The sequence below is a fragment of the Melozone crissalis genome, unplaced genomic scaffold (genome assembly GCF_028551555.1).
Source record: "Melozone crissalis strain CALT ecotype California unplaced genomic scaffold, PUWL_Pcris_2 ptg000198l_1, whole genome shotgun sequence".
Taxonomy (NCBI): Eukaryota; Metazoa; Chordata; class Aves; order Passeriformes; family Passerellidae; genus Melozone; species Melozone crissalis.
Genome location: NW_026535962.1, coordinates 926,481 through 1,171,637, shown reverse-complemented (window position 1 = coordinate 1,171,637; position 245,157 = coordinate 926,481). Strand labels below are relative to the sequence as shown.

Genomic DNA, 245,157 nt, shown 5'->3' with positions numbered 1-245,157 from the left:
AGCAATGCCGGCAGGAGTGACATTAGTACAACCTGTGCCGTCGCTCCATTGAGAAAACAGCTCTGACGCAGAACAGAGCAATCCTACCCGGCCAAAATAATAATAAAGGCACTTTGGGATCCGAACTTAGGGACGCCGGGGGAAGGGGACGCCCTGCAAATAATCCAAATACGTAGCTGCAGCTCCAGCCCCATCCTGATCAAAGGGTACGTACGTGAGGGAGACGAACCGGACCGAGGAGCCGTGCCCGTGCACCATCTGCGCAGTCCTCAGCCCTCCGCTCGCTCTGGAGCGCCGCAGAAGAGAAGGTTCCAGAAATTTCCTTCCCGTTAACCCTTTCGGTGTCTGCCCACTCTCCCTCCCCGTGGGATTAAGCGCGCCGGGTCTCCAGCATCGTCAATGGGCGAAGCCTCCTACGCCAAGCGAGTCCCGGTACGAGGTGCAAATGGCAGTGGATGGTGGCAGGAGCCCGCTCCGTGGTGTTGGTGCCACTTCTCTTCCTGGAGCCCTCTCTGCCTCTCTTGCTGCCTGTCTCCCCTCTTGCTGCAGCAGGGCTGTTGCTGGTAGACCTATCGACGGAGCTTGCTCTCTCACTCTCTCGCTGAGCTCTGTGACGCAGCTCTAAATTCTCCAGCCTGCTCCTTGTGTTATAAGAGCGGAACTGCAGCTTTCCAGGGAGCCCGTGCCAGCGGTGCCAGGGCCAGGCAGACCGGAGGGAGCGTCGCTCCTGGACTCTGCACCTTTTTTTGGCAATTATTCTGTTCCTCACCTCTGTTCCTGCGCTTCCTCCCCGGCTCTCAGCCTCGCATCTCCTTCTCTGCTTCTGAGTCATACTTGCATACAGGTTAACTCTTTTAGGATTGGTAGTCAGCAGTACAAATCTCGAGCGATAGCAGCTGAAACCACAGCCAACTTTTTTGGTGTTTTCTGCTTTAAAAAAACCAAAGCAAATCTTGCTGGCTCTAAAAAACAAAAACACGTGCACGCACACACACGTTGCAGTGGAGAGTTGGTGCTTTCTGATTAACTGTTTCGGTGTCAGGAACCACTGCTTGACTTCCTGAAATGAAATATTTTAGGCCCATGTCCTGCAAATCCTGAGCAGGCAGATCCCCTGAAGCACAAGGCAGCTTAGGAGGAGCTGCTGCTGTGATCAGATGCAGGACTTGTGGGCATGAGGCTACTGCTGGCCCCACAAGCCCCTGCTCTGCTGGCCACAAGGCACTGATCTGAGCGTGGTTTAGCTGCTGGGCAGATGCATGGCGTGAGATAAGGTGCTGAAAGTGCTGGAAAGCCACAGGATCTTCTTAATCTGAGCAGCATTAATAAGTGTTATCACACACACAGATTCAAAATGCTCGGCGTAGGCAGGGGAACTAATAACTGCGCTCCTGGAGTCACCAGAATCCAATAATCCCCGACAAAGACAGTCCACAGGCAGCTCTGCATTTCAGCACAGCAGGCATCATCCCCAGGCAAGGAGCCTTTTGCAGCTGCTCGCTCTCTCCTCGCCTCTGCCCCCCAGATCCCTGCAGTGACTCCGGAGCCTCCGGCCAGCCCCGGCACCCGGCAGGGGAGGCAGAGCTCTGCCAGCACCGGGAAGTGTGGAGGAGGATCCGTGGTAGGTGCAGCTCCTGGGAATCGGGGAAGCTGATGGAGAGGCAGCGCTGAGAGGGAGTTGATGTGCACACACGGAGCAGCGAGGAGCAGTCCGTCAGGAAACACGGAATGCAGAGAGATCCCTGCTCCGCTCCTCCGTCTGCCATTTTAATTCTGACTTCAGAGCCGGCTGCGAGCGTTGGGTTTTTCACTACAACCAAAGCTGAAGTAACCACGGGGTTTTTTTCTCCTCGCAGCGTCTGAAGAGCCTGAGCTATTTTGGGATTTGTCTGTACTACACTGAAAATGACACCTGTTACGCACAGGCACAAATGAGAAAAATTACAAGCGCCCGGTTCCTCTGATAGGATCCTACAAAAAAATGGGGTGGGATCCCATGGGTCAGGGCTGGGTGAGCAGCAGGGGCTCTGCCGTGGGGTGAAGGGGATGACCCCGCTGAACTGAACAGACACCAGTGTGAGAAATGTAAAAAGTCTGTAGTAGCTGATGCAAGGGGAAATCAAGCCTCCATGTGACCAGAAGAAGTAGTGCATGATCAACTAAATGCCACAATACATGGTTTCTTATGCAATCGAGCCCATGGGACTCCAGGCCTTACACATCCACTTTGTGGCCAAAGCTGCAGGGATTAACTCCTTCCTTAATGACTGGGAGCGAGCACAGGCTCCTGAAATGAGTCATCCCCCCAAGCAGGCCGGGCTTTGCTGCGGCTGGAGCTGCCTCTGCTGCTTCCAGTCACCCCCGTTCTCTCCGGAGCCCCAGCACGCCGGGCCAGGGCGGATTTTCCGCCTTCCCGCTTCTCCCTGGTGGTTTGCACCAGGCTGTGCAGGCGGGCAGAGCCCACCTCGAGATCCAGGGAGCTCCAGACGTGACACAGCGAGATGAAACACCGGGTGAAAGCTGGGAGCCTCAGAAGCAGGGCAGTTCACTGGTGCTGTCGGCTCACACCGCTTTTGTCAGGCCTGTGGTGTGTCAGGAAGGTGAAACCGACTTTGATTTATCCCAAATGACTCCTTTCTGGCTGCTTTCAGGGGAAATGCAGCGTTTGTTTCATGGTTTGCTTTCCTTTGAAAATCACCAGCCCTGGTATGTTGCTGTCTTTGCCTGGCTCCAGGTACTTGCTGGTGGCACTCAGTCTCCCAAGAAGAGCTCAGAGCTGTGAGAAACCAACTGTGAGAAATCTTGGGCAGTGGAAAACTTCAGCCCTCAGAACTGAGTGATGAGGCCTAAAAACATAAAGTCATTTTCTGGCACTCTTGGGCAGGATTTGGCATTTTCTGGTTCGAGCATCTTCGACATTCCACTATAAAAATCTAGGCTGCTTTTCTGGTTTAACTGGAGCCCATTTCCATGTGCGGAAACTGGTTTGGGTTGGGTTTTTTTTTTAGCTTTTTTTCTTTTCCTTCCAGACTTTAAAAGTAGGAGGCAGAGCTTTGGTTTTGTAAGAACTGCCTATGAGGATGCAAAGTCCTGGGCTAGAAAGGAGGCTTGGAAAATGGGAATAATCCATGGCTGAGGTGTGAGACAGGGGAGATCAGTGTCACAGTCGGAATGGCAGGGTAGGGATCTTCCAAAACTGGGAATGACCCCATGGCTGCTCACAGCTGGGCCCTGAGTGCTTACAGTGCTGATTAATAAATAAGGAGTTTTTATAGTGCTGAACATTCTAACAAGATTTCAGGACTTGCAGCTGGGATACTTTGGGCTGGATATTTGGGGAAAATACCATTTTTTAAGGAGAGAGGGAGGGGTTTGACCCTCCAGGCTGTCCTTGACAGTTCCCTCAGCACCACAAAAGGATCAGGAGCAATTCCTCAGCTTCCAGAGGAAGTTTTGCCTTGCCCTGCTTCTGTGCCAGGCTGTACCTGAAGGTTCACCCTCCCTTCTCCAGCGTCTCCCGTGCAATTTTCTGCCGTCACGCTGCGATGACCTTAATAGCAACAACAAAAGGAGTCTGACACTCCCCAAATCTCACCCTGCGCACATCATCATTGCTGCTGGGGGTGATAAAACGACCTGAGGGAGGCCCTTGGTGTTTTGAGTGCTGAAGGAAACCCTCGTGGTCCTGCCCGCACTTCCAGCTTCCTGCCGGGGAAGCCTTGGCTCGGGTTTCGGTTTAAATGCCTTTAAATGCCATCGGCCACACCTTCCCCCAGCGCAGGAAGCACGATTGTTAAAATCAGGGCATGTTCCTGTTTCACTGAAAGGCTGAGATAAATAACCCAAAGGCCTCGTTTATGCCAAGCGAATTCCTGCCCGGGCTGGAGCAAGTCTGGGCAGCTGTAAATCTGTAACCCCTCGACCTCAGCCATGAAGGGGAGGCTTGGCCCAAATCTGTAACCCCTCGACCTCCGGCATGAAGGGGAGGCTTGGCCCAAATCTGTCACCCCTCGACCTCAGCCATGGAAAGGGAGGCTTGGCACAAATCTGTCACCCCTCGACCTCAGGCATGGAAAGGGAGGCTTGGCACAGCCCCGCGGGAGGGGCTGGGCACCAACGGAACGAGCAAAGAATCGGGCAAAGGTGGACAGGGCAGTGGAAAAGTTTCTTCACTTTACCAAGCCAGAGGCTTAAAAGCTGCTTTGAAATGCAGAATAGTCAGTTTTTCAAGTGCTGGTGTGGGGCAGCTCTTGTTGGATTTGTCAGTGATACTTCATCCTTACAAACACAGCCTCAGTGAGGGACAGTCACAACAAATATTCAGGTTTCAGTTTTTTTCCAAAAGGTTTATTGTTTTCCAGACAAGCTTCTTTAGTGAATTCCAGAGAATTGGCCGGCGAGTCCTTTCCTTACCAGCCCAGCAGAATGACAGAATGGTTTGGGTTAGAAGGGACCTTACAGCCCATCCAGTGCCACCCCCAGGGACACCTTCCACCATCCCAGGGTGCTCCAAGCCCGATCCAGCCTGGCCTTGGACACCTCCAGGGATCCAGGGGTGCTCTGGGCACCCTGTTCCATTTGGAACACTCTGCTGCTCTCCCTGGGGTCCCAGGCAGCAGAGGAAGAGTAGCAGGCACATAAAGAGCAGCAAACCCCTTCCCAAAGAGTTTCAAAGCCAATTGTGTGTGTCTGTTTGGGTGTGCACAGCTGACAGCCCCACAGAGAGCAGGGTGGGGGTTCACAGTGCCCCTTGGGAGGTGGTTCAAGGGAATTGTGTGGAACAGCTGGTGCTGGGATCTGCCAGAGGTGTGGGATCGCTGTCGGGGATGTGCTGGCACGGCTGTGCTGGCACTGGGGAGCCGCATTTGCATGGAGCGTTTGCATTCTCGGTGAGAACCCAGCCCACGGCACGGAGCGGGCACTGAAATGGGAGCCCGCAGGTGAAAACCTGGCCCTCCCTCTGAAAACCTGGAATTTTTCCGGTGAAATCTAAGAAACCCAGCTGGAAGAGCCAGGATCCTTTTCAAAGAGGTGGCACCGCATGAACATCCCGGCCGCTTCAAAGCATCGCTTCGTGGCCCGTGCTGGAGTCGGGGCCGGGGTATTTGGGATGCTCAGCCCACACCAGAATGCCCGGTGGGCACAGGGACCCCCGGCCCCCTCCCCGCGCTGGCAGCGGCTGTGGGGGCAGCGAAAGCAAGGAGCCAACAGCGCGGAGACAAAAGGAATTATTTCAGCTATTAGCTGCTAAGAATAGAGGCGGCGGGGGTGCTGAGGTGCCTGACAGCGCAGCCCGAGGAGCGCGGATTGCAGGGGGAGCACGGAAATAGCCGCGCTCCGGCTCCGCACCCGCAGCTCCCCGGTGTGAGTCACCCCGGCCCGGGGGGCACAGCTGGGCCGGGCAGGGCCGAACCGGGCAGGGCCGAACCGGGCAGGATCCGAACCCATCAGGGTCCGAACCGAGCAGGTCCGGACCGGGCGGGTCCGAACTGGGCAGGATCCAAACTGAGCAGGGTCCGAACCGGGCAGGTCCGAACCGGGCAGGGTCCAAACCCATCAGGGTCCGAACCGGGCAGGTCTGAACCGGGCGGGTCCAAACCGGGCAGGGTCCAAACCGGGCAGGGCCGAACCGGGCAGAGTCCAAACCCAGCAGGGTCCAAACTAAGCAGGGTCCGAACCAAGTAGGGTCTAAACTGAGCAGGGTCCAAACCGGCAAGGATCCAGACTCAACAGGGTCCAAACCCAGCAGGGTCCAAACCCAGCAGGATCTGAACAGAGCAGGGTCCAAACCAAACAGGGTCCAAACTGAGCAGGGTCTAAACCTGAGCAGAATCCGAACTGAGCAGGGTCCAAACTGAGCAGGATCCGAACCCAGCAGGGTCCAAACCCCACAGAACCAGCCCCGGGCTGGGTTTGCAGGGCAGCTCTCAGCACCAGAGCCTGGTTTTCCCTGCGGAGCATCTTCCCAATGGGCAGGAAAAGCCCAAGGAGCCCCGAGCTCTGCTGAAGGTTCCGATGCCCGGGCAGCGGGTCCTGCTCTGGCACGGGCAGGAGGATTTGGGAAAGGCAAACATTCCCTGCCGGAGCAGCCTCTTGATGTCGGTCCAACTGTGTTCCAGGGTGTTTTCCTAAGTGCTAATCTCGAAGTTCCCTTTGCAAATACCTCATAAAAGGTTAAAGATACGCACGGCAGGTATTTAAATGCGGGGTCAGTAAATGGTGAGGTGTTCAGACATGGCTTTAACATCTTGTCCTGCTGCTGTTTAACCAAAATCCTTTTGGTATCACTGTGTGTTTTTATCCAATATAGCTTGGAAGAGGCAATTTTCCTTCTGTGCTGTTTGTGCTGCGCAGGGTACAACACATTCCTGATCTATGACGAGGTTTCCAAACTCCATAGTAAAATGAATAATAATGATAGTAAATGTTGTATAACTTTTTTTTTTTAATACAGCAAGCTTTGTATTGCTTCAATGCTGGATTTTCCAGTTATTGTACGTGGGGGGTGGGGGAGAAAGATTAAAAAAAACCAAAACAAGGAATAACAATGAATTAAAAAAAAAAAAAAACCGAAGCAAATTCAAGGTTTGTAAGGAAACAAAAATCAGTCCTGGGTGCCACTGCAGGAAGAGTCGAGCTGGACAGAATTAAACATCTCAGCTGGAGCGTGGACAGGGCAGCAGACAGCCTGCTAAAAATAGATTAATCCCAATTACAGCCACACTTGTGCTTTGCCCAGGTTCCCCGTGGGCACGGGGCTGTGACTCCAAGGGGCTCCGTGCCCGGGTGGGCGCAGCGGGGCCGGGGGCACTCGGTGCCCGTCCTGGCCCAGCCCGGGGGCTCGGGGGGTGACAGTGACGGTGGCAGTGTCAGCAGTGTCCCTGCTGCTGGCCTTGGCTGCAGCTCCAGCTGCCCAGCCCGGCTTAGCTCCCCTCCCCGCTGCAGATCTGCTCTGCTGTGACCCAGCTCTGCCGGGCACGGCTGCGGCTCCCGCGGCCTCTCTGCCCAAAGATCGGGCCCTGGGCACCTCCTGCCATGCCAGGCTCTGGTTAACCCTGCAGAGGGGCCGTGCCAGCAGTCCTGGCTGGTTTGGTTTCCTCTGGGACAATGCTCAGAGCTGGCTGCTCCTCTGGCTGTTCTCTGACTGCTTCTCCGACTGCTTCTCTGCTACTTCTCTGCTTCTCTACTTCTCCGACTGTTCTCTGACTTTTTCTCTGCTTCTCTGACTGTTCTCTGGCTGCTTCTCGGCAGCAGCATTGCAAAATGTTTAGTGGCAAATAAACAGATTTAAGCCTCTGTGTTCCAAACTCTGGTAAGTTTGTTTGTCCCATTCACTCTGGGAAACTCTGGCAAACAACTCTTTTCCCACCAAAGGGTTGGAGATTAATTACCAATTTAAATATTTAGTTAGAAAGTGAATGCCTTCAGCTGTAACAAGTTCGTTTTGTTTAATCAGAAACTGGGAGTGAATGCTCTGGGGTTTCTTTTAGTTTCTGTGGCAGAAATCAAATTTAATATCTTGGATTTACCCGAGGAACAACTGCAGGTACAGGGGGAACAGCATGGGCTTTATTTAAATGTCCAACTGAGCCTGGTGGGGTATTTTATGTAAAAATCAAAGTCATGGTGAATGCCGGGACCCAGCCCTGAGAGAGGCAGGATCGTGTCCAGGCTGGCAGGCAGCTCTCAGTGGGGATAAGGTTTGGATGTGCTGGGGACTAGCAGTATTTATGCACAGAACTGATCAGAAAATATTTCAGTTTGCACTTTTAGGGCTTAATCACCCTTTGCACTGAAATGCAGATCCAGGATTTGGCTTTTTTTGGTTTTTATTTAAATGAGAAAGAGTCAGTGCAGGGCAGTCGGTACCTGTGGGCTGCTGGGCAGAAATTCCCCTGCACAGCCCTGTTTGTTCCCCAGGAGAATCCCACGGAGCCCAGGGCAGAGCTCCTGGCTGTCCCACAGTGCTGGCTGTCCCTCCTGCTGTCACCTCCCAGCTCCTGGAGCTGCACCCTGGGCACGCAAAAACCTCCCATTGAAAGCTCTGCCGACCTCGCCGTGTAACAAAGCAACATTTTCCCACTGGGAAATGAACAAACAGGGAAAAACCAAAACTGTTTGGGCATTGCTGAGCAGTTTGTTTGGCACTGCTGGGCCAGCAGCAGCATCCCTGTCCCTGTGCCCACTGGGATCAGCTCTGCCAGCCCCAGCCCTGGCACCTTCTGTCACTTCTGGGTGGTATTTGAGCACCCCAAATTGGGCACCCCAAATTGGGCACCCCAAATGTTAAGGCTGCAACCTGGCCCAGTGCAAGACCTGCCTGCCCATGGAACAAGATGAGATTTTAAGTCCCTTCCAATCCAAACCATTCCATCATAATTTATTCTTATTTTCTCAGGGTTTTTTCTTGGGAAGGATGAGTATTAAATGCTGGCTTAGAGGCTTAAACCCACTCCTTGCCATTCCTCAGGTGCTGGCCCTTCCTGCAGGATGAACCAGAATCCTCTTTTTTTTCCCCCTTTAAATGAGTAAAATAGGCTGGGAAGGAGCTGCTTTATGTGGGATTTTTTAAGAGGAAAAGAATTGGCAGGTGCATGAGCAAAGCTGAAAGTATTTTCATCTGTTTTGCTTTGTAATGTTTAATGTTTTGTTTTCTGCTTTACGAGTTATACAAAGGAATCACTCAAAACAAAGTTCTCCCATTCTGGTAAGGGGAAAAAAAAAATCTGTGTTGGGACTAATGAGATTAATGAGAATTAGCTAGGCAAGAAAAAAATCCAAAATATTTTCAAAAATGACAATGTCTATTTTTTCTTAGGAAAAATAGAAAAGTTCATTCTCTAATTGAGCTTTGTTTGTGAAATAATTCCAGGCTGGGAAGAGCAATCAACTCATGCATAAAAATACTGCTTTAGGATCAATTTTCATTTTATTACTGGTAGCTTGGATTTTAGGAGTTACTGGTGGTTTTCAAATGATTTTTGCTATAGAAGTACAAAACACCTGTCCTAAATTTGTGAGCCCTTTTTTTTATGAAAGGCTACGGAGAGAACTGATCAAGAAAACACATTTTTAAAAAAATAAATCTTGGCAGTTTGAGGCCAAAACAGCTGTGAAAGAATCCTCGTCTTGCCCCCTCTTTTTCCCAAGTATTTTAAAAGATAATAGCTTAGAACTCCTTATTTTTAGAAGCCTCCAGAAGGCTCAGCTGAGACCCAGAGGCCACAGTGGCTCAGCGCTGTACAAGCAAATTATTTAGGCCAGTTTATCCCCGGCCAAAATAATTTCCAATCCCGGTTTCCAGGCTGAGACAAGGGCAGGGAGAAAGCTGCCAGCACCAATCCCAGCAGGAGCAGCACAACACCCCGGCCAGCCAGGCTGATGAATATGATAATCCCGAATATGATAATTGGCGGTAATAAAAAGCACTTCAGATTTTTTTTTTTTTTTTTTTAATTTGGGAGCAGAATAAATGCTGTGCGTGGCAGCGGGGCTGGGGCTCCCCCATCAATCACAGCACATTCCCCAGTCCCTGCCGAGCCTCCCAAAGCAGCCACACACACGGGACAACTTTGTTTTCAGTGATTCCTTTGTAGAACTCAAGTAGAAAACAAAACATTAAACATTACAAAGCAAAATGGGTGAAAATACTTTCAGCTTTGCTCATGTACCTGCCATTAATCTCATTGGTCCCAACACAGATTTTTTTTCCCCCTTACCAGAATGGGAGAACTTTGTTCTGAGTGATACCTTTGTCAATTTGTCAATTAGAAAACAAAGTTAGAAATTCGTCAATTAGAAAACAAACCATTAAACATTACAAAGCAAAACGGATGAAAATACTTTCAGCTTTGCTCATGCACCTGCCAATTCTTTTCCTCTTTAAAACCCCACATAAAGCAGCTCCTTCCCAGCCTATTTTACTCATTTGAAGGGGAAAAAAAAGAGGATTCTGGTTCATCCTGCAGGAAGGGCCAGCACCTGAGGAAGGGCAAGGAGTGGGTTTAAGCCTCTAAGCCAGCATCGAATACTGATCCTTCCCAAAAAACCCTGAGAAAATAAGAATAAATTATGATGGAATGGTTTGGGTTGGAAGGGACTTTAAATCTCATCTTGTTCCATGGGCAGGGATGCTTTCCACTGCAGCATTAAAATGTGGGCTACTCAAATCTGAGGTGCCCAATTTGGGGTGCTCAAATACCACCCAGAAATGACAGAAGGTGCCAGGGCTGGGGCTGCTCCTCCTGCCCGCTGTCACAGGAGGCTGCTCTGCCCGAGCCATGCCATGCCCGGGGCTGCTGCCCTCTGCCCTTCCTGTCTGGGAGCTCTGGGCGAGTTTCCAGCTCTGGTTTGGGGGTTTGGGGGTTCTGGTGGGTGCCAGCCCCGCTCACACCCCTCGGGTGTCCCCAGATGCCCCGGGGTGCTCTGCTCCGTGTGCCACTGGCCCCAGGTAACCCATAGCCCAGATGCCCACCTGTCACCATGGCAACCAGAGTTATCTCGCACAGGTGCCCGGCACCCCCTGGTAGTAACACCCTGCTCTGGCCTGGGGATCCTCCACCAGCACAGCCCAGCACAGCCCAGTACAGCCCAGTACTCCCCAGTACATCCCAGTACATCCCAGCACAGCCCAGCACAGCCCAGTACTCCCGAGTACATCCCAGCACAGCCCAGTACTCCCCAGCACAGCCCAGCACAGCCCAGTACTCCTCAGTATCCCCCAGTACATCCCAGTCCATCGCATAACACCCCATAACATCCCAGTACATCCCAGCACATTCCATAACATCCCAGTATATCCCAGTACACTCCAGCACACCCTGGTCCATCCCAGCACACCCCAGCCCATCCAATAACAGCCCAGTACATCCCAGTACACACCAATACATCCCAGTCCCTCCCAATCCATCCCAGTACACCCCATCACACTCCATCACACCCCAGCACACCCCAGTCCCTCCCAGTGTCCCCCAGCACGCTCCAGTCCCTCCCAGTACATCCCAGCACATCCCAGTCCATCTCAGTCCCTCCCAGCACACCCCAATCCCTCCCAATCCCTCCCAGTCCCTCCCAGTCCATCCCAGCACACCCCAATTCCTCCCAGCACACCCCATCACACCCCAGCACACCCCAGTCCATCCCAGTACACCCCAGTCCATCCCAGCCCTCCCCTGTGTGCCGGGGCAGCTCCAGGCAGGCCGGGTTGTGCAGCCCCAGCAGGGCAGGGCAGGGCAAACCCCTGTTTGCCCCATGCCAGTTCTGTGCCAGGCCGTGCCAGGCTGGGCAGGGCAGGGCAAACCCCTGTTTGCCCCGTGCCAGTTCTGTGCCAGGCCGTGCCAGGCCGTGCCAGGCTGGGCAGGGCTGGGCCAGGCTCACCCAGCCCCTGGGGGGGGCCAGGCAAACACAGCAGGGGCAGCTCCAGGCCGTGCCCAAACACATCCCTGCCCATCGCACAGCCCAGCTCTGAGCAATGCACACTAAATCACATTTAGTGTCTCCATTATTCCCTCTCCCGGTGCTCTGAGGAAGTGGAGGCTGGCTGGGAATGCTGTGGCAGGGAGAGCCAGGTAAGGAAAATACTGGGAACACGAGGGAAATGCTCCATTGCAGCTTAAAGGCAAATATTTCCCAGAATACCGAGGTTATTCCTGCAGCACAAAGAACAAAAATTGACTTCTGTAAATCCCTGGAAGTGCCCAAGGCCAGGAGGGATGGGGCTCGGAGCAGCCTGGGATCGTGGAAGGTGTCCCTGCCATGGCAGGGGAGGAATGAGGTGAGTTTTAAGGTCCCTTTGATGGCCCCCAACCCAAACCCTTCTCTAAATCCTTTTCACAAACACAAGACAGGGAAATCCATCCCACTGGGATGGGAGGGGATGCTCAGAATGGTCCAGGGATGGTTCCAAGCTGGAGCTGCAGCCATTCCATGAGTGGAGAGGATGGTACCACCAGAGCCAGCACAGCCCAGGGGGAGGGAAAGGCAGAGGTTGTGGGATGGAGACCACACAGGTTCATTTGGGAAGCACCCAGTGCCTCCTAATAACCTGAAATAAACCACCCAGGCCCCATCTCCATGGAAACTCCTTCCTTCAAAGCACTCCTAATGGAATTCACCTCCTGCTCCTGAATTCTCTGCTGGCTTGGAGCAGACCAGCCAAGGCTGGAGGGCTGGAGCTCAGGTGAGGAACCAGCCCTGCCTTTGGCAGCAGGGACAGGCAGAGCTTCTGTCCCTCCCAGGGGACACCTGTGGCACCTTCACTGTGAGAATACAGAAAACCCAACAGCCTTTGGTGCTCCTTGTCCTCCCTGGGCAGGGCAGGGCTCAGAGGAGCCACCCGGGCTGAGGGCACCTTACCAACCCTGAGAGAGCCCTGCTGGGGCACAGAACTGTCCCAAAACCAGATACTCAGGAACTGGGGCTCGAGCAGAGCACAGGACATGCCTTTAGTGACCAAATATTCATGAACTGGAGCTCGAGCAGAGCACAGGACATGCCTTTAGTGGCTGCTAACAGGGGTGAGGAGCGTTCTGTCAGCCAGGCCCTGTGAGAACGAGCGGAGGAAACCTCAGCCGCGAAATATTAAAGTTCCAAAATTAAACCCTTGTTTACGTAACGACTGGGTCACTGCTGCTGTGGAACACGGCAGTTTGAACCAAAAAAGGCCCTTTCCAGTGCTCTGCTGCTCTCTGCCAGGCCTCCCCCAGCCCGTGCCCACAGTTTTCTGCTGCTCATTGCCCTGTGCAGGGAGTGGGACCTGGGCCCTGGCACTCAGCTCCTCACCCTGCTGCTCACTGACACCTCACAGGGCTGGGAATCCTCCTGGGTGCCCTTCCCCAAGCTGCCTTTCCCTGTCCCCTTCCATGGAACGCAATCCACCTGGGTTTGGCAGCTTTAACCCACTCTGAAAATTGCATTTGGGGCTGTCCCTGCATAGCAGGAGCTGATGGTCCCGTGGGTCCCTTCCAGCTCAGGATATTCCATGGTTCAATGGGTTCTTCTCTTTGAAATAAGGAATAAATCTGTCTGCAGCCTCTACAGAAAACACTGAAAAGTCCACGCTGCTTCAGCCTGGCTAATTGCAAATAGAACAACACAGCAGACTAAAAATAAGATAATTTAAATGCAAAATATAAATAAAGAACTTTATGGAGCTTCTCCCCTGCAGTGTCTTTAAAAAGCCTTCTAAAAAGCCTTTTACCACATGGCTAAACACACCTTTATTTATTATTTTTAAAGAAAAGGGAATAAAAGAACTTAATCCAAACTAAATATTTAAGCAAACAGCAATTAACTAACAATGATGAATGGTAAACAGTCCCAGTCCCACGCTAGAGCGGGACTTTAAAGCCCGTTTATCTAAGCTAAAGCTGCTCAAGGGGAAAAGCAAGTTTATTGGGTAAACTTTGTCTCAGCCACCTCGCTATTAAAGCAGTCCACAAACAGAAACTGCATCGTGTATTCTGGGGGGAAAAAGGAGCAAGAACATAACCCAAGCCCATGGCATGGAAGTTACAATGCTGTGTGGAGCAATTACCCCTAAACAGAATAATAGGGAAAATACAAAGTAGCTCCTTCCACCCCCATGACCTTGGGTTAAAGTAGGAATAATGAGAGACCCCTTAAATTCCACCTGATATTCCCTTTTGGCCTGGGGCTGTCAGTCCCACTTTTCTACTGGGAAGGAGGGAGCTGGGCAGAGTTGGCTAAGATTTTATCCACTTGGATCCTTTTATTTAAATGTAACAACATTATTATTATTATTATTATTATTATTATTATTATTAATTATTATTATTTCTAGTTGAATGTAACATGATTAAGATATAATTATCATCATTATTAGCATTATGATAATTAGCATTATCACCATTATCATTATTGTTACTATTATTTCTAGTATTCCTATTTATTATTATTCCAATTGACATTATCATAATAATCATCAGCATTATCATGATGTTATTATTATTATTCCTATTATTATTATTCCTATTGACATTATCATAATTATCAGCATTATCATGATATTATTATTATTATTATTCCTATTGTTATTATTCCCATTATTCCTATTTATTATTATTATTCTTCCTATTGACATTATCATAATAATCATCATCATTATCGGCATTACCATGATTTTCAATTATCCTCATCCCTCTCCCACGCCAGTCCCTCCCCTCGGGCCCGGGGCTGTGGAGGGGGGTCCCGGAGCTGCGAGGAACGGGGGGACAAGCGGGAGGCAGGACGGGAGTGGAGGCGTGGGGTGAGCAGGGGATGAGCAGGGGATGAACAGGGGATGAACAGGAAATGTGCGGGGGGGGGTGCAGGAGATGAGCAGGGGATGAGCAGGGGGATGCAGGGGATGTGCAGGGGATGGAGGACGTGCGAAGGGGATGTGCAGAAGGATGCAGGCAGGGGATGCGCACGGGAGGCGCGGGGATGCAGCGGGATGTGCGCAGGATGTGCGCAGGGACGCAGCTCGATGTGCGCGGGGATGTGCGCAGGATGTGCGCGGGAATGTGCGCAGGATGTGCGCGGGGATGCAGCGCGGTGAGCGCGGGGATGCAGCGCGCTGTGAGCGCGGGTGCGGCGGGGATGCGGCGGGAGGCGCGCGGGGCTGCGGCGGGGCGAGCGCGGAGATCCAGCGCGACGTGCGCGGGATGTGCGCGGGGATGCAGCGCGACGTGCGCGGGATGTGCGCGGGGATGCAGCGCGACGTGCGCGGGATGAGCCCGCAGATCCAGCGCGACGTGCGCGCCGTGTGCGCGGGCATAGAGCGCGACGTGCGCGCCATGTGCGCGGGCTGCGCGCGGGCCGTGCCCGGCCCCGATCCCCCCGCCGCCCGGCCCCGGTACTCGCCTGGCGCCGCGGCCCCGGCCCGGGATCGCTCCCCGGGGGCCGCGGGCAGCGGGGCCCGAGCGGGGCCGGCCGAGCCCCCCGGGCCCGCCTGGGTCCCGCGCAGCGGCGGCGGCCGCGGGGCCGAGGTCACGCTCCGATCCCCCGAAACGCCGCGAAAAGGCCCGGGGGGAGCGGGGCAGGAGTGAGGGGTCCCCCCCGACCCCTCCGAGCCGCCTTCCCCCCGCATTCTCCTCTTCTTCCCCACCGGAGCTGGGATGTCCCATCCCAGAGGATGACGGCGCAGTCTTTGAGAATCCGGCACAAACAGACGCGGATCTATTTCGGGATTAAAAAAAAAAAAAAACCAAACAGCAGCATGAGGAGAAATAAATGTCTGGCGGTCGGGTTGGAAGTGCTGCGTGTTCCTTGCAGGGCTGCAGCCCCTGCGTGCGCCGCTGCAGCTCCGGGACCACCTTCCAGGACCTCCACAGCCATTAGTGGGTATTATCCTCGCTCCCTCTTAGGAAGTGGTGGGATAATCATTCCCCATTTAGCGGCTGGGAAACTTGGCACAGCGCACATTAAGTGATTTGCTGACAGGCACACGAGAAAATTGCGCTAGTCAAGCGTTCTCCCAATTATGCCGTCCTTGGAACTGCATAATTTCCCTGCGTGATTCCAAACACGGCTCAGACTCCCTGGGCAGGGCTTCGTCTCTGCAGCTCAAATCAGCGACAGGACCGGTCCGTGTTCCCGCCGGGGGCTCCGGTGCCACCGCAGAGGTGCCAGGACGTGCAGGTATAACCGGGGGGCTCTGGGGAGGCGGGGGGACGCTCCAAGGCCGGGGGTGCCGCACCAAGCCCCGCTCGGAGCCTCCTCGAGCGCTGCCCCAGCTCCGCGCCCCGCGCACGGTTCCGCACCCAGTAGAAATTCCCCAGCAGTGCCAGCGCTGCGGCCTCCGGGCACCGGCACAACCTCCCCGAGCCAGCCGGGGCTGGGGCGCTGCCACCGGGACAGCATCGCGGCCAGCGGGGGGGTCCTGGGGAGCGGGGACCGGGGGGAGCCGGGGAACCGGGGGGACGGGGAGCGAGCGGGGATGGAGAGTCGGGGAGCGGGGATGGGGCCCCTCGCCCTCCGGGCTCCCCTGCCCTCATTGCGATGGGCCCTGCCCGCCCCGCCGCCTAATCTGCGCTAAGTGGGACTGCCGATGAACGCCGCGATAAATTTAGAAAGAAATCTTTGTGTGGGTCAGAGGAAAAACACGGCGGCGGAGGAAGCCGAACTGCGGCGGCGCTCTGCCCTGCTGTGCTGCGCTGGACTCTGCCCTGCTGTGCTGTGTCCTGCTCCCTCTCCTCTCCTCTCCTCTCCTCTCCTCTCCTCTCCTCTCCTCTCCTCTCCTCTCCTCTCCTCTCCTCTCCTCTCCTCTCCTCTCCTCTCCTCGATTTAAATAAAAGATTTTTCAGTGATTTAGTGGAAAGGAGCGGAGGAGGCAGCGCTGCCCTGGCTCTGACCGCCACCTGACATTTCAGCCGGAGCCTCTTAAAGAGCAAGTTTGCCTTGCCCAGGATTTGTTTATAAGCACGAGCAGGGACAGCAGTTTTTAATTCCTCTCCCTGCCTGCTCCTTCCCAATCGCTTTTGTTAATCTCTTAAATTGTTTTAAAACAACAACAACAACAACAAAATAATGGCATTAGCGGTGCGGAATCCCCGTGAAATCACCAACACAGCCCCACATCCCTCTCTCAAATCTGAGCCTTCCAAACTGTTTTATCATTTGCTGGGAAATTATATTGTACCAGCACGAGGAGAGGAAAAGAGTTTTCTGAATGTATTTCCTTTAATAAGCTATTAAGACCTTGTACTGCTAATTAAACTATTAATTAGACGTCTTATCGTTGCTAAACACGTTAGCATGTTGCCAAAGCAGCAATAAGCCTCTGGGGCAGGCAGGAGATAAGGAAAGAAGGAAGATGCAAACATGAAGATTAAAAAAATATTAAGAAAAAAAAATCAAAAGAACCAGAAATAGCAAATAAATAGCCAAGAGTCAGAAGGGTGAGGTATTCTGCATTTATAGGGACAAAAAGTAAGTAACTTGAGAACCGATTTCCCATGTAGGAGCTCTTGGGGCATCTGTGTCTTACGCAGGACAAAAATGGACAGGACTTTTCAGACCTTTGTTTTTCTGCAGTCAGAGCAGTGGAACCAGAAACGGAACCCATCTTCCCCAACATCAGAAGCTGCCATTAGAAAATCAACAGAAAAACTATTCAAAAAAAATGTAGGGTTTTCCTTGTCCAGGAGAAAAACAAAGAATTTTCAATAGGAAGGCCTTAACTCAAGGAATTTCTGCATCTGGCTCCACTGACCCACAAACAGCACCCCTGGCTCACCAATCTTGATTTTTTTTTTAAATTAAAAAGGGAAATTTCCAGCCTCCCAGCACTCGGGATGCTCTTTGCACGCTGTGAAGGTGTTTCCCCCTGCCCCTGTGGCTCCTTCAGGAATGAGGAGGGGTCAGGGACGGCTCTGCCACCCCAAGGTCCTGCTCCCACTCTGGGGGCTCAGTCCTGGCCCCCCCTGGGTTTTGAACACATGAAAATGTTTTCAGACCCCAATTCCTCAGCGTTTGCCTCCGACAGTCGATCTCCAGGGATGGATAATCTCATTTACGTCTGTTACTACAAATCAAAACAGCAGCAAATTAAATGGATCTGAAGGCCGAGATTAAAGGCTGCAAACACATGGGAAGTGGCTGTGATGCAAAGAGCTGTAAATACAATTTGTTCTTTTAAAAGGGAGGGATGGAAAAGCCCTTCACAGATGCCGTTCCTTTACCTGGAAAGCAAAGACAGGATCATGGAGGAATTAAGGCTGGAAAAGACCTCTAAGATCAAGTCCAACCTCCAAGATCAGGTCCAACCACTAATCCAGCACTGCCAGGCTCACCACCATGGTTGGAAAAGGAGGGAAAAAGTCAAAATGAGCTTGATCATTACGCTTTTCCAGATATGGGAAATGCTTTTGTGGCCTGCTGAGGTTCCGGCTGGCTCAAAGCTGGGGCTCAGAGGGACTGAGCCCAGCACTGCTGGTTCCCTGGCTGGGATTTCAGGAATTCGGATGCTTCTCCAGCTTCTTTTCCTGAGGTGGGACACAGGATGTCACCAGAGCCCTCCTGTGCCCCTGAATCCCATGGGTCAGACCAAAAATCCTGCGGGGATGGAGCAGCAAAACTGGGAGAGCTCCCACATTAAAAAAGGAACGCAGGATCTGACACTGAGCAAGCAGGTGGGAAAGAAATTGATGCGAAGTCCACATTATAAATGCCGCTGTGGATGTTCCCCTTTTGTGGAATTTGAGCCCCAAGTCCCACTGTTGCCCTGATTTTTTAATATTCTCTAAGCCTTCTGATGTTTACATTCTTGTAACAAACTTTCTCACACACTTTCTGTAAATAACTCCTTGTTTTGCATTCTTTTATGGACGAGGAGAAATTTGATGGTTTGCCCAGTGTCGTTGGAGAGGTGGCGCTGTCACCCTGCAATCCCCTGTCACTTTTGGAAACCTATAAATGTTGGAGTCAGAAATTAAACCTAAATCTATAAATGTTGGAGATCTATAAATGTTAGAGTCAGAAATTAAATCTAAATCTATAAACTAAGTCTATAAATGTCGGAGTCAGAAATGAAAAGTTCTTTTTTTTGCCTTGAGAACAGCAGTGTGTGCATGTTGTGTGTTTTGTGCCCTGTGACATCCTGCTGTTCACATTATTTTCTGTAATTCCGCGGTTTCTCTGACCCCGGGGCTGGATTGCAGCACCGCGGGCTCTGTGCTGGGGCAGGAGCTGGATTTTGGGAGCAGCAAAACTGGGGGAGCTCCCACAATAAATAAGAAATGTGGGATCTGCCAGGACAGCATTCCCCGAGCTCCAGCTGCCCTCTAGAGTGATTTATGGAAACAAACAAACTCCGCAACTCTGGTGAAAGATGTAAAATGTGGGAATCGTTCCCCTAAAATGACATGCGTGTCTCTGGGAACTCCAGATCCCCTTTTATCCCCCTCTCAAATCCACATGTGTGCAATTTCGCAATACATATTCATTCTACTGATTTCGTGCGACATTTGCCGCTAATTCTTTATCAGAAATAATTCCTGGGTCGTTTTGACCCTGCTTTCTCTCCGTTTCAGAGTTCAAGGGGCTCCCCCTTATTTTTGTCTTTCGGCTGAAGCAGTTTCTTAGAGCACAGGCTTTATGTGAGAATAGAGTGAAAAGCAAGCTACAGACTTAACTCAAGGACGCACATTTCACCTCAATCTAAACGGATTTATTTCTTACTCTGCAAAATTCCCACTCTGCCTCTGGAGCCCGCTCGGAGCGCTCTGGCGGGGCACAGCCAGCAGAGAGCAGCATTGGAGCACAAATGAGCAAAAATGAGCACAAATGTGCCCAAATGTGCCTCCCGTGCGCCCCCAGCCCGGCGGAATGCTCGGGACTCCCACCCCGCTCCGCTCCACAAAATGGGAAATCAGTGACAGCAAAAAAGGCTGGAAAAGGCTGGAAAGGCAGGGCATTTCTATTTCTATTTCTATTTCTATTTCTATTTCTATTTCTATTTCTATTTCTATTTCTATTTCTTATTTCTACTTGTATTTCTATTTCAATTATTTCTATTTCTACTTCTATTTTTTTTTTTTTTTGTATTTGTATTTATAGTTAGCACCTTGTATCCCTCCCAATTCTTCCCCAGAGGATGTTTTCATGTCAATTATTTTCCTCTGGAAGGTCCCTTTCAATATGAGGCTCCCCAAGTTAAAGATTGAGCTAAAGATTGTGTGGGAGCAGAGTGTGAGCTCATGACCCAGGTAGGAGCCCTTGCACCAGCCCTGAACCACATTTATGGGAAATCAGGCTGCTCTCGGGAGCTGAAATGGACCCAGACCCCCCAAAATGGCCCAAAAAAGCAGCGGTGAGTGAGGCTGCAGGGGATGGTGAAGGGAGGGGGCAAGGAAGGGATGCAAGGGGGCTGATAAGGAAGGAATAATAAGAAAAACCTTTTTGGCCGGGCCAGGGCTGTTTACACACAGGCAAAAAACTTCCTGAGCTGGAAGTGCAGCCTTTCCCAGCCTTTCCCAGCCTTTCCCAGCCTTTCCCAGCCTTTCCCTGCCTTTTTCCCCAGCCTTTCCCAGCCTTTCCCAGCCTTTCCCTGCCTTTTTCCCCAGCCTTTTCCGCTGGCTCAGCACCGGCCCCGCTCCCGGCATTTCCCCCAATCTGCCTTCGGAGGAACCTTTTGTTTTGCCAGAGCCCTTGACTGTAACTTTATTGTCCCTGCCTGGCTGCAGGACGTTCCCTGAGCTGTGAAAAGCGCACCTGACGTTTGATTACATCTGCAGCTCCCTGCGCAAATTAGATAAACAATTACCAGGAGAAAACCACAGGCCCCAGCATATCAGCCTTTCCTTGGGAATGTAATTTGGTTTTCCTGCATCCAGCCGGGCTGCCTGAGGTCAGGCTGCCCCAAAACACGAGCAGAGCCTGGGGGTGTCCCCTGAGGGTTCCTGTTGTGCCCATGGCAGGGGAGCAGCTTGGGGAGGGTCAGGAATCCCAGAGGGAAGCAGGAATCGGGAGAGATCCCATTCCCAAAGCTCCTGCCCTCAGTGCAGCTCCAGCATCTCCACAAGACAAGCCACCAAGGGCTTCCCTGTGTTCTCCTGCAAAATTTTGGGGCAGGAAATGTTGCTGGTTATTGCAGAGTGAGGGAGCCCCACAGAATCCCAGCATCACTGAGCTTGGAAAATCCCTCCAGGATCATCAATCCCCAGCCCAGAGCACTGAGTGCCACCTCCAGGTGCCACCTCCAGGGATGGGGACCCCAAACCCCCCTGGTGCCACCTCCAGTGACACCTCCAGGGATGGGGACCCCAAACCCCCCTGGTGCCACCTCCAGGTGCCACCTCCAGGGATGGGGACCCCAAACCCCCCTGGTGCCACCTCCAGTGACACCTCCAGGGATGGGGACCCCAAACCCCCCTGGTGCCACCTCCAGTGACACCTCCAGGGATGGAAGACTCCAAACCCCTCTGTGCAGCCCCTGCCAAGACCCTTTCCACGTCATAATCCCTGCTGCTGCCCAGCCTGCCCCCACCCTGGTGCAGCTTCCCTGCCGCCAGGTCAAACCCCAGCCCTGCACATCACTCTGGAGCCTCTTTTATTTTCTCAGGAATTAACTGGGCGTCTTAAACATCAAAAAAACCCAAATCAAACAAAGGAGGTGTAGCAGCCTGCTGCACGTCACTCATCCTGCAGACGTTTTTTGGGAGAGGAATGTGCTCAGAGCAAGCCAGAGCCTTTAGTCATGGGCTTTCTGCTGGGAAAGAACCTCCGTGAGAGGCGTTGTCCTCCCACCCTGCTGGCAGCAGCCAGAGCCGCACATCCCGCGGGGATCAGCACTGCTGCTGCTCCAAGGACACAACGGAGAAACCGGCCTTTAGTACTTAATTATTTTTCTTTTTCAACCGGGATTATTTACAACGAGATCTGGGAGAAGCAATTCACACCAAAGCAAACAGCCTGGAATATTTTAATTGTGTTTAAGCGACTCTTGCGCCCACAAAAAAAAAAAAAAAAACAAACTAGCCCCAGGTGGTGGTGGATGCTGCTGTCATTGCTTTGAGCACTGTACCAGAAAAAAAAAACCAAAAAACCCAAACATCCCTTCCCTCAGGTGTTCAGCACTGAGAGAAGGTTGGGATGAATTCACTCATGAGGGGGTAGATCAGCTCCAAGGGCCATTTTTGGCTGATTTGGGGTGTGGAGGTCGCTGCTGGTGCTGGTGTTGAACACCACCCTTCCTGGGCTGGCACAATCAGGGCTTTGGCTCCCTAAAAATGTGCTTGGGATGGGGAACAAACCTGCCCAGGGTCCCACTGAGGTGCCAGGAGCTCAGTGTGGGTCCAGCAGTGCTTCCTTTGGGAGTGGGATCAGCACAGAGAGGCGCCAGACCTGCTCCTGCTCCTGGTTTGGTATTTCCCACAGTGAGACCCTGCTCTGTGTCCATATCCCAGCCCTGTGTCCCTGTCCCTGCTCTGTGTCCCTGTCCCTGCTCTGTGTCCATATCCCAGCCCTGTGTCCCTGTCCCTGCTCTGTGTCCCTGTCCCTGCTCTGTGTCCATATCCCAGCTCTGTGTCCCTGTCCCTGCTCTGTGTCCCTGTCCCTGCTCTGTGTCCATATCCCAGCCCTGTGTCCCTGTCCCTGCTCTGTGTCCCTGTCCCTGCTCTGTGTCCATATCCCAGCCCTGTGTCCCTGTCCCTGCCCTGTGTCCCTGTCCCTGCTCTGTGTCCCTGTCCCTGCTCTGTGTCCATATCCCAGCCCTGTGTCCCTGTCCCTGCTCTGTGTCCCTGTCCCTGCTCTGTGTCCATATCCCAGCCCTGTGTCCCTGTCCCTGCCCTGTGTCCCTGTCCCTGCTCTGTGTCCCTGTCCCTGCTCTGTGTCCATATCCCAGCCCTGTGTCCCTGTCCCTGCCCTGTGTCCCTGTCCCTGCTCTGTGTCCCTGTCCCTGCTCTGTGTCCATATCCCAGCCCTGTGTCCCTGTCCCTGCTCTGTGTCCCTGTCCCTGCTCTGTGTCCATATCCCAGCCCTGTGTCCCTGTCCCTGCTCTGTGTCCATATCCCAGCCCTGTGTCCCTGTCCCTGCTCTGTGTCCCTGTCCCTGCTCTGTGTCCATATCCCAGCCCTGTGTCCCTGTCCCTGCCCTGTGTCCCTGTCCCTGCTCTGTGTCCATATCCCAGCCCTGTGTCCATATCCCAGCTCTGTGTCCGTGTCCCAGCTCTGGTGCAGACAGAGGAGCTCTGCCCTTTGCAGAGCTGGGTTTTGCCTCCCTCTCATCCCCCTGGGAGCCCTTTGGAACCTCTCCTACCCCAATTCCTGCCCCAGGCACCCACAGAGCCCTGCCCAGTGTTCTCCATCTCACCCAAGGGATGAATTGCTGGCTCTGCCTGTCACAGCCCCCAGCCTCTGACAGGAGGAGGCTGGGGAAGGTTTTTCCCCTCTAAAAAACCTTTGGGACACAGTCCTGGTATGGTTAAAAGAGAAAGAAGTTGACATTTCAGCCTTCAGTTCCATGTGGGAAGTTTTACACACAGCTTCAGCAAATTCTGCTGGGGTAGGAAATAGAGGAGCTCTAAAGACAGGAAGGGGTTAAATGCCTGGTGGTCTCAGAAGAGGAAGAAATCCTGCACTTAAACATAAAGATGAGATTATAAACAACTCTGTTAACCAAAACTATCTGAAACCTGAGAGGCTTTTGTCGCTGCAATCCCAATTTAACTACTTCGGTCGGCCCTAACATATTGCTACCAGAAACCTGGGCTGCCCGGAGCCAAACTCTGCCTCTGCCTGAGAGCTGGGGAGGCCAAAGGCCGCTGCCATTTGTCCTGGTGTTCTTCTGACAACAAAAGCAGAGAACAGCTGCACAAAACTGTCCTGTGCGGTCAGCGGGAGGAGGAGGAGGAGGAGAAGGAGCCGCTCTCTGGCAGCTCTGTCTCTCCGCGTGCTTTGGGCTGATTTTGGAGTCCTTCACGGGGACGACGATGAGGATGCAGAAGGTTTGCGGTGCGCAGAGCTCTCCTGCGAGCCCCGGGCTGCGGGCGCGGTCACATCTCGGTGTCGGCGGGGCGGCGCTGCCGGCCCGAGTGCCCGTTCTGCGAGGCCGCGGGGCCCGTGCCCTTCCCCGGGCTGCCCCCGTTCACGTTGGGCGGGTTCGGCTTCTCCTGCAGCTCCGCCGGCTCCTGCGAGGGCGACATCAGCAAGGTGTTCCCCTGGCTGCCGTTCTCCGTGTCGTAGGGGTCTTCGGCCTGGGGACACAAGGGACACGGTGAGCAGGGACAGGGAGGCTGGGCTGGGGCTGGGGCTGGGGCTGCCCACGGTGCCCAGGCAGGAGGGACAGACAGACACAGGGCAGGACAGGAGGGACAGACAGATACAGGGCAGGGCACTGCTGGCAAGAAGGGGAGAAGAGGGCCTGAGCCAACGTGGAGCAAGAAAACCACCCAGGAACTGCAGTTTTGGAACTGCAGTTTTGGAACTGCAGTTTTTGGAACTGCGGTTTTTGGAACTGCGGTTTTCCCTGCAGCACCTGCAAGAGAAGCTTTTTGTCAGTTTTTGCTGTTTTCTCCTAACCTGGTTTTGGAGCCACCCTTGCCTTGGGACAGAACCTCTGCTGGCCACTTTGACCAAAGGAAAAAATCACCATCAAATGGAAATTATGGAAATATTCTCTTTTCCTTCCCTTCCCTTCCTTTGAAGGGCAGAGCTGGCTGCCAGGTGTGTGCAGCTCTGCAGGGCTGGGTGCTGCTGTTGCTGCGAGGAGCAGGTGCCCCTGGAGGAGCCAGGGCCTCCAAGGATTCCCCAGATGTTGTTCAGCCCTGGAATTGGCAATTCCCAGCTGGAATCCCCCCAGCAGCACCCAGCACTCTCCTGGCTGGACTCCACTCAGTCTCTTTTCCATGGGTGGGTTGGACACGCCTCACCTGGAGCTGGGCACTGCCAGGGGCTCCCATGGCACACAGTGGCACTGCTGCCAGCCCCAGGGATGCCAGGCAGTGTCCCTGCCCCTGACACAGCATTTCCTAGCTCTGGGTAAATCCTTCCTGGGCAGGAAATGCCCCGATGGCCTCCCAGGACATGCTGGGCAGGGATGGGGAAATCGTGGCCTGGGTTCACTTTACACAGGGTCACATCCCCAAAAATCACTGGAGGGAGGAGTCCTCAGGGCCAGGCTGCCTGGGAAGGGGAGAATGGAAATAGGAAATTTCTGCCTCTTTCTTTCTTGATATGTTTTATTACCGTGGCAGGTGGGGAGAAGTTTCCTTTATTACAGCAGGGGTACAGACACGGGACTGACACAGGAATGGGAATTAATGGGGTGTCTCTGTTAATGACAGACTCGTGAGGGTCTAGGGGCTCTGAGGGGATCTTGCTGGATGAGCTCTGGCTGCTGAGCACAAAGAAGTGTTAGACCTGTTAGATATGAGGAAAGGGGCAGCGCTGCTGCTGCAGGAGCTGATTTTGGAGAGGACAGAGGTTCCCCCTGCCCTGTGCAATGCCCCTGCCCTGCCCAGGCTGGGGGCACCCAGGGGGTGAGTGCAGAGCCCCGGGGGTGGGGATCCCCCTGTGCCGCCCCCGGGCTCCTCTCTAGCCGCGGCTGTGCCACCTGTAAGCACTGACCAGCCTCTGTCCCGCGGGGCTCCAGCTGCGCCGCCGCATCAGGAGACACCCGGCCAGCCCCAGCAGCGCCAGCAGCAGCCCCGAGGTCACCAGCGCGATCAGCGTCCTCCGCGATGAGTCCCGCCGGCCCCCGGGGCCCTCCTTCTGCAGGGATGCTATTCCCAACTGGAAAAAACACAACAGCACAGAGAGCCGCGAGTGGGGCAAACAGGAAACGCTCGCATCTGCTGCACAGGCTTCAAACAATGCTGCTGCCACCTCCTTGGGGAGCTCTGCTGGCCCGGCCCTGCCCCAGCCCTGGCTGCCCTCACAGGCTCCTTCCCATCCTGGAGTCCCCTGGGGCACAGAGAATTCTGTCCTCTGGAGCACCCCTGGGGTTTGGAGCACCTGGCTGAGATCTCTGTGAGCACTGCAGCTCTGCTGCCCCAGCCCTGCCCCAGCCCTGCCCCAGCCCTCAAAGGCTCCTTCCCAGCCTGGGTCTCCTGTGGCACAGGGAATTTTGGCCTCTGGAGCACATCTGGGGCTTGCAGCACCTGGCTGAGATCTCTCTGAGTGCTGCTGCTCTGCTGCCCCAACCCTGGCTGCCCTCACAAGCTCCTTCCCAGACTGGGAATTCCTGTGGCACTGGGAACTTTGGAATTTTGGCCTCTGAAGCACACCTGGGGTTTGGAGCACACCTGGGGTTTGGAGCACCTGTCTGAGCTCTCTCAGCTCTGCTGTTCGTACCCTGGGACACACCTGGGGCTCAGCCCCAGCCAGTGCCAGCCTCAGGGGAGGGCTAGAGGAAGAATTCATTAATGCCAGCCTGGACTTTGGAGAATCTGAGTGCCAACTGCATCCTGAGAGTTACTGCTGGGTCTAACTCTGCTGGGGAAACATTTCAGCATTTACAGAGCCATGGCATGGCTTGTGCTGCTTCTCTTGTGCTGCATCCCTGGTGGTTGGCTCCAACCACAGGATCCCAGGCTGGTTTGGACCTTAAAAATCACCCAGTGCCACCCCTGCCATGGCAGGGACACCTTCCACTGCCCCAGGGCTCCAACCCTGTCCTGCCTGGCCTTGGGCACTTCAGGGATCCCTGCACTCCTCAGGCACCCCCAGACTGGAGGCAGGTCCCAGTCTCAGCACGTCCCCAGCCTCAGCTGAGCAGCCACAGCTCTCAGCCACCTGGCCAGGCACATTCTGCAGCCAAATTTGCTTAAGGGATTTACCTTTTCCCAGTGGGACTTCTGGAGCGTGTTCAGGAGTTTGTCAGGATCTGCAAGGTTCAAAACAGGAGAGCACATCCCACATGTTACACACATTAAATATGTTCATCACACCTTACACACATTAAATATGTTCATCACACATTACACACATTAAATGTTCATCACACACGTTACACACATTGAATGTTCATGACCTTACACACACACACACACATTCCAGCCATGAATCACACCCTCTGCAGCTCAGGGCACCCCAAGGAGCCTGGCTGAGCACAGGGGATGCTCCTGAGGCAGTTCCACAGCCCCAGGGGTGCAGCAGGACCCCAGCAGAAGGAGCAGAATTGCAGAGAGGTTTCTCCTCCCAGGATCTGCCTCACAGCCCTGCCCCACCAGGAGCCCCTGTCCCACTGCCCACACCGTGATCTGAGCCAAGGAATGCCCTCACTGACCTTTCTCTCCTTTGAGGATGAGGAGCAAGCAGTCCCTGTCCAGGCTGGATGGGGTGAGTTTGATCTCGCAGGGGGACTCCACGCTGTGGGTTTTGTTTTCACACACTGCTTGCCATAAATCCGACCCCTTCCTCTCCACAAAGTGTTCCTGCCAAAATTTCAGAGAGGCCAGCCATTAGTCCAAGCAAACTGAGCAATTCTTTGCCTCGGCCGTGCTGGTGGAGGTGTTGTGCTTTCCCATTTGGATTTTGGTGCCCTGCAAAGCTGAGCTGGGTGTCAGACCCTCCCCTCCCACCCCAGCACTGCCCAACACCTTGGAGGTGGAGGTGCTCATTTCTCACGTCTTAACTTAATGAGAATAAATTAAATGCAGGTATTATTAACAGCTCCAGAAAATGGCATTTAAACAAAGCTAAATTTAGGCTCTGAATCGCATGGCAAGTCTCCCCAGTTTTTGGGCTGGAACAACTGAAGAGCTCTATTGTTTCAGAGTCCCAGGCAGGGGCTGGGAAAGGAGGGAAATAACAAAGAAGCATTGAGCCTTCCTGTTTAGGAAATGTCTTCAATGTTTTTGCTAGGTTGCTGATCAAAGGCTAGGTAAAAAACCACATTTCTCACATTTTAGAGCTGCGCTGACTCTGGCGGGGGGGAGAGGAAGAGGAGTGAGGAGCTGCAGCCTTTGTGGGCTGGTTTCTGCATCAGACAGGATGAGATTTCTCCTTGGGGATATTTTCAGGCTCACAGACAGAGCCCAGCTTTGCCAAACCCTGCTCAGCCCCCCTGTGCCCACCCCAGAGCCAGAGCCAGCTCCACTGAGCCCTTACACACATTAAGTATGTTCATGCTGGGCTGGATCCCACCCTGGGGCTGTGGAAGGGAGAATCCCCCTGTCCTGTCCTGTCCTGTCCTGCTCTGTGCCCTCCTCCTCTGCCCAGAGTCATCCCCAGGTCCCTCCATCCTCTGAAACTGCAAAAATCCAGAAACTCCTCCACGGGAGAACAACAAACAAATCATTTTCAGCTGTTTCTATAGAGCTTGGCTCGGGGGAAAGGAAGGCCAAGATGGAACAAGAGACCCAAGTGTGTATTTTCCTTTCTGTGCTGTGGAAAGAACTCATCGGAGTGTCAGAGTTTCCCTTTGCAATTAGCAGCTCCCGGTGCCAGCTGATTGCTCATTTGCCTCGGGAAAGGCCAGGGGGAGAGAGGGACACAGGTCCTGCCAGGACTGCTCTCCTCTGGCTCCAGGTCCTGCCAGCGAGACAGAAACTGTAAGGAATTTAGAGATTTAGAGGAGCTGACATTTTAGTTAGAGATAAGCGTTATTGGAGTGAATTAAAATAAATGGGTAGGCCTTGATGAAGCTAAGAGTTAGTGGGTAACTAATAATTGATTGCTTGTCAGCACAATGTTTGGTTAGCTGGGTTTATAATGAAGAATATAGAAAGTGATAAACAGCTTTTGGGAGCATAAGACAATTGTTTTTAGGAACATAAGACAATTGCTTTTAGGAACATAAGACAATTGTTGCACTCCTCTGTTCTGAAACCAATTGAAGATGAGGAATGGGAGTTCTACCAATGGGTTCATTTGTTATATAAAGGCCAGAACGAGCAAGATTTCATTTACTTCCTCATTTTGGGACCCCTCCCCATGCAAGGGACCACTGACCCATTTCAAGGAACAAACTGCTCATGCTTAATAGCTTTTGAACTAATTACCATAGGAAGTGGGGAATGGGATGTACCAAAGTTATGAATATGCATTTGTGTTTTGGGTATTCAATACTTGTAGAGATAAAAGGACTCTGTAATCATCTGTAAATTGCAGTGTGTATTTGGGAGCTATCCCACAATAAACATCCACTTTCTAGCTCTAAACTGTCAGAGAGTTTTTGTCCATCACCGTTGGATATCGGTACTAGATCAATATCCATATTTTTTAATAAATCACCAGGAGCTGCCTGGTCCCACCTGAGGCTGGGGAGGGCTCTGCTGAGGGGACAGCCCTGCTGTCCATGGAGGGGCTGGACAGCCTGCAGCAAAGCTGACTTAATAAAATAAATAACAATTGATGATTTTCCAGTGTATCCATAGCAAGGAAGAAGACAAGGCCGTCAGCATGGGAACAGATCAGAAAAGACACATGAAAATCTTTGTAAGCTAGACCACATGCATAAGTAGATGCGTACACGTGCCTCATTAAATTTCTGTAAAACTTTTGCCAATCATATTGACGTTAATTTCTTTGCACCAGTGAATGTCCAGCAGGAGAGGTGTTTTCCCCCCACCCCAGTGGGTGATTTAAACCTCCCTCCTCCAGCTTAAACATCCCTGTTCTGTCACAAATTCCCCATTTTTGGTGCTCAGGGCCAAGGACGGTCACAGAGAGCCCAGGATCCCCTCGGGAGCTGTTGGTGACACCGAGCAGCTCCTTGCAATGCCCTGTTTTCTTTCCTAGGGCACTTGGCAAGACAAAAAAAGGCACTTTTGTTTCCAGCAGGGAAGAGGAAGGAGAAGAACAAAGGCAGCTTCCTGTCGGACACGGTGGGAGACGCTTTAGAAGCGGAGCTGAGCCCAGAGCTCAAAGGGAAAAGGAGAATTTGTGCAGCCGGGAGGGCGCGTTTCCCCTGGAACCCTTTGGGGCTGAGACCATCCCCTCCTGCACCAGCCCAGGGGTGACTGCTGGAGCCCCCCACCCCAAAGAGCCCCCAGGGGGATGTGGGTGACCCCAGGGCTGCAGGGACACTCACGCAGGTGCTGGACTCGTTGAGCTGCAGGCAGATGGCCCCGGTGGTGTCACCCGCATCCCTGGCACTGTCGCAGCTGATGGCAGGCTGGAGGGAGAGCACAGGGGTGTTAGAGCCATGTTGGGGCGTCAGGGCCCTGCTGGGGTGTCAGGGCCCTGCTGGGGCGTCAATGCCATGCTGGGGTGTCAGGGCCCTGCTGGGGTGTCAGGGCCCTGCTGGGGCGTCAATGCCATGCTGGGGTGTCAGGGCCATACTGGGGTGTCTGTCAATGCCATGCTGGGGTGTCAGGGCCATACTGGGGTGTCAGGGCCCTGCTGGGGTGTCTGTCAGGGCCCTGCTGGGGTGTCACAGCCATGCAGGGTGTCAGGGCCATGCTGGGGTGTCTGTCAGGGCCCTGCTGGGGTGTCAGGACCCTGCTGGGGTGTCAGGGCCCTGCTGGGGTGTCAGGGCCATACTGGGGTGTCAGGGCCATGCTGGGGTGTCAGGGCCCTGCTGGGGTGTCAATGCCATGCTGGGGTGTCAGGGCCATGCTGGGGTGTCTGTCAATGCCATGCTGGGGTGTCAGGGCCATACTGGGGTGTCAGGGCCATGCTGGGGTGTCTGTCAGGGCCCTGCTGGGGTGTCAGGGCCCTGCTGGGGCGTCAATGCCATGCTGGGGTGTCTGTCAATGCCATGCTGGGGTGTCAGGGCCATACTGGGGTGTCAGGGCCATACTGGGGTGTCAGGGCCATGCTGGGGTGTCTGTCAGGGCCCTGCTGGGGTGTCAGGGCCCTGCTGGGGCGTCAATGCCATGCTGGGGTGTCTGTCAATGCCATGCTGGGGTGTCAGGGCCATACTGGGGTGTCAGGGCCATGCTGGGGTGTCTGTCAGGGCCCTGCTGGGGTGTCAGGGCCATGCTGGGGTGTCTGTCAGGGCCATGCTGGGGTGTCAGAGTGGGAACAGATCAGAAAAGGCCATGCTGGGGTGTCTGTCAGGGCCATGCTGGGGTGTCAGGGCCATGCTGGGGTGTCAGGGCCCTGCTGGGGTGTCAGGGCCATGCTGGGGCGTCAATGCCATGCTGGGGTGCCAGTGTCATGCCCCAGCCCAGCCTCCCCATGCACCCCCCTCCTCACCTGGGGGCTGGTGCTGGCCGTGGGCAGGGCCGTGGTGGCACCAGGGACATCGGGGTGCTCCGAGGTGCCCGCAGGGCTGGGGGTGCCCGAGGTCTCTGCCCTGTCCCCGGGCTGGGTCGGGGGGCTCTGGCTCCTGGGGACCCCCGGGCTGCCCTGGGGGCCCGGGGAGGAGCCTGGCAGGGATGTGGGCGCCAGGCTGGGCTGGGGGCTGCTGTTCAGCTGGCCAAGGATCTCTGAGGATGCCGTGGTGGCCCCGGAGCTGGCGGTGGCTGCAGATTGGAGGGAATGCAGAGAGAAGGGCTCAGGAGGAACCCTGTGAGCTCAGTGTGTGACAGATATTGATCTGTCAGAGGCAGCACCAGGAGTCTTTGGCTGTCCATGGAATGCTCATTAGCCCTGGTTCTGCTAATTCTGCCTAATTACACACACCCACAGCTGGGGGACAGTGCCTCATTTCTGGGTGACATCGGCCACCCCCAGCATCACCCCCAGCTCCTCCCTGGCCCCGAGGCTGCCAGATCCCAAACAACACCAGGGAAAGGCTCCCTGCATCCTCCCATCCCTCCTGAGCCCTCCAGAGCCTGAGCTGGGCCTCCCATCCTGGAACCCCAGACTGGAGGGACCTCAAAGCCCACCCAGTGTCCCCCCAGCCATTCCAGGGACACCTTCCCCTGTCCCAGGTGCTCCCAGCCCCGTCCAGCCGGGCCTTGGGCACTGCCAGGGATCCAGGGGCAGCCACAACTGCTCTGGGAATTCCATCCCAGCCCCTGCCCGCCCTCCCAGGGAACAATTCCTGCCCAAAATCTGATTTAAAGCTCCCTCCTCCAGCTTCAAGCCATTCCCCCTCATCCTCTCCTCCCAAAGGCACTCCCGCAGGTGGCTCCCCCAACATGTGTGGAGAGATAAACATCCCTGAGCTCTTTGTTCTGACCACGATGGGGCTGAGCTGCCTGGGCTGGGTGACCCCAAGTGGGACTTCTTGGTTTAATTTTTTGAATTAAACCTCGTGACCACACTCGGCCTCTTTGGTTGAGAGCCCAAACCGTGCCTTAACCAGCCCCCAGTAAATCTGATTCTGACCACAGAGGCTCCCAGGGATGACAGAGGGAGCCCAGGCAGAGGTTACCAGAGGCTGGCTTGGTGCTGCTGCTGTCCCCCGTGGCCGCGCTGGCGGCGGTGGCAGTGCTGTCCCCGGTGGCAGTGCTGTCCTCGGTGGCAGCGCTGTCCCCCGCTGTCCCTTGGCTGCTGTCCCCTCCTGGGGGGCTGGGGGTGGCCGTGGTGCTCCCGGCAGCGCAGCCTGCGGGGAGAGGAGCTCTCAGGAGCAGAAAAGGTGCAGCTGCCCTCCCAAATTCGCTTCTTCTTGCCCCAAGAATAACCCTTGGGGCACGTCTTGGAGAGTGTGGAAAATGCACGTATTTTATGGTTGGCTTTTGGCAAATATTAAAATGAATGTTGTATGTGTTGTGTTAGAAAGTTGTGTTAATTCTGTGTTAGTTCTGTGTTAATTAACACAGAATTAGTTAATTAAATTAGTGTTAATGCTGTGTTAGTTCTCTTAAGTACTGTGTTAAATATAGTTTTATGTTATAAAAAATGTTAAAATAGAAACTATGCTGTGTAGGATACTTTTTATAAAAGAAAGGACTCGCAGTGAGATAGCAGCCACAGGACACCTGAATCTTTCACAGAAAGAGAATTTATTGCCCCATTATCAGAATAAACGAATTTCTTCCCGCCTCGAAGTTAGGATTTGGAGGAAGAAGCTGACACTGCCCAGACAGAACCCTGTGTTTGAATGGAATTTATGCATCATGTATGAGGTGTATGAATATGCAACTGGCTGTTGATTTTAAGGGTTAATCCTTTGTTAACTGTGTCCTTTTTCGGGCTTATGCTGCCCAAAAAAAGATACCCGGACTGTCCGTAACTCTTTGTCTTTATTGTCGCATATTGTCCTAATTCAAATTGTCCAAATTATTATTCCTCTAATTGTATTACTATTTTTATAACCATATTATTACTATCAAACTTTTAAAATTTTAAAAACAAGCGATTGGCGTGTTTCACAGAGAGGCTCAGGGGTGAAACTTTTCATTCATGGGCAGCAGGGTCTGGTGCAGCCCTGAGGGGCTCCAGGGCTCCCAGAGGAGGAGGAGGAGGAGAGGCTCTATGCTCACCCCAGCCCAGCCCCAGCTCGCTGCTGGATGCACAAAGCTTTGCACAAAGCTCTGGATTTCAGAGCAGTTTGGGTTTGCAATCCTGGGAGGGGAGAATCAAGCCTTGGAAGGGATCACTGGGTGCCTCAGGATAGATAAGTTGGATTTACAGTTGCAGGCACAATCTCAAAGTAAATAGAAACATTCCCACTGGCTTGGGATCAGCCCTGACTCATGAGCGAAAACATCTTTGGAGGTAAAGCAGAATGTTTGGAGGGTGGCTTGCTGTTCTAACCTAAAGTTTATATATTGCTTCCTGCTGCCTTACAGAGATGACACTTCCAGCTTTTCCTTCTGCAATGAGCTGTGTGAGTCAATGAAAATGCATTTCTCCCCATTCCTCAGCTTTTCTCTCTAGGATCTATTCCCACTTTAGCAAACAGCTCCAGTCTCTACCCCAGGGCTCCTGGTGTTTAAGATTCTTATTCAGGCACTAAAGAGAAAATCATACAGAATGTGTTGCTTCATTTGCAGCTGTGCCCAGGGGAGCCCCAGCTCCAAGAAAAGTTACTTCATCCTCCCAAACCACCCTGAGAGATGGAGCAGCTCTGGCAGGTCCTGGGCAGGATCTGCTGCCAGGGAGCAGCTCTGGGAGCTGGGAGATGGGCACTGGGCTTGGCAGGGGCTGCTCTTGGCTGGGTCAGCTCCACAGAGCCTGGAGGGCTTGGGAAGAGCAAAGCCTGAGGGCTCCGGGGTTGGTTTTGGGAAGGGCAAAGCCTGAGGGCTCCGGGGTTGGTTTTGGGAAGGGCAAAGCCTGAGGGCTCCGGGGTTGGTTTTGGGAAGGGCAAAGCCTGAGGGCTCTGGGGTTGGTTTTGGGAAGGGCAAAGCCTGAGGGCTCCGGGGTTGGTTTTGGCTGTGGGTGGCAGGGGCAGAGCTGCTGGTCCTGCTGGGGGAGGCTGGGCAAATGTGGAGCCCAGAGTGATCCTGTGGGGCTGCCCACACTGCTGCTGCCCACCCTGATCTATCCCATCCTGATCTATCCCATTCTATCCATCCTGTCCATCCCATTCTATTCATCCTATCCTATCCATCCCATCCGTCTCATCCATCCTGATCCATCCCATCCACCCCATCCTGATCCATCCCATCCACCCCATCCTGATCCATCCCATCCATCCCATCTTATCCATTCCATCCTGATCTATCCCATTCTATCCATCCTGTCCATCCCATTCTATTCATCCTATCCTATCCTATCCATCCCATCCATCTCATCCATTGTGATCTATCCCATCCATCCTCATCCATCCTGATCCATCCTATCCATCCCATCCTGATCCATCCCATCCTGATCCACTCTATCCATCCTATCTTATCCATTTTATCCATTCTATGAATCCCATCCCATCCCATCCCATCCCATCCCATCCCATCCCTCCCACCCCTCCTGGGCTGCAGCTGCTCTGGGGGCCCTGCTGAGGCTCAGTGCAGGTGTCTGGAGCTGCACTTTGGGTTCTGGCACAGCTTTAGCTCATGGGGGAGAAGTTCCTCCTTCTCCAAGGCAGCTCAGTTCCAGCTGCTGAAGTCACTGAGTTTTCCTGCTGACTTTTAGCAAATGAAAAGCAGGAGGCAGGACTGGTGCCCAGAGCAAGGAGCAGCCCAGAGGCAGGGCCAGGCTTTGGGCAGGGCCAGGCTTTGGGCAGAGCCAGGCTGTGGGCTCAGCTCTGTTAGGCACAGCAGGAATTCTCACATCCCCAGAACAATGCAGCCCTGCCGTGACCTCCCCGAGTGCCAGAGCCACCCAAGCACCTCTGAACTCCTCCAGATGTTTGCAGAGCACCCCAGGTACTCCTCATCAAAGCTCTTTCAGCACTGAATATTGGACTGGAGGCCTGGCTGCTGCTCAGTGCAATTTGGGAGAGGAGCTGTCACTTTGGATTTCTTTTTCTTGCCTTTCTTGGAGCATGTGCAGGACATTTTGCACAAAACGTGGATCGGGGGTTTTTATGAAATCTTTGGGCTCATGAGATAAATAATGATGCAGATGTGGGCTGGATAATCCACGTGGTGCTCAACTGAAGAGGGTTATTTATTGCAGCATGCATTTTTAATGGCTTTATTAAACTTTGTCAGTTTGTTAGGATTGAGGGTTTAGAGTTTAAGCCAAGCTGTTTATTAACCTGGGAGAAATCTTCACCTGGCAATGCAAGCATGTGCAGGAGCAAAACCATGCAGAGATGGGAGAGAAAATTGCACTTCCCAGCACCCATTGTGTTCACCCACCTAGGGTTTAAAAGGTAAATGATTTTTTAAAGATATTTTAATAACGAGGCTTAGGAAGAATCTTGGATTGAATAAAGAAAAGGCAACAATATAAATGTTAAACTTGCTCCAAGACTCATCCCTGAGCACTCAGCCAGGGCCACAGAAAAGCTCTGCAGTGGCAAAGGTTCAGGAAAGAGGAGGGAAGTTTCCATCACTGCATCCCAATCCTGACCTACAGGAACAGGACTGAGGGAGCTGAATCCCACTGGGAACCTCTGGGCAGGACCTGAGATCTGATCCTGCCTCAGATCCCCTGGTTCACCTCTGGCAAGGCCTCTGCTCAGCCTTGGGCTCCTTGGGCACCTGGGCAGCTCCTCAGCTCTGCCTTTAACAGAGATTATTGCAATAAACAGAGTTTGTTCCCCAGCTCTGCCTTTAACAGAGATTATTGCAATAAACAGAGTTCATTCCCCAGCTCTGGGCTGGGATGCAGAAGAGGAGTTCTGGAGCTCTGGGATGCAGGAGAGGAGGGTATGGAGCTGTGGGATGCAGGAGAGGAGCTGTGGGATGCAGGAGAGGACGGTAAATGGACTGTGGGATGCAGCAGAGGAGTTCTGGAGCTGTGGGATGCAGGAGAGGAGGGTGAATGGAGCTGTGGGATGCAGGAGAGGAGGGTGAATGGAGCTGTGGGATGCAAGAAGGGATCTCTGGGTTGGGATGCAGAGCCCTGGGGCCGCAGCCAGCCCCGGCTCCCCCCCAGCAGCCCCTCCAAGCCCTCCAGCCGGCATTACTCATGCCTCTGCAGCTCCCAGCCATGTGGCAGGAATTCAAGCGGGTGGAGCCCTCTTCCCTCTGGAAATATCTGATAAAAACGCCTCCCCTCCCCCTTTTCCTTGGCCCAGACAGGATGTGGGTGTGGGGCCGGGGTTGGGGGCCTGGGAGCCCCCCGAGCTGCCCCAGCACAGCCCAGCTGCTGCTCCCAGCCTGGCCTTGGGGCCGGGGCCTCTGGGGCAGCCCAGCACCTTCCCGGGGCTGGGATTTCTCCTGGCTGGAGCAGCAGCCTCCAAAGGATGTTAAACTCGAGCAGCTGGAAGCTTTAAAGTCTCTTTTTCCTTTCCCGATGTTCAGGACTTTCGTAAGTGTTGCAGAAGGAGTGGAGGAAGGAAAGGACGTGTGAAAATGGCAAGAAAAGAGATTTTTCTAAAAGTCAGGGTTGGCAGAGAGGAATGAAAAACATATAAAGAAGAAAGATGAAAGGTTAAGTGAAAGAGTAAAGTGTTTTTATTAGGTACAAATACAACGCAGCCTCCCAGTTCCACGCTCACTCTGAGACGAGCACAGGACCGCTCTCCATGTGCTTCATCCATCCCCAGCTTTCCAGCACAGGCTGCTCACAGCATCCTCCCGGGGGCTTGGGAGGGGCTGGGAACTGCAGAGCACTCTGCAGAGCAGGGGTGGCTGCAAACCCTTCCTTGGAACTGGGGAGGAACCCCAAGGAACCAGGCAGAGGGGGCAGTTCCAGGGATTTGGGCTTTCCCAGGGGATTTTCCCCATGGAGTTGGACCAGGCTGGATTCTGGATCCTGGCGCTGCATCCCAGAGCCCAAACTGCATCCTCCCCACAGCACAACCCCACACCACACCTGCAGGCTCCTGCCCTGTCCCAGTGTGGGATTTTCCCTGTAAAACCCGTGCCTTTAGCTGGAGGAGCCCTGGCAGCTGCTCCCACCCTCAGCAGCGCTGCCAGGAGCAGCCCCAGCCCAAAGCAGAGCTGGGATTTCCAGGGCAGCTGCTCAAATGGAGCCTTGGATGGATCCTCTGGGACTCCCCACGGGGCTGAGGAACCAGCAGAGCCCCAGGGAGGATTTTTCCCAGCAGTTACAGCAAGGAGAAGCCAAACCCCTCCACCTTGCAGGCAGGAATATCCTGCAGGAATGAAGGGCAGGCACATTTTGCACAAAGCATTAAAGCCTCTGCTGCCCACAAGCTTTATCCTTCCAAAATCTGAGCTTTTTATCCCTTTTCCATCACTTTTGTTTTGTGCTCAAGGTTTGGAGCTGGAGGTTTGAAGCTCAAGCTTTGCCTCACACCTTTGTCTCACACCCTCGCTCGTCTCAGCCCAACCACACAGCCCCGAATGTCATTTTTCTCACATAAAACTGGGTTTTTTATTCAATTCCTTTCAAATTAACACAGACTGGAGGGTCAGCCAGCGGCTCAGGTGAGCAATTTACCTGGGCAGCCAGGGGAGCATGAAAGGAGCTCTGTGAAACAGGAGAACAAAACCCAGTGAATTCCTGCAATAGATCTCCTCGCTCCCATTCGTGTGAGCAAGAAAAAATCACATTTGAGGAGACACCCGCAGGCTCCTGGCTGCTGTCCCAGCACACCAGGCAACACACAGAGCCCTGCTTCACTTTTTTAGTCCTTTTTTATTACCTCATGGCTGTTGGGTTTGGGACAAAAATGATAATATTTCCCTAAAACACAACCCTTTAAAAAGCAGCACCTAGAGAAAATCTCGGCGCTGCTATTCATCGCTTCTCACGATGAATATTTGAAGAGCTGCAATAGGAGATTTTAATATTTATGGAGGCTCATTTGATTTTCAGCAAATGTTTAGTTCCAACCACAAAAACAAAAGCGTGGCTCATTTACACCAGAGCAGGCTGAGAGACAGCTTGAACTGTGGCTGCACTCTGCCTGTGTGCAGGGACACCTCCTCGTGTTACCCAGGAGTTTGTGGGGGGCTTTACCCCCATTCCTGTCCCTTTCTGAGGTTTTGGGGTGGAAATTAACCCCAAACTCGTGCAGAAGCATCTTCCCCCAAGCTGCTGCTCCCAGGAATTTGTTGGGTAGTTTTATCCCCATCCCAAACTCCTGCAGAAGCATCTTCCCCCCGTCTGCTGCTCCCAGGAGTTTGTTGGGCAGTTCTATCCCCATTCCTGTCCCTTTCTGAGGTTTTTGGGTGGAAATTAACCCCAAACTCCTGGAGAAGCATCTTCAGGAGCTGCCCCACGCCCTGTCCCTGCTGCCACCCGGCCTTGGGGACATCAGTACTCACCAGCCAGCTCCAGCAGGCAGAAGATGCAGAGGAGCTGCCCCCACTCCATGGCTGTGGGATTCCCAAAGCCTTTCCCTGCTCCGGGGCAGCTCCTGGGCTGCTCAGTCCCGCAGCAGCTCTGAGCTCATGCGGCTTGGTTGGAGTTCAAGCCTTTGAGATCACTCGAAGCTGCTGGGGTGGGTTTCTCTTCAGGGGTTGTGCTTGTGCTCCGGGACGGCGAGGTGGAGTTTCTGGGCTTTGATTTCCCAGTTTTTATGCAGTTCGTGGCAACCTCGCTATCACTTAGGTAATTTTCTCCTCCCCGCTTTCCTGCCAGCAGCTTCAAAACAAACAAAAGATCAGCCCTCTCCCCAGCAAAGGATCCCAAAGGCTGCCTGGGATTAACTCTTTCCTGAGGGCTGCTGCTTTCCTGTCCAAGGAGGGCAGGGACACAGCCTGGTGCAGCTGGAGGCAGGGACTGCAGCCCAAGCTGCAGCTGAGCTCCCTCAGAGCAGAGCAAGCACAGCCCGAGGAGAGCAGGGATGTGGGGAAACCCAGGTCCGGCCCAGAGAGCCCCAAGCGTGGTCCTGGCACCGTGGGACACAGGGGAATGCTGGAAATGGGCTTCAGAATCAGAGATTTTCCCAGCAAATTAAGCAGGGAACTGAAGGATGCGAAATCATCGCTGAGCTGAGCAGAAGTGACTCCATTAGCTCCACTAAATCAACTCCAGTCAAACAGGGAGCACGAAGCAGATGGGTTAGAGAAGGTCTGGGGCAGGGAAAAAACCAAAAGGAAGAAGTTTTGGCATGGAAGCAGGAGCAGGATGGGAAAGCAGGAACTCTGGAAAAACTCTTTGGATTGAACCTGGAGCAGGAGCAGGATGGGAGAGCAGGAACCTCCCTGAGCTCATTGGGGATGTTCCAGGCCAGGCTGGTTGGGATTTGGATGGGATTTGCCCCTATCTGGGATAGAGGAAGGTGGAATGAGAGGATCCCTAACATCCCTTCAAACCCAAACCAGTCTGAAAGTCAAATTATGGCCTTTGGGTATATAAAAAAAGTAAGACATGAACACTTGGGAAACTCAGCTCCAGTTCAGAATTAATTCCATCTTTTCTTTTGTAGCTGGATGATGAGGTGACTAAAGGAGTCGTTGGGAACAGGAAATTGAAAAATGAGGTGGACAGGAAAGAAAGCTGTGGAAAGAAGGATGAGGAAGCTCTTACTCAATGTTTTATCTTTTCCTGGATGCTCCTAACACTTCTACAGACACAGAATCACAGAAATGCTCTGGGTTTTAAGGAACCCAAAAACTCATTGCAAACCCCTGCCATGAGCAGGAATGGCCATTGTTTGGCTACAGCCAGAAAAGGATTGAAAAACACAAAAAAAAAAAGAGAACAGGATGACGTTACCTACAAAGAAATCCTCAAATGGTATTTCCACATTTATTGTAGGACAAAATTCCAGTAGCTTTTGCTTTTAGTATAGTACAGGAGCTGGATGTGATGATGTTTAAATGTCCTTTCCAACTCAAAGCCTTCCCTGGTTCTGTGGCAGGAAAATGTTTCTTGGAAGGAAACATCTGTGGCTCAGCAAAGGGCTCCAACATCTATATAAAGATTTCTGTTATGTTCAGTAATCCATTACTGACTGACAGAGACACACAGCTCTATGAAAGGCCAAAATATCCAGGTAAAATGTGGTCTAAAAGCTGAGTGTGGGCACAGTCCTGCTGACTCCAGCAGCTCCCACCAAGAATTTTCCCTTTTTTCCCTTTTTTCCCCTTTTTCCTCCCTCAAACACACACACACACACATTGGGAAGCGCCTGACTCAGTGTGTAACCAGGTTTTACATTGCATGTCAGCCCAGAAAATGAATTCAGAGATGAAATGTGAAAGGCAGAGTGAGACAAGAGTCTTATTTAAATAACAGATATGTTTTTGTCTGTGGAAGTGAGAATTTGGGTTGAATAACATGGCTGAAAATCAGAGTGATGGGTCCACAGAGGAGTTTGGGTTGGAAGGGACATTAAAGCCCATCCCACTGTACCCTGCTGGGGACAGGGACATTTTCACAGCCCAGGCTGCTCCTGGGTAAAAGAACCAACAGGATCATCCAGGTCTGGCTGCTGGGTTTGTTTCACCTTTCAAAACCAGCCAGAAATAGAGAGTTGCACTAAAAATAGGCCATGGCTGGGTCTGGCAGACACCGTGCAGGGGAAGCTCCTGGGTTTGGTTTCCAGTGGAAGCTGGATTGGGCTGGAATGATTCCCTGTGTCAGAAATGTGGGATTTCATTCCTGTTTATGCACAGACCATCCCACAGAGCTCCTTTTGGGAGAGTGGCTCAGCTGAGCACAGGGAAATCAAACACTTCCTGCAAGCAAGAGCCACAAACCCACAAAATAAGTGATTATTAAGATTATTCTTTAACCAAATGCCCTCAGAGGATTGCTGTGGGCAGATCTAGGGTTGCTTCCATCCATCCTGGCCATCCCTGGGGCACAGGAATTGCTGTGCTGGGCACAGGGTGGTGGCACTGGGACCCTCAGGTGACAAAAATCTGACCCAGCCTAACACAGAGAAGCCAGGCTTTGTTGTTAGATGTTCCTGTGCCCACAGCTCAGAGCATATCCTAAATATCCCAAATATCCAGCTGTTCCTTTGGTTATTCTGTTGATTCCATGAGTGGGAGACACCTTTTCTCGTGGATCCAGCTGACTCAAGCATGTTGAGGGCAAACCCTGCAGAATTATTTCCTTTCTCTCGGAGCCCCAGCACATTTTTATAGCCAGAAATTGCAAGCCCACAATAAGGAACATGCCCTTGAATTATCTCCCAGCACACTCAGCATCAGCTGTATCAGGTTAGCAACGCCCGAGCCAATTCCAGCCCAGCATTTGGGGGATCAAATGTCCGAATTTTGTGCAGCACAGCGATGAAGGATCGCTCACAGGGGCTGGGATCCTGTCCAAGCGTTTAGGGGTGGTTGAATTTAATTGTGAATGATGCAATAGACATATGGCTGGAAAGCTATATGCCAGGAAACATGTTTTCTATAAGTATTTCAGCAGGCAGATGGCACACAATGGTTTTGGTGCAGTCATTTCCTCACCTCTTGAAAGCTGCTATTTCGGACAGATGAAATAATCCCGTTGCCACCATCCCCCTCAAGGCAGCAGCACTGCTGGCCCAGAGGATGTGCAGTGTTTGGGGGCTATTCCTGTGCACAAACACATCAGATAAATCAGCCTTGCACCCACCTCCCAGTGCCACTCATAGGTTCTAAAGCATTTTAAAGCATTTTAAAAACTTTCCCACTTCAACTGGAGTGAGCAATAACTCTCCACAGCACTTCAGAGGCACTTGGAGCCAACCACACCATGGGGAAACAAAAAAAGACACAAATTCTGCATCCCAACCCTCAGCATACTCCAGAGCAACTCCTGGAAATGACTCCCCTTTCCCGTATCCAAAAACTGCTGCTGGAGGAGGAGGAGATGCTGCAGGAGGAGATGCAGCTCCTGGGAATGGTGGGCAGCCAGAGCAGAGCATGGAGCTGCAAATAAAAGGGGATTTAATGAAGTTTGGGTTGTTTCTTGTAGGAAAATGCTGTTGGGATCACGTCTGGTCCTTTGGTTCTGTGCAGGAGAGCACAAACTCTGCCCTGAGCAGGCAGTTCCTGAGGGATGGAGGGATGGAATGATGGGATTCAGCTCCTGAGGGATGGACTGGTGGGATTCAGCTCCTGAGGGATGGACTGATGGGATTCACCTAAAAAAGGGCAAAGAGCCCCAAAGCTGCCCCGACAGCATCACCCCTATTGTGATTTCCTTGAAAACTTGTCATCCACTGGTTTTATGGTGCTGGGATTTGCTTGGTGGTGTAATGTCATTTCTACACCAGGCTGTCCTGAGGAGCCCTGGCTGTGCCTCCCTGCCCATGAGGGTGCTGGGGACACTGGGAGCTGCTAAAAGGTCTCCCTGAATCCTTGGTTTTTCTCCTCCAGGCATTCCCAGCATTTCAGCCACAGCCATTCCCCCACAGCACCAAACCCACAATCTGAGGGGGTTTTTGGGTGAGTTTCAGGGCTGTTGATGGATTTTCTTGCCCCCCTCAGCTGCGCTTTTGCCGTGCTGATGAGGAGACAGCATCTCCAGGGACCTCCTTCTTCCCGTCCCAAATCCAGGAGGGATTCCAGCCCAGCACAACAAAGGGCTTTATTTAGCCCTGGGGCTGGGGCAGCCTGCCTGGTTTCCTGCCTCTGCTGCTCCAACTGTTTCCAGGTCACTGCAGCGAGCATCTCCCTCCTCATCCTGTGCCAGAATTCCTCTTTTCCCACCCAAACCCCGCTCCTGTGGCTGGGAAAGGCATCCCCTCCCTGCAGGCTGCAGCGTTTGCCCCTTCTCACCTTGTTCTTTAGGCAGTTCCTCCTGACCTGCTCCCCCTCTGGTGCTGCTGCAGGAGAATGTTCCTCTGCGGCAGAATTTCATGGAAAATCACTCAAATCCTTGATTTTCATCACAGCCTGCCCCTTGCAGGGATTAAAGAGCTGAGAATGGCCCGTGTGAAAATTGCCAAACACTTGTTTTAAAATTTTTTAAAAGTTTAATAATAATAACATGGTAATAAAAATGGTAATAAAAATAAAAATAATTTATAAGAATATAAGATATAAGATATAAGATATAAGATATAAGATATAAGATATAAGATATAAGATATAAGATATAATTATTATTATTGTTGTTATTGTTATTGTTGTTGTTGTTGTTGTTGTAATAAGAATTTGGACAATCAGAGTTAGGACAATAAAGGACAACAAAAAAGTAAAGAATTATTAATGGCTTGTTAACAAAGGATTAACCTTTAAAAGCAACAGCCTGTTGCATTTAATACATGCAATACATGATGCATACATTATTTTTAAACCAGAGATTTTTTGGTTATTTTTAACTTTGCCCCCTTATCTTGTAAATCCATTTTAGTCCCTCCAAGTCTGGGCCTTCCCAATAAGGAGGTAAGAGCTCTTAGTTTGAGATTTTGGTGTCTTGCTGCTGTCATCTCTGTGTGAAGAATTTCTTGATTATCTTCTCCTTTCCTTGAGCTACTTAGAAAAGCATCTTACACTGCTCAGTTTCTATTTTAATATTAGGTTAGCACTTAAAACTATATTTAACACACTAAAAGGATTAATCCAGTATAACTTTCTTTCACAACACATATAATATTCATTTTAATATTTGCAAAGCCAATCATACAATCCACATTTGTCCCAGCCCACGCAGGAGGCACCAAATGAGCATCCCCCAGTTCCATTTGAAGCAGCAGCCTCAGAGAAAAAGTTTCAGGCACAAAACTCCTCAGCAATCTCTCCAGCAGATGGTTTGCCTGGCTGCAGCCGTGTGTGCACTTGGTATTTGCTCTATTATTTGAAGATATTGATTTTAGCAGGATGATCATAGTGGGCAATTTGTTTTAATAGACCACTTTTATTAACAGTGTGTTAGACTTGCAGCGGCCATGCATCTTTCTTTTTTCTTTTTTTTTTTTTTTAAGATTTCCAAGAGCTTTTTGGAATAAAATGTATGATCTGAAGAGCAGAATGCTGAGATTCTGAAGGTTTTTTTTTCAGCTGTTTCCCTTGGAGAAATGATTCTGCTGTGTGTAAGTGGCTGAGTAGTATCTGTGCAAGAGGGTGATGAATAGCAGAGCACAGTTAAATGCAGTTGGAAGGGCTATGAAGAGGCAAGACTTTGCTCAAGTTAAAAAATAGAAGAAAAGATTATATATATAAATATATATATATATATATATAAAAACCATATATATATGCTATATGCATGGGTTTTAATTCTTAACCAAATATTTCAATTGTTATCCCATCCCTGGAAGTGTCCAAAGCCAGGCTTGGAGCAACCTGAGGGAATGGGAGAGGCCCTGCCCATGGCAGGAATGCAACTGGGGGATTTTAAATGTTCCTCCCAACCCAAACCATCCTGGAATTTGATTTTAATCCCTTGGGAAGAGTAAATGAATGAATTTCCCATCTCTGCAGGGTGCAGCTGAACCCCTGTGTGCCATCAGATGCACCAGGTGTGATTTTAGGCAGTTGAGGTACCAAGCCACCCTCAAAATCTATTTTTTAAAATTTTCTGGAAATTTCCCCATTAGTTTGAATGTTCCAAAATGAGTTGAACATCCCAGGAGCAAGAAGGAGCTGCAGGAAGGTGGGAGGGCAGAGAGGAGAGGACAGAGCTGGACATTCCTGTCCCCATCCATCAGGTGGTGTCAGGTTCTCATTAACCCAATTTCATTGATTGCTTTCCATTGCTGCCCCCTCCAAAATGTTTAACTGTAATAAACAGCAGCACCACGAAACGCTGATAAAAATCATTAAAGCATAAGTCTGGTAATTCAGGGCGAAGATTGGCTCCTCTTTCCAGGCCTGCAGCTGCTAATTGCAATTTATTTCTCCATTTTTGGATGTCATAGGAACATGCAGGAGCTGGATTCATGGTTCCAGGGAGATCCCCCCTCTCCAGCTGTAATTCATGCAAAGGAAGCACAGCCTTAAAAAAACCCCAACTTTGGTGATGTTTTGGTGGTGTTTGGCTATTGGTTTTGATACTAGGAAATATAGAGGAAGGTTAATTCAAAGTGTATTGATGACAAATGATTTGGATAACGTAAGTATATATGGTTTAGTTTAAACATTTAATTTAAGTATTTTAATATCTATTTAAGATTTTAATATTTAATATTAATTAAATCTAATAATTTAGATTAGTTATTATTTAATATTTTAAATATTTACTAGTATTAATTATTAAACTAATTATTGATTATTATTTTAATTATTAATTATATAATAATTTATTATTAATTATATAATAATTAATTGTTATTGTAATTATATAATATAGTTATTATATATTGTTTTAATATTTAATATTATTAAATATTTTAATTTAAATATTAGTTCCTAGTAAATGATAAAATTGGTGCTGTTTGTGAGAGAGAAACCAAAACCGTGATTGGGAAATAAAGGAATGGCTTTATTAATTTATAATGAAGGAAAGTGGCAGGTGCTGCTGGAGCTGCAGAGGGAGGTGAACCCAGCAGAGGCAGCAGAAAAGGGAAAGGGGCTGCACAGGGCTCCTGATCCACCCTGGCAATTGCTGATAACAAAGTGCTGCTGGTTTTACCTGGGAAATGAGGCCTCGGAGGGAAGAGGCTTTCCCAGTTTCAAAGGAGGATTTGCTCAGATGCAGGGATGGGAGCATCCTCGGTCATTACTGACTCCCGCTGCTCTGCCCCTCTGCTCTGCCTCCCCAACCTCCTTTTGTCTGGGACTGAAGTGCTCTCCTTGTTCTTGGAGGGATAAACAGAAAAGGAACAGGGACCTCAGAGCCGCTGCTTTGCTTGTCTCCTGAAGAGAAGGATGCAACAGCAAAACTATTTCAGCTGCAGTGCCAGATGACCTGAAAAAATGACAGGGCCCTGCCAGCAGCTCCGAGCTCACAGCTGAATTCAGACACCGCTTATTTATTGATGTGTTTGTACAATAGGAGTGGCTGGCGAGGCTGCAGACTCCCAGGTACTCTGATGGCTCATAATAAGTGCAGACAACACAGACCCATGGTGAATAATAGAACAAAAAGCTCCCAGGATCGCTGCCATCAAAGTGCATATGGAAGAGGATGGTATCCAGTGAAACCTCCGGGGAAAGGGAGAGAGGGGCAGCTCAGGGGGAGTGGGACTCACAGGACAGGCACATTCAATGGGAACATCCCACAGAATTAGCATTTAAAATCTCTGTGCTGCTTCACCCTGCAAATCTCGGGGTGTCTCACACGGTGCTGCTGAGGGGAAGCACTGAGAGGGGCTTTGGATGGAATATTGGGAATGACTCTGGAATACTGGGAATAAATCTGGAATATTGTGAATGAATCTTGAATATTGGGAATAAATCTGGACTATTGGGAATGAACCTGGAATATTGGGAATAAATCCTTGCCTGTGAGGGTGGGCAGACCCCCATCCCTGGCAGTGCCCAAGGCCAGGCTGGGCAGAGCTTGGAGCAGTGGAAGGAGTCCCTGCCATGGCTCGGGTGGGGTGGGATGAGTTTTAATGTCCTTTCCCACCCAGGCCATTCTATAACTCTGTGATTGCAGCAAAAGGCATCCAAACCGTGGGCACCACCCCAAACTTTTCTTCTCAGTCCTGTGGTGCAAAAAATATATTTATGAGAGAATTAAAAAATGCATTAGGAACAACCAAGGTGCAGAACTTCTTGCAGGAACAGAGTTAATGCCTCTGGGTGCTCCCAGAGCAGCTGGAAGGGTTTCAGGCCCAGGGAGGAATTTTTCCTTGTGTCCCCTCCATGCTCAGGGTGGCACCTTGGTGGCCACAGCAGAGTCACCAGTGCTGCTCAGCGTGGCTTTGGCTGAGGGAGGACTGAGGGAATTCACACGGGGAGTTTGGGATGAGGAATGCTCTGAAATTGTATTTTTTCCACCTAAAAGGACTTTCCCTTCAATCCTGTGGGACACAGCTCCCCCCAGCCCCATCTGTTATCTCAGGGCTGGTGATGGGAGGTGACACTACATCATTTACAGAGAGCTCCGGGGTGGCAAAGGCCACACGATCGATGTGGGCAGGCTCAGGCTCCATCACTTAGCAGCAGCGCTTCAGAGAGAGCCTTGGAAATGCAAAGCCCGTCCTGGGACCTCTCCTGGCTGCTTTCAGATTAATTGTTACAGGTTTGCAGGTTTGTTTTTGTGGAGGGAAGGAGGTTTGTTTGCTTTTCCTCCCCCTGGAGTCTAACCATCATCTTTTCTCATTAGGAGGGTGGCAGGAGGTCAACGGAGGCTCCTGCCTGGGCCAGGCTCCTCCAGGATTTGGAAGGGAAATTTCCAGAGCTGCAGTGCCCAGGGCACTTTGGAGTGTTTGAGAGGAACCCACGCAGCCCTTCCCCAGAGCAGCCCCTTGTTAAACACAGCAGCTTTACAATTACCCAGGAATGAGGGATAATGGTGGCTGTGCTGTGCTCCAGGATCACCCTGCTGCTCCCTGCTTGTGGGGTTTTATTGCCGAGCACAGGGACAAAGCACAGCAAAGCTCCCCAGGCAGGGTTTGCCAGCCTGTCCCGCCCAGAGCACAGGTCGAGAGCTGCCTCCCCTCCCTCTGCCTCCTCCTCCTCCTCGCCATCCTTCTTTCTGCTTTTCGATTCCCTTAATTATTTTGGAATCTGGAGAACAATCCGCCGTCGAATCGCGCAGAACAAATGGAACGTCAGCTTTCCAAGCCCTCCCGGTCGAGCAGATGGCACCACAGCCCCCTGAACCTCCTCCCAGCTTCCAGAGCATCCCAGGGCTGACAGATTATCCATTAACAGAGGGCAGATTAATCCTGAGCTGCACAGCCAGTGGAAGGAAAGAGAGGCTTTTGTTTCCAAAATGGGAGAGGAAGATGCTGCTGTGGAGAGAGGAGCTCCAGCCTGAGGAGCTCCTGGAGCAGGAGAGGAGCCCAAACCCTTGGTGTGCTCCAGCTATCAGGGGCTAGGAGAGCAAAAATAACTTTGTGCTGGGACAGGCAGGGCTGATATTCCAGTTCCTGGTTATTTTCTCCCCATTCCAGCCTTCCCATGGACCTTCACCCCATTCTATTTCTTGCTGGCCATTTTGGCCATCTCTCTCTGTCCCACCAGCAGCCAGTGCTGCTTCAGCGGCCACCCCAGAGCCAAGTGAAGGATTTTTGGTGTTCCATGAACAGGCAGGGCCCCCCCAGTGCAGCATCAATGCCATCCCCTCCCCTCCCTGCCACTGATTTGCTTGGCAGGTGTGAAATATTAATTGCCTCGCATGGGAGCTTGGCTCACTGTCTGTCGCGTTTGACTGAAATATCATTCTCTGCTACAAATATAATTACTGGGGGTCTGGATTTTAAAAATAGCCTCTCGCCTGTCTGTTAATTAGGAGCCACGCTTTGCTACACAACGAGATATTTTGGTTAATTATGAAAGAGAAAAGGACAAATTTGTCACGTCTTTTGTTTTTGTTCCGCCGCGTCTCCCGGTGACGGCGAGGGGCGCCGTGATGGAGCGGCTCAGCTGACAGCACCAGATGTCCCCAAAAACGGGGAGGGGGCCAGGGCTGGAGGGTCTCACAGCTCAGGGGGTGCTGCTGCCTCCCCTCAGCGCGGAGCAGTTTAAACAAAGGCAGGAAAATTCAATCAGGAGGCAGAGCTGGGCTCGGATCCTCCCCGCGACGCTCACGGAGCCTCCTTCAAACCTGATTTATTCTCATTAAATGTTCAAAGTGCTGGGCTGAGGCAGCCAGGGCTGCAGCTCCAGCGCCCAGCAGAGCCTGTGCTGCCCATCCTTGGGCTGCCAGAGGTGGCACAGGTGACATAAATGACACAGGTGGCACAGGTGGCACAGGTGACACAGGTGACATAGGTGACATAGGTGACACAGGTGGCACAGGTGGCACAGGTGGCACAGGTGGCACGGGTCCATCCTTCCCCCCATCCTTCTCAAATTAAGGAATTCCATCTTCTCCAGATTGCCCACACCACTCTTCACACCCATCCCTGGTTTCTTTCTTAAAAAGAGAAGTAAAAATTCCCTTTGCAGTGCAGAAGGAGGTGATGAGTTTGGGAATGGCAGTGAAGGTGCTGAGCCCTCCCCTCGGCCTCTCTGCTAATTAATGATGTGTTAATGACCCCCCAGGAGATTCAGGATCAATAGAGTGCTGTGTTCCTGCCAGGCAGAGCACAGGGAGAGGGAAGGGCCCAGAGGGGCTTTGTGCCCATGGGATCCCAAGGAATCCCCAATTCTTGGCTGGTGCCAGACACAAGGCACCATTCTGGTCAGGAAAACCCATTTTAACTCATTTGAGTTGTGGAAATAACCAGACCATGCCATGATTTTAGGGATGTGCACAGGGAGGATGAGGAGGAGCCAACCAACAGGGGGAATTTATGGAAAACCACCTATCCATGGTGCCATGGATTCCCTCCTCTTCTCCCAAGTTTTTGTCCTGGATGTATAAAAGATCAGCATCTCTGCTTTGCCCTAAAATGCACTGAAAGACTGTTTTCTAATTATTTATGTAATTATCCAGCATTTCAAAGAATCCATGATAACAGCTGAAATTGATGTAGTAAACAAGCATAATAATTATTCCAACAATATTGAACGGCTGTTGTGTCAAATAATCATTCCATATAGATGAAGAAAGCGCTCAGAAATAGCACCATAATTCATGATGCTCCCAGATTAATGTCACAGGAGTTCCACAACCTGCTCCTGGAGACAGGCAGAACTTTCTGCATGGAAAATTAAATATGTATACACAGAGCATATATGAAGGTATCATACATCAAACCAGGTAAGAAACAATACAAAGAGGGGCGGGGGGGGAAAGCAATTTTTTAGCCTGGAATGGTTTTGTAAGGATTTCACTGCTTCAGAGACGTCTGCAGGTATCAAAGTAATGAGGAATAGAAAATATTGTCATTAAAACAATAGCCTGGAAGGCATTTTTGGGCTCAAATTTCATTCCAAGTCTTCCCTCAGTAGTAGGCACTGGAAATAATAATAATAATAATAATAATAATAATAATAATAATAATGATAGTTCCAAAGGAACACAGGAAAACCCCACTAAATGAATGGCAGCAAATATTCACTTCCCTTCTCCTCCTGTTGATCCTTCAGGAACACTGAGGAAAGTGGCACAAATTTTATAACCTTGTGATGAAGATTAAAAAATAAAGCCCAGTAAAAAACTGCCTGTGAATTATTGAAAGTGTAGCTCATTATAATGGGAGAAATGAACCTTTATTTTCAGTAAGTGACACAGGAGAAGAAAAATGTTGTGATAATGATGCTCAGGCAGAACAATTATTTTTTTGTGATAGAAAAGCATAAAGTTTATCACTTTGATTACTGTCCTGCTGGAGTTTTTGTGTGCCCAGCTCAGAGATCAATAAATCAGAAGGGTTTTTGGAGCTGCTCCCTGCTCAGAGCAGAGGTGCTGGGGTGGGTACCTGGTGCTCACCCTGCATCCTCTGCCCAAACCCGAATTTCTCACATCCCCAGCTCCTCATTTCTGCTCAAACCCTGAATTTCTCAGCCCCAGCTCCTCATTCCTACCCAAACCCCGAATTTCTCACATCCCCAGCTCCTCATTTCTGCCCAAATCCCGAATTTCTCACAGCCCCAGCTCCTCATTTCTGCCCAAATCCCGAATTTCTCACATCCCCAGCTCCTCATTTCTGCCCAAATCCCGAATTTCTCACAGCCCCAGCTCCTCATTTCTGCCCAAACCCTGAATTTCTCACACCCCCAGCTCCTCATTTCTGCCCAAATCCCGAATTTCTCACAGCCCCAGCTCCTCATTTCACAACAGTCTGACACAAACACCGTGGGCCTGGAGCAAAGCTCAGGATTTACAGGTCCCACCCTTGGCGGTGTCCAAGCCGAGGGTGTGATGCTCTCGCTGATGATCAGAACCAGCTGCTGCAGCAGAGAGGGGAATTTGGGGGCTCTTTTTGTAGGAAAAAGGACAATAAAAGCCTGCAGGGGCTGGAGCTGTGCTGAGCACACATTTCAGGGGTATCTGTGGCACCCTCTGCTCCTGCTCTTCTCCCTGGCACTCCCCTGGTTCGGTTTTGGTGACACTTCCCCCACAGCCCGTGTCAGAGTGACATGACATAACTTTCATCAAGGGGAAATTTAAGGCTTAAGTGCCTTTAAAATGCTGGCATCAGTCACCAGGCTGTGCTCTCTCTCTCTGAATATTACACCCATTATGTGTAATTCTTCCTCCTCTTGGAGAAATATTAGCATGTACTTTTCTGCTCGTCAGTCATTTCTTTTGACCTTTGCAGCATCGGCTGCCGTGGAGAGGGTCGCGTTTGTTCTGATGTGCCCTCCTGAGCCTCTGGGAGCAGCGCAGGTGGGAGCAGGATGCTCCTGCTTGAATCGGGAATGTTCCCTGCAGGGAGTTCCCACCACTCACCCCAGAGGAGCACGCTCGGAGCAGCCCATGCAGTTTCTAAAATGCATTTTATCCCATTTATTTATTGGGTTTCCTTCTGCCACAGCAGCAGCTGGTCCTTGCAGGGTCGTGGCTGTGTTTTGAGGGGATCCCATCCCATCTGGAGCAGGGTCACATCTCCAAATCCAGCTCTTGCTGGCCCTCGGAGCCCAGCTCCTGCTCTGCAGCTCCAAGGGCTGACCCACCGCCCCCAAAGATTTTTGGGGTGAGAATCATCCCTTTGAGTTCATGAGTTCTCACTTAATTTTATCTTTCGTTTCCAAATGAGGCAAAAAAACCCCTTAAAACTCAGAAGCAGAAGGACACAGAGCCCTCATCCCAGCCCCAGGGTGACATTCTGAGGCCAAGCTTTCAGATTTTAGAGCCAGTCCATTTACAACCCCGTCTCTGCGCACAGATCAGGACTTTTATTTTGATTTGTTTGTTTTGTTTGCTGTTTGCTCGGTTACAGATCGGGATCCGAGCTGCCAGCTGGGCTGGGAGGCCAGGATGGTCTATCACAGACCATCGCTCCAAATCCCATCCTGGGGTTCATCCCTGGCACCTCCCGAGCTGCAGAGACAGGGCTGGTGTCAGGGTGTGTGCCCGGGGTCAGGAGCACATTCGGGCCACGAACAGGGGACAGCTGAGCCGAACCGCATCAGAAAGTGCTGGAACAAAGCAAACTGATATAAATCCGACAGAAATCCGGCGTCAGGCCCCACCCAGTGCAAATCCCTGCGATCCCTCCAGAGCCTCCCAAGCGCTGCCCTCCTAGCCCGGCTCGGAGAGCTCGGGAGCTGCTCCAGGAGCGGAAAAATAAACCCTGGGAAGCCACCAGATGGCAGCCGGAGCGGCGGGACCGAGCATCCCGAGCATCTCCGGCATCCCGAGCACCTCCACATCCCCTGCATCCTTCTGCATCCCCTGCATGTCCTGCATCCCCTACACCTCCTGCATCCCGAGGACCTTCTACATCCCGAGCATCTCCTGCATCCCCTACATGTCGTGCATCCCCTACACTTCCTGCACCCCTAGCACCTCCACATTCTGAGCACCTCCTGCACCTCCTGCATCCCCTGCATCCCGAGCATCTCCCGCATCCTCCTGCATCCCAAACAGCTCCACATCCCGAGCATCTCCTGCATCGCCTGCACTCCCACATCCCTAGCACGGACCAGGCACTGCCCCCGGGGCACGGAGCCGTGCCCTGAGCACCCAGGACCGGCATCAGGATCGTCCCGCTGCCATCACCCGCGTGCATAAATGATCCCTGTAATTACAGCACGCACAAATCGCGCTGTATTAATCACTGCAGGGCGCTAATTGCTGTGGCCGACACCCCAGCCCGGGGGGAGCCCCTGGCAGCCCCCACAGCCGCTGATGGAATCCCTGCCCTGCTCTGTGGGGTGTGCAGGGGTGTCCCCAAACCCCCTCGGTGACCCCACTACAGCCCGGTCTCCCCCGTAAACCCTGCTGGCCCCCTGTTTGCTCTCACTGGGCTCTTTTGTGCTCTGCTCCCGTGGCTCTGGGCTGTAATTGTGGCAACAGATGCTGGGGGAGAGAAGTTCCAGTCCTGGAGCTCTGGCCCTGCTCATTACAGCCTCGGTGAGCGGCCACTTGCGCCCCAAAGCTGCTGCTTAATGAGCCTCGCTCAGCAGCCGGCACCAATTAATGCTCAAGCACCTCGGCTCGGGCTTGGAGGATGCAAAGCCAGGGAGTCAAAGCTGAAATAAGTGAAGGGCAAACCCTCCTGAAGGCCTCCTCCTCAGGGCAGCCCCAGCAATCCTTGCCTGTGCCATGGGGTGCAGTGTGTGCTGTCCCTGCCATGCAGCGCAGTGCTGTCCCTGCTATGGGGCACACTGTGTGCTGTCCCTGCCATGGGGTGCAGCGTGTGCTCTCCATGCACCCACACCCCATTTTCAGAGGTGTTTCAGAGGGTTCACCCCTGAAATGCAGGGCGAGGAGGAGCTGAGAGCCCTCCCCTGCGCAACCTGTGCAGATGTGCTCAGAGCCCAGAGCCCAGAGCAGCTGTGGCTGCCAAAGCGAGCGGAAAATGCGAGGGAATGTTCTACAAACAGCACAGGGCACACGGGGCTGGGCACACGCCTGGGCACACACCCAGGGGCCCCTCCGGGCCTCACAGGGCTGGGGCAGCATTTATCTGTGCTGGAAGGAGAGGATTTGCAGCGCCTCAGCTCTCCAATGCCCTCTGCCAAAGGCTGCTTTCATCCCCAGAGCAGAGAAAGGCAATTGAGGGGGACGTGAGCTGAGCTTTGAGCTGCAGGGGAGCCCATGGAGCACTAGAAAGTCTCCTTCCCTTCTAGGTCAGTGCTTTGCAGACAGGTCAGGGATCCACCTGCACGTTTAACCCCTCTTTGAAGTGAGAGCCCCTCGTTTCCAGGGCTCAGCAGAGGTGGGCAAGCTCAGTGCACTTCAGAGCAGGGCAGGAGCCCCTCAGCTGCGCTTTGCAGTGGATTTTTCTGCTCAAGAGTCATCCTGCAGCTCACTGAAGGTGCCACAGCTGCACAGGGGTGACCGTGGCAGTGCCACCATGGTCAGATCCCTGCTGGGGGATCCAAGCTGAGGTGAAGCCACACCTGGGAGCAGTGCAGGTGGGGCTGGCAGCTGTCAGACACCCCCAGAGCTGCTCCAGGGATCTTCTGGCATCCTTCACCCACCAGGCCTGAGTGCATTTCCTGCTGTGGGTTGTAAGAATTCACTCTTACACTCTAATTTAATGAGGTGCCTTGAATGTGGATTTAATCACGGCGTTAAGGTAACGGTCACCGCGTTCCAACTGCAGAGTGCAAACATCTCTCCTGAGCAGGCAGCTCTGCTGCATCCCCATTAATCCAAAAATCATCTCCATATTAATCACTGCACAGATTATTGCTCTGCCCATATCCATTGCCAAGCTGCTAATCCTCCAGCTCCTGCTCTGGGGGCATTGGCTCCCCACCAGCAGCTCCTCCATGGATGGAGGGAGGGAATTCTGCCTTGTTCCAGAGGTGGAGGGAGGGAATTCTTCCTTGTCCCAGAGGTGGAGGGAGGGAATTCTGCCTTGTTCCAGAGGTGCAGCCTCCCCACTGCACAGCCCCCCTCAAAAGGAGCCAATTCATGCGTGTGTGTGTGTAAACGAGGTGTTTGTTTGAGCCCTGCAATCAGCACAGATCGCTGCATTTCCTGCACCCTCACCCTGCCAACACCCTGAGCTCCAGCAGTTCCTGCCCCTGTGACAGGGACACAGGGAGTTACAGCATCTCCAGAGGGTGATTGGCCTTGCAGAAACACTGATCTCCTTTATTCCCAGCAGGTGAGGTGAATTCCATCCTTCAGCATGGCCAGGATTGCTGGCCAGGACCATCATTGCTGGCTCCCAATCCTTCTGGAAACATCCAGCCACCACAACATCCAACACAGAAATGCTCTGAGCTCCTTCCCAGGGCTCTGAGCCCCCTCCCAGGGGTGGATTGCAGCATCCCTGCTCCCTGATCAGCTGGGTTGGATTGCAGCATCCCTGCTCCCTGATCTGCTGGGTAACATTGCAGCATCCCTGCTCCCTGATCTGCTGGGCTGGATTGCAGCACCCCTGCTCCCTGATCTGCTGGGCTGGATTGCAGCATCCCTGCTCCCTGATCAGCTGGGTTGGACTGCAGCATCCCTGCTCCCTGATCTGCTGGGCTGGATTGCAGCATCCCTGCTCCCTGATCTGCTGGGCTGGATTGCAGCATCCCTGCTCCCTGATCTGCTGGGCTGGATTGCAGCATCCCTGCTCCCTGATCTGCTGGCTCGGTGCATTTGCTGTGCGTGCCTTGCCTTGAGCCAATCCCTCCCAGGAAGGGCGCTGGAGCTGACCCGGCCTTGTCAAAGGCTGAGACGCTGTTTGAGCACCTATAAAATATTCATGAGGTCCCTGACCCGGGTTAGAAACCCCTGTACAGCCCGAGGCCATCCTTTGTGGGGAGCTCAGAGACAGCGCAGGTTCCCGCTGCAAAAATCAAATGAACGTCAAAAGAATCCTTAAAAACGCGTGCGGGAGCGCCTCTCCCCCGAGACCATGCCTTTGTGCGGGCTGAACGAGGCAAAAAAAAAGGGACTTTTAAGCATTCCCATCTTCTCCTCAAAGCTCAGCCTAATTGAGTGCGAACAAAAGGGAAAAGGCGCTCTCCTCTGCAGGCAGGCGGCGGCTGGAGCGGAATGACAATGGCAGCGTGTGACACTGCCAGCCCCGGCCCCGGCGGCCCTGCCACCCACCAGAGCCAGCACTCGGGCTCCGTGCGGTCCCCTGGCATGTCCTGGTGGCTCCTGGGCAACCACTGCCACCGGAACGTGAGGGGTCTGTGCGCCCAGTGCCAGCTCTGGATGTTCTGCCCATGTCCTGGTGGCTCCCGGGAAACCACTGCCCCTTAAAACGAGGTGACCAAGGGTCCACAGCCTGCTCTGGAAGTCCTGGTGGCTCCTGGAGAACCACTGACACCTCAGAACGAGGGGTCTGTGTGTCCAGAGACAGCTCTGGATGTCCTGCCCATGTCTTGGTGGCTCCTGGGCAATCACTGCCACCTTAACATGAGGTGTCCATTTGTCTAGAACCAGTTCTGGATGTCCTGGTGGCTCCTGAACAATCACTGCCACCTCAACACGAGGTGCCCATGTGTCCAAGCCAGCTCTGTATGTCCTGGTGGCTCCTGGTGGCTCCATGTGCCCAGAGCCAGCTCTGGCAGCCCTGCCCAGCACCCCAGGTTCCCCATCCACCTCCCACCCCTTTGACATGAGGGGTCCGTGTGTCCCCCACATGGTTTCATCCCTGGTGTTTCTGCAGTGCCAAGGCTCTCAAATGGAATTAAATCCCCCAACACCCTGGCAGAGGTGCCCAGAGCTGCCCTGCATCCCTGGCAGTGCCCAGTGGAGCACCTGGGACAGGGAAAGGTGTCCCCACCATGGCAGGGGTGGCACTGGGTGAATTTTAAGATCATTTCCAACCCAGCTCATTCCCCACCATCATTCCTGGTGCTCAGCCCACAGACAAACCCGTTCCCAGGAGCAATAAAGGCGAGCAGGCATCATAAAACTCCAGTAATCAAATGTGAAAAGAACAGCCCAATTCATTAATAGCCAGACAAGCTGATAGAGACATCCTTAATTATCAAATATTGCCATGGAGTTCATTTTTACCTGAGTTGTTTAAGCCTGACCATCCTCCTTCCCTTTTCCTACACATGTTGCCCTGGGGTAGCATTGAACATTTGTAATTAGATTCCTTCACTGGAGTTAATTATAAGGTGACAATAAAGCCTGAGTGGTTCCCATTTTCCTAAGTATAATTTGGGAGGAAAAACACCCCCTTTGTTTTGGCATCAATATTTGTAATTTTAAGTTGAACATGAACCTCAGGCTGTACTGTTGATCCAAATGGATACAGACATGTTCATGTTGGATTATGCTGTACATCTATTTTATATTGTGTTTTTATACTTTCACATTATTTTATATCCACTTGCCTGCACAGACCTGTCAATATTCTGGAGCACAGACAAGATTTCTCTTCAGGATGATCTCTAAATTAATTAATGAGTTTTCATCGTGCTGATGTCAGTCTGGGACAACATCAATATTTTGCAGGTTCCAGGTTGACCTGGCACCCAGGGTAATGTTTAATGGTTTATTATCATTACTTTTAAATTTTAATTAAATTATCATTTTTATAACCCCAGCAGGTGAGGGATCCCAAATGTCCCTTGGAAAGAGCCTGGAGTTGAGAGGGGGGGATTTAATGTGGATTTTAGTGATCTGCTCCATTTTAAGCACTGAAGTGTCCAATAACACAGAATTAAATTTCCATTACAAATGAGTTGGCCACTTAAACTTAACCAGCCCCTGCATAAATAAAGAGCAGGGGATTTTTGTGGCTGTTATTGCCAGCCTGAGATCACTGTCTGATCCCATACAATTCTATGTCACCCTCCAGCTAAGCACTCACAGAAGGGAAAAGATGCTGAAATTTAAACAGGTCAAAATTAATGCCACGGCTGGATTTGATAATTGGAAGTGTCACCTCCATTAGCTCGCCCTGATAACCAGGCTGGAAAAGGCAGCACCAGGATGTCCAAAATCTGCTGCACAACCTGCAGAGTGACAGTGATCAAACAACAGGAGGGGAAATAAGAGCTGGCCAAGGGGGTGCAGGGGGTGCCAGGGATAAAATGGGGGCTGAGGGGAAACTCCAGGGTTTTCTGCTGCTGTTTCAGTGCTGAGACCCCCAAAATTCCCATGTGGAATCCCAAACCTGCTGTCCTGACTCTTTCCATGCTGTGTCTGTGGCTCCTCACTCTGCCCTGGGTGTGGGTGTGACAGAGGGATCCAAGCCATCTGCATTTTATATAACCTTTATTAAGCATCACTTGACCTTGTCAGTGCCAATAAAGGCCTGTGAAGAGCACGCCAGATAAAATGTAATTTTTAATTGAGTATCCTTATTACATCTATTAACAAGGTGCAGATGAATACAAATGACCCCACGGTCGATGCTGTCGATTCCTGTTGGAATTTCTTTCTCCTCTGCTGAGCTGAAGGAGTCAATAACCTCCCAAAGGGTCACAGGGAGTGGAGATTTTCCTGGCAGCTGCTGTCCTGCCTCCAGGGTCTGTCTGTGGCAGTAGCCACAAATAAACCAGTACAGGATCAGCGTCTCTGAAGGAAAACCACAAAATCCAGCTCCCCCAGCCCTTAGGAAAGCTCTGGGAAACTCAGTTCCTATTAATTCTTTAAATTTAGACTTACCCGAGGCACAGGTGAAAAACAAGTCTCCTCTTTTATTCCCTCATTCACAAATCATGTGAAAACTCCTCTCCGCGTTGGGTGGTCACAGCACTGGAACGGTTCCAGGGCCTCCAGCAGCAGGCCAGAGCCCATGGGATCCATCTGGGGAGGGTAAACCTGCTGCTTTCAGGGGGCAGACAGCAGGATGGGGCCAAACTGCTCCCCCTGAGGCCCGTGTCAAGCTTTGGTCTCAGTTTGAGGGAAATAAGCTGGAATGACCTGCCTGCGGAGCAGAGTGCTGCTCTGACAGGATGGATTTGCATCCCCTTGAAACGGGAGCAGCTTCCCATCTCCCCGTCAGCCCTGCACTAAAAACCAGAGGATTCAGACTCAAATGTCCATAAAAACCCCATCCTGGGGCAGCACTGAACTCCCTGCTGTGACCCACAGCGTGCCAGGCCTTCCCCTTCTGGCTCAGATTTATCCTTTTTAGTACCTAATTTGTAAAGGAAAAAACCCAAAACCACCCCTTGAGATCCTCCAGAACAAGCAGTGAGACCTCTTGTTCCACATCCACATGTTTCTTCTTTAATGCTTCCTTAAGGGTCTCCATTTTTCTGTCACTTATCATCATCCAGAGTAATTTGGGGCTGTTAGAGAAAGTTCATTGCTGTAATTGCGACCATATTGGTCATTAAAGTTGACAGACAGCTGCTGGAGAAGTCACTCGCTGGTTCTGCTGCTCAGCAGATGCCTCTCAGCGTTTGCTGAGATCTTGGCTTGAATTTATGAAATGGAAGCAAAAGTGTTTCACCTCAAGAACTGAGTGTTTCAGCGAAGGGAAAACACAAAGAACTCACCCAGGTCTTTTATTTACAAACAGGGTTTGCTGCTCCTGCTCTAGGAGGGGAAATAAATGGAATTTCATGCTGCTCCTGCCTGGAGCTGGATGGGCTTTAAGGCCCCTCAAACCCAAACCAGTCTAGAATTCCCACTGGAATAAATGGGACTGGATGGACTTTAAGGCCCCTCAAACCCAAACCAGTCTGGGATTCCCACTGGAATAAATGGCCCTGGATGGGCTTTAAGGTTCCTTCCAACCCAAACCAGTCTGGGATTCCCACTCACCCATTTCTTGCTGCTGGGATTCAGTAAATAAATATTCCTCACACAATTAATGCCACATACTTGAAAATAAGGAGCTACTCAAGAGGGTTTTTTTAACCAGTAAACTTTATTTATATATAACAACAGTACAAAGTGAGTCCTTGGCTTGCAAAATAGGAGTGTTTCATATTTACAATAGGTACACAATAATATATTAGAATAATAACAAAACCCCCTTTTATTTCCTTGGAACATTTTTAAATACTTAAACTTTCTTACATTTTTTTTTCCACAACACTTGTAAAAACAACAAAAAACAGACAATCATCTTAAAAAAAAATATAATACAGAACTCCAGTGTGTCAAGTATAACGGGGAGGGGAGGAGCCAGAGAAGGACACGGTGGAATGGGCACAGATACAAATTCAATTCCTTGTTCCTGCCAACACACAAATCCCCTAAAACTGCTGGGGGCTGCTCCGTAAGGAGAAGGGGAAGAAGAAATATCAGAATCTGTTCCATGGCTGATATACCTCTACATTCTGTGACGTTTTTGGGGGCACTCCAGAAGTTTTAGTACCTGTACATTCCCTTGCCCTTGCTGCTTCTCCACGGTGCCATCAACACCAGAACTCAGCAGCAAGAGAAGGACATTTCTGCTGCACCTTCTGAAGCCATGAATATCGTGGCCAAATCAGCTTTCTTCCCTCCCCAGGGCTCCTCGTGCCCCTTTGTGTGCCCAGTCCTCGGGAGGAGAAGCTGTTGCATAAACTTCCAAGCTTATTCGAAAGAGAGGTATTAAAAATCCCAAAGGAAAGGCCATCCAGGAGATCTGGTGTTTGGTTTGGCAGCCCTGGGAGGCCCAGGGGGTTTGGGATATTTGGGATATTGTCCGTGCAAGTGGATGGACCCTGCGGGCCCTTGGGGCGCGTTCCTCAACGCTGCAGAAAGGGAATTTCTTCAGGATTTTATTCCACGGTTGCAAAGGAAGGAGAGGGATGGGAGACACAGGGACAAAGGGGGATCTGAAAGAACAAGCACAGAGACACTGCCATGCTCAGAGCACGGCCACAACACCGCTGGTGCCACCTCAGACGCCCTGCAGGGACAGAGTGGCTTTTCCAGCATGGAGCAGGGGGGCTCTGCCATCCCACCCTTCCCCACCCTTCCACCTCCCCTTCTCCGACCCCAGCACTCCAAAGAGCACCCTGGGGCGCAGGGCACACACCACAGAGCCCCAGTTTTCTTCCAGGAGCCAGGAAGGCACCAGGCACACCCACAGCTGGGGCTCTGGCTGCTGTTCCATTGCCTGCCCAGAACAGGACCAGCACCCACATCTGGGGCTTTTCAGGGTGAAGGGGCTTTCACAAAGCCTTCCAGACAGCCAAAACCTCCCATCCTCTTCCCCTGCAATACTAACCTGACCACAGTGCACCGAAACTGCACATTTGGGGTTGCTCAGCTCAGCAGATCCCCACCAGCCCCTTTGCAGCGCACACATCTCTTACTCTGATTGTTTCCCCACTGAATGTCTCATCAGTAAAACCATCCTGCCCGTGCAGGTGGCCTCAGAGCTGGCCCCAGAGCTTTGCCCTCAGCCTCTGACCCGCTGGTCTCTGGTTTTGGGTCCAGGCTGGGTGTTTGCACCAAGGACAGGGCTGTGCTCTGAGCTTCTCCTCACACACAACTCTGCACAATGTCACAGATCCTGCACTATTGCCTTGCAATTCCTGGTACAAATGTGGATCTGGAATAGGATGGCTGAAGCTCTGTGGCATTTCAATGCATCTTTGATGTCAGTTATTTCCCCTCCTCGGAACATTTTCTCTTCTCTCCAGGGCACAGTCACTCGTGAGCTCTCCCTGATGGCCCAGCTTATTCAAGTCAGTCTCTTTTAGTTTCATTTAGTTTGGGGAGCTGAGTCCCTGTGACAGGTGAGCTCTGACAGCACAGGAAGCTGGATGGAGAGCAGCCAGTGACAGGAGAACGTGGCTGGGCTGCTGCCAGGGAAGGGGCTGGAGGCTCTGGAGCAGCACAGGGGCCGTGCTGGGAGCTGCTCTGCCCTGTGCCAGCCTGGCCTTCCCCAACCCTGCTGGCTCCTGGGGACCTCTGGGAATGAGACCTTATTTGCAGGCTGTGCCCACTGCAGGAGGGGATGCTCTGATCCTTTTTCCACACAGATTTAAACACCAAGATCCCCACAAGGAGCTCGGAGCCAGCAGCGTGCAGAATGCAACCCCAGAGCCCCAAACCCTCTCGCCTTTGCCCTCCACGTGCCCACCCAAACTGGTTCCTGCGTTGGGACATTTTTTGTGGAGTCCAGTGGAAGGTGGGAGGGAACACTGACGTGGGGATGGGCCACCAGGATTTTAAGACAGAGTGTGGAAGGCACTGCTGTGATGAAGGTTGGCACTGCACTCATTGTCCCCAGCGTGTCACAGCCCCAGCCCTGGGGAGGCACCGCTGTCCCCACGTCCGTCCTTCAGGGAAAAACCTGAAATTCCACACCTGGGATGCTGCTGGGATGCAGCCAGGCCGTGGCAGCAGTTTTGTTCCTCAGTGCTGGGTCCTCACTGCTGCACACAGGGTATCCATGGTGAATTTCACATGGTGGGTCCCCATTGCTGCAGACAGGATATCCAGGATTTCCAGGGTTCTGGATTTCACAGGGTGGGTCCTCACTGCTGCACACAGGGTATCCAGAGTTTCCAGGGATATCCACGCTGGATTTCACATGGTGGGTGCTCACTGCTGCAGGCAGCATAACCAGGGTATCCAGGGATATCCATGTTGGACTTCACATGGTGGATCCTCACTGCTGCACACAGGGTATCCAGGATTTCCAGGGTTCTGGATTTCACAGGGTGGGTGCTCACTGCTGCAGGCAGCATAACCAGGGTTTCCAGGGATATCCATGCTGGATTTCCCAGGGTTTCCAGCCGTGCTGATCCCTCTTGCCTCCCTTCAAACCCATCCTTTATGGCAAAGCGTGGACCCCTCGCTGCCCGCACCCTCTGAGCTTTGTTGGCTGTGGCTCCTGGCGGGGCTCAGGCAGGGCCAGCCGTGCCTGCGAGCTCCCCTCTGCTGTGTGGGGTTTGATAAAGGCTTTCAAGGTGGAGAAGCGTTTGATTAGCACCTCGCTCCCCCTCGGAGTGGGTGCTTTGATAGCTCGTGAGCAGAAGATGAAAGGGAATTATTCAAGCGGTGACACCAGGCAGAGAGATCCCGGCAAGTGACGTCTCCCACTTTGATGTTGGAATACCTGAAACGCAGCGAGCTGGAGACTCCAAACTCCAGGCAGCCTTGCAGGAGGAGGGGGGCAATGAGAGGGACGTGAAATCGTTTCATCTAAGGCAAGTGCCCCCTCCTGACCAACCCTCGAGTCCAGTTTGCTGCCGGTGCGAAGAAAATGCCATTTCTGAGATCTGAAGCTTCCTCCTCCCGAAGGAGGAAAGGAAATGTTGGATGCAAACAGGGCAAGAGATTCCCAGCGCTCTGCCCCAGGGGGATATGTTGCTTCAATCCATATAATTGCCTGTAAAGATCCATAATTAATGTCAACCACCATGAGAAGATTCTTGGCAATGTATTTGTAGGCCACCCCTCCAGCCAGGACTGAGCTGTTCCCTCTGCCGTCCTCCCAAAGCTTTTCCAGGTGATGGAAGAGGAGTTTTTGCTGTTTCCTTTGGGATTCAGTCAGAAGTGTAAGAGCTTACTGGTTTGCAAAGTGCTCCTGCTGCTTCCCCTTTTTCCTTCTCTCTGCTCAAATCGTCCCACAGCACAGAAGATGAACTCAGTTGTCCCCTTGTCTCCTTAATGTCCTCCCAGGGAATCCAGGGGGTGTGTGGGGACCTCCATTTCTGCTGAGAAAATACAGGGCAGGGGGAATGACAAAGCCTTGGCTTGGGGGGTGCTCCTGGCCAGAGGGGAGGGAGCAGGAGGAGGGGAGCAGGAGGATGAAAAGCTACACAAACACCTCTCAAAGAGATGCAGAGAGGAGCAGGGACACTGTCAGCAGGCCCAGGTGATGCACAGCCAGGCCTTTGCTTTGGGCTGTACTCCTATTTTGTGAGTCCTGCAGAGGTAACTCCCCAGACCGGTATTTGGAAGCGTTTGGAAGTCCTTCAGGAGCTTTTTGGAGTGCTCTCTTTGGGTTTCAGAGTACCGTGAGAACCTGGAGAACCCAAGCCAACAACCACAGCTAGGACAGACCCGGCAATCCCTCAGCTAAGCTGTGTGATGGATCACTGGGAACAGCAGGAACAGAACCAGCAAAAAACCTACAGGACTCCAAAGCCTGCCCCTCTGCCATGCCCTGGGTACCTGCAGCCAAGAGCAGGCCAGGCTGGGGACTGCCCCAATGACATTCCTGGGCTCTGCAGTGCCTGACTTTTAGTAGGACTTTTGCACATTTTTTGCCTCAGAAATGAGATTCACCGTGCAGGAGCAGGATCCCTGGGAAGGGAACTCTCGGATAACAGGCAGCACAAACACTGCTCTGCCCTTCAGTCTCTGTTTCTGCCACTCTCCCCCTGTCTCAGTAAATCCAGCGCTCAGGCCGCTGTAAATGTCAAGAACTTATTGCACGAGGCTGATTATTATCATCAGTATTTTCTGCTTTTCAGAGAGACTCACAGAAGTGGATTACCAAAAGAAAGTGGACTTGGCATGGCTTTTACTGAATGGTAATTAAACCAAGTTTCCTGAGTATTTCTCTACGTGCTTCTCCCCTCCCCTGGTGCTGGACTGCAGGACGCAGAGGGCCAGCTGGGCTCCTCCAGGCAGGAATGCTGCAGGAGGGGGATGGAGGTGGAAATGGATTTTCCTTCAACACACACTGGCTGCAAAGGATGATCCAGTCAGTGTGACACTGCCTGGGCAGACACCAGGGATTATTTTGCTGCCATTGCCAAGCTCCTGCAGCCAACTCTTGTATTTCCATCAGGCCTCCTCTCCCTGCCCTCCCCACTGCAGCCTGCACACGCATCAATATTTACTACAGAGAGAAATATTTACAGCACTCCTTCCCCTCCTGGCACTCCACAAAGGGACACACATAAGCTTTGGTGTCTTTGAAAGAAATAACACTCACAAACATTTGCCTGTCCCTGGCCACAGGAGCGTGTGCCGTGGGGGCCAGCAAGGAACTGAGGAGAACAACGAGACGCCGACACAGAGACACGACAGCAGAGCTGGCTGGCCTGGGGTGCTGGTTAAGGTTTGCTCTTGCCTGGAGCAGAGATTTCTCTCCCTTTACCAGTGGAAATGTAAGTCCTGGCCCTGGGTGAGGCGGCAAACGCTGGAGGAGACACCCAAAGGGAGACGTGCTGCCCAAGGACTGCACGTCCAGCAGAAAATCAACAAAATCTGCTCTCCCAGCATCCAGGCTCTTCAAGTATTGTCACCGTAAACATCAGGGTTTGGGGGGTGTTGCTGTGAGAAATCGGAGCTGGATGCTGGAGACCCCCAAAACCGACCTGGAGGTGTCAGCCCAGCTCTGCCTTGGCTCACGTGGCACCTGCAGGAACCAGCAGTGGACACTGAATGGATCAGTGTTGGTCACTGTTGGATAACCATGGCCAAGCTGGACACTGCTGGACACTGCTGGATCAGCCAGTGAGGTGGGATGCAGGTGGAAAAGGGAAAAGCAATGAAACTCAGATCTTCCCTCATTCAACAGTAAATGGGATTTAAAAAAAAATAGATGCATTGACACGATATAAATACATGGATAAAGCTGGATTTCAACACAGGTCAGATGATGTGGTGGTTTTGCAATTCAGGTAAAGTTCCTTCTAGTGCCTCTAAGTTACTCAGCCACTGGACTATTTTCGGGCAAAACTGCTATTTCGCTTGTGTAAGAAGGTGTGGTGCAAACTTGTGCTCCTATGTGTTGCAAGAATCCCAAACGAAGACATTTTGGTTTTCCAGACGTTCCAATTGTGTGACAGTCCGTTTGCAGAATGCCTGAGCCGTGTCCTTGGAAGGCTCTCAGGGACAGGATTCAGAGCTGATCCTCCTTGCCAGGATTATCTCTCTATGGCCTCTGTGGTTTTTGCTCTATTTTTTTTTCTTTTTCTTCCCTTGTTTTTGTTTTTTTTTTAAAAAAACCTTTAAATAAAGTTTTATTTTCCAATATACATTAAACAATTTTCATGCAAAGCAGCAGTCGTGGAGACATCCAGACTTTCCAGGTTCCTTCTTTGCGCGTACACTCGAAAAAATGATCCACCTTGCTTGGACTGTGATGGAGATGCTTCATCTTCCCTTCCTGCCCTTCCAAACCGGATCCTGTATGATTTTTGAACACAGCCAGTCCTTGAGCCAGGCCCTGCTCTCTCCAGAAGAGCCTTGGGGGGTGTGTCCAGTGCCTTCCTTGCTTGTTCTCCCTCCGAATTCCCGAGAGTCCGTGCGATGCTCTGCCCTTTGCTGCCCGTGACCTTTCCTCAGCTCTCGAAGGACATGGCCCCAATGAGTTGCTCTACTTTGTAAGCCAAGCGCTGCCTCCGAGCCTGCTCGTCCTGCTCCAGAGCTCCGATGAGCTGGGGGGGAGAACGGAAAAAGGGGAAAAAAATGAATCAGAGAGAGAAATCAGCGTGAGAGAGGGGGTGGGAGAGGTGGGTGGGCAGTGAGTGTGAGCAACTCCATGTGAGGAGCTGTGAAATCCCAATAAACAGCAAAGCATCTTGGCTGTCCTTGGTTTGTTGGACCCCTCCATACCCACCCAACAAAAAACATTCTGGTGCCTTGGACTCCACATTTCTGGTGCCTTGGAGTCCACGTTTCTTGTCTCGTTTAGCAGGAAAGTGATGAGATTTTTCAAGCCTAATGAGAAAATAGCCGTGGCGTTGTATCACAAATGGCTACATGCAGTTCAATGACAAAACCCTTCCGTTTCACGGACATAATTACAAAATCGGTTCTTCTTGCAGAGAAATGAAGGGGTGGAACAGATGGCGAGAACTTGGTTTCAAGTGATGCATTCATTAAAGGAGCTCAGGCTGCCAGGAAGCCTTTGCAAACAGGAGCCTGTGCCACTACAACGGGGATTTGGACCGTGCTGCTCCCAAAGGACACCGAGGTTTCTGGGGAGCTTTGATGGGTCATGAATATTTTCCACTTCACTGGGCGCATGCCAGAGCAGAGGTATCCAGGTGCTCCCGCAATATTTCAGCTCTCAATCCTCCTGGGGAGGATGCTACAAGTGTGGCCAAGCCCAAACCCCTCTGTGCGTAAAGAGAACAGCGGGGCAGGAGCGGCGCCAGCTACGGCCGGGCTGAATCCAGGGAAGGGAGGGCAAGGAGCTCTGGGAGGCAGCAGAGGGATCCCTACCCAGCCCAGCACTGCTTCTGCTCTCCCACACACCTGCCATGGGGCCCTGTTGCCCTGGGGACACCATGGCCCAGGGGACACTGCTGCCTAGAGCACATCATTGCCCCAGGGGACACCACTGTGGCCCAGGGAACGCTGCTGCCCAGGGGATGCCATCACTCCAGGGGACATCACCACGGCCCAGGGGACACTGCTGCCCACACCCACCTCCTCGCTGTACTTGCTGACATAGGAGTAGATCTCGTTGAGGGCGCTCAGCATGTTGAACTCCACGGCGTGCAGGCGCGACTGCTCGGCGAGGTAGGCGTTCATGTCCTGGTCACTGATGGCCGGGAGCTTGGCAATGTCGGCGTAATACCTGCAGGAGTGAGGGGGAAAATGAGAAACAGGAATGCCCCAAATGGCTCCGTTCCCCCTGGGATTTAAGCTAAGCTCTGCAGGGATAAGAACATATTTTTGTTTTGTGTTTGCATCCAGCAAAACGGGATTTTGGGCTGTAATGAGCTGAAAACAGGAGCAGCGGTGCTTGGTGGCGCTGAGAACCACTGCTGGTCCTTGTGTGTCACAGACATCTTTTATGAAAATCCTTTCCTTAGGATCTTTCCTCCTGAGAAGCTGAGAGGCCTCAGGAACAAAATGTAAACAATGATTATTTGCTGCTGTGGAATGCAACAGGTGCATCTCTGATTGGCCTCGTGTGGTTGTTTCTAATTAATGGCCAATCACAGTGAGTTGATTCAGACAGAGTCCGAGCCACAAGCCTTTGTTATTATTCTTTCTTTTCCATTCTTAGCTAGCCTTCTGATGAAACCTTTCTTCTATTCTTTTAGTATCGCTTTAATGTAATATATATCATAAAATAATAAATCAAGCCTTCTGAAACATGGAGTTAGATCCTCGTCTCTTCCCTCATCCTCGGACCCCTGTGCACACGGTCACACTTGTGCTTCCCTTCCACTGGGGATGCTCTGCCCTGAGATCCATGGGGTTTCAGAGCACCCTGCACCCACAGGATGTTCTGCCCTGAGATCCATGGGGTTTCAGAGCACCCCCAGTGCCATGTGCTGCCCTCACCTCTCCACCCAGCTCTTGTAGCTGGGGATGTCCTTGGCGTACAGCAGCTTGTTGGAGGGGGAGTCCTTGCCCAGGCGGTGCTCGGAGGTGGAGCAGGAATCCATGAAGGTCTGAGCCACCACGGACAGGCAGGCGTCCGTGATGCTGCCCTTGTGGATGTCGAACACGAACTGAGGGTTTTTGATCACGTTCACCCAGAAGCGCAGGGGAAGGCTGGGAGGCAAAGGGAGAATTGGAATGAAATGAAAGACAAAAGGAAAGGGCTCGTGCTGTGGATGGTGCTCCCAGGCAGAACACGAGTGGTGCGGAGAATAAGAGAAGAATTTAAACAGGAGCTGGGCCCAGGCTATCAAGCACCAGTTGCTGCTGGTGGATCCTGCCATGCCCATGTGCTGTTCCAGGCACAGATCCCACATGGAGCAATGGAGGAGATGAGGGGCAGGGCAGGGCTGGGCACTTTGGGGGTACTGGGGTGGCATCTGCAGGGGGAGCCCATCAGGAGGAGCTCCCCAGAGCAGGGTCAGTGTGGGGTGAGCCCTGGCACTGATCAGCTCTGCCCAGCCGCTCTCCAGGACCCGTGAGCTGGCAGCAGGAACCACAGGATTTGTCCCCAAATCCCGGGGCCTTTGCAATCAAAGGGGAATTATTATTCCTTTTTTTCTCTGGCTGTATAGCAGGATCAAAAAAGCAGCTGCTGCTTTCTATTACCTTTCAAGTCGCAGCTCTCTCTGTCTCTCCAGCTCGCTGAAGGCTGCAGCCTTAACTCTTGCAGTGCTGCAGGAGAGCAGCTCAGCCCCAGCCCCAGCCACCCCAGCTCCCTCTTCCAAACTTCCATTTGCTTGGACCTGCTCCAGGGGCAGCCTTCTCCCACATTGCCACAAAAATTCCCTTTCTGGAAATGCTGCAGCTCAGCTGAGATGGGGAGAAGGAAGGTCCAGGCCTGGTGGGGCCTGTTGGCTCTGGCAGACCAAACTCTGGTGGTCATTGCTTTCTTTTTTTCTCGTAATTTCTTGTGGTTCTACAGTTTTTATCCCAATAACTCCTTCTAAGGCTTTAAGTTAATCGTTTTGAGCTTCCCACTGCCTTAGCAGGGAAGCAGTTTTTGCAGCCATGATGATTACAGGCCTTTTAAACCACGAGGGACTCGGGGGAAAACGCAAGGTCTTCAGGGAACAACCATTTGTTGTGCTTTTTTATTCTTTTCTTGCAGAGGTAAATTTCCAACCCACAGAGGTTTTAATCCTAAAATAGCAGCAGAGGCAGAGATGTGGTTGCAGAGGCTGGACCTGGCTGCAGCCCATGCCTGGGGCATGCAGAGCTGGCTCCTTCTCCCTGTGCAACCTCCTGCTGATGCCCAAATGCTCCAGGTGCTTCCCAAAGTGATGGGAAAGGTGCAGCCACTGGCTGAGCTCCCTCTCCCAGCCAGTGCTGGCGTTTGTGGCACAGCAGGGCTGTGCAGGCAGCACAGGGCAGGCACTGGAACCTTGGTTTCCACTCTTTCCAAAGTCAGATGTGCAGATCTACACTGAGGGCAGTGTCCAGCTCCCACCTTGGGCAGAGAGATAGCCAGGCTGTCTCTCTTCCTTCTAAATCAGGATATTTCAGGATTTTAGCATCCTGTGAACACTGGCAGCCCACCAAGGCTCTCACCCCATGAGCAGCACAGCTTTGTGTCCTGCTTTGGGGCTTGGCCATTCCCAGCCCATCCCAAAACCATCCCCCACACCATTTTTTGCCCAGAATCCCCCAGGTTTGCCCCCTTTCCCCCGTTACCAGTTGCTCTTCCAGGTGTGCCGGACGTCGGTGTCGTGGATGCCGTGCTTGTCCGCCTGCTCGTCCAGGAAGTCAAACATGTACTTGATGGCCAGGGGCAGGGCACTGCCCCGGTGCACCGTGCTGAACAGCGTCTCAAACAGGTCATCCACGAACTTCTGCAGCGTGCCCTGGTGGCAGGAGGGCAGATCAGACAGATTCCAGCTTTTTTTTTGTAATGTAATTTTATTCAGGGGTTTGTTCGCTTCCCCGCAGGGTGGGGGGAATTGAGGTTTTCTCTTGGAAAGGTTTTGTTTCACAGAATTTCCGGCTTGTGGGCTTCAGTCAACAAAAAGGAGATTCCCAGAGCCAGAAGATACAGAGGGGATAAATGAACATAGACAAACATCACCCCCGGTGTGGTCACAGACACCTGGTCTTGGAAATGATTGATAAGAGAACCAAAGCACGAGGACCAAATTAGCACTGAGAGGATCAATAACCAATAGGAGATCAAGTGCTGAGAATTGTGTAATTTAGAAGCAGTGAATGTGAATTTCCTTGGAGGTTTTATGTACAAATATGTGAAAAATGGGGTAAAACCCATGTGTGATGGAATGATTTTCACTGCACAACCCAGGCACGTGTGGATGAAATAATTTCTATTGCACATCCTGGCTAGAATAAAGTAATCCCCAATTCTCTAATATTGAAAAGATGCTGTTGGAGAGTTTCTGTATTTCCTGCAGTTTTGGTGACAGAAGCAGCAATCCAGGGGGTGAGGGGAGGGACAGGCACTCCCCAGGCCAAGCAGTGGCGGCAGGAAGGGACACCAGATGTTACCAGCCCCAAAAAGTGCCACCACAGATCCCATGGGAATAACCAAGGTCAGGGTCTTTCAAAAAGCTTCAGCCTGCAGCTACTCACTCCTTTACTCTTTATTTCTAACCTGAAATAATTTTTTTTTGCTTTCCAGAGCACAGCTGTGTTATCCACACCAATGAGCACAAGGGGAGAGGCAGGAAAATCATATCTGGTTGAGGGAGTGGGTAAATATTTCCAGGCACTGCTTCATTCACCAATTTGTGAATTGGTGAGCACTTTTAACACTATGCAAAAAAAAAAAAAATTGAGAATTGCAGCAATTGGCTTGAATGTGGAAATTTGTGGAATGAGGAAATTTGGGCTGTGCTTCTGTTGCTGCTCCAGGAGTTTCCCAATCCCAGGAGAACCCAGCCAGGTGGGAGCTGAGCAGCACCATGCAATCCCCGGGTGGATCCAGCCCAGTTACCTTTGTGGCCAGCAGCCTGGTCAGGTAGATCTCAGACACCATCTTGCTGCCCCTGTCCCCTTCCTTCTGGTCGCCGTGGTCGTGGTTCTTGACCAGGTGCCAGACCTTGACGCCGCTCTCCAGGTCGGGCGTGATCATGGGCGCGCGCGAGCGGAGGCTGTCGGGGCTGCCCGTGTAGCGGAACGTGGAGTCTGAGCCGGGGAGAGAGGCTGGTCACACCTTCTGCACCTCCTCAGTGCCCTCAACAGGGATGGTAACACCCAAATTGTTGGCACTGGGGTTTTTTTTTTTTGGTGGGGAAATGAAATGGAAAACCACCGCGGTTTTGTTTTGCACGCGTTCTCGTTCTGCGCCGTCAGAATTTGGTGTTTGGCAAAAATCTGTGGTGGTCTCCGTTCAACAAAAAACCTCAGAATTGAGGCTTTTTTTCCCTCCCATATATGGCCTTTCCTGCCCCATTCACATCCTTTCCTGATGTGAACTCCTCATACAGATCCACACAAAAATCCTCCCTGAGTCACAGCTCACACACACGACCCCGGTCACCGACTCCTGCAGAAGCAGAGCTCCAATTTCAGGATTTTGTAAATAATGAGAAGCTGCCCAGCACAGCCAGCACAAAGGGCAGGAGAAGCTGCTGAGCTTGTCCTTGAGGCTTTCAGGACAGCAGTGAGGACTCAAGCTGAGCATCAACAGCAGAGCCTGAGGCCAGTCCTGCCCCCTGTGCCACCCCTGGGCTGTCCCTGAAAAGGGAAAAGGGAGCTCAAAGGGCACCAGGGAACTTTCCCTGAATTGCTCAGAAACCATGGGGGCATGTGGCACATTTATTGATATATTTCCCTTCCCAAAGAATGTCCCTCCCTGCATCCCCAGCATCTCCAGGATGAGACACGAGGCTGAGGAGCCAAATGTGCCCTGCTGGATTTTTCCTCCTCAAAGAACATTTCTTTGTTCTCTGGGAATCTTGTGCATTTTCTCAAGTTTAGCCTTCAATTCACTGCTCCCCCTCCTCATCAGGAGTGCAGGGATCGATCGTAAATCAGCTGAGGGAAATACTCAAGTCATTACCAAAGTAGCTGGATTTTCATCCCTGATTAAGGCTTAGATAAATGAGTGCTCCAACTGATATAATTAAGGAGACAGACAGGGGGACAGCTCAGGAAGCATGCAGTAATTCTATTTTTAAACATATCTCTGTACTGATATATGACAGGGGAAGTAAATAAGTATCTAATTTAAATTCTGCCGGCACAATTAGAAATATTAATCTTAACATGAGCAATGATGGCTCGTATTGGTGCTTTGCAAAAGCTTTTCCAGCTGACAGAGATCAATGAGCACTGAGGGCTCAGGCTGTGAGACCCAGCCTTGGTTCTCCCATCACCTGCACTGTGGGATGTGTGGGTCTGGCAGGGAGAAATGCCTTTTCTCCAGGTTTTTACCTCAAGACTCCCCTGGTTTTGACTCCTCAGAACACTCACTCAAGCTAAAAACCAACATTATTTTGGGAGCTATAAACAAGAGGAGGAGATGGGTTTGTCAGGAGACTTTTGCTGGTAAAACACTCTGCGAAATGAACGATAATGAAAGATCAGCACTCGGGAGATTTTGCCACTGCTGCCTTTTATGGAAGTCTATTATTACAATTATTGTGGATTTAGTGTTCCAAGCGTGCACCTGGCACCTTGCAGGCTCATTTTCTCAGGCTGCAGCATCTTCAGGGACCCTCTGGAATGTGCTGAGCCCTTCTATTATGCAAATCAGGAATTCCCAGGTGTGCACATCCCTGCACTCTGCGCTAAGATTGCCCTTCCCCATTTGTGACCCATTAGCTCCGAGCTCAGGATCCTGCACTTGGGGACGAGCAGGGGGAGGATCAGATAAATCAGGTTTATCTGTGGTGCTGCTCAGGGGCTCAAAGATCCTCTCCTGCATCACCCATCCCCTCTGAGCCCCTGGACCTTCCCCAAACCCCACATTCCCCAAGGCTGCTCCTGTGCTTGGCATTTCCTTTTCCCCCCTCTCACCTTTCCTGCTCCTTTTGCTGTTCTCACAGCTGGAAAAGCCTTTGCAATCCAAACCCGCAGCCACGGATGTTTTTCTGTTTGGATTTACACTTGTTTTGGGTGGTTTTTTGCTGTTTTTTCCCCACCTACACCCCAGTGTGTGTCCCTCCCATCCCGTTTCTCACCGTATCTGCTGATGGAGGTGCGGGAGATGCTGGCAGAGGCAGGGATGTTGTAGGACGAGGTTTGCTTGGGCACCAGAGCCACCACGGAGCGGTCTGACACCTGGGGAGGCAAACAGGACCAGTCAGGGGGGTTCCCTGCCCACCCTGTGATCCCAGGCTGCTGATCCGGCAAATCCTGGCAAAGGCAAACCAGGACACGCTCCCTGAGCCCTGAGCTGGGCCAGGATACAGCAGGAGGCTGGAGGAAATGAGGGATAAATCAAAAGATGTGGTGAAGATGCTTTTGGTCGTTCTGATTTAAGGTTATGCCTTACCCAATAAAAATGAGAATCTCAAGAATTGTTGTGATCCAATTAAAGTAACAATGCAGAGGGAATAAAAGGGCTGTAATAACGTTATGGGCCATAAAACATTCCTATTAAACCATTTTTTATTTTAGCAATTTTTACGAACTTTAAAAGTTTGATTTACAGCGGAGCAAGTCATAAAGCCATCTTTCAGGGTATTTAATTGTTATCCCTTTACTGCTCCAGAGAAGGAATTAAACACTGGGAAGTCAAACTATAAATGAACATTAGCACTAACAAGGTTTTGTTACAGCAGATTTTAGTAGCCATGTTTAATTTTATCCTCCCTATAAATCTGGTAGTCACTGGAAGTTTTCTAACTTATTCCCCTTAATTAAGGAGCTGCAGGTTTCCAGGGAATGGGCCTGAGGAGCTTTTAATTTTGAACTTGTGACCTGTGGTGCAGCACAGTGAGGGAGCACAGAGTCACCACGCCTTGCCAGGGCCCAGCAGACACTTTTAGAGGCTCAGCACAAAAGAAATGCCTCCTTCTGCTGCAGGAATTGCTTTTTGGGGCTAAACTCTGCATTATCTGCCAGGAGTTTTGTGATGGATTCAGCACTGACCCCATGAATGGAGGTTTTTGCTCCCCCAGCAGCTCCAGGGCTCTGTACCCTCTCTGCAGCACCAAGGGGAGCTGCACACAACGACCTGTGCTGCCTCCAAGGCTTTGGGCCCCATCCAGATGAAAGGTTTCATGGAAATCCGAGTTCTTATTATTGCTGGTGATAGTGGAAATAATAGTTACTTGTGTTTCACGGCACAAAAGTGAGATTTTCCTAAGCAAAACACTCCAAACACCTCCATAATTTCCTTCGCTGCTCCCGCCTCACTTCATCCAATTTATTACGCCAGTGGAAGGAGTGATCAGTGCTGATATTATTTTCTCAGGCCGTTATTAGCTGCCACTTCAGCTCCATCTCACCAGGGAGAAACCCGAGGTGCTCCCGGGCCGGATCCATTTCCACCAGGGCTGTGCTTAACTGGGAGAGAGGCACTAAAAATTCCACACACACACGCACAGAAAGGGCCCTCTCAGTCAGTAAATCTGGGGTGGAATGGCTGCTGTCAGCTCAGCCCCAGCAGCTGCAGAGCAGCCTCAGGTGCAGCACGCGTTCGTTCGCTCCCACAGCACCCCTGGGATGCGCTCCGGGCTGCCTGGCTGCTCCACAACTTTATAAATATTCTGATTATTCTGCAAGCTGGAAACACGGGGCACAAAGCACCTTAAAGACAGGGAAAAGGAAGGCTGGGAGGGGGAGGAGGGAGCACAGGGCATGGAGCTGTGTCTGCAAGGGGCAGTGAGGGCGCGACAACGATTCCAGCTCCGCATCCGCACCACCTTCACCTCCTAAGACTCATTTTCCACCCAAACCTCCCCTTTCTCCTCCTAATTTTTCATTTAAAGCAGCTTCCTGGTCTCCTGGCCTCTCCAGACTGGCAGGGGCTGACAGGTATTCATGCTCTGCTGCCTCTGAGTTAACCCTGCGTGAGCCACTGTAAATCATCCCATATGAAATTCAGGGTTTCATTTTTCCCGAGTGAAACCACACGGGGCAGGACTCTCCCACGGAGTTTAATAGCCATGAAACCAAAAGGATACGACACAAATGTAATACAATTCCCTGCCATGTGTAACAGCTCTGGAGAATTTAACAAAGAATTACACTTATTTAAGCTACACATCTATTTTTATAAATGAGGAAATAAGCGGGAGGTGCACAGTTCTCTCTATAATTTCATAAAGTGGTTCAAAACTATTAGAAAGGTGAACAGTTCTCTTTAATTCCAATTTGGGTTTTGAATGTGAAGGCTTCCCATGAAAAATGCATTTGATCAGCTATTGTATTTTTGTGATTCTAATATAGAAAACAAAAGCAGCAAAATCCAGCATCCAGGTGTGGAGGGGAAACCCTTGGGATTAAATAAATAACCATCCTTGGGGCACAGTGAGGAGGAGGCGGAGGGTGCTTTGGAGCCCTGGAGCTGCAGGGAATGGATTTTGGGAATCAGGAGCAGGAATTGAGCACCAGGAGGGTCCTGCAGGTGCAGCACCTGTCCCAGGGACACACCTGGAACCTGGGCTGAGCATCCCCCAGCACCACCTGCAAACCCAGGGATCTCCCTGCCTTCAGAGCAGGATAAGGACAAAACAGGTCTGAATAAAAAATGGGCAGGGCTTTGCAAAGCAGCTTTCACTCCTTTCCTAGAAATCCAGAAATCATCTTCACTGCTCCTCTGGAAATCCACGTTTATTTTAATGGCTTGAACCACACCTGGCTCGTGTGTCACACTCCTGTTAAACGGTGAGAGCACGTGGAACCCCAGTGATTTTACACCCTCCTAAAGCTGGGTATCACCCAGGTACCTGATTTACTGTGCAGTCCTGAAACATCTGTATTTTTGATACCTAATAAAAACTTCTACTCCAACAGAAAAAAACCTCCAAACTGGTAAGAATAAAATAAAATTTAAAAAACCCCAAATATATATATATATATATATATATATATATATATATATATATATATATATATATATAAATATATATATATGTTGGTTTTTGGCAAAAGGCTCGCCTTGACAGGATTTCTGCTGCTGCAGTGAAAAGAATTTGGCTTCTCTTTAATGCCTGAGACAGCTCAGCTGGGCTGAGCAGAGCTGGGGCTCGTGTCCCTACCTGGCTGGATGTCTGGCTGCCAACTCCTCCTTTCTTCCAGAGCAAACCTGACACTCAAATGGCAGCGAGAGCTGCAGCATCCCGAGTGCTGCAAGGATTTTGTTTATTTTAAGAAGAAGCTTTTGGCTCAGATTTTCCCACAGGCTCTGGAACAAAAGTGCTCCCTCCCCCAGCATCCAGCACACATCAGACAAGCACAGCTTTCACTTGTGACTTCCTCACGATGACTTTTAAAGATCAAGGCATAATAAAGTCTTGCTGCTTCCCCGCATCTTGGTTAATCCCTTGCAACTGTCAGGTAAAACAGATTTTTAGGAACAATGGAATTAATCTGCGCAACTCCTCTGACATTTCACGGTAATCTGTGTTTAAATCCTGGGGGCTGCTTGGAAAAGTTGACCCTGGAGGTGCTTTTTAACATGCACGGTGCATATTGATGGCACTCTGCTGCCTGGCTCCCTGATTGCAGGGCTCCTGTCAATACTGGCTCCCATTCAAGTCCCCCAGCGTGAGTCAGGCTGATGGACTGGAGATGCTGGATAAACAGGGAGAGATGCCAGATTAAACACTAAACACTTCTGGGGAGGTGGTGATGGACAGGAGTAGGTTACAGTCCCAATTAATGCACTTATCCTGTGCTGCAGGCAGGCTGGGAGGGAAAGCCTTTGATTCCCTGCAGCCAAACCTTCCTCAGCCCCCTCCTTGCCTCTCTTCCCATCTTCTGCTTTGATTGCCTCTAACCAAACCTTCCCCAGCTCCCTCTTTTCCCATCTTTCCCACTGTGAGGAGCCCTTTCCAACAGACTCTGCCCTATCCAGAAGATAAAGATGACAAGAATTTCTTAGCCCTTCTCACCCTCCCTTTCTGAGCATTTCACTGCCTGGCTCCTCTTCCCTATGACTTTGTGTCCCTCCTGCTGCACTCCAGGCTGTCCCAGACCCCAGACAAAGCCCTGAGCCCCCCGTGCTGCCCTCCCCAGCCCCCTCATCCCCAGCTCAGCCCCTGCACTGCTCCCTCTGCCTCCCTCCCACGGCTGGCAGGTTCAATTCAGCCAATTTTCAACTCTGCTGCTTCCCTTGAGCTCCGTGTCAAGGCTGCTTCCCCCCCTAATGCTGAAGCACATGGAACCCTTCTGGTTTGTCACACAGACGTGCCCTCCCTGTCTGCCTGGGCACACAGACACTGGGATCAGGCTCCTGCTGCTCTTCTCCCTGCTGGGGCTGTCAGGGGGGCTGCTCCCTCACCTGGTAGTGCACCAGGGTGTTCAGGCGCTTCCAGTCGCCCTCGATCTTGGTGGTGATGTCCTCGTCCTGCAGCACCACGCGGGCAATGCGGCCCTGCCGCCACTCTGGGGAGGGGGAGAGCCACGGTCAGGGGGTGCCAGCCCCACAGGGATCAACCCCTGCCCCAGGGATCACCCCCAGGGATCACCCCAGGGATCACCCCAGGGATCACCTCCAGCCCCAGGGATCACCCCCAGGGATCACCCCAGGGATCACCCCAGGGATCACCTCCAGCCCCAGGGATCACCCCCAGCCCCTCTGATCACCCCAGGGATCACCCCCAGCCCCTCTGATCACCCCCAGGGATCACCTCCAGCTCCTCTGATCACCCCCAGGGATCACCCCAGGGATCACCTCCAGCCCCAGGGATCACCCCCAGGGATCACCCCAGGGATCACCTCCAGGATCACCCCAGGGATCACCTCCAGCCCCAGGGATCACCCCCAGCCCCTCTGATCACCCCAGGGATCACCTCCAGGATCACCCCCAGCCCCTCTGATCACCCCCAGCCCCTCTGGGCAGGGCAGCTCCTACCCAAGTCCATGTCCACAGCTCTGGGTCTCTGGGAGTAGGGCACGTTTTTGTACACAGCATCCAGGATCTTCTCCTTGACCTGGGTGATGGTGTCGCAGTTCAGCACCTTGACAGGGATCTCTGGGCTGTTCTCGTTGTCTGGGTTCACACAGTTCAGGATCTGCAGGAGGAGAACCACACCATGCTCTGGAGGAGAGATATCACAGCAGCCTCTTCCCATAAAACACCCCACAGCCCCCTAAATGCATCCCTGCTATTGCATCTGTGATATTTACACAATTATTGTTGAGAGAGGAGCTCTGGATGTCCATTTTCACTGGCTGCAGGAGAGCACTGCCCAGAGCACAGGGAGATAAAATTCCTGATAAAATTCCCTCACACTTGAAAGGAATAGTGGATTTGTCTTTACAAACAAGCTGTGGGTCTGCTGGTGGATCAAACCAGCAGAGCTAAAAGAAACAATGGGAAGGATTTCACTGACTGATAAATGGGAAAAGATATTTGGTTTTACAAATAAAATTTAGGTTTGCTCATAAATGAAATTAGACATTGAAAGATCACAGAAACAAAGGGGAAGAAAAACGCCTAAATTCCATAAAAATTAAAAATTAAAAGGGAGGGTTGTACATTAGAGGGGAATCTTCGGTATCAGGTGTTCTGAGAAGTCTGAACCTCTCAAGTACCTCAGAAATGGGGAAAGAGAGAAGGGAAATGGGGCCAGAAATTGGGATAAAGAGGAGGCTGCATCCTACAAAAATGTGAGAGATCCCAGGGGAATGCCCCATGGCCTCTCCCTTTATTAGAATAAAGCCAAAAGGGACTCCTCTGTCTCCTTTTTGGACATAAACCTCTGATGTTTGTGGATGAATTTTCCTAACACACCTGTGAACTGGGGCCACACCTGGCTGGGACATGGGTCCTCATTGCCCAGCATTACCCACAGCCCGGGCAGGGCCCTGATCCTGCCCCAGGGCCAGCCCAGCTCGGGTTTGTCACTCACCAGGGTCTTGTACTCGATCTGCTGCCGGATGAGCTTGTCCTCGCTCAGGGAGTAGCGCGCCTCCCCCGTGATGGCATCGATGGGGCCCTTCTCCATCTGCTGCTTGATGGCACAGTAGAGCATGAACAGGGGCTCCCCAGCACATTCCTGCACCACAGGAGGACACAGGGCTCACCGGGGGAAGCTGCCTCTGCTCCTGTGCCCCAGCCCCATTTGGATTCCCCCCACACAGGCTCAGCCCCACTGGCCCAGCCCTGAGCACACGTGCAGCCCAGCAGCTCCTGGAGAGCTCAGCCCGAGCTCCACTGCTCCATGGCTGTGTTGTCTTTGGCAGGGGAAATCCCTCCTGAACCTACATGGCTGTAAAAAAATGGAATTTGAGATCTCCATCTCACTGTTCACTCCCCTGGAGCAAATCCAGTGGTGCTTCCAAAGCCACAAATGAAGTTAAAACCATGGAAGCTGAGGCATGAAGATGTGAGAATTCCCCTCAAGTACACCAAGGAGGTGTAAAAACCTCCTTTAGTGGGAATTACTCCTGGAGACCCGAGGCTTGGGGAAGGCTGTGAGCATGGAGCAAATTTCCACTTTCCCTCCTTGCCATTCCATCTCTTGTAGCCTGATGGAAGAGTTTCACCCTGCTGGGGTGTTTGGAGGGTGAGACAGCAGAGCAGGGTCCCTGCTCCACCTCTCCTTACCTTGAGGAACCTGTGGAGCAGGAAGGCAAACCAGTTGGTCAGCATCTTCTCGGCCACAGACTCGGTCCTGGGGAGGCAGGAGGGCAAATATCACACATGGAACCCAAAAACTGCACCCAGGGCAGTGACAGCGCTGTCCCTGTTCCTGTCCTCTCCCTGTCCCCATCCCCGTCCCCGTCCCTGTCCCTATCCCTGTCCCTGTCCCCATCCCTGTCCCTGTGTCTTTCCCTGTCCCTGTCCCCATCCCCGTCCCTGTCCCTGTCCCTGTCCCCATCCCCGTCCCTGCAGCCCATCCCAGCCTGCCGGGGCTGGTGACAGCCAGCCTGGTGACACTCAGCCCCCCGCACGTGGCGCAAATTACAGCCTAGCTCAGTAAATCACTGGGATTTGCAGCAGCTCCCGGCAATCAGGGACAGCCGAGTGACAATGGCAGGGAAATTGCAGCTTTCTCCCCCGTCCCACCCAGTGTCCTCTCCCCGCATTGTGCCCGAGATTATCTCTAATTTAAATACAATGGCTTCTAATGGCAGCTTTCAACGCTGCCTCTGCAGGGCCCCGAGGGTTTGCTTAAAGCTCCACAGCCCCTTTTCCTGGAATGGGATAATGGGATAATGGGATAATGGGATGGGATGGGATAATGGGATGGGATGGGATGGGATGGGATGGGAAGGGATGGGATGGGATCCATGGGATGGGATGGCTCTGGTGGTCGTGAGGCATCTCAAATTTGAGCCCCAGCCCTGTACAGGGGAGAGTTGCTGTGACCACAGCCCTGGCTACTTGTGACCATGTCCCTGGCCAGCTGTGACCACGGCTTGGCCTGGCTCATCCTTCCCCTCATGGACACCAGGATCTGGTCCAAGTTCCAGCAAGCAAAGAGGGATGAATGCAATTCCCTTCCCTCTGGGGACTGATCCTTCTGCCCTCACCATGAACCAGGTCATCTCCTCCCTGACCTGGAGAGGGTCACATCGCACTCCAGCCCCTTTTTCCCTGTTCTTCCCCTTAAATGAGGGGTTGCCTCTTGCGCTGACTCCCCACAGCATTTTCCAAGTGCTTGGAATTACAAGCACACACCAAAGAAGCACAGGGCTTGATTCCAAAGCCAGGCAGATCAAAAAATAAACAGGAGCCAGAGATTTCAACAAACAAAAACTGACACCAGTCGGCCAATAGACCTGGAGTAACATCATCCATCATCTCCTAGGATGGCAACATCTGTCAGGAATTCGTGAAAATGTCTGCAGATCCCCGAAGAATTTAAGGCTGAATTGATTAACTGCCTAAAAATTCATCCTACAAATTGACACTCACATCGTTCTCCTGTTTGAAATATTTCAGGCACCCAATTAAAGAGAAGAAGCACCAGCACCCTTTTGAACAGCCCTAGAAAATGGAGAGGCAGTGACACAAGCCACAGACGAGGTGAAAAACTCAGAAAATAACACATTCAGGGCTTCGGGGGGAATATTAATTTAATAAACTACTTTGTTAATAGAATATTAAATGAAGAACTAGCGAGTCTCCCAATTAGCCCTGCCCTGTGAAGCTGCTGTGTCCTGTCCCTGTGGGCTGCTCATGACACCAGCTCTGAAAAAGCACTGAAATGTGGAGGGACAGAGAAGGTGGGGAATATTGACGGGGAGAATGGGATGGGATCCATGGGATGGGATCCATGGGATGGGATGGGATGGGATGGGATTTATAGGATGGGATGGGATTTATAGGATGGGATGGGATGGGAGGGGATGGAGATGGAGATGGAGATGGAGATGGAGATGGAGATGGGGATGGAGATGGAGATGGGATATTTGCAGTGCCTCAGTCCTGAGGACAGCCAGCAATGGAGTCAGTGTTGGGTTCATGCCCTGTGCTGGTGGAAAGGGGCAGCTCTCTCCCTCCTTGGTGCTGGGAATTCCTGCATGGAGCATCCCTGCCCTCCTCTGCCTTGCAAATGGGAAACTGCCTCACAGCCCAGGGCCTGGCCTTTCTCCTATACACAGAGGGCTCTGCTGAGCCCCAAATCTGCTGAGACCCCAAATCTGCTGGGCTCCCAAATCTGCTGCCAGGTTTTGAGCTGCCCCCACCAGCACCGCTCTGTGCCACTACCAGGCTCTGGATGCTGTTAAAAATCTGCTGCAAAAATAAAAAATAAACTCCTGGAGATTGCCAGGGCAGAAGAGAATCCCTAGACTTGGAGACAACCCTCCTCATGCTGACCACAGAAGGATCCAGAGATGATTTTCCGAAGGAGCCTGACAAGAGCTCCCAGCCTTGGCTGCTCCGGCAAGAAAACAAACCTAAACAAAACGAGCTGGGAGAACCTAAAAAATAAATATGTGTTTTATTAATTCTCCCTGCTCTATGTAGGTCTCCAAACTGCTGTTGCCAGCAAGCAGAGCAGCTGTTTGATTTAACGTCAACTTTCTTGCTGTCTCCCGCGAGGGGCAGTCGTGGAAGAAAGAGAGAGGGGAAAGCCAGGAAGAAAAGAGGGAAAGAACTGAGTGTCAGTTATCAACTGCTGCCACCAGAGAGCTCAAAACATTCTGAAAAATAGTGTTTCACTTCATGGCTGATCACTCCTTATTAAGTCAGAGCAAGGAGCTCCAGGCTGGGCTGGGCACAGGGTTGGGACAGGTCTGCAGGCCAAGGTTTAACAGGACCTGGAGCATCAGGACAAAGAATGAAGCTTTTAAACTAAAGGGGAGTAGATTCAGACTGGATATAAAGCAGGAATTTTTATAAGAGTGGTGAAACACTGGCCCGGATTGGTGGAATCCTGGTGGAAGATGCCCAATCCTGTGATTCCTGTGCAATGGGTAAATCCTGGTGCAGGACAGACAGCCCAAAGGACAGACAGCCCAAAGGACAGACAGCCCCCGGCCCCGACTCCTTGCTGGCTGTGCAGGGAGGAGGGGGCACAGCTCTTATCACCATCCCTGTGTTTTTTGGAGCGCCAGGAAAAGTCATTATTGATGGCTGAGGCAGAAGACGCCTTCCCAGTGACTCGTCAAACCACGGGGGAAATTAAGGCGGCTTCCTTTGCCAAGATGAGTTATTGCCTCCGCAAACACAGCCAGATTTAAAGCAATTTCCTGTCAAGTATATTCATTGTGGCTGCAGGGACCCCTGAAATTTTCCTGGAGCTGTGAAATCCTCCCCTCTCTCCAGTGTGATGTCAGCAGAGCCCCAGCACAGCCCGGGGGCAGCACTGGCCAAGGCCAGGCTCTGCAGGACCCCCAAGGACAGGGAGAACAGGGGCAGCCTTTTCCTTGTGCCCACTGTTATGCCCCACATTAATGCACATTTTCCCCCCATTTTCTTGCTGGCTCATCCCAGCTCTGCCATGGGTGAGTTGCTCAATCCGTGCTGAGCTCCTGGCCCAGCTGTGGCACATAAATCTGGCACAAAAATGCCAAGAAGAACCAGAGGATCTGGTCTGAGACCCTGTCCAGCCACCTGTGAACTCCCAGAGCAGGGCCAAGCCCCCGTCCTGGACACAGGTGAGGGAATGGATGGAGAGCAGCAGCTCCCTTCCAACACCCTGTGGATCCCTCAGATCACAGAATCCTGGAATTATTCCGGTTGGAAAAAACTCCTGAGATCATCAAACCCAACCTGTGTCCAATCCCCACCTTGTCAACAAGACCAGCCCCTCCAGAGCCCTCAGATCACAGAATCCTGGAATTATCTATGTCAGAAAAGACCCCTGAGATCATCAAACCCAACCTATGTCCAATTCCCACATTGTCAACAAGACCAGCCCCTCCAGAGCCTTCCGATCACAGAATCCTGGAATTATTTAGGTCAGAAAAGACCCCTGAGATCATCAAACCCAACCTGCGTCCAATCCCCACCTGCAGCCCCTCCAGACACTGCAGCACCTCCCTGGGCAGCCCCTCCCAGCCCTTTCCATGACTGAACTCCCCATGAAATCCCCACCAGACACCTGCAGGACCCCTCCCCTGCCCGTGCCCCGCCTCACCTGCGCAGGAGCAGCTTGGGGTGGTTCTTGTTCTCCAGGTTCTTCTCGATGAGGTCGGAGAGCAGCTGCTTGAGCACGTCGGTGGCGTACTCCAGCTTGCCCTGCAGCCCCGTCATGATCAGCGAGGCCACGTTGCCGCGGTCGCGCATGGAGAAGCTGCGCTGCAGCTCCAGCGTGCGGATGAAGGTCAGCAGGAACACCTTGTTGTTGATCAGCTGGGCAAAGAGCTTCAGGGCCTTCTCCACGCTCTGCTGCCCGTTCCCCTGCACCTGCAGGAGGAGATGGTGGCCATCAGATGCAATGTGAGGGGACAAGGGACAGCGGGGCAGCGCTGCCAGCATTGGGAGAACCACAAAATCAGGGGATGGTTTGGGTGGGAAGGGACATTGGGACCCTGTCCAGCCACCTGTGGGAAGGGACATTAAAAATCTGCTCATCCCACCCACCCTGTCCCAGGCTGCTCCAACCTGGCCTTGGACAATTCCAGGGATCCAGGGGCAGCCACAGCTTCTCTGTGCCAGGACTTTCTCACTCTCACAGGGAATAATTTCTTCCCAAGATCCCATCTAACCCTGCCCTCTGGCAGTCTGAATCCATGCTCCCTTGTCCTGTCCCTGCAGTTCCTGATGAACAGCCCCAACTCCAGCTCTCCTGTCACCCCTTCAGAACCTGGAAGGTGCTGGGAGGTCTCCACACAACTTTCTCTTCTCCAGACTGAACATTTCCAACTCTCCCAACCTGTTCCAGCCTCCTGAGGAACTTCCTGGCCTACTCTGGAGATGCTCCTGCAGTTCCACTCCCTTCTCACACTGAGGGCATCAGGATGGTTTAACCCTGGCTGTACCCTCAGGATCTCAGCATCCCTGGATGTGGTTTCTGGTGCATTTTGAGCAAATCTCCCCCTCCACAGCTGCCCTGAGCCCTGGCTGGGAGCTGCACTCTGTGCCCACCATAAAGCAGCAGCCTGGAACCTAATGCCCCCAAAAATGACACCCAGTTCTGCTTGTTCTGCACAAAAAGTGACACCCTTCTAAGTAAATTAAATACTAATTTAGACTATTGCTTTATTATGGGCCAAGTGTAAAAAATTAATTGAGGCTTTCAGCCAGTTGCGGATTGAAGTAATTCATTACAAGTGAAAATGATGAACTGCACGAAGCAACTCTTCACCAAACATCTTGGAGAGTTATCTATTGGTTTTACTAACGTTACATAATTAAGCAACTGTGTAATTGGCAACACATTTATCACTTCTGCAATTCTGTTTTTCACGAGTAAAAAAACAAAAAGCAAATTCATATTTGTTTGCTGGAGTGCCAGCTTCTCTGGCAACTCCAACAGCAAACATAATGCATGGAGCTGGAGAACTCGGAGCAGGAACGGGCTGGGAGAGGCTGCTCCTGTTTTAGCAACACCACAGCAACTGCTGGGTGCTGGTGGCTGAGGAAAGAAACCCAAATTAATGCTTTAGTGGTGGGGAAAGCCTGCCTGGTTAAAGGAATCCAGCCCTAAAGAAACCAGGACTCCTCCCTCCTAACCCATCCCTGGTCTGTGTGGGGGAAACGGAATTTCAGGATTTACTGGGGCAATCCCAGTGCCTGAAAAGCTGAGCTGAGCCTCTGCACATGCCACAGGGAGGATGGCGGCTCCATCCCAGGGTGGGCATCACAGCCCCATCCCAGGTGTGAGGTGATGTTTATGACCCCCTATCCCTATTCTGGCCCCCTCCCAGGTGAGCAGGGCCAATCTGCCAGGTGCACTGATGGACGCCTGTGCCCTCCTCATTCTTCCGTATTCCCAGTGAAAGTTTTTTGTGTATTTTTACACATCCTGGTGGGAAATCCAGGGAGATGCAAGCGCTTGCTCGGAGGCTGGGATGCCTGGGCATTCTCCTTGCCCTCCTGTGGACACGCGAGGGAACAGCAGCAGGATGCTCCGGGCAGGATGCTCGGGGCTCTCACCCATCCCCTGCCTCGCCAGGTGACTTTGGAGCCCTTCAAACACACCACAAATGCTCTGCCCTGCTCTGCTGCTGCCCTAGAGCGATATACAACCCCATAAAATAAAAATAAACCAACACCAGGGAGGAGAAGCTGAAAGGAATCCGGCGATGTGGGAGGAGATAAAACTCCAGGCTGGGAGTTAAAATGAACCCTGCTGACCCCAGGGCATCCAATAACTGGTGCACAGGATGGGTTGTATCTTTTGTCAGGGGAATTTTTTAGATTATAATAATTTTTTTTATACTCCTAATCATGTTCCCTGTCTAGTTAAGTGTATGCAGAAGCCCATAGGGGAGTAAGAGAGAAAAAGGGAGTTGTAGCATCCCATGAAGCTGGATCACACCTCTGTGTGTGGTGTCACGGACATCTTTTTATGAGAAATCTTTCCTTAGGATTTTTTTCCTCCTGAGAAGCTGGGAGGCCTCAGGGACAAAATGCAAACAATGATTATCTGCTGCTGTGGAATGCAACAGGTGCATCTGCGATTGGTCTCATGTGGTTGTTTGGAATTAATGGCCAATCACAGCCTAGCTGGCTTGGACACAGTGTCCGAGCCACAAACCTTTGTTATCATTCCTTCCTTTCTATTCTTTGCTTAGCTAGTCTTCTGAGAACTTTTTCTTCTATTCTTTTAGTATAGTTTTAATGTAATATATATCATAAAATAATAAATCACGCCTTCTGAAACATGGAGTCAAATCCTCATCTCTTCCCTCATCCAAAGACCCCTGTGACCACCGTCACAGTGTGGAGCCCTGAGGGTGCTGCAGGGCTCCCTGAGGGCTCAGGTGGAGCCAGGGGAGCTGGGGCAGGGCAGGGTGGGTGTTGGTTACCTCCAGCTCCCTCAGCACCGGGTGGTCCTCGATGCCCGGGAACAGCACGCGCATGGCGTAGGTGCGGTAATCCAGGTAGGGGATGCCCGAGCGGTCCAGGTCGCTGGTCAGCTCGTTGATGTCCGTCTGCAGCTCTGCAAAGGCTGTGCAGGGAGAGAGAACAGGGCAGGGCTCAGCTCCAGGGGGCTCTGGGCAGGGCTGGATGGGTGCTCTCCCCATGGGCAAGGCAGCTCAGGGAAGGTTCAGGTCAGAAAAGACCCCTGAGATAATCAAATGCAACCTATGTCTGAACCCCACACTGCCAACAAGACCAGCCCCAACAAGCTCAGACACCCCTGGAGGCTCCATCTCAGCAGCCCAGGGTGGCAGAGCAGGCTGTGCTCGGAGCAGAGACTGAGAACAAAGCTGTGGTTCATTTGTATGCAGTTCACACCTGTGCACACACACCTAAAACCCCTTTAAAGGCTGCGCAGGGAAGCAAGGATCTGTTTTCATAACTTGCTGCCTCCCCTGTTTTCCTTTCTTCTTGTTTTCCTCCTCTATCAACAGTTGGCAAGATAATCAAATCTGATGCAGATCAGATCTGAGCTGCAGCAGGGGTCAGGAAGGGATTTATTTTCCCTCTCCTAACACGGTGTTGTACAGCTGGATGTGTCTCCTCCTGTTCCCTCTCCAAAGTGTGACACGCTGGCTCAGGAAGCCTCTGTACCCCAGCTGGGCTGTGCCAAGCTGAATCTGTGCCTTCTCCTGAATACATCTCAATTTTTGCCCTGTGCTTTCAAGGCTACCCTTGAAATCAGCTGAACAAATCCAATACAATTCTCTCTCTCCACTATGAAATGTGCAGTCATTAATTTTATTTTGATTAAGCCCCTTCCCAGGTGGGAGGAACAGGAAACAACAGCAGCACCTCCCAAAAATCCCCCTTCCCCTGTGGGGTGAGGAGGCTCAGCTGCCTCCTTGCAAGGCACAGGACTCGCCCATGTGGAAACTCTCAAGCAGCAGCTCTGGGTACTCCAAATAACACCCAAAATTCAGGCAAGGTGCCTAAGCAGCATCAAGCTCTAATCCCACTCTCTGCACATCAGAGCCATGTCTGATGCTCACACTGCGGGCTGCCACCCTCCCATGGTGGGGCAGGAATGGAAACCTCAAAAAATCCCACAAAAACCACAAAAAAACCCACAAAAAAACCCCACCAAAAACCCACAAAAAACCACAAAAATACCCACAAAAAAACCCCACCAAAAACCCACAAAAAACCACAAAAAAAACCCACAAAAAATCCCCACCAAAAACCCACAAAAAACCCACAAAAAAGCACAAAAAAAATCACAAAAACCCATAAAAAACCCACAAAAAACCACAAAAAACCCACAAAAAACCCCACAAAACCCCACAAAATCCCACAAAAAACCAACAAAAAAGCCCCACAAAAAACCCCACAAAAAATCCAAGGAGCACCCACAAACCCCAAGGAGCTCCCCCCTGCATGCCTTGGGGTACTGGGAGAACAGGGACCCCCCCATGGATGTGCAGCCCCCAGGGCCCCCCAGCCCCAGCAGCACTGACCCTCCTTGCACTCCAGGGCCACCCGGGACTCCAGGTTGTCCATCTGCATCTGCAGCCTCTTGAGGGTGAGGTCGTTCTCGCGGGACTTGCGCTTGTAGGCGATGAGGACGATGATGACGATGATGAGGAGCAGGGAGCCGCCGGCCGCGATGCTGACGATGGCGGGCAGGGTCAGCAGGCTGTCAGACACGATGCTCACCGAGCCTGGGGAGAAGGTGACGCCCCCAACACGCACCTGCAGGGCACAGAGCACACTGAGAGCAGCTCGGGCCGTGCCCCTGTGCCAAAGCCTGTCCTGCCCACCCCAGGGCCCTGCAGGTCCCTGGGGAAGCACCGAGCCACCTCTGCACAGAACAGAAAACCCCAATTGCCTTCAAACACAGAGGGGGCTGCTTGTGAGAGCACAGGGAGGCTTCAAGTGATGATAAATGTGCCAGCCCTTCACTATCTGGGCTTTGTTCTTATTATCTGATGGCTCCATTTGACTTTCATTTTATAAGCTTTCAACTCCTTTTCGTAAGCCGCGGACGTTAACAAGCCCCTGATCATTCCACTGACAAGAAACCAGAGTGACTGCAAGGGCAGAGCAGGGAAGGGAGCAGAAAGCCCCACGTGAGAGCAAACAGGCTGGAGTTGACACCAGGACAGGCTTTTCTTGGACGTGCCCTGGCCGCAGATGTGAGCAGCTCTCAGCCAGGTTAGGCTGCTGGGAGTCACACTGTGATAATCTGAATATGTTTTGGATGCTGAACTTCAAGGGAAATAAATCACAATTGCAATCTCATTTGGGCTCTGCTCAGGCAGCTCGGCAGCTGGGGCTTGGTCTGCAGGAGCAGCAGAGGAAGCAGCAATGCCCAAACCCTGAGCAGAGGGAGGCACTGAGGGTTATCCTGGATGAGGGGGTTGATCCAACCACTCCAGGGTTCAGATGTTCCTGGCTCCTGATTCGGGAAAAGACAAAACCTTTCCATGCATTTGGCACCTCAGGCCTGTCTCTGTGGCTGATTAACCCCTCCAGGAGGGAGAACACTGGGAATGCTCTCAACTTCATCCACAGCAAGGATGGCACCCGGTGCCAAAGGCACTGCCAGGAAGATTTGTTCCTTCTAGAAGGCTCTGAGGGGCATTTTTCCTTCTAGAAGGGAGTGACTCTGAGGGAAGGACAAAGTCTCTGCATGCTAATCCACACCAATATTTTAAATTTCCAATCAGACACCCATAAAATGGAAAATCCTGCTGGGGATTGTGGATTGAAGTGAGTCAGGGAGCTGGAGAAGGAGGAGAAAGGTGGGGAGGAGAGGGAAGGGGATGCTGGAGGAGGATGAAGGGTGATGAGGAGAGGGAAGGGGATGCTGGAGGAGGATGAAGGGTGATGAGGAGGGGGAAGGGGATGCTGGAGGAGGATGAAGGGTGATGAGGAGAGGGAAGGGGATGCTGGAGGAGGATGAAGGGTGATGAGGAGAGGGAAGGGGATGCTGGAGGAGGATGAAGGGTGATGAGGAGAGGGAAGGGGATGCTGGAGGAGGATGAAGGGTGATGAGGAGGGGGAAGGGGATGCTGCCAGGACATGCAGCCCCTCACCATCACTCTGTGCTGCCCGCTGAGGGTGGGGGGCTCGCACAGCAGCTGCGTCTCGGACACGGTGACGGCGCAGGGCGTCTCCCCGATCAGCACCGTGTAGTTGAGCTTGGCTCCTCCCGGGGCGGGTGGGCACAGGTTCCTGCCCTGGGGACACGGGGACACAACACCGACAGAGATGCAGCACGTCCCTCCAGCTCCCAGCTCGTGCAAACAGCGGGGCTCTGTTTAGGGCACCCCAAACTCCGCGGCCCTGGGGTTTTGGGGCTCCCCAAGGCTGAGGCAGGCTCTCCTTACCTTCAGGATGATGGGAGAGCCCGGCTTCTGCTCCAGCACCCCGGTGGAGCTCAGCATTTCGAAGGTGGGGTCGGGGTAGTAGATGAACTTGGTGTCGTTGTAGAGCAGCAGGGACTGGACGTTGTTGAAGATGAAGCCGAACTCGTCCGGGCGCTCCACGGCGTCCAGCCCCGGGCGGTACTCGGCCGTCAATGGGGGAGCCAGGCAGGCCAGGGCCGTGGAGTTCAGCACCTTGCACACCTGGGGAAAGGGAAACAGCAGGGAAAACACAGCCCTGAGCTGGGGCCATGGAGTTCAGCACCCTGCACACCTGAGGAAGGAGAATTTCAGCAGGGAACACTCTGCCCTGAGCACCACCTTGCACACCCGGGGAAAGGGGAATTTCAGCAAGGAACGCCCTGCCCTGAGCTGGACCAGGCAGGCCACACCTGTGGCACTCAGCACCTTGCACACCTGGGGAAGAGGGTGGTTTCAGCAGGGAACACTGCCCTGAGCTGGACCCTGATGCTCTGGAGGATGGGAAGCCCAGTGGGTTCATGCTTAGCCGGGAGCGTTTGATCCAGGCCTGATGCTCCGTGGTCTCAGAGGTCTTTTCCAGCCTCGCTGATTCCATGAAGCATTACCGCCATGATTTGGGGTAATTTGCTTCTCCTCCAGCCAGCACGAAGGTGCTGGGGTGGAGATGGAGGGTGAGCCCGAAATGAGCCGTGTTTCAGTGTAGCTAAAGGCTCAGACAGCAGCTCTCGCTCATTTTTCTTTATTTTTTTCCCATTTCTTTCCACTTTCCTCCTCTGCAGCTCTGAAGCAGACCCATAGGGAATACCAGCTCCCTGCTGCAAATGGGTGATTAGAGGCCATTCCCAAATGCCAGCGAGGGAAGGGAACAGAGCATGTGACACTGGTGGGCAGGAGGGAACGCGAAGGTCATCTCCTGCTGGGCTGAGGACACCCACAGCTCCTGCAGCCCTCAGAGCAGGGAAATCACTGATTTATGGGGCTCTTGCCTTGGAAAGCAGCAAGAGCCCAACCATTTGGCCTCTCTCCATAACTGAAAGATTTAATTTCACTCAATTTTGTGTCTTCAGAATTATTTTTGTAGCACTGTAACTGCAAGTGCTAGCAACAAAATTAGATGTCTTTTTAAAAAGAGCTCGGATGAAAAAAGGTCTTGAGGGGGAGAAAAGGAATAGGAAAAGACCTCTCAGTGATTTGCCCTTTCCAAAAGAATACAGACTCAGTCACAAAGATCACTGCATAGAAACAATATATTTCAGCTTTACTTGGCCAGAACAATTTCTGAAATCCTGGAGGTTCAATTCTTACACACAAGAACCTTTCTTAGTCCCCATTTAGCTGGGGGTTCATCTCAGCTTCTCATTCATGGACTGTAAGAATACAGACAGGGGAAGGAGATAATTTCACATTTTTCTGTGTCAAATTCCCTCTTCCCAGTGCCCCCAGCTTGGGGGGCAGACTCAGCCACAAAGATCACTGCATAGAAACAATATATTTCAGCTTTACTTGGCCGGAATAATTTCTGAAATCCTGGAGGTTCAATTCTTACACACAAGAACCTCGCTCAGTCGCCATTTAGCTGGGGGTTCACATCAGGTTCTCACTCATCACTGACACAGACAGAGGAAGGAGATAATCTCACATTTTGTGTGTCAAACTCCCTCTTCCCAGTGCCCTCAGCTTGGGGGAGTGTAGGAAATCCCTCCAGAGCAGCTTTTGCTGTGTCAGACCTGCCCAGGGAGGCAGCCCGGGCAGCAGTGCCCCATGCAGGGTGATGCTCCCAGCTGGCAGCAGTGCCCATGCAGGGTGCAGGAGGCAGCAGTGCCCCGTGCAGGGTGCAGGATGATGCTCCCCGCCCAGCTCCAGCCCCTACTCACGTTGATGAACTCCTTGCCGTTGTGCTTGGCGCGGATCCGCGGCTCCTGGATCACGTCCAGGTTGGAGCCGGTGACAGTCAGGGGCGTGTGGCCGCTGTGGGAAGGCAGGAGAGGCTGATCAGGGCTGGGCTGGGCCCCAGGGACAGCATGCCAGCAGGGTTAGGAGGATGGGTACAGCCCAGGGCTTTCAGCAGTGTCCCCGTGGTGTGACAGCAGCAGCCGCCCTGGCCCCCACACTCCCTTTGATCAACATCAGCTCTTTCCTTTCCAGGTGGCCTTGTGGTGTTCCAGGACCACAAGAGGAGCCTCTAAGGAGCAGTTGTGCCCTTGTGCAGCAGAGGGGGTGATCTGGGCTTTGGTTGAGCCCCCAACCCCTGGTGCAGGGTCTGCTGTGGCTGCCTGGCTGGACACAGCCTCCCTGTAACCCCAGACCCAATCTGTGCTAAATGCAAACCCAGGAATGCCCAGCCCTGACCTGTTCAGGATGCTGGGAGGGATGTGCATTCCCAAACACTCCTTTTTTGGTGCTGAGGAGCTCCAGGGCAGGGGAGAGCCAAGGAGGTGCTGCTTTACCTGGTGATGCTCCACTCGGGCTCGATGTGCTGCACCTTGGGGTCGTCGATGTACTCAAACAGCAAAGTCCTCTCCAGCTGAGCCCTGTCCACGCTGACAGAGACCTGAACAGCCCCCAGGCCGTGGGCTGAGGGTGCTGACACACAAACAATCTCGTTCATGGATCGCCTGCACAGGAGGGAAACGGGCAGGGTTAATGGGGTGGTGGATGTGGAAAGTCCTGTGGCTCATTCCTTTCTTAAAAAAATATCCCACTTACATAGTTCCTATTTTAACCACAAAAATTACCTTTTTAACTACAAAACCACATTTATCACACTATTAAAATGTTAATACAGCACTACTAATCAATACAACAAAATACATAGAGTAAATATCTGCATAGAGCCATATAACATGCACTTTTCACAGTGGTGTAGGGGCAGGAAACAGCCTTGGTCCTGTCCAAGGGCAGCCCAGAAAGGGCTGAGCCTACAGCCAGCACCAGACTGGTACCTGGGGAGCTGCAGAGGTGGGCAGGAGGGTTTGGCACGGAAGGGAAGGTGGGAGCCGTGCCCTGAGCTGTGCCCATGGTGGGAGCAGCACAGCCCCCCTGAAATCCCTCTTTGTGCCAAGCTGCAGCTCCCACATCCCCCCGAAGCCGCTGCCGTCTGCTGGGCGTGTGAAAGCAGATGGCTGCCTTTTCAATGGGATGCATGAGCTCAGTGAAAAGCCAAATTCCTCCCCTCCCCAGCCCAGAGCACACACACGAGGCTCTGTGAGCGGCACAATGAGCAGCCCCTGCCTGGGCAGGGCTGTGGCACTGGCAGAGCTGCCTCGGCTTTGTCTCCCCCAAAGCGGGGTGACCCCGGCCCGGCGCTGCCTGGCTGGACACAACAGACCATCTGCTGCCACCAGGGCCCAGAGAAGGGGCAGGCAGTGACACAGGGAGGCACTGCCACAGCACAAAGGCGCCGGTGGGTGGAGGGATGGGGAAGGGGAATGGGATCTGAGCATCCAGAACAGATCTGTTCCCGGCTCCGTGGTCACTGATGCTACAAAAAGTGCTGGAGGCACATCTCTGTCACATCCTGCACGGCCACCTCTGGCTGTCCTTGCTGCTCAAACCGACCCTGGCTCGCTGGAAAGTCACTGTTCTTTCTGTGGCTCCTTTAGTTTGGTTCCCCCTGGGCAGAGGGCAGGCAGGTCTGCAGCACCTCAGTGCCAGTCTGCTGCTTAAATCAGAACCCGAATGGGCGACCTTCACCACCCTCACCATCCTCAGGGGCTGTGGAGGTGCCTGGGAGGCTGAGGCTCAGGTGCAGCCGCGTCCCTGCTCTGTTCCCAGCAAAGCTGTGAGCCAGGGGGACAAGGTCCCTTCTCGGGGTCCTTACACACCCCTTGCCCTCTCTAATGGGCACTCAGGAGGGCATGGAGCAGCAGGCACCACAAAGTTCCCAGCTCACACCTCAGCCCCTCCACCCTCCACATCCGAGGGGACAGAAAGAATCCCCTGAAACGCCTCAAATAGCCCCCTGAAACACCCCCAACCACCCCTGAAACACCTCAAACCACCCCTGAAACACCTCAAACATCCCTCTGAAACAACCCCCTGAAACCCCTCAAACCAACTGCACTGACCATTGCTGCTGATGCAATAACACATCCACCCCTTCCTGCCCTGCTGCTGCTCCTTTTCCCATCTCCATTTGGTTTTATCACATCCACCTTGTTTAATTTAGCCACAAAGGCTTCCTCGTGTGAGGAGTGGGATTCTCCAGGCTCTGAGCTGTCTCTCAGAGTGATTCTGTGCAGCCTGGCGGGTTCCTGCCCTGCTGCTGCCCTCTGCCCTGCCTGCTGCTGCCCACCCCGTGCCTGCCCAGCTCTGGCACGGGCTGGCAGTGATGCAGGGCTGCTGGCAAAGCAGCTCCCAGCTCCCTGTGATCGGCTAATTAGCTTTCTGTGCTATTATTGTGTCGTCATGGTGAATCTGCCCACTCCTCGGATCAGAGAGGGGAGAATGGGGGAAGCTGTAATTAGAGGGAATCTCATTAGGAGCTGCTTCATCTCATCAGGCTCCCCCATGCCCTGGAGTACAATTGGAGTTCATTGCCTCAGAGCAGTCCCAGGCATGGCCCCAGTGAGGATGGGGCACTCAGCCACTGCTCCCTGGCTGAAATTTCTGTCCTGCTGCCATCAGAACTCCCAGGGAACCCAAAACCCCTCCAGGTTTTGCAGGTCAGGAGCTGCAGGTTGCCTGAACAGGATCAGGGGTTTGTTTAAGGGATGATATTCCAGGATGATATTCCAGGGCTGGCCCCACACCTCTGCTGTTGCCTGTCTCCACCTGAGGCAGCAATTTGGCATCTTTGTTTGGGATGTGGGAGGAAATATTGATGGGTTGGTTACACTGCTCAACACCTGGAGGGCTGAGCTGCGCTGGAAGGTTCTGGAATGCCCTGAGCACCATCCTGGGATGGATCCAGAGCAAGCCCTGCTGATAACCCAATGTGCTCCCACTCCTGATAACCCAATGTGCTCCCACTCCTGAGCACCCACAGCTCCCATATCCGAGAACTTCTCAGGCTTTTGGATGAGAAATTCACCTCCAGGGATCTCTGCTTTCCCAGAAACTTCCTCAGCTCCTCCTGGGTGAGGATCTGGGAGGCAGAATCCCTTTGGGTGCCAGGCTGTGCCCACCCCAGCAGGGTGGGCAGGGCTGTGTACTGATACACACAGATGTAAACCACACATCTCTTTTTTAACTAAGCCCCAGGAAAACCCATTAAACCCTGCAAATGTCAACTCTGTGTTTACACTGCTGGGGAAAAAGCAAATTTGCCATGGAAATCCCAGCAGAGACTGATGGCAGTGCAAGTTCCTCAGCAGGAGGTGCGAGCAGACCCTCGCCTTGCTCTGCCCTGAGGATCCCTGACCATTTTTAGGAGTTGGAGGCACCTGCAGCAGTGGCTACAATAAAATCAATGCAGGTCTGTGGAAAGAGAAAGGAGCTATTTCATATAAATGTTCCATTTTCTTCAGAGCAGCCAGGCTGGGGGCAGGTACTGGCGACCAATATAAGCACATTTCCATCCCAGTGGTGTTTCACTATGATTTTCTGAGCAGCTACCACTGGAACAGCATTAAAATGAAATAATGAACAGCACTGACACTGACGAATCCCTCCCTGGCCATGCAAGCCTCCATCACAATAAAAGAGAGGACGGTTTCATGCAATGAAGGCTGGAGCCTCAGGGGCTTCCCAGATGGATTTTTGCACGTTCAGCTCCAGCAGATCCGTGCTGGGACGGGAGCTGCGGGAGCCTGTGGTGTCTCTTACTGCAGGAACTCGCAGGTCTGGTTCCCCAGGAGCACGGAGACGCGGCTGCCGGCGCCCAGGTGCTGGCCAGAGATGGTCACCATGGTCCCTCCCGACTCCGGGCCGCGGCCGGGGCTCAGGAAACTCACAGCTGGGGTCTGCAGGGAGGAAAGGAGAGCTCAGGGCCCCTGCTGCAGCCAGGGAGCTGCTCTGGGGGCCGGGACAGGCCACGACATCCCTGAAGTGCCCAAGGCCAGGCTGGACGGGGCTTGGAGCAGCCTGGGATAGTGGAAGGTGTCCTGCCCATGACAGGGTCTTTGAGGATCCCCTCCCAACCCAAACCAATCTGTGATTCCATAATCACTGCTCTGGGGGTGCAAAGCTGCATCCAAACACTGTGGGAGCCCTGGTTTATCCACAGGGTGAGCTCTCCATCCTGCAGGCTGTGCTTGTTGAGAGAGCCACCAAAAACTGAGCAACACCAGGGGGAAAGCCCCAGGAAAAAACTGAGCAATTCCAGGACTGTAATCTGGAGCTGGAGCCCCTCTGCGTGCCAGGCTCAGCTCCAGGGACACACGTGCTGACCCCAGCAGGACACTCACCACAAACATGTAGTAATGAACTGACTTGGCCGTCAACTCGGGCACCAAAAACTGAGCAAACCCAGGGGAAAAGCCCCAGAAAACCCCAGCAATTCCTGTGGAGCTGGAGCCCCTCTGTGTGCCAGCCCCAGCCCGTGCTGTCCCCAGCAGGACACTCACCACGAACACGTACTGCTGCGCTGACTTGGCCGTGAACTCGGGCTTGCACTCTCCGATGCACAGGAGCACTGGGCCGGAGCTGATCCCTGGAAGCGCCTGCCCCATTTCACAGACGATCCTGGAAGCACAAATGCCTCAGTGGAGCTTTGGCAGGAGGTGCCAGCAGTGCCCTGCTCAGCTCCACGCTGCCATTATTTCTCCTTTCTCCCCCCCATCTCCTCTTTAACTTTGATATCTGCCTCTTTGGAAGGAGTTAATTACTGAGTCTATTTTTACCCCGTGTAGTAATTTAAAGGAAAAAAAATCAAAATTAGACATAATTATTACAAGCTGTAAACTCCAGAGCAAAGCAGAGCACTAATGGCAATATATTAGCCAGTAGCAAAGTGAGTGCGAAGTCCTCAGAGTAACAGATGAGTTCATTAAGGGAACAGCTCACACTGCAGACTCCCAGTTAATCACAACTGCAGGAGAAACCTGCTGGGGGATGATAGAGACAGCCCTGGAGAGCAGCTTCTGCTGGGAACAGGGCTGGCTGCCACAAACACACTGGTGCTGGTCACAGAGCTTGTCCCCATGCTCCTGGTGTGGTCCAGCTCAGCCCCATGGGCACATCCTGAGGCTGGGAAAGCTGCAGGGCCAGGGAGAGCTGCTGGGTTTCACCACAGCTGAGGGATGAACAACCCCAAAAGCCCAGGGCAAAGCTGCAGGGCCAGGGAAAGCTGCTGGGGTTCACCACAACTGATGATGAACAACCCCAAAAGCTCAGGGCAAAGCTGCAGGGCCAGGGAAAGCTGCTGGGGTTCACCACAACTGATGGATGAACCCCAAAAGCTCAGGGCAAAGCTGCAGGGCCAGGGGGAGCTGCCGGGGCTGCCCATGGCTGCTCACTGAGGATGAATAACCCCCAAGTCCCAGGGCACAGGGGATGAGTGACACCAGCTGGGGACGGGATCAAGTGGATGCCAGGCATGCCAGCAGGTCTGGGGGAGGTTTTCAGAGGGGCATCAGCTGGCAGGGCGCTCCAGATGGACCTGCATGCTGCTTGCTCCCACAGCAATGCTGGCAGGGTAAATTCGAGAGCATCCCTGCAGGCTCTGGGAGGCTGAGGGTGGGAGGAACCTGCCTGGAAATCAGAGAGGGGGGATTGGAGATGGGAAATTGGCCTCGGGGAGGAAAAGCTGAAGGCAGGAGTTGCAGTTCCACCTGTGGGGGGATCTGACCCTGGGAGTGGGACCAGAGGAGAGCCAGAGCAGCCTCTGCCTGCTGAGGCTGAAGGAGAAGGGAGCTCTCCCTCCTCTGCCCATTACACACAAAGACATAAAAGGCCCCAATTTGGGGAGTTGCCTTCAGCAGCATTAAATTCATTGCAAACATAAAATAAAATAAAATAAAATAAAACAAAATAAAATAAAATAAACCACAAAGACTGAAGGAAGAAAAGAAGCTGCCGTGCACAGGTGATGCCAGGAGGCCTGATGAAATACACACATGCTGCTAAAGAGCTGGAACGTGCACGTCCTCGTTGCTGCACATCAAAAGGGGCTGCCTGGAGAGACTGCTGCCTTTGGAGAGCAGGGATTGAAGCCTCTCAGCTCCCAGCCTTCCTCTGCCACGCGCTCCTCGCTCTGCCTTTCAAGCAGACATCGCCCCTGCACCTCTCTGCCTGTTATTCCTTCACCTCTCGCCATTCCTCCTCCTCCTCCTGGAGAGGAGCCCACTCTGAGCTTGGGGCCAAGCAAACAAAGCCTGGGGGTGACTCCTGGCGCCCCAAGGGCAGCAGAGGACAGGGGAGGCTCTCTCTGCCCAAGGAAACACCAAACTCTCAGCTCTGCCAGCCCAGCCCGGGCAGGGATGGGTGCGGGACAGGGCACAAGTGACCGGGCACACCTGGTGCCCAGCCCTGCTCAGAGCCAAAGCCCCAGCAGGTACCTTGTTACAAAATGATGCATTCGGCAGAGCTGTAGGGTGCTGATTGCCGGGCTAAGTGGCCCTTTCACCAACATTAACCTAATTGCTGGCTGATAGATGGCGGGGCTGGAGCATATGGCAGAGTCATTACAGTCCTGGAATTCAGTCTGCCCACAGAAGCCTTAAGAGGGTCCTTTTATCTGTATTCATCTTTAAAAGGCAGCTCTCATGCTAACGCTTGCTGTTATCTGCCCAGGGTAAATGTTTTAATGATGTTAACAAACTTTGAAAGCTCAAGAGCCGTAATTAGAGTCATGATTATAAAATCAGGGTTTCATACCATCAAAGGGGGATAATTTCATAATCTTCCATCCTTTATTTGAAAAATAAAATATAACAACGTACTGCTCAGCAGAACAGCCCCAACTGCTCGCAGTGATGGGGTATTGGTGCCATTCCTGCAGCAGCCCCAGGCATCCTTCACCCTGTGATCCCAAATTCCATCTGCACTGCCCCTCGCTGCTCCAGAGGGGTCAGCAATGCCCCTGCTGCCTCACAGATGGGCAAAGAAACACCAGGAATGGACAAAACCCAACCAACACCACCATGTGCTGCTGGTGACAGGTCCTGGGCCTGCTGGGGTCTGACTGGGAGCCACCAAATGCATTTCCCAGGAGAGGAAAACGGATTTCCCCGCAGAGGAAAATGGATTTCCCCACAGAGGATGAAGCTGGGGCAGATCTGTGCTGCTGGGAGCGCCCATGGGACCTTGGCCAGCTCCACACTCACAGCCCTACTGCACAGGCCACCATGCTGGTCCCAGCAGGAGATGACACAACCCAAGGGGACACATCACCTGTTTCTGCTGTCCCACCCAGCACAGATGTGTCCCCAAACACCCCCTGAGCCCCCCCAGCCCAGCCCCGAGGCGCAGCAGAGGAGCGGCTGCCACGCTGCCGTGGGGTTCATTTGCCCGGCCCCTGTTCCAGGCCTGTTTTCCAATTTGGGGCTGACATTTTTCTCAGTGAAACAAATGGATTGACTGCAGGGGAGCCCGCTCGGAGCGCGGGGCTGTCAGCGCCTCGCCCGCCTAACAAATGGCTGCTGCAGCCCGGGCGCCGGCGGAATCCCAAGCGGGATGGATGGGGAGGCAGCAGCAGCAGCAAGGTGCTCATCAGCAAAGGTGCTTAGCCAAGCAGGAACTGGTGTGCAAGGAAACAGAACGTTTAATGCAACTCAAAGCGCTGCTTAACCCCTGCAGAGAGAGTGCAGAGTGCGGGGATGTGCGGGAATGGGCAGGAATCCCTTCCCATGCCCACCTCCACAGCCCTTCCCGGTGAGGTTTTGGCCTCCTGAGCGTTGGCTGGAGGTCAGGGGGTGTGGGAATCTACAAAATTATAGGGTTTTGAGAAAGCTGCAAGATGCAGGCCTCAGAGACAGCAGAGCTGTGAGCAGAGCTAGGCAGCAGCCACGAGATTGGTCAGCAGTAAAAGTATTTAAACTGCAGAAAAGCAAAAGCAAATAGAACAAGGGTCTGTGTATTAACGCTTGTCTGAATAGCTCTCTAAGCTACAGAAAGTTTATCTAGCAACATATTGAGAAGGTTAAAGCTTAATAATGGAGCTCTGTTGTGTTTGAAGGCTCACAAGCAGGTATTGTATTGGAAATAAGCAAGCATTGTTTTAACCAAAGGTATGTGTGCTTATAGTGGTTGGATAGAACTACTGTCAATATAGAATATATACTACACAGACATAAATACTGTCAGTGTGCTTTTGCTTTGTGTGATTGGTCAAGAAGCTTACAAAGTGAGTTATAACATTAAGTTCTGTGTCTGCTGCCTGGGATGTGAGCTGCTGGCATCTTCCCATTGTCATAACCATGGAATGAGACTCATGCTGGAAAATTAACCAGCTCGAGGCGTGTTCCTCAGCAGCCCCATCCCATTCATGTCTTTAAATAACCCCCAGCCAAGCTAAAAGGAGGAGCCCTGGGGGGTGCCCAGCCCCGGGGACAGGGCAGGGGACAGGGTAGGGGACAGGTGAGGGGACAGGGCAGGGGACAGGGCAGGGGACAGGTGAGGGGACACTCACTGCTCGGCCACCACGTAGTGCTCGGGCAGGGGCGTGCACTGCACCCCGGCCACCTGCACGCCCTGAGCGATCTCAGAGAAGTCCAGGCCCAGGTTCACCCCACGGATGGTCACCCTGGTCCCTCCTTCCGGGGGCCCCGACACCGTCAGGATCTGCAGGGAGACAGCACAGGGTGAGGGGACGTGGGGTGGTGATGGAGGCTCCCCAGGACGAGGTGAGAATCTTGACTCCATGTTACAGAAGGCTGATATATTATATTATATTATATTATATTATATTATATTATATTATATATCATACCATATGATATCATACTATATCATATCAATAATATCATATCATCATATCATATCATATCATATATCATATCGATATATTAAAACTATACTAAAAGGAATAGAGGGAAAGGCTTTCATCAGAAGGCTGGAAAGGAATGAATAATGAAATCTTGTGACTTGACCAGAGAGTCTGCCACAGCTGGACTGGGATTGGTCATTAAGGAAAAACAATTCACATGGAACCAATCAAAGATGCACCTGTTGGTGAGCAACCTCCAGAGCACATTCCAAGCAATCAGATCATTATTGTTTACATTGCTTTTCTGAGGCTTCTCAGCTACTCAGGAGAAAAGTCCTAGTGAAAGGATTTTCATAAAATATCACAGTGACAGTGACATCCCCACCAGGCCCCTTGTTCAGCTCCATCCCTGGTTTGGAATCTCTCCTGCTGCCAGACAAGCCAGGGCCACCCCTCATGGCTCTTCTGGGTGTCCTGGAGGAGCCCAAGGATGCTGAAATCCATCCATGCCCTGCTCCAAGAGAGGACTCTGAGGTCCCTGAGCTGGCCAGGAAGAGTGGGCAGTGCCATTCCCAGACATCCTTGTAGGACACACCTGGCTCCTGTCTCCATCCAGAACAGGTAAGTCACCTTCCAGAAGCAGCCTGGTGCTTGGAGAACTTTGCCTTCTGCCTTGGCTGTTCTCTGAATGTTAATGTCACATTTTATTAGTGACTTGGCACCTCAAATGACTTAAAAATGCTAAAGGGTGAGGTGTGTGCTTTCAAGCTGCCTGTTTATGGCCTGCCTCAGCCATAATCATCCCTGCTTCCCTGGACTTGCATTAAGGACAATCTCCTCTTCAATTAGGAGTATAAATTTCAATAATGCATGGTCACAAAATTTGGACCCAGGACTCTCAGACTGTTATCCTGAATCTGCCACTGCTCTGTTGTTGCTCTTGGGTGAGTTTCTCATCTTCCCTGTGCTGCAGTTATTAATAAATAAACACAATCCATAATAATGCAATTTAATTAATTTAATGGATAAATCTTGTTTATGCTTCTTTGTTCCACCCTTGTCTTTGGCAAAAAAGCTTGAGCTCTTCAGAGCCTTTTTCCTGCTGTTTCCAGATGGAAGGGTGGGTTTTTCCACCTCCTCGGGGGTGAGGAATATGGCCAAACACCAGTGCCACCACCCCAGTGACCTGCCCCACAGCAGCCCTTATGGAACACCCCTGTCCCCATCACTTCTGTGCTTCTCAGTTCCCCAAAGCATCTCCAGAAAGACAGCCAAGATCTTCAAGAATTAATCCCACCATCCCCACTAAACCAATGGTTTCCCAGTTCTGTGCTTCCCAGTTCCCCAAACCACCTCCAACATGACACCCAAGATCTCCAAGAATTAATCCCACCATCCCCACTAAACCAATGGCCACATGGTGGTTTTTGAGCACTGCCAGGGTGACCGCAGCACTTCCCTGGGCATTCTGCCCCGTTTTTTGCCACACATTTTTGCTGAGGTTATTCTGGCTCCATGCACTCACCAAGCCACCCCCTCCTTCCTCCACATCCTTTAATTCCCACCTCCCTCTCCCCTCCACTGCCTGCTGGAGGATTTTAATTTATTCACCACGCAGTGCCTGTTGTGCTGCTGTTCCCTGTAACTCACACCATGGCCTGTCTTGTACCATTTAGCTCTGGGAAGTGCTCATAAACCCACTACAAAACCAAGCTGGGTTGTGTTACACCGAGTCCTGGAGGCCTGGTGGTGTTTACATCACTGCTGGGGAATCACCTGAACTTGGCTGACAGTTACAACTGTCCTCTGCAGCTCTGGATGATGTTAAAATGCATTTGCTGGGGCACTTACTCCGCTGTCTCGTTGTCTCATCACCGCTCAAACAAAAAGAAGTCACTGCTTGCCATTTCCTGAGCTGAGCAGGAGCAGCAGGGCTGGGAGGCCTCCCTGAACAAAGCCCAGCTGATGCTGTATTTTAAAAATGTCCTGACCTGGAAAATCCCCAATATGGAGCTCCACTCGACCTAGATTTTAGTGGCCACTAATTGAACAGTTTTGAAGTAACTGTGCCATAAAGCAGCCCCAGGGTTAGAACAGATGCATTCAATTAATTACAGCTGGAGAGATTCAGTCAAAATCGCAGAAAGAAGATAAGTCTTAAAGGTCCCGGTGCACCCAGAGCAGGGCACCCTCCGAGCAGCATCCTCGTTGGGGTGAGCATGAGGCACCTCAGCACAGCCAGCCCTGGCCTGCCTTAATCCCAGCTGGGAGCTGCAGGGCTGCCAGCCCAGATTTCTGATCTGAGACAGACAGGATTAGCAAGAAATATTCCCCAATTTCAAGAAAATCGCTTCACCAGACTGGCTTTTCACTTGGAGCTCTGTGGAGGATGAAAAGGAGCTGCAAAGGACAGCTGAGAAAGAGCAAGGCCATTCCAGGAATTGGACGTTTGCTGTTTAGGAATCTGCATCTCTGCTGGAAGTTTTTTTCAGCTTGTTTGTTAAACTGAAGCAGCTTGAAAGTCACTGAGATCTGAGCGGGGTGTGGGAGGGAGAATTATCCTGAGCAGGTCACCTCTCCCTGCTGCAGAGACAAACCCCAACCCTGTAATAAGGCTGGACAGGACCAGGTGTGCGGCCCTGTGTTAGTGATAAAATGGGCTGGGTGCAGGGATGAGGGGGTGCCAGGAGCTCACACCCTGCCCTCGGTCAGGGAAGGGCTGCAGGTGCTCCAGAGCACTTCTCTTATTGCTGCTTTTTACCTGAAACCAAGGTGGGCACCCCAAAGATGGAACCTAAGAGATTCCCCAGGGCTGGAGCCCAAGGGACCCCCAAGGCTGGAACACAAGGGATCCCCAAGGTTGGAACACAAGGGATCCCCAAGGTTGGAACACAAGGGATCCCCAAGGTTGGGATCCAAGGGACCCCCAAATTTGGGATCCAAGTAATCCCCCAGGCTGGGATCTAAGGAATCCCCAAGGCTGGAGTCCAAGGGACCCCCAAGGTTGGGATCCAAGAAATCCCCAAGGCTGGAACCCAAGGGATCCCCAAGGATGGAACCCAAGGGACCCCCACGTTTGGGATCCAAGGATCCCAGGGTCCCAGGAGCCCCAGCCCAGTGCCAAAACCTTTCCCCTCGCAGCCTGCAGAGGACACAGCTCCAGCAATGAGGGATAAATGTTCTCAGTGTCATGTCTTGCCGCTCGAATCTTTCAGCGTTTCTGACATGAAGCAACATTTTGCCTGCAGAAGAAGTCAGAGAGGAGCCGGGGAGAGCTGGGGCTGCTGGGGCTTTCCCTGAGGAGCTGCAGGGAAGGAAGGCACAGAAGAAGTCAGTGAGGATCCAGGGAGAGTGGAGCTGGAGCTGCAGGGAAGGCACAGCCCTGCACAGCGAGCCCTCGGCATCTGCTGGGGTGCACAGAGACCCCAATCAACGGCCCAGCCCCTGCCCCCTCCCCAACCCCAGCCACCTCCATCCTCTCTGTGCTTTTCTGCTGCTGCTCCGAGCCCTGGATCCCGGCTGATGAGCCCAGCGGGGAGGCAGCACATGAGCATTGTCATCCCGGCATGATCCCTCCTTGTCTCTGCCTCAGCTGATGGCACATTCAGAGCCTAATTGTTATCTCAGCAGAGCAACTCCATTATTCAGCCTGACACTGCCCCCCCTTCAGCTGTTTGTTGCGCTGATGTTATATTAATGAGGCCTGCAAATAAATGAATAGGAGATCAGAGTGCCGCTTGTTCGCCAGAAATCTGATTTTTATTTATTTATTGCTAAGGCCACGGGCCGGGTGGAAGCTTTAAGCGGCTGAGGGGACTTTGCTGGGGAGGGCTGGACCTCTCACTCAGTGACAGGACTGCAAATTCCCCACTGCTCATTTACTTTTAGAACTATTAAGACACAATCTCCTCATTTATGCATCCCCCGAAGGCAGTGGCGCCTGGGAGCCAGGCCCTTGACCTCAGCCTTGTCACAAAGAGTGAACCTGGCCAGATGAAGCAAAAGGAGTGGAAAACCAGCCCACATTAAAGGCTTTTTTACTCTGGGTAACCCAGGCTGCAATGTGAGCTCCAGCATGAGAGCAAAGCCTGCTCCCCAGTCCTGTCACTGCTGGTGCCCAGGGGATGGGGGATTGGCACCAGTGCCAGCCTGGACCTGTCAGGGCCAGGGCAGGGTGTCCTCCCAGCTGTGCAGCTCTGCAGCACTGGGCATGGCAAAATGTACCCAAAATCCTGAGAAAATTCAGATATTGGGAAAGGACCCAGCAGCAACAAACACTGGGAAGGTCTCATGGTCTCCTCCACAGTCTCAGACACAGACCTGGGGATGGAGTCAAGAAATCTGCAACAGCAGAGCTCTGCTCTTTTCTGCTTGGACAGAGCCCAAAAGTATTGCTTTCAAGTTGGACAGTGATGAAACACTTGGTGGCAGTGCCCTGCCTGCAGCCAGCTGCCAGAGCCAGCCTGGCACTGCTCACACGCGAGTCACTCGCTGCTTTCCCCTTCTCTGCCCAGCTCAAGGAGGGGCAGATAAAGAATTCCAACATTTCTTTGAATTGACAACTTTCTGCATGGCTTATGGGGAAGCAAATCTCAGCAGAGGCTGTTTTGCTTCCTGTAGCACAACCTTGTGCAGCAGAACAGAACTTGGGCAAGAGAAATTTGGGCTCTGCCCAGTGGCAGGGCAAGGGGAAGATCCAGGGGAGCCTTTAAGGATCGTTTTATCTCTTGGTAGCACAGCTGGGACTTGGAAAACAAAGAGACTAACCAAGCAGGGAAAGGACAGGCTTACCAATCCTTTTTAGTGCTTTCCTATCCCTGCACAACCAACCACCAGCTCCACTCTGCCCTGTACAAAACTGCACGAGAGAAATCCTGCACAAGAGAAACACCTACACAAAGAAACACCTGCACAAAGAAACACCTGCCCAGCAAAGGTGTGCCGCTGCTGGCAGAAGGCCCAAGGCAGAAATACCAAAATGCCAAAACCAAATCTGATAATGTCCCTGAGGATGGATGGACCCTCCTCAGTGACACCATTCTCCTGCCAGCCCCACCCAGCCCACAAACAGCAGCAGCCTCTGTGCTTCCTCCTCTCCTCCATAAAAGGAGGTTGATGCCTCCCTCCCACGGGATCTGAGCCAGTTTAGTTAAACCAGTGCAAAAACTTATTTAATTTAAGAGGAGACTTCCACACTCACTTGGGTTCTGATCCATTTGGCAGACTTTGGGTGCTGAGCAGCAGTGCCAGCAGCATTGGTGTAACAGACAACTCTGATCCTGCTGTGCTACACCTTTTGCAGTGTGGATACACAGCCAAGGCAAGGGAGGCTTTTTTGGGGATTTAATTAACTGAGAAACCCAAACCTGCCTTGGTTCCCACCTGACAGGAGTGTCGCTCCTCATAGCAGCGTTAACAGAGCGAGTGCAGTTTCACCGCTGAAAATGCTCCCGGGACACATTTTGCATCCCTCAGTGGGCTGAGCAGAAATATCAGAACCACCAACTCCAGACTAATTAGCTCCCTGGTTTAATTAGCATTCCCGCTGCAGTCTGTGGCGGTCATTGCAGTGTGGGTGGGGCAGAGGCTGCACACTAAAACATCCCAGAAAGTTCTGGAGTGTTTTACCCACATTTCTCAGGGCTGGGCGGATTTTGGGGCAGCACAGGGGGAGTGTGGCAATCACACATCCTCTGAACACAGAGAGAAACACAGCAATTCCCAGGATTTTCCTGGGTAAGGCTGTGAGAAAGCTCAGAGTGAGAATTAAAACAATCCTTACCTTCATTTCTTGCGCCTGTTATGTACACGTGGAATGTGTTATGGAGATTGTTTACCAAAGGGTGATTTGTTAATTCGACTCAGGAGGTGGTGTTTGGATTCATTGACCAGTTGGATCCACCTGTGTGTTGGACTGGCTGGCAAGGGTGATGGGATTTTCTTGGTAGTAGTACAGGGCAGTGCAGTAGTAGTAGTATAATAGTGCATAGTACAGCAGTATGATAGTGTATAGTCTCAAGCTAAATCAGGGAAGGTACAGGTTGGATATTAGGGAGACATTTTTCACCGAAAGAACAATAAAGTACTGGAATGCTCTTCCCAGTGAGCTGCTAGAATCACCATCTCTGGATGTGTTCAAAAAAAGACTGGACATAGCACTTGGTGCTATAGTCGAGGTGTTGGAGCGTAGGTTGGACTTGATGATCTTAGAGGTCTCTTCTAGCTTCATAATTCTGAGAGTCTGTGATTGATTCTCTGTAGTATAATATAGTGTATAGTACAGTGTATAGTCTAGTAGTATAATAGAGTGTAGTGCAGTAGTACAATATAGTGCATAGTATAGTAGTAAAGTATGAGTATAGTAGTAAAGTATGGTGTAGTATAGTAGTATAATATAATGTAGCATAGTAGTACAATGTAGTGTAGTGCAGTAGTATAATATGTATCTACATACAGTATTGTATGATATATATATAGTATATATCTATCATACAATATAGATATATTGATACATAGATATATCTATACATTTAAATTTATATCTCTAGTATATCTATATCTATCTATCTATATATACTATATAGATATATAGTATATATATACCATATATCTATAGTATATATACTATATATCTGTATATACTATATAGTATGGTATATATACTATATACCATATATAGTATATATGTACTATATATCTATATATAGATATATAGTACATATATACTATATATAGTATCATATGCTAGAATAAAGCATTTAATCAGCCTTCTGCAATCACAGAGTCAATGCACTCATCCCCGTCCAGGGTCTCGCTGCCACGCCAGGGGAGCAGGGGCCGGGGCCGGGCTCACCTCGGTGATGCGCGGGTTGGAGCACTTGACGTTGTGTCCTGCCCAGTGGAGCCAGGGCAGGGCGCCCGGGGAGCTGCAGTGGGGCCGCAGGGTGCAGCGCTCCTCGCCGCTGCACCAGCCGCACGCGAAGCGCGGCTCGGCCTTGAGGCACAGCCCGCAGCTCTCGCGCTGCGCCGCGCACTTGTACAGGTGCACTGCGGGGCAGGAACGGGGGGTTAGCTGGGGGGGATCCTGGGGGGCAGCTGGGGATGGGGGGTTCACTTGGGGTACAGCTGGGCCTGGGGGGTTCACTCAGGACATGGCTGGGATTGGGAGATTCCCCCAGGATACAGCTGGGATATACCCTTGGGGTACAGGTGGGATTGAGGGATTTCCATGGGACACAGTTGGGATGGACAGATTCAATCGGGACTGAGGGATTCCCTTGGGGTGCAGCTGGGATTGGGGATTCCCTCAGGATACAGCTGAGAATTGGGTATTTCCTTGGGATACAGCTGGGATATACCCTTGGGGTATAGCTGGGGTTGAGGGACTTCCAAGGGACACAACTGGCATGGCCTGAAGCCAATTCAAGCAGACTTTACCTTTCACGTTCTCGGGGTTGTCAATGACGAAGTTCCCGTTCCAAACCACGGCAAAGTCCACTGCCAGGTTGCTGATGTCCATCCCATCATAGAGGTACTGCGGGGTAAGATCCAGAGTGAAATGCTTGGGGAGACAACACTCCCAGGCAAAGAGGGTTTTTTGAGAGAAACCATCTTCATTCTCTGTTTAAAAACATCTGCTGGTGCCTCAGACACCACATTTTTACACTTCATCTCCAGGGCTCTGCTTTGAGTCCCTTCTCCTCATCAGGAGGAGATAATTAAATCAGATCTAGTCCTTGTGAGAGGTAACAGATTAATTATTCCTCTTGCAGTGGCTGCTCTCATCACTCAGTCTCTGGCTTGCCAACACAGCCCCTCCAGGTAACCAGACTGGGACTGGAGCTGCCCTCAGGCTGCCTTTTGCCCAGTTTGTGACTGGGAGCCCCAGAACCCCACTGCAGAGCTTTGCAGGTGGAACAGGAAAATAGAGCAAAAATAGATGGTGCAGAGCCCCAGCCACTGCCTCAGCCTGCCCCAGGACAGCACTGGCCTGAATTATTCCCCTTTTTCTGACGTCCTGGGGCCCGTGGCTGAGTGAGGCTGGATGCTGCAGCTGAATTCCCAGTGAATGCTGAAATTCCCATTATCACACCCAGCACTGGCCAGGCCCCACTCTGGAGCTCTCTTTAGGTCAACCAAGAGCTGCTAAAAAGATTTCAGGAGGTGAGTGAGCATTGCCATGCTCCCTGGGAGGAGGGAGTGGTGATGAAAGCAGGGCAGAGTGCTCTGCCTGTCCCTGGGCAGCAGCTGTGCAGCTTTAACTCACGTTTAACTGGGGTGGGTTTTACTAAGCTGGGGTGGAACAAGAAGCTGTGAGTCCAAAATGGCCCCCACATCCTCCCCCTACCACTTCCTATCAGCCCAACAGCAATAAAAGTGCTTCTCTAATGCTTATAAATCACTCTGGATAGGAAAAGTACTATGTACTATTAATGCATTTATTATCCACCAAGCTGCAAGGCCCAAAGACGGCCAGTGATGTATAAATATCCAGTAAAACTTTAAAAAATTCAAAACTTCATTAACAATTTAAGGCCATCTGCACTGAATATTCAAGTGGACCCTGTTGTGCTGCCTAAAACAAACTGACTGTGCCCTTTTTGCCCAGGGCCCTTTCTGAGCACATGGTGAGCAGAGGCAGGGCCACGCTCGTGAGGGGACACAGGAGACCCAAATTTTGGGCTGTGGATCAGGGTGGGGGTGCCTGGCTTTGCCATTTGTGTTTTGGCATCACAGAGTGCCCAGCAGGGTGAATTTGGGGTGTTCTGGTGAGGTTGAGCCCTGTTTTGAGGAGGGGATAACCCTGCCCTGCTCCTGGGCGGCATCACCTGGGCAGCATCCCCTGGTGATTCTCCTTTCTTGGGCAGCATCACCTGGTGATTCCCCTCCCCAGCCTCTCTCCTGGGCAGCATCCCCCGGTGATTCCCCCTCCACCTGGTGATTCCCCTCTCCAGCCCCGCTCCCTCTCTCCCCCATCACTTTCCCTCTCCCCCTCCTTCCCCGCTCTCCAGCACCGCTCTATTCATCCAGCCACCGTGACCTGGGATGTGACAGCTCCCCGATAAGGGGTCTGTGATTCTCCTTATCTCCCCGCGTGTGAATTAGCCTGCCTCAACACCTCCTGCATTCCCTCCTCCTCCCCTTTCCCAGGCCGACCTCCCACAGGCAGCCAGGGCACTCCAGATCCAGCATCTCCTCCCTGTGGGCATTCTCCCAGCTGGGATTTGGGATTAGAGAGATTTTCCCCCCTCCCCAGGCGTTGCCAGCCATGCCCATGCCCATGCCCGTGCCCATGCCCGTGCCCATTCCCATGCCCATGCCCTGCCCGTGCCCATTCCCACGCCCATGCCCATGCCCATGCCCGTGCCCCTCTCACGCACCGAGCTGTTCTGGCACTGCACGCTGGAGCTGTTGAAGCGCAGGGCGGGCACCCTGTGCACGATGCCCTGGATGCTGAGCACGCACTCGTAGCCCCTCTGGCCCGACTGGGGCTGCGGCAGGTTCCGGGCCCTCAGCGTGATGGGCTTCACCTCTCCCACCGGGATCAGGATCTCCTCCGTGGGGAACAGCTGCGGGCAGTCCTGGGGGGCAACGGGAGAGGGACGAGGTCAGGGGTGGGGTGTGCTGGGGATGCTTAGCATTTTAGCTTTTATATTTTTATATATTTTATGTATTGTTTTATATATTATATATATTTTGGATTTTATTTTTATATTTTATATATTTATATTTTATATTTTAAATATTTGATATTTTTATACATTTTTATATTTTAACATTTTATATAATTGTAATCCTGCAATTCTGCAAATCCCGCAAAATCTGGACTGTATAACTCCAAACTCCATAATTATATTATTATATTTTTCTTATATATTTTAATATATTTTTTATATATAATTGTAATCCCGCAATCCTGCAAATCCTGAAAAATTTGGAGTGTATAACTCCAAATTCCATACTTACATTTTTTATATTTTTCTTTTATTTTTTAAATATATAATTGTAATCCTGCAATCCTGCAAATCCTGAAAAATTTGGAGTGTATAACTCCAAATTCCATACTTACATTTTTTATATTTTTCTTTTTTCTTTTTCTACTTATAATTATAATCTTGAAATCCTGCAAAATTTGGAGTGTGTAACTCCAAACTCCATACTTATACTTTTTATATTTTTCTACTTTTTTATATAATTGTAATCCTGCAATCCTGCAAAATTTGGAGTGTGTAACTCCAAACTCCATACACAGTGTGAGTCTGGAGTTATATATATTATATATATGTAGTTATATATATAATGCTGCTCTCCCGTTTTGGTCAGACACAACAATTCCTCTCCAGGCCTGGCAATCAAGGACACCTCAGTGTTTCAGGTTCTGGGAGATGTGAACAAAACCATGACACCTTCCCATCCAAAGCATGTGTGACTCTGTGAAACACCATTGCACAGATATCCAGGTCACCCAAGCACAAACAGAATGTCTGAATGAAACCACAAAAATGACTTATCAGCTGCTGGTAACGGTGTGACATCCCTCCCGTGAGATCTCAACATCCCAAACATTATCTCTGCACAACACACTGGGAAATACAATTTTTCTCCAATTTCTGCAGCAGGAACTGCAGCACCTCTGACCACCAGCTGTATTTACATTCTGCGCAGCTCTAATTTGCTTTGATCTAATGGAACAAGGTACCTAAGCACCTGTAAGCACCTGACACTGAGTGATTAATCCCCAGCTAAAGCAGGAGTTTAGAACAAACACGTCAGTCTCCGTTCCCTCTGCCAAATCCCAGAGTGGCACCCCAAGGCCCTGCAGCCTGGGGATGAAAGGGAATCGTGCTGATGGCAGTGCCAGGAGCCATCGTGCCCAGGATCCTGTGTGCAGGGGGGAAATGGGGAAAATCCCCCTCCCCAGGTCAGGCAGCCCCCAGCCAGGGGAAGTGTTTCAGCACGGCTCAAGCCAGCTGTAAATGAGGAACAGATGCTCAGCTCTGGAGCAGCCACTCACTTAAACTGCAGCCTCATAAACCTTTTTAGTGGCACTTTTCCGTATATATATTTTATTTTATTCCTAACAGGGACTTTCACGGATTAACAGCCAAGAGTGATTTCAAACTCCATCAGCTGCGCTGGGGAGGGAAGGGAGGCCCTTTCCTGCAGAGGAGAGGGTTCACAGGCTGGGAGGGAATGGCATTCCCTGCTTCCCACTGACCCTGCCCATGGATCCAGCCCAGTTTTGATGGAAAATGGATTCACAGCATTTTCCATCCAGCTCTTCCAAGCTGACTCTGCACATTCCCTCCTCTCCTGAAGCACCACTCACCTGTGCCACCTTCCACTCAACACCTGCCTGCACTAAGGGTTGGATTTCACCCCAAAGCCCCATTGAGCTCCAGCAGAGGGGCCCAGCCCCGAGGGCTGGAAGGAAAAGCAACCCAGAGCTGCAGAATCCTTTACCCCATCACAACTGAAAACAAAATATCTCCACTTGCATCACCAGTGGGAGAACTTCAGTGCACGGTCCTGAAAATAATGAATATGTTATGGACCATTATCCCTCCTGGCCAGCTCAGTCCGTGAGGAGACTGCTAAGGAGAGGCTCCTTCCTTCCCAGGCACAGGAGGGGACTCCATCCCACATCTGCTCCCTGCTGCTGAAAGTGCTGCCAGCAAAAACTGCTCTGCCATCATTAGAGGCAAGTGGGGCAAAATAGATTTATCTGCTTTTCCATTCCTTTGGTTCCAGAGGACGGCAAATGTCACACTGGGGTTGTGGGGAAGGCGAGGCAGCCTGAGCAGGAGCGAGCGGCCCCTCGGTGCTGGCTGAGAGCCGCAGTGATCACGCTAACAAGGGACCCACGTTGGGGATGCAGGGATCTGTGGGAGGATGCCAGACTCCAGCAGAGCCAGGATGCTCGTGGGCAGTGCCTGCTGAATTTCTGAGCTGGGCGAGAGGAGCTGCAGGGGCTGGGGAGGGCTGGGGTCAGCTCAGACCCTCAGATCCTGTGCAGCCCCTGGGAGCATTTCCAGCCCCAGGGAAAGCTCAGCTTTCGGGGCTTTTCTTTTTCCAGTTTGTTTTTAAAATTGCTGCTTCAGTGATGTGCACCCACGGCCCTGCAGAGCCACATCCCTGCACCCCAAATCCCTGAAAATCCATGTCCTTGTACCCAAATCTATGCACAGCCACATCCCTGCACCCCAAATCCCTGCACAGCCAAATCCCTGCAGAGCCACATCCCTGCACCCCAAATCCTGCAGAGCCAAATCCCTGCACCCCAAATCCCTGAAAAATCATGTCTCTGCACCCAAATCCTTGCACAGCCACATCCCTGCACCCCAAATCCCTGAAAATCCATGTCCTTGTACCCAAATCTCTGCACAGCCATGTCCCCGCACCCCAAATCCCTGAAAACCCAATTCACCGCACCCAAATCCCTGCACAGTCACACCCCTGCACCCCAAATCCTGCACAGCCACGTCCCTGCATCCCCAAATCCCTGAAAATCCACCACCTCTCCCAGCTGCTCCCTGGTGGAACAGCCAGTGCTCAGGTAAATGATTTTGTCAGGGGTTTATTTATCATCGGTTGGGCAGTGCCTCTGTCCGTGCTGATCCCCTCAACAGGAAGTGCCCTGGGAAGGGGTGGCAGCACCAGCCAAGGTCCCTCCTCGTGTCCCTGCAGTGCCAGGCTCAGCCTGGGTGCCCCATCCTGGTTCCCTCCCCAGGAAGAGCCAGAACCAGCCAGAAAACACCGAGTGAAGGCGGCGGAACACACAGCTCGTTCCATAATCAGTTTACTTTGTTTTTTAATTCATGAGAGGTAAATCCTGCAGCGAGTCAGAAAGGCCATTATTGCCTCCTCTCTCTAAACAAACAGGCAGAATCCTCTCATTATCCTCCTTGACTTCCCGGAGCCAGAATAAACACGGATCAGATCTGCTGGAGGAAGACAAGGCTGGGGTGCCTGAGTGGCACAGACTCTCGGGGAATGTTCTGCCTGTGAAGTATCAGCACACACAATTTACAAAGACATTTTATGCTTCTCCAACACTTTTTAGCCTCAAAGACTCCAAGGTCTATAAATACCTTAAAGACCCACGTTCTGCAGCTGTCTCTGGAGCAGAACAGAGCACCCATGGTTATTATTTGTGTTTAACCGAGCAGTTTTAGTAGGTCAAACCTCCTTGCTCTTATTTGGAAAAAAAAAATTGCCTAGAAATGGCAGGCAATTCTTCTGACTAGAGGATTTAGCCCAAATGGCAGAAAATAGACTGTTTCTGTACTTTTCATCTTCAAAAAACCCCCGCAAACTCTCCACAAATGTAAACTTGCCGCACGTTATTTTAAAGTTATAAACATAACCCAATCTGGCACGTGAATGTAAACCCCTGGTTCACAGTTGTGCTCCCAATGATATAAATTACAGTCCCTGTCACTCATGGGAACACATTATCCTTCATTTATGCCACGGGAAGGGAGAGCAGCCCCCGCTCCTTGGAAACCAGACATGAAAGGAAGGCAGCTGGAGCCCAGCCTGGCGAATTCCTGACCCACACCACCAGCCCTGAGCTCCAACCTGGGTCTTCTCCATCGCTTTGGGAGGCATGGGGGTGTTCAGAACCTTTCCCTGCTGTGAACATCCCTTTGTGTGCCAGGATCAGCTCCCTGGCACAGGGTACAAGCAGGGACATCTCCCTCTGCTCCTGCATCCCTCCCTCTGAACACCAAACATCCACAGCACGGATGATAAAAGCCGTAACCTGGGTGTTCTCCATCGCTTTGGGAGGCAGGGGGGTGTTCAGCACCTTTCCCTGTTCTGAACAGCCCTTTGTGTGCCAGGAGCAGCTCCCTGGCACAGGGTACAGGCAGGGAGATCTCCCTCTGCTCCTGCATCCCTCCCTCTGAACACCAAACATCCACAGCACGGCTGATGAAAGCGCTGCCACGGCTCAGAGCTGAGGGAATTTTGCTGAAACCGGGCTTTTTGCTCCTATTTCAGGCAAAGGCATCTCCCCAAAGTGAGGTGTGACCCTGCAAAGTCATTGGCTGCCTTTGGTGGCCTGAGCTGTGGCTCTGAGTCACCTCCAGCACATCTCGGCCCTGCTGGCATGGGGATTGGCAGGGCAGCTCTGCAGGGCTGGTTCTGGTTTGTTCTGTTTCCTTCAGGGCACATCAAGCAGCACTCAGCACCCAAGGGCACAGCCAGGGGCAAGGGCGTTGCCATAAAATCAGTGGGAATTCAAAGGAGCCCCAAGGGCACTGAAATCCCCGAATCTGGAGCTCTGTGTCCCCAGATCAGCGTCCCCCTGTGGAAATGGCATTATCAGCACACACTGGACATCAAAGGGGGACGGGCTCTCACATCCTGGGGAGCTAAGAGGATTTATTTGGTTCTAGCTCTCCTCTGGGATGGGGTGTGAGGATGTTTATGAATCCACATTCCTCCTCATTTAGAGAGAGGCATCCTAAAACCTCACACACACACAAGCCAAACCACATGGCTTCATTGGCTTGATTGGGGTTTTGTAAAGTGGGACAATCAGTGCTCCACACCCAGGAGAATCTCTTGGAGAAATCCTGATTTAGTGGGGGCAAGGTCTGAGCAGGCACCTTCAGCTGACAGTGAAGGCTCTGACCAGGAAAAGGATGGGGAAATAATTGCTTCTCTAATTATTAACTCCTAAAGAATTGGCTACCTGGAAAGGGAGACCTCAGAGGATCTCAGAAATTCCCAGGAGAGGGAGAACATCAGGAGCAGCCAGCCCTGTCCTGCAGGATCCCTCTGCTGCAAAGGCTGTGAAATATCTGCATCCACTGACCAGTGACCCCAAACCACAGCTCCACTGTTCCTAAAGCACCCACCCACATTTGGGGCTCCCTGAGCTCTGCCCTGGGATCTGAGCACACAATTCCTGTTGGCAGGGCAGGTGGAGGGATGAGGAAACTCCCTGGGCTGCATTTCCATGGCAGGCAGGGCAGAGGCTTGCAAGGAGCAAGAGCACAGCCCATGAAAAGGGAATTTCTCTCCCCCATCTCCTCCCGAAGTGGCTGAGGCTTCCAGCCCTCGTTCCTCCTCCAGACAGACAACTCCTGGGAGCATCAAAGGGAGCTCGTTACACATCCAATCCCACTGGGACGCCAGTTCTGATGGGCCAGGAGTAAAAGGGAATATTCAAGATATTTTCCCTTGAATTAAAGATAAAGACGCGAGCGATGTGCAGGCCCGTGTGAACACGTGTGTAAACCTTACGTAAGGAGAGGCACAGGGGACTGAAAGTAGGGCACAGGCACGGAGATCCCCACTCCAAACACCACTGGCTCTGCCGGGGAGGCAGCCAGGGAAGCACAAACAATTTCCTAATACATCAGGCCGTGACACAATGAGAACATTGTGATCTGAATTGGTTGAGGAGAGGAAACCCTCCACGAGGCATTTGCTTATTTGTGTGTTGGTGAAGAGCCCATAGCAAAGGCATCATCACCAGGCTGTGTGTGGAGGGGAAATTCATTGCTCTTAAATGAGCAAACACATTTACTTGGGGTGGTTTGGCCTGTGCTCAGAGGTCTGGGGGAGAAATGATGGAGAGCACTTGTATCGTTATCATCAGCCCTTATCAAAGCTAATCACCAGCAGGGTGTGAGGTGTCCCAAACCACCAGGTAATCACCAGGAGGGTGTGAGGTGTCCCAAAACATCCCTGGTGAGAAATCCTCTGCAAGATGAAGACAAAGGAAGTTCTTTGGAGACAGCCCTGTGATCCCAGCAGGAACTTCCAGGGATTCCAACTGCTCCTCTCTCCCTCTGTGTGACCTGAGGGTGCTCCCAGGGGGAAAACAGAGATGATGGGATTGTCCTGCTCTAGCAGGGACTTGTCAGACACTGCTGAAATCCCAGGGCTGGGGACCCAGAGAAGGGAGAGCTCCACCTGTGCAGCCTGGGAGAACAGGGATTATTGGGGTGTGGAGGAGAACACCCCCCAGCACTCAAGAGGAGGAGAGGCGAAGGGTTTTGCCTTCTCTTGATATGGTGAAAGGAAGTTTCCTGACTTTGAAAGATGGAGAAAGGGTTTGGTTTTTGTCTGGGGTGGAAGCTCCTCCCTGGGCACCCATTCCCATCCTTGGGTTCGCAGCTTCCCAGCAGGTCCTTGCACAGCTCAGAAATGACTCTGCCCTTTACCTCTCCTGGCAGCCAGGGAGACACAGAGTGGAGTTTACTCCCAGCATCAACCTGGCTAAACCTCCACTCCTTTTGACAGCTCAGTGTTTACAGCACTGACTGATCCCTCCTGTTTTTCTCCATCTCCATCACTCACTGACAAGGATTTGTCTGGATGCTGGCACACTTTCCTCTCCTCTGTTTTTCTCCTATTTGTAGATGTCCTCACTGCTGCCTTTCCCACTTTCCAGCACCCTCAGGATTTCCAGAGCATCTTTTAAACTGTTTTTCCCTTGCAGCTTTCAGAGCTGCACTTATTTCAGAACAGTGGGGGCAAAGAGCAGGACCCTGCAGCACCAGGACCCTGTGAGGATGAATCAGGCAGGGGATCAGGCAGGACAAGGAGTGCAGAAACCCCGGACCAAGGGCTCCTTGCAGTGGTAAATCAGGATTTGTGCTAACAAACCCCTTTCCCCCACGGATGCCACTGCCCTGGGACACTCAGGAGAGCTGGCACAGCCACTCACAGCCCGTGCCTTTCCAAGTGTTAAAAGCATTTTTGGATGGGAGCCCCACACCTTTTATGAGCTGCTAAGAGAGATGGCTCCGGGTCCAGGGTGCTGGAACCCAAACCAGCTCCCTTTTCCAAAATCTGGGGCTGTGCTCTTTGGTAATTCCTTCATCAGCCACAGTCAGGCCCTGCCATAAATCCCAACAGGAGGGACCAGAGCTGTGCTCAGAGCGAGCAAAGCAGAGCTGCTGGAAGTGCTGGAGTCTCTGGCACCCCTGAGGGAAAGCACTACAGCAATTACTGTAATTAATGAACCTGGGCATTCCCACACTGCAGGGAGGGCTCAGCTCTGCTGCTCAGGTCAGGAGCAGCTCTTCAGTGACACCAGCACTGCCCTGCTTAAAGCTGCTCCTGCACTTGTGGGCACCAGAGAAACCCACAAAGCTCACATCAACACGGTTATGGTGCTTGGGGCATGGAAAAGCAGAGGACAGAGGGAGGAATCCCAGCGTGGCACTGTCACAGACATCTTTCATGGAAAATCCTTTCCTTAGGGTTTTTTCCTCCTGAGAAGCTGCGAGGCCTCAGGAACAAAATGTAAACAATGGTTATCTGCTGCTGTGGAATGCAACAAGTGCATCTGGGATTGGTCTCATGTGGTTGTTTCTGATTAATGGCCAATCACAGTCAGCTGGCTCGGACAGAGAGTCCAAGGCACAAACCTCTGTTATCATTCTTTCTTATTCTATTCTTAGCTGGCCTTCTGATGAAATCCTTTCTTCTATTCTTTTAGTATAGTTTTAATATAATATATATAATAAAATAATTATAATATGTATCATAAAATAATATATATAATAAAATAATTATAATATATACAATAAAATAGTATATATAATAAAATAATTATAAAAATTAAAAATGTCAAAAAACAAATCAAGCCTTCTGAACCACGGAGTCAGATCCTGTCTCTCCCCTCGCCCTCAGACCCCCGTGAACACCATCCCATGGTACCTCGGAGACGTTGATCCTCCCCTCCTGGAAGGAGCAGGTGGTGGGGTCGTGGGTGCACAGGTTCCTGTACTTGCACCAGTGGCAGCGGAAGGCACTGTTCACACAGGACAGGCACCTGGGGGGAGAGCAGGGTCAGCACAGGCCTCAGCACCCGGGCAGGGCTGCAGCCTCCTCCAGGCCTTGCCAGAAATTCAAATTATTTCCCTGGGAAAATAATTCCTTTGGTGAAGAATTCCTTTGATAGAGCACAAAACAAGAAATGACTTTGGGAAAACGCACACAGCTCCCAAAACAGACCTGGGGCAGCCTCACAGTTTATCCCAGGGTAAAATGCAAGCTGGGATTTACTGCACTTCCTTGGATTGGTGTAAAATAGAGCAGGGCACTGCACAGGCACCAGGCTTGGGCTTTGGCTCCTAGGAAAGAAGGCAAGCCTGGCAAAAATGGGATCAGTTGTTCTGCAAGTCAGGAATGCTTCAAGGCAGCAGCAACGCTCCTGCCTGGCCTGGGAGAGCAGGGGGTGCTGCAAGTGCTTTTGATTCATGTTGGGGAAAAGAAAATAACTGCTTATGAAATGTTTTTGAAAGAACACAGACCCTGCTCAGCCCCGGGGGACCCAGCTGCCAGCAGAGCGGCCGGGTGGGCTCTGTTCCCCTCTCACAGAGAGGCAGGAGCTGCGACAGCTGCCAGCCCTGGCAGTTGCCACCTCCTCCATCTCCGAGGCCACCCCTGGTGCCACGTGGCAGCCCGTGGTGGCAGCAGGATCAGCTGTGCCCGTGGATTCGGGCCATGCCCTGCCCGTGGCTCCAGGCGCTGTAGGGGCAAGTGCCCCGGATTGCTGGAGCCAGGCCAGGCCAGGCAGACAAATGTCACCAGGGAGGCGGCAGCGTGGCCTGGGGCAGCTCTGGAGAGGAGCAGAGCAGCTCTGCAGGCTGGGCTGTCCCAGCTGGGCACGGGGAGCAGGGCAGTGAGAGCTGCTGCCACCACAACAGCTCCGATGGCTCATTGTGCTCTCCCGAGCATCCTGCTGGCCTCGATAGCCAGGGGAGCTTATTCTGATCCTCACAGCAAATCTGGGGAGTGCTGAGAGCTTCTTTAATTACTCATTTGTCTGACCCGATTCTGTCCCTCTTTGGGTCTGTAGCAGCTCAGCTCACCTGGCCTGGCCTCCAGCATTCCCAGCAGGGGCTCCCACAGACAGCATCCCACCTTTCCCTGCCCACATCTCATCTCCTCCATATCTCACCTCCCACCTCCCCAGCCCCTCTGTTCTCCCTTCCCTTCCCTTCCCTTCCCTTCCCTTCCCTTCCCTTCCCTTCCCTTCCCCCCAATCCCCAATCCCCCATCCCCATTTCCAATTCCCCGTTCCCAGTCCCTAATCCCCCAATCCCCCAATCCCATCCCCATTCCCTCCCGCTCTCAGTTGCGGGATCGCGCAGCTTGGGGGCACCAGCAGGTTGAGGTTGCTGCCGGCTCTGCCTCCTCCGCCGTTCCCGGATCCCCCCGGATCCCCCCGAGCCCGCCCTGTGCCCCGGGCCCGGTGCCACCCCCAGCGCCCCCTCCCCAAACCCTCGGGGCTGTTTTTGGCTCTGCCCGGGGTGGGGAGGGGGCACTCACAGCTGGTGGGCGCTGCAGTTGTAGAACTTGAACTCGGTGCTGACGAAGGTCCTGCCGGTCTCCCGGGACTTCAGCTGGAGCACGACCCCGAACCAGTCTGGGGACAGAGCAGGGCCTGTCACTGTCCCTGCTGTCCCTGCTGTCCCTGCTGCTGGCACAGCCGGGGGGATTTGCTGCCCCCTGCCCTCTGCTGAGCCCCCTGCGGCTGCTGCTGGGGCAGCATTGTTTAACCAAAGGTACCTGGGCTTGTAAGTGGTTACATAGAACTACTGTCAATATAGAATATATACTATACAGATATAAATACTGTCAGAGTGCTTTTGCTTTGTGTGATTGGTCAAGAAGCTTATAAAGCGAGTTGTAACATTAAGTTTTGTGTCTGCTGCCTAGAATGTGAGCTGTTGGCATCTTCCCATTGTCACAACCATGTAATGAGACTGATGCTGGAAAATAAACCAGCTCGAGGCAGATCCACAGCAGCCCCGTCCCGTTTGTGTCTGTAAATAACCCCCAGCCAGCTGGAGGAGCCACCGCTTACCCTGATCCACGGGGATGGCAGGGACGTCTCTGGCTGCGGGTGACACGCAGAGCACCTGGCTGCCCGACACCTGCCCCTCCACCTCGCTGAGGTTCCCGAAGAGGCAGCTGACCCCGGCACTGAGGTCTGGAGCGTCGCTCACCCTCAGCCTGAGCTGCAGCACGGACAGCAGGGAGCAAAGCAGAGCTGTCAGCAGGAGAGCAGCCCAGAGCTCCCTCAAATCCCCAGCCCTGCCTGTTTTCCCACCCAAAACAACCCCCTGAAATCACACACCTGCCCACAGTTGGTGCCAGCTGCCCTGTGATGGGGAAGGGAGGGGGAAAAGGGAAGGCAAGGATGTTCTGTGGATACAAACCATGCTGAGCCTTGGGGTGCTGGCAATGGCAGATTTTTGTCCCCTGGTTGCTTTGCCACCCTCAGTGCCTGTGGCAGGACCTGAGAGCAGCAGGGACCATCCCCAAAGCCCTGAGCTCAAACCACCTCCCTCCCCACTGCATGAATGGGGGAGACCACCCTGTCCTGGCTGGGAGGAGAGTCCCAGGGTCCCCAGAATGGCTGGGGAGTGTCCCCAGTGTCCCCAGAATGGCTGGGGAGAGTTCTCAGTGTTCCCAGCACGGCTGGGGAGAGACCCCAGTGTCGCCAGAATGGCTGGAGAGTGTCCCCAGTGTCCCCAGAATGTCTGGGGAGAGTTCTCAGTGTTCCCAGCACGGCTGGGGAGAGTCCCCAGTGTCCCCACCATGGCTGGGCAGTGTCCCCATGGCAAACCAGTGTCTGCAGGGCTGAGCCCCCTCTCCCCACACCATTTTTACAGGGGGGCTGCAAGGGGGGCAGCAGCACCAGCTGCCACAGAGGAGTGGGGCAGCAACAGCTGGGAAGGCTCAGAGAGCCAGGCCTGAGCCCAGCTCACAGAGGAGCTTTTTGGGAAACAAAGCCTTTCCTTTAGCAGCCACAGAGAGCAGGGAAATGTGAGCTGGGGCACCAGGGGAAGGGGATTTGTTTCTGCCATCCCTCTCCACCCTCTTGAGTGACCCCTTGGCTGCCCCATCCCTGTGTGAGTGTGACTTCATGAGAAAACACTTGTGCCAGAGGGAAAGGGAAAGGCTGGGGTGTGGATTGCTCCCTGCTGGGGGTGGCTGTCCCTCCTGCCCCTGTCCCTGTCCCTGCTCACCGGGAGGCTGTGCTCTGACACCGAGATGCTGCTGGGCTGCACGGCCACGCTCAGGCACTGCCCGATGCTCGCGGCGAAGCGGAACGGCTCCTCTGCCCGCTCACAGCGATCCCGCGGGGAGCACCTGCCACACAGGGGCACCCAGAGCACTGACAACATCCCCAGAGCACTGAAAATATCCCCAGAGCACCCAAAACATCCCCCAGGGGAATGAGAATATCCCCTAGAGCATTTAAAACACCCCCCATAGCACCCAAAACTCCCCCAGAGCACCAAAACCACCCCCTAGAGCACCAAAAACGTCCCCCAGGGCACTGAAAATATCCCCAGAGCACTGAAAATATCCCCCAGAGCATTGAAAACACCCCCCAGAGCACCCAAAACACCCCTCAGAGCACCAAAAGCATCCCCCAGAGCATTGAAAACATCCCCCAGGACACTGAAAACATCCCCAGGGCACTGAAAACACCCCCAGAGCACTGAAAACATCCCCAGGGCACTGAAAACACCCTTCAGAGCACTGAAAACATCCCCAGGGCAATGAAAATATCCCCCAGAGCGCCCAAAACACCTCCAGAGCACCAAAAACACCCCCAGAGCACAAAAAACACCATCCAGAGCACTGAAAACATCCCCTAGAGCATTGAAAATATCCCCTAGAGTATTGAAAACACCCCCAGGAAACTGAAAACACCCCCAGAGCACTGAAAATATCCCCCTGGGCACCCAGAATACCCCCCAGGGCACTGAAAACGTTCCCCAGAGCACCTAAAACACTCTCCCAGAGCACTGAAAACACCCACACAGAACACCCAAAACACCCTCCAGAGCACATCCCACCCAGAGCACTGAAATCACTCCCCCGGGGCGCTGAAAACACCCCCAAGGGCACCCAAAACACCCCAAACCCCTGGGAGATGGTCCACAGCAGGACCTGGTGATGCCCCGCACAGGGAGCAGGTGTTGGGCACCAGGTTAGGACCAAAGGGCGCTGGAAAATATTCAGTGATCAGCAAAACCACAAGGCAGGAACCAAGCATGCCAAGGTGCCAAGGTGTGCTCTGAGCAGGAACCAAGCATGCCAAGGTGCCTGGAGTGCTCTGAGCAGGAACCAAGCGTGCCAAGGTGCCAAGGTGTGCTCTGAGCAGGAACCAAGCATGCCAAGGTGCCAAGGTGTGCTCTGAGCAGGAACCAAGCATGCCAAGGTGTGCTCTGAGCAGGAACCAAGCATGCCAAGCATGCCAAGGTGTGCTCTGAGCAGGAACCAAGCATGCCAAGGTGCCAAGGTGTGCTCTGAGCAGGAACCAAGCGTGCCAAGGTGCCTGGAGTGCTCTGAGCATTCCACATGCCCCAGCACAGCTCCTCATCCCTCCTTTGCTGCAGAGGGAAATCCAGCAGGGCACCCACTGGGCACCAAGGCAGGGCTGCCAGTGCTCCAGAGCAGACTGTGGTGCTGGCAGCCCTCCAGGATTCCCTGCTTTTTGTCATTTGGGGAAAATCCTTCCCTTCCAACCCCTCCTCCATGGGTGCAGGTGGCAAATTTGCCTTTAAGGTGCCTTTGAACCTGAGCGTTGTGGGATTCTGTGGAACAGTGGGAGTTTGCTTCTGATGAAGGGAAGTGAAGTTTCCACTTTCCCTTCCCAAACCACCCCCCTGATCCCCAGCAAACGCTGGGGCTGCTCTCCTCACCCTCTCCCTTTTGTACCTTTTCCTTTGGAGCATAAAGGAGCTAAATATGAATGGTGCCAAAGGAAGAAATATCGAGGTTTAAGTGAATCTCTAAGATAGCCCTAAAGTGAGCTCTTGACTGGAGTCTTTATCTCATTGACTCGCTGGAACGGCTCTTTTTTATCATCCTATTTATGGCAACAGCACCAACAGAGATAAATAGGCCTGGAGACAATAACACACTTGCAGAGAGCAGCACGGGGAAGTCTTGCAGGCTTCACATCCCACTGGGCTGCAGAGATCCTCTAACAATCTCCTGGAGGCCTCTGACGGCTCCCAAAGAGCAAAGCATCCCTCTGTCCGTGCAGAGGATGAGCAAATCACCTCCTGCTCCATCCCTCAGCCTTTCAGCCATCCCCAAACTCAGCGGGAGCATCACCCCTGGCCCAGCACCTTCCAGGGAGCAGCTGGAAGCAGGAACACGTGAGAATGAAAGGGGAGAGGTGACAAATTAAATACAAACACTCCAGCGCTGGGGGCCTCCCAACAAAGATGACAGAGGCTTCGAGGAACAGCAAGATAAACGCAATTATTCACAGCTTAAAAAAATAAAGCTAAAAAATGATCACTGCTCCAAAGTGCAGATGCTTGAAGGGAGGGTTGATAAATCCCATCAGGGGAAGAGCCCTTGTTGGGAGTGGGTTGATGCTGAAATGTCATGGCCAAAAGGGCAGAGGAAATGACACTTTTCTCTCCTCTTGTCATCGAGGGTTTTGTCTCTGCAAAATGAAGATAACAACCTTTACCTGCCTCCCAGGTGGCTTGTGAAGATTCAGCTCATTAGCATGAGGGAAGTGCTCGCTGATCCTTGCACAGGAGCTGCTGCAGGAGCAGCCCCAGAGCCCCCAGCCCTGCTCCTGCTGCAGCAGCCCCTGCCCAGGGCGGGCACACAGGGATGGAAACGATTCCCTGCTGCCAGAGGAGCTGGGGCAGGGAAGCCTTTGGGGCGTGGTGCACCAAGGGTGGCTCTGCTGTGGGGGCTCGCTTGGGAAGGAAAAAACCTAAAAACCCCCAAGGGATGCTCAGAGGGCCCTGGGCTGCTGCTGGGGGATGCTCAGAGCCCTGCTGTGCCCCCAGCCCCTCTCTGAGAGGAACCTGTGGATGCTCAGAGCCCTGCTGGTACCCCCAGCCCCTCTCTGAGAGGAACCTGTGGATGCTCAGGGGCTGAGCAGCCCCTCCTGCCCCTCCCCAGCATCCAGATTCATACTGGGGAGCTGCTGGTACCCCCAGCCCCTCCTTGAGAGGAACCTGTGGGATGCTCAGGGGCTGAGCAGCCCCTCCCACCCCTCCCCAGCCCCCAGCCCCACTCTGCGAGCTGCTGTGCCCCCAGCCCCGGATCCAGGCCGGGTTTGTGCAGGAGCCTGCAGCTCCCCCCAGCACCTGCTCCCCAGGCAAGGGGCCAAGAGCTGCTGTGCGGGTCCCTGGGCCCTCCTCCCCCCCGGCCAGGCGCTCAGGGCTGCCCAGCAGCTGGCACGGGGCCGGGGGGATTTCTGTCCCCTCCTGTGCCCCGTGGGCTCCCTTCCGCCTTAGGAAGTGCTGGTTGTTATGGCAGGCCAGAGAAAGGAAGGGCACAGACACCTCCTGAATGCAGAGAGGCTTTCCTGGAGCTCCCCTGGAGAAAAGCACCCTGAGCCCTTTGTGCCAGCTCCCAGCCCCTCTGCCGGGTCCCCCCGGAGCAGCTGGAGCTGGGACCCCCTGACCTCCCCTGCAGGATTGAAAATTCCCTTCTGGGGATTTAAAGGGGCTCAGTGCTCTGCTCTGCTGCTGGAACCTCGCTGGGAGCAAAGCCCCACTCACAGGATCCCGTTTGCTGCTGCCTTTAAAAATTCCACATTACTGGGGCTTGGGCAAAGAGCAGGAGGGTGCAAACCAGCAGTGGGGTGTGCAAACCAGCAGGAGGGATGTGCAAACCAGCAGGCCTGCATTCCCACCAGTCCAAATTCTGGTTTTCCATCATTTTCCCCTCTGGTTTCCCATCATTTTCCCATCTGGTTTTCCATCCACATCACCCTGCCCCTGCAGCAGGAGTTGATTTCCCTTCCCCTCTCCCAGGGATCTCCAATGGCATCCGAGCTGCAATGCAGGGAATGCCCAAAGGAGAGAAAAATGGACTTGGGGAACTTCAGCCTGGCTTGTTTCGTGTGGGAGGCTCTGGGGAGCTCTGGGAGCTGCTCTCATCACCAGGGAAGGCTGGACTTACATGTGGTGCAGGGAGCACCAGCCGCAGTGCGGGTCCCCCGAGCTCAGGCACTCCTGGCAGGTCGTGTACTGCTCACAGGACTCCACGGGCACCCTGGACACCTGCAAGGGACACAACACACTCAGGGCTGCTCTGCCCACCCAGCCAGGGCAGCCCCAGGGCCTGCGGAGCCCCTCAGAGCCACGGGCACAACGGCAAAGCCTGGAATGAAATGAATTCGTTCCGACATCCAAGAATAGGAATTATTGCAGACTGAGACGTGAGATCACCCATCCCCTGGGTGAGGGCTGGGCACAGACAGCCCCAGCTGGGCGCCCACAGTGCTGCCAGTGCTCCTGGGACCCCTCTGGGCTGGAGCTGAGCCCTCTCCTCCCTGATTTACGATCTCTGCCTTACCCTTCCCCAGGGAGCTGCTGCAGGGATGAATCACAGGGATTGTGGCAGCTCGTTGGGTCTGGGTTGGTGTTTCACTGCTTTGTGGGGTCTGGGTGAAGGTTTCACTGCTGGGGCCACTCTGAGCCCTTCCAGCAGCAGCCACTTGGGCCCCCAGGCCTGACCCACTGTGGGTCTGATGCCACAGAGGGGAGCACAGGTGGGAACAGCCCCAGAGGCTGCTCTAAACCCCTCTCCCACTCCCAGCGCACGAGGAATGATGGTGATGGTGAGGTGCAGCACGGTCCTGACCTATTTACCAGCGCTGAAAGCCCCAGAGGCTTCAAAACGACACCAGGCTTTAACCACAGGTCACTGCTTGGCTCCAGCAAAGACGTTTGTAACCTTTTTAACCACCTTAACCTTTCCAACACATCCTTTGCCACCTCCAGCATTTCGAACCACTTTAACCTTTCCAGCCCATTCCTTGCCACCTCCAGCAGCAGGGTGGGTTTGCATCTCGAGCTCCTGTAGTGTTCTCTGTACAAAATATGGAAAAATCCCTTCCTGTACATTTGGGAGGCTCTGGAACAGGTTGTTCAAGGAGAAATCCCTTCCTATTCCTTCCTTGAAGAAGAAATCCCTTCCTGTAAGGTAGGGGGGCACTGAAGAGGTTACTCAAGAGCCTGTGGACTCCCTTATCCATGGACCTGTTCAAATCCAGGCTGGACAGACCTTGGCACAGCCTGGGATAGCGGGAGCTGCCCAGATGATTTCTGAGCTCCCTTCCAGCCCAGGCCATCCCGCGATCCTGCCCTTCTACTCCCGTTTCCCCCAGCAAACGCCGCAGATAATCCTCCCCCAGCCTCACACAGCTCCTGCGCCCCAGGAGCGATGCCTGCAACTGGCTGGGAATTCAAACAAGCGCTGGATGGCTGTGGCTCTGTCCGTCACAACAGCACCCGGCTCCCAGCAGCCGCGCTGAAAGGAGCAGTGTCTGCCCGCACAACGGCCGCTGTCACGCCAAGTGCTGTTGACACAGTGAGAACCCAGTTCCTCTCTGAGCTGGACACCAATAGGGCTGCTATTCTTCTTGTTTCCTCAGCCCCACTCAACAGCTTTTCCCGAAACAGAGATTGCTCGGGGTTGGAGCTTTCTGGCCGAGGAGGAGCCCGTGGGGAGGGTGGAGGGCTCGGGATGGGACCCTGGGAATGAGGGGTGGGAAGGGCAGAGCTGGGAGTGCCTGCAGCCCCTGATGGGTGGGAACAGCTTCAGGAGCAGAGAGGAGAAATTCCGAGGTGGAAATGAGGGGCTGGGGTTTGAGCCCTGGCCGCAGAGGGGCCTGGGGTGCCCTCGCAGGGTCTGCACTCAGGTGGCCACAAGGGATGTGCTGTTTGCTGCTCTGCCTCTCCCTTGTAAGGGGCAAGAAGCACTTTACAGTGGGGTGGGAGCAAGCCCAGGGGCCTGGTGACAGAACAGCCCCCCAGCACGGCCCATCCAGGTACAGACACTGCCCGCCCCAGTGACCACCCAGCACCTCCCAGTGCAAACCAGTGCTGCAGCCACCGTGCTGCCCCTGGGTGGAGAGCCAGCAGCAAACCCAGGTTTTGGGTTTTTCAAACCAAAATCTCCCTGTGGGAGACACCAGCTGGCACAGGATGCACCCAGGAAGGTCCCTGGGCTGCCCCTAAAGCCAGCCCAGCATGCTGAGCCCTGACCCAGCCCCAAATTCCCCCAGCACAGCAGATCCCCGCTCACACCCACAAAGGGAGGCTTGGCAGGATCTGTCCCCGTGATTTAAATGCAGCTCAGGGCTTGTTTCATGTTTGTGAGGAGCTGGATGCTCTCGCTGCGCTCTATAAATAACGGAGGGCTGGAATTATGTGAATAAGAGTTCATTAGAGATGATTTGATGTTGAGCGCTTCGTTTCTTTTTCTGCTCGGAAGCTGCACATGATAATTCTCTAAAAACCACGCAGAGGGTTTGAACAATGTCTCTGGGGGAGCATCTGTGTGAAGGACAGCAGCCAAGGATCCAGCACTGCTGGGGGATCTCCTCAGTGCTGAGGGCACAGCCCTGCTCCCCCCAGCCCAACTGTGACCTCTCCTCCTGCTCTCCCTGCCAAAACGCACCTGCTGCTCAACCATTAATTGATAAAGCCTCGTTATTACTGTCCCTGACTGCCTGACCCATAACACCAGCAAAATAAAATAAATTACAAAAAGAAAAAAATCAATACAGACTCTCCAAAACACACAGATTCCAGCTCCGCCAGCCACTGGAGCAAATAAGTGCAAGAAAGCAGTTCCAAATAAATAAATAAAATAAATAAATGAATTAAATAAACAGGCAAAGCAAAGTTTCCACAGCTTTTGCGTGCTACCAGCCCAGTGCTGTGACCTCCCCTGGCTGGAGACAGCCCCTGGAGCATCTCTCAGCCACAGCAGGCTGCCCACAGACCCCTCGGGGGGCTGGAGTTCAAACAGAAAATCTATTTTTAATGACTTTGGGGAGTGGAGTAGAGATGCCAACTAGTTCAGTGTAATTAAAGCCATCTATCACTCACTGAGCAGGAGCCCAAAGTTGATGAACTTTCCAATGAGATTTGATTCTTTCCTTTATTCATGAGAAAACTCCGCTTTGTGCCGGGGCAGGAGACGTGAAAAAGTGTGGGAAGGAGCAAGGAGGACGCCTCAGCTGAGCCATTAATGTGTCAGGGTGACAGGGAAAATAAAGTCAGACTTTCCCAGAGGCTGTAAAAAGTCTGGCAGGCTCTTCCCACTGCTCCTCTTCCTCCTGTGCCTCCAAGCAGAGCTGCAGGTGGAACGCCCTGCTGGGCACCTTTGCCAGGAAAATTCCAGTGTGGAGGGGTGGGAACGCTGGGGCTCTGCTGAGCAGGACATGTGGGTTCGGTCTGCCTTGGGTTGTGGAAATCCCTACCTGGAAACTGCTGCTCCTGCCTGGCGGAGACCGCAGGGAGTGCGGAAGGACCAGGAGTGAGTGGGGTGCAGGAAATGCAGCCATGGGGCAGAGCCAGGACACAGAGGAGAGGGAAAAGGGGGAGTTTAACCACAAACAACAGAGGAGCATCCCGAGGGTGGAGCTCCCCAAGGTGGGGATGGCTCCAGCATCCATCCCTGTGCCACAGGGGCAGCGCTGTGGCAGGGGCAGGGCTCCTGCAGGAGCGGCTCTGCTGTCCCACAGCCCACTCTGAGGGGCTCCCAGAGCCCCCCGGGCTGTCAGAACCAAATCAAGGCCGGGAAGTTCTGGCAGAGAAGCAGCGAGTGGGAGAGGACGGGGAGACAACGTTGCCATGGCTACGAGGGGATTATTTAATTACAGCACTGCAGATGCACGCAGAGAGCCCCTTCAACTCTGATCCAGGCAACCTCTGCTTGGGCTTGGCTTTGCTGCTCTAAGAACCTCATTAACATCTGAGGGGCACAAGCTGTGCTGGAGCACGGGGACCGGATCACTCTGGGTGAGGGATGAGATCTCCTGCACACATTCCCATCTCCTTGGCTCCCCCAAACCCTCCGTGCAGCGTGCCAGGCTCCAGGGGAGGTGATGAAAGCAAGGACAGCCTCCTCTGGAAGCCAGAAAGGCTGAAAAAACAGCAAATATCCCGAGGTGAGGCTTGCTGGAGCAGGAAAATTGTCCTCAAGCCAGAGTTTGCTGCATCCATCCGGCCCAGCATCCCGGCAGGGCTCGGAGCAGCCTCGTGTTCTGGCACACAGGCTCCTGCACACAAACACTTCCCTGTGGTTTACCACGGCTCCAGTTAATCATCACATCAATATGGAACATCTGAGCGGGGTTTGTTGGAATAACAAAGTGCCAGGCAGAGATCCCAGCTCCCAGGAGCAGCTCAGCCTCGGCCAGGAGGGGAAATGGGATTTCATCTCGGGCTGCTGGCTCTGGCAGCTCCTCCTCTGCCCCAGCAGGTGACAGTGACACTCTGGGGCACAGGGTGGGCACGGGGGCAGGTGCCCCTGGCTGGCACAGACCCCAGGTGTCCCATCCCTCACCCTGCCTGGGCTCCCAGCTGTGGGTGCAGGCTCAGCCCAGCATTTGGGATGTCCCTCTGGCATCCAGCCCTGTCACAGACATCTTTTATGGAAAATCCTTTCCTTGGGATCTTCCCTCCTGAGAAGCTGGGAGGCCTCAGGAACAAAATGCAAACAATGGTTATCTGCTGCTGTGGAATGCAACAGGTGCATCTGGGATTGGTCTCGTGTGGTTGTTTCTAATTAATGGCCAATCACAGCCAGCTGGCTCGGACTCTCTGTCCAAGCCACAAACCTTTGTGGATCCCTGGAAAGCCACCACAGCTCAGGGGAGAGGCAATTTCATTCCTGACTGCATAAAAGGGTCAAAGGAGCTCCTGGGAGCCAGGATGGTGATCCAGGCAGGAGCTGCCCCTCAGCTGCCAGGGTGATGACAGAGCCTCCCTGCTGCTGTGGGAACCCCTCTGGATTCCAGGACGATGTTCCCATCCCCGTGCTCCTGCCAGGGGACATCACTGCTGCCATCACAAGCGGCTCCCTGACATGTTGGCACCGTCCTCTGATGCCACCCTGCCACAGCCACCAGCTGATGAGCAGTGCCCTTTGATTAGCCCAGGCCTCGGGGGAGCTAATTAATCAGGATAAAAGGGGGGCAGCCTTCCAAAATCTCCGGGCTCAGGTGGGGATCAATCCAGCACAGGAAACTTTCATCTCGCATCAGTTCACGGCCTCTGCTTTGCCTCGCTGCCATGGAACTCCTGGCGTGCTCCCTGCAGTCATTTAAAAGTTTTAACAGAAGCTCAGAAAATTAATTAAGGTGAATAATTATAAAGTGTGCGCGCTTCTTCCCCTCTCTGTTTGGTGAGAAAACAGCAAAAACAGAATTCAGAATGATTCTGGAGCGGTAACCAAAGTAATTAGGTGTTCAACGAGCACTCACAACTGGGCTGTGCACAGAAAAATTACTGTTTTAGTCAGAGCACTTTGCCAGAGAGCCGTTAACAGCACAATGCTCCCTTTCCTCTAATTAGGCTTGGACGGGACTCTAATTAGGCTTGGAGCCTCCAGCTCGGGGCTGCCCGGCCATGGTGCCCGCCCAGCCCTGCAGGTGATGCTCCCTGGGCTGCTCCCAGGGACAGGGACAGGGACAGGGCCCCTGGCATTGGGCAGTGGGAGGAGATTCTGTACTGGCAGGGTGGGCAGGCCCTGGCACAGGTGCCCAGAGCAGCTGGGGCTGCCTCTGCATCCCTGGCAGTGCCCAAGGCCAGGCTGGACAGGGCTTGGAGCACCTGGGACAGTGGGAGGTGTCCCTGTCCAAATCCACTGAGCGGATTTGAGGTCACTTCTAACCCAAACCATTCCATGATTCTGTGATACCCTGAAGGTGGGGATGCCTTAGAGGAGAACACACCCTGCGAGGAACCAGAGCACCCAGCTGGAAGCACCCTGAGCATTCACCAACCCCGTCCCTGCTCCGAGCAGCTTCCTGGGCTGGCTGGGACACGCTGGAGCCCCCAGAGCTGTGTCCCAGCAGGGATGGCCCTGCTGGGAGCTCAGGCACCCAGCTCTGCTGCGGAACCCTGCATCTCCAGGCTGTGGATGCAGGCAGGCTGCCTCGCTGCGAGTGCCTGCAGTCTGTTTCTCCTGGCTCCCCAGGAAAAGCACACGCCAGACAGCAGAGCCCCTTCCCCCAGGCTGCCAGCCTGCAGCTCACGGATTCACTTCAGTTGTTAAACAGGATTGTGGCAGGCTAAGATAAAACAGAAGAGTTTAAAATGACAAACAGACTCCTAAATGGGACTAGAGTCTTAATGAAAACAGTAATGAATGAATGAGGCGAGCAAATATTCCCCATTAATATTAGACAGATAGATTAGATCCCTGGGCGCTGCATTTAAAACCGACATGAAATTACTTCAATTACTCTGCATTGATAAATAACAAGGCCGTATTTACTGTTAAAACACATTTCCTCCACCCTCCCCCACGCTTGCTTTGGCTTCTTCTGCTTCTCAGGAGGGAGAGGAGATCAGTGAGAGGATGGAAATGCAGCGGGCTGGGGGCTTCCCTCCTGCCCACAGGTGTGACCGTGTTCACAGGGGTCCCAGGATCAGGGGAGAGATGAGGATCTGACTCCATGTTTCAGAAGGCTGATTTATTATTTTATGATCTATAGTACATTAAAACTATACTAAAAGAATAGAAGAAAAGGTTTCATCAGAAGGCTGGCTAAGAATAGAAAAAGGAGGAATGATAACAAAGGTTTGTGGCTCGGACAGAGAGCCCGAGCCAGCTGACTGTGATTGGCCATTAATTAGAAACAACCACATGAGACCAATTCCAGATGCACCTGTTGCATTCCACAGCAGCAGATAACCATTGTTTGCATTTTGTTCCTGAGGCCTCCCAGCTTCTCAGGAGGGAAAATGCCAAGGAAAGGATTTTCCATGAAAGATGTGTGTGACACACGGGAGAGTTGGGCTGCTCTGCACCCAGCCAGGGTGTCCCAGGGCAGCTGCCCCGGGATCAGCCCCTCAGGCTCAATCAGCACCATCAGCTCTGCCATCCCAGCCCTGGCAGTGCTGTGCAAGAGGCAGAGCAATCACCGACAGCCGCTTCAAACCTGCTGCTCGCAGCATCCTCCCCTCTCAGAAATTCACTCTGCTTCCCCTTGCTGGTGGCTACAGCTGCTCAGCATCCTCCTTTCCACGCTGGGAAAGTGAGATTAACCTGATCAGAGGCCTCTTCTGATGAAGAGATCATAGATGGATAATTCCTGGGTGTTTGCTGGCATTTACATGCTAATGATGAAAGGCACTCTGGTAAAGGTAATGTCAACACGAGTCCCTTGTCCTTGCATCTCAGCCTCCAGCCCAGCCATCTGTTCTCAGGGTTCAGAAAAGCTCTGGAGAACAGGTTGCTGCTAGAAAAGCTGCAAAAGCTCCTTCCCAGCTCTGCTGCCTCAGCCTGAGGAGCTGCATGCCAGTCCTGGATGCCGGGGGATGCTCAGAGCTGTGGATAAGCAGAGCACTAAAGCACACCCGGGCTGTGCTGGCAAACCCCTGATGTCTTGCTGCTGGAGGATCTTAAATATCTGCAAAACTCAGCCTTATCACATGTCAGTAAACAAGAAAGACATAAAATATCTCATTTCAGGGCTACAGGAGCAGCAAAGCATCCAGAGATCCTGAGTCCTTGATTCAGATGCAACATCCCAAATTTCCTGAGGGAGAGGAGGGGAATGAAAAACTCCTGCTTCCCCCGAGTTGGGATGCAATCCCCTGGGATAAATTCACTCCCCAAAAGGCAACACAACCCAGGCCTGGTGCTTTCTCAGCCAAAACCAGGGGTAAAACAGCCAAGTGGAGAGGGAGGAATGCTCAGAGCTCTTCCCACAGCTCAAGGGACGGATGACCTTTCCAATACTCTACCTGTATAAATCTTACTTAATGAAATAATAAAAAAAAAAAAATACCATGAAGGTTAAACAGTTCCCTGCAGCAGATTCACACTGAGCACAAGGCCTGCTCAGGGTTTATACAACAGCCCTTTAACATTCCTTTCCTGGCGACTGGGGTGACTCCTGAGCAGCCCCAACCGCAGGATGGGTGATCCCAGCCAAGGGCAGCGTGCCAAGGAAACAGCTCCAGCCCGGGCTGTGCTAAACACACAATTGGGGTTTGGCTGGGTCACGAGCCACAACACGGCGGTTCCCCCCATCAAACCCCCCCACAACCCTTGGGACATGACTTCATTTGCGGTGCCACCACAAGTGAGCTCTTCAAACAGCCCGGAGCAAACGCGGCTGCCTGCGGCTTGGGAGAGCCCCTGGGAAAGTGGGAGCACCAAGGCAGGGCCTCCCGTTGTGGGAAACCAGAGCTGGGATGGGGTTTGGAGCCAGGGAAGGGTCGGGTAAACGGTTTGGCTTTGATCTTTACCTGCTTTTCCTTGGGCTGCTGTTCTGCTGCACGGGAGATGGGGAATCAAAGGGCAGCTCTGGGGCTGTGGCAATGCTCTGACTGATACAAGCTCAGAACCCCCCCACAAACCCCAGAATTGCTGCATTGATGCTCCCAGGGCTGATACAAGCTCAGAACCTCCAACAAACCCCAGAATTGCTGCGTTAATGCTCCCAGGACTGATACAAGCTCAGACCCCAGAATTGCTGCATTGATGCTCCCAGGACTGATACAAGCTCAGACCCCAGAATTGCTGCATTGATGCTCCCAGGGCTGATACAAGCTCAGAGCCCCCACACAGACCCCAGAATTGCTGCATTGATGCTCCCAGGGCTGATACAAGCTCAGACCCCAGAATTAAAGCTGCATTAATGATCTCAGGGCTGCCACATTGAGGCATTTGTCCCTGGCAGCCGCCTCAGCTCCTGCTGCAAGCAGCTGCTTTGACATCAGCCTCTCAGTGCCCGGATCCAGCACTCAGAACTGTGGCATTTTGGGCAAATAATGCCATGAAACTATTTCTGCTCCACCGGAGCCTGAGGAGCTTCTGCATGTATTTCCATAAATATCCCTGGCGTCAGTGCAGCAGCAGACCCAACAGACTGCCAGGGGGATCCTGCAGCCTGTGCTGAGCCTACCTACAGAGCAGCTCCAGGAAAAGCTCTGGGCTTGCAAGGGACTGGGGAGGACAGAATTAACCAGCTTCTGTGGGGAGGCTGGGAACAAGGGGAATCATTGCCCCAGGATGGGGTATTGAGCAGGGATCAGCTCATTAATGACAATGTGGGAATGCCAAAAACCAGGAGAAGAGCTGGTGGATCCATGACCTGCTCTGTCTTCTGCCTCTGGCAGGAGCAGGGCACAGCGACCCACAAGGATGGATCTTTCGGCCATGTGAAACCATGAAACCTCCACTTCTGGGCCAAGCTTGGTCCCTGGCACGATGTCTGTCAGTGCAAACCTCCTGTGTTCTGCCTCTGGCAGGGAGCAGGGCACAGTGACCCATGAGGTTGGCTCTTTCTGCCATGTGAAACCATGAAACCTCCACTTCTGGGCTAAACTTCATCCCTGGCACGGTGTCTGTCAGCTGCAAGCTCCCAGCAGGGTGAATGCCCTGCCTCAGCTGCCTCCATCCTGCTGGGAGCCAGCGCTGCAGCAGCTGCTCCGAGGGCATTTCCCTGCAGGGTGGCTGGCAAGGGACGGGGTTAATGGTCCCACTCCACGTGTGACCTCTGTTCCCCCTCTCCAGAGCCGCTAATTACCCAGCTGAAGGGAGAGGGGCAGCCCTGGGGCTCTGCCAGCCCTGGCATCGATCTCTGCACCCCGGGAGAGACCCCAGGGAAGGCAGCTCCTCCCATCCCACCCAGCTAATCAGGGCCAAAGCACCATAAAAACCCGAGCAGCAGCAGCAGGTCCCCTCCTCAAAATGAGAGCAGCCTGTGGGGGATGAATGAAGAGCGCTGCTAATGAAAAGGTGCCTGCCATGGCTCGGTCCCTGACAATTGGCAGATGAACCTCGGTGGTTTGTGTGCTCCCCCTCTTTATTCTCTGCTCATAAAACTGGCAGGAGCAGGGGTAGCACGGAGCTGCTGGCAGCAGCTGTGCTCAGGATGAAAAATGAGCAGCACATGCACGGAGGCAGCTGGAGCACAGCGAGGGACCCCGGGGTCCCTGGGGTTGTTTCCCTCTCTCCAGAGGGGCCCTGAGCTTAACCCTTGCTTTCCTGGGTTGGAGCAAAGCAGCCAAAGCCACAGGGCTGGGTCACCCTGGCTGTCCCCAACACAGGGTGTGTGTCCTGGTGTGTCTGGAGCGCCAGGGGAGCTGCAGCCCTGATGGAACAGTCACCATGTGCTCACACAGAACATCACCCAAGCTCATGGGCAAGGCAGGGCACTGCAGTGTGGCACAGCACAGGTGGCAGCGCCCTGTTCATCCCCACAGCCTGTGGGATGAACCTCCTTGCCTGGCACTTTTGGAGGGCACACAGGCAAGGTGTGCCCCAAATCTCTGGCAGCTCTCTGTGTCCAGCCCAGTGTCCCAAAGCCACCCATCCCCTGCCACCTCACCTCGGAGCTGCCTTTGCCCTGTGCCTGGCAGGGAGCAGGAATGTCCTGCTATCCCTACAGAGCCCCCCTGGCATGGAGGGGGATGTGGAGGCCACGTTTTGTTTGCCCTCCTTGCTGAGGAGCCAGCCCAGGCCGTGTCCTGCCACCCACCATGTCCGAGTGGCCGTGGGCACAGCGTGGGCACGGGGTGGGCACAGCCCCGCATCTGCCCGCTCCCTGCAGCCTCCCAGGCCATGCTGTGCCTCAATGCCGCCTTTGTTCCCGGCTCTGGCACGTCCCAGGGTGTCAGTGACACTGAAAAGCTTTGACTGGCCCTTTCTGTTTGTTTTCTTGGCACACGCGGGCACCGCTCCAACGGCCCAGCCTCGCTGTGCCCCGCACCTCGCGTGTGCCTGGCAGGGTTGCTGAGCTGCAGCTCTGCCCAAATGATGCCATCCAGCCCCTCTGGCTCCTCCAGTGCCCATTTCCCACTGCTTTTCCAGCACAGCATCCCACATGCCAGAGTGGGTGACCAGTGCTGGGCACTGCCCAGGCTCCCCGAGGCTGCCAGAGCTCCAGGAGTGTTTGGAAATGCCCCCAGAGATGCCCAGGGTGAGATTCTGGGGTGTCCATGCAGGATTTGGAGTGGATGATCCCTGTGGGCCCCTTCCATACCTCAGGATTCCATGAATCCTGGCTGGCAGAGCTGCAGGGTCCATCCCTCAGAGCCCTCATCCATGGGACGCTGCCTTGCCAAGTGAACTCTGTGGCAATGCCAGGGACATTCAGCACAGACCCTGCTCAAACCTTCTCCACAGCCACAAAGGCCTGCTGCACACAGGGCAGGAACACAGACAGCCCTCAATTCTCCATTTCTGAACCATTCAGGGCTCTTCAAACTGTTCAAACACTGGACAAACCCGGGAGGAACATCCCTGGCACGGCAGGTTTGTGTAATTTTACAGTGCCTTGAAAATCCAAAGCATTTGAGTGCCCTAAGTAGCTTTAAAGGTCACAGAGTGGTATCACTGCTGCCTGCACAGCCTGGCCAGGCCCTGCCTGGTGTTTGCTCCAGGAACACTCTGCAGCCTCCGCAGCTTTTTAGCAGGATTGCTCTCCAACTCCATCACGCTGTCCTTGCCAGTCAATTTTCTGCTACTCCATCACTTTCCCATTTGTATATCATTACACACGGCTGTCAAAAATAATTTAGGAACCTGACGGGCAGCATGAGGAACGAGCTGTCCTAAGCATATCCCAAACTCCTGGGTTCTGCAGGAAAAGGAGCTCTAAGCCCTTTTCCCCACAGAAGGAGCCTGGCGTGGCTGGGTGTAGGACATGGGTCTGTTCCCACCCATGGACACATCAGTGAGACCAAGGAAAACATCTCAGGAGAGATCCCCAAAGATCCCCTGGTGCTGCAGGATGAGCCAGGTTGGTTCTGCCCATTCACACCCAGCCACAAAGCTGCTGCTGCAATGCTTTAACTCATTTTCATACATTTATGCTGAGACTAAATTTGTCCCTGCATATTTTCCTCCCCAGCCTAGTAATCAGTAGTGGAAATAATTTGCTGTTGTCTGCTCTGATGTTGCCATCTCTTGCACACATCCAAGTGACAAAGACATCAGGCCCTCAAAGTCCGATTGAAGAATAATTGGAAATCCAAAGTGGCACTAAATGTTATTTTCTAAATAAAATGCATTAAATTACAGAACATGAGGCTGTCAAGCATTAAAAAAGATTAGTTAGAGGCGGAAAAGAAATATTGTTCAACCCTTCAGAGACTTCATTACATGCAGAGGATACCCCTGTGTTCTTTGGGACAGGCAGGGGGAAAGGGAATGCAAAGCTATGGAAATATTTCCAGCAGCCTGTGCTGTCCCAGATGGGCCTGGCTGCCTCTACACTGCTGGATTTGCATCTCAGTTGCTGGATAAATATATAGAGAGATAGATATGTGGATAAATATGGGTGAGAAAGGCAAGATGGCTGAGGGGAAAACAGATAAATCAAGAAAAAGCAGAGAGCAGAGCAATCCCTGCCTCAGTGCCTGCAGGGAGGAGAAGGCCCAGCACAAGGACAGGAGGGATCACGGATCTCTGCAGGGATGGGGACGGCAGCCAGCCCTGGGTATCCAAATCACCCCAAATCTGCAGAAAAGGGACAAATCCGGGCACAGATCCAGCAGCTGAGCCCCAGGGCTGTGTGTCTGCCTTGGCTAGGTGTTAATAAACCCAAATATTGCAGCAGCTGCGTTCAGAACCTCAGCAAAGCCCAGCCTGGCCGTGGAGCACAGAGACAATCGTATTTCACCCGGTAGGAGCTGCTAAATTCACACTTAGAGCAATAAAGGCACAGCCAAACAAACATGACCCCTGTGGGACCCGTGGCTGGGGCAGGCACATCTCAGCTACACAAACAGCAGAGCTGAGGTGCATTTATCCCAAATCCCTCCTCTCTACAGCCTTCGCCAACAGCTCTGGCCCCTGGCATTAATACCCAGAGCCCAGCAGGCTGCAGGGGAGGCAGAATTATTTACATGGCTGCTTCCCCTTCCTGCACAAGGATTAAAGGCCAGGTGAGGCTTTTCGTTTTTTATTTTGGTTTTTGCTTTTATTTTATTTTATTTTTATTTTGGTTTTTGCTTTTTTTAAAAAAATAAGAGCAGATAATTATCATCTGCCATTATGGAGGCGCTGATGCACCGAGTGCTGCTGCCCCTGTGCTGGGGGGAGAGGGCAGAGCAGCCCACACACAACTGGAGATGGATTTATTCCAGCTGAGGGCTGGGGAGCCAAATCCCTCTCTCCCAGGGTTTCATTAGCTGGGAATGGCTTTCTAACGAGATTTACACAGCCCAGCCTGGAGCCTGCCCGTCCTGCCCTGCACCCAAAGACAATAACCACGGGCACTTCAGGGGAGCCTCCTGTGCCTCTGTCCCCACCCTCCAGTGCTGGGACACTGCTGCCATCGGGGCGACCTCACAAACCCACAGAAACTCACACAAACCCCACACAAAACCACACAGAAACCCCACACAAACCCACAAAACCCCGCACACAAAATCGCCCATGCAAAATCCCTTACACAAACCCCACACAAACCCACATAAACCCCACACAAACCCACAAAAAAGCCACACAAAACCCACAGAAATCCCACACAAAAACCCACAGAAACCCACACAAACCACGTAAACCCCACACAAAACCACATAAATCCACACAGAACCCCCACACAAAAACCCCACACAAAAACTCACACAAAAACCCTCCACAAAACCACATAAACTCCACACAAATCCACACAGAACCCCCCCACAAAAACCCCACAGAAACCCACATATACCCCACACAAAACCCCCACAAAACGCACACAAACCCTGCACAAAACCCCACATTCTGGTGCTATGGCTTCAGAATCCCGCTCATGGATTAAAACACCCCTAAAATAACCAAAACTCAGCATTCGGACACTGCTCTGAGGCACAGGGTGGGGTTTTGGGGTGTCCTGAGCAAGGCCAGGGCTCAGTGATCCCTGTGGGTGCCTCGTAGCCCGGGGAATTCTGTGATTCTCTCATCCCCTTATTCCCTTTGAGGGCTCAGGTCCTTTTTGGGTGGGATCTGGCTGTTCTGGATGGCTGCATCCCCCAAACAAAGCCTAAACCCAATCCCACCCCTCTAGTGCTGCCTCTTAGGGAGATTTTTCCTACAAATCCAACATTTCCTCCAGCATCCTGCTTGGACGAGGTGCCAGGGACGAGCTGGAGCCCAGGCCACCAGCCTGGACCACGCAGAGGCCTAAAATGGAAAAAGCCAGCTTGTTTTTGAGTGCCTGGAGCCTGCCCCCTCCTCTCTGCAGGCACGGGAATGCTGTTTCTGGCACGGCTTCTCCAAATAAAAGTGTGGTCAGCTCTTTTTTGGACGGATTTTTGAGCGGATTGTTTTTGTGGGCAGCGCTCTCGGCTCCAAGGCCCAGCCACATAGGGAGGGGTTATTGTTAAACCCTGGCCTTCCCCTGCTTCCTTCCCGAAGAAAATGAAAATAAAAATACTGAGATGCAGTTCTTAGCGAGGTGTTAATAGCACCCAAGGCACTGGCAGTTGTGAGTCACTTAAATGGATGGGGAAAATCACTTAAGTGGATGGAGGAAAGCCCAAAACAAGGGCAGGAGGCAAAGGAGAAGTCCCTGATCGCAGTGCTGAGTGCTGTTCTCACTCCAACAGATTGGGGAAAATTACTCCCCTCAGCTCCAACCAGGCAGGCAGCAACCCCTGACCAAATCCTGCCCTGAATCTCCAGGGATTTTGGCCAGTTTGGTTTTGATGTGGCTCTGGAGGCCATGGCAGGGTCATGAAGGGTGTCACTGACAAAGCAAAAGGCAGCACCCAGCCTCTGAGAGCCTTAGAATCAGCGAATCCTGGAATGGTTTGGCTTGGAAAGCACTTTAAAGCTCATCTCATTCCACCTCCACCAGCCCCATCTTCTCCAGCCACCTCAGCAGCTGAGAGCCCCTCAGTGCCTGGGGCCCTTTTTGTGACCGACCCTTCCTCCCCAAACCTCCCCATTCCTCCACTGCTGGGATGGAATTCCTGGAGGCTCTTTTAATTAAATTATTTGAAAGCATCTCTGGAGCCCTGCCAAGCCAGAGTGGGCTCTGCAGGTCCTGCAGCCCCCCGTGCTGCCCTGCCCAGCAGTTTGAAAGGGAGAACCAGCACTGGTGCACTGGGATCAGCTTTTCATGGGCATTTACCCATTCCAAAAGCTCACTCCAAGGAGTGCACAGGAGTAGCTGCAGTTGGGAAGGTGATGCCTGGATTTATGGGTCTTTATAAACAACCTGGCACTGCAAACCACACCCAGGGCCTTCTCTTCCCTCCTTCTGCTCGTTGGAGCATCAGCCTGGGCAGGAGAAAGGAATGGCTGTGGAGCTGAGGGTCTGGGGGGCTTTCCCAGATTTCCTGTGTCACTTAGGACAGGTCACATCTCTCTGCTTCAATCCTGATCTAAAAACTGATATTGCTGCTCCATCTCCCAAATCTGGGAGTGGAGAGCCAAACCTTCACAGCCTGGTGGGGGCTACTGCAGAGAAACCGGTGGAAAAGGCAGACGGAAAATGAAGAGGGAAAACAACAATCCCCCTGTGTGAGCAGCACGTTCCAGGCTTGATTACAATAAAAATAATTTCTTTAACACCCACACAGAAAGCTCCAGGCCGGGATTGCTGCTCCCCCTGTCTGTCTGGCCCCCAGCACTCTTGGCAGGGCCCTGGGCAGGGCTGGGGCAGGGGGAGCAGGCAGTGTTTAGTCTGCCAGGCACATTCCTGCTCGCTGCTCAAATAAATACAGGGTTATTGATGGGGCTCCCTCCCCTCCCCAGCATCAGGCAGAAATGCCACAGTTATCAAATGGCTCCCTGGAACAGCACAGGGATGGGGCTGGAGGGACCTTGGGGACAGAGGGACACCCAAGGCCAGAGGGGTTCTTGTTTACAAAGTCAGGATCTGCCCCAAGGTTGGTGCTCAGGATTTCCATTTGGGTGCTGACTGTGTTCTCCAGGAACATCCCTGTGAAATCCATGCACCTCCCTCCAGAAAATATCAACACTTCTTGCCACAGCAAAGTTATAATGGGAAATATTTTTCCAGTGGAGGAGGAGGAGGGAGAGCAAGAGCAAACCTCACAAAAAGTTGTTTTTTTCCTGCTTTACAACCAGTATTAACTTTTATATTTAGTCCCAGCTTGCAAGGCCATTCCAGCCACTTTCCCTGGGGCACATCCATCATTTTCAACCAATCTGGAGCCTGCAGGAGCCTGAGTCAAGCTCCACCTCATCTGGGGGCATTTTTCAGCATGTTCAGGGGAAAAGGAGAAAAAGGCAAAGGCTTTAAGAGTCAGGGTGGATTTGAACTCTCTGAAATCCTTCTGCCCCTTTGAGCCTCAGACTGAGTCCAAGCAGGAGCTGGAAGCCTGGAGAGGGCAATCCTGGGGGGGAGTCTCAGCTGCACCCCCAGCCCACACTGCCACCAGCAAAGTGCCCCAGACTTTTGAGGAGACCAGGCAAAGCCTGATCCAAGGGAAACACTGCAGGACAGAGCTTGAACTTGGCAGAGTCAGACCCACGAATGGTTTGGGTTGGAAAGGATCTCAAACCCCCTCCAGTGCCACCCCTGCCATGAGGTCACCTTCCAGTGCCACCATGCCACCTGCCACTGTCCCAAACCCTGTCCAGCCTGGCTGGGACACTGCCAGGGGTGAGGGAAGCACTGCCAGGGGTGAGGGGGATGGAGGGATCCAGCAGGAGCAGCTCCTGCACTGTGAGTGCACAAACCCCACCACAATAAAGGATCCTCCACACTGCAGCCCTTTTTCCATTTCACCCTTCGCTGGATCATTTTATGCATCTATTCCCACTGCTAATTCGAACTAATTAAAGTATAAAATAGAATAATTTGTGCAATTTCAGAGCTCCCCTCAGCATATTGTGAGTTATGTTTCCTTTCTGCTGGAGCCTGATGTGAGCAATTCCCAGCCTCGCTGGCTCAGTACCCCCAAACTCCTCTCCACAAACTATTCCAGGAGCAGGGAATGGGGGACGAGGGGAACTTTAAAAGGGAAAAATAATCCAAATTTGCTTTTAAATCTCATCACTGAGCACTGAGTGTGGTATTTCAGATCTCTCCTTCAAGGCCTTTTGCCCCCTGGGAACACAGCTCTCTCCTTTTATTGCTGGTAAGGAGGACCTGGGTCTGTCTGTCTGTCCATCCAGACAGGAAATCCTGCAGCATTCCAAACCCAGCCTTGAAAACCAGCATCACCCATAGAGCTGGACTGGGAGGTGTCCCTGTCCACTTCCAGTGGATGAGCTTTAAGGTCCTTTCCAACCCAAAAAATTCTGGGAGACCATGGCCTCAGCTTCCCTCAGGATGGAGCAGGGGTGGTGGCATCAAATTTGGAGGGACGTCAGAGCTCCTTTGCAGACCCTGCAGCCCTGGGGAGCTGAGGCTCTGTGCCCGTAAGGGAAATTCTAGAAATACCTCAGGACTGTGGTGGCTGGAATGGAAATGAAACAATGGCTCTGTGGAAGGGGAGGAATTGGAAAGGGAAGCAAATGCCGAAGCAAACACGTGGGAACCCTGTGGCTGTGACTGGCAGGGGAAGAAACAGCCCTAATACAAAGAAAAAACCAAAGCAAAACAAACAAACTGCAGGCAAAGGCAGGCAGCACTTGAAAGGAACAACCGCACGGGCAATGTCTGCGACATAACTCATGCAGGAAAAACAAACCCACTGACCCCCGCTCACACCAACGCCTCCCCCAGCCCTTCTCCCAGCAAAGTTCATTCTCCAAGGGTTCCTCACCTCTCAGGAGCTGTCTGCGTTTATTTTGGGTCTGGACAGACATCCCTGGGGCTGGGGAGCTCTGGGACAGGTGAGCCCCAGCAGGGCTGACAAATGTGCTGGCAGCAGGAGCCCAGCAGGGCCCCACCTGCCCGGGCTCGGCTTTTTGGGCAATCATGGTAATTAACACATCCTCCCTGGCAGCCAGGTATTGTTAATGAGAGCAGACAAGCTTTTAGCGGGATTTCTTAATTATTCCTAATTGAGGTCAGGAATTTTGGGAGGGTGGAGGAGGAGCTGTGCACACACAGCCCTTCCTCTCCAGGGGCTCCTGTGCCCATCCAGCTCCTCTCTGTCCCAGCCCATGAGCAGGTGGAGGGACTCTCAGGGGAGAAAGGATTTTGGACACCTCTGGTGGGATCCAGCTGAGCCCTTCTCCCAGCGCTCAAAGTTTGCCGACATTATGTCCAGCTAACTGGCTGTTCAACTAGCAGATAATGTAGTTAAAAATTTAATCAGTTCATTTTTTTTTTCCCTCCTGATGACTGCAGACCCTTTTATCCACGCCTCGTGCATTTTTTATCATGTTTTCTCAGTTCTCCTCAGGACACCATCGGTATTTACAGCCCTGCTCAGGCTCCAGGACTGATGGGCTCCCCTGTTTTTCTCAGCCCTCACTCCAATCCAATCTCTCCTAAATCATCTGGGCAGCTCCTGTCTGCCTCCCCCTCCCTCAGCATCCAGAAAATTCATCCCAAAGCAAAGCAAAGCAGTTCGCACAGGACTGAAGCCTCTGGGGGTTACAGGGCAGAGGAATGCACAACAAATTATCCCTGGAGAGCTGCAGCTCCTGGCACAGGGGCACTTGCAAAGCAAATATTTCACTGCTCCCAGAGCAGGCTAAAGGACAATTTCTTTACCTAAAGCCTCAGTGATGGATGTGGAGAGGGAGGGGGAGTTCAGCCGGTGGAAAAGCAACAGGTTGGGAATAAAGGAGGAGGAGCTGGGGCTGCCCCATCCCTGCAGAGTTCAAAGCCAGTTTGGACAGGGCTGGGAGCAACCTGGGGCGGGATGAGATGAGATCTGAACCCTCCCAACCCAAACCAGTCTGTGGTTCTGTGATTCCATCAAAGAACACAAACCTGTGCCCTCCAAAGCCGCAGAGGGCGCATCCAGCTCTGCCTGGAGCAGCAGGGGCTCCCTCGGGGCTCTGCTGTGTTTGTTGGTGTTCACGGGGTGGTTCTGGGCCCTCATCTCTGCCTGGGGAGTGCTGAGGCTCCCAGAGCAGGAGTCTGCTCTGTTCCACCCCTCAGAGCAGGGAAATCCTCCCCTGTGCCTGAATTCACCATGGCTGGGCTGGGAGCAGCTCCTGAGCGCATGGAGGCAGCAGGGACGGTGGAGGACGGCTCTGCAAGGTGAATTCTGCACCTACAGCACCCTGGGCACTGCCTGCTGAGGAAGGTGCTGCTGTTCCCCCAGCACCTCACCTCACCTGGGGGTTCACCTGAGGAGCACCAGAACTGAGGCATCATGAGCTGGGAAATAAGGAATGGAAAATTCACAGTTGTTTTTGGGCAGGGAGGAGGCAGTGAGGGCAGAGGGAGAGCCTGCTCAGCACCAACTCCTCTGCCCCTGCAGCTCCCACCTGCCAGGAGCCCCTGATGCCCAGGCTGGGGGGGAAAGGGCCCTCTGGGATGTTTTCCTCACCCCTAACACAGGAACTTCCTCCCAGCCACCATTTCCATCCTGCTGATTTAAATTCCACGTCTGCAGCCCTTGATTAGGTGCTGAAACCTTTTGGAGCCAGCAATCCCTGCCCTGGGTTTGATTGAGCTCCTCTCACTCCTGCCTTAAAAATAACCAAATCCCTCCTTCTGTCAGAGCTGTGAAAATCTTTGGCCCCGGTTTTGCTGATGCTTACACAATGCCCACAGCCCTGCCTGGGGGAGCAGAGGGGGCTCCTGCAGTCCTGGGGACACCAGAGCACCCTCATCCCACAGGATTGATGGGGCTGGAGCTTGCACACACTGAGGAAACCCAACTGACAGCCAGACAATGGATGCTGCTGGGCTGAAGTACAGAGCCACTCCTGCTCAGCGCCAGCAGCACTTGTGGGAGCCTCAGCCCTTCCCTGTGGAAGAGATTTTCTGCACGTGCAGGGGTTGTTGGTGAGGGCTCTGTGACAGACTCTGTGGCAAAATGGGGATTTTTAAATTAGGAGGCATTGGTGGCCCCCACATTTGTGAAAAATTGCCATTAACCCCTCACCTGCTGTTTGATCAGCCCTGGGTGCACCCCACGTCTCACCAGTGAAGCAGCAACGTGACCAATTTCACTTCAATATTTTAGTTTTGGTGGGTTTTTTGTGTGGTTTTTTTTTTTCCTGATAGAAACTGTTCATTGAATTTTTCTATTAAAAATAAAGCAGTTCACGCTGGGCAGCGGCTGAGAAGATCCATGGTCCCCTCACTGTGACCATGCTGGTCCCCTCACCACAGAACCCATGGTGAATTTGGGGACAGGACCCAAAAATTGGGATTTTGGGGAGATTAACTCTGCCAGCACGTGCCAGACCCAGTGCTATTCCCACCCTGGGACCCCACAGAGCTCCTGCAATGCCACCCATCCCCATCATCTCCATCATCTCCATCATCCCCATCATCCCCATCTCCATCATCTCCATCATCCCCATCTCCATCCCCATCATCTCCATCATCTCCATCTCCATCCTCATCCAGCTCTCCCCAGCCTTGCCCAGCCTGTGTGCAGAAATGGGCTTTGTTTGCTCCACCAACGCTGAGCAATGAATTCCTGCTTTAAATAGTGCCAGAGCCACTTCTCCTTTCCCCTGTGAGCGTTTGAAAGCAGGTGCTGTGAGAAGGGAACCTGAAAGAGCTCCTAATAACCACCCTTAAACCGAGTGGTTCAAGAGCCCCGAGTGCCTGGAAGCAAAGTTTCTTTATTCCTCTCTCCCCCGGATCGGGCTGTGCAACTGTTGCTTCTGTGCTTTGTGGGAGTGAAATCAAATGTCAAATATTCTGCTTTGGAAGGAGTTGGCAGCGAGACATGAAAGGCTCAGGGAGAGCTCGAAAAAAGAGGGAGGAAAAAACTGGAGCAAAGCACAGACAGGGCTGGGACAGGAGCCAGGGGATGGGGAAGGGCTGTGCCTGCAGCCACAGCTCCAGAGCTGAGCAGGGAGAGGCTCTTTTCCCTGCAGTTCTGCACTGAGCTGGTCCTGCCTGCTGCCGGCACAGAAGGGAGCTGGGCTCCGTGCCCAGGAGCTCCCTCCATCCTTTGTGGGAAGCATCTCCACAGCTCCATCCCTACAACCCCAGCCCCACAGCTCCAACCCTACAACCCCATCCCCACAGCCCCATCCCCACAGCTCCAGGCCTGGAGCTGCCCTCAGAGCCCATCCCAGGGCTGTCCCCATGTCCAGAGCGGCTCAGGAGGTGCCAGGAGCTGTTGGGGAGCGCCTTTCCCAGGTAAATTCCACAAACCCTCAACACCTTCCCCAGGTGAATTCACAAACCCCAACACCTTCTGCAGGTGATTGCACAAACCAGATGAATTCACAACCCTCAGCACCTTCCCCAGGTTAATTGTACAAACCTCAGCACCTTCCCCATGTAAATTCCACAACCCCCAGCACCTTCCTCAGGTGAATTCACAAAACCCCAACACCTTCCCCAGGTAAATTCACAACCCCCAGCACCTTCCCCAGGTGAATTCACAACCCCCAGCCATTTCTCCAGGGCTGTGTGTGGACACAGCCCTGGCCTGGTTCTGTCTCAGATATCAAACCCCAGCTCTGGGCAATCCTCCCCCCAGGTTTACTGCAGCACAGCCCTGCCAGGAGCAGCTGCTCTCTGTGGCATTCTGCTGTGGCAAATCTTGGTTTGTTCTCCATTTCCAGCCCTCAGAGGCCGTTTTTTGCTGTGTATTCTCAGTCCTTCTGAGGGCTCCTCTCACCATTTACAGCCCCTCAGCCCTCCGGGGCTGCTGGACCTCCCTCCTCCCCTTTTCAATCATCAGCCTCCTTTATAGAGGACCAGGGAACAATATCTCCTTGGCTGCGCTTTGCTGACCTATCGCACTGCAGGATGGGGGCACTGGGGTCACCACAGGAGCTGACAGATCCATATGCATGGGATGTTGGGATTTTGGGACCCAGGGCACGCATTGCTGCAAGGGCAACAGGCAAATCCTGTGGCAAAGCCTGCAAGGAATGAGAGGCAGCAGCCCCCAGCTCCTGGAGCCTCCCCAAGGCAGAGCTGTGGCTGGAAATGGAATTAATGTTCCAGGAATATTCTATTATTTGCTAATTCTCTTCACATCTTTTTGTTTCACAATTAAGCAAATTAGCGCTTTGATGAATATTAAGACGCTCTTGCCTCATAAAAGATGAGTTAGAGGCATTCCCCCTGGACTTTGCTCCAAATGAAAACACCTCCTCAACTGTTTGAGATCCACACTGGGTCCTTTCCTCCCTGCTGGGAGCACGGGCAGCACGTGGCTCCGGCACAGTGACCAAACACTAACATTTGAATAAAATAATTCAATTGCAAAGTTTGCACAGATCTCATTATCCAGCCTGAGCTGGATGGGATCTGAAATTTGTGGCTGCTCATGCAAGTGCCTGTCCCTGAGTGTTTCCAACAAGCAAAAAATGCCTTCCTCAGCCTCAGGGGTTCACTCACTCGAGGCTTTCAGTGGGGAGAAGACTTTGCCCTCTTCTCAAAGATTTCTGCCCTGTTTCCAAATAACTTTATAACCAAGGAACCCCTGTGGTTCATGACCGAGGCAGGAGCAGCTCAGAGCCCCACACCAGCCCAGTTCCCATCACTTCCAGCCAGGAACAAGCAGGTTCAGCTCTCCCCCATTGATGCCAATCTCTGCTCAGGGGCACAAAACCCCGAGCTGCTCCCGGCGCTCCAAGCCCGTGTCCCCATGCAGCCCCTCGGGGCTGATCTCCAGAGCGCAGTGCCGAGGGGAGGGAGCAGGGATGCCCTGGGCAGGGCAGCAGGCACTCACCTGGCGCTCTGACATGACGTACAGGTACTTGTGGTCCGTGGAGAAGGCCATGTCCCGCAGCACCGGGCTGCCGTCCTTGAACACCGGCACCACCTCGTACTGGATCCCGCCCTGGGGCGGCCCGTCCGCCCGGATCTGCAGGGCGAAACACACGCACAGGTCAGGGGCACTCGCAGCTGACAAATCCTGCCCTTGTTTTGGGATGAGGGGAGGAGGGGGGCAAGGTAGGGAAAGGAATGAATCCAAAAATCTCAGCTCCGAACTGCAGACAGAGCAGGGTGGGAGCAGGAGCTGGAGTGAAGGTTCTGTCTCCACTGCAGCCAGTGTGATTTCTCCACTCCAGGAGAAATAATGAGAGAGTTTTGTGGTTGCAAGGCGAGCACAGAGACCTCCAGCGAGCCATGATTGACCATCCAGGGGGAAGGAAAACTGTAAACTTTTAAGATTCTCTCTAAAATAAACCTGAAAGGAGACCACAAAACTCTACAGCCAACAGCAAAGCCAAGCTACTGCAGAGGTATATTTTAATTCTCCAGACACCTATAGAATGACACTTGGATAATCTCCACCACCTCCTCCTGCCACGGAATCCTCCTGGAGCATCATCCCTGCTTAAAACCCGGAGATGCTGCTGTCACTTTCCTGCCTGGAGGGTTCAGCGAGGCAAGGCCAGCCCAGCCGGTCGTGCTGAGCGAGCAGAGCTCTGGCACAGCACCACACGCTCCAAGCATCCCTCCATCCCTCCCAAACACCGCCCTGCTCCCGCAGGAAAACCTGCCCGGGCTGTGACAAGCCCCATCCCTGCCAGCAGCCGCTGCTGCGGAGGAAACGCCGCCTTCTCTTGCCCGAGTTAATAATTGATGGCCTCGGGGGCTGTGCGCGGGGAGGGCAGCGGGAGAAACAAACTCCTGGCATTGCCTTTCCCACCAGGATCTGCGCGTTTGGGGAGCCGCGGGATGGGAACGGGGCTGGGGGAGCCATGGGCGGGCAGCGACAGCGGGGATGGGCCGGGGATGAGCCGGGAATTGCCGGGAATGAGCCGGGGATGTTCCAAGAATGTACCGGGAATTGCCGGGATATCCCGGGAATGTGTCGGGAATTGCCGGGGATGAGCCGGGATGTGTCGGGAATGTGTCGGGAATTAACCGGAATGCGCTGGGAATTGCCGGGATTGTCCCAGAAATGAGCCGGGAATTGCTGGGATGTGCCGGGAATGTGCTGGAAATGTGCGGGGACGCGCCAAGGATGTGTCGAGAATTGCCGGGAATTGCCAGGAATGAGCCGGGAATTGCGGGGAATTGTCGGGAATTGCTGGGAATTTCCAGGATGCCCCTGCTGCCCCTCCAGGAGAGGGAACACGGCCCTAGGCAAACCCCTTATTCCAGAGATGCCACCTGCCGCCCCGAAATTCCCTGCTTTGGAGTGTATTCCTGCATAACGGAGCAAAAGGCAGGAAAACCCCAAGGCCAAACCTACAGAACAGGCAGGACTGGCACAGAAAGGGCTGGCTCTGTTTTCTGTTCCTGGGAGCTAAGACAGCAGGTTGTTAAAAATCTTTGATTTAGCTGAGAAATGAGCCACCCCAGCTGGGAATACCAGGAGAGCAGAGCTGCTCCCCTGCACCCTCTCCGAATAAATCCTCCCCTTGGAAGGAGCCCCGGTGCCTCCTGCCATGCACAGACATGTTGGCTACACACAAACACATTCATTTCCTGCGTTTCTCTCTTTCCCCTTTACCTCCCGAGCGTTCAGTGCTATAGAGGAACATCAGGTGGGAATGTGAGTGCTCTGTGGAACACCCACAGCCAGGCACAGAACTCCTGGCAGGATTAAGCTGCCAGCCCAAGCCTGCCTCGAAAGCCCTGAATTTTCAGAATGCAAAATCCCCCAAAAGGCAGAAGGTCAGAGAAAACAAAATCCCCCAAAAGGCAGAAGGTCAAACCCTGCTTTAATTCCACCTGTGAGAATTAGGATTGTCACAGCCCCAGTGAAATACCAGGAATCAGAGGCAGAGCCACACCAGTATGAGCCCAGTGCCTTACTGGGTGCTGCCACCTGAGTCACCCACGCTGCAGCGGGGACAGAGGGACAGAAATCACCCAGAAATAAAGAGCAGGAACGGGGGGCTGCCAGGGCTCCACAGCCAGCACCGTACAAAGGGCTGATTAATGGCCAGACAGGAATGGGAGCCCGGACATGAAGGATCAGCAGCCTTTGTGAAAAACAACTGTTTTCCAGAGTTCCCTCAGGGCACCAGCAGCTCGTTAAATTGAGCTTCTTTCTAGTAATGAGGTCAGACGGGGCTAATAAAGAGAGATACCACTGGACAAGGCTGGTGCAGACCAATTCCAACTGGGAATTGCAGCTCGGGGCTGGAGGCAGCGCTGAGTGCCCCTCCAGCCCGGCTGAGGGCTCGGAGCTGTGCCTGGAAGGGGAGTCTGGGATGGGTTTGGTGCCTGGGATGGAGTTTTGGGGCACAGCACGGGGTGCTGGCACTGCCTGTGCCCTCCTGCCCCCACAATGGCCAGGGAGCAGCCCTGGGGCTCTCGGGGATTCTGTGCCCAGGGCACAGGGCGGGGGCACAGCAGAGCCCCTCCCTGGGTGGGTGTTGGAGCCCCAGAGCCCCCTGGCCACAGCCCAGGCCGAGGGCACCCAGTGACACCGCGATGCTCCACTGCATCTCCAGCTCAGGGCTCGGTTTCCATGGCAACGAATGAAGATGTCAGAGAGGAGAGCGATGATTCCCGCGGCCGGGGAGGAAGAAAGGGATCATCTCACCCAGCAGGAAGCCTCTTGTTGGCGTTTGGAGAGGGAAATCATCCCTCTGCCTCACGTGTGGGTGCCGTGCCACAGCTCCTGAACTGTCCCTGGAGCGCAGGGTGGGACCGGCCCTGCACCTGCGGGCTCATCCCAAATCCAGGGCTCACCCCAAATCCAATCCAGGGCTCTTCCCCAATCCGGGGCTCACCCAAATCCAGGGCTCACCCCAAATCCAATCCAGGGCTCTTCCCCAAACTGAGGGCTCACCCCCAATCCAGGGCTCATCCCAAATCCAGGGCTCATCCCAAATCCAGGGTTTATCCCAAATCCAGGGCTCATCCCAATCCAGGGCTCGCCTAGCACAGCCCTGGGGGAGAGGGGAGCACAGGGATGGGAGAGGCACCTCAGGAGCTGGAACCCGGGATCAGAGGGACAGCAGAGCCCAGGAGGACACACCACAGGCTGCCACACTCGGACAGGGACCCGAGGAGCTGCCCGGGCCACATCCAGCCCGTCCCTCCTGCTGGGTGTTTACAGATCTCTGCTGAGAAGTGCCTCCTGACATAATCTGCAAATCCAAACTCATCCCAGCTCGCAGGGCAGCCCGGTGGAGGAGCAGGCTGTGCTGGGCGCAGGAGCTGCAGCCCTGCAGAGCTCACACTGAGCTCTCTAATACCCCCACAATGCAGCTGCAGGCTAAGCTGGGCTTTATCAGCAGAGATTAGCCAAATACCACATTGTGGCAGCGTGTAGGAGCCACTCACGGATCTAATCTGACATGAAGCTCCAGCACACCTTGTGCAGGAAAGTTCCCCTCAGGTGCTGTGCCCAGGCAGTGCCCTGCATTCCCCCCAGCAGGCTCCCATTAGGAGACATCGAATCTCTTTGCAGGAACTTTCCGTGATTAAATTACCTGTCTGTTTGCATTAGGGGTGTTTCCAGCAGGCTGACTCAGGGTGAATTCCTGGTGCCAGAGAAAACAGCTGAATAAGCCCAAGCATGAGGGGCTGATTGCCCAGCCTGGGTCCTGCAGCAGGGCCACCATTGACTCCTCCACACCTCTGCAGGGGCCTCATGGTCCCAAAGCACTCTGGTTTCCATGTGGAAACACCAGGGAGGCACTGGAGGGGCTCCTGAGAGGATTCCAGGTCCAGGAGCAGCAGGCACTGCCTGAACTTGCTGATTTTTGGAATGGCAGTGGAGTGAAATCTGGCCCTGCATGATTCTCCTGGTCCTGCATCCTCTGACCCCCACAGCAACCTACAGGAGGGGAGAATCCACATCTGGAACTGTAAATTATTACCCAAAAAGTTTCCAGGCCCCTGCAGGATCCCTCCCCAGGTCCCCATCCAGCCTTCCCTGCAGGCAGGAGCAGCAGGATGGGACTGGGCTCCACGTGGGAATTCTCCCCTCAGAATTCAAGTGCAACAGGAACCCCATTGGGTGCCTTTCCTTTAAATCACAGATGTGTCCCTGAGAAAGCTAATGACAAACCTTGCATGCACATTCCATTCCAATCAGCATATCCAATTAACTTCATTACCTGCAGGCTCCCTCTCTGCCAGGCTCTTTCTCTCCTGTCACATTTTCTTTACGCATTTCTCCCACATTAGGAGGGAATGGCTCTGTCACGGTGGGCACCACCTTTGTCTTGGCCCCACAGCCTCCGTGGATGGGTCCCTGCAGGAGCCCATGGCGCTGTCAGGCTGGGAGCGAAGCAGCTCCTGAGATCAAATCCATCCCCTCCCAGCTCACACTGCCCAGGTGAACATTAAATACTCTCACTAATCACTGCTGGGGCTGCCCTTGCAAAGCCCTGGCGAGAAAGGCTGCACAAAGTCTGCACAAAGGCTGCACAAAGTCTTCATTTCAAGCATGGTGGGATCATCCCAGCACTGCCCCAGCTCCCCCAGGAGGGTCACACAGGTCCCCTCTCACCTGGAGCCCACCTTTCCCAATGGATTAAATTGGGAATTTAAAATTGCCCTTGGCTCAGACAATTCCTGCCTTGCAGGATCTCTGACTCCCCTGTCTGTCAGCTGGCCTGGGTTTGTCCCTTGGCATTCCAGGGGGTGGGAGAGGGAGCAGGGTGGGCAGGTAGGGTGGGCAGGGACCCCCAGCCTCACTGTCTGTGTGGGGGCACCCACAATGCTGGATCTGCCAGAAGAAGAGATTCCACAAACATTTATTCCACTCCCACGAGGAAGGCGATGAGGAGAAGGATCCCCTGCTGCCTTTCTGCAGGGTTCTGGAGGGGAAGGAGCCAATTGTTGGGGTGAAGCAGCAGCTCAGACACCCTGACAGGACAAACCCTTATGAGAAATTGCCACCAGAGAGGTTCCTTCCTCCTCCAGGCTCTCCCACCCTCGTGCGGAGCTGCTCTGCATGAGGCAGGGAGGGTGGCACACAGGCACCATGCAGAGCCTAATCAGCAGCCCCATGTCTTTAATTTATTACTGCACGAGAGGCTCGTTCAGAACAAAGCTGCCAGTTCAGGAGATCATTCCTTGAAAAGACTTTTTATTTGAAAAGCTGTCAGCTCACACCTTGTCACAGCCCTGCTTGCAGCAGCACAACTTTAATAACATGCCACCTCATGCAAATGAGCTGCTAATTAATTAAGTAGTATTCTTCCGGGGATGGATTCATTAGAGTGAAATTTGGGCTGGCGAGGCTGGATTGCTTTGGATGGTGCTTTAAATCAGCAGCATTGTCTTCTCCTGGAGGCCCAGCTCTCCCTCCCATCCTGAGGGAAGCTCCTTCCACTCCGTGCCCCCAGGAAGGCTCTGCCCATCCTGCTGCACTGCGTGGGCACAGCCCAGGCTGCCCCTGAGCCCTGTGGGTGCCACAAACCCAGGGCAGCGTCATTCCCTGCCTTTCCCCACTCTCTGCCCTTGTTCTCCCCTTTGCCCTGAGCCAGAGCTGGGCTCGGTGTTAGAGGGACCCAAAGGGACACAAGAGACAGGACAGAAACCCAGAACTGCCAGGGTCTGCTTGCAGGACACACTCAGGGATGGAGGGAGCTGTGAGAGACATTTGGGGAGTGAATAACAAGAGAATCACAGTGAATAACTCAGGGCTGAGTGCTGAGCCTGAGCTCTGTGAGGGACAGAAACCCAGAACTGCCAGGCTGTGCCTGCAGGACACGCTCAGGGATGGAGGGAGCTGTGAGAGGCATTTGGGGAGTGAAAACAGGAGAACAGGGCTGAGTGCTGAGCCTGAGCCCTGTAAGGGACAGCTAACACCAGAGCAAGCCCACAGCTGGTGTCGTTCTGGTGTTATTCAGGCCGAGGCAGGCACCAGGTATCTGCCTGTCACAAACCATTTGCAGCTCCTGCCCAAAGCCCCCAAAATAGCCCTGCATCTGTGTTGTGTGTCCACAGCTCACCTGTGCCCTTCCAGCTGAATAATCCTGCTCAGCTCCGTGCCAGGCTCTCTCTCCCCAGGAACATCCTCCTCCAGCTCTGCATTTCACAGCTGAAGGGATTGGTCCTGCCTGCTTTGCTTTGCTGACCTTGAGTGGCCATGTAAAATGGCATCAAAAGCCACTTAGACAAGACGGTCTAATGTGGAGTTTGCTCTAAACGAGCTTCAGTGAGTCGTGATTCTCCCCAAGGAGGGAAAAACTAAATGACTGTCAAAAATTGCCACACAAAAAACCCTGTTTCTCCAAAGCCACGGCTTCCAGCTGATCAGGTGGGAGCCGCAGAGTTCCTCAGGAAATATTATTCTCTTTCCTCTTTGAAAACATCATGTAAGTAATATGTTTGAAATGGCTTCGATTTCCTGCCCAGCACCTCCCGGGGATGCTGGAACACGAGCCAGACTTGGAGCTGCCGAGGGCCAAAGCCCAGAAGGAAATAAGAGAATCCACATTTTATTGTCTGTGGGGTTTATAAAGCTGTGGATAAACCCTGCCTGGTGGTTCTGTGCCGCTCTGGGTCAGGCAGGAGCCAGCAGGTGAACAAGGGGGCCGTGCATATTTTTGGTTCCACTTGTGCATGCAGAGCCAGTCATGTGTTACTGATCAGATCTAACCTTGCTGGGGCAGAGGATGTGAGAGAATTACCAAGCTCAGCTCAGCTCAGCTCCCGGGAAATGAGGGAGATGAGGGAGATGAGGGAGATGAGGGAGATGAGGGAGATGAGTGTCTCCCACCCCCCAGGCCCTCCTGCCCAGCAGGAGCAGAGCTGCAGCTGGCCATGGGCATTTTCTGGCTGTGAATTTGGGCAGAGCTGCAGCTGGCCATGGGCATTTTCTGGCTGGGAACAGGGGCAGAGCTGCAGCCGGCCATGGGCATTTTCTGGCTGTGAATTTGGGCAGAGCTGCAGCTGGCCATGGGCATTTTCTGGCTGTGAATTTGGGCAGAGCTGCAGCTGGCCATGGGCATTTTCTGGCTGTGAATTGGGGCACAGCCTCACAGAGGGCTGGGTCTGCCGGTCGTGTGAGGACACAGAGCCCCGGGCAGGCTGGCAGTGCCCCAGGGCTGCCTGCAGCTCTCCCCTGGCCCTGCTGCCTGCCTGGGCTCTGGCAAAGCCCCAGCAGGGCCTGGCTCCGTGTTTGGGGCTGTTCAGCATCCCTGGGCACGCAGAAATGTCACCTGCAGGGAGCACCAGGCAGGGCCAGCAGGGCTGGCTGGGCCCAGGGACGTTGGCTGGTGCATTCCCTGTCCTGGAAGCGCTGAGGAATCCTGAGGGGAGGCTCTAAAATATAAATCCAAATCTCTCCCTGTGTGCTCATTCATGCCCCAATCTCCATCAGACAGAGGTTTGAGGTAGCTCAGGTCCCTGGTGTGTGAGGAAAGCTCCTGCTGCCCCTCTGAGCTGCTTCCCCAGTGCTATTCTGGGGCAGATCAGGGATAAAAATAAAAATAAAAAGCAAAATCTCCTCCATCTCCGCACTGAAACTCCCTAAGCCTTCGGCACATGCCCTTTGCAGCATCTCAGCATCAATCAGCAGATAAGCAGATGAGCTGGCTCTGATAATAATCTGGGTGTGCAACAACACATGGAACGCTGCTCAGGCCTGGATGCAGTGGGGTTTGCTGGGCTGGGCTCAGGGCACACGTCTGTCCCTGTCCCCCTGTCCCTGTCCCCGTCCCTCTGTCCCTTCCCAACACCAGCCCAGGAGTGGGCCCAGGCTGGCTGCAGGGGTGGCACAGGCACAGCCCCAGCACATTCCTGCCCTGCTCCACCATTGACCTGCAGACAAACACGTGCCTTCCTTCCGCCCTAATCCCCTGCAGCCTCATGAACATCAGCCGCGCTAAATTTTTCATGTAATTAAGAGAAAAACCCTAATCCAGTGTAATTAGCTCCCTGATTGCCAGCGTCAGGCAGCAGAGCGGTGTTTGAACAGCAATTCAGGTCTGGCTGGTTAGGCAAACACTGCGTGTGTGGCTCAGTAATTCAACACTGGAGCAGCTCCCCCTGTGCTGTCCTTTGGGCTGCTTCCCTCAAAGCTTCCCCTGCTCCAGGGGCCTCATCTCCCCAAAGTGCTGCTCCAGTTACAGCCCCAGGGGCTGGGCATGGAGCCAGGCCAGCAGCTCACACAGAGCCCCCTCCCTGCTGATGTTGGAGTGGTGCCCCCATCTCAGCGGGATTTTGGGTCAGCACCTCCCCTGCCTGCCCAAATTCAGCACCTGAGAGGCACAGCTGAGAGCCTGGTGGGGAAACAGGGGATGCTCAGCACCAGCAGCACAACCAGGCAGGGCTGGAGGCCACCAGAGCTCCGAGGGGTTTGTGGTGCAGAGCAGAACCATCCCAGCCCTGGTGCAGAGCAGAACCATCCCAGCACCCATCCCAGCACCCAGCCCTCGTGGCTTGCAGTGATATTTTCCTCGTTCATTCATATACATGAAGGCAGAATTTTAAGAGTGAAATGTTCAAATTTTGGGAAGGGGAAGCAGATGGGAGAGGAACAGAGAATGTGGATGCGTGTGCCAACAGGGAGGCAGAGAAACCAAGAAAGCACAGAGAGAAGACACCTTCACTTAACCATTTCATCCATCCCCAGAAACGAGGAGCTGAGCTGCTGAAGGCACTGTCAAATATTTCTGTTTTCTTTCTAAAATTCACCTGTGACAAACTACAGACACCTCTCAGCAGTCACACCTTCATCTTCAGACTCAACACCAGCCTGCTGAAACACAGGCTTGAAAGGGATATCATTGTGGGAGTGTTTGTTGGAGTGTCTCGAGGACACAAAGGGTTTTTCTGCTTTTGTAGAAGGGTCTTGCTCTCTGTTTGGGCAGTTTTGGTTGCTGCTGCTGTAGGGGCTGAGTTTTTGTGGCTGGGATAGTGCAGACCCCAGCCCCCTGTGTGAGGAGCAGGCTCAGAACCATCCCACAGCCCCCACTGTTATCATTCTTTCTTTTTCTATTCTTAGCTAGCCTTCTGATGAAATCCTTTCTTCTATTCTTTTAGTACAGCTTTAATATAATACATATTATAAAATAATAAATCAGCCTTCTGAACCATGGAGTCAGATCCCGTCTCTTCCCTCACCCTGGGACCCCTGTGAGCACGGTCACAAGGAGCTGCTCAGTCCCCTCCAGCCAGCTCTGAGGTGACCTGAGGGACACCACGGGCCCTTTGCCATCCCCTGCCCCCAGGAGCTGCAGTTCCAACAAGGAGGGGTTCTTTGAATTGCTCTCACTAAAAACAGACCAGGTATCAAATGTTCCCAAGGCTTTTAAAACAAGGGCTCCGAACCGAGCCAAGGCTCAGGGCTGATATGGAAAGTTCTCTCCCAGGACAGATTTTCCCAGTGCTGGCAGCCACAGCAGCCTCTGTGCACGAGGCCAATGTCAGAGGAGCTGAGCTCCTTCTTGCCTTCCTTTCCCACTGCTCAGAGCAGCACAGCCCCCTGCACACCCACACCTCTGCAGAGAGAAATCTGCTAATGATGCTCCTGCTCTGTCACTGCCGTGATTTATTGCTTGTGTCATGGCTTGCACTCAGCTGTGAAGGAATCTTGCTGTGACCTCAAGCCATGAGACCCCAATTTTCCTGGTGCTGGAGGAAAATGGCCTGGCCAGCCCAGCCCAGCAGGTATTTTGGTATTTCCATGTCTCCTCCTGCAGTTTGTGCTGCCAGAGCCTGGCTGGTCCTGCTCTGAGCATCTGGAGTGCTGTGCTTTGTGCCTCCACCTGCTCCCCAGGGGCTCTGTGCCTTGAAAATTCACTCTAAAGCAGCTTCAAACCCTCCAGTTTTCATTATTAATACAACTCCTTTCATCAGAGTCCACTCATCTTTTTGCTTTCTATTCCTGCCTCTACCCTTTCATTGTTTCCCCGGTGCTTCCATGGGAATGGCACCGAGACCCCGACCCGGCAGCAGGAATTCATTCCATCAAAGCTTCCTCCTGCAGCCGAGGGTTTGTTGTGGGGTTTTCTTCCCCCCTCATTTTAATTCCATCTGTATTTAATCCCAGACAAACACAAACAACAATCTCAGCTCCCTAAGGCCGTCGCTTTCTAAATCAGTTACAGCCAACTCCAATTAGCAGGCAGGCAACATGAGCAGCTCCTGGATCTTTGGGAAGGAGCCAGCCCAGAAGGTCCTTTTCCCCAGACTGTCCCTTTTTTCCTTCTGAAGGACTTGCACCATCATTAGAGGCACAGGCTGTGCAAGATGAAACCCCCTCCCCTTTGCTTGTGGGGATGATGTTCCACGGCCTCATTAATGCTCTTTGTGCTGCTGTGCTCCAGCACCTGAGCCTACCTGCAGGCTTTGATTTATAAGAGCATCCCAAAGGCTCTACAAGTGCTGAAGAGAGACTTTATTGGTCACTTTAGCTTCCCTCTCAGCCTGCACTTGAAACTGCATCTCAACAGCCTCCCTAAGGCGGGCTGAGGAGAGGCAGCTCCTGCCAGGCACAAACCTGACCCTCCTCAGGGCGTGAGAGGATCTCTCAGGGGTGCCCTGGGGAAGCCTCTCCCTCCTCAGGCCATGGCAGCATCTCCTGGAATTACCCTGGGGGAAGAACCCACCAGCCCTCAGAGGAATTCACCACATTCAACATGGAATTATTTGGTTGAACCTGACTGGGAGTTCACCGTCCTCAGATTGTTTGGGTGGGAATTGTGTGATCCTGCAGGCTGGTGGGATTTTCCTGGAATTATCCAGAGAGGCACTTGTTCTTTAGGGCTCAGAGCTGGTGGTGTGCCCTGCCCTGCTGGCTGCTCCCCCTCTCTGGGGGCACTGGTGGAGCTCAGTCCTTGGTGAAGGGACGTGCCCAGGCAGGACACATCTCACTGTCCCCCCCAGCCATCCCTCCCTCCATTAGGGAGCTGTTTCAGGCCATGATTTCAGATGAAAATCTGTATTTTATTAACTGTGGGTGTGCTTTGCTGCTGGACTCTTTAATGTGCTTGCAGCTGTATCATGTGAGCCATGGAGAGAGCCTTGAACCCACCTGCCTGGAGCTGCCACCTCTGCTGGGACACAGCTGTCACCAGGGTGTGCCCAGGGTGGGGACCATGGCCAAAGCTGCTGTCCCCCTCTCCTGTGGAACACAGAATCCTTCAGGCTGGGAAACACCTCCGGGATCATCAAGCCCAACCTTCAGCTGGTGCCACCAAACCACGTCCCAGTGCCACCTCTGCCCCTTTTGTGAGCACTTCCAGGGATGGTGACTCCACCACTGCCCTGGGGAGCTGCTCCCATGTCTGACCACTGTTCCAGTGAAGAAACTTCCCCCAGTATCCACCCTATCCAGGGCCAGTGTGGCAGTGCTGGGGCCGTGCCCAGCCCAGTGAAGGATGATGGCCAGGCAGGTCCATCTGGAGACGCCGCCGGGTTTCTCTGTCCTTCCCGCTGGCTGGCAGGGAATGCTCAGAGCCAGATCCAGCCCTGCTGGGCTGCAGCTCAGCGTGCTGCCAGCAGCTGTCACAGGGACAGACGAGGCTGGGAGAGAAAAGCGCTTGCATTGCTGCAAACCCCTTCCCCAGCCCAGTGTCAGCAATCCGGCGATTCCTGCGCTCGTCTCCCGCCGCGCGCACACACCTCCCCAGCAGCCTGGAAAAGGATTTCCCCCATTCATGCCTCTTCCTCCCATGCAGGGCTATCAGAAAGAGCAGCGTGTGCAGGCAGACAGATTTATCCACCTGCCCTACCTGGCAAAACTGATTGGGTTTGACAGACGTGCCCGGGATGTGCCGGCGCGTTAACGAACGCTTTAGCATGGAAACGAGCAGAGCTGTGCTCCTCGCAGATGTTAGGGGGAGAAGTTTATCTAAAGCATATTTTATGGCTGTGCAGAATGTATTAGATCAGCAGCCTCAAGAAAAAATCACTACAGGCTCCTTCCCTAGCAAACACACGCAAATTTTAAAAATCAAATAAAACAAAACCTCCCCTGAACAAAGCGTGACACGTTTTACAAACCAAATTCTTTGCTGCTGAGGTGACTTCAGCTCTTGGGTGAGGACTAAGGAGATCACCAGGAAGGAGAGAGGGGTGAGAAGCAGCCAGTCCAGCCCCACACAACCCATCCCTGGGATCAATCATTCCCAGGACCTGCCTTCCCCCTCCAAGCGAGTGATTTAAGTCCTGTTGTTTTAGAGACAGAGCAGCATTAATGGGCTCCACTGTCTGCAAAGTGCTCGTGCTTAGATCCCCGCAAAGCTGAGCAAGAGAGGCACCAGGCTAAAAAATGTTCCCTCTCAAGCAAAACAGACTCGCACTTGGATTGCACAGAAATTAAAGCAACAAAAGGTCTCTGAAGCCAATTGCCATCTAACTGAGAAACAGGCGCGTCACTTTGTGCACCCATCTGGCAGGGACATACTTTCCATTTCAGCAAGTGCGGGGATGGGTGGACGGCGAGGGGAATGTGAGAACGGCAAAGAAAGGAGAAGAATGCAAACCTGCGGGACAACACTGCTGCCCTGTCACGAGCACTGTACTCTATTCATATGAAAATCCATACGGCTGCTACTGTTGCATGCGCTCTTCTTACACAGCATGAAATTAAAATTCCTCCTCAGTCTCACATTGCCAGCGCTACAGAGCGGCTCCAGAGCAGGCGAGCAGACAATTTATCCTTTGGCTTCCTCAGGCGGGTTTGTGCCGGGATTGGGAGCCACTGGGGTGAGGGAGACGAGTCCATTGCCCACGGTGACAAATTCTGCTTCCCAAACAAATCCCAGAGAAATATTGCTGGCCTGCAGTCTGGCTGTTGGTGCTCCTTTTCCCAGTGCAGTTTCACATGTGTAATTCCCCCCCAGGCCCCCCTGCCACTTCCCTTCTTATCTTCCCAGAACAAACTCAACGTGCGGGCTAATTTCAAGGAGCGTTTCACCCAGAGTCCAGCCAAATGTCAGTGGATCTGCTGGAAATGCAAATGGAGACAATCATGCAAAAGAGGAGGGCTTATGGATTGTGCGGGAGGGCAACAGAAGGCAAATAAAAGCTGACAGGGAGAGGGAGCGGGGAACAAATCTCCCGTCTCAAGCTGTTGAGCATTTGCGCAAATGCCCGTCGAGCAGCACAGACAGATTCCCCAAAATGCCCAAATCCCATTGATTATCCCTGCTGAATCGCCTGCGTGCCTCCAAACCCCACCTATCGCCAGCTCCTAAAGCAGCATCTCACTCCCACCATTCCCTCCCACTCCGAGGGTGTAAATGACAGGGAAGAGATGGAGAAGGGAGCTGCAGCAGAACTGAGGAGCCTGGGAGGGGTTTTTTGTTTTTTTTTTTTGTGTTTTCCCAAATTCCAGAGAGCCATTGAGTTGTCAAAAGCAATTGCAGCTCTCACAGAAAGTGTTTTATTTTGTGCTTTTGAGAAAGTCGGGATAACTGTGAGATCATCTGGGGACAAAGTGAGGGGAGACGAGAACTTGATTAGCTCAAACCCAGCCACGAGAATTTCTCAGATACAAGCAGATTTGTTCATTATGTGTGCAAAGGAACAGCAAGCAGGAGGACAGGATCCATACTATGTGTTGTAACATGATATAGAATGAATCCCCTCAGGTTACAAAATTCCTTATAAATTGTAAGGGGGATGGTGTCTGCTGTGTTATATTTTATCACACTTTCTGTCAAAATATCCCTGGCAGGGAGCCTATTCGGAGATGGAATCAGCACCAAAGATTTGTCTGGGGAGGGAGATTTGGACTAAACAGCAGCAAACTCCAAAATGTTCTTTGGGAAAGCTCAGGAGAGAAACCCCTTAGAGCGGGGTTAGTGGGATCTGGCCTTCTTAAATCACCTCATTTTATGGCTTTGCCCGGCCCCATAGGGAGCAGAGATGCTCTCAAGGTCTATTAACAGCAGTGCTAATCCAGGCTGGCTGCCTCCACCTGCTCTGAGCCCCAGGGAGCACAAAACACTTCCCAAAACATCCCAGAGAATGGAGCACAAAACACTTCCTAAATCACCCCCAGAAGGGAGCACAAAACATTTCCCAAAGCATCCCAGTGAAGTTTGTCACCTCCCAGGTAACCCTGAGCCCCCAGGGAGCACAAAACACTTCCCAAAACATCCCAGAGAAGGGAAGACAAAACACTTCCCAAAACATCCTAAGAAGGGAGCACATAACACTTCCCAGAGCATCCCAGAGAAGTTTGTCACCTCCCAGGTGATGCGGGGCAAGGCTCACACTTCACGCCCTGACTCACAAAGCCCAGATCATCACCAGCCCCTGGATCAGAGCAGAATGAGGAGGCTGAGCTGCTGGTGGTGGCACCGGGGTGGGGACAGCGGCTCCTCCCGTGCTGGCCTCTCTGAGTGCTCACGCTTGGCTGCCCCCTGCACTTTTGTGAGGCACTCCGGTGTTTTTGGTAGGCACTGAACTGGAAGGAAAAGGGTCTGATTATCTCCTCCAGCACCTCAGTGCTGACCCAGAGCGCTGACCCCTTTCCTGTCACTCTCCATTTGCTCTGGATGTTTTACACAGCGAGGGGGCAGAGCCTTCCCCATTGATCCGGGCTGCAGCCAAAGGCACCGCGTGGCTCCAGCTCCATCTCTCAGAGCCTGGGGCTCCTGGGCTGCCTGTGCTCCTCCGAGGAGAGATCTGGGGCCATGCTGGGGTCAGGAGCTGCAGCACAGTTCTCATTCACACAAAAGCTTCTCCAGTGTCTGCCTAAAAGCCAGATAATGCAGCCTGCATTCACACCAAAGTCTCTTTGGCACACCTCACAGAGCCCAGAATGGTTTGGGCTGGAAGGGACCCCAAAGATCACCTCGTTCCAACCCCCCTGCCATGGTGGGGACCATCCCAGGTTCCCCAGAGTCCCATAAAGGTTTGGGTTGGAAGGGACCCTGAAGATCACCTCATTCCACCCCCCTGCCATAGTGGGGACTGTCCCAGGGGAGCCCTGATGTTGACCCTGCCCTGAGACTGACCCAGCAGCACTGGGCCCATTCCAGCCCCCCCTGCTCAGACCAGCTCCCCTGATGGAGCAGCATCACCATCACCTGAGGGTCCCTGGGTGCCAGAGCCCCCTGTCCCACCCTGTCCCTCTCTGCTCCCTCCCTTCCCGGGAGCAGCTCTGTGCACGGCCACGTCCTTGCCATGAGAGCTGCAATTTGGAGCAATTTCCCTGCCAGCCTCGCTGCAATCTCGTGTAATCTCCCCCCAGAGGGGATCAGAGATCCCACGGTGCTGCAAGGAATGCAAATCACATCCCCACGGCTCTGAATAATGCAGGGCAGGGAGAGCAGAGCCCGGCAAGGTGGGATGGGGTCTGCCTGCTCCTCTTTGGGTTCTCCACCTCAGCCCAGGCACACAAAGAGCTTCAGCAGTGCCTGGGCAAAGCAAATCATTGTCTGGACCATCCCAGCACTGAGCAGCACCACCAGGAGAGGCAAGAAAAGCAAAATCCAAATGCAGGGAGGCCCAGAAATAAGGAGGGAGGGACCAGCGCAATGTTTTCACTTTGCTCTCCTAACGGGATGGAGCTGGCAGAAAGTTCCCAGAGGGCACACGAAACTTCTGGCAGCTCCATTTCCCTGTCAGGAACCCCAGCCAGGCTGCCAGAGCCCTCCACATCAGGCAGGGATTTGCTCATCCTGGGATTTTGCTGTAATCCAAACCACAATTCCCTGATAAGCTGTGACCACGTTTGGTCACCAGCGTGTCCCAGATGCTGGGGCTGCCAGGAGAGCCCACAAAGCAATTCCTGCTGGCAGGGGTGGCCAATGCCCAGCTCTGCCAGCCTCCTTTCCACCAGCAGGGCAGCAGGAGCAGCACGGCCAGGTGAGAACAGCACAACCCAGATTTGCTGTTTAGACAGGAGCAAGGGAAAGCAGATCCCTCTGCTCTGCCCAAGGTGCTGCAGGGGTTTGGAGCTCCCCTGAGCACACCCAGGGTCACCAGCCCAGCAGAAAATTGTCCCCAGCACCTCAGGGCTGCCACATCACCCTCTCCTCCCTCCCCAGCCACCTCTCACTGCAGTCCTTGCTCACCTTTCCTTTCCTTTCCTTTCCTTTCCTTTCCTTTCCTTTCCTTTCCTTTCCTTTCCTTTCCTTTCCTTTCCTTTCCTCACAAAGCTCACTTTCAAACAAAGGCTGACATGTCTTGGAACAATTATTGCCCATCCTGGGGGAGGAGAGGGCTGGTAAAAGATTATTTTGGGAGATTATGTCTGAAGTGACTGACAAACTGATCTGCAGCAGCATTTGTTTTTAATCTGAAACAGGTTTGGGATAGAACTGAGGGAGAAAAGCTGCAGCCACCCACAGGCAGGAGCTGCTGGGAGGCAGGGGAGCTGCAGGCAGCAATGCCAGTGTGTGACCAGCTCCAGCCACCTCCCCTCACTGGGCACATGGCCCTGTCCCATGTCCCCAGCACCAGAATGGCTCTGCGTCCCTCCCTGGGACAGGGACAGACACACGGACCCACACAGGAGCTGTGCCACTCTTGGGCATCACCCAGAGCCCCCCAGGGCCCAGGGCTGGGCTGCAGCCCTGCACTGGCACTGCTGGAAGGTGATTTTGCACCTTGAAGCCAAACCACTTCCAGCTCTGTTTGGGGTGCCAGCCTTTATTGGGGTTTATTCCTGCCCAGGCAGGGCAGTGCCAGGGCTGCCCCTCAGCCCCATCCCTGGCACAGCCCCAGCATCTCCTGGGCTCCAGCCCTGAAGCTCAGCAGTAAGAGCAGCCCCAGATGAGCAGCAGCTGCAGGAGGGCCGGGGGAATTAAATTAATCCCTTCATTATCAACCTGAGCCCTGGGAAAATCTGCAGCAATGGCTGGGGGGGTCAGAGCACTAAACCCAGCTCAGCTGGGCCAGCACAGCTGGGCTGGGCTCTGATCCCCTGCCCCAGCTGCCACCAGGGCTACCAGGGCCACCAGAGAGGCCAAGCAGTGCCACCAGGGCTCCCAGTGCCACCAATGCCACCGTGGCAGTGGCACCCTGGCATGGAGCAGAGCTGGGGACAGCCAGGCTGGAGGGGACAGGGATGTGCCAAGGCAAACCAGGCAGTGCTGGCACAGCTTTTAAAGAAATCCCTTTCTTTGCATCCTGAGCACCCCAAGGACAGCCGAGGGCAGTGCCAGGAGCCTGGGCATGGCCACCACAGAGGCACCAGGGTCACCTGCAGGGGACAGGGACAGGCAGCACTCGGGGCCAGGTGCCACCTGGCAGGAGAGAAGCAGCTGCCAGTGTGCAGGGATTTGTGTGCTGCAATGCAATCCCCTCTGTGAGCCCCTGCCAGGCGCCCTCCTGGCCTGCACAGGCTGCTGCCAACAATCCTCTGGAAAAGCTGGGGAGGGAGGGAAAGAGTGGAAAATCAGGGAAAAAAAAAAAAACTTCCTTGTTGAGATGAATATCTCCAATTGAATTTGTGCTGAAGAATAACAAAGAGGCAGAATAACAGAGAGCTCTGGCCCCCAGCCCGTGCTGGTGGTCCCACCTGGCAGGGGGATCAGCACAGGGGCTGCTCCTGCTCCTCCCATTCCCATTCCCGGCACACACAGGGATCACCTGAGAGCAGATTTATCTGCTGGGCAATGAAGAGAAAAGGTTCTCCAAAGGGACGAGTTCCAGGCCAAATCACCAGGATCCTGCTCTTGGGGCTTTCATCCCTCTGCAAAGCGTCAGAGTTGGGTGGGGAAGGGAGGATGGGGAGAGGAGGATGGGGAAAGGGAAGGGAGGATGGGGAAGGGATGATGAGGAAGGGGAGGATCGGGAATGGAGGATGGGGAAGGGGAGCCAGAGAACGGCCTGAGGTGGAAGGGACCCCAAATCCCCTCTCATTCCATGCCCAGGGACCCCCTCCATGATCCCCCCTCCCAGCCCTGCCCAGCCTGGCCTGGGGCACTGCCAGGGATGCAGGGGCAGCCACAGCCTCTAAAAATCATCTGAAATTCCCATGGGAGCCCGCCAGGTCCAAAACCTGCTACAGGCTGGGGCTGAGCACAAAGAGCAGCCAAGGAAAGGCTGGAGAGGAGGAAACCTGGTCCAGGGAGGGTCTGGGGCTGGCCCAGCACTGCTCCCAGTGCTCCCAGTGCTCAGGGAAGGCACAACTGGGGCAGAGGGGGCCGTGCCACCCTTGGGAGTGCAGGGATTGCTCATCATGAGCCAGCAAAGCTCCTCACTTTCAAAGGATGGGAAAGAGAAAAAAAAAAAAAACCAGCTTTAAAAAAAAAGGTAAAAATCAATCAGCCACAAATTATAAATAAAAGAGATGAAAGTTGAGAGCGAAACGAAACAGAGCCCCAGGTGGCCTCTGCCTGGGGCACTCCTGCTAATTTTAGTTGCTCAGCTCTTCCCTGATCTGTCTGCTTCCATGACTGCACAGTTTCAGCTTTTCCTGCAGCTCCTGAAAATGTTCCACACCCTGGCATGGCCCAGCCTGGCTGGGGGTGGCAGAGGGGCCTTGGGACCCCTCCCTGCTGGGATGGGGGATGTGGGGTGGCCAAAGAGCGGCTGCTGGCCCTGGCACTGTGAGCCCACCCAGCTCCTCCCCAGGCCAGGGCATTTGGGGCCATCCCAGAGTGGATGTGCCCGTCCCTGCAGCCCTGCCAGCCCCTCCTTTATTGCACAGAGAGAAACAGCAGCAGCATCCTATGCAGCAGAGTGGATTTAATTTCCTAATGAAGGAATAAATCTGGGAGCTGGGGACATTTACTGTGTCCCCATTAACACAGAGCCTTTGTGGGGCAGGGGCCAGCACTGCTCAGAGCCCCATTCGCATTCCCATTCCCATTCCCCATTCCCACCCCAATTCCCCATTTCCCATCCCCATTCCCATCCCAATTCCCATTCCCATTCCCCATTCCCATTTCCATTCCCCATCCCAATTCCCATCCCCATTCCCATCCCCATTGCCCATTCCCATTCTCCATTCTCCATTCTCCATTCCCATCCCAATCCCATTCCCAGGGAAGGTGGATTTCTCCTTCCATGCAGGAATTGCAGCTGCAATTGGGAAATGTGCTGCGAGAGCAAAAAAAAATATTAAAAAAAAAGCTGTTTTCATGTAAATGTCCCCAGTAATAAAAGTGAATGAAGAAAGCAACACATCCAAACAAGAAATAGTACATTTGTGCTGGAGAAGCAGAAATGACTCTAAAAAAGAGAGCTTTATCAACAATTTCCAGCAGGCAGGGGCTGCTCTTTAATGCTCCTGGAGGAACAGCAGAGCTCCTGCTGGACCTGGGCTGTGCTGCCTCTGATCACAGCTCTGAACCAGCCAGGCTCACTTGAAAACATGAAACTTGTTTGTTTTCCCAAGCAAACACTGAGCTGCCTTCCTCTCCCCAGAGCTGTGTTTGGTGCTGTCTGTCCCATTCTGCTGCATTGCCCTGGCAATGCCCACTCTGGGGCTGCTGGAATCAGCCCAATCCCAGCCCCTGGCATGGCCAAACCCCCTAAAATCAAGGGCAAATAATAAAAAATGTGCCCTTAAAATCAAGGGCAAATAATCAAAAACGTGCCCTTAAAATCAAGGGCAAATAATCACAAACGTGCCCTCAAACTCAAGGGCAAATAATCACAAACATGCCCCATGCCATGGGATGTGCTCTACTCCAAAACATACAATATTTAACATATTCATCAGTTGATTGCTAACATGAAGGTCAGTGTTTATCTTGCTTTCTTCGCACTTTGGATTACCAACCCTGAGCTGAACTCCCTGTGAATCAGAAGGTGCAGCTCTGGTGGGAATAGAGGGGCAGAGAGCATCCTGTGAGTCCCTGAGGCTCCCCACTCTCCCTCCCACTGTACCTGCACCTCCCAGATATTCAAATTATTTATTTCCCAGCCACGACACCGAGCTGCTGCTGTGAAAGGCTCTGCACAAAGAGGAAAAGCAGAGAGGGTCACAGCCTGCTGCCCTTTGCCTCCAGAGCTCTGCAGAACGATTTACTCCAAATTTACTCCAGACCTGCAATACCGGGGGATGCTCCGTGATGGATCCGCGGGGTTTTACTGCCCTGCAGCAAGAGGCACCCAGAGGGTGTTTACATTCACAAGGAGCTGTAAAATCCATCAGGGGATGGAGGGAATGGTGAAGGCAGCATCGTCAGACACACAGGGAAAGCCTCCAGCCATGCCCACCTCAAACCGCAGCCCCTAATTGTCCCCAAATCCCACCTCAGCCCCTGATTGTCCCCAAATCCCACCTCACCCCCTCACTATCCCTAAATCCCAACCTTTTCACAGCGCCCAGGACTCTCCCTGCCTCTCTCCAGACACATTTGTGGTTTCCACATTTGTTTTTACTGCCTCGAGGAGGCATTTAAGAGAAGCAATGTAGCCCGGGCTTCTCACAGTATTTCTTGCCACCCAGGGATTTAAGATCTTACAAATGGACCAAAACCTGTGTTATTTTGACCTCTGAGGGTTTTAAAAGCCTGCAGGAAAATATGTTTATAGTAAAGAAAGCATGAACTTCTTGACTCGTGAGTGGAAAGGCAGGAGTCTGACACTGCCCTACCCCCAAACCCAGAACAGCAACTCCTCCAGCTCCTCACTCCAAGGAGAGCAGGGACAGCAAAACCAACAGGAATCCACCAAAGAGTTGGGAATTTCGTGATATTTTTCACCAAGATCATTTCAAGTAGAAACTCATTACTGAACCTGATGAAAACGTGGTGAAACGGAGGAGGAATAACTTCTGCCTCACTTGATGCTCATAAGGGAGATAATGCCTCTGGGAGAAGGTGTGGGGATGAATTATCTGCGAAATTCAGGAAGAAAACCCGGTTTGGATGGGGTGCTGAGCAGCCTGCTCTGGCTGCTCCTGGAGAGAAGGTGTGGGGATGAATTATCTGTGAAATTCGGATGAAAATCCTGTTGGGATGGGGTGCTGAGCAGCCTGCTCTGGCTGAAGGTGTCCCTGCTCATTGCAGAGCCCTTGAAGGTCCCTTCCAAGCCCTTCCATGCCATGGTTCCATGGTTCCAGAGGCAGGATGGATTCCAGGCAGGATGGATTCCATGGATAAGGCTGCTTAGCACTCCCAGCCCCACTAACCCCACTGGATTTAGGGCTGAACCCAACGCAGTCGCTGCCCTCCGAAATTTCCAGCTGATTTTTCAAGATGCCTGAACCTGCATAAAACCCCAAAGTCATCTCCATCTCCTGAGCCAAGAGATGAGATTAAAGCAGCTCTGGAGCTCACCTGGCTCCATTTCACATCCCCAGCATTTCCTGAACACCTGCCCTTCCCCCTCCAGCAGCTATAAAATTCTCTGCCAGCTCCTGGCTCTTTTCTGACATGACTTGCTCCGGCAGGCGCCAGATCCCAGGCCCAGGAAAGGGATGCTGGGACAAGAGAGGCCAATCTCGTGCCATTAAGGGGTGGCAGGGACATTGCTGAGTGCTCAGAGCCACAGTCTGCAGGGACTTGGCAGCTCTGCCCCATCTCCAGCCCCAAACACAGCCCAGAGCTCTCCTCTGGCTTCCATTTCCCATTCCCCAGCACAAATTCCAATTAATAAGATTACAGCTTCTGGCTATGAAAAATAATAAATGTGAGGGACCATGGGGCATTTTGGGGGACCCTTTGCAGCACAGATGAACCAAAGGGGAATTACTCTCTGAGGCTGGAAAATCCTAGTTTAGGGAGAAAATAAATCCCAGCTCCTCCAACCACAGCAGCAAGTCCAGTACCGAACAAACACCCCCTTATTTCACATCATTGGGCAAAAATCAGACTTTTTTTTCTCAGACTTTTCAGTTAAACAACTTCTTCAGCCAGACAAGAACCATCTGCCCTCTTCCACCTCTGCTGGGATATGGGATCTGTGCTCTGAGGGTGATGGATTGACCAGGGAGCCAGCAGAGCCCCTGACCCTCCAACCTACAGCTAAAACCAGACAAATCCTCGGGAAGGCGCCTGCAAATGGATGGTTTTCATCTGCTCAATAACAGCCTGGTGTCCTCTTGGCTTCTCCGCAGGCTGATGCAACCGAGTTGTTCCTGGAGTGTGGCGGGGGCGATAACGAAGGATAAATCACCGGGGTGAGATAAGCACCCATAAAATGAAGTCATCTAAGGACAGGTCTGGACATATATATTTCATTGTGAAAGACCTCCTTTATTCCCACTAATGGAACAAGTTAAATCAGCCAAGCTGAATAAAACTCTCACGTCCCAAGACGTAACGAGGCACTTAAAAGTTGCGCGCTCCTCCGGTGGCGCTGCCCAATGGCTGACGGCTGTCCCTTGGGAAATGCAGGAGCAAGGACAGAGTTCAGGGGTTCTGCAGGTGACAGGAGAGTGTTCCCAGCATGAACAGAGTGCCAGCACTGTGTATTTCTCTGTGGCATCCTGCAGGCACACTGAGCAGTGACCCTGGGATGGATTTGAGCCACGTCCGGTGCATCTGCCCTGGGACAGTGTCACAGGTGGCCAGGACAGCAGTGACACCTCTTTTTCAGGAGAATTGGGGGTGATTTCATTGGTTTCATTCACACACTTCATCCTTCACCTCAGGGCACTGAAATAACCACACCTGGGCCCTTGCCTGCAGCACTGCAACACCCCCACACCTCCGAGCACACAAATTAAATCCTTATCACCACTGAGCAACTCAGCGCTGGGTGAAACCCAGGCACAACGTCACTGTTCAGCTTTTCCCTCTCCTCTGCCACCCAGGAGCACTCCCAGCCCGTGGGAAGGCAGGCAAGGCTGCAGGAGCTGCATTTTTCCTGCATCCAGCATAAATAGCATGATGGAACAATAATACCTAGATGGCGACTGGCAGACAGAGCAGAGACATTTATTTATTCTTGATCACAAACAATGTCCTGCATTGACAAGCTGAATGAAGGGCACTTCACTGATTTATTAGACCTAATAAGAAGCAGACCTCTCGGGATGAAATACAAGATTGATTTTTAGTGGTGAGCCTCGCTGCCATCCCGGGCTGAGCTCAGGCTGATGAGATGGAACCAGGCGTGCGCAGGGACACGGGGCTGACACAGCTCTGCTGGGGCAGGGGGACAGATGGGGGATTGCCATGGGGAGGGGGAGATGGAAACACAGCAATGACAACCCTGAAAGCTGCTCTTTCCTCCCTGCAATCCTCCTCTCTCCCACTGAGGCATCCCAAGAGCACCAAACCACTGGGAAGCCTAAGGGCAGCTCTGATGGAATTCCTGGGAAATCCGAGCCAGACCCTCCCCACAAACCTGCCTTCCAGAGGAGCCCCTCTCAGCACAGCCAGTGCAATTTCCACATCAGGCCCAGCCCCTCCTGGGCACACCGCATGAGCTGAGCTCTGTGGATGCCGTTTTCCATCAGGAAAAAGCCAACTAGCACAGCAGCGCTTAGCTTGAGGCCCTATTAATAGCAGTTCTAATTATATGGCTGCAAATTTAATTCGTGGCAATGATTAGTGTCAAAATCAAAGGCATCACGCATCAATATTGATAGAATTGTATGGAGCCCATAAACAGAGCAAGCAAGCTGACACATCTCAACCCAGCACTTTGTTGCTGTTAACTGTTGCATTAATGTCCCTTCTCATTTTGCTTGATGGAAGTGGTTTTATAGGAGGAATCCCCAGTTCTGAATGGTTGTGTCTCCAGCATGGGCCCCTTTTCCCTTCCTCCCACAGTCAGGAGGCTGAGGTGCTTTGGGAGGAGAGCAGGAGGGAGAATTCCATCCCACGTACCTGTGCTTGAACCACAGCACCAGCAGCATTTGCTTTTTACCCTCTGAGACATTCCTGGGGAGCAGAAGCAGCAGGAGCTGGGAATGTGGCAGCAGCAGCGAGGTGCAGAGCTGAAGGCAGGAGGACACCATGGATATCCCAGTGTTCCCAGTGAGGAATGCGAAAGATTTCGGAGCCATCTCCCTGACTTTCCTCCAGCCACACAAAAGTGCCTTCCCTGGCAGCCCAGACGGAGGCAGCAGCTTGTTTCCAAAGGAAATCAACAGCTGTGGGCGAGGGAATAGGTGTGACAAAGCTTTCAGACATTAGTGGTGTGGGTAGATCTGAGATGGAGGAGGACACGGAGGAGATCAGGTGGAGAAGGCTCTGCACCAATCCCTGGCACTCACAGAGGTGCTGGACGGTTCCACCATCATCTCACAGATGGGGAAGGGGAGATGAGGAGAGTCCTGAGCATCCTGAGCACTCCCTGACTTCCAGACAGGCCTGGTTATCTTGGAACAGGCACAAAATGCAGAGACAACCTGTGAACTTCCCTCCTCTGCAGCCAGAGCCCCTCAGCTGGTGCAGAGCTACTTCCTCCACCTCACCTGGGCTCCCTCAGGCCATGGAAAAGGTAATCCCATGTGTCAAAGGAGGGAAAAACCTGCTAAAAGTGCAGACAGAGCTGGGAGAGAGAGAGCAGCATCTCAGTCCACACAGGGATTGTTCCAGTTAATTACAGGGGGATGGATCCCACCAGCTGCAGGCAGCTCTGCTGTTAAATAAGGGCAGCTGCCATGAAAACCTGACTGTAGTGAATGTCTGGGATGAATTTACTTCAGAGATGGGCCAATTTTCATCCAACAGATGAAGGATTGCAGGTGAAGGATTCCACAGCCTCCCTCTGGACAGAGGAGCAGGAATAGATTAACTTTGCATCAGAAAGCGTTCAGTGCAACTAGCACAGGAATTAAACCCTGCTGGAGAGGCTGCTGCCTCTGTAATCCTCCATAATTCATGGAACAAGCCCGCAAATGCCTCGTGTGCAGGCACAGGCCCTTGGCTGCTGCTGAAAGAGGAGCCTCCCCTGTCCCCAAACCCTGCCCACAGCGAGCACTGGGCTGCATCCCCTGATGCATCTCCTAATGCATCCCCTGCTTCATCCCCTGCATCTTCCCCTGCTGCATCCCCTGCTTCATCCCCTGCTGCATCCCCTGCTGCATCTCCCCTGCATCCCCTGCTGCATCTCCCCTGCATCCCCTGCTGCATATCCCCTTCATCCCCTGCTGCATCTCCCCTGCATCCCCTGCTGCATCCCCATTCCAGGCTCGGCATTTGGGACGTGCTGAGGGTTCCTTTTCTTCCATTTAGCTGCAAACCCCCGGCTCTCCCCTGTGCTACGGCAGGCGAGTGCAGGGCTCTGCTTTACAAGCTCCCTCTCCCCCGCGTTCCAAATTGCCCCACTGACACTCGAGAGGCACCAGGGAGGCACCTAATTTACTACTACTCAGCACTTGTAAAGTGCAGAATGAATATTAATGAGCTGATGTAATTAAAATGATGCAGACGTTCAAGTGTAGTATCTGCCTGTCCTTGTATCTTCCTGGATAGATGAGGAAGAAATTCCCTGCTGCTTAAGGACTCAAAAAATTAACAGCCTGCTGTTGATTACATTTGTTAACTCTTTCCCCGGCGTGGAGGAGCAGGGGCTGCATTTAACAGGTTCACCTAATGCTGTCATTTAGAGCTGAGGTTAATTGGAAGGGTCTAGGTTGCCAGAGCAGCAGCTCCGGGGCTGTTTTGGCTGGAGCTGGATCAGACCCACTGCTGAGCTGGCTCCCAGCTGCAGCTCCAGCTCCAAAGGCCAGCAAGGGCTCTCTCACACCTCTGCTTGCACCCCAAGGCCACTTCCAGACTTGTTTTAAATGCAGAACTCCTCTGAGAGTTCCCTTCCAACTCAGAGTATTCTGTGGTTTTGTGACTCACAAGTGGCAAAATCCCAGCTGGGCTTCAAAGGCCTAAAAGTCATTCAAGGTCGGGTTGGACAGGGCTTGAAGCAGCCTGGGCTGGTGGAAGGTGTCCTTGCCCATGTCCCTTCCAACCCAGAAATGTTCTGTGACTCTCACCTGAGCCCCACCAGCCCCCCCTCGATGTTTGTGGTGCAGAGGACAAGGAATGTTCCAGGGCTGATCAATCATCCAGCAGGGGGGAAGAGGCACAGGGAGCAGCAGGACTCTGCCCTGAGGCTTGGTTCCAAAAGCAGCCACATTAACCCATTCCCGCCTCTCCGTGACCAAAATCCTGCCAGCACCAGCAGCTCCAAAGGCTTTGCAACTCACACTCTTCCACAGCACTTGCAGAAGGATTGCTGGGAAACAAAACCATTGCAAGATTTCCATCTGACCTCCTTTGGCTCCTTTCCCAGGACCGTCCTGCAGCAGCTTCAACTTCACCTTTCCCAAAAATGGCACTCCAAACCAAACCACACCAACAACACTGAGAGCTGACCTCTGCCTCTCCAACGCCAGGCTGTGACCCACACCCTGCCATTCCCACTCCTGCTTTGCTCCCAGTTTCCCGCAGGGAAACACCCGTAAGGCGCATCAGAGCATCCTGAGAGAGACCAACCCTGGCCAGCATCGAAGACAGACCAACCCCAGAGCAGCTCCTGGCCCTCCACAGCCACGGACAGGGCTCACCTTCTTCAGCCTGCCCGTCTTGGTGCCCACGAAGACCACGCTGTAGCCGTTGTAGACGTAGGAGGCCACGGAGGTCATGCGGTCGCGGCTGGAGGTGAAGAGCGTCACCCCGTCCACGGGCACCGAGCCCCCCAGGGGCTGGTTGATGTCCAGCCCGCAGAAGTTGTCGTCGATGGGGACTGGCTGGAAAGACAAGGTTTGGGGCAGCTGTGAGTGACACAGAGCCCAGGAAGGCCCCACACACTCGGGGTGGTGTGGAGGGAGCTGGTGGTGTCGGCAGCGGGGTGGGGGCCACAAATGTGTGGTGTCAGCTACAGCCACCTTACCCAGAGCTCCTGCAGCTTCCAGAGCCCGGGGTTGGGAGTGACAGAGACTCCCAGGAAACTGCACACTTTATTCTGCCTTAAAACCATCCCTTCCCTCATTGTCATCCCACTGTAGGATGAGAGCGTGGATTAAAGGGGAAGATGCTCTGAATTTATGGAAACTGAGGCACAGACCAGCTGATCCTACTCTGCAAACTTGCATTCCATTGGGGCAGGGATTGAACCCGGCTCTCCAGGGCCCCCACAGCCCCCACCCAGCCCCCCCTTACCGCTTTGGTGCACTGCACATCCTTGCCCAGCAGCCAGTTGAGCTCCAGGTTGCCCTCGCCCTGGTAGCAGGACTGCAGGCGCTCCTTGATGTGGGCGTTGACGGTGCGGATGGGGAAGGCGCAGAGCGCCGAGTCGTCGGGCGGGTGGTGGTACTGCTTCTGCCCCTTGGAGAAGATGGCAAAGAGCACGTCCTCCTGCGCCGTGATGTTGAGGGCCCTGGCCAGCACCTCCCCGGGCTTGGCCAGGTAGGCGGCCTGCAGCAGGCGGTACTCGGTGTCACCCCTGACGCAGCCAAAGGGCAGCGACACGTACGAGTGGAACTTGGGGTCGTCCTTGCACAGGCGGACGATGCGCGAGGTGTAGAAGAGGTCGCTGGCCGAGTTGATGGAGACGCCCTCGGGGGTCTCCGGCTGCACCGTCAGGAAATACACAAAGTTCCCGCTGGCGAAGCCGTAGATGTAAAAGATGTCAAAGTGCGAAACCAGGGCCAGCGTGTCCGAGGGGATTTTGATGAGGGACGAGACAAAGTCGCTGTGGAGCTCATAATCCAACATCGCTGAGGACTCGGGGTCCCGGGGCAGCTTGCGGCTGGACAGGGTGGGGAAATAATCCTGCTTGCCATCCACGGCCGTGCCGATGAAGAGCTTCCCGTCCTCGCCCTCGGAGCGCACGATCACCCCGTACATGGTGCCCGTCTTGTTGACGCTGGACAGGTAATGCTCCTTCTTGTGCGAGGGCTCCACCAGGATGAAGAGGTCATCGAGGCGCAGCAGCTTGCAGACGCCCTGGTAGAGGCTGCCGCAGGCCAGCAGCCGGTTCTCGGAGTAGTCGATGATGAGCAGCTTGTTGACGTTGTTGGTGAGCGTCAGGACCTCGCTGCAGGGCTGCACGATGAGGGGAGGGTAGCAGGACTTGTTGTCCTCCTCGGGGCCGGTTTTGTGAGCCACCAGGATGGTCAGGTTCCCCGAGAGCTTGTAGACCCTGTTGATGGCCCCCACGTAGACGGCACCGGTGCCCCGGTGCACCGTCAGGTGGTTGAACGTCCAGTCGCGGTTCTCCGAGTGGAAAGTGTTGAAGGAGGCATTGCTGGACACGTCCCGGGACAGCGATGCCAGGAGGAGGCAGAGCAGAGCCACTGAGCAGCCATCAGAGTCCAGTAGGCGAGGCCAGGTTCTCCTCTGATCCATCCTGGGAAAGGAGAGGTCCGTGTCCCCCGCGTGTGTCCTGAGCCCCAGCAACGTCCCTCACATGGTTCTGTGGAGAGAAGAACCACCCAGAGCCAAGGATTAGATCCCGTGTGCCCTGCAGATAAAATTCAAAGGAGGCTTTCTAATTACACAGTCCTTGAGATAAAGGGAGGATGTCTCTAAGCACAGCGAGAATTAAGCGAGTCCATAACTTAGTGGAGAGCAGTTCAGGCTTGATGCTTTGCCACTGTTTCAGCCCCTGCATCTTAATTTGTGCTGGGGTTTGGCTGTTTAGAACATGCTCTCCTCAGACAGGGAGGGGAGAATCAGCTCCAGCCCAAGACAAAGCCCGCAGCTCACAGCCCCAGCCACCCATCTGCAATCTTGGCTGAAAGGATGTCTCCTGCAGGGTGTGTTGCTGGAAGCAGCAGAGGAAATAAGAGCTGTTCTTTACCTTTAAAACCTCCCTGATTTAATTTGGGAACCTGAGGAAGAAGCCTCGTGCAGGCAAGCTCATTGAGCGCACACTGAAGGCGCTGACATCTCCCCTCAAACACTCCCCAGAGCCACAAGTGCCTCTCAAGCAGGTGCTTTTTAGGCAGGAGCTCCTTCACAAGGTACTTTCCTGCCAAAAAGCAGCTGCCACCAAGGTGGGAGCACACGGTTAGATCTGCCACCAAGCCCTGCCAGCAGGAGAGACATCACCAGTCTAGAGCAGCTGGCTTGATCTGACCACAGAGGTGTCTGAGTGCCAGAAAACCACCACAAAGTTCTCCTTTATCCCAAATTACACATTCCTGAGGTGCTCCAGGCTGGGCAGGCAAAGGCACCACTTCAGAGAACCCTCCCTCACCTCGGGGTCACCCCAGCTGAGGATGAGGATGAGGCACCACTCTGCACCCATCACATCTCACACACCCACAGGAACCCTGCCCTCTGCAGCTCTGAGCCCCCACTGCTGCTCCTGGTGTGGTTTAATTTGAATTTCCACCAATTCCCAGCCCTGCAGGGGCACTCTGAGCTGCGGTGTCACCCACAGCCGTTCTGTCTTTAGCCTTGTTCCTGCCAGGAGCGGGGACGGCTGTTCCTGAGAGGTGACAAAGGAGCTCTGTCCCTGCCTGTGCCTCTGACACACGACAGGAGACACGACAGGAGAGGCAGCCCTGATGGCTTTGTCATTCTGCTCAGGGACACATTGCCCCAGCTGCTACCCTCTCGCTGCCAGGCCCGGCATTCCGGCATTCCCACCTTGGCAGTTTGTCTGTCCTGGGGAGGACACGGGCCCTGCCACCCTCTTGCTGTATCACAGACACGTTTTATGGAAAATCCTTTCCTTAGGAGTTTTCCTCCTGAGAAGCTGAGAGGCCTCAGGAACAAAATGTAAACAATGGTTATCTGCTGCTGTGGAATGCAACAGGGTGGCACTGGATGAGCTTCAAGGTCCCTTCCGACCCAAACCAGTCTGGGATTCCCACTGGATTAAATGGCCCTGGATGAGCATCAAGGTCCCTCCCAACCCAAACCATCCCCGTGGAGGAGGCCAAACACCTGGGGAGTTAAACAGCAGCAAAATGGATGATTTTAACTCTCACCCTTAATACCATTTGATCATTAATTTTCCCTCTCTTTCTTTCTTTTCTTTTTTTTTTTTTTTCTCTTTTTCTGAAGAGAGTTTTAAAATACAGCCTCAGAAGCAATCTGCAGCTATTAGTAACGCAAGGTGAAAGAGAGAGTAAATTCAGGGACACAATATAAACCCAAGCAGCTGAAAGGCCTCAATTAGGCTGAAAGGAGTTATCTGGTATTTAAATAATTATTAGATTGAAGGAATAATCACAGGTCTGAGCCGATTTTTTCCCCCACTGTCATCCTAATGGAGACTATAATATTATTATTCAAATGCCCATGATTCTCATTGAGGGGGGAAGAAAAAAAGGCTCATTTAATCTCCATGTGACAGGGCTTCAGGAGGCACCATTAGTCATTTCTCTCATTTCAGCTGTCACTCACACACGGGCACCACAGTTTGTCATTAGTGGCATTTTGTGCAGACCCCCAGAAAAAAAAAAAAAGGAAAATTAAAGCCAAAACAACAAGAGAATCTCCTGTGGCCAATGACGGCTCAAAGGCACAATTCTGATGTCACCAGTGTGGCAGCTGTGTTTGCCTGGTGCTGAGGGGGCTTTTCTTGGGGGGTGGGGTTGTAAATCTGGTGAGCAGTGATTTACACTCAGCATGGCTGGGCCCTCACCCATCACCCCTCAGCTCCTGCTTTTGGGATATTTCACCCCTGCTCCCTCAGCTCCTCGTTTTGGGACATTTCACCCCTCTGGATGTGCCCCAGCCCCTCCAGGACACAGCAAACACCCCCAGTGCCTCACTGACCCCCCATCCCCATCCCCATCCCCACAAGCTTTTCCCTGCCTGTCCTTTCTCTGTCCCCGCGCCTCCCCCTGCCCAGAGGCCACCAGGGTCCCCCCCAGTCCCCACTCACAGGGAGGAGCAGATTGGGCCATAAATCCCACGCTGGCTTTGTGGGGGCTGTGATCCTGAACAGACCCTCCTGAGGAGTGACAGAACCAGGCAGGAGGGGCAGGGGGGCTGGGATTGCTCTGGGAGCTGGGGGTGGTTCTGCTCTTTTTGCTGTTTACAGCCCCATAAGGTTCATGGCTGGGAATGGGGACAGTGGCACTTTCCAAAAGGTCACCAGGCTGTCACAGCCCCCCAGCCCTGCCCAAAGGGTGACCAGGCTGTCACCCCCCCTTCACTGCCATCCCTGGGGGTCACCAGCCTGTCACACACTATCAGCACTGCCCCAGGGGTCACCAGCAGGCCAGGCTGCACATGACAAACCCTCAGGCAGGACAAACCCTCTGGCACAGCCCTCTCGCACCAGCCTGAGCCCTTCCCCTCCTGCTGGTCCATATCAGGTTTAGGAATGAGGGAAAAGCCCCACGTTTGGCCATTCCCTGCAGCAAGAGGGATCACAGGTGCTGGGCCCTCTTCCGTCCTGCAGCTCATTGGGAATTCTCCTGTGAAACCTTTCCAGGCACTGGAGCTGCTGCAGTGATTGATCCCCTCCAAGGAGTGACACTCAGCACACGTTTGTCAGCTGTGGAGGAAGACCTTGCCATAATTAATGAGGTTTGGGTTTAATTAGGCAAAAAGTCCGAGCCAAAGTGTCTGATGGAAGCTTCTCCAAGCCCTGGGATGTTTCCAGGTGGATCAGAGGTCTGGATGCTCAGGGCTGCCTCTTTGGCCAGGCCACCACAGCCACCACAGCACCCAGGAGCCTGACCCCAAGGGCAGCTACTGGCACCTTGGTGTGAATAACTGGAATTCTGTAACACAGAGCCACGAGGATGCCTCCCACCACCTCCTTTTGGCCTTTTAAATTTACGATTTTGACTCCAACAACAATAAGAACAAGCTGTAAATCACCGGTGAGGAGCCTGGTGTGGTTTCTGCAGAGGTTTCCCCACAGGGATGACAAATAACAAGCTTTTCCTAAAACACAACCTGAACACTTTGGGTTTTGGACCCAAAGGGTCCAGGTATTTAAATAATTATTAGATTGAAGGAATAATCACAGGTCTGATTTTTTTCCCCCACTGCCATCCTAATAGAGACTATAATATTATTATTCATACTCATACTCATATCCAGACTATAATATTATTATTCATACTCATATTCATATCCAGACTATAATATTATTATTTTTTGGACCGAAATGCAGCCTCCTGGCTGGCCCCGTCCCTGCTCTGTGCTGGCAGCCAGGGCAGGGCCCATGCCAGGAGCTGTGCCCCCTTTCCAGGGCTGTTCATTCCCAGGGCTGGCATCCACAGCCCTCTGAGAAAGAGTTAAGAGGGCAAAGCACAGCATTGTGATTATTGCTTCCTCCAGGCCTGGGACAAGGAAGAGGAGGGGAAGAACAGAGCCCAGCCACGAAAAGGCATTTCCCTGATAACAAACAACATCACAGCAATTATGCACAAAATTTGTCCGGAGCCCAGACATTTGTTTACACAGCACACACTGTGCAAAGGTCTCCCCTGCACCTCCCTCCTGTGCACACACACATCCCAACGGGTCCAGAGGAACAGAAAACCCAGGGGGGCCCTGCCCTGCCCTGAGCCCCAGGTTTGGAGCTGCAGATTGCAGGACAAGGACACAGCACACCCAGTGCCACCCCTGGCGCTGCCCCGGGTTTGCTGGACAGGCCTGGACAGGCTGTGCTCCTCAGTCCCCATCCCAGGGGGATCCAGAGCTGTAGGAGTGATGGGGGTAGGATGGTGGGGATGGATGGAGATGAGAGATCTCTGAGGCCAGGGCTGGAACTTGGGGTTTATTGCAAAGGGCCTGGGTGCAGGGCCCTGCTGGGAGCTGCCAGGCCCAAGAGAGGGAGATTGAGGTAAAGAGAGAGGTAAAGAGGGTGAGAGAGCAAGGTTCCTGTTACAATACAATAAATCTTCTGGTCGTGGAACTTGGGGTTTATTGCAAAGGGCCTGGGGGCAGGGGCCTTTTGGAACTTGGGGTTATTGCAGAGGGCCTGGGTGCAGGGCCCTGCTGGGAGCTGCAGCCACAGCTCAGAGCAGGCCCCAGACTAGAGAGGGGGAGAGAGGATGAGAGGGTGAGAGAGTAAAAGCGTAAGAGAGTAAAAGGGGTAAGAGAGTGAAGTTCCCGCTCCAATATAATAAATCATCTTCTGTGTTGGATATTCTAATTCTCACTAACCAATCTAGTACAACACACAAATCCTACAGCATTTCCATACAGCCTATAAGAATCATTACATTACCATACTGTGTTACATTTTAAACCCTAAAAACTCCTCTTTGGGCCCCTTCTGCCAAGCTGCAGGGTCTGCTCTGACCCTTGGGCCTGTCTGCAAGCAGAGGGTGTTGTTCCATCAAAAGGGGATCACCTTCAACTGGCCACACCATTGTTTTCCTGTTGTTCAGTGACTGAGGTATCCCAAAGCTTGTTTTCATTTCAATCTCGCTTATGGTTTCCACATTCTCAAAATCTTTTCCAGGCAATCTTATTGATAAGGCTTTCCTGCTTCATCTTCCCCAACACAGAGCAGCACCAGAGCTGTGGCTGTCACCCAGCTGGAGCCATTTAACCCAGCAACCCCACAGGGCTTCCAGGAAAAGGCACAGCCCAGCCTGGACACTTCAGACACCTTCTCCTGTCCCCACACTTGGCACCTGCTCCCTGAGGAACCACAGCTGGCAGAAAGCACACTCTGGGCCTGAGTGCTCTGCTGTGGAACAGCTCATCAATGACCTGCCTTGGACAGGCCAGAAATCTGTCTTGGTTTGGAAAGACAGGTATCTGCTAAGGAAGGCAGGAGCCTCCCCTGAAATGGAGAAAACGAACCCTCCCAATTGCTCTAAATTTTAAATTAAGGGGCTCTCAGGCAACAACAATTATGGGAGCAGGGAATAACAGTTCTTTAGTAGGGAAGAAAATAAAAGCATAAAATAAACAATGCAATAAACTAAACCAACACTGCCAGAGTCAGAACACAACCTGAGACCCTGTGGGCTGGCAGCAGTGCCGTTGGAATTGTGGCTCAGCCCTCCTGCAGTGTCAGGGGTGGTTCTGCCGGAGCAGGGGTCCTGTAAAAAGGATGGAGTGTTCCTCTGAAGATCCAGTGGAAGAGGAGCTGCTGTTCCTCTGGGAAATCCAGTGGAGAAGTGCCCAAGGAGGGCTGCACTCCCCAGGCTCCAGGCTGGTGACAGCCTGACACGGAGCAGGACGGAGCCTGCCCGCCCTGGCTGCCCTGAAGTCTGACACCAAGGGGGAATTTAACACTTCTGAGCTTTCATGGCTGCTTTAGTCACATTTGGAGAGGCTGAGGTTCAGCCAGACCTATGTAAACAGGTCACTGGTGCTGGATGATGTTGAAAGAGCAAAGTTGGATGGAGAGCTGTGATGTGGAACAGCCTCCCTCTGCAGGCCCAGCTGGTAGAGCCATCAGTGCACTGGTGTTCTCTAAAGAGTCCTCAAGGACCCCCAGAAACAGAACCCACAGCCCCTCCAGGCAATCTGGGTCAGTTTTACGTGCCTCACAAAGTGCTTTTCCTGGTTTCCTACCTGGGTCCTGATGGACTGAGCTTTACCCACCTCTTCACCTGAGCATCCTTTGATTATTCATGGGCTTCATTCCCAACAAAATGGAATTTAATGGCTGCTGACCTCGGGTGCAAGCAGATTAAACGAGGCAATGATTTGCCCAAGGCTAAGCAAAAGGTCCCAGTGGCAAGGCAGGAGTTTTATCTCCGGAGCCCCAGCCCAGCCCCGCGTCCCCAGGTGACATCCTGCTGCAGTTTATTACCAGGGAAAGTCACAGAGCAGCAGAGGGAGGATCACAGCGAGCTGCAGGAGCAAAACAAGCAGCAGCTCCTGCTGGCCTCGCTCCAAGCACACCACAGGCAAGTGGAGAGCCCCAGCTCCAAATTAAATGGGTCCCCAGGCAGTCCATTAAACAGAGCTGGTGCAGCAGAGCTCCTGGGCTGTGCCAGTGAGCACTGGTGTGATCCTGGCTGCATTCACACAGCAGGGCAGGACGTGGGGCATTGGGCACAGCTGCTGCTGGGGGGCTGAGTGCCCCCAAAACTGCCCTGGGTCACTCTCAGCCAGTGGGGCTGGGGGTGTGAGCATCTCTGGGCATGGTTGGTGCAGCTCCCTGACCCTCCAGAACGGGTTTATCTCCCTGTATCAGCACCAAGCTGGGTTTATCTCCTGGGATAAACACCCAGCCAGGTTTATCTCCCTGTATCAGCACCAAGCTGGGTTTATCTCCCAGGATCAGCACCTAGCAGGGTTTATCTCTCAGGATCAGCACCAACCTGTGTTTATCTCTCTGTATCAGCACCAACCCAGGTTTATCTCCCAGGATCAGCACCAAGCTGATCTGGGGTCAGGGGGCTCCCAGGGTGCCCCCAGCCTCATGGCCCGAGGTCCAAGCAAGGACCCCAAAGCCTGGAGCCACCTCCCCTCCATGCCACCATCAGCTGAACATCATCTCCTCTCCCAGAGCGTCGGGACCTCAATGTCTGCTTGAGAAAGTGGCTCCTTCACACTCGTGTGCTCCCTGCTCCTCTGCCCTGCTTTTCAATTTCAGAGCTCTGGCAGGTCTCTGATTAATTCAAGCCTGTTTAATAACCCTTCTGTTTAGATGAAACGAGCTGTCTTGTTTTCTTTATTTTGAACACTAACTCTCGTTTCTTTGCTAAGGATCTCTGTCACTTAAAAACTTCTCTGTCTCCAACCAAGCTGAGACTGAGATGGAGAAAGCAGCTGCTGACGTGCACGTCTGACATCAGCCACAAGGTCTGAGGCTAAAGAGGGGCTGGACACTTTGATGGATGAGATATCCCGAGCAAAACCAGGAACTCCACAAATGCCACAAACAGCAGCACTGTGGGGACCATGGGGGTGACAGGAGGGGAGATTTGGGAGCTGCAGCACCCACCCAGGAAGGGTCACCGTGTTTCTGCCTGTGGGGGTGGGAAATGTCCCATAAAAGCCCCTGGAAGCTGCTGGGGCCGTGTCCCACACTGTGCCCCTGGCGTGGCAATCGATTGGCCATGGGCTGCCGCAGCTGCTCCCAGCCCTGCACAACTGCCCTGGTTATTATTATCATTATAAGAATTACTGAGGCAGTTAGGAAAGCACCCACAGCCTCTCCCTGCTCTGTGGCACCTTCCCTTGTCCCCTGCTCTGCTGTCACATCCCCACCCCACAGCTGCTGAGGCCACTGCCCAGCCCGGCCCTTTCCCTGCCCATTCCAGAGCCCCAGGAGCAGCAGCAATTCCCAGGAATTCCCTCAGGACACCCTGGGCTGCTCCTGCCTCCCTGCAGCTCAAAGCTGCACTTGTCTGCAGAGCAACCGAGTCACTTCCTCCCACTCCTGCCTGTGGGACAGGCTCCAGCCCTGCCGGAAAACAATAAATCCTTCAGGATGTGCGAGGCCATAATTCACAGGGATGCAGCCAGGCTGGCTGCCCCGAGAGCCCTCAGCACCCCTGCATTCAGTTCTGCCCAGGGAGGTGTCCCAGCCCCATCCCAGCTGCCCCCAAATCCCCAGGACACTGCTTGGATGGAGCAGCAATGGGGTCACAGCACCAAGGTGGGTCAAGAACGGAGCACAAAAACTCTATAAAATGCACAGAAGATCCCACAGGGAGAGAAACCATAGCTAAGTTTGTGGCAGGGCTCCTTTGGCAAACCCAGGGACACATCACAAAAGGGGTTTCCTCCAAAAACACAACAAAACAACTCGTGAGGGCCAGGGCTGCACTCTCAGCTGGTTCAGTTTTATAAAACTCCCCTTTACAATCACAGACTGCTACTCCAGATCCCCAAAACATCCCTGCAGAGCTCGAGGACTGGGCAAAGCCAAAACTCAACAATTAGAGCCGTCTCTGTCCCAAAACCTGTGGAACTTCCACCAAAACCACCCAGCCATGCCTGGCCAAAAAGAACCTTGCAGATCTGAGGAAAATCAGTGATTTTGGAAAATCCAGGAGCACTCAGTGCTGCTCCCTTTGTCTTTTTCGAAGCAAAGACCAAGTGAGTTACATTAAGGATCACAAGACTTTGAAGCAAATGATCCCACACAGATGAGAACAAACGCAATGACAAGGAAATTAATGTGATATCCCCCTCAGTAACACGATGGCTAAAGCAGATAATCTGCCCAAGTGTCATGTTTATAATGGGAATTCACAGAGAATGAAGCAGGAATTCGCAGGCATGAACAAATGAGCCAATATTCTGTTTCTTCTCATGTTAAAATTCTGCAGTTTGGGATAAAAATACTGGGTTTTTTATAAATCTTGGGAGGAGAAGGAAATTTGACCGAAATTGTTTTGTTTCAAATAGATTTTTGCAGCTCAGAGGGTGTGGGAGCAGGTGAGCAGCCCAGTGCCCCGTGCCATAAGGACTCACCCCAGGAGACAATTCCTTTATAAAAGTCAATTCAATCTCATTTCAATGGCAGGATTGACACAGAGCTCCTTGGTGCAAGGCTGTGAGGCAGTGGATGGTTAAAATCCAACACATCCAGAAATGAAATCCCCCTCTGCAATGTCCCTGCAATTCCCCTCAGCCTGTCCCTCCTGAGCCCAAACCTCCCCGTGACCCAGCACCCTGGGCTGGGCCAATTCTTATCCTTTTTTTGTTGTTTTTAACCAAGTTACACAACCCCCTTGGAAGTCCTCACAAGAGCCTGTGCTGTTGTTTTCTCCGTGGGAGTTTGTTCTGGCACTGCTGAGCTGAGCCCAACCTCGGCCCAGGGAATTCATCCAGCGGGACCGACTTGTCCCTGTCACACAGAGCTTGTCCCTGCCACACAGAGCTTGTCCCTGGCACACAATTCCTGCCCTGAAAAGCAGAGTTACACAAGCCCTTGCAGCAGCACCTCATTGTGGCCCGGGGACACGCCAGGAGCTGCTGCCTCTGTCTCCCCTCGCGCCCCGCGAGTTTGGCCCCAGCTCCTCGGTTGCTGTGAGATCTTTAAAGGCAGTCTGGACCTGTCACCACTGAGCAGCCTCTGAACACAATTCCTGCTCCAGGAGGCTCCTCAGCTGCCAGTGGAGCCAAGCACTCCAGGAGAGGGCTGGGATTAACTCCTCGAGAGCTGCAAGGAAATCTCACAGAGGGACAGAGAGAAGCTGCGGTGCCCCTTGCTCTGCCGCAGCACCTCCCAGCCCAGCTCATTGCTCATTTCCATCCCAGCTCCAGCCCCACAAGGGATGATGCCTCTGGTGTTCAATTCACTTGGAAATCCACAGGGGCAGACAGCAGAGTCAGGGGTTTTGGAAGGTTTAAGGCAAACACAAGGTTCCTCATCCCAAGGTGGACTTTGAACAGCTCTCACTGCCAGTTTGCTTACTCTGGGTTTATCATGGAATTACAGAATGGTTTGGGTTGGAAGGGACCTGAAATCCCATCCGCTTCCCATCCCTTCCACTGTCCCAGGTTACTCCAAGCCCCATCCAACCTGGCCTTGGACACTCCCAGGAAGGGCCCTTTGAGGTCCTTTCCAACCCAGACCATTCCACAGTTCTGTTTTGACTTCAGGGCAGATTTCAGAGCTGTGAAATGGCATATTTGCAGCACAAGAATAACCAAGGCACTTAGGAAAGCTCCGGCACGCTCCCTTTTCCTCCCCACCTCTTCACACTTCCATTAAAAATCAAAAGGAAATTCGCAGGCTATTTTTTTTGTTGTTGTTCAAATAACATTCCAGGCTGTGACATAAGCCAGCAGAGACAGGAAATACGATCATGAGGGCAGAGCTCCATCCTCTGCTCCTGTCACTGCGACTTTTTGGGGACTTGGCAGATGAGTGAGCAGAGCAGACAGCCGGCGTGTTTTATGGAGTTGAACTGTAACATCCCTGTTCCTCAGCCAGCTCCCTGCTCCTCTGCTCTGACACCAATAAATCTGCCCAGCCGCGGGGAACAAAGCTCTTCACACGAGCTGCCCACACGTGAACCCCTCACATTGGGCTACCTGGGCAAGCACCCAGGCCCTGGCTCTGCTGTGGGTAAATGCTCCCCAAAAAATGGGAAAATGCCAATTTCAGAGCCATCACCTGGGGGTTGAACCCTGCCACCAACACACTCACAGTCACCACAGCTTTCCGAGTGCCAATTCCCAGAATCCCAGCCTCCCATCCTGATGGGAAATGGCCACTTTGGGCTGGAAGGAAACCCTGCCAAGGCAAACCCCAGAGCCCAGAAATCACCACACAAATCCAAACAACTCAAAGCCTCCTTTGAGTGCTGTCCAGGCATTAACCTCAAAAGCACAGACTCACTTTTTGGACGCTCATTCCCAGGTGAACAAAGCAAAGCAGGGAGACTCAGGAACAGCTGGAAAACACCTCCAGATTTGTGCCCTTCCCTCGCTGGGTGCCCAGTGCCCTCCAGCAGGGCCGGCACAGCGGGGATCACTGCGGGCTCTGGTGATGGCAGAGCAAGAACTGCCCATCAGGCTCCTGCAGGAATCTGTTCCCAGGCTGGAAGTGACAGGGGGAACTCCTTGCAGGCTGAGTCAGGGAGTGACGGGGCCGCGGTGGCTGCGCTTCCTCCGGCACAGCCGGCGCTGCCCGCGGCTTTCCTGTCCTCCTGATCCTCCCCAGGCAGGGAAACGGGGCTCCAGAGCCTGGCACGGCGGGGGTTAAACTGCTGGGCGGCAAATCCTGTGTCAGAGACACACGGGGGCTGCGGGACAATGAAAATGAGCAGTTTGGAGGAAAATGAGCAGTTTGGAGGAAAATGAGCAGTTTGCTCCAGCCTCTGCTGTACCAGCAGGAACGGCCTCGCCAAGGATGGTCACTCTCCCATCCACTGGCCCTTCAGCGGGAAAATGGGATTGGATTTGTCACAAACACCCCCCAGCATTGCCACTGCTGATCCACACACATGATTCCAGCCCAGGGCAGGTGGGAGGTGCTGGTCCAGCCCCGCCAGGTCACACAGAGGGGCAGGGGCTGCACCCACACTCAGCTCTCCCTGCCTGTGCCCCCTCTCCTGCTCACAGGGATTGTTCCTATAGAGACACCTCCTCTCTCCCCCCAGGCTCTGGCAGGGCTGTGACACGGGGATGGGCAGTGCTGGTGGCTGTCACACTCATGGGCAGAGCTCACATTGACCCACAGCACTGACAGTGCCTGGGGCAGCCAGGCCAGACCCTGCCCTTCCTGTCCAGCTCCAGCTGAGACATCGAGCTTGTGTTCCAGCCCTGAGCCCCCCAGAGCCCCCCTGAGCCCCTCAGAGCCCCTCAGAGCCCCTCAGAGCCCCCAGCTCCCAGCACAGCCCCTGGGGATGCAGCAGCAGCAGCGGGAGCAGCAGAGGTGAGGGGTCAGGGCAATATTTACTCAGACATCACCTTTCACTTTTATGAAGTGGGGAAACGGGGCTGGAGCAGGAAAAGGGCTGGGAGGGACGTTCCCTCCTGGGAAGCGGCTGTCACAGCAAACACGGAGCTGGCCCCAGAGAGCCAGGGGCCAGGACAGGGCCCTCCAAGCCCACACGGGGCTGGGAATGGCTCCAGGCTCCCTCTGGGAATGGGCAGGAGCCCTGCAGGAGCTGCCCAGGCATTCAGGAGCGCAGTGGGGTCATCCCTGGGCACTGAGGGCTTAGGAACTGGCAGGCACAGAGCGAGTTGGGATCGGCTGGACGACAGAACTTCCACAGGGAAAACTCTTGGATGAACCTTCTCCTTCAGCAAATGGGGAGATGGAGCTGAGTGTGCCCCTAGCAGGGAGCGGGGCAGGGGCAGTGCCAGGCAAGGAGGGCACAGCACAGCCCTGCCAGGGCCCTCCCAGGCTCACCCTCCCCGCGCCTTCAGAGATCATCTGGACTTTTCTATAACTCTGATGCCTTTTATCCCCAGCTCTGAATGCAATTTTAGCCTGGGCAAAGCAGGATTAAATTTTCATACTCGGATACATTTATCTCGCTTTTCACTCCCCCCTCGCAGGTCGATTTCAGGCAAACAGAAGCTGCGATTACGGGGAGAAACATGAGATGGAATCTCTCTGATAAGGAGGGAGGGCTCCTCTTTCCCAGCCCCCCATCCCTGGTTTATCCCGGTACCAGATCGGGATTTCCAGCCCTGCAGGGAGCACACAGCGCATCGGCTCCATCGCTCACACGTGTTGCACTCCTGTGCTTGGGGAAGTTGTTCTTCCTCGGGAAAGCTGCTGGAGCAGCCTCGCCCCACCCGGGCACAGGAGCCGCGGACACGGAGCGGGGACAGACGGACGCAGCCAGCCTGGGTCACCGGGAATGCCCGAAAAGCACCAAAATCCCCCCGTGCCCCGGCTCAGCTCCCCAGCCCTGCGCCCCATCGGCACCAGGCGCTGCTCCGCTCTTTGCTGGGCTTGTGCTCCGTTTTTAGCTGGATCCAGAGGATCCCCTCTAGTGGGATGAGCAGGAATTTCAAGCCCACATCCCACCCCAATTCCCGTGCTGGCTGTGGGTGCCGCGGGGAGCATCCTCAGGAGCTCCTCTCTGCCCCTTTTGCCATCTTCCCTTTGGAGCTGCAGCCAAAACCAGGCTGGGATGCGGATGCCAGGTGGGGAGAACCGGAGAAAAGAGAAATAAAGAAGATAAATCCCTCCACGGCCGCAAAAGGAGAGGATTTCCACCACAAAACACCTTTGGCAACACGGACCCGCTGTGTGCCCGCACTCAGGAGAGGTGGCAGGGCCACCCTGTGGCACAGCCACACGCGGGGACGCAGCCCAGCCCGAGTCCCTGCGGGCACATCCCGCAGTAAATCCGGTTATTTGCGCTGCAGGCAGCGCTGCCGCCCTGGATTCCCTTCGGCCCCCGCTGCGCTTTTCAGCCGCCGCTCCCCGGGCGCACCGGGCGCTCCCGGCCCCGCCGTGCCCACCCTGGAGCTGGCACCGCCCGAGGAGGTGCCGGGGATGCTCCGGGGGCACCGACACCGCCCCAGCCCCGAGGGGTCGGGAACACCTCGGTGCCCCCCGCCCTCCCCTTTGCTGTGGTGGCCGTGGCCTCCCAGCCAAGCTGGTTAAGAGATTAACACTCTAAAAACTACATTTACTCTAATTAGCCATGAAATCTTTGTAACTAAGTGAAAAAATGTTTCCCTTGAGGGATTTTTGTCCATTCATCACTGTTTGAATTGCCAGGGAGAGGGGGGGGGTGGGGTGGGGAAGAGAAAAGAGGGGGGACGGGAGGAAAAAAACCCCTCAGATGTAATGAATTAATAGCAGAGTGCCCCGGGGGAGCAGCGGCTCCTCCGCAGCACGGGCACCTCAAAGGGGGCTTTGCACGGCTCGCCGAGGGGACGCTGCTGAATTATTTGGAGTTAACAGACTGTAACAGCTCCGCTCCCGTTTGAGCCGGGCAGCCTGCACGGACAGACGGACAGACGGACGCTGTGCCCGGCCAGCTGCGTGCCCTGCAGACAGGCAGCACCAGCGGTGCCCCCAGTTCCTGTTGTACCGGCAAAAACATCCCGGAGTTAGGTGGGAGGGGAGGCAGAGACTCTTGCCACAACTTAGGCCCATAAATATTTCATATCGCTGGAAGAAGAACGATTATATTCCTGCCAGCACTTTTCTTGTGTATTTTAAATGTGTCACCGCCTTCTACTTTCTCCCCCGTTTGTGTTTCTTGTAACAGGCCCATGAAATAAAGATTAGCTGAATAATCAGGAGTGTTTAGAAATGTGAAGGGGCCTGTCTCAGGAGCACTGCATGCTCAGGTTCACCTTTTTTCCAGGTTTTTTTTCCGCTGTTTTTAAGGATGCCGGAGGCAGGAGGGGGAGCGCGGCTGTCGCAGGGCGGAGGCGAGGGGAGCGAGCCCGCCCTGCCCCGTCAGAAATGACAGGCTCGGAGCCGGGAGCAGCAGCGGGCACTCTGCCCCGTTACATATTTATCGTTCGGGCTGCAGAGGGGCCAATTAAAGCAGCTTGATCAGCGCCGTGTGCGAGCGGCCGCGGGTGTGCTGGAGAGGCGGGGTGAGAGGGGCAGGTGGGCACGCCGCTGTTGGGATGTGGGGCAGTCCCTTCTCCGAGAGCCACGAACCAGCAAAGGCATCCCTGCATCCCCAAGGTGTCCCTCGGTGAGCAAAGATACCCCTGCATCCCCGGGATATCCCTCTGTGAGCAAAAATACCCCTGCATCCCCGGGATATCCCTCGGTGAGCAAAGATACCCCTGCTCCACCAGGATCACCCCTCGGTGAACGAAGGTGCCCCTGCTCCACCAGGAGAGCATCCTTTAGTGAGCAAAGGACCTCTGCTCCTTCAGGATCATCCCTTGGTGAGCAAAGGTACCTCTGCTCCACCAGGAGAGCATCCATCAGTGAGCAAAGGTTTCCCTGCTCCCCCAGGATCATCCCTTGGTGAGCAAAAACACCCCTGCTCCCCCAGGAGAGCGTCCTTTAGTGAACAAAGGCGTCTCTTCACCCCCAGGATCACCCCTCAGTGACAAAGGTGCCCCTGCTCCTCGAGGATCATCCCTTGGTGAATAAAGGTGTGTCTGCACCTCCAGGACCACCCATCAGTTACAAAGGTCCCCCTGGTCCCCCAGGAGAGCATCCATCTAGGAGCAAACGTGCCCCTGCTCCATCAGTAGAGCATCCTTTAGTGAGTAAAGATGCCCCGCACCCCCAGGATCACCCCTCGGTGACACAGGTGTCCCGCACCCCCAGGATCACCCCTCGGTGACACAGGCTCCCCCGCACCCCCAGGATCACCCCTCGGTGACACAGGTGTCTCTGTACCCCCAGGATCACCCCTCGGTGACACAGGCACCCCTGCACCCCCAGGATCACCCCTCGGCGACACAGGTGTCCCCGCACCCCCAGGATCACCCCTCGGTGACACAGGCACCCCCGCACCCCCAGGATCACCCCTCGGTGACACAGGTGTCCCCGCACCCCCAGGATCACCCCTCGGTGACACAGGTGTCTCTGTACCCCCAGGATCACCCCTTGGTGACACAGGTGTCCCCGCACCCCCAGGATCACCCCTTGGTGACACAGGCACCCCTGCACCCCCAGGATCACCCCTCGGTGACACAGGTGTCCCCGCACCCCCAGGATCACCCCTCGGTGACACAGGCACCCCTGTACCCCCAGGATCACCCCTCGGTGACACAGGTGTCCCCGCACCCCCAGGATCACCCCTCGGTGACACAGGCACCCCCGCACCCCCAGGATCACCCCTCGGTGACACAGGTGTCCCCACACCCCCAGGATCACCCCTCGGTGACACAGGCACCCCTGTACCCCCAGGATCACCCCTCGGTGACACAGGCACCCCTGCACCCCCAGGATCACCCCTCGGTGACACAGGTGTCTCTGTACCCCCAGGATCACCCCTTGGTGACACAGGCACCCCTGCACCCCCAGGATCACCCCTCGGTGACACAGGTGTCCCCGCACCCCCAGGATCACCCCTCGGTGACACAGGTGTCCCCACACCCCCAGGATCACCCCTCGGTGACACAGGCACCCCTGTACCCCCAGGATCACCCCTCGGTGACACAGGTGTCCCCGCACCCCCAGGATCACCCCTCGGTGACACAGGTGTCCCCGCACCCCCGGCACAGCGTCACGCTGGCACCAGCAGCCAGCCCAGCTTCCCACCTTCAGCTCCTCACCACTCACGCAGTTTCTAAATATCGGCTTTGCTTTCTCTCCCGGTTCTGCTCCTCATCTCAGCTGCCCACGGCATGAGACACAGTCTGCACCTACATCTGCCCTAGCTTTTGGGCAACCTTTCCCAGGCATGCTCGAGACTCCCAAATTTAGCTGCAACAGGAGTTCCCTAAGTAAGTTCTGGAAAGCCTCGTGGCGGAGCCGGGCGGGAGCTGCCGGGAAGAGCCTGCAAATCGCACATTTATTTCCCCGAGACTCCGCCGCTCTGCCCGGCACGGCGCTCCAAATGTCATCTCCGTTTAGCTGCTCGGCGGCCAATTTGTCACATCCTAATGCAATTTGCAGAGGAGAGTTAAAGAGCGCGGGGCAGGAGCGGCGGCGCTGCCCTGCCCGGGTCCCCCAGCTCCGCTCCCGCGTCCAGCTGAGCTCCGGGAACGGAACGGGCTCGGGTTAACGGGGAACGAGGCACAGCTCGGCCGGGGCTGCTCCCGTCCTGTGGAGGGGTACGTGCAGGTCTCACACAGCATCAATACCTGCTTCCACCGACTCCTGAGCCGGGGGGACCCCGCGATTAATTACATCCAGCACCACCGTAAAGACAATGAGGAGTAAATTGGGTTAGTTTATCTTCTGGCAGCCAGCGCCGGGGATGTGGCTGGGAGAGTTGGGAGGGATGGCTGCCTTGGCTGATAAGGCGTTTCACAAGTGACACCGCTGGGTCACGTCCCTGGCTGCGAGCGCCGAGCTCCTCGAATCAAAGCTGCTTTATCTGCTCCCCTGCACCACCCCAAAGTGCCGCGTTTGAGCTCCGAGGGTCCTCAAAGTGACGACAAATGGCACAAGGACAGCAATAAAGACCCAAAAAAGAGCCCCATCGAGTTCTAAAGGATCTAACACCTCTGTGCTAAAGGTAAAAAGCCAAACATCTGTTCCGAGCATGGCACAGATTCTTGCGAGGCATCTGTCCCTCAGCTGCAAGTAGGTCACCTCATCTCACTTTAGCCACATTTATCAATGAAGCCACCCGGAGCAGGGGAGACAGGACCGCGTCCCCAGCTCAGCCCAGGTCTACCAAGCACACTGGAGCCACCAGCGAAGCATCAAGTGCCCAGCCAAGAGCAGGAGCAGCCTTTGAGCGGTGGTTTCGCACCATGGCACTCGGAGAACTTCACGTTCCCTCACCTCCGAGCCTCACTGCTGCTCTCAGACGCGCAGGGCATCTTTTCCTTCTGCCACTTACTATTCACCTCGCTTAAAATTAACCTATTGACTTTCTGATACCCCTTGGAACACAGATTAATTGAACATCACTCACTTCACCTCCAAGAACGCGCGGCTATTGGCCGCAGCGCGAACGGAGACAAAGCCGGGGGTGCCTGACCGTGCCAGGTTAAACGGAGGTCACGACGGCGAGGACAGCTCGCCCAGAGCAGCCCCGGCTGTCACCGACACCCTCCCGGCGGCTCCGGGGCTGCGGAAAGCGGGAGCATCACCCGGGAGTTGGGATTTCCCCCGGGAGCACAGGCGCGTTCGGTACCTGTCCCCTCATCGCCGCCCAAAAGGGTCTCCCGCGGGTTTCGGAAAGTTTTCGTGGGGATTTTGTGTCTTTTCCCCTAAGATTCAGGGCTGTTTTCCAGAAAGTGCCTCCCTGCTAACAGCAACTTTTCATGGGGATGAGTTTCTGCCGCTGCATCGGCTCCAGACCGTGACTGAGCGGTGCCGAGCGGCCGCAGAACGAGCGGGGAGGCGGCGATGTCTAACGGGAACGCGGAGCAGCGCGGGGAGGCAGCGGGAGATGGATTCCCGGGAACCGAGGGGCTCCTCCATCCCTTCCCCAGGCACCCCCGGCATCTCCGCGCAGCTCCACGGGCACCACCCCGCGCTCCGCAGCCCCGGTGCCACCCGCAGCCCCGGTGCCATCCGGCACGGCCGCGGCGATGCCGAGCCCGTCCCCGCATCCTCGGGCGGGGGATGCCCGCGGATCCCGCAGCCCGGCTCCGGGCGGCAGCCCCGCCACCCGCCGCCACTCACCGGCCCTGGGCGCTGCGCCGCTCCCGGCTCAGGGCGGGGGACGCCGGCGGCCCCCGGCACCGCGGAAATCAATCCGGGGCCGGGCGCCGCCGCTGCCCGCAGCCCCTCGGCCTCGCCCGGCGCGGCTCGGCTCGGCTCGGCTCAGCCCCGCCGGCCTCTCATCGCCTCCGCAGCCGCTGCCCGAGTGCGGCGAGCGCGGCTCCGCTCGCATCCGCCCGCCCCAGCCCGGGCGCGCTCCCCGCGCCGCGCCGGCCCCGCGCCCGGGCGCGCTCCCCGCGCCGCCCCCGCGCCGCCCCCGCGCAGGGTTAACCCTTCCGTGCCCGCCCGGGGGCCCCGCACCCCCTGCCCTCCTCACCTGCGCCCCCCGTCCCGCAGAGCGCGGCCCAGCCGGGCCCGGGAGCGGCTCCGCGCCGGAACAAAGCCCCGCAGCGGCCGGGCGGCCTCCCCGCGCCTCCCTCCCGGCACAGCTGTGCCCACAGGGCCCCGCGGCTGCCCCGCAGCTGTCCCGGCTCCACCTCGGGTGGGGGTGCAGGGAGCGGAACGGGGCTGTGGGGTCTGGGCCTGGCTCTGACCCCCTGAGCACCCCTCCGCTCCAGTTTGGGGGCAGGACCGGCACCTGAGCTCCCCATTCCTCAGTTTCCCCTCTCTGGAAGGGCTGGCAGCAGGAGCGGCACCTGAGGGCTCCATTCCTCAGTTTACCCTCTCTGGAAGGGCTGGCAGCAGGAGCAGCACCTGAGAGCTCCATTCCTCAGTTTCCCCTCTCTGGAAGGGCTGGCAGCAGGAGCGGCACCTGAGGGCTCCATTCCTCAGTTTACCCTCTCTGGAAGGGCTGGCAGCAGGAGCAGCACCTGAGAGCTCCATTCCTCAGTTTCCCCTCTCTGGAAGGGCTGGCAGCAGGAGCAGCACCTGAGAGCTCCATTCCTCAGTTTCCCCTCTCTGGAAGGGCTGGCAGCCTGGTTCTCTGCCAAGGCTGGGTCACCTGCAGCAGAGTGAGAGCTGGGCATGTGCTGCAATGGCCCTGAAGCCACCGAGCCCCACAGCTGCTGCCAAAAGCTGCCAGAACCCAACCACAGAGGCCTTGGGAACCAGAGAACCCAACCACGGAGACCACGGCTGTGAGCACCCACTGCTGGGAAGCAGAGATCCCCTCCTTAGCTTTGAGTGCTTCAGCCACGGAGCCACGACCTGGCCTCTCCTGCTGCCTTAGAAACACCTGGAAGCTGCAGGAGACCAAAGGGAGGAGCATCTCCCAACACCTCACACCCCACTGGTCACCTGCTGCAGCCCACAGGGGTTTGGGAACAGCTGGAGTCAAACACCTGGAGGGAAAGGCAGTGCCAGTGCCACAGCAGGACCCTGTGCTCCTCAAAGGCAGGAACACCACGGTGCAGCTGATCTGACCCAGCCAGGGCCATGGGAACGATTCTGAGCAGTGCAACTGGTGGAGGGGATCAATACCATGATGGATTGCTGCTTGCCAGCCCTTGTCATCGGGAATTTTTAAACCATTTTTCTATTACACACTGGGACAGTTGCGAGAGAAAAATCAGAGCCATCATCCAGGGCCTCTTCCACAACAAACCTGAGTGACAAAACCAGCCCAATGTTCTCTCACAGTTCTCCTCCAGCCCAGCCTGTGTCACCCTCTCTGCTGTCACCATGGCCACAGCAGTGGCCTTGCTGCATCTCCCTGCCTGGTAAACGTCAGCCAGACCCTGCAAGAGCAGTTTTGGGTGGAAAAGGACACGGTTGAGGTTGGATTTGTTGTTTGCCCCCTGTAGAGGATTCAAGAACCCCTAAAGGGAAGTCCAGCAGGGAATGCCTTGCATCCCAGTGTGCAGGTGCAGGTGCCACCCTTCTGCCCACGCCCAGGGTGAAAGGCACAGGTTGGTAGGTTGGTTGGTGCTCTCCCCATCCCAGCAGGGTCTCCATCATCTCAGCAGCCCCTGCAGAGCCCTCAGGGAGCAGAGGTTCTGCACAGCACAGCCCATCCCCATGGAAAGGGTCCCCTCATTGCAGCTCCATTGCTGAGGACTTTGGCAGTCTGGGGAGGTCCCCAGGCTGCAGCTGCTGAGCCTGGGAGAGGCAGCAGAAGGCACTCAGAGGATGGCAGCATTGGTTCCTGAGCAGGCTTTTCTCTCTCCCTCTCTGTTCCCAGCACAGCTCCTGTGCTGCATGTTCCCAGAAACGGAACCAAACCCCACAAACCCCATTGCAAACCCCACTGCAAACCCCACTGCAAACCCCATCCTGGGGGAATGCACATCCCAGCAATGCAGCCCCTGGTGCAGAGCCTCCCAGGGCAGGGCAGGGTGTCTCAGCATCCCTTCCTGTCCTCTCTGCAGGCCGTGTCTGCCTCCTGGTTGTTGTTCACTGATGGTCAGCGTGCTCCTGCATGCTGAGGCTGTTCCCAGCTAATTATTCTGGCTCTGCTGGGCTGGGGAGCACCGGAGGAAGCCCAGGAGCCCTGGATCACAATTTCTCTTTGTCTGTGCCTTTGATAACCGCCCTTGTGGGGTCACGGACCTGTGATGAGGAACCTTTCAGCGCTGCTGCCGCTGCCAGTGCGGGATCACGGCTTTGGCCATCGCCCGGGGCTCTGCATCCCTGCCAGGACCCAAACCTGCCTCTGCTCCACCTTTGCCATTCCCAGGGCAATCAAACAGAGCCATCCCTTCCCAGACAGCCCTGGCAGGGGAACAGAATGGGGAAAAGAGCCTTTTTTGCCTTTTTTGCCTTTTTTGCCTTTTCCCCCCGTTCCCGGCGGGTTTCGGACACGGGTTCCGGCGAGCAGCGGCTGTGCGAGGCCAAGAGCACCATCTATAGGCACCGTCTATAGGCAGCTCCCGCTCCCTCCCAGCCCCGCAGAAACGCCGAGCAGCTAATAATTATTCAGCACTAATCACTACAATAGAGGAATCATAGGCAGTTATTTAGAAATGATTGTTTCCCCTCGGTTATTACTTATGACAGTGAAAGGAAGTATCAAGTAGTCAAACCCACATGTATATGGGAAGCTGAGTGAAGGATCAATGGGAATTTAACCAGCACTTTGCACTATTCTTCCTCTTTAGAAGAGCCTTGTCAAGTGATTTTTTTCTCTCTCTCCTGTTCATCATGTCTTCTTGGGAAATGAAAGGATTTTTCTTTTCCTAGCGCTCCTTATCCCTTCCTCTGCTCGGATTTTCCCATAACTCCAGCTCCTGCCTCTGCATCCCCTGGTTTGAGCCGAGCTGAAATTAACTCTGGCTTTTTCTTGCTAAAACAAACTCTGGTTTCATTAAGTGCAAGGGCAGGAGAACAGAAAGTCTCCGGATCCCGAGTTCCAGAGTGCCTTGTTACTGTCAGCAGCACAATTGCCTGTGCCGGGGCTGTGTCAGGATTCCAGGTGCAGACAATGTGCCATTTTTAATCATCTTCCCACAGCTACCAGCTGAAAGAAAGGGGATCATACAGAGGAGAGCACGAAAATAACCCTGGAAAGAACCCAGCAATATTTAGTGATGTTAAAAAATCAGATACAACATGAAAACATCGGCCAGGCTGGCCCGTACCAGGAGTGACAGCGTCACCTTCTCCTCTCCTTCCTGTGGCTCCTGAGCGTGACCCAAGCTCTGCACCCCACTCCCAACTCTTTTTAAACAAATATTCTGCTGCGTGCTCATGTTTCCCCCTCCAGGGCTGCACATGTCCCTGCCAGGAGCAGGTCACAAACCAAGCAAAGTGGCCAAGGAAAGGTCACCTGAGGAGGCTGAGAGCCCCTGTGGCTTCTGGTGCCACTTTGGAGAACAGCTGGGTTCCAAAGTGTCCCCAGAGTGTCCCATGAGCCCAGGGCCACCCAGCAGAGCGGGGACAGGGGCTGAGAGCAGGAACTGAGAGCAGGAGCTGAACCTTCCCCAGGCCAGCCATGGGACTGGGCGTCCATCCATGGATTTTGGAAACATTCCCCATCCCAGCTGCTGACCTGATCCAGCTGTGCTGACCCCATCCAGCTGCTGGAGAGTCCCAAGGCAGGACAGGCTTTGCTGGAGCCTGCCAGGGGTGCCCAGGGCCAGGCTGCCCCTCCAGCTGGGCACAAAGAGGGTGAACAGTTAATTATTGACCCCTAATGAAGGAGCGTCCACACCAGCACAAAGATCCCAAATGCAGCAGGCCCGTGGTGGCACCGCTGTCCCCTCTGGAGGGGTGCACATCCAGACTGGGGCTTCCCAAAATCTCTGCACCCGAATTTCCTCAGGGCTGGCTGAATCCCACCCCAGGGCCGCCCCTTGCCCTGGTGGAGAAGCATCTCCACCACTGAGTGCAGGTGCTTGCTGTGATTAAGAAGCTGCTTTAGCAATAAATCTCCCCTGCCTGCTCCCTGCTCTGCTCTCATTGGAAATCTTTAGTTCCTTCATCATAAAGAAATGAGTATTTCAAGCTCCCCGTCCTAATGAAGGTAAAATACAGAGCATATTGTCAAACACGCTGTGGCTCTGCCTTCTATTCCACAATAATCTTTCTAATTCTTCTGTAGGCGCCGTGTATCGCTGACAGTGCCAGGCGGAATGAAATGCAAACCAAAATGATTTTAAACCCTAATTCCATCTCTTTTTTTCCCTCTTGTCTGAGGAGATGGAGATTTTCTTTTCTCCCCCTGCATAATAGGTGGGAGCGGGGTGGAAGTGGAAGTGCTTTGATTTGTGGCTCTGGCAGTGTTAATCTGCTGCTGCAGATTCTGCACAGCCTCCTGCCAGCCATGGAGGAATGCAGAGCCCAGTGCTCCAGACTCCTTCCAGCATTCTCAGAGCTCTGTCAGGGAAGGCAGGGGGATGTTCCCAGCCAAACACAAACCCTGAAGTTTATAAAACTCCTTCTCCTCAGGTGGCTCAAGGAAAGGCAGAGCAGACACTGCTGGACTGCACCACAAACTCATTTTAAACGCTGCCATCAGTTTGGTTACAATCACAATGAACAGAGGCTGGTATAGGGTAAAAACAACAAAAGAATAAAACTTCAGGAGCACCAACCCTTTACTTTCCCCCAAATTTCCACCTCACCTGCTCCTGCAGCAGCTCCTTGCAGCTCTCTGAGTGCCCAGCGTGCGGAAAGCTGAGGTGCAGCCCTGCAGGGAGCTCTGCTGCAGCCCAGGCACTCTCTGGGGCTGCCCTGTGCTCCCTGCCCCATCCCAGAGGCTGCCCCGGGCCAGGGAAATGGGATCATATGGAGACACTCGTCCCATGTGTGCCAGAGCTGATTGCAGCACGGCCCTGCTTCAATTGATGCCTTGGATCATGTTGGGGAGAGTATCCAGGGAGTTTTCACCTCACAGATGTACAGAGGGGGACCTCCTCTGGCTCCTTTCTTTGCCTCAATGCCCAGCAAGGGGCCCGGGAATATTGGGGGATTAATGTCACAACAGAGGGAAAACGTCTGCCATTCAATCTATTTAAACATTTGATTTCACCAGTGCACCAATTAGACATTCCCTGTCTAAAGAGAGCACGGATTAAAGCAACAGCAACGCTGAAAAAAATCATAATCTCTTTGGAGATCTGTCTGTGGACGGATCTTTTCTCTCAAATGATCAAGGCAAATATATGAAATTGAAAAAAAAGAAGAAAAAAAAGAAAAAAAAGACCTCTCAGAAGTAAACTTTAGGCCTATGTGAATAATTTCCCCGTTCTTGTCTGAGCTCCCTTTCATGAGCTGCTTTTCCTTTCCCTGGCACCTTTTCCATTGAGCCCATTTGCATTCCCCTAATTAAGGAGCTGCCAGCCCTGCAGATGCCACCGAGTGCCCTCTGTGGGGTCTGGGATGAACCCACCCAGAATGGAGTCCCAGATCCTGCAGGGCACAAACCCCAACCCCAAACCCTGACCCCAAACTCGACCCCAAACCCCGATCCCAAATCCTGACCCCAAACTCGACCCCAAACCCTGACCCCAAACACCAAACCTTGACCCCAAACTCGACCCCAAACCCCAAACCCTGACCCCAAACCCCCCAAAAAACAAGGGGGGTTCAAACTGACAGGGAAGGGGTGGATCACAAAACCAGGAGAGCAAGTGGATCAAACAGGATCACAGAACCAGGAGAGCAAGTGGATGAAACAGGATCCCAAAACCAGGAGAGCAAATGGATCAAACAGGATCACAGAACCAGGAGAATCAGTGGATTAAAATGGGATCACAGAACCAGGAGAGCAAGTGGATTATTTCTGCCAGCTCCAACCCCTCCCTGGCTCTGCCAGGCCCTGCTCCCAGCTCCTCTCTCCTGATTTAGATGAGTGGAAGGTTCAAATGGGGAAGTTTTCCTTGGCAAATGTGTTCTGGCAGCTGAACTGGACCAGTTAAATTTACCCAGCCCAGACAGAAGGAGCAGGCTGTTTCCAGTCAGGAGCTTTGGTGGTTTTCTCTTTCATCATTTCCTGGGTGAGGGATTTGGCTCAGGGAGAGGGGAGAGAGGGCAGGGGGAACCCCAAAGTGCAGATCTGGCAAATCTGATCGAGATCTGAATTCCTCGGTGCTGCAGCATCCCCAGGCTCAGCTCCTGTGCCTTGCAGGGCTTTGATCATGCCAAGCTCTCATGGGCAGCCCAAAGCCAAGCCCCAGAGCCCATTTCTCTGTCAGATGGGGCAATCCCAGCCCAGCAGAGCCCGTCTGGCTTTGGCTGCTCCTCACACCATGCAGGAGGCACCAGGGGTTCTCCAGGAGGATGTGACCCTTCCCTCCCTTCCCTCTGCAGGACTCCCCACCCTGGAGGTGACCCAAGCTAAATTTAAACAAGGATGACTTGGGCAGGCGGTCCCTAAATCCGAGAGTCTCATTTGAAGATTGTTTTATTTCCTCTGTGGTGCTGGACAGGTGAGAGCTGCTGGTGCCTGTTCAGCCGTGCCAGAGGGAGGGAATTTCCTTTCTGCTGAGGAGATTTTGCAGGAATTCCCCAGGGAGGGCAGGATCCCAGCTGGGATACCTCCTGCAGGACACGGTTCCACCACCAGGATCAGGAACAGCAGCAGGAACCTGCCCAGCCCGGGCAGACAAAGGAGCACAAGTCATTAATAAACCAAATCCAAAATAATAAAGCAGAGCCAGAAGAGCCGAACGTGCTCAGCGCGGGAGAACAAAGGGAAGGGGAACCGTTTGTCACCTCATAAAGGAACTGCAAAAGAAAGTCTTTGACGATGAGGGAGGACGATTTGCTCTCATGGGCCACTGCACAGCCAAATATCTACAAGCTGTTCGTGGCAGACTGATTGCAGCAGGGCCAGAATGCCATTGTACGTGCTGGAAAAAAAACAGAGGAGAAAAAACCACCACAGAGAGGTACTTCAGAAATAAATCACAGCCTATTCATTAAACCAGATTATTTTAGTGAAATCTATTTCCCCCCTCTCTTTATGGCTTTGTTTTCTGTTATGTTAATTCTGCGCCTGCTTAAAGTTGAATTCCTTGATCTGCAACATCTTTAGCTTTAATTTTTATTTTTTTTTCCCCTCTCTCTTCTCCTCTTAGGAGTGAAATGAATTCAAATGATTTGCATTTATTGCAGGGAACATCCAGGCTCATCTGTAGCCCTTGGTGTGAGTGAATTGCTTTTCTGCTTCAGGGGGCACAGGGAGAGGCTCAGAGCCCCCCAGCCCCCCAGAGCCACCCCTGGCACTCCCACGGTGCTGCAATATTTATCATATCGATCCTCCATAAAATAAATAAGCAAAATGATATTATTGGAAGCAATGATCTGATGAACCCAGGGACTGAATCAATCACTTGGCAGGGACTTCAGAAGCAGCAGAGCTCGCTCTCAAGTGTTTCCAGAGCCAATTTTCCTTACAAATGGGTTTCTCATCAACCTAAGCACCTCACAGAGGGAATGTGTCCTTCCACTGGATCTCCTTGGAAAACAGGAGTGTTATATATGTGTGCTATACCAAATCTAACTTCTTTACAGCCATTTCTTAATTAACTTAAAATCTTCTTTAGAAAATGCCTGATTCATCTCACAGATTTAACTTGGAGAGACCCGAGATTCTCTCCAATGCACAAACCCAGGGCTGGCTTCACCCTGCTGCTGTTTGTTGGGAGAGATCTGTGAAAATTACAGAGATACAAACACAGGGAATTTGCACAGCTTGTTTTCCACGATCATCTCCTGTAGCACAGGAACAACATTGCCCCTGCATGGCCCAGGGACCCAAACCCTCTCCTTTGGTGTCACCAGGACCCAAAACCTCTCCTTTGGTGTCACCACGACCCAAATGCTCTCCCTTGGTCTCACCAGGACCCAAACCCTCTCCCCTGGCGTCCAGCTCCCACCTGTGACCTCTCATTTCACACAGCAAAGGAGAAGAATTCCATGAAAAATCAGCCTGGTTGGGGAAAAGACTCAAACTTATTGATCCCTGATCAGGAGAACACGGTGCCTGTAATTAAACACGTGTAGGAGCTGCTTGGCTGCCCTTGGGTTTGTTCCTCAGGGAGCTGCACACAGACAGACAGACAGACAGACAGACAGACTGCTCCCTCCCTGTGACTGCAGGCCTGAGGAGGAGGAATAAATTAATCAAGCTTACCTCTCCTTGCAGGAAAGCCAATCAAGCTGGCTTTCCAAAGGATAACTGCTATAAACCCTGCATAAAAAGGGGAAAAAAATACAGCTGGGACCTCCACGTTGGCTTTTGAGCAGCTGTTTGTAAATATGTCTAATAACTCATCCTGTCAGCGTGCTGGCTCGGCCATTACCAGGAAATATTCATAAACGCTATTCCCAGTGCTGATGGCTCCATTTCCTTAATAAAATCCACAGAGTTTACTTTGCAAAGTTTAATTGCTGGAAGAATGGGTGTCGGGTTTCTGCAGCCGACCTGCTGCCCTGAAATCCTTCCAGCTCCCATGTTCAACAAGCAAAGAACTTAATGGAGCTTTTGCAGCAGTGGCTTAGCAGCTAAGCCACCTTTAAGCAATAATCCCAGCAAATATAGGTGGAGATGCTGGAATCTCCAGCCTTGCAGGAGAATAGATTTTAAGTAATATGAAATTCAGTGCTGCTAATTGAGTGAGCAGGGGATTTCTGTGGGGAATGCCTCCAGCATGGAAATGCAGGCATTGATTGCATCTCCTGGATGGGAATGTCTGCAGGAGGATGGAGATGGAGGGAACAGCTGGGTGAGGAGTGAGCAGGGCTGGATGAGAGCTCTGCAGTCCTTGTGTGGGTCACACACACCCCAAACCCTGGGCATTGCCACCTTCCACCACTAAATCTGCCATAAACAGGAGGCTGAAATTGTTGGAATTACCGTGGAATCTCTGATTTCACTGGCTCTGATTTAACCCCTGCATTTCCCACCATCCCAGCTCCCCTCAGGGATCTGAAACCATCCCCAAAGGGGTAGAGCCCAGGGCTGAGGGTGGCTTTGGCACACAAATCCCCATGGCCAGGACCTGCCAGCCCCATGCCTGCTCCCATTGCTGGGAATGGCAGAGCCCAGGGCTGAGGGTGGCTTTGGCACACAAATCCCCATGGCCCAAAGGGGCAGAGTTCAGGGCTGAGGGTGGGTTTGGCACACAAATCCTCACCAATCCCATCCCTGTGCTAATAATTCCTGGCAAAGGCACCCCAGTGATCTCACCTGACCCCAAACAAACTGAGACAGGTTCAACCCCAAGCCTGAACCCAAGTGCTGAGCCCACAGAGCTGCTGTGCTGTTCAGGGACATTCAAACACTGAACAGACTCATTCCAGCACTCACTCTCTGCTCCTCTGGCACGGAAAACAGCCTGGAAAGCAGCGGGGAGGGGAGCTGGGTGCCAGCCCTTAGACAAGATCAATCACTTCCAGGAGCAGCCTGAGCACAGCTCCTCACACAGCTCCCTGCCTGCCCCCTGCCCTGCTCAGGTTTCTCCAGTCATGCAAAACTAAGAGAAAAACTTCCAGCTGACTTTGGGAGGTGTGCGGGACAAACAATTCCTCATTAATAGGAGCTAATTATTCACTAAATCCAGCCCAGGCCACAGCAGTTCCTAGGCTGGGTTATGCCCCACACCTGTAATTTCAGAGGTTCTGCCCCATGGAGTTCCAGCTGCAGAGAGAAGAAAATGTGACTTTTTATAAAACATTTCTTTTTATAAAATATTTTTATTTTTATAAAATTTTTTGTAAAACATCGTTATTTTGTGATATTTCCCATGGAAAGTGAACCCTCCAAAGCCAGCACAGACCTGAGGTGTGGCCACATGGTGCCCCTGCTCAGCACAATCCCCACACAGGAGGAGGGGGTTCAAGGGACCCCATTTGGGGCACCCCATGGCACCAGCTGGGCACTCCCTGGGCACAGGGGAGGGCAGGGCCAGCCTGGGGCACTGACCAGGTCCAGCAGCTGGGGGCTGAGCTCTGTTTGTCTGCGCTCCTGCCTGACTCCAGCACAGCAGAAGCTGATCAGATGTGAGAGGGGCAGGATCTGAACAAGATCTCACACAACACAAAGGGCAGGGCAGAGGAGCCTGCAGGAGGGAGGATGAGGCAGCTTTATTCCCAGATGGAGCCTCCTGTGCTGCTCAGATGTTGGGGTCAGAGGAGGACAGAGAGCGAGTCCCCTTTGGAGCTCAGAGGGTGAGCGCCTCTCATGAACCCCTCTCTGACAGACACACCATTTCTCTGTGAGCCCTGCAGGAGCACACAGCACAGAAAAGGCTCCTTTGGAAAGTCACCCTGCAAGGGCTGTGCCTGCCCAGGGTCCCACTGAGGGCTGTGGGTGTCCCCAGGCTGTGCCAGCCCAGCTCAGCCCAGTCCCTGAGCCCTGCAGCTCCTGACCCACCGCTCCCTCTGCCCCCAGAGCACTGTCACACTCGGTGGCACAGAAAATCAGAATTCCAGGCTCATTCTGAGGCAGAAGCCAAGTCTGGAGCATCAGCACTGATGGCTTCACCTTCCCTGGCACCTGGAGCTGCACACGGGGAGCTGGCAGAGCCCCCCAGTCACCTGTGCCAATCTGTCCCCAGCCCCAGCCTCTGCTGCAGGCAAACGCTGCAATTTCCCAAGGAACCTTTTCATCCATTTTTTGTGCAGCTCACTTTCTTCAAAGGCAGATTGGGGCTGGGTGTGAGAAAGGAAACCAATATTTCACTTTCCTCCTGCTGCATTTCAATCCTGGAGTTTGGCACTTGGCTGAGTACTGCCCCAGTTTGCCAGGGAAGGCATCAGGAGCCAGTGGGTAACTGAGCTCAGAGCCATCAGTGCAGAAGAGGACAGAACCTAGTTCATTATTTTAAAGGCTATTCCTTTATAATTTCATTTTTTTCCTGCTTTATTTAAAAACCAAGCTTGCTGCTCTGGCCTTCCTCTGCCATCCAGAGCTCTCCTCCCATCCCCTTCCTCTGCTCTCCCACTTCTTTCCTCCTCTTCATCACTCCTCCTTTCTGATCATTTATTTTAAACTGCTTTAGTTTTAATTAAACCCGTAAACAGGTACAAACAAACATGAAGAAAGGAAAGATTAAAGTCTCTTATCTACTAATTATAGTCCAGATGAGATGTTTCGGATAAATGATCAGAGCATGGTGTATTTATGGAGCTCATCAGCCTGTAATTAATTCAGCATCAGGGTTACACCCGTGTGGGCTTTCCTTTGCGGCACACATTTGTTACCCTCACCAGGAGCCTCAGCTTGGGCCAAAATAAATCTCACTTGACCCAAAGGCTATTTCCCCTTTGGGGAGGATTTATTGCTGCTGCCCAGGCTGGCAATGCACAGCCTCACCCTGCCCTGCTGCTCCATCCCAAAATTCCAGGCTCCAAAATTCCATGTACAGGCTCCAAAATTCCACGTGTGACCTGGGGTGGCCCCGAGCTTCTGCCCAGCCTGCTCTGCTGTGAAAGCAGCTCTCATTAATAAATGTCCCTGTGTCAGCTGCAGCTCCTCAGACAGCAGCCAGCAAAGATCTACAAGGTGTCATTAATTCAGGATCAGTTCCAGAGCCATCATTCCTTTAACTTTGGAGCTGTCTATCCCTTCCCCGATCCTTCTCCATGAAGTTTTGCATCATGATCATTTACCAAAATATCTCAGGGCTGTTATATTATATAATAATATAGATTATATTTTTTATATATATATATATATATATATAATATACACATACATACATACATACATACATACATACATAACATTATGTATATATTATATATTATATATTTCATATTTCTTATTAATATTAAAATATAGTATATAATATATAATATATAATGTATAATGTATAATGTATAATACATATAACATAATATATATAATATATAATATTATATATGTAATATATATAATATTTATAATATATATAATATATTGCTGGTTTTGGGAGCCTGCCTCTTTTCTTGACCAAGGCTTGAGAGGCTTGAAAGCATTTTCAGCCTCTTTATTACACACAAAATATTTCCAGGGAATAGGTAAAACCAAAAATCTTTGCTTTTAAACTTTAATTCCTTCTTAAATACTGCCAGTATAGAGAAAAAAATACAAGAGAGTGGCTGCAGATTTACAAAGGGGATGAAGGGTTTGTTGCAGGGCTGGGAGCAGCCCCTGGCTGCAGTGATAGCAGCAGCACTGTCACCCCATCACACAGAGCAGCAATTGCCTGTCCCCTTTGGCCTTCCCTCCCTTTAATCCTTTTCTGCAGCTTTACTGAGTTCTTTACTTCCCTTTTATTATTTCCAGGGGCTTAAGTCGAGTTTTCAGCCAGGCTTCAAAGGGGCTGATCCATCCTGCGCCTGTAATTCCTGGACACCAACAAGTGCCAGGAGAATGTTCACTGGAGGGGGCTGAGGCACCCACAGCTGATCCCAAACCCCTTCCCTGGAGGAAATCTGAGTGCCCAGAGGGTCTGTGACTGCTGAGGCTCTGCATTGGGATATCCCATAACATTGGGATATTCGCACCTCAGCCTGGAGAATGAATTCAAAGGATGGAGGACATTGGGTCATCCAGGTGCCCTTTGTCCCTTGAGGTGTACCTGGTTGGTGGCCCTCCTGTGCCCCTTCCCTCTCCCTGGGGTTAAAGGAGCAGCAACCACGGGCTCAGGGAGTTCTGTTGGAGCTGCTGCTGCATTCAGAGGCCTGTGGGCCAGAATAAAGCTCTGGATCCAAACCCTCCCTCAGAACCGACTCCTTTCCTTCACCATCGCCTCAAAGCTTCTCCACAGAGGGAAACCTGAGGAGCAGCCCCTGTTATGGGGGAAAGCTCCATCCCAGGACCACCAGAGCTCCTGCAGGCCTGGACTTGTCTCTAGTGCCCAGCTGCAACACCCAGCCAGCCCAAAGTGTCTGTGGGGTGAAACACCACACACCCAGGCAGCCCAAAGTGTCTGTGGGGTGAAACACCACACACCCAGCCAGCCAAAAGTGTCTGTGGGGTGACACACCACACACCCAGCCAGCCAAAAGTGTCTGTGGGGTGACACACCACACACCCAGCCAGCCCAAAGTGTCTGTGGGGTGAAACACCACACACCAGCCAGCCCAAAGTGTCTGTGGGGTGAAACACCACACACCCAGGCAGCCCAAAGTGTCTGTGGGGTGAAACACCACACACCCAGCCGGCCAAAGGTGTCTGTGGGGTGAAACACCACACACCCAGCCAGCCAAAAGAGTCTGTGGGGTGACACACCACACACCCAGCCAGCCCAAAGTGTCTGTGGGGTGAAACACCACACACCCAGCCAGCCAAAAGTGTCTGTGGGTGAAACACCACACACCCAGCCCAAAGTGTCTGTGGGGTGAAACACCACACACCCAGCCAGCCAAAAGTGTCTGTGGGGTGACACACCACACACCCACAGCCAAAAGTGTCTGTGGGTGAAACACCACACACCCAGCCCAAAGTGTCTGTGGGGTGACACACCACACACCCAGCCAGCCAAAAGGGTCTGTGGGGTGGAAACACCACAGTGCCACTGTTTGGTCAATCAGCAAGAGCCAGACAAGCTCAGGCACGTCCCATCCAGTGATATTGCTAATTATTCCAATATTCCAATTTATTGGCCCCCAATGTGGCGCTGTCTCAGTCCTGCAGGCCCAAGGGGACACCGCAGAGCTCCCAGACCCTCAGAACACCCCTGAGAGACCATAACAACCCTCTCACCCCATGGCAGGGACCCCTCTCTGCACCCCTGGGTGCTCCCAGCCCCATCCAGCCCAGCCTGGGGATGGGGAGATCATTCCTCACTCCCCGTGTCCTGCTCAGTGGGAAGGAAGAATGAGCAGAGCTGCATTTCACCGTGATGGAGGTCAAGATCTTGCCACCGGCACATGAATCAAGGATTTCCCTGGGTTCAACGAGCACATTACCTTGATAACTCCTCTGGTTATAAAACCCACATACAGATATTTCTTCCAGGTCCTGAGCAGCACATGGGCTCTTTCATAATTAATAGATTGCACAGTTTATAATCAATCATGGTTGAATTTACAATGCAAACTTTTAGCATCACAAAAAGCCCACGCCTGATTATCCAAAAATATTTATTCAAGATTAAAAAACATGTAGCATATGAATATTTTAATAAATATTAAATATTTATTTCTCCTTTCCAAAGCTTTCATAACTGAGCTTTTAATTAATCTGTCATTAAAAATTTATAGAGCCAGGTAGACTTTTAAATATAATTATTAAATGATAACTTTAAACTGCAGGTGCTCACTCCTTTCTCGTGGCAGGATGGGCTCCAGCAGGAGCAGATCCTGCTGCAGGGCAGGGATGGATGGGAATCCCATTTCTTTTGGTAACCCTATTTTTTTTTTTTAACCCCATTTCTTTTATTAACCCTATTTATTAACCCCATTTATTATATTAATCCTATTTATTTCATTACCCTCATTTATTTTGTTACCCCCTTTTCTTTTGCTGCCCCCTCATTCTGCTGCCCCAATGCACGGATCCCCTGGCAGGGTTGCACCCACCTTGCCCTGCTCTCCTCAGTGCTGGGCACTTTCCTGAGCTACAAACAAACACACAAACAAACAAACACACAAACAAACAAACAAACAAACACACAAACAAACAAACTGCTGCTGCTCCCAATCCCTCTGCAGGGAGGGTGGCACAGCGAGCTCTGCACGGGCACAGTGCTGGGAGAGAATATTAAACTAAATAATAGCAATTAATTAGGCTTGTGTAAAGCTATTAACCTTCAAATCCCTGCAGAAATAACAAGTAATGCTCAAACCCTCTGGGATGCACGTGCTGCTCCCCATTCCAGGGGAGAGGCAGGCTCCAGAGGAGAGGAATGAGCTCTGAGCTCTGAGTTCTGATTTCTGAGTTCTGATTTCTCATTTCTGATGTCTCATTTCTGATTTCTGATTCTTCATTTCTGCCCAGGGCAGTGCTGCAGCAGCCTGGGATCACTCCCATCCCTCCAGAGCAGGAGGGATCCCAGGGGTACCCCCAGGCACAGGAACCCCATTTCCAGCTGCAAACTGTGCAAATTCAGTGCCACTGTTTCCAGCCCAGTCCTGTGTTCCCTATGGATTTGGGGCGGATTACAATGAAATTTTGCCATTGTGGTCCAGCAAAAACATAAAGAAGCTGAAGCTTCCCACCTTCTCAAGAAAAAAAAACTAGCAAAAACTTTTTTCAGGAAATATGTCTGTGACAGCAGCAGCAACACATCCCCCGTGCCCAAGAACAGCTCCAAGGGACATCTGAGCCAGCAGCACCTTCACTGCTCTGCCCAGAACAGAGGGGACAAAGGCAAAGGTCTGCTCCTCCAATTAAAAAATAAAATAAAATAAAATGCAAATGAGCAAAGAATCCCCCTGGTTAGAGAAGTTATTCCAGCAAGTGGCTCTATAAACGTCTTTATATTGTTATTTCCGATATTAGTTTGTTGTTCCTTCATGAAAGCTGATTTATTTGAAATGTTATTACTTGAAACACCCTAATCTTTTTGTAATAATTCATATACTGGAGATTACAGTTTTGGAAGGCAGCCCAGCTCTGGCTGGAATCCTATTTATGGATTAAAGGATTTGAACAGCATTGCAAGCTAGATCTCCCAATAGCAGGATAATGTAAACCTGGTTCCATATAAAATGCTTTCCCTGAGCAATAGTAACCCCATTAAAGGCAGATTGTTGGAGGACAGCACTTCCATGGCAGCAGGGCAGGATATCTCGCAGCCCTGGAGAGCCAGGCTGAGCCCTGCCCTTGTCACCCTGAGCTGCACCCTGAGCTCTGCTGTTCCCTGCCGCACAATCCCAGGGATTTTTGGGGCAGAACCTTTGTTCTGGGGAGAGCTGAGCCCCCAGAGGCAGCAATGGGAGCTGCTCCTGCCCAGGGTGAGAGCATCCCCACGAACAGCAGCACAAACCCCAGCCCTTTGGAATGTGATTTGGAGAATTGTTTACTCACTGTGTGAAATTAATCACAGGTCCAGCTGTGTCAAGACTCTGGTCAGTCACAAGATTTTATTATTCATTTTTTTTCTTTGCTTTGCTAACTTTCTGATTTTTCCCCCTCTTTCTTTAGTGTAGTTTTAGTATATAATTTTCTTTTAATATAATATATATAGTAATAATAAAATAAATAGTAAAAATAATAAATCAGCCTTCTGATTCTTGACACCCCTGGGATGATTCTGACACCCCTGGGATGATTTTGACACCCCTGGGATGATTCCTAGCCCCTCACTGTTTGGGGGTTGAAAGGAGATGATCTCAAAGGTCCTTCCAAGGCCTTTTTTTATTTATTCACTTTTTCTTTTTTATTTATTAACTGTTCCTGACCAAGCTGAGGGTGCTCAGCTGTGAACTCCACAGCAATGAGGTTCATTATTTCATATTTAACAGGCTCTGCCATCCCCAGCCTGCACACAGAAGTGGTGAACAGGAATAAAGTTGTTTCCCTGCATTTGCCAGCGTTTTTAATGCCTATCATTAGGGGCTGATTAAATAAAATTGAGGCAGATGAAATAAAAGCCACGTTGCTCAGCTTTCCCCTCGCTCCTCCTGCTTCCACCCAACTCAGGGAGTCAGTGAGGCTTTTATGCATATTTTACACTGGGATGTGGCACTCAGATAAAATAATAACAACATCTGACAAAGTTTATTGTATTAAATAGAAGGTTGAGGACTCTTTTAACCTGCCCTACGTGCAGAGCTGCCTGTACAGCAACAACAGGAACCAGCACAGGTTGCTGGGAAATCGTTTGCTATTCATTTATCTCTCAGGAGAGCTTTGGAACAGAAGTTCCAGCACAATTCAGCTTTAATAAACAGATGCTTAAAATACACTTTGTAAAAATACATTGTAACCATCTCCGTGCATTAAACCTGAAACCTCAACCCATAAATAATTGTTGATTGATAATAAATTATTAAACATAAATAAATATTAAATAATTAATAATTATTAACTATTAATAATATACAATATAAATAACTATCAATACTTATTAAATAATTATTGATAGATAATAAATTATTAAACTGAAATAATTAACTATTAATTCTTAATAATTCTTAATAATATAAATACTATTAACATTTATTAATGCTTATTAAATAAGTAACAATTAATAATTAATTTGTAAACCTAAATAATTTGGTACCTAAATAATCATTATAATGATTATTTATAATATATACTATATATTAATAATAGCAATAAATAATTAAGAAATTAAGCATTTATTACTATTAAATAATACATAAATAATTAATTATTATTAATAATATAAATAATATTAATAGTTATTGCTATTTATTAAATAAATAATTATTGATTGATAATAAATCATAAACCTAAAGGCCAAAACCCTTTTATTTGACCTGCTCTGAGCCTTTCCAGCCTCACCCAGGCCTGCAGCCCTGCTCACCCTCCCTGAGCACTCCCCACTCCTTCAGACAGGATCTCACCAACCTCTGAAGTTCCTTCTGCCACTCCTGTGCCTTTTCTCAGTAACTTTTTCATTAGTTAGTCCATTTTAATGGGGTCCCTTGGCTTTGATCCTCCCAATTTTCCCTCCCAGTGCCTCTGATAATTTTCTAAGGCTTCACAGGAACTTTGAATCCTTCCCCACGTCCTGGCTGAGATTCCTCCCAAACCTTTAGGAATTGTAAATGTGACCTTGCCAAGGAAATGCAGCAAGTGTCATCTCTCCCAACACATAGGACAGGCAAAGACTGTAATTTATAGGGCTGAGTACAAAGGGCTGTTTTTCTTTCAGCTAATTAACTGGGAGAAGAGGATAACTAATTAACTGCACAGACACCCAAGGAAATATGAGGCTGCAGCAAAGCCCTGGGACTGAGAATGTTCCTTTTCATCTCCTGGGTGGATTGGGCTGTGCCAGGGTGGGTGCACGGCCCTTCCCTCTGCTCTGTGGGCCTGGCAACTCCTGCCCTGGGGTTGGGATCCCAAATCCCACAGGTGCAGTGGGAAACCCCTGGGATGGATTTGGGGTTGCACTTCCCAGTCTCAGGCTGGGGTTAATTCCCACCAACACACCCCAATAATTGCAGTGATCCCTCCCAAACTGGGGCTGCTGTCCTTGGGGGTTTCAGGCTTCCCAGGGTCTGTTTGCTGGAGCTTTCATCAGTTCCATGTTCACCCTGTGGGTCACAGAGGATTAGACAGGAGGAAGCAGCTCATCCTTTGTTTTTAGCAGCAGAATTCTGTTCTCGGCTCAGCCAGCAGGGAAGCAGGAGGGTTCTGCTGAATGCCGGATAATTCTGGGTTCCTGTGCCAGGGAGATCACACAAAGGTGCCCTGAATGTGAAATTCAGCCTGGCTGGGGCTGCTGCTCCAAGGGCTGATCATTACCTGTGCTCCCAGCCAGCCCTGATGTGCTGCTGTCCCTGTCCCAGAAAAGTCATTAAATCACCCCAGGATGGGCTGAGGGAACTTTGTAGGAGATAACCAGAGGATTTAGAGCTTAATTCCCTCTGTCTGTCAATCCCAGGTGATGTCTGTCACTGCGAGCACAGACCCAGCTGCTGGCTGTGCTCCCTGCTGACATTCCTGCCAGGACTGGGCCTAAACCCCCTGACACCAGGGCCACCAAACCCTGCCAACGCCACCAAGCCTTTCTGGGGGCTACCAAACCCTCCTGAGGGCCACCAAACCCTGCCAATGCCACCAAACCTTCCTGGCCAGGCCCACCAAACCCTGCCAGGGCCACCAAACCCTCCTGAGGGCCACCAAACCCTGCCAGGGCCACCAAACCTTCCTGGGGGCTACCAAACCCTCCTGAGGGCCACCAAACCCTCCTGAGGGCCACCAAACCCTGCCAGGGCCACCAAACTCTCCTGGGGACCACCAAACCCTGCCAGGGCCACCAAACCCTGCCAGGGCCACCAAACCCTCCTGAGGGCCACCAAACCCTGCCAGGGCCACCAAACCTTCCTGGCCAGGCCCACCAAACCCTGCCAGGGCCACCAAACCCTCCTGAGGGCCACCAAACCCTGCCAGGGCCACCAAACCTTCCTGGGGCCCCTAAACCCTGCCAGGGCCACCAAACTCTCCTCCATACTGGGAGCATCAGGGAGGTTGGGGAGGGCATTGAGGAAACTGGACCAAACTAGGCCCAAACTGGTCCTAAACTGGGCCCAAACAAGGCCCAAACTGGTCCTAAACGAGGCCCAAACTGGGCCCAAACTGGTCCCAAACTGGAGTAAATTTCAGGGCTTTGGGGTCCCAGGGAGGATCTTTGGGCTAAATTTCAGGGATTTAAGGTCCCAGGGAGGACTTTTTGGGGTAAATTTCAGGATTTTGGGGTAATTTTTGGGGATTTTGGGATCCCGGGGAGAATTTTGGGGTAAATTTCAGGGATTTGGGGTCCCAGGGAGGATTTTGGGATAAATTCCAGGGATTTTTGAGCTCCGTCCCTCCTGGATGCTCCTCCTAGGAGGGAATGCAGGAGGTTCCAGCTCTCTGAGTGCCACGAGCTCGGGGCAGGGCTGCATTGTTCTGCTTTTTGACCTGGATTTGTAATTATCGCTCCTGCAGAGAGAGACGTGTTGTTTAAATACCCTCTGATTTGCTTTCAGAGATCATAAACCCTCTTTATTATCTGCTGCCATGTATTACAGACAGATAATGACTGACTTTTGCCTTCCCACTCGGAAAAGTGCATTTAATTTGGTGAAATAATGGAGGCATTTGTTCATCTTGAATTGCATTTTCTGTGCTTCTGTTCCCTTTCACCTCCTTGGGAATCCTCTCCTGTTGCAGCTCCTGGGCACTGCTGTGGGGAGATCCACCAGAAATCCCATGAAAAATCTGGTAAAAATAATGGAGTGATAATTTGGTGACATGATGGAGGAATTTGTTCATCTTGAATTGCATTTTCTATGCTTCTGTTCCGTTTAATGCATGCACAGCACCAACATTTTTCCCAAATTCCTGCTAATTCAGGGATGTGTCAGGGCACGGTGAGGGTGGCACTGATCCCACCCAGCAGGGTGGGGCTCAGCTCTCTCCACCCTCTGAAGGGAAAACCTTTCCCCAGCCCAGCACAAAGTGCCAGCCCCAGGGATCACTCAGCTTTTCCACATTTCCTCCATCTGTGGGCTTGCTGCACTCAGATATTCCCAGAAAAAATAAAAAGGGCTCCATTCCATCATTCTGAGCAGATCTCAGCTCTGGCTTTATGCAGGCACAGCACTTTTTTTTTTTTGCCTGGATATTTGCAAAGCTTTTAAAAATATGAAATAGTTCCTGCTCGTGCTTTGGCGAATGTATCAATTATTTTTAATTTCTCCAAACTGCTACTCTGGCATACAAATAGAGCAGAAATGAGAGGGGTTTTTTTTCCCTCAAGAGGAGGCTTTGAGCATCCCCAGACAAATCCAGAGGGGGAGGAGAACTGTAACAGTGCCTTGTTCCCTACGTATTTCCAGCTGCTTTTAAGGCAGTTGCTGTTTGTATATTCTATTATTTGCTAATTGTTCATTCTCTCCCGGGCACTGGGGTTTGCTCTGGGTGTTTTATTGCTGTTTGTGTTGCAGGGTGTTTGTTTAAGAGCTCTGCAGACACCCAGCAAGAGGCAGGGCTGGCATCTACAGAGGATCGCGGCATGGTTTGGGTTGGAGGGACCCCAAATCCCACCCAGAGCCCCCCACACCATGGCAGGGCCACTTTCCCCTGTCCCAGGTGCTCCCAGCTCTGTCCAGCCCTGTGACCGTGTTCACAGGGGTTCTTGGATGAGGGAAGAGATGAGGATCTGACTCCACATTTCAGAAGGCTTGATTTATTATTTTATGATATATATTATATTAAAACTGTACTAAAAGAATAAAAGAAAAAGTTTCATCAGAAGGCTGGCTAAGAATAGAATGAGAAGGAATTATAACAAAGGTTTGTGGCTTAGTTCTGGCTGTGATTGGCCATTAATTAGAAACAACCACATGAGACCAATCACAGATGCACCTGTTGCATTCCACAGCAGCAGATAACCATTGTTTACATTTTGTTCCTGAGGCCTCCCAGCTTCTCAGGAGGAAAAGTCCTAAGGAAAGGATTTTCCATAAAAGATGTGTGTGACTCAGCCTGGCTGGGACATTCCAGGGATCCAGGGCAGACCTGAGCATGGCATTTCCCAAAAGTGCCCAGAAATTTGGGGCACCTCCCCTCATTTTGCTGTCTGTAATTGCTCTGAGGCCAGGAGCTGCTGGCAGATTGAATTTCACAGCCCATGACACACCAAGGCCTTGACTCAAACACTCCCTGCACTCCGCTCCAGCTTTCCACGTTCTGCCAGTTCAGTGTTTGGGATTTCAGGTGTGTGGGATTGGTGCCCATTATTCCCAAGGAAAGGGATTTGCCAGCCCAGGGCAGAAATCAGGGATTAAACCCAGCCACGAAGGTGAGAGGGAGCAAGAAAGGGGAGAATAATCAGGGAAAGGCAGCCAGAATTGCAGAATTGCAGAATTGCAGAATTCCAGGTCCCAGCCCTGCTCCTGGAGGGGAAGCTCGGGGACACTTTTAACGCACAAAGCAATTACTGCCAGAGGATAAAACCCATTAATAATGAGGGGTTGTGGGGCTGGCAGAGCTGTGTCAGGAGGGAGCAGAGAGGTTTGAGCAAGGCTCAGCCATGCCAGAGCCCCTGTGCCCAGCCTGGCACCCTCTGGAGTTCTGTATGGAAATCTGACTCAGCAAAACAGCATTTTCTGCCCCAAAGCAGCCAGGGAGGCCCTGCAGGAGGGGTTCTGCTGTGTTCTCCCCAGGAATCCTGTCAGGTTTGTGTTCCAAACCCACCCCAGCCCAAACTGCAGATAAATCCCAGCATGGCCGGGTCCCTCCCAGGGGTGAAACAGCTCAGATGAAGCTTTTTCCTACATGAAATTCTTCTTTAAAAAAAAAAAAAAAAAAAGAAATTATAATTATGCTGGGAGAACATTCATTTGCTTGTTAAGTGAAATTTGAAGGGGAAACTTTAATGATGGTAGGAAGAAAAATCAGATCTTCTTGTTAAAGAACGTTCCGAGAGAGCTCGTGCTGGACAGCACATTAAGCATCAAAGACTCATCAGTGATTCACAGAAGAGTTTTTTCTCTCAGTGACATGAATTATTTTCATGGGAAAAGATATGAAGATATCTTAGATGAAGAAGAGGAGTGAAGACTTTTTATTCCTGTGCTTTGGGAGAGAAATGGTGTATAAATAAACCTTGGATTTAAAGGCCATTTGAAAAACAACCCGCAAACTTCTATTTATTTTTCGTTCTGTTAGCACAGAAAAATAGGTTCTAATCCCTCAAGTTCAGCTTGGAATTGCAAATTGGTGGATGTGTTTGCAAGCAAGCTGTGGGGAAATGGATCTACAGTGCAGGTTGGTTTGGGTTTTTGTGTTTTTCCTCAATAACTCCTGGCTCAGAGGATGGAGCTCATTTATCCCGGGTTGGGTGGGATCTGCTCCCACCTCCCAGCCCTGCTCCCGCTGCCCTGGGGTGCTGCTAATCCCTCCTTGATTTATGGGTGCTTATCACCTATTGATAAGGGTTCAGCAAAAATCAACAGTGCTGGAATAATAATAATATTATTGTAGCTAATAATCCCCTTTCTGAGGCAGGATCTCTGTTGTTAATTAGCCATGACATAAATAAATGAAGCCTCCCTTCACAGCAGCGTTTACTGGAGTTCTCTCACAAAGAGGGACACTGAGGCACAAGAGTTCATCTGCTTCCATTTGCACACTCCTGGCTGGGGAATCATTTCCCGAGGCAGGAACGATTGCCCTGGCCCAACTGGGAGGGCAGGAGTGGGGTAAAAATTGCATTTCCAGGGGAGAAGTGGGGTACAAATTGCATTTCCAGGGCAGGAGTGGGGTACAAATTGCATTTCCAGGGCAGGAGCTGGGGTAAAATTGCATTTCCAGGGCAGGAGTGGGGTACAATTGCATTTCCAGGGCAGGAGTGGGGTACAAATTGCATTTCCAGGGCAGGAGCTGGGGTAAAATTGCAGGTGTGAGCTCCTGAGTGACCAAACCCCAAATCCCTGTTCCCCTCGTGCTCTGGGCAGCATTGGGAATTCCTGGCCAGGCAATTTCTCCCTCCCAGCTCCTCTCCCTTCTCCTCCCACCCAGCAGTTATTAGATGACATAACAGCCGCTCTGCAGAAATATATTATTCAATAACTGAGTGCCTTAAAATTGCCACGCTGCCGTGGTCGTGACCCCTGGCTGCAGTTAAAAATAAATCCCTTTATCCACACCACGGCCCCGGCTCCACCAGCATCCTTTCAAACACTCCAGACCCGAGCCTGGGCGAGATCAAACGTGGCTGTTCCAAACCAGGAGCCCTGCTCCTCTCCCCGTGCCTCCTGGGGCCCACGATGGGGATAAATCTGCTCGGCAGCCCCTCTGTATTTGCAGTTTGCTGTGGCACATTTGTCACCCCCCAGCCCTGAGCACCGAGCACGGCTCCTGCATCATTATCCATGGAATAATGGGTGTTCAGGGCAGCAGCAGGCAAATACAGAGGCTGTTCCATGCAGAGGCTGCTCCAGAAAGGCTCAGCTGGGGAACAGAGCTGGAGAGCCCGGGGGGTGCTGGGGAAATGGATAAATGTGTGCAGCAAAGGAGGAAATGGATAAATGGTGGGGAAATGGATAAATGTGTGCAGCAAAGGAGGAAATGGATAAATGGTGTGGAAATGGATAAATGAGGCCGTGCCCATCATGGGGCTGGATGTCACTGTCCCCCGGCCTGGGCTGGGCTCAGAGATGCTCAGGGGTGGCACCAGGGGCTGTTGGCATCTCTGCTGCCCTCCCAGGGATGTCCCTGTGCCCGATTCCTGCCAATGTGACATCGCTCAGCCAGTGCCACAATGAGGGCTTGAGCTGGGAATAATGAAATATAATAAAATAATATATATAATGAAATATATATATATATAAAATAAGAATATATAATATATATATATATCATTGCAATATATATCATCTATATATATTACATAGATAACAATATATAGTATTTATTTATAAGAATAATATATATAATGAAATATATATAATAAGAATAATATACATAATGAGAATGTATATATATATAATATATATACATAATAATATATTATTATATATGTTATATATATTAAATATTATATATAATATATATAATCAGAATAATATGTATATAATGAAATATATATAGTAAGAATATATATAACATGACAATATATATAATAATATATATAATATATTTTACATATATTGTATATATACATATATATAATAAGAATAATATATATAATGAAATATAATAAGAATAATGAAATATAATAACAATAACCCAAATGCCCAGTCACATTAGAGGGCAAGGCACTGAGGAGTTGATTACCAGCCCCTGGGCACAAGGGAAGTCACCAAGGAATCCAAAATTCTGCGGCTGAGCCATTGGAATTTGGCCTCCATCTCCCATAGATGTATGGATCCTTTTCCTCCACCATAAACTAAAAGCGAATCCATCCTGTAGAGACAGCAGCAAAATCTGTAGAGCAGATTATAAACAGATTTAGATGATCAGAGGACAGTTCTGTGCTTTTATATGGTTATTTTTTAAGGTTTAAAATCAAAAGAGAGATAACTTTACCAAGGAGAGCTCACAGGCAGACACTCCTTTATCTTGCCATCCTACACACCCAGAGCTTTGCTGGAAATCTTTGCTGAGTATTTTGGGTAGCAAATGCCTGCTGAGGAGACATTCTGAGCATGTCAAGTGGAGGAATTTTTCTCACATGCCTTAAAAAAAAAATAGCATTCCTCTCATGTTTTGAGAATTTCACATCTGTGAGGGGTTTTTTTTTTTTTTTTTGAGGGTTTTATTTTTTGAGGGTTTTATTTTTTGAGTTGCAGGATGAAACACAGGCTGCTGTGTGAGGATGAGGGGTTTGATCCTGGGATTGCTCCATCCCGGGGCCTTGGCAGTGTCCCTGGCTGACACTTGTCATTACCATTCCTCTCCATCCCCCTTCCCCTCCCTGGCAGCTCCTCCAGTCATGTCAATACTCATTTTTCCCTGCCACAGTAAGTTGGTTAATCAGACCTTTGAAAGCAAACTTTCAGCTGGGTATTTGCATGCAGCCCCTCGACAGAAATGCAGATTTGAGGAGGCAGCCATATGCAGGCATGAAGGGAGCAGCTGTTCTACAATCAGGGGTAATTTAAAATCAGGGGGAAGGTGAGAGAAGGACGACACCAATCCAAAGTCAAGGGATTTTTGTTGTTGCTGCAAACACAAAAATGATGTTTTGCTTCACACCTCCCGGTCCCACGGAGCAAACACCGCTTGTCTTCTGGGTCACTGCCACCAAATGCCACCTCTCTGCTCCCAGATGTCATTTCAGAGCTGTGCTGGGGCTTCCTGCACTGAACACAGTTCATCCCACTCGTTTTCATCTTCCAGCCTTTTGGAAGAAAGAGAATTCCTTAAAGTTCATCCACTTCCAGCCCCTCTCTCCGCTGGCTGCTCAGAAAGGCAGAATTCCCTGGGAGCTGCTGGCTCTCTTTTCCTGGCCAGGAAATCCCAGCAGGAAAGGGATGAATCCCTGTGGAACATCTGGATCAGTGGCTCAGGATGGGCTGGCTGCACATCCAGGATCTCCAGGACTTCACCTCCCCACTCCTTTCAGAGCTTCACACCCACAGAGATCAACTTCTGCCTTCGCTCATTTCAAAAGGATCAAAAATGGAAAATTAAACTAATTTTTTTTTTTTTTTTTTTGCAATTCAGTGCAATCCTAATCAATTGTGACAAGACCTGGAGAATATTTTCACGGTGCCAATTACTTAAAGGGCAGAGATGCCACAGTGCCATTACAGGAACAGCTCCTGCAGCTCCCGGGGACACGGCAGAACAAGGTGCTAAATGTTGTTCCACTCGTTCCATGAAATAAAGGATTGGGTCATTAACCTTACCAATGTCAATGTGTTGTCACTATCAAATTCAGCTAAATGAGTGTCCAAGGTAATGGTGAGGAGCTCACTTCCCACCGAGCGATGCATTAATACATTAGTGCCTGCTAAAAACGAGAGGAGCTGGGAGCTGAGCCAGGACTGGGGCTGGGAGGGACAGGGACGGCCAGGGTGGGACAGGGAGAAACCCAAGGGGATGAGGAGGCTCAGAGGGGGTAAAATTGCATTTTACACCAGGGAATTAGCTGGATGGGACAGGCAGAAACCAGGGGGGAAAGGCAGAAACACAGGGGGACGGCTGGGTGGGACAGGGAGAAATCCAGGGGGATGAGGATGCTCAGATGGGGTAAAATGCAATTTTACACCAGGGGGATGACTCAGTAGGACAGGCAGAAATCCAGGGGGATGAGGATGCTCAGATGGGGTAAAATGCAATTTTACACCAGGGGGATGACTCAGTAGGACAGGCAGAAAGCCAGGGGGATGAGGATGCTCAGATGGGGTAAAATGCAATTTTACACCAGGGGGATGACTCAGTAGGACAGGCAGAAAGCCAGGGGGATGAGGATGCTCAGAGGGGTAAAATGCAATTTTACCCCAGGGGATGGCTGAGTGGGACAGGCAGAAATCCAGGAGGATGAGGATGCTCAGAGGGGTAAAATGCAATTTTACACCAGGGGGATGGCCTGGGTGGGACAGGAAGAAACTCAAGGAACCAGCAGCAGATTGATGCACACCCCCTTGCACTGCACAGCCCATGAATTGGCAAACTGGGAAATTGATGGCAGCGAACTCCAGAGCTGTAAACATGCATTAGAGGAGCAAATGTTTGCAAAGTTCCCTTGCAGCAGGGTTTCAGCTCGGGATATAAATATCCCTGAGGAGCCGCCTGAGCATCCTCCCCCTGAGTGTCACCTCTGCTCAGCTCTCCCAGAATGGGGAATCTGCGGGGCTGAGGGGGGATCTGCTCCGCTGGGATCCCCCTGGAAGGGGAAGGTCCAACACCAGGGAGGGGATGCTCTGGGATCTGCTGCATGCAAGGAATCCGTTCAGGGGTGGCTGAGCTCCATAACCCCTGGCACTGATGTGTGTGGAGAGGGGAGAAGCATTTCTAAGGGAAATGGACCCTGCTCCAAAGAGAAAAACATTGGCACTGAGAAAAAAAAAAAAAAAATCAAAGTACTTGGGCACTGTAGGATTTCAGTATTTTCAGGTAAAAGCAATGCTCCCTCCTGATCATTCATGGGAGCAGGGACAATTCAGCATAGAATTATTTGGTGTTTTGGGTTGAAAAGGGCCTCAAAGCCCACCCAGTGCCAGCCCTGCCATGGCAGGGACACCCCAACTGTCCCAGGCTGTTCCAGCCCCATCCAGGCTGGCTCTGAACAATTCCAGGGAATAGACAAGAGTTTCCCTCTGCAGATGTCCTTCAATCCTTGCAATCCTATTCCAATTTTCCAGCGAAATGAAAGGCAGAAAATACACAGATTTAAGATGTGCAGAGGTGGAAAAAAAACCCACCAGGATACCGGGCAGCGCTGCCATCACTCCTGGCCGACTTCTATTTCATAATTAATAACTTAAATGGGGTAATTTAAAATTGCTAATTCTTTTCACAGAGCCTGCACGAGCGCAGGTGATGTCAGACACGCTGTCACCAGGAAGGTTAAATACTCCTGGTAGTTGCTAATTACCTAATCACCATTGCCATCTCGTATTAATTGTGCCTGAGGCGCGGAGCCCGTTCTGCCTGAGCGGGGTGGGGGCTCAGGGGCTGCACAGAAAACCCCCCTGGGCTGCGCAGGAGGGGGAAACAACTCAGGGGAGAGGGGAAAACCTGCTCAGGGTGAGCATGGGGAGCAGCAAGGGGATGCAGGACACAGGGAACAGTTCACAGGGCAGGGAGAGGTGGGATGGTGGGCAGGGATTGATCCCCGTGAGGGTGCACAGGGTGGGATGGGGAGCTGAGAGCCTGCTCCAGTGTTTGACAATGGTCAGTGTCCCCTGCAGGGACCCCCTCCAGGCTGTCCCTGCCCTGTCCCCCTGCCCTGATCCCCTCCAGGCTGTCCCTGCCCTGTCCCCCTGCAGGGATCCCCTCCAGGCTGTCCCTGTCCTGTCCCCCTGCCCTGATCCCCTCCAGGACACAGGGAACCGTTCACAGGGCAGGGAGAGGTGGGATGGTGGGCAGGGATTGATCCCTGTGAGGGTGCACAGGGTGGGATGGGGAACTGGGACCCTGGTCCAGTGTTTGACAATGGTCAGTGTCCCCTGCAGGGACCCTCTCCAGGCTGTCCCTTTCCTGATCCCTTGCCCTGATCCCGTCCAGGCTGTCCCTGTCCTGTCCCTGTCCTGTCCCTGTGCTGTTCCCTGCCCTGTCCCTGTCCCTGTGCTGTCCCTGTCAGGGGTGGCAGGTGTCCCCCAGCCCCACATCTCCAGTACCAGGGAGCTGCCAGGGGCACGTCCAAGGCAAGGAGGGTTTATGGCTGTTTTTAGCGCCGTGCTGTTAATCTGTACATTCGATTCCGACAGTGTGTGTTAGGGGATGGCAGCTCCGGAGCCGCAGCCTTTTGAAATGCTAATTGTCAGCCCAAAGTTTCGAGAGGCTCTTTCAAGGCAGAGTTGCCACTATTTGGAGGATGTGCTCTAAATGCAAGAGCTCAATTATCTGGAGCGTCAAACTTCTGACACCTTTGCTGATCCATAAAAACAAGGGAGATTAAAGAGTTTTCTGGAGGAGAATCTCGTTTTTATGCTCAAGGTTATTTACTGAGTTATGCACTGCGGCCAATCCCAAACCCAGCTCAATGATCAGGTGCATCAATATTTATTTATGGTTATCCAGAGCACCCCGGTGAGGGGACAGCACCAAGTTTGCAGAAATTCTCAGTGTTTGACTGAGTTTTTTCCAAGCCAAGGTTCTGTTTTTCAGACTTTGAGAAGAGGAGCACTGGTGACTCTTTTCTGGCTGTCTCAGAGACAACAAAGCTTTTCCTTTATTGCTGCCTTGATTTTCTGTGCTGTTGGTGCATGGAAGAGCCCAGGAGCTTCTTAGGGGACAGAAACCGAGAGTTCTGTAAAAGATGAAAGCTGCAGCATGGAAATGCACGTTTGGTGGGGATTTGCATTTGCAATTCAAGGTTCTGAGGAGCTGTGTCTCCTGAGAGCAGACGGGGAGTGTGGGGATGAGTTCTGCTGGTTCTGCACCAGGAACTGCAGCTGCTGTGCCCACCTGGGAACTCCAGCCAAACCCTCCCCTCCCAGGGCAGCAGAGCCCTGACAGCCTGAGGAAAAGCCCTATCAGCCTTTATTAGCCCTTATCAGGGAATGAGAGGTGAGAAAAGTCTTCTAAAAATCTCCTGCACAGGGCCTGAGTGTAGCTTAAACCCCACTTTTGTCAAGGGTGTGGTGGCAAATATGAACTGAGAGCAGCCCCCTCTGCCAGGGAACAGCTCCAAAGGGGACCCTGAGCTGGGGCTGGGTTGTCCCAGCCCTCCTGAGCTCCAGGGCTCACCCGGATATTGGGATATTCTTGTTCTCACCCCAGGGCTGCAGTGAGGAGCAGCCAGCTGAGTTCCAGCTGCAGGACAAGGTTTGGCTCAGCCTGATTCCTCTCGTTTCAGGAGCTCAGTGTGCTGTCCTGGAGCACAGGGACATGGCAGGAAACAGCTGGAGCCTTTGCAAGAAGAAATTCTCCTTTTTTGGCACATCCAGGGGATCGTGTTACACCCCAGAGCACCTAAAAATCCAAAAGCAGCGAAAGGTCACGAGCCACATCAATGATGGCATTGTTCATCCACAGTCTGTACAGTGTGTTATTGCTCGGTGCTGCACAGATGTCGTTTTTCAGGATCCGTCCCTCCAGCCAGGGCTGATCCCATCCAGGGCTGATCCCATCCCTCTCTCCAGGCTGATCCCATCCCTCCATCCAGGGCTGACCCCATCCCTCCATCCAGGGCTGATCCCATCCAAGCTGATCCCATCCCTCCCTTCAGGCTGATCCTATCCCATCCATCCAGGCTGATCCCATCCCATCCATCCAGGGCTGATCCCACCCCTCCATCCAGGCTGATCCCATCCATCCATCCATCCATCCATCCATCCATCCACCCATCCATCCATAACTGATCCCATCCCTCCAGTTCTGATCCCAGCCTCCAGGAGCAGCAGCTGCCTCCCCCAGCTCCCAGCCCTGCCCAAAGTCACCTCTGCAGCAGCAGGAGGGGCAGAGCCAGGCACAGCTGCCATTGAAAGCTCCTCCAAGGCTTCCAGAGGGAATGAATGATCGCAATTTCCTGGGGAGCTCCAGGTGGAACGCGGAGCCGCCGTTTCCAGGGGAAGCTGAAAGTTTTCAGCAGGCTGCACAGAGGATTAGCAGAGTGCCTCCCTCGCTGTTTTAAATGCACAAACAGGGCTGGCAGGCAGCGCTGAGCAGCTCCAGGGCTGCCAAGGAATGCAATAAATCAGCTCTGTGCGAGTGAAGGACTCGAGCCCTTGGCACAGATAATTTCATATGAAGAATCCTCTGGTGCTGCTCAGAGCCAGGGCAGCAGAAGGACACGGGCTGGGGTGGGCACGGGGCCTGGGGAGCCACATCCCCGTGGGTCAGAACCTCACAGAGCCACTGTGGGCTCAGGGGGCCCTTTGGGAATCTCCTGGTGCAGGACAAGGCAGGGCAGGGCAGGGCTGGTGCCCGGGAGCTGTTCCTCCACCAGCAGCACCAATTTCCCATTAAATCCCTTTGCACCAAACCCCTGCAGCCTCTGGGCACGGCCCCAGGAGGGCTCTGAGCTCCCAGCTGTGGCACCCATGGCCAAAGGGGCTCAGGCTGGGGCAGAGCTGCAGCTCCAGGGCACTGAGCAGCTCCTGGGACCAGGGGACTCAGGGGACCAGGGCAGGACAATTCCAGGGTCAGGGGTCCAGGACAGGACAATTGCAGGGTCAGGGGTCCAGGACAGGACAATGATGGGATCAGGGGTCCAGGACAGCTCTGCCCAGGCTGGACAATGCTCAGGGGTCCAGGACAGAACAATTGCAGGGTCAGGGGTCCGGGACAGCCCTGCCCAGGCCCAGGAACTCTGCAGTGCCTCCCTGCCAGGGTCACCCCAAGACCCTCACACTCAGCACAGAATGAGGAGCCAGGCCATGGAAAAGCAGGGGACAAAGGAACAAAACATGGTGAAATTAAGCTGATGGCAGAAAGGAGCCCAAGGAGCTGCTGCAATGTTTTAAGATCTAATCCATCACCTTTTCTTCTTGCTTGCCTTTTAAATTTTTCTTTCTTTAATTTTTTTTCTCTTTTTTTTTTCCTTTTTTCTAACAGGGCAATTTCATAAAAATAGATTTGGCTCTCGGACGTTGGTGCCATGGGGAAAAGCAGATAAAAGGCAATAATACAGTAATAAAAACAAACTTTGCAGCATTAGCTGGTCAGCAGCACGGGAGGAACCTCCAGCTGCTGGGAAATGATGTCAGCTTCTTATTTCTACCTTTTTTTTCCCCCTCCATGCACAGAACTCAGATGTGAGGACAAGAGGTTTCCAGGGGACAGATGAGAAAGACAAAATAGACAAAATGAGTCATTCCAGAGCAGCAAGGTGACAGCAAAGACTTGTGCTGCTCCATTCTCCAGCTGTGGCTGCAGCTCAGGCTGGGCTCTGCAGCTCTGGGCGTTTGTGCAGAGACCCCAGCCCTGAGCAGCACAATCAGCTCGTTCAATAGGGATTAGAGACCACCAGAAATGCCCCTGCTTTGGGATTTACCGGGTCACATTGCCAGGTTTGTATGGGGAATCTCTATCGACTTCAGAGAGGATTTTGTGTCTCAGCAGCCCAGCCCAGGGGGCAGGCAGGTTAATCTGGGGGAAAAGGGAAATCCTGGGGGTTCAGGTGCTCCATGAGACACAGATTGGTGTTCCCTGTTCCTTTGCCAGAGCCCAGCCACCCTTCCCCTGCCTGTGGTGTCAAACAGAGCCTGGGACAGAAATACCCAAACCAGAGCAGGCTTTAACCAGCTCCTCAAAGCCAGGGCAGGTTCTGAGCCTTTCAGAGGGAATTCCTGCACAGGGGATGGGGATGGTGAATTCCTGCACAGGAAATGGGGAATTCCTGCACAGAGGATGGGGATGGTGAATTCCTGCACAGGGGATGGTGAATCCCTGCACAGGGGATGGAGATGGTGAATTCCTGCACAGGGAATGGTGAATTCCTGCACAGGGGATGGGGATAGTGAATTCCTGCACAGGGGATGGGGAATCCTGCACAGGGGATGGGGATAGTGAATTCCTGCACAGGGAATGGTGAATTCCTGCACAGGGGATGGTGATAGTGAATTCCTGCACAGGGGATGGTGAATTCCTGCACAAGGAATGGTGAATCCTGCACAGGGGATGGTGGCTTGGTAAGAGCACAGCCTAAATTCCCTTTCCAGGCAGAGCAGCCCCAGCACCCCCATCCCTCCCCAGTGCTGAAGTTTGTCCTTCCTCCCTCATCCCCCCCTCCCCTGTGCTCCCCTGACCCCCCTCCAGTCATTAGCTATTGAATTAGTGCTGGCTGCAATCTGCAGCAGGGCTTTTTTGGGCCTGCAGGCAATTCCCTCACCTTTCAAATGCTGCTGGGGAGTGCTTGGAATCCTTTTTTTTTTTTTAATAAACCCAATTTCAGTTAATTTAATTATAGCTGGGATTTAATGTTTAAAAGCCATCAGCTTAATAAGTGCCAGGGATGTGTATCATTGTTATCAGCATCTTTGAAAACTGCTGAACAATGTCTGTGCCATTTAGGGATGCAGAGATGGAGCTGGGAGATTGCTCCATGCACTCCCAAGGCTCCTCCAGGCTCTCCTGGCCACGTTCCTGCATCCCCCAGGCTGGCTCCACATCCCATGGATCCCATCCCATGGATCCCATCACATCCCATCCTATCCCACTGATCCCACTGATCCCATCCCTTTGATCCCACTGATCCTATCCCATCCCATCCCATCCCATCCCATCCCATCCCATCCCATCCCTGCTGCTCTGCCCAGAGTGGCAATCTCTCCCCAGGTACAAATTTCTCCCCAAAGCACAAAGCTCAGCCCAAAGCACAAAGCTGTGCCCAGGTGCAAGGCAGAGCTGAGCTCTGAGTCCAGGCAGGGCCTGGCTGCACGAATGGCTCTGCTGAGAATAACAAATTATCATCTTATCTCCACTGATGCTGCATTTTATTGCTTCTTAATATTTTTCCTGGGCTGCCTGTGGCCTTTTATCATCTCTCCTGCACTTGATCACAGCTTTATGGCCCTGCTGTTCCCTCCCCATTCTTTTTCCCCTCTGTCTTATTGGTCTCCATTTCTCCCTTCCAAACAAAGGCTTTTTGCAGGCACCTCATCCCAGCCCGGCTGCTGATATTCCTCAAGGTTCAGTTGCTTTCTGCATTGTTATTTGCAATTTATCTGATTCCAAAACCTGACATTATTCCTGGCTGTGATATACACTCGCCTGGCTCTTGCTAACCATGTGCGAGCGCATTATTCTGCATTGACAAATTTTATTTATTTATTTTGAACCTGCCCGGTTCAGAGCAGCATTCGCTGAATTACGGATTTTGATGTCTGCAAATCACCAGCCCATCACCCAGATGAGACAGAATTCATTACTGCGGGCCCTGCCATCTCATGGAGGAATTTAGGTCAGGCTGCTTTGTCCTTGGGCAGCATCCCTGGGTTTCTAACCCAGCATCCTCCTGCTGCCCAGCTCTGTCTGCAGCACCAGGGACCTTCCCCTGCCCCAGGTGCTGCCAGCCCCTTCCAGCCCGGCCTTGGAACCTCCCAGGGGCAGCCCCAGCTGCTCTGCCACCTTCCCAGGGAAGGATTTCTCCCCAAAATCCCTCCCCAAAAACCCTTTCTGTCTCAGAGCCGTGCCGTGGTACCAGGGTCCCCTCCCAGCTTTGTTCCCTTGCTGACCTGGAGGGCATCCCCAGCATCCCCAGCCCCTGGGCTCCTCACGGGTGGCTTGGTGACAGCTCTGTCCCCCTCCCTGTGTGTCACAGCCAGGGAATCCCCCAGCAGAGCACAGCTCCCTTCAGGGGTCTGTAAAACCCTTTTTAGTTAGAATTCAGCCAACAACACAAATTCACATTATCACCAGAACCATCGAGCACGGAGCAAGGAGGATAAATCACAATGCAGCTGCTCAGTGAAGGAAGTGGGGAGGATTTGGTGCTGCTGCTGCAGTTTCCTTGGGCTGCATCCCATATTTTGCTCATTAGGAGCTCCCAAAGGGAAATCTGAAGACGGAGGGCTCAATTGGCAAAGTGACTTCAGGCAGAGTCAGGGTGGTGCTGATGGGCACCAGGCTGGGAAGGTCTAGCATGGGGCATGGCCAGCAAAAGGAATTTTGGGTTGTGCTGTTTAAATAAATAAACAACCAAATAAATAAACCATAAAAGTATTGAAAATTGTTTCACTGTAACTGAAGCCCTGAGTTTGCAGCTGGCAAATAAAACCAACATATTTTAACCAATTCTTTTATAGCATCTGAGCCTTGAATAACCCAACAATCTTGGATAGGAGTTCCACAACTCTATTCTTAAATAATCCAACAATCTTGGACAGGAGTTCCACAACTGTATTCTTAAATAATCTAAAAATATTGGACAGGAATTCCAAATCTGAATTCTCACTCCAATTTACAAGATGTCCCTGGAATTCCCAACCTGGTAGACACCACAATATTTCCAACTATTAAACTGGAGCCAAAGGAAATATAGAGAATAATTCATTTTTAAAAGCCCATTCTGGGTTTGTTTTTCCAAGTGATTACGTGGAGAACCAGAGCTCACCCACAGTCCTGGCCAAACTGGAAATTACACTTGGAGTAATTGCTGCCCAATAAAGAAAATAATTAAAAATAACAGCAGGTCCTTCTTTCCAAGTGTTTATATTCCTCCATGAGGGAATCTTTCCCCTGTGGTGTTGCACTGAACAATTTGATATTTTATTGCTTTTAGGGTTAGAAATTCACTCACTTTATTATGGACTCGAGGAAAAAAAATTGGAAGAAAAGATTTGTGTCTTCTTTGGACAGCAAAGCCAACAAATCTCCTCCAGCTTGGTTGGAAAATACAATTAAGTGGACAGTACTGGGCTCTCTGGCAAGAAAATTGTCTGGATTGAGATGTGAGCAGCCTAAAAGCCAAACGTGTAAAAATCAATCCTTCCCAGCCCTCTGGGTTATGAGAGCCTGGGAGAAGTTTGCTCTGATTTTCCTGTGCCCTGAGTGAGTGCATAATCCTTCAAAAATCAATAGGGATCCCTGGGATGAGAGACGGGAGCTCTGCAGCTCACAGGGGAGCAGGGACAGCTCAGGGGCTGGGCTGGGGTCAGATCCCATCCTCAGAACCCCAAACTGCCCCTGGGGGACAGACGGGACAGACACGGGACAGACAGGGGACAGACACGGGACAGATGAGGGACAGACATGGGACAGACACGGGACAGACACGGGACAGACAGGGGACAGACGGGACAGACAGGGGACAGACACGGGACAGACAGGGGACAGACAGGGGACAGACAGGGGACAGACAGGGGACAGATGAGGGACAGATGAGGGACAGACAGAGGACAGACACGGGACAGATGAGGGACAGACGAGGGACAGACACGGGACAGACAGGGGACAGACAAGGGACAGACAGGGGACAGATGAGGGACAGACAGGGGACAGACAGGGGACAGACAGGGGACAGACGGGACAGACAGGGGACAGACACGGGACACATCCCTTCCCTGCATCCCAAGGCAGAGCCAGCAGTAAATGGGATATTTCTGAGGGATTTCCCATGCCAGGCTCCCTTCAGGGCTCTCCCCTGCTCAGCCTGGACCTCTCCTGCTCAGGCTGCACTTGAGGCTGTGCTGCTCCAGCCAGACCCCATTTAATGAATCATCAGTTAAATATATGTAAAAATCAATTACATCCCCTCAGTGTGCCCTGCATCTTAACCCGTGCCATCTTTCATCTTCCTAATCATCCAGAAGATCTGGAAATAATTAAAAATCACTCTAGAGGGGCCAACTCTTTTTCTTTTTCTTTTTCTTTTTCTTTTTCTTTTTCTTTTTCTTTTTCTTTTTCTTTTTCTTTTTCTTTTTCTTTTTCTTTTTCTTTTTCCTTTTTCCTTCTCTTTCTCTTTTTTTATTTCCCCTTTTCCTTTTTTCCTTTTTTCCTTTTCCTTTCCCTTTTTCCCGTTTCCTTTTCCTGTTTTCCCCTTTTCCTTTCCCTTTTCCTTTTTCCCGTTTCCTTTTCCTATTTTCCCTTTTCCTTTCCCTTTTCCTTTTTCCTTTTCCCCTTTTCCTTTCCCTTTCCCTTTTGCTTTTTTCCCTTTCCCTTTTGCTTTTTTCCCTTTCCCTTTCCCTTTTCCATCTTTGCTTTTTCTTCTGCAGCAGAGGCATTTCCTCTTGCGGGGAGATGTGGCACCCTGGGCAGGGTTTAATGAGGGGGTGATTGCCAGGGCAAACAGAGCCCCCTGGAAGTGCCCCATTAGTGCCAGGCTGGGCAAATCCCAGCAGTGACCTGGCCGTGCCCACAGAGGTGCCAGGGTCAGAAACTCTTTATTAGGAGGACATTAATTAAATGTGAGAGCAGCAGCTCTCCCCACCCCAGGGAATTTCACAGGCTGTGCAATATCCCCAGAGGTTTTATGGTTTTATCTTCCTGGGCAGAAATGGGATTTGTTGGAAGGATTCTCTGGGTGGGATTTCTGGGTGGGCTTGGGAGCAGTTCATGGTCTGGGTGAAGCAGCAGAGCTTTGTGCATTTTAATGCCCACCTCCATTACAGCAGAGGTAAAACATCTTGATTTCCAGGGGAGCTAAAAATCCAGGTGATTTCAGCTCCATAAATTTATTTTCTCCAGCAAGATAAGGAAAGATGAGCAGACCTGGTAAAACAGTGGCTTGAAATCCTCCAATGTTACCTTTAACTTGGATTTAAACCCCTCTTGCTGTCTCTAAAGTTCCAGGAATAAAACAGAGCTGAACTGTCAGCAAAGCCATCCCTGATGTTTTAACAAACCACAGAATGAATGGATTTGGCCTCAGCCATTTCTAGAAACCCTGCACTTCCTAGACAAGCTGTGCCACGAAAAAAGAAGGAGGAAAAATCAATACATATTAGATTAGCTGCATTTCAATTTGGATTCAGCGTTTCAGACTTGGCCAGGTTTAGGCAGATTAAAGCCCCAGAGTTGGATCCCTCCTGAGCTGAAGGGTCATGGGGCTGACCCACGGAAAGTCAGGGAGTGGGAAGGGCTGGAAATGGTGCTGGTTCCAGGGAGGAGCTGGATAGGAGCTCAGGACAGGGCTGAGGCTGCTCTGCTGCTGCTGGAAACCTCAATTCCTCTCCCCTGAGCCGAAGGAAAGTTCCCCTTCAAGCAGGGTGTCACAGACATCTTTTATGGAAAATCCTTTCCTTGGGATTTTTCCTCCTGAGAAACTGAGAGGCCTCAGGAACAAGATGTAAAAAATGGCTACCTGCTGCTGTGGAATGCAACATTATTCCCTTTTGTTTTACCCTGTGTATTCCCTTTGTGGCATTTGCAAAAGAAGGAGTTTGGCTCAGCCCCGGCCTCCCCTTGCAGATGCACAGAAATAAAATGAAATCCATGAACTGAAATGCATCCAGAGCCGTGCAGGGTGTGCACAGGGGTGAAGTCCATCAGCTGTGAGCAGCTGCTTTGTAGCCTTGATTGGAAATTGTTTTCGTGAGACAGAGAAGGTGCTTAGGAGAGTAAAAAAGGGATCATTCAGTGAGTTAGAAAATTACTCCAACTTCCAGACCATGTCAAACTAAATAAAACCCAAACAAACTCTGGCACAGGAATGAATAATTTACAGCAGCAGCTTCTGTGTCTCAGCAGGGAGAGCAGCCCTGGGGCTCTGTGCCCATGGTCACTGTCCTGGGGCTGCTGCTGGAGCCATCCCAGAACCATCCCCTGAAACATAACCTGAACAATTCCCTCTACAGCCCCTGAACATCCCCTGAAACATAACCTGAACCATCCCCTGAACCATCCCCCGAACAATTCCCTCTACATCCCCTGAACAATTCCCTGAAACATCCCCTGAAACATAACCTGAACCATCCCTGAACATGCCCTGAACATCCCCTGAACCATCCCTGAACATCCCCTGAAACATAACCTGAACCATCCCTGAACATCCCCTGAACCATCCCTGAACCATCCCCTGAAACATAACCTGAACAATTCCCTCTACATCCCCTGAACATCCCCTGAAGCATAACCTGAACCATCCCTGAACATCCCCTGAACCATCCCTGAACATCCCCTGAACATCCCCGTGTGTCTCTGTGGCTCTGGAGCCCTGGTCCAAGCCCCCCAATCCTGGATTTCTGCACCTTTTTCTCCTCTCTGGGCTGGGTTACCTGGGAAATCTCCACACCTCATCCCTTGCCAGCCCTGAGGGATGCTGAGGAGGAGGAAAAGCTGAGATAAGGAGCCAGAAATGATAATCAGGAAAAACAACAGACGGGAGAGACGATGCAGAGAGATAGAGAAAACACAGGGAAGGGTAATTCCTATTTCCATACACAAAGGAACGCGAAAAATAACTAGGAGCAGGATATATCTGAGGGAAAAAAGCCAAACATGAAGCTTGTTGAGTTCAACAGAGAGATCCCTCTTTGCCTGAGCAGCTCTGAGGCAGACCGGGAGATAAAGGAGAGAAAGCAGAACCTGAGCTGGGATAAAAACAGGCACCAGATGCCAGATTTCTTCTGGTGGCTGCCAGGGTGATGGGTCAGTGGTGATGGATTGCAGAGGAGGAGCCAGGAGCGATGACAGAGGGCTCCTGGCCCGGGGCCAGCGGCTCTCAAGGATTTGGCTGAGTTTACACTCCCACCGTCCATGCAGGGGCTGGGGTAACTTGTCTCTGCCAGGCTGTTTATCAGGACAAAAATCCCTGAATGGAAAAACACAATCTCTATTACGTGCCTGTGTGTAGCATTAATAATCTGTCAGAGCAGATGACAACAGTCCTGATTAGAAAAATGGAAAGGAGGAAGGGCTGGGGGGAGATTTACTCAGCTCTGCTGGCCCAAAATTCCCATGGTTTGCTCAGCATTCAGCCAGCGGCAAGGGAAGGTTCCCTGGGAGCTGAATTCAAGTGGGAGCTGGCTGAAGGTTTGGTTAGAGACTGGAAACAGCATTAATGCACAGAAATATTGATCAGAGGCATCAGAAATCAGTGAGGAGGCTCCTCCCAAAGTGAGGAGGAGCTGATCCCTGCAGGGACCACCTGGGCAGGTCCCCAGGAAGGTGGGGAGCAGCAGGAGGATGGAGAGAGCTGCCAGGAATTGCCCAGAGCTGGGCTGGGGCCGTGCATGATGTGTGCACTAGACACAAATATAAAACCCCAAGCAAACAGGCAGCTAAATTTAAATGTGCACCTCTAACAAACTCCCCATTAGCACAGAGCCACAAGAACATCGGTTTGTGCCACCAGAGCATTAAAACAAACCATCTCTGCTCCTTTATTTACGTTCTGCAGGAACAGAAAGCTGCCTCAAAAGCTTTTAACCTCTGCAGTAAAACAGCCACCCATTTCTGACCACCTCATGCAAATAACTCCAGGCCTGAATTTCCCCACAAAAGGAAAAAAACCAACTCACCCTCCTATTTTAAGCATTTCATTTTGCAAATAGATTGTTTACTTCAATAAAAACTAGGCAGGAAGTAAAGAGCAAAGATTGGAATGGACATTTAAATTAAGCTATAACTGTTTGGCAGCCAATCTGTCCATAATAATAAGATGAGGATCTGCAGCCCCAGCAGTGGAGCACACACAGTGGCTGAGATGAGGAGCCCTTGTGCTCCAGGTTATGGAATGATGGAGGTCAGGAAGCAATTTCCTTGCACCCATTGCTGACAGGCTGCAGACGTGCAGGAAGTTTTGCATATTTCTGAAACATCAGTTATAAGTCACTGTCAGCAGAGCCCAGACAAGGGGGATGTGGATTTTTGTGTCAGGATTTCAAAAGAAGAGCTGGATCCTGCTGCTCTCACTGGGACAAAAGTCCTGCCAGGAACAGAACCTGCTGGGAACAGGGACAGGGACAACACCAGGGGAGGGACAGTGACATCAGCAGTGATGTCACACAGGATGGGCAGTGACATCATCAGTGACAGCACCCAGGGGAGAGGGCAGTGACATCAGCAGTGACATCAGCAGTGATGTCACCCAGGGGAGAGGGCAGTGACATTACCCAGGTAAATGGGCAGTGATATGAGCAGTGACATCACCAGTGACATCACTCAAGTGGATGGATGGTGACATCAGCAGTGACATCATCCAGGTGGAAGGGCAGTGACATCAGCAGTGCCATCAGCAGTGCCATCCCCAGTGGAACACTCTCAGTTCTGTCCCAGCAGAGGAAGGAAGGAAGGACATTTCTCCTCCACGCCGTGTTCCTGCTCCTCCCGGGCTGGGTTAATCCATCCCAGCTCTGCCCGTGCCCAGAGCTCCCCAGGAATTCCCATTCCCACCTTGTCCTGGGCAAGCCCAGCCCAGGCAGGAGGGGAGAGGGCTGGGGGCTGCAGGATGAGTGTGGGGATGTGCCTTTGTGTCTCTGCGAGGGAAGCAAGAATGGTTCATAAAAATAAATCTCTCCTCAAAGTGAAGTGAGTCACTCACAGCAGCCTCTTGAAGATGCCAAACAGCTCGTGGAGCAAAACAAAGAGGAGATCTCCCAGACTCATCAGCCAGGCTGAATGCGCTCCCCGAGCTCCGAGAGCCACTTGAGATCTGTGCTGGTGAAAATCAATTGTGTCTCATTGATTAAGAAACAGCAAAAAGCGTTTGGTTGAACCTGGGGAATGGTTTAATGTTCAGGTGTGAAGCTGGCATCCTGGCAGCCCCCAGTGCTGCCAGGCAGAGTGCTCAGGAGAAGGTGGGCATGGGTTTTACTTATAGAGCTGAGGATTTCACATGGAGCTATCAGAGGGTATCAGACTTTGGGCTCACACCACGAAATTGCTGTCGGTGAGAGAGAGCCCAGAGCCCAAACCCTGCTCGGTGCCATCCCCGGGGCTCAGGGCTGCCTCCCGACACGGCATCCCACAGAAGCTGTGGATATTGCAGGGCTGGCGATGGAAATAACCTGCCGAGGATGTTTCCGTGTCTGTGCCTTTCCAAGCAGCCGGTTCCATTTGCATCACAAATTGGACATTTGTCACGTTCCATCTCTGCATGCAAAGTGCTGCTGGAGCGGGGTTTGATGTTATCTTGGCCACATCAGCCCTGCAGAGTCGGTGCTGGTGCAGACACCGGGCTCGCTGAGAAACGGGCTCTGAACGCAGCTCCCAACACTGGGGAAAGGGGGAAATGAAGCACAGAGAACCAAAATAATAATAGAAAGAAATAACAAAAATAATAAATATTAAATATTTAAAATATAATAAATACAGATATATAAACATTACCTATTACATATATAAATATATTTATATATGAATAAATAAATAAATATATAAATATATAAATATATAAATATACTACTACTACTGCCACCTTTCTGAATCAAATGGAGCATCTCCCATGAAATTCTGAATTTTGGTGCACGAGCCTTCCAGAAGGGTCTCCACACGAGCCTGCTCTGAGTTCCTGCAGCTTGGATGCTCCTTTCAAACATCATTATTTTAAATAATATTTCCTTCCAATGTTTTTCTTGCCCTGGTCAAAATACTGTAGGGTTTGAACATTTCTTTTAAGTTAAATGAAGGAGCTGCTATCAAATGTGGCCCACACAGGTTTGAGTTCAAATAAAACCCTTCTGAATGTGCCTGCCTTGGGAGCAGGAGCCATCCACACTGGCAGATAATGCAGCAGATATTTTCCCTTCTCCCTTTCATTTATTTGGCTGCTCCACATTTCAGCCTTCAAGTTGATTAACATCACCTGCTGAAGTTAATTAAAGTATATGGGATGTAATAAGACTAATATGTTTGAGTTCTATCAATCACAGAATCTGGTGAGTCAATATTTGAAATTAATATATCACAGAGGGGAAAATCCTCGACATGGAGCTGAAATTAAAGGAGGAGGAGGAGGAGGAGGGAGTGCAGAGCACAGGGGGAGAACATTTTGGGGATAAAATGGAGGAGAACATTTTGGGGATAAAACAGGTGGAGAACATTTTGGGGATAAAACAGGGAGAGAACAATTTGGGGATAGAACAGGGGGGGAATATTTTGGGGATAAAATGGGGGAGAACATTTTGGGGATAGAACAGAAGGAGAACATATTGGGGATAAAACGGGGGAGAACATTTTGGGGATAAATCGGGGAGAACATTTTGGGGATAGAATGAGGGAGAACATTTTGGGGATAAACCAGAGCTGCTCATGTCCTGCCCCCTGGATCCAGCCCAGATTCCCTCCTCCAGCACAGGAGTTTGCTCTCCAAACTGGGAGATGCTCCTGGGCTGGCACAAGAAACATCCAGAGAAGGGAAGGATGGATGGGGAGAGCCTGGAGGAGCTGGGGACCCTCACAGGGGGCTTGGGGAGCACCTGGAGCAGAGCTATGCTCAGGCTGGCTCGGTTACAGGCCCCTTCCTGCATAAAATATTGAAATACAATTTTATCAGCCACTCGAATCAGCAGCTACAAGATGCAGCATGGCGGGGCCAGGGTGCATTAATATTTATTGGCCTTGATTTGTTTAAGGAAATCCACCCAGCTTTGGGTAGGCAATTTCTGCGGAATCAAACTGTGAAAGGCATTAATCACTGTCAATGATGTGTGTAGGGTACACAGAAAATAAAGGAAGTACAGGCTGGATAAACACAGGCTGTGGGATGGGGCTGGGGCAGGTGGTTGGGTTTGGGATCCAGGGAATCTCAGAATCCCAGCGTGGTTTGGGCTGGGGAGGTGCCCAAAGCCCAGAACCCACCCAGGATCCCAGAGTCCATCCTTCCTGTCACTGGGATGGTTTATAAAATCCCTTGGCCAGGAGTTTTCTCCTGAGAAGCCTCAGAAAAGCAACGTGAACAAGAAATATCTGATTGCTTGGAACGTGCTCTGGAGGTTGCTCACCAACAGGTGCAGCTTTGATTGGTTCCATGTGAATTGTTGTTAATTAATGACCAATCCCAGTCCAGCTGTGTCGGAGTCTATGGTCAGTCACGGGTTTTTATTATTCATTGCTTTCCAGCCTTCTGATGTCTCCTTTCTCTTTCTTTAGTGTAGTTTTAGTATATAATTTCATAATATGATACGGGATATGATATGATTTGATATGATATCCTATCCTATCCTATCCTATCCTATCCTATCCTATCCTATCCTATCCTATCATATCTCTGATCTGTCATGGGTTTTTATTATCATTCTTTTCCAGCCTTCTGATGTCTCCTTTCTCTTTCTTTAGTATAGTTTTAGTATATTATATAATACAATTTAATATAATTTCATATTATATGTTGTATAATATATATTATATTATATATAATATATAATATGATAATATATAATATAGCAATATAAAACAATATAATAGTATATAATTTAATCTAATTTTGTATAATATTATATAATATAATTTTATATAATATAATAAAATATATAGTGTAATATAATGTATTATATTATCTCTGATCTGTCATGTGTTTTTATTATCACTCTTTTCCAGCCTTCTGATGAATATAATATAATATAATATAATATAATATAATATAATATAATATAATATAATATAATATAATGTAATATAATGTAGTATAATATAATGTAGTATAATATCATATAATTAATATATCAGCCTTCTGAGAACTTGGAGTCAATCCTCATCTCCCACCTCATCCTGGGGACCCTCAAACACCACAACTGGTGACCACCAGCACTTCCCCTCTGGCAGGAATGTCCCAACCAGAGCTGCAGGGTGTGAGCCCTGGGGACACCTGGGGACCAGGATCCCCCTCTGGGGCTCACCTGGAGCCTTTCCCAGTTGGATTTTTGGGAGCAGCCTCCCTGCAATGCAGCTCCTGACATGGCCAACCACGCTGTGGCCAGAGGATGCTGAATGGGCACTGAAATGGCATTGGCGGTTTCCATGGCAATTTCCGCCGAGGTTAAGGGGAAATTAGAGACACTTTCATTCTCCCCTCAACATCTTTTTATTGGGCTTTAAATGAGAGCGCTATTAAGAAAGAGAAAGGTTTCAGGATGTGTGTGTTCACAGGGGAGCTAAGCTTTAAACAGAAGAAAAGTGTTAATAAAGCAATTTTAGAATTTAATCTGAGAGTTTATTTTCTCCTTTGCTGCCTTTCCTCCCCTGGGGATAGATCTTCTCCTTGCCCTGCTAAGGATTTCGGATGAAACCTTTTACATTTTTGGAAGCAGCGTGAGACAGTGAGGAGTGACAGGAGTCTGGCAATGCAGAGGTCGCAGGGAAATGAGGCTGCTGAGCCTTTGTGTGAGCAGGGCCTCAGCCAGAGCATGGACAGTGAGGGACACCCACCCTGCACCCAGCCTGCATGGGAACCTCAGATAAATCCCAGTAAAAACAATTTGCACTCTCAGTTCCGCTGCTGGCACTTCCCAAACCCAGGGAATGAGCTGGGAGTGGAAACCCCAAGAGGTGAGAAAGAAGTGCAGGAATTCAGCAAACTCACATGGAAAAACCTCTGCTGAAACCTGCTGCAGAGCAAAGCTGCCGGGGAGACCTTGGAAATTCATTTGTGAAGATCAGGTGAGCCCTGAGTGTGTTCCAAGGCTGCGAAATGACTCTCATTAACTCCTTAAACGAGGAAGAGTTCCTGCAGTTTCAATACCGTGCCCAGAGGAGCAGTGAGAAGTGAGATTTAAGGGAGCCTGAATCAAATCTGACTTTCATTTCAACTTGCATATGATCAGGGAGGCAGCAGCTCTGTGCTGGGGATGAGAAGGGTGGGAGGAAAACTCAGAGCACCCAGAAATCCCCATTAACACCTCTGCGCTAGAGGGGATCAAGTCCATCTGTGCGCACTGAGGTGCCAGAAAATCCCAGTATTGAGCAAAAACCCATTCCAGATGCCAGGATCGGTCTGTATCAGGGCACCTGCACCCCATGGAGGGACCTGGTGGAGATTTGCTCTGGAAATGTGGGATGAGGGACCAGGGATGAGGTTTGGGCTGCTGAACACCCCAGGCACAATCAGAGTGCTGGGATTTGAGGCTGGAAAACCCTCTGGGATCATCCCAGCCTAGCAGCACCATGGAGTTTCCCTCTAAACCACATCCTGGGGTTCCTGGGGTGCACAGTGGTGCTCAGGGAGCTCAGGGAGCTTTGCTGGGTGGGTTTGGAGCTCCAGGAGTGAGGAGAAGGGTGAGCAGGGAATCCTGGAAGAGTTTTACTCCAAATCCTTGCGCCAAGGGCAGCATTTCCTGCTCTGGAATCCCAAATCCTTCCCCCAAACCAGGGCAGCATTTCCTGCTGCTCCAGGGAAAAGGAGAGCTGTTCTCCCTCCACCAGACTGCTTGTTTTGGTTTTTTTTCACTTACACAAAACGATCTTCTCTCTCTGCAATGTGAAGGAAAAGCCATATCCCTCCAGCTGTTGAGTTAAGCAGAGTCTTATTCAAATTATGTAGGGGGAAAAAAATGTCATAACATAATGAGAATCAAATGTTGGCTCCGGGCGCCTTCATATTCCAGGGCTTTAAAAACAACAATAGCAACAAAACACTTCAATCTTTTATCTGCCAGTGGAAAATGGTCATTTAAATAAACATTAACTAAGCTGGGGAACTTTGATGTTGCGGCAGCAATTGGTTTCTGACAGAGAAGATAGTTAAAGTCTTATTCTTTTTAATGGGCAGCGTTTTTAGAGGCAGATTAGCTGAGTTCCAGCCCGTAGCTTCTCCTTTCCTGCAGCTGGTGCCCCTGGGGATGGAGCTGGGCTCTGGGGCCAGGGGAGGGCAGGGAAGGGGTTTGGGCTGGCAGAGACTGAGACAAGGAGACAAAGCACCCAGCTGGGCATGCCCGGGGCTGGTGTGCAGGAATCCATCCCAAACCTGGGGCTGTTGGATTTTGGGAAGTGCAATGTGAGAAATCCCTCGTGGAAGGTCCATATCCAGTGTTGGTGTGCAGGGAATCCATCTCCCAAACCCGGGGCTGTTGGGTTTTGGGGAGTGCAATGTAAGAAAGGCTTTCCCAGATTTGGGATGGCTGGAAAGGCTTTCCAGGATTTGGGGTGGTGTTATGTTATGTTATGTTATGTTATATGTTATGTTATGTTATGTTATGTTATGTTATGTTATGTTATGTTATGTTATATTATATTATATAATATTATATTATATTATATTATATTATATTATATTATATTATATAATATTATATTATATTATATTATATTATATTATATTATATTATATTATATTATATTATATTATGTTGCATTGCATTACATTGCATTGCATTAAATTATATTATATTATGTATTTATTATAAATCATATTGATGCCATGGGAGGTGGCATCAATGTGATTTATAATGAATATATAAATATCTATATTTTTACATATTCATAATAAATATAATATTTATTATATTTATATAATATAAACATTATACAGATAATATTTATATAATATTTATATTATATAAATATAATAAATATTATATCGTGCCTGCTCAGGTGTGGGGGCACAGGGAAGGCAAGGGAGGAGTGGGGTGTGGAAACTGGGAAGGGAAGGAACCTTCCCCTGGTGCTCCTACAGCTGTCAGACAGCTGGAGGGTGTGCAGGGTGTGATAAACCACGGTGGGAGGGTGTGCAGGGTGTGATAAACCACGGTGGGAGGGAGTGCAGGGTGTGATAAACCACAGTGGGATGGTGTGCAGGGTGTGATAAACCACGGTGGAACACCCTGGACAAAGCTCAGCTCAGAGGGTCCCAGGTGGGCTCAGCTCTGCCTCCAGGAGCTCTGAGCTCCCAGCACACACCCCTGGCACCTGTGGAAGGTGATTTCAGCTCTCCGTCAATGGTGCCCTGAGCGGGGCTGATTCCAGAGCTGAGGAAATCAGCGTGAAACAGCCCAGACAGATCACTCAGAAATGAAATTTTCCCATAATTAGGCCACAAAGTGGGAAAGTCCTCTTAACACTGCATTACTGAGCACCTGAAAGGAGAGAATGAAAAGTTTCTCAAGGGGCCACCAGCCCTGGAAAAGCAAATCACTGAGGCCAATGAAAATGAGATTAAATTGAACCTCTGAAAGGCAGTGTGTCTATTGACCTCCCTCATACCAAGTGCTTTCTTCGTGTTCCTGTTCTGAAAAAAGGGGGGAAATCTCTCCAGGAGAATGCAGGCTGCTCAGCAGATAGCTGGAGGCTGAGTTGGATTTGAATTTTGATCAAAGTTTCTCTCATTTGCCATGCTTTCCTGTGCCTGCACTCCCAATCTGCCTCCTTTGCTTAAAATAATGCTTCCCATGCAGGGAGCAGGAGCTGCCACCCATAATCAGGAAACCTGGGCTCCTGGAAATGCCTTTTGTGCTGTCTGGGGGTTCTTCTCCAGGATCCAGGCTGGAAAAGGAGCATCAGCAGTGCTCTGTGCGCCCCTGCCCATGGGGATGCTCAGGATGGGCACCTGGCACTGCCCCTCTGCACCCCCAGCTCCTCCACGAGCAGGAAAATGTTAATTTCCAGCAAATTGCACAATTTCCTCACTCCTTGAGCTGGGATAACGTCACCTGCAGCGCTTTCCTCCCGTTTTTGAGGCACAGAAGGTGCAAAGGAGGAGCGAGGCAGAGGCACCACCTGGCAGGGCCATCCCCAGTGCCCATCCCCAGGGATTGGCATTGCTGCCTTGGCAAAGCTGCAGATCCTGGGTTTGCTTTGAGGATTGCCCAGCGTGGGCCTTGGGATGGAATTGTTCTATAAAGAACCTTCCTTGTGCCTTCCTGCACCCTCCTCACACCTGGGACACAGCGGGTGACTTTGCTGGGCCAGCCAGGGCAATATTCAATATTGAATAATAAATATTAAATGAAGAAAACATCCAGCGGGGAGGATTGCCCAGCTTGGTGCTTTTTGGTGCTGTTTTTCCTGATTTTTGGTGCTGTTTCTCCTGCCTTGCCAAGGGCAGTGCCCCACTGTGCCGGAACATCTTGGTATTGACCCAAAAGCCATTCCGGGGTGCCAGGGTCAGTCTGGATCAGGGCTCCTGCACCCCATGGCAGGATCTGCACAGATTTGCAGATTTGCACACTCAGCTGAGTGAGTTATTGGCTGCCCACCCGGGGGCTGCTCACCTCTCATTGCAGTGGGGCCCAAAGCACAGAAAACACAGAACATTTCTTCCTCCCAACCCTGCAAACCACTGCAGTGTTTTAAAATATGGATTATCTCCAACTCCTGCTCCTCTTGATGGTTCCAGCTCATTTACCTTGCTACTCTAATTTCCTGAAATGTGTGTTTTCTTTGCAGGCTGTTCCCTGCACACCAGCAGCTGCAGTTTGTGCTCACTGGGATTGCAGTGCCAGGGATGGGGAACTTTAACGGGCTTGGGAACTTTAATGGGCTTGGGAACGGGATCCTTCCCTCGTGTCCAGGGACACACAGGGCCCTGAGGCAGGGCTGGCCATGGCAAAGGCTCCTGGAATATCTGAGAGATGGAAATGAGATGGATGAATGAGAGGTGGAAATGCAGCTTGGCCAGGCTTTGTTTGTCCCAGCCCCTGCCTCTCCTCCAACCCCATGGTTTGGTGCTGAACATGGGGATGGGGTTCATGGCTGAGCTGGAGGATTTTACAGGTCATTTCCAACCTTAACTATTCCACCATCCCAGGGCTTTGCTGGGGCCATTTTTGGCCACATTCTCTTTTCCCAAAGAGTCACCATGCTGTGCCACCCGACAGGCGAGCTGCACTGCGCACCACAATGCTCATGTGCATTTATATTTCCCCATTTTTTAGCATTATTTTTGAGGTGTGGCACCTTTAATGTAACTTCCATCTCAGAAACACTCTGGAGTGCTGCTGCAGAACTTGGCTTTGCAGCAGCACCTGCTCTCCTTGGCTGAGCTGACAGATGTTTCCTTGGCACAACTTCTTCCTTCATGGGTTTGTTTCCAGGGGAAGGTCAGGGCACGGCACTGCTCTCTGCATTATTTCCTCCCCGAGTCCCTGTCTCTGCAGCAATCCCACCTTCAGCACTTCCCTGCCCGGCTCTGGCACTCCCAAATCCAGCAGAGACTTATGGGGACTTTAATTAATGAGATAACAAATGGGAAAACACCCAAAGAGTGAACCCCGGAGTTGAAGACTTTATCTGCTCTTTGCAGCTGCATCTTTTCCCTCTTTTTTATTTAATTTTTTTCTTTTTTTGGGAGCTGCCTTCCCAGCCCATCAATAGCGTTTCTCATTAAATTAAATCGTTTATTGACTGGAGAGCGCCGGCGCCGGGCCCCGCACACAGCACCTTCCCCTGCCAGCAGCCACAGGTCAGTGCTCAGGAAATCAGCTGCTAATGGACTCTGGGCCCAGGGAGTCGCTCTGTGTACCCTCTGTATTTGTTTTTAATTTGGAGCACTGCTAATTCTGTCGCTTCCAATCCCCGTGATGGTTGCAGGGCAGCGCCAGCCCCGTTTTCCTTCTCGCTGATGAGGCAGCCAAGGGTCCCCAGCTCAGGGGTTCAGGGGTTCACAGGGGTTCTTGGATGAGGGGAGAGATGAAGATCTGACTCCGTGTTTCAGAAGGCTTGATTTATTATTTATTATTTTATTATTTATTATTTTATTATTTTTTATTTATTATTTTATTATATATATTACATTAAAACTATACTAAAAGAATAGAAGAAAAGGTTTCATCAGAAGGCTGGCTAAGAATAGAGTAAGAAGGAATGATAACAAAGGCTTGTGTCTGGGTCCGTGTGTGGTTCCCTGGCTGCACCAAGGGGCCGGGCAGAACACGTCTGCTTGCAGAGTCACATGCACACGTTTCTGCTCCACAATATTTTGGGAAGCTCCTCAGACGTGTTAGCAAAGCTGTCACTTGCACAAACTTCCCTGCAAACCAGAGTGTGAGGTTTTTTTCAGAGCTATTAATGGAGGACCAGGGTGGAACCAGCCTGGCAAAGAGGAACAAAAACAAACACCAAGTTAAAGGTGTTCACACCAGGTGCTCACCTGCTCCATGCAGGGGTGCGCACTCTCCAAAGCTGGGGCTGTGTCCAGAAGCTGCCATCACTGCCAGCCCATCCTGCTCCCTGCAGCCCCAGGGAAGACAATGGCACCACCACGGGGGAATTTTCTGGGCAAGAAGGAAGGTGCTGAAGGGCAAGTGGAGCAAGGATGGCA

General features: G+C 52.4%; 2 protein-coding genes across 2 annotated transcripts; both read right to left on the bottom strand.

The window, feature by feature from the left end:
* Positions 1-22,655: 22,655 nt before the first annotated feature.
* CD34 (CD34 molecule) lies at positions 22,656-38,272 on the bottom strand. The gene is made up of 8 exons (XM_054294018.1): positions 38,066-38,272; positions 31,708-31,878; positions 30,582-30,850; positions 29,473-29,556; positions 26,725-26,872; positions 26,276-26,322; positions 25,065-25,229; positions 22,656-23,692 (listed from the first exon to the last, which is right to left on the bottom strand). The coding sequence occupies exons 1-8, from the start codon at positions 38,112-38,114 to the stop codon at positions 23,492-23,494; spliced, it is 1,134 nt and encodes a 377-aa protein (XP_054149993.1). The 5' UTR covers positions 38,115-38,272; the 3' UTR covers positions 22,656-23,491.
* Positions 38,273-65,048: 26,776 nt separating this feature from the next.
* On the bottom strand, positions 65,049-194,507 carry PLXNA2 (plexin A2). Its single transcript, XM_054293915.1, has 32 exons — positions 194,435-194,507; positions 175,051-176,305; positions 174,456-174,638; positions 147,936-148,070; positions 125,176-125,276; positions 121,248-121,371; positions 120,080-120,233; positions 119,542-119,638; positions 117,925-118,039; positions 109,620-109,820; positions 107,677-107,773; positions 107,093-107,286; positions 99,943-100,094; positions 95,939-96,056; positions 95,199-95,335; positions 91,880-92,047; positions 91,307-91,400; positions 89,415-89,654; positions 89,121-89,264; positions 87,540-87,774; positions 85,968-86,110; positions 83,132-83,400; positions 79,147-79,213; positions 78,449-78,595; positions 77,449-77,608; positions 76,876-76,979; positions 72,605-72,704; positions 70,414-70,604; positions 69,144-69,313; positions 67,371-67,583; positions 66,504-66,654; positions 65,049-65,506 (listed from the first exon to the last, which is right to left on the bottom strand). Exons 2-32 carry the CDS (start codon positions 176,236-176,238, stop codon positions 65,411-65,413), a joined length of 5,688 nt encoding a protein of 1,895 aa, XP_054149890.1. The 5' UTR covers positions 176,239-176,305; positions 194,435-194,507; the 3' UTR covers positions 65,049-65,410.
* Positions 194,508-245,157: the final 50,650 nt, after the last annotated feature.

What these genes read in the sequence shown, in the direction of transcription:
- CD34 (XM_054294018.1), bottom strand. Translation starts at nt 38,114, where the DNA reads ATGGAGTGGGGGCAGCTCCTCTGCATCTTCTGCCTGCTGGAGCTGGCT. An exon ending in CTGCCTGCTGGAGCTGGCTG is followed by an intron (nt 31,879 to 38,065) that starts GTGAGTACTGAT and finishes CTCTCCCCGCAG; the next exon opens with GCTGCGCTGCCGGGAGCACC. An exon ending in CGGCCAGCACCAGCCCCCAG is followed by an intron (nt 29,557 to 30,581) that starts GTGAGGAGGGGG and finishes CTCTCCCTCCAG; the next exon opens with CCTGCCATCAGCTGCGACAG.
- PLXNA2 (XM_054293915.1), bottom strand. Translation starts at nt 176,238, where the DNA reads ATGGATCAGAGGAGAACCTGGCCTCGCCTACTGGACTCTGATGGCTGC. An exon ending in CCAACCCGCGCATCACCGAG is followed by an intron (nt 100,095 to 107,092) that starts GTGAGCCCGGCC and finishes GTCTCCCTGCAG; the next exon opens with ATCCTGACGGTGTCGGGGCC. An exon ending in TACAAGAGCTGGGTGGAGAG is followed by an intron (nt 66,655 to 67,370) that starts GTGAGGGCAGCA and finishes TCACTCCTGCAG; the next exon opens with GTATTACGCCGACATTGCCA.